Here is a 218,690-nt window from a genome sequence, read left to right on the forward strand (position 1 = left end):
CCAGGACTCGAACCGGTGCCCATATGGGATGCTGGCGCTTTAGACCAGGGTGTTAACCCACTGCACCACAGCGCCGGCCCCAAGCCTGCCTGATTTTGAACCACAGACCAAAACCATGAACCAGCGTGACCAGCCTGAGCCTCCTTCCTCCCCAAGCAGCTCTCTCGGTGTTGGCTGTAGCGACAGCACGGTGCGTCGTATTTACATATACGTCTCCTCCAGGTACCTCAGATGTTTTCATGGTCTCCCTGACTCATGAATGAAGTCATCACAAAGTCTTATGCCTCTAGGAGAGGGCCAAGGGGCCGGCACTGTGGCACAGCGGGTTAAGCTGCCATCCGCGGCGCCAGCATCCCACTTCGGACCCAGCTCCCTGCTCATGGCCTGGGAATGCAGTGGAAGATGGCCCAAGTGCTTGGGGCCCTGCACCCGTGTGGGAGATGGGGAAGAAGCTCCTGGATCCTGGCTTCGAATCAGCTCAGCTCCAGCCATTGTGGCCATTTGGGGAGTGAACCAGCAGATGGATGACATCTCCTCTCTCTCTCTGCAACTCTGCCTTTCAAATAAATCATATTTTAAAAAATCAAATAAACAAATAAAAGGGAGGCAGGATGGTGATTTCAGTGGGTCAGTGAGGATCCTTCAGAGGCCTCGCACCTGACCAGGGAAATGGATTTGAAAGCCATCTGAGGTGGTCTGAAGATGAAATCTGGCTAGTGCCAAGGCTCAATAGGCTAATCCTCTGCCTGCGGCGCCGGCACACTGGGTTCTAGTCCCGGTCAGGGCACTGGATTCTGTCCCGGTTGCCCCTCTTCCAGGCCAGCTCTCTGCTGTGGCCAGGGAGGGCAGTGGAGGATGGCCCAAGTGCTTGGGCCCTGCACCCCATGGGAGACCAGGACAAGTACCTGGCTCCTGCCATCAGATCAGGGCAGTGCGCCGGCCGTGGCGGCCATTGGAGGGTGAACCAACGGCAAAAGGAAGACCTTTCTCTCTGTCTCTCTCTCTCACTGTCCACTCTGCCTGTCAAAAAAAAAAAAAAAAAAAAAAAAAAAAAAAAAAAAAAAGACGAAATCTGTGTTGAGGATGAGACTGAAGGAAGAGTCAAGGATATGGGCCTCTTGTTCAGGTCCCCAGGGGCTGGGTCTCTGTCTGGTCCAAGACACATACTAAATAAATGTTGTGAATGAAAAAAAAAATCTTCCTAAAATAATGAGTTAAAAAAAACAACAACAAAAAAACTTCCTGTCCAAACCAGTCACTTCCTGTGACTTCTTTATTTCTGCTCCCCCAATTTGGACATTTTCCTAAGCATTCAGTCTGAACTCACCACTGACTCATCCTTCCTCGGCCCTTGTATTAGTCAGTGTTCTCCGGAGAACAGAGTCAGGAGAAGATGATAGACAGACAGACAGACAGACAGGTATGAATGTACGGATGGCTGTAGGCGTGCAGGACTTCCCTCTCACTCGGTCTTTTTGTGCTATTCAGGCCTTCAACTGAGCAAGTCCCACCCACATGAAGGAGAGCAGTTTGCTTTTCCCGGTCTGTTAAATGTTTTTGTTTGTTTTGTTTTGTTTTACAGGCAGAGTGGACAGTGAGAGAGAGACAGAGAGAAAGGTCTTCCTTTGCCGTTGGTTCACCCTCCAATGGCCGCCGCAGCCGGCGCGCTGGGGCCGGCGCACCGCGCTGATCCGATGGCAGGAGCCAGGTGCTTCTCCTGGTCTCCCATGGGGTGCAGGGCCCAAGCACTTGGGCCATCCTCCACCGCCTTCCCTGGCCACAGCAGAGAGCTGGCCTGGAAGAGAGGCAACCGGGACAGAATCCGGCACCCGGACCAGGACTAGAACCCGGTGTGCCGGCGCCGCAAGGCGGAGGATTAGCCTAGTGAGCCGCGGCGCCGGCAAGTCTGTTAAATGTTAAACTCATCCAAAAACACAAGCACAGTTGCACTCAGAACAATGTCTGCGGGGCCAGCACCATGGCGTAGTGGGCTAAGCCTCTGCCTGCATCACCAGCATCCCGTATCAGTGCTGGTTCGTGTCCCTCTTCTGATCCAGCTCTCTGCTGTGGCCTGGGAAAGCAGCAGAAGATGGCCCAAGTCCTTGGGCCCCTGCACCCATGTGGGAGACCCTGGAGAAGCTCCTGCCTCCTGGCTTTGGATCGGCACAGCTCTGGCCGCTGTGGCCATCTGGGGAGTGGACCAGCGGATGGAAGTCCTCTCTCTCTCTCTGTCTCTCCCTCTGTCTGTCTGTAACTCTGCCTCTCAAATAAATAAATAAAATCTTTAAAAAAAATAAAAAGAAGAAGAATGTTTGGCCACATGTGTGGGGACCCTGTGGCCTACCTAGTCAAATTAACGCGAACAATAACTGTCATAGGTCCTTTACAATTAGTTCACATGTTCTGCACTTCTGAAAAGCTGCTTTTTATAGAGTCAGCACCCAGGAAGGAAAGAGACGCACAGTCAAAAGGGAGGAACTGGGGGAGGGGAAAGCAAGGGGGTGGTAATATGGTTAAGATGCCCATTTCCCAAATCGGAGTCCCTGGGTTCAAGTCCTAGCTCTGCTTCTGATCCAAGTTTCCACTAATGCACACCTTGGGAAGCAGCAGTCATGGCTCAAGTGCTTGGTCCCTGCCACCCATGTGGGAGACCCAGATTGAGTTCCAGGCTCCTGGCTGTGGCCTGGCCCAGTCCTGGCTGTTGTTGGCATTTAGAGAGTGAACCAGCAGATCTTCCAATCTCTCCCTCTCTCTCTGACTTTCAAATAAATAAATTTTAAAAAGAATAATAAATAATTTTAAAAGAGGACTAATGGAAGGAAATTTTACAAGGGGGCTATGAGGAAGGCGAGGGCAGGATGAAGGCAACGAAGACCAAGGGATGGTGATGTCCCTAAGCACCTGCCACAGCAAGAAGCCGCTGCGGCCTCTGGCCTAAGGGGACAAGCTGAGAGGAGGCACCAGGCAGTGACTGCAGCACTTGACCCACCAACTTTAAACGGAAGTTCTGTGAGATACAACGCGTGTGCCACACAACCCTCCGATTGAAGGTGCACAGCTCGGTGGGGTTTGGCGCACTCAGAGCAGTGCACACCTAACCGCAGCCGATTTCAGCACCTCTCTCCCACCAGAAAGAAACCCTGCTCCTGTGGCCAGCAGCCCCACCCCAAGCCCTCCTGTCCGCCAGCCCCAGGCGATGGCTAACGCACTCTCTGCCTCCTGCCGATTTTCCTGTAGATCCACTAGACCACGTGGTCCTTTGTGAGCGGCTCCTTGGCTTGTGTTGCGTGTTGTTCTCAGGTCTGCCAGGCCTCTAAGGAGGAGACTCAGACACAAAGGGGCTGGGCAACAAACACCTGGCACGTGGCAGGGGCGGGCTGGCCACCAGGTGGGGTGGAGCTCTCCCGCAGGTCTCCATCGCCCGCCCAGGGACAGCTACTCACATCACCCTGGAATGGAAGACAGGAACCCAGCAGAGGAAAAAAAAAAAAAAAAAAAAAGAATGCTAAGAACTGGAGGCTCCAGCAACCTGGGCCTTCTCTGCAGGGGCCTCTACTCCCTTCCCTGGCGTGGGTGAGTGGGGGCCGCTCCCCCTGCTGCAGGAGTAGCTGTGACCAGGCCTGGCTTTGACAGCGAGGCCATCTCCCAGGCCAACAGGGCATGGGTGGAGTCAGGACTGGAACCCAGTGGAGGACATGAGCCTGGGGGCAGGGCGGGGGCGGGGCCTGTGAGGTGCATTCTGGGAAAGCGACTTTTTTTCATGTTTTTTTTGCAGAAGCTGGAGGAGAATACTCTCATCTTGTTTTTGCAGGGGTTGTACGAGGTCGTGGGTCGTACAGGGAAGTCCTTTGGCCATTTTGCTGCCAGGCAGGAGGCGGAGGGCCACTGGTAACAAGGATGAGGCTTATTATTTACACTATGGCAAGCAAAGAAAAGAGAGAGAGAGAGACCGAGTGTTTGGCTTGAGCTCCTGGATCAAACCCTACCTGAAGAAAGAGATCTCTGGATTCTTCATTTAGCCAAGCTAATGACTTCGCACAAGAACCAAAGGTGAGATGATTTGCGTCACTAGGAAATGATATTCAGAGCGTGAATGTCCTATGCTAGATTCTTTTTTTTCTTTTCTTTTTTTCTTTTTTTTTTTTTTTTTTGACAGGCAGAGTGGATAGTGAGAGAGAGAGAGACAGAGAGAAAGGTCTTCCTTTGCCGTTGGTTCACCCTCCAATGGCCGCCGCGGCTGGCGCGCTGCAACCGGCGCACCGCGCCGATCCGATGGCAGGAGCCAGGTACTTATCCTGGTCTCCTACGGGGTGCAGGGCCCAAGCACTTGGGCCATCCTCCACTGCACTCCCAGGCCACAGCAGAGAGCTGGCCTGGAAGAGGGGCAACCAGGACAGAATCCGGTGCCCTGACCGGGACTAGAACCTGGTGTGCCGGCGCCGTTAGGCGGAGGATTAGCCTAGTGAGCCGCGGCAACGGCCTATGCTAGATTCTTTCGCCACATGGAACTCAAGACTACGTACGCTGTGCCTTCATGGCAAATGAATGACATGGATAATTATCCTTTTGACGCCCCTGTGGTCTTGTTTAAAAACACACAGCATCCTCAAACAAGCATGACAGTTGATGTCTCCACGCAGGTCTGTATTGCAAGAAAGCCTCTTGGAGACGAGGCATGGAAACAGCACACGAAGGACGCCTCCCCCCAGCAGGACGGGGACCATGGCGCTTTGCCAGTTTCCACTTGCTGAAGACGGTGTGGTCCCGTGTTTCCAGCTGTCATGGCGCTGACTGGGCTGGCAGGTCACATCGTATCAGAACACTTCGGGGAAAAAATGGGACAGTATGGAAATCTTGAACCAGCCCGGGAAAGTAGGCTATGAGGTAGAGAAAACACACCCACAAGGGCGGAGTTATGAGAAAGGCATCCGTGGGCTTGGACCATTGCTTCTCAACTCAGGTTCCTGTGTGGGCTTTTGTATTTTTTTTTAGAAGTTATTTATTTATTTGAAAGGCAGAGAAGAGAGACAAATAGAGAGACAGACAGAGCTATCTCCCATCCACTGGTTGACTCCCCAAATGCTTGCAGCAAGCGGGGCTGGGCCAGGCAGAAGCCAGGAGCTTCTTCAGGGTCTCTCACATGGGTGCAGGGGCCCAAGCACTAGGTTCACCTTCTACTGCTTTTCCAGGCACATTGGCAGGGAGCTGGACTGGAAGTGGAGCAGCCGGGACTCCAACTGGTGTCCATATGAGATGCCAACATCATGGGCTCATGTTCACGGGCTAAGCCACAGCTGCATGTGCGCGGGCATGCACACACACACACACACACACACACCACTTAGTTTTTAAACCACATTCGTCCCTAATGTGCTGGGAAAGCAGCAGACGATGGCCCAAACACTTGGGCCCCTGTCACCGGCGTGACAGCCTGGATGGAGTTCCAGGCTCCTGGCTTCAGCCTGGCCCAGCCTTGGCTGTTGTGGCCATTTGGATAATGAACCAGCAGGTGGAAGCTTGGAATCTCTCTCTACCCCCATCACTCAGTCTTTCAAATAAATAAAATAAATCCTAAAACCATGTTTTAGCTTAGTTTAATGTATCAATCGTCCGCGGAGGGCGGGCTAAGCCCTGGCTACTTGGAGATAGGCGTGACTTTGAGAAGCCCGTCAGGAAGACAGGTAACCGTGCAAGTCAGAACGCGAGAGCGAGGCAAGACGCCAAGCAGAGGAGAGGAGAGCCGAGCGGGGGAATCGCAGGGGCAGAGCCGTCGCCAGCCAGGCTGAGCCGGTGCGTGCGGAAAAGGTGCCGCTTGGGCGCATCCGCCCAGACCCATCAACGGTAGCCTTGGTGCTGCGCCCTGGCGGTAGCCGGCTGCTGGGAGTGGGGACGCCACGGAGCGCCTCCCTTTGCTGAAAACCCAGATGTTTCTCCCCGGGTCAAGGGCTCCCAAGTCCAGCGGGCTGCGCAGACGGGGACGCAGCGCACGTGGCTAGGGGCGCCGGCGACGCGGCGATCCGCGCGCGGGAGGGCTGTGGCCGGGCTGGCTGGCGCGTCGCCGCCCCTCCCCAGCTCCCAGGCCGGGTCCCGCGCCGCGCTGGAAACGCCCGGCCCAGCTCGCTGCGCGCGGGCGCCCTCTGGGGACCCGAGCCCGCCGGGAGGGGTCTCGTCAGGCCGTTCCCTGCGGAGCCACGGGAAGGGGGCGAGTCCCGGAGGCACAGCAGGCGTCCTTTCAACCTCTGAACATTCAGCGGGGACGTGCTGTGCGCCCCGGGACGTTCCTGGGGAGCCCACGTAGCCAGAAACCAGCGCCATTGAGACCGAGACTCCGTTTCGAACAGGTTCTTTTGTTTCCCCCGAGTTGGGAAAGACCACGCGGATCAAGGGATCTTAAGGGGACGCTGCGCCTCGCATGGGCAACTCCTGCCCGGTGGGGGTCTCCCCTGCAATCCCACAGAAATTTCCGTTGAGAAAGATTGCCGAAGCATTAATGCGTGCGGGGCTTCAAAGCCTGTACTAACGGTAACCCAGGTGTGCACTTAGGGGAGGAGGTAAGAGGCAGAGGGTCTAGCAGCCAGGCTACCTGGGCTGGGCTCAGCCATCAGCCATCTCCTCGTGGCGGGGGGGTGTTGGGAGAATCAGTGAGAGAAGTCGCTTAGGAGAGCACCAGTGGGGTAGCAGGTCCACTAGTGTCTGCCGATGTGGTGGCCCGTGTTCCACCTCAGAGGACCCGGGTTCAGTTCCCAGCCCAGGCTCCAGACTCCAGCCCCCGGCTAAGGCAGAGCCTGGGAGGCAGTCAAGCGCTTGGGTTCCTGCTGCCCTCAGGGGACACCTGGATGGAATGACCTGGTCCCAGCTTTGGCTCAGGCCCACCCCCAGCCATTGTGTGCCTGTGGAGAGTGAACCAGCAGACCAGAGTGCCTGCTCTCTCTCTTCCTCTCCTATAAATTAATTTTTAAAACGAACTGGAAAGGGGAAGACGGACTGTCTTGTGTGGCAGGTTGCCACTGGCTAGGCACACAGTAAGGAAAAGCAGTCGCAGAGGTGGTAGTTAATCCAGAAGCAGCCTCCAGGGAGGCTATGGGTCACTGTAAATGCAAGGTAGCGCTGCTGCAGTATCTCACCAGGCACATGCATGCATTATTTATTACCAAAAAAAGTTTGCATTTTTAAACAACAGAGCAATTTAACCTTGTGTTTCACCCAACACAGATTTCCTGAGTGTCGGGTCCTGTGCTGAGTTCTGAGGACACGGATGTGAGCAAGCTGGCTTCTGCCCTCCAGGAGTTTGTGGCCTCAGACTGATGTGGTTCGAGATCACCTGCGTGCTGTGTGCTGGACACCTATCGCTGCACACTAGTTGAAACACTCAGGGGCTGGCGCTGTGGCAGAACCTTAACTGGTTAAGTCCCGGCCTGCAGCGCCAGCATCCCACATGGGGACCGGTTCAAGTTCTGGATGCTCCACTTGCGATCCAGCCACCTGCTAGTGTTCCTGGGAAAGCAGTTGAAGATGGCCCAAGTGCTTAGGCCCCTGCACCCATGTAGGAGACCAGGAAGAAGCTCCTGGCTCCTGGCTTCAGATCAGCCCAGCTCCGGCCATTGTGGCCATTTGGGGAGTGAACCAGTGGGAGGGGGATCTCTCTCTCTCTCTCTCTGTCCCTTTCTCTTGCTCTGTAATTCTGCCTTTCAAATAAATACATCTTTAAAAGAAAAAAAAAAAGACATTTCTTATCCAGTGGTTGCCAAGGGGTGGGACTTCAGAAATGACACCAGTAGGAGATTCCGGAGTAGGGTCTCTCCCGAGGTTGCCGTCATCTGCAGGCTTCCCCTCTGAGACGGCGCCCTCACATGGCAGTGGGCAGGAGGCCTCAGCTCCGACCTTGTGAGCCTCTCTGAGGATTACTTGGACATTTTCACCGCATGACAGCTGGCCTCCCCGAGTGACCTTAGAAGGAAAAGTGGATGCTGCATCGTCTTTTACGGCTTGGATGTGATTTGTCCTTGCAAAGGTCCATGTGCTAGAAGCTTGGTCCTTGGTGATGATGTTCAGAGGTGGTGGAACCTTTTGTTCTTAAGCTTTGTTTTTATTTATTTGAAAGGCATTGAGAGAGAGAGAGAGAGAATCTTCCAACGCTGATTCACTCTACAAATGGCTACAATGACCAGGACTGGGCCAGGCCAAAGCCAGGAGCCCGGGATTCCATCCAGGTCTCCCACATGGTGGCAGGGCCCAAGCACTTGGGCCATGTTCTGTTGCCTTCCCAGGCACTTTAGTAGGGAGCTGGATAGGAAGCAGAGTGCCCACGACTCCAACCAGTGCTCCAATATGGGATGCTGGTATGGCAAGTGGTGGCTTAACCTGCTGCACCGCAAGCCAGCCCCAAGGTGGTGAACCTGTAAGAGTTGGGGCCTGCTGGGAGGTGATGGGGTCATGACTGCCCTTGTGAATGGGCTAAGGCAGGTCTCTCAGGAGTGGGTTAGTTCCCACCTTGAGAGCAGGTGGCTCCTCCTGGGCCTCTTGAGTTTTCCCGCACACCCTCCCACCACGCAGTCCTGGCGCGTGATGCCAGCTGCTGCTGTGACACAGCCAGGGAGCCCTTGCAAGATGCTATTGCCACGCTGGTTAGACTGCCCAGCCACAAGAAGCAGGACCCAAACCCCGTTTCTTTACAAAGCACTTAGTCTTGGGTATTCTGCCATGAGCAGCAAGTACAGCCTAGGTTCAGGGCACGGGAAGAGAAGCTCCACCAAACAGAGGCAGCTCAAGGAATTTGTGGGCCAACATTGCAATGCAGATTCTGGATGAGCAGGTCTCGGGAGGAGCCCCAAATCCTGCATTTCTAACATGCACCCAGAGGATACCATGTTGCTGGCCCCTGTTTCACCCTTTTAGTGAGGGAATCAAAGACAGGCAGAGACCTCCAGCTCAGACCGTGTCTTTGGAATGACACTGCCTGCAACAGTAACATCCTTTGTTGTGCTGGCCTCATCTTTGGATGGTGTCCAATTTTAAAATCACATTTCCCGTGAAAGGTCAGAACAGTAAAATGAGGGGAAGACAAGATTACCTTGTTCATACACGAGGACAAGCTGTAATGGAATTAAAAACAATCAAAGGGGAATTCGGAGAATCTCTCTGGCCTTGTTCTGGGAGCTGTCAGAAGCACAAAACATCAGCCATCCACTCTGAAGGGGAGGCTGAGCAAACAGCAGCAAATCCGGGCTTTTAACAAGGGCTGTGCAAGTGTTCCTGTGCCTGGGACGCCCGGCTGCAAAGCTCGGATCAGCTGTGAGGCAGCAGGCAGGACAGAGCACCAGCTCAGAAAGCGGGGCTTCTACAGGCTCTGCTGGTTGACGGGCAGTAAAATAGACAAAAGCTGCTTTCTGGGGCCATGGCCGTGGCACAGTGGGTTAAGCCACTGCCTGCGACACCAGCATCCCACATGGGCGCTGGTTCGAGTCTCAGCTTCTCCACTTCTGATCCAGCTCCACAGCCCAAGTACTTGGGTCCTGCCACCCATGTCGGGGACCCGGATGGAGTTCCAGGCTCCTGGCTTCTGCTTGGCCCAGCTCCTGCCACTGTAATCATTTAGGGAGTATCTCGCTCTCTCTCTGTAACCCTTTCAAATAAATTAATCTTTTAAAAAGTTTTCCCATTTAACAGCTTGGACTCAAACATGCTTTCAAATACAACATACAACCATATAGTCTACATTTTTATTACTATGGTTCATATACCATAGAACACAGTTTTAAAGAATTTTTTTTAATTCTAATTTTCATCTTATTTGCAAGAGACACACAGATTTCCTATCCTTCAGCTCATTCCCCAAATGCTCACAACAGCCAGGGCTGCACCACAAGCCTGGGACTCAACTCAGGCGTCTTCCATGGAGAGCAGGGACCCAAGTACGTGAGCCACCACACGCTGCCTCCTGGGTGTGCATTGGCAGGAAGCTGGAACCACAGTGGAGCCAGGACTCCAACCAGGCACTCTGAAGTGGGATGTGGGCATCCTAAGGGGGGTCTTAAGCACTGCCAAATGCCCACCCCCAAACTCTCCATCTTAGAGTGTCCAGTTCAGTGGGCTTAACATATTCACAAGGTACACAACAGTCACGCTAATTCCAGAATTTCCATCACTCAAGCATCCGGCAGCAACCTAAAGTGCTGTGCCTGCCCCTGGGCATCCAGCCTGCTCCTGAGGACCCTATCCCCACCCATCACCTTGGGGGACAAGGATTTTCACATGACGTAGGGAGGTCACATCCAAACCACAGCACCCTCCCACCCACGGTTCAAGACAAACAGTGACCCTTAGGGCTTGCGTAGGACTTGTCTCCCCAGAACTGCAAGCCTCTGACACTCTGCTGTCTTCCTGTCAGTGGTCAGTGGATTAGGGTGGAGCCTTGGTCTAATCACGGCGTCTGATAGGTGGGTCAGGGGTGGTCTTCAGGCCACCGGGGGTGTGTCCTCCTGTGAAAGGGTGGATCACTGAAGTTCTGGTTCTGCCTCACTGTTCCTCCACACCTGCCGTGAGGAGCTCCCCGCAGACACTGGACGATGGGACCGCCCAGCCCTGAACTGCAGCCTGCAAACTGGATGGGGACAAGCCTTTCCCTCCCAATGAGCTCCTCTTGGGTGTTTTGGTTAAAGTAACAAAACGTGATCTGATACAGTGACCATGTACTGATGGACTTCCTATTCGTGCTTGGTCAGTCTTAAACCCCTCCTAGTTTTAAATTTCTTTTCGTTTTCAGTAAACTCAAGTTTGACTGCTGGAGGAGAAATCGGGAGAGCACACAACCAGTAGCTTCACCTGCTGTACTGGAACAGCGCAGGGAACTGTCAGCCTCACAGCGAGAGCAAAAGCAACACCGAACTCTTTATTAATGCAAAAACAGGACAGAAACAACAGAATTAACAATGAGGACTGTACAGCTCCTTCTCCGTCCAAGCCACTGGCGAAATGGCTGTCCCGCCTCCCCGAGCTGGCTACGGGGACACAGCTCAGAGTCTCTCTGACAAAGAGATGGCCACGCTGCAGCCGGCTTGGATGATGCTCTTCAGGACGGTGTACGCCGGGGCCTGCGGCACAGCAAGAGATGAAAGAAAGGCATCACGTGCTTGTCTTGTACTCGGACGACCCAGGGCTAGTGGGGCAGGGCTTGGGGTTCTCTGGGTAACAGACTCGAGAAACACTTTAATTTGGGGGCAGATACAGCTGTGCCAGGGCCTAGTTGTGTGCCAGGGAAAGGGAGAGAGGCCTCTGCTCCGGCCCAAACCCTGGAATCAGCTGGTGTCTCACAGCGGAGGAGAAAGGTGCCCTGGGCCCAGAGGATACACGGCCCTCCCGGGAGCAGTGGGGCTGCCTGTCTGTCACAGCGACCTGGCCCCTTTCTTCCCGCGGGCTGCCATGTTAAGGTTTACTTTCCTGGGACCAGAAACCTTTGCCCTTAACCTGCAAGCACAAGGAAAGGCAGGCCCTACCCGCTCTGCGTCGTGCTCAAGGCCGAGGTCGTGGTGCTCAAGCTCTTCGTCCCGGAACTTCCGTATCACCTGGTCAAACAGAAGGCAGGCGGCGCAGCTCGCACCCGACTCACCTGCTCATCGGTCTCACGGAGAGGCCGAGGCCCCAGGTTAGCCCAAGACAGCCGCAGGCAAACGCTGCCTGCTAAGGGCTGCTCACACAGGCTCCACTGCAACCACTCGGTTCTGCCCTGGTGGTGGGGAGGGAGGCAGCCTAGACACGCAAACAAGTGGGTGTGGCTGTTAAATCTTGATTTATAGAGACAGGTGGTCCGATGCAGGCCAGTTTGCCAACCTCTGATCTGTTAAAAGACTAAAGAGGGCCCAGTGCTGTGGCGTAGCAGGTTAAGCTGCCGCCTGAGACAATGGCATCCATATGAGCACAGGTTCAAGTCCCAGCTGCTCCTCTTCCAATCCAGCTCTCTGCTAATAGGCCTGGGCAAAGCAGCAGAAGATGGCTCAAGTGCTTGGGCCCCTGCACCCACGTGGGAGACCCAGAAGAAGCTCCTGACTCCTGGCTTCAGCCTAGTCCAGCCCTGGCCGTGGCAGCTATCTGGGGAGTAAACCAGGAGACAGAAGCTCATCTGTGTCTCTCTCCCCTCTCTGTAACTCCTTCAAATAAATAAATCTTAAAAAAAAAAAAAAAAAAAAGACTAAAGAGCAGGGCATTTAGCCAGCAGTTAGAACCTCAGTTAAGATTCCATCTTTTTTTTTTTTTTTTTTAAAGATTTATTTATTTGAAAGTCAGAGTTACAGAAAGAAGGAGAGGCAGAGAGAGAGAGGGAGAGACAAGAGAGGTCTTTTATCTGATGGTTCACTCCCCAATTAGCTGCAACAGCTGGAGCTGCGCCAATCCGAAGCCAGAAGCCAGGAGCTTCTTCCTGGTCTCTCATGTGGGTGCAGGGGCCCAAGGACTTGGGCCATCTTCCACTGCTTTCCCAGGCCACAGCAGAGAGCTGGATCGGAAGTGGAGCACTTGGGTCTCGAACCGGCGTCCATATGGGATGCCGGCGCTTCAGGCCAGGGTGTTAACCCGCTGCGCCACAGCGCCGGCCCCAGGATTCCATCTTAAATAAATCCCATGCTTGGCTCCTGCTCCTGCCTCCAGCTTCCTGCCAGTGCAGCTCCTGGGAGGCAGCAGTGAGGGCTCAAGTAACGGGGCTCCTGACACCCACCCGGGAGACCTGGCTGGAGTTCCTGGCTCCCAGCTTTGGCCCCTGCCCAGCCGTGGTCACTGTGAGCATTTGGCAGGGAACCAGGGGACAGGAACTCACTCTGTCCCCGTGTTTCTTTCAAATAAGTAAGTAAACAGTTCCCTTATTTGCTGTGAAAAATCATCTGTGGCTATCCATTCATTCACGTAAGGGCGTCGCACTCACAGCATTGTACCAGTGATATGGAGTGCAGGGGTGGACACAGGCAGGCCTCGGGGCAGGCGACAGTGGCTCGAGTCCTGGCTCCACGCTCGCTGTGTGACCAGGGCAGACAGCTTTCCTTCTCTGTGCCTCCATGTGCTCCGGGGCGCTGCCCCAGACCCCCACGCCCTTCCCGAGGACCATCAAGTACCTGCAGCAGCTCCCCGTATTTCGCAGGGTCCTCCTCCACCAGCGTCCTGATCTGGTTGTTGTAGTGGTGAGCTATGGATTCCTCCACCGCCACCGTGCAGGCCATGGCGCCCTCCTTCCCCAGCAGGGCGGTTCCGGCCCCTGAAACAGCCACAGCCAGAGCGGTCAGGGATGGGGCGGCCACCGCGGGAAAGGGAGCCGGTCTGAGGCCGGGCTGCTCGCCCTCGGGGCCGCTGACATCTGGGGCTGCACGGATCTTTGCTGAGGAGGCTGTGCTGGGCACCGCAGGACATCCTACAGCGTCCCCGACCTCTGCCCCTCACTGTCAGCAGCACCTCTGAGAGGATCTGTGGATACTGCCACGTGTCCTCTGGGGGACAGACTCGCCCCAGGCTTAGCCCCACTGCTCGAGGACCCCAGGGTAACGCCACACAGTGAGAGAGCTCTTCTCTGCACAGCGCCCGTCCTACCTCCTGACTGTGGCCAAGAGACGGGCTGCGTTCGGGGGTGACTTGGACCTGCCACACCATGCGTTCGTTTCCCTTTTTTAGAGTGTGCAGCTCTGGCTACTGCTGAATTATGCCAGCTCTGTTGCACTGATTTTTTTTTATTGTACTTTCTGTGTATGAAAGGATTGACTTTTAGATTACATCTTAAATAAATTAAAAAAAAAAAAAAAAAAAAAAAACCTCAGTCAATTTACCTTTGGGAGGACACTAAGTAAAATTTAAAAACATTGTCAGAGGACCCGGCAGGAACTGCAGATGTGGTACTGGCAGATTGAGTCACCCTGCGCCCCTAAGCTCACCCAGGCTCTGCTGGACACACGCATACGTACCCAGCGCAAACCCCACCACATTCCAAAAGGGCAGCAGGACTGTCGGCCGCACCCTGAACGCAACCATCAGCTCGTTAAACTTTTTCAAATGGTCCTTTTCTTGATCCCACATTTTCTGTAAAGGGACACAGAGACAGAGACTTGTGAGCATCTCATGGAGGTCTCCTGCCACACCGCAAGGACACCCCAAGGCCCGTCGTGTGGCAGACAGGAAGCAAAAGGCAAATGGAGAAAATGATAGCTGCTATTAAAAAAAAAAAAATGGGCAGAGGACCATAGACCCGGGGGCGGCGGGGGGGCGGGGGGAGACAGAGAGATCTTCTGTCCACTGGTTCACTCCCCAAACACCCTCAACAGCTAGGTCTGGCCCAAGCTGAAGTCAGGAGCCAGGGACTCTATCTGGGTTTCTAGGTTTCCCACATGGCTGGCAGGGGCCCGGGCACCTGGGCATCTTCTGCTGCCTTCCCAGGCTCATTAGCAGGAAACTGGATCAGAAGTGGAGCAGCCGGGACTCGAACCAGCGGACTGATAAGGTCTGTCAGCGTTGCAAGCAGCAGTTTAAAATGCCGCGTCACAGTGCTGGCGCCGAGACTGCTGTCTTTCCCCTCCCCATCAAAGCGCCCATGAAGACACGTGGGCGCCTGGTGCTTGGGACGCCCACATCCCGTAAGAGAGTGCCTGGGTTCAAGTCTCTGTCTGCTCTCCCTGCATTTCAAATAATTTTAAAAAACCACACACATGAAGTAAAGCACAAGACTAACAGGAATCCCTGAGACTGAGAAGGGAGCATCAACAAACCAAGAGAGTCTATTGTCTCAATGCCAGACAGGAACGCCACCGGCCAGGACTCCAGCCAAAGTCCCTCAGGCCTACCAGGTGCCCATTAAATGACCAGGAGAAATGAGACGCTTAACCTGGTTCAACATTGGGAGGCAGAGTATCACTAGCTGCTGCGTACTTTCTCTCCAGCATGTTATCGCTTACACAGAAGGAAAAGGGGAGAGCGACAGCAACAGCTAACACCTAGACAGCACTTCCTAAATGCCAGGAGCTGACCACAGCTCATCCAGTCCACACAGCAGCTACAGTCACCCCTACACAGATGCACAGAGTGAGGCAGAGAGGATAAGCCACTCGCTCAAGGACTCGGGCAGGCAAGCTAATTTGCACGAATGTGTCTGCACCCACCCGAACCCAATGAGACAGGTATTAGGCAATATGGAAACGAAGGCCCGCAGAGGCCCTGTGACCTCAAAGTCACACAGGCAAGAGGAGGGAGAGAGCAGGATGTGAGCCCAGGTGCCTGTGACCACGAAGTGGGCCACTGCCCGCGGGTACACAGCCTGTCCTCTGGCACTCCACCGGGCAGGACCACAAGCTCTCAGCACACTGTGCTTCCATCTAATGAAGTGATTCTCAACCCTTGTTTCATTATAGCCTGCCCTGCCCTGCCATTTTAGTACCACTGATACACTGTGCACCTGCTTCTCTACCGTAAGCCTTCTGTGTTTACACTGAAACACAACACGCTTTTTGTTCCCCCTCTCTCCCCAAAACCAATTCCTGCTCTTTCAAAGACATCTTCCCTTGGGAGCACACGGCCTCCCGTGATTGGTTCCTTGAAGGCCCTCAGATGCACCTGCTGAGAGAGCCAAAGCGGCACCCACCTGAATGACTGGCCCGACGCTTGTCCGACCCAGCACGGCCATCTGCCCCGCGTAGATGCGGTTCGCTCCGTACTCCCCGGCATGATCCACTCGGATTATTCGATCCACAGCCGCCCGACTGATACCGTCTAAGGTCGTTCCTGAACTGCGAAATCTCACCCCGATTCTTCTCCCACAAGCTGCAAGGCAAGCGTTTACCACTCTCAGTGAAGGCGAGGGGTTTCCTTTCAGAGGTAGGAGAACGGGGCGCCGGAGAACGAGCCCCTAAAAGAGCTCGCACGGCGGGGCCAGGTGGGGCCCTCGGTATATTCTGTTCACACCGCAGCGTGCAAACATCCAACTTTTACCAAAACACCCACATTTCGGCTGCACATTGGGCCTCTGCAGATCTGGAAACGCCGCCCCAGGCAGTGAATGTGGCGGATGCTTCTGGACAGGTGAGGCTCTCCCTCCAGCTGCCCACCCGTCCTGGCCACTCTCCCCAACCCAGGCTGCACAGCCTTCAGAAAGAGGACCTCTGGGAAGGGGCCCCCACATTGATTTTTTAAAAGATTTATTTATTTTACTTGAAAGTCAGAGTTACACAGAGAAAGAAGGAGAGGCAGAGAGAGAGAGAGGTGTCTTCCATCCACTGGTTCACTCCCCAACTGGCCACAACAGCCGGAGCTGGGCCAATCCAAAGCCAGGAGCTTCTTCCAGGTCTCCCACGTGGGTGCAGGGGCCCAAGGACCTGGGCCTTCTTGTACTGCTTTCCCAGGCCACAGCAGAGAGCTGGATTGGAAGTGGAGCAGCTGGGTCTCGAACTGGCGCCTATATGGGATGTCGGCACTGCAGGTAGTGGCTTTATCCACTACGCCACAGCACCAGCTCCACCCCCAGCCCCGCCACTGATATTTTTAAAAAGCTCTCTGCACTGGTCTCCTCTGCAGCCGCAGCTGAGAACCACAACTCTGAATCCTTGTAAAACGCCCACACCTGTAGGCGCTCCTGCCATCACGCCAAGGCTTCACCTCATCAGTGTCCGAAATCCATTCAGCTGCACTCTGCTTGTCCCTCAAATCCAAGTTCCTTGGGAAAGATTAAATTTCATCTTAAAAAAACAAAAACAAAAACTCCAAATCATAATGTTCTGAGCCTTCTATTAGGATACCACAAAAGGCCCCTTGACCAGAGCAGTGTATCGTATGCTTCGGTGTGTAAGGTGTATGCCTTCCACTTTGCAGATGGAAAACCGAGACCAGGAAGTCACCTGGGTTCAGGGCTCCTGGGCTGGGGCTTCCGTGTCTCTTCCGGGTACTTCTCTTCACTCAGGCTAACTTCCACTGCCAGAAGTGTGGGGAAAATGCACTTGGGGGACATGTTTGGTTATTTCATTACAAAAGAGTGAGTGTTTTGGTGAAAAGATGATGGCCTGGATTAAGCCACTCTTGGGACACCCACAGCTCATACCAGAGTTCAAGTCCTGGCTGCTCTGCTTCTGATGCAGTTTCCTGCTGGTGCACCCTGGGAGGCAGCACTGATGGCTCCAGTGCTTGGCCTCTGTCACCCCAGGTGCAGTCCGGGCTCCTGGCCTGCTGCCAGCATTCGGGGAGCGAACCAGGAGATGGAAGATCTTTCAGTCTCTTTCAAGTAGATAAAAGTAAATAATTGTGTTTTTTTAAGATGGTGGGGGTGGTCTTGGTGGGATTTGGAGTGGTTCCACGGTTTAAACCAAGGAGTGTCGCAGGGGGCTCTGCATGCTCACTCGTGCCCCAGCTTTGAGCCACACACACTGGGCTGTTCCCCAGCCCTGTGCTACTCTTGCAGATTCGGGCACTTACTAAATGACCCTGCTGGAGTGCCGGTGGGGGTGTTCCAGTATCACATTTGCCACTTGTCTTTGCAAGGTGTCCTTCTACAGTATGGGATGGGCCACAGAGAGGGCAGGGGCCAGCAGTCAGAAATACATGTCCCGTCTGTAACATCAACCTAGGACAAGCAAAATCGCCATTTCTTACGTACAAAATTGACAATTATCAGAATGTTTCCTTTTTTTTTCTTTTGTTTTTAAATAGCATGATTTAATTTAGTTACTGCTTAATTCTGAATTCTCAGAATGTTTCCTTTTTAAGGGTAAATATATGGAGGGGAAAACCCCACCTCTTTCTGAGTTCTCATAAAAGGAGATGCAGGAGGTAACAAAACTGTATAAATAAAAACGAACGAGTCTTCTTGTTAGGCACACTGGCTCCACAGGACATCAAAATTCTCACACAGTGGTCCTACAAGGTCTGCCTGCCTCGTCACGCACTTTAAAATAAAACTGAGGTCCTGCTAGGAGCTCAGATGTGTCATTTCCTATCTGTGTTTTCCCAAAGTCTGGCCCAATACCAACGGTGGTAACTAGGAGACGTGAAGCGGTATATGGACATGCACTAGATAATACCCACGGTAGGCATGAGCCTAGTGGTTGAGACGTTGGCATCCAGTGTTGGATTCCCGGAGTTCAATACCCAGCTCTGGCTCGACGCCAGCTTCCTGCCAATGCAGACCCTGGGAGGCAGCAGTGTTGGCCCAAGTGGCTGGGTTGGCTCGACATCCTGCCCCATCGTTGTGGGCATCTGGGCAGTGAACCAGAAGAAGGGAGCTGTCTGCCTCTCAAATAAAAATAGAAAATACCCTCATGGTAAGATTTAGTTTCCTTTAAATTATCTTCCAATCGTTTTTTTTTTTTTTTAATTTGACACATAAAAATAGTACATATTTATGGGGTGGCTTCCAACCTTTGATTTCATCAAGGAGAATGTCCGGAGCACCTTCCCAGTGGTTGCTAATTTTGTTTGTTTATTTATTTATTATTTTTGAGTCCAAGCCTGGTATTTAACACAAGGCACCCGGGAAGGGCACAATTCTGTTGCTTCTTGTTTGTCGTGCATTTTTATCATCACGCCTGCACTTGGGTTAGACAATAATGGCCTTCCATTCTGCGTGCGGATTTTGTTCCTACGGACTTAATTTGAACACGGGACATAGTTCCAGGGGAGGCTCGCGTTAGGTACAGGAGGACCCTGTGTAAAAGGCTCGAAGGACCGCGCAGGGGAGTTCACCTTGAGAAACCGACCCCGCGACAGCTCTCAGGCCGGCGGCCTCGCCAGAACACACAGGTGGCCCCCGCGGGTCAGACGCGGGACCCGAGAACCGGCATTTCTAAGCAGCTCGGAGCCGGAGCCGAGGCTGGCGCGGTCTTGCTATGACGCAGCCCAGCAAAGCCCCGAGCGAAGAGGACTCCGGCGACACCCTGGGGACAACGGACTTTCGGTGTCGGCCTCTGTTCCTCAGCCCGCAACGCCAACCACACCTTCAGCGACGCCCCGGCGTCAGAGCGCAGTCGCGTCACTCTCCAACCCTTCAAATGTTACTCGCTTCCCGCCATCGTCGCGGCGTACGACGGGTACCAGCCGCGTCTGACGTCACGCGGTCGGTCGCACATCTGTGACGTCCCCCACCGCGACCTCTCCGACCTAAAAGTCGAGCCCGGGCTCGCAGACCCAGTGTGGGACTACGACGGCACATCCCCCATCTTTTTACCTGAGAGGGGCCGCTGGTTACCCGCGCGCAGCCGCCACAAGGATCGAGCCGCAGCCGCCCCGGCGCAAGTCATCACGGGGACAGCAAAGCTGCCTCTCCGCTGAGCGAAGCGGACCAATCGTGCTTTTGGCGCAGATTGATGACGCACGGCATACGTAGGGAAGGAGTTTCCTTGGCACCGGCGGAAACGCCCTTAGGCCCTTGCTTCCATTCTATTGGTTGGAAACTGCAAATGCGAAGAGTGAATTGGATACGATCCCTATCAATCAAGCAGGATATGGCTGGTAAAGGAGCCCTGTGTTGCCATGGAAGTGAGAAAGCTAAATTGCTCTGTCCAGGATCCCCACGGGGTGGAGATTTCCCCCTTAAGTTCCTGGGAAAGAAGACCATCAGGAAATTATTTATGGAAACAGATTTTTATCTATTTATATCCTGACTGATCTTTAAAATAGTAGAAACCACAGGCTATTTTGTAGATCCCCAGAGAACACGTTATTTTCTGTGTCTGGTTCGCTGTATTGCTGCCAATTGTCATTTACGAAAGGAGAGGGTAGACTGAGCAACACGTATCCTGCCTTTTAAAGTGGTGCTTATGTCTTATTTCCGAAAATAACTTAATGCAGTCTGTTAATCAAGATTCGCTGATATCGCAACAGTCTACCATAAACATTATTTTAGCCAGGAAAAACACTTAAGAAAGGTAGGGCATTCTTGTATTTTATTGGATGGTCCTGTTGCTCTCCTTAAAGAATGAAATAACGTAACCGTAAAGCTTATTTTGCTACTTCACTGTACACTTTATTCATGATTTTTAAAAATCCGTATGGCTTCGTATGTAGTTACATGTCAAAAATTGTCATTTAGCTTTATGGCTTACTTAAAATATACAAGTAAGGAGAACACTTTTCCATAACAATAACGAATTCTTTTTTTAGGAAATGTTATGAATTTAAAGACAGCTCCAAGATGTTTAATAGACTTCCCAGCAATAGTAATTTCCAAAGTGCATGGACAGACCACACTTTTCAACGTGCATATCCCATCAACATGGCTGTCCCTGGAATTCTGTCCAGAGAGATAATTTTTCAGGTGAGTCACGTATGTAGACAAGGGCAGAAAAAACCCTCGAATGCTCATCTCTGAGTTCTACCACATTCCACACTGGCAGTGTCACGGAGTTGGGACCAGGACAAGGACACTTCCACTTTCTACTCCACAACCTTGATTGGGTGTTTTCATCCAGGTTACTATAAAACAGTTTATGACACACTGCTACCGTGAAGTCACTGAGTTAAACTTCCTCCTTGTTTTTCTATTGCTCTACGGTATTCAAATGAACACAGTGCAATAATTTTAAATCATGAACCGAACTAATAAATGGTGAGAGATTGATGTGCCATTCTCATATAGTCACTGAAAGTGTAAATAAAAAGCCTTATAATGTTAGAAACCTTTGCCATAATCCCTCATCTAAATCTCTATTCCTAAGGAGAAAAGAATGTTGATGGTTTATGGATGTCTCCTTGATTACTGGGAAAATTCTGGAAATAAAATGTTCAGCAGAGTGTTAAAAATTATGGTCCATCTGTATGATGCTATTTTATGTAGCTACTGAAATATAAAGAACTTCTGCTAACACGAGAAGACATTTTTATTCAGTGAAAAGCAAGTGAGAATACCCAGTTCTTTCCTTCTTCCTTCCCTCCATACTTTCCATCATGCCAAGATTGACAGGTACTAGGGTTTGGGAACAGTTTGAGTTCCCGCCAAAGCTTCAGGAGTTGAGATTCAGCCCCCATTGAGACACTTAAAGACAGGAACGCATTCCAACCCTGGAGTTAGATGGAGGTGGGGCCCTTGGAAAGTCAGGGAGATTCAGATGAGGACGTGAGGGGGAGCCCCGTGACTGACCCGAGCAGCTTTGCGAGAAGCGGTAGAGACGGACAGAAATGCACGCGTGCTTCCTGGTTCTCACCACGCGATGATGCTGTGTCCATCAGGACTCTGCCCGCAAGCAGCCCCTCACCACCTGGACTTCACACCTCCACAACTGTGAGTCAAAAAGCTGCCTGCCTCAGGTATTCTGTTACAGGAATGAAAAATGGGCTGATACGCAGTGGATGTCCACACAGAGTGCTTATGAGCAACTGGAATGTTTAAAGATTTATTTGACAGTCAAAGTTAGAGAGAGAGAGAGAGAGAGAGAATCTTCCATCCAGTGGTTTCACTCCCCAAATGGCCATAAAGAGCAAGGCTGGGCCAGGCCAAAGCCAGGAGCCAGGAACTCCTTCTCGCTCTCCCATGTGGCAGGGGCACAAGCACTTGGGCCATCCTCTGCTGCTTTCCCAGGCACATTAGCAGGCAGTGGGATCAGATTCAGCCCCCATATGGGATGCTGGCGCCACAGGAGGCAGCTTAACCTGCTGAACTACGCCAGCTCCAGGAGTGATTGGAATTTTTTTCTCTAGTAAACATAATTTTATAACGAGAAAGCAAAATTTCAAAAGTAAAAGCATACTATCTTCTAATTCAATCCTCACACATAAAACATCTATTATTTTTTCATTTTAAAGATAAAAGGAGAGGCCAGCACTGTGGTGCTATAGGTTAAGCCACTGCTGTCAATGCAGACATCCCATGTCAGACAACAGGTTCTGAGCCCTAGCTGCTCTGTCTCTGATGCAGCTCCCAGCTAATGCACCTGGGAAAGCAGCAGCAGGTGGCCCAGTTACCTGGATCCCTATCACCAGCATGGGAGCCAGGATGAAACTCCTGGCACCTGGCTTTGGCCTGGCCCAGACCTGGCTGTTGCGGCTATTTGGGGAGTGAACCAGCAGATGGAAGATCTCTCTGGCTCTGCCTTTCATTTCAATAAATTTTTTTTTTTTTAAAGGGAGCTTTATCCCAGAGAGGTGAAAACACTTGTATAAAATCACACAATTAAACAAGTAAATTCCAATTGTACCCCCATGCACTGGAAATGAAATGCACCAAATGGAACTTACTAGTATACACATACATACATAGAAGATAAGCTCAGAGATTCTCAGCTGGTGACTGCATTAAACACTTCTTTCTTTCCCTGATTCCAGAAAAAGGCAAAGAGCAATCGACAGGTTTCCATGATCGACGGAGTGTTGACAAGAAGCCTCCATGAATTCAAATAGACACGACCACATTTGAAAATCTTAAGACATTGTTTAATTGGTAGTTTCAATACATGTTAGAGCTGCACTTTAAAAATTACAAAGACATCACCTGAAGTTATTATTAAAGTTATCAAAACATACAAAAACATTCATGTAAGACACATGCAAGTTAGCAGCACTGACCTAAAATGTCATTCATTAGCATATTTCAACAGCAATATATTTTCACTGTGCCCATCACACACACACACACACACACACACAGACACACGACTGTTCACGCAAGCACACTGAAGGCACGAACATTATACAGATAAAGGCATGGGGCAGGAATGCCAACAATTAGAACCTGTTTCTTAAGTGAGAACAGAATCGACTTTGGGCTATTCAAAATTTCAGCAGAGCAGTTACTAGATTTAGAAATTCATGCACCCGAACAGGACAGGAAAAGCCTGACAAGCGTCAGTCTCACAGGCCCAAAACTATCCCAGGGTGATACTATTGTTGGGGACAAGCAAGGGAAAGGGTTGTGGCGAACAGACGAGAATACAGACATGTGGAAGTGACGCCAGCTCGCTCCGCTCCCCTGAGCAAGGGGCTCATCGTTTTCGAGTAAAGGGGCAGGGTGGTTGGGATGGGAATCGAAATCAGCAGCGGGAGTATTTGAAGACCTGTACCCGGGGCGGCGTGGTGGTGTAACAGGTGCAGCCGCCACCTGCGACCCCAGCGTCACCTCTGAGCACCGACTGCTCCAACTCCTGGCTGACACAGCTGGGAAGGCAGCGCAAGAGGACTCGGAGGCTTGGGCCCCTGCTGCCTACAAAGCACTAACTTAGGTTTCTATTAAAAGGTTCAGAGCTATCAATTTCAGGAACATTCTGATGAGGTATTTATTGCTTATGTTTTTTTTTTCCATAACAGAAATCTTAAGAGATATTGTGCATGTTTTCTATTAGGAAGGCACGTGCATTTAAACTTTTCAGCATAGAAAAAACAATAGCCCTTAACGACGTAGAAATGTGTTCAAGAAATGAGCATCCAGGGTGGGTGTTTGGGGCAGCAGCTAAGCAGCCGCATGGGATGCCTGCATCCCATACTGGAGGGTCTGGGTGAACCTGGCTCAGCTTCCGGCTCCAGCTTCCTGCTGATGTGCAGTCTGGGAGGCAGCTGCTGATGGCCTGAACATTGAACTTCCTGTTAGCTACACAGGAGACCCAGACAGAGTTCACAGCTCCCGGCTGCAGCCTGGCCCAGCCCCAGGCTACTGCAGTATGTGGAGAATGAATCAGCAGATGGGAGCTCACACACACACACTCTCTCTCTCTCTCTCTCTTCCTCAAATAAATAAGTAAAGGAAATTAAAAAGAAAAAAACAGTATCCAAGAGCCAGCATAATGCCACGGTAAGTTAAGTTACTGCCTACAACTCCTGCATCCACATCAGAGCACCAGTTCAAGTCCAGGCTACACCACTTCTGATCCGGCTCCCTGCTAATGCGCCTGGGAAAGCAGTGGATAACGGCCCAAGTGCTTGAGCCCCTGCCACCCACATGAAAGACCCGGATGGAGCTCCAGGCTCCTGTTTACTGCCTGGTCCATGGAGGCCATTTGGGGAACGAACCAGCGGATGGAAGATGTCTCTCTCTCTCTATCACCCTGCCAATCAAATAAAATCTTTTTTTAAAAAAGCGTCCAAGCTAATCTACTGTCCATTCACAGGCTGATCTAACGAATAGGCTGAGCTGTAGCACACATCAAGCCCACAGCCGCAAGCGTGAACAGCCCCTTCCAGCCTGCCTCAGATTAAACAGCCTTCAGAAACGCAGGCTCTAGAGCAGGCATGCGAAGAGTGAGTGACGGCTTTGTCTGCCCCTTAGTTCTGTTGGTCCAGGGCCCTGTGTCCAGCCTCAGGACTCAGGACAGAACAGGAGGCTGGATAACCAGTCCCACGCGCACAGCCTCCTGGAGTAATGAATAACGCTGCAGCAAAAGGCACGCACGCTAGGAAATGGAGGCTGCCTTCCTGCAGAAAGCCCTTCCCGGCACTGCGGGGCCGGCCTTGCGGCGCGGTGGGTTAAGCCACAGCCTGCGTGCGGCACCCACGTCCCACGAGTGGAGCACTGGTTCCAGTCCTGGCTTCCTGGCTTCCGACCCAGCTCCCTGCTAATGGGCCTGGGAAAGCAGCAGAAGCCAATGGCCCAAGGGAGACAGGATGGAGTTCCCGGCTGCTGGCTTCAGTCTGGCCCAGCCCTGGCCATTGTAGTCATTTGGGGAGTGAACCAGCAGATGGGAGGGTCTCTCTCTGTCTCTGTCACTGCTTTTCAATTAAATAAATAAATCTTAAAACACACACACAGACACACACCGAGGGCATTCAGAAACCGCATTTACACAGCGTCAAGCCGCTTTTCTCTCTCATACTAATGGCGCTGTAATTCCATAACCATCTTCCAGCTTGTCACTATCTGCCCCAAGCATCGCGATGCGAGGATTCCTCTCCATGAAGAGGAAATCGAAAACCAAAACGGCTTTCGGCTTCAGAGCCATGATTACTCCAAGAACACACCTTAGCCCAAAGCCCTAGCCTGGCTCAAAAATAATACAAATTACTTCCAAAAGTGTGTGGGAAATGGCATTCATAAAAACTCCAGGGGTGGGTGTTCGGTTCAGGGGTTCAGTTACCATGCGGCTCACCCGCACCTCAGGCGGGAGGGCCTGGCTCTGGGTCCGGGTCTTCTTCTGATCCAGCTTCGTGCCAGTGCTCACCCTGGGGAGCACTGACCCCACATGGGTGACCCGGATGGAGTTCCCAGCCCCTGGTTATTGTGGGCATTATGGGAACGAACCAGAGGATGGAAATCTGTCCTCTGTGTTAAAAAATAAAATGAATTTAAGTAAATTTTTTTAAAAAAATCCTTTTTTAAAAAAAGTTTATTTTGGTGCAAAAAGAAAATGTGAAATCCATGCATTTTCTGTGAAGTGTTTCCTTCCTACGCACAGACTTCAGAAACACCTGCCTCGGCGTAAATTCGTCTATGAATCCCTGTTCACGACTGTCTGACGTACCTCTGGAAGCCAGGGTCGCGAACAGGTGACTCCTAGGGCTCATTTCTAACAACCCCAGCAAGCTTTGAGAAACCCCAAGAAATCTTCTCGACTTTCGTTGTAGAAGTCAGACGGCTTCCCAAGAGAGTTTTTGGTAGGGTCATCAGTGCGCTGCTGGTCTACACAGCCACACACTTGAGTTTGAATCTGCTTTTCTAACCCACTTACTCGGGGTCCTGGTTATGTAAAGACAGCCACCAACGCGACACATACAGAGTCACTTCTAGGAGAAGCCTCAACTCCAAACAATATATTTTAACATCTGCACGCAGAAGGCGGACGGACGTGGTGGGTGTGCAGAGTCGCCGGGATGCGGGCTGGGCCCCGTCTCACGGCGGCCACTTCCCGCGTGCCTAGCTGGGCCGCAGATCCTGCTGGGCTTCCGTTAGCTTCTGGATGAGATAGCGCTTGTCACGACTTTCCTGGAAAAAGGCCATGAGCTGGAAAGTGCATCTCATACACGTGGGGACAGGTGGCACGACTTCCGCACTTCAGCCGAGACCTGCCAGGCTCGGGGCTAAGGATTCCAACCACAGGACCCCGGCAGTGACCTCCAACCTGGCCTGCCCCTTGCACCCCGCCCCCGGGCCACATGGGAGTGCTTCAAAGGTGCACCTGACTCCTGTGTAACACTCTCCAGTGGGTTCCACCCCGGGGCCTCGCGACGACTCTGGCTGGGGCTGTCATAGCTTCTTGCTTCTGCCCGCTGCCTCCCACCCTTCCAGCCACACCAGCCCCTTCCCTCCTGTCCCCCCCGGAAGAGCCCACCTCACTCCAGAACCATCCTTCCCGTCTCTTAATGCTCACTGCTCACGAGAGCGGCTTTTGCCATTCAAGTCTCAGCTCCAAGGTCACCCGCCTGGCACTGGCAGCTATGGTTACCGGCATGGATCCGATTTGACTACTTAGCACTTCCCCCCCAGAGGCTGGCCTCCTCACCAGGGACAGCTGCTCTCGGAGCTGGTCTACCACTCGCTTGTGTGCTCCGGCTAAGGCGATGAAGTAAAACATCACGAGGCTACAAGACAAGACAGATGGGGCGTCAGCTGGTCCCACTTTGAAAGTCTCCAGAGAAACAACTCAACAGCTTTGCCTCGAGAAAGCGAGCAAGGGGTGGGCATTTCGCTCCCATCCCTTAAAGAGGTGCCTGGGTTTGAGTCCTGATCAGCTTCCTGCTAACATGGCTCAGGAACAGGAGTCCCTGCCACCCATGTGGGATACCTGGATTGAGCTCTGAGCTCCTGGCTTTGTCCAGGCCCAGCCTGGGTTACTGTGGCCATTTGGGGGAGTAAACCAATGGATAGAAGATCTCAGTCTGTCTCTCTGCCTTTCAAGTAAAATGAAAATAAATAGATTTAAATACATATATTTTTTCTTAGGAAAAAAAATAAACACCCTCATCTTTTCCAAGCAGAAGGGACCAGGCCCAGTCACAGGAAGTTTTATTTGGAAGGGCGGCAGACCTGACTTAGGCCTCTCTGGCCTCAGTTTCTGCATCTGTAAAATAGGGTTAGCAGAGCAAAACCTACTGCTAGCAACCTGAGAGAAATATTAACACTGGGGACAAGTATAAGGAGGGCAAGCCCTGCAAGATGACAGCAGGTGGCCTCATTTAATGACAGGGATTTGGTTTCTTGTGCAATCTCTCCAGACAGGGCTGGGGAAATGAGGACTAAGTAACCTGGAAGTTTCTAGAATCACTGATGGCAACACTATTCTGCAAGCCCCTGCAAGCCCCGGGACAATGGCCTTCAGTGAAGTCGGAGTAGGAGACCATAATGGCCACCAGGTGGCGCCAGCCCAAACACAGCCAGGGGAACCCAGGAGGATGGAGCAATTAGGGTGCAGCCGGGAACCTGCGACCCCAAGTCGCTTTATTAACCTGCTGTTTCATGGGTGAAACTTTCGGAGGCTCACTACTTGCCTTCCAGTGTAATAAATTACATCAGAGTGACTGGGATGGTTTCATGAGTCAGCATATATTACAGCACACTCCATCAACCCCAGCTGTTCACAGCTTCTCAGCGGGACAACCAGGGTTCAGGCGCCTGTCCCTGACCTGGTGCTCTTCCCTCTAGCCCAGGAACCTGCTCCTTTTCCACAGACCAAGAGCGTCTGAATAAGCAGTCACACCAGTTACTGGGAAGGTGTATTAAGCGTTCATAATCTTTTGCCCCAAAGTACACTTGTGTTTTAACTCCATTCCTCATGGTCTTTTGGAAGTCCCCTTGTATTGATCACAGGCAACATTTTGTTGGGTTTTAATAAGCCACGCCTTAGACCAGGTTCTTTATATGTGGGGTCTTTCTAAACCTACTCCGTGACTCCCCGGGAGACTGTCGTGCCCATTTTACAGACAGGACATTGAGGCTCAGGGGCACCCACATGCCCGATGGGGATACCGGCCAGGGTCCCGGCAGTTCTCACTCACCAAATGATGATAAAGAAAGGCACAGCGAAGGCTTCCGACGTGACGCCGTGGACCAAGGACTGCAGCGAGCTGGGGAAGGTGCTCACCGTGGTGGGGATGACCGCCCACGTGGTGTTGTAGTTGGTGAAGGGCCCGCAGGCTTTCGAGGAAGGGATACTGCCCGAGAGAGAGCAGGGGCTCAGCACAGGCGGAGCGCCCCCCTCTGCCCATCCAGAATGCAGCGGTAACAATGGCCTGCCAGGATCTGACTTCCAGAACCTTCTGGAATATTCTGGTCAAGAATGCTTACCCTGGGGCCGGCGCTGTGGGGCAGCGGGTTAAGTCACCACCTGCAATGCTGGCATCCCATATGGAACACGGATTCGAGTCCCTTGGGGAGTGAACCAGCAGACAGAATCTCTGTCTCTTGGTAGCTCTTTCAAATAAGTCAGTCTTTAAAAAACGGCCCCTGAGAGGAAATGTCCCAGAATACAGCTCCTATTTACCGTGTCATGCTGATCGTCAGAGGTATGATCGCCAAGCAGAGCCCGATCAACAGCACCAGCAGGAAGAAGAAGTTGGAATTGGATGCTCGGAACTGCCTGGGGGAGGGTCTGCACGTGTACAGAAGACTCAGCTGGGCGAGAAAAGGCAAGAACAACCCAAGAACAGTGAGTCCAGCTCCTGGGGCAACCGTGACTCTGCTCACAATCCCTCCTTCCTGCTACTGTGCCTGCGGTGGCAGGGGGCGCAGCCGGTGACGGCTCACAGAGCGGGGTCCCTGCCACCCACACGGGAGGCCTGGATCGGGTTCCCATCTCCGGGCTTCAGCTTCAGCCCTGGTCCAGTCCTAGCCATTGCAGGATTTGGGGAGCAGGTGGAATTCCCCCTCCTGCCCCGCCCCTTGCCACCCCACTGAGGACTCAATACATATTTAAAAGAAGGAAGAAAGGGATGCACCCCCTCCCCTGCCTCTCTCCTTACCTCCTTCACATAAAAGATGATAATGAATTTCAAGGTCGCGATGGCTGGGAGAAGGGGTGAGAAGAAGGCTCCGATCCAGCAGATGGTCTGCCCGTACACGATGCCCAGCACGTTATCGGGAATGGCAAACTCCTGCTGCCCCCAGCACTGAATCAGCTTCCAGGAGGAGCAGTAGGTCACCAGGAGCCTGGAGCACACGGCACAGCTGTGAGCTCAGATGGCCGCAGAACCACGCCCACTCACATGCCTGTCCCCACTAAACGGGCAGCTCCCAGGTCTTGTAAGAAAGCATCTAAGGGTCCATCTCCGATATAAAATGTTACATGGAAAGCTACTTGTCCGTGGCTGTAACTGGCTTATACAAGCAGGTTGCCGACTTAGCAATGGGCAAACAGGACATTATGACATTATGAAGGGGCCAACTTGTAGAAGGGAGCAAAGATATCAATGTTGAAAAACAGAAACTTGTGGCATAGCGGGTAAAGCCGCTGCCCACAGCGCCAGCATCCCATATGGGCACTGGTTCGAGTCCTGGCTGCTCCACTTCTGATCTAGCTCCTTGCTAATGCTCCTGGGAAAGAAGCAGAAGTGTTTGGGCTCCTGCCACCCATGTGGGAGACTGGGATGGAGCTCCAGGCTCCTGGTTTCAGTCTGGCCCAGCCCCGGCCATTGCAGCCATTTGGGGAATAAGCCAACAGATGGACGATTTCTTTCTCTCTGTCTCTTCCTCTTTCTTAACTCTGCCTTTCAAATAAATAAAGTAAACTTAAAAAAAAAAGATACTCAACTTGTACTTTTAAAAATAAATAAACAAGCCGGCGCCGTGGCTCAATAGGCTAATCCTCCACCTTGCGGCGCCGGCACACCGGGTTCTAGTCCCGGTTGGGGCGCCGGATTCTGTCCCGGTTGCCCCTCTTCCAGGCCAGCTCTCTGCTATGGCCAGGGAGTGCAGTGGAGGATGGCCCAGGTGCTTGGGCCCTGCACCCCATGGGAGACCAGGAAAAGCACCTGGATCCTGGCTCCTGCCATCGGATCAGCACGGTGCGCCGGCTGCAGCGGCGGCCATTGGAGGGTGATCCAACGGCAAAGGAAGACCTTTCTCTCTCTGTCTCTCTCTCTCACTGTCCACTCTGCCTGTCAAAAATAAATAAATAAATAAATAAATAAACAAATATAAAAATAAATTTTAAATATCTAAATTATAGTGGCATAGCGGGTGAAGCTGCCGCCTATAGTGCCGGCATCCCATATGGGCTGCTCCACTTCCAATCCAGCTCTCTGCTTTGGCCTGGGAAAGCAGTGGAAGATGGCCCAAGTGCTTGGGTCCCTGCACCCACGTGGGATACTTGGAGAAAGCTCCTGGCTCCTGGCTTCGGATTGGCGCAGCTCCAGCCGTTGTGGCCATCTGGCGAGTGAACCAGTGGATAGAAGACCTCTCTCTCTCTCTCTCTGCCTCTCCTTCTCTCTCTGTGTAACTCTGACTTTCAAATAAATAAATCAAGAAATCTTTAAAAAATACCTAATTATAAAAATAACCTCATGTTAATCTCTTGTTGGTAGAAATTTTTAAAACAGAAGTTTCCTTTTTAATGCTTGCTTTTAAGGGTTCATTGGATATCTGGTCTGAGCCCAGCTCACTTGTCTGTGGGGCTGAAAAATTGCCTCAGGGAACACAGGGATTCCCTCCAGAGCCCGGGAGATGCCAAGAATGGTAACGAAAATGACAACACAGTAGTAGCAGCTGCATGGTGACTGTGGACCTTTTGCTGAGCTACACAGCACCGTCTTATTTAATCCTTGCAACAAGGCTATGAGTTGGGCCCTGCCATTATCCCTCTTCCACAGGTCAACAAAGAGACATTGAGGGGCCAGTGCTGTAGTGCAGTGGGTTCAGGCGTCACCTGAGACACCGGCATTGCATTTGAACGCCGCTTCAATTCCCAGCTGCTTTACCTGCAATCCAGCTCCCTGCCAATGCACCTGGGAAGGCAGCGGAGGGCAGCCCAAACGCTGGGGCCCTGCACCCACACAGGAGACCCGGATGGAATTCCAGGGTCCTGGCTTTCTGATACAGCCAGTTAGAAAGTGAACCGGCAGGTAGAAGATCTCTCTCTCTCTCTCTCTTTCTCTGTAACTCTGCCTTTCAAATAAATGATCTCTTTTTTTAAAAAAGAAAGCAAACAAGCACCAAATATAACTAAGTTGCCCAAGTTCAGGTGACTGGCAAATGACAGTGCTGGGACAGGAAATGTGGCATCCACACCATGGGGCTGACAGCCTGGAGCTGCCGGGAAGTCAGCGGCTGGCAGTGGATTCTTGGGGCTGTGGAGTCACCAAGCACCTTGTGGGAGTGGCTGGGAGGGCAGCAACCAGCCCCGGGGGGGAAGGAGGGCAGAGGGGCACCCCTCACACTCACTTTCTCGGGAAGTCCACAAAGAGCGTCACCGCCAAGATGATGATGAAGTCGAAGATCATCAGCTTGTACATTTCCTGCCCGACCTGGGTCTCCCAGCACTGAGAGCAAAGACAGTGAGAGAAACGGAGAGACCCTCCTGGGGGCAGAGGAAGCCAGGTCCCCGGGGCCCTTCCAACTCCACCCCCCTCCACCACGCCCACCTCCGGAGCCTGCGGTCTCTGGTGAGGGCACTGACTGATGCACCTGTGAGCTCCGTGCAGAGGGAGCCACTGGGACAGCTGTGCTCCCCTCCCAAGTGGTCAGCCCACCCCTGCGGCTCACCGGGTAGAGTTTCTGGTTGTAGCCACAGAGCTCACAGGGGCCGTTGTCACAGGAGGTAATTTTGGAGCCCAGAGTGAACACCAGCACGCAGATGGTGGCCATTCGCATAAAGACGCACCTGCAGGGGAGACGGTGGGGCCGGAGCTGGTCCTCAGGGCAAGCTGGCAGAGGCCCAAGCCGCCATTCTCAAAAACAGACCCACAGACGGACACAGAGCAAAGGAAGCGCTTGGGCCATCTCCCACTGCTTTCCTGGGTGATCAGCAGAGAGCTGGATTGGAAGAGGAGTGGCTAGGACACAAGCCAGTACCGGTATTGGATGCTGGCGACCCACCAGGCCACAGCGCCAGCTCCAACCCTGCATCCCATATCAAAGGGTCTGGGATATAGTCCTGGCTCTGCTTCCAATCCAGCTTCCTGCCAATGTACCCCCTGGGAGGCATCAAGTGATGGCTCAAGTACTTGGGCCCATGCCACATGGAGTTTCTGGCTCTGAGCTTCAACCTGGCCCAGCTCTGGCTATTGCAGCCATCTGGGGAGTAAACCAGCAGATGGAAGACCTCTCTGTCTGTCTGTTCCTCTGTCACTCTGCCTTCCTAATAAATACTTTTTTTAAAAAAGATTTACTTATTTACTTGAAAGTCAGAGTTATACAGAGAGAGGAGAGGCGGGGGGGGGGGGGTGGCAGGGAAGGAAGGAGAGGTCTTCCAACCAATGGTTCACTCCCCAGTTGGCCTCAATGGCCGGAGCTGTGCCGACTGGAAGCCAGGAGCCAGGAGCTTCTTCCGGGTCTCCCACGTGGATGCAGGGGCCCAAGGACCTGGGCCATCTTCTGCTACTTTCCCAGGCCACAGCAGAGAGCTGGATTGGAAGTGGAGCAGCCAGGTCTCAAACTGGTACCCATATGGGATGCTGGTGCTTCAGGCCAGGTGTCAACCCGCTGTGCCACAGCGCTGGCCCCACAGATACTTTTGAAATGGAGAAGGGCCGATACTTTTTTTTTTTTTAAGATTTTATTTATTTATTTGAGAAGTAGAGTTACAAAGAGAGAGAGATAGAAAGGTCTTCCATATACTGGTTCACTCCCCAAATGGCTGCAATGGCCAGAGCTGAGCCCATCCAAAGCCAGGAGCTAGGAGCTTCCTCTAGGTATCCCAAATGAGTGCAGGGGCCCCAGCCATTGGGCCATCTTTCACTGCTTTTCCAGGGCATAAGCAGAGAGCTGGATCAGAAGTGGAGCAGTCATGGGCCTGCGCCGTGGCTCACTTGGTTAATCCTCCGCCTGCAGCGCCGGCATCCCATGTGGGCACCGGTTCTAGTCCGGTTGCTCCTCTTCCAGTCTAGCTCTCTGCTGTGGCCTGGGAAGGCAGTGGAGGATGGCCCAAGTACTTGGGCTCCTGCACCTGCATGGGAGACCAGCAGGAATCACCTGGCTCCTGGCTTTGCATTGGCACAGTGCGCCAGCCGTGGTGGCCATTTTGGGGGTGAACCAACGGAAGGAAGACATTTCTCTCTGTCTCTCTCTCTCACTGTCTAACTCCGCCTGTCAAATAAAAAAAAAAAAAAAAGAAAAAGAAAAAAAGAAGTGGAGCAGTCAGGACATGAACCGGCATCCTTGTGGGATGGATGCTGGAGCCGCAAGTGGAGGCTTAGCTGGCCCCCAGGCCAATTCTTGAAAGAATAAAATGGACCACAGAGACGTAACAACAAGTGGATCTTGTTTAGAGCCTGATCTGAACAAACCAGTCTCAGGTGGCTGTCTGCAACTCCGTCAGGGAGACAGACTCAACTTCCTAAAGTGCGATGATGCTTATGTCAAAACAGAAACAGTCCCTTGGTGCGTACAGATCCCGTGAGGTGCTGACAGGTGCAAGGACATGTGGCTGGGAATGTGCTTAAAATAGTCCAGCAAAGGTCAGGTAACGGATGAAACAAGATCGGCCAAACGCTGGGAACAGTTCCAACTAGGGGACGGGTGCGTGGGGCTCCATTATACGATTTGTGCTCTTTGGAAATTTCCAAAACTGGAAGCTTAAAAAAAAAGAGATATGCAAATTCGGGCATCTGAGAGGCAGAAAGAAAACTCTAGTTCCACACAATCCCCACCTGGCCCTCTTGGCTCATTTGTGTGAACTCCCTGGGCTTGCCTTAACACTTATCATCTCTGACATCTTTGAGCGACACCTCCTCCTTGGGCCCCCTCCTACGCCCCCAGCTGTCACTGTGACCACAGTGTTAATACTGACGAGTCTGCTTGCACAGACTCTGCTTGGTCCTGGGGCTCATCTGAATGTTGGCTCAGCGGGACACGGTGCCATAATTGATTAGCAATGTCTGCCATGGGCAAGGAAGCGAGGAGGTGCATGCTTGGCATGCCTGCCACTCCCGAGTTGGGCGTTACCTGAGAATCGTCAGCCGGATCTCAAATCCCGGGGAGTAATCCTCATAGTGGATGATCCTGGCAAAGATCATGGGGGTGATGAAATTGGCCAGCGTGATCACAATAGACGGCAGGTACAATATCAAGAGGTTCTCTCCAAAAACCATCTTGTCAATTTCCTGAGCGGACAGCAAAACGTATTGGTCAGCAGTGTAACAAGGGAGGTTGCAACACAAACGGGATGAGCAGGAGGGTACTCAACTGCACCTGTCTACAAACACACACAACCTATTTCTCATTCAGTGTGGACCCTGAACATACACCGTCTCTTCCCTCTTCCCTCCAAACAGGACTGTGTCACTGCCTGGAAGAGCGGTACTGAGCTCTGTCGGATTTATGAAGGTGAAGAATAAAAACATCCATGTGTCCTCTAGGAATGGGGATTTAATATATCCTCAGGGATGTGGTACCAAAGGCTTTGTAATGGCCACTCTCTTGTTTCTTGGAACAGACTATTATCTAGCTGAGGCCGTCCGGTGGGGCAGAGGGTCTCAGGGTCCCCTACATGTAGGTAGAATGCTATGTACAGGCTCCACTTTTTCACTCTGGAATGATGATGTGTCCAGGTGTCCATTCCAGGGATCTTAATGGCCATGGAGGTGGACAGGATGACAGGGCAGAGTCCCTCCCCTCCCCGACCCGCGACACTATCCAAGATAAAAACTAAACTTCCTGGCCTTCCCGTGGCTAGGGACAGCCAGGTGACTACATTCTGGCCAAGGAAATGTTTTAAGTCGACCTCCAGGTTCTTCAAGAAGAGGAGAAGGGACCGGCGCTGTGGCGCAGTAAATTAACGCCCTGGCCTGAAGCACCGGCATCTCATGTAGGCGCTGGTTTGAGACCCGGCTGCTCCACTTCTGATCCAGCTCTCTGCTATGGCCTGGGAAAGCAGTGGAAGATGGCCCAAGTCCCTGGGCCCCTGCACGCATGTGGGAGACCCAGAGGAAGCTCCTGGCTTCAGATTGGCACCGCTCCGGCCATTGTGGCCATTTGGGGAGTGAACCAGTAGATGTCTCTCTCTCTGCCTCTCTGTAACTCTGCCTTTCAAACAAATAAATAAATCTCTCTAAAAAAAAAAAAGGGAAAGTGACACCTCTCGTTTGCAGCCAAACTTACGTCTGCGTATGTCAATAAAACCATGAGGATACCTGCTTCACTGGTGTACCGTGCTACGAGTGGAACGTCCAGCCAGAGGAGAAATTAAACAGACTCAGGTGGAGGACTTACCTTCTTCATGTGCTCCTGCGAGAATATAGTGGCTATATAGATCGCATAAAAGCACGCGGCTAAAACGGCCAGAACAATGCAGTTCAGAAACAGTCTCAGCGAGTAAATGCGAATCGTTTCCTCTGAGGTCCTTCCTGCGATTTTCTGCCGTATTCGTTCTTCCTCCAGATCTGCCTGACGACCAAAGAAAAAGCATTTGTGAGCACTGGGAGCAGGGGGCATCTGGGCTTAGAAGCTGTGACACCTTCCCACCACAGCTAACATTAAATACTCGTCTCACCCAAGACACCATCCCACACTGAGCCCACTTGAGGGTTTTCATTTCGTTTTGTTTTTGTTTTGCCTACTAAAGGTCTAAGTCAAGGTAGAATCTCCTACGTAAAACTGCAATGCACATTTGCAATAAACAGGAACATACAAATCTAATCTACTTATGACACTGCTTACATATAATATGTGCTACTTCATTACTCAACATATAGGTGGATACAGGTTTTTTTAAAAAATAAAAATAAAAAATAGTCTTTTTTAAAAAGATTTTTATTTATTTGGGGCCGGCGCTGTGGCTTAGTAGGCTAAGCCTCTGCCTGAGGTGCTGGCATCCCATGTGGGTACTGCTTTGAGTCCTGGCTGCTCCTCTTCTGATCTAGCTCTCTGCTTATGCACCTGGGAAGGCAATGGAAGATGGCCCAAGTGCTTGTGCCCTGACACCCATATGAGAGACCCAGAAGAAGCTCCTGGCTTCTGGCTTTGGATCAGCCCAACTCCAGCCATTGCAGCCATTTGGGGAGCAAACTAGCAGATGGAAGACCTTTCCCTTGTCTCTCCCTCTCTCTGTAACTCTCCCTCTCAAATAAATAAAGAAAATCTTAACAACAACAAAAAATATTTGGTTCATTTATTTGAAAGTCCAAGTTACGGGGCTGGGGGGAGGGAGGGAGAAAGGGAGGGAGGGGGAGAGAGAGAGAGAGAGATCTTCCATCCATTGGTTCACTCCCCAGATGGTGACAGTGACCAGGGCTGAGCCAGGTGAAAGCCAGGAGCCAGAAGCTTCCTCTGGGTCTCCCACGTGGGTGGTAGGGACCCAAGTGCATGGCCAATCTGCTGCTGCATTTTCCCCAGGCCATTAGCAGGGAGCTGGATCACAAGCGGAACAGCCAGGACACAAACCAGCGCCTATATAAGATGCTGGTGTTGCAGGCGGCAGCTTTACCCACTCTGCCATAATGCCCACTCCGGATACAGGTTTTTTTTAACCCAGTTTGGTAGGCACTGTTTTTAACAGGAGAATGTGACCTGTTCCTATTTGGGGTAAGTAATAATATATTTGATTTGCTCCCTCCCACCTTTCTTTATAAAGCCGATTTGGTTATTCCTCCTTTTGGGCAGATCTGCTCAGGATGCTGTCTGGTGCTCCCTCTCTCCTTGTTCATTTGGAAACTCGCTTGTACTTTCTCATATTCTCTCCTCTCTACCCTACCAACCTAGCCTAGCCTCCTTAGACCCCGTCTCCCGGTTCTCATCAGGTTGAAGAATAACAATGTAAGGTAGCAGGAAGCAGGTGGAAGACTCATCTCCCCCCACCCACGGAGCCCCCCAACTCCCTTCCCAGCCCCAACTCCTTAGCACCACTGCTTGGGCTCAAGGTACCAACCCCAATACCTTGCTGCAGAGAGCACTTGACAACTACCTAGAGGAAACGTGTGAAGCCCGGAGGACAGCCCTGTCCCCGCCTAGCACCTCTGCAAGCTGCCCACTCAGCCTCCCTGGGCGCCGTCCTGCTGGGGGGGGGGGGGGCCCGCCGGGCGCAGAGCCAGCCACACTCACTCGGAGCTCATACCGCAAGCTGCTGTGCTTCAGGTCCGCGGTGCTGCGGTTGGTGATGCAGAAGTCCCAGCCGGCGAAGATCTTGTTGCAGTAGCTCTGGAAGTGCTCCTCGCTGCGGATCAGGTTGATCTTGAATCCTTCCACCGACCTGAGCCCAAAACACGCGTATTCCACTTACAAGAACCACCACCAAATACAGGCCCGTGAGCTCCCTCTGCCTAACATGGGACGAGTTAGACGCGGCTGTGTTTTCGGCCCATTTGGACACTGTCCCATTTTGGACCGTTTTAATATAAGTGGGGGTGAGGGCGCGTTTGGCCTCGTGGTTAAGCTGCTGGCTGAGACACTGCGTCACGTGTCACAGTGCCCACTTCTGGCTCCTGACTCAGTTTCTTGCTGATGTAGACAGGCCCTGGGTGGCAGCAGTGCTGGCTTAAGTCATCAGGCTCCTGTCACCCAGGGGAACACCTGGACTGAGTGCCTGGCTCCCAGCTTCCTCAGCCCATGCCCAGCCATGCAGGCATTTGGGGGGTGAACCAGTGAGCGGGAACTCTCTCATTCTTTCTATCTGTCTTCCTCTCTTTCTAAGCCTCTCAAATAAATAAGTAAACGTTAAAAAAAAAAAAAAAAAAGCATTTGTTACCACTGAGCAGGTACCTCATTGCTAAAAGTCATTTCCCTTTCCCACGCAGCAACGTGGATCACAGCTGGAATAAAATCCAAACTCTACAACAGCCTGGAGACCCTGCAGGATCCGGCTCTGCCATCTTCTTCCCACGTGACCACACTGCTGTTACTGCACTGGCGTTCTGTCATCAAATCCTGCCTCAGGGCCTTTGCACACGGCAGTTTCCACCACCCTCTCCATACATGGTTCCTCCCAACTCCGCTGGCTCCTTCCCAACCTCCAGGCTTCAGCTCAAATATCCCCCTAGTCCACAGCTCTTCATCCCCCGTCCAGAATGACAAACCCCCCACTTCACGTCATTCCTCTCTGTTTCTTTTATAGCAACCAATCCGATCTGCAAATTTTTTATTTATTTTTTTCTAGCTTGCAGCCCTTCCTCTTAGCAAATTTCAGATTCCTTGAGGGCAGATACTCTGGCTGTCTGGCACCTTGCTATCCCGAATGCCTGGAACATAACACGGCCAACATACAAGTGAATGAACTAACAACTTAAGCAGTAAATTAGATGCTCAGGGGGCACCTGTTCAGGCCAGATGGAGTTCTATTGCATACTTCATAAACTATTCATTCAAGTGCCCTTGTGGAAAAATAAGTACCCTGGAACCTGATGGTATTAAATCAGCAATGTAGACGAAACAGGTTGCTTTTAGGATTCGCTAGTGAGGCTTTGTGAAGACAGCAGGGCTGCAAGGAATCGCTCTGCACTCTGCCCTTTAGCCGAGGGTCACGGTGAAGAATTTCTATCAAAACCACCTCGGCTACATTCCCCAAATGCAGATCCCCAAACACTTGTACGCCCTGGGACGCCAACTTCAGCAGGTTTCAAGTGCCGTCCAGAAATTCCGTGTTCTATGAAGCTCACGGTGATCCGCCCCAGCTGGAAATCTCAGATTTTTTCAGGCTACACCTACATTTCACACACGAAGAAGCTTGGACCCAGAAAAGACCGTTCCCCTGGACCCAGAGAGCTGGGTGGGGGATCTAATGCGCTCAGTGACCACTCCCTGGGAAACTCAAAGCTGCAACCCAGCTCCCAAATCCTGGCTGAATCACAAATCCCTCCCAGGAAGCTCCCACCCCAGGATCCCGCTCATCCTCGGGGAAATGGCTCCCAGAAGCCCCCTGACCTGCACTCGGCCCCAGCCGTCCGGGGTAATTAGAAGAGAAGGCGCCGTCAGAACAAACTAAACTTTACCTTTTCACGATCCACAGAAGGCTCAGGGCCAGGTAGGCAATGGTGCTTAACAAATACGCCAGGGGCAGGTCATAGGTGAAGTTCTGAAATTTCACCCCGTCAATAGTGTAGTGTCCATAAAAGAGGCTGGTCTCCTCCAAGAAACCCTGAAACAAAGCCAAGAGCACGTGGGCGGGCTGGTCCGCTCACTGCGGGAAACCAGCAGAGCGGTCCCGCCTCGAGGAACTCATAGCACAGTGGCCTGGTACATCCCTGTACCCCTGGCCCACAGGGGAGGATCCCTCAGTGACAGGGAGTAAGGCACTGATCGAACCTGAGCACGACAAAAACCCAGGAGGAAAACCCAAAGCTACAATTGAGAAAAACAATTCCACGCATAGCATCAGAACAAAACACTTGGGATTCGACTGAAACAGAGGAGTGCAAGTTATACCTGAAAACTACAAATCATTGCTGAAAAAAAAAAAAAAAAAAGATGATGTACATAAACGGGAAAACATCCCACGGTCATGGGTCAGTGGGTCTACAGATTCAACGGAATCATAACCGGCTTCTACGTGGAAACCGACAAGTGGCTCCCAAGATCCATATGGAATCGCAAGGGAGGAACCATGTATGGAAAAGAAGGAAGTTGGGGCACTCAGATCCCAGCTGCAAAACAGTAACCAAGTGTGGTTGTGGCACAAGAACAGACCAGGGGGAAAGAACTGGTAAGTAAGAGACAGAGAGAAAGGTCTTCCTTCCGCTGGTTCACCCCTCAAACGGCCGCTATAGCTGGCGCGCTGCGCTGATCTGAAGCCAGGAGCCAGGTGCTTCCTCCTGGTCTCCCATGCGGGTGCAGGGCCCAAGCACTTGGGCCATCCTCCACTGTACTCCCGGGCCACAGCAGAGAGCTGGACTGGAAGAAGAGCAACCGGGACAGAATCCGGCGCCCTGACTGGGGCTAGAACCTGGGATGCCGACGCTGCAGGTGGAGGATTAGCCTAGTGAGCCACAGCGCCGGCCATAAGGGAAACGGTCTTTCAACAAATATGCTGACACCATGCAAAAGAAGCTGGACCCTGACGTCACATCACAAACATCAGCTTAGGGGTTGGCTTGGGGTACAGCAGGTTAAGCTGCTGCTGGGGGTTGGCTCCACTGCACACTACAGTGTTGGTCTGGGTCTTGGCTTCTGTCATCCAGCTCCCTGCTACTGTGCCAGGGAAGGCAGCAGATGATGGCCCAAGAGCTTGGCTCCCTAACACCCATGTGGGAGACCTGGATGAAGCTGCAGGCTCCCGGCTTTAGCCTGGTCCATCCCTGGAATGAACCAGTGGATAGATCACTCTCTCTGTCTCACTCTCTGTCTCTTTGCCTTTCAAATAATGTGAAAACAATAAAATTTTTAAAACACAATGAGCTATGACATTACCAGACTAGGATGGCTGCCATTGAAAAGCCAGGTAACAACAAGGGTTGACAAGGCTATGCAGGGAGCAGAGCTCGCACAGAATGCTGGTGGCCGTGTAAAATTGTGCAGTCAGTTTGGAACAGTCTGGAGATTCCTCAGAAAGCTCGACATGGGATTACAATGTAACCCAGCAATTTTATTCACAACCAGAAACTTCTTTCGTGGGATGTAAACTACAGAAATAGGGCTGGGGTGGGCATCAGGGCACAATGGGTTAAGCCTCCACTTGGGACGCCCACACATGTATCAGAGTGCTGGTTCAAGTCCCAGCTCCTCTGCTTCCAATCCAGCTTCTTGCTAGTACATCCCTATAGGTAGCAGGTGACAGTGCAAGCGCTTGGGGCCCTGACGGAGGAAGTTCCAGGCTCCTGGCTTCAGGTGATCACTCTTGGCTACTAAAGGCATCTGGGAAGTAAGCCAGTGGATGGAAGATCTCTCTCTCTCTGCCTTTCAAGTAGATGAAAAATAAACATATAACCCTGCCCCCCACAAACGAAAGGCAGGAAGGGAGGGAGGGAGGGAGGAAGGGAGGGAGGGAGGAAGGAAGGAAGCTGACAATTTGGGGATTTGATCTGGCTTTGCCATCAGCAGCGATGTGACCTTCCGTGAGTCACTCAATGTCACGTCTCATTTGCCTAGTTTCAGTTTTCTCACAGCGCGGTGGACATGTGAAGACTCACCTGACAATTTCCCTGTGTTGTGTTGTGGTTAAAAATGACAACAAGATGTAAAGGTATTTTTTCTACATCAAATGCAGTGGACAAATGAAAGGCTTTCTACTTATCTATTCAGATAAAGTGGGAGTTCAATGACATGGCATTTTAATGCCAGCAATTTTTAAAAAGAATGCTTTAGTGTTTCTCTCTTTCTCCCCCTCTCTCTCTCTCTTTTTTTTTTTTTTTAATTTTTGACAGGCAGAGTGGACAGTGAGAGAGAGAGACAGAGAGAGAAAGGTCTTCCTTTTGCCGTTGTTTCACCCTCCAATGGCCGCCGCTGCAGCCGGCGCACCGCGCTGATCCGATGGCAGGAGCCAGGATCCAGGTGCTTTTCCTGGTCTCCCATGGGGTGCAGGGCCCAAGCACCTGGGCCATCCTCCACTGCACTCCCTGGCCACAGCAGAGAGCTGGCCTGGAAGAGGGGCAACCGGGACAGAATCCGGCGCCCCGACCGGGACTAGAACCCGGTGTGCCGGCGCCGCAAGGTGGAGGATTAGCCTATTGAGCCACGGCGCCGGCCCTTTTTTTTTTTTTTTTTTTTTAAGATGTATTAACTTCTTTGAAAGGTAGGGTGAAAGAGAGAGAGAGTTCATTTGCTAGTTCATTCCCCAAATGCTAAAACAGATGTGGCTGGGCCAGGCCAAAGCCAAGAGCCCAGAACTCCAACCAGGTCTTTCACACGGGTGGCAGGGACCTAAGTGCTTGAGCCATCATCTGCTGCCTTACCAGGTGCATTAGCAGGGAGCTGGATCAGAGTGGGGTAGCCAGCATTCGAATTAGCACTGCATATTAGATGCCAGCATTGAAAGCAGTGGCTTGGCCGGCACCGTGGCTCAATAGGCTAATCCTCTGCCTGCGGCACTGGCACACCCACACCGGGTTCTAGTCCTGGTCGGGGTGCTGGATTTTGTCCCAGTTGCTCCTCTTCCAGTCCAGCTCTCTGCTGTGGCCCGGGAGTGCAGTGGAGGATGGCCCAAGTGCTTGTGCCCTGCACCCTCATGGGAGACTAGGATAAGTACCTGGCTCCTGGCTTCGGATTGGCGCAGCGCACCAGCTGTAGTGGCCGTTTGGGGGGGTGAGCCAACGGCAAAGGAAGACCTTCCTCTCTGTCTCTCTCTCTCACTGTCCACTCTGCCTTTCACCAAAAAAAAAAAAAAAAAAAAAAAAAAAAAAAAAAAGCCATAGTTTTCATCCACACAGTCTAGGTTTTTCAGTGCCAGAGAAATAAATTCTCCATGGTTCCCTGTCATTCACTTCTCTCTGTGGGAGAGCTCAGTATTTTACTGAAGGTCAACCCCAAGGTGGCAGAGACCAGGATGAGGCCAGTGGCGGAAAAAGACAAAGTGCATTTCCTTGTTCAGAACGGCAGGAAACACGCGGATGAGACAACGGCAAATGCGGTTCCTTTCCCTCCAGACACGCAGGGAACAGGTCTTTAAATCAACAAACACTTGGTACATGGAGGGCCCAGGCAAAGGAGTGTGGGGAATACTTACAGTGCCAGAAAGCAGGTCTATGATGTAACTGTAAAAGTAAATCAGTCCCGAACTGCTTATGGGATACAACGTGCACTGTATGTCTGCAAAACACAGGAACACGGGTTGGATACAGTTTGACAATGTCTGTAATCGTATATCACAATTTGCGTTCCTGAGTGCATGTGAGTATATGCAGATGTGCCAGCTATGTGAGAGCTCTTTGAAAAGCTCGTGAGAAATGTATGTTACCTTTTAAAAATAGATTTTGTTTATTAGAAAGGCACAGAGAGGGAGAGAGATCTTCCACTCACTGGCTTACTCCCCAAATGCCCATGACAGCCAGGAGAAGCTGAGTGTCTTCCTGTGGCCAGTGAGATGGGGCAGAAGGTTCAGGAGACAGCACATATCTGTCATGGACCTTTCTCCCCTGGCCACAGGGACTACTGATGGTCCAGACCGAGGCTGCTCCACCAGCTTGGGCTCCAGGGAGTTGACTTTCAACCCATGATGGACATGAGTGAGAAACAAGTCTTACTGGACACCAGGAGTTCCGGGGTCATTTGTTCTGGCAGGTCCTAACTAACACAACTAAGAATCAGCATAAAGATTTGTAGCAAAGGAAGAGGTGTGGTTAGGTACCCCGTGCAGGGAACACTCACCACGGGAAACCAGGCCATTCACTCACCTGTGTCTTTGAAGGGAATGAGCACAAAAGTGCTATTGGTGATTTTGTATTTGGTGAGCAAGATTGGGAGCAAAACTAACGTAAAGATGATCAGAAATATCACCATATTCAGCAACACCAGGAACCGCAAGAAGGAGAAATAGGACTGAATCCCAGTGCCAAATTTCCCTGGAAAAGAGAAATTTGGACATCACTGACCAGGAGCATCGACACCCACCGAAAGCCGAAGGCGGAGCGATCCTGGTAAGGATGGAGAGGAAGAAAGACTTATTTTCCTACTGCTGACTTCCCACCTGCACTTCCCAGTGCCTTTACCTTTTCACAATCGGGATTTCACTGAGGATGGTTTGAGGGCAGGCTCACATCTAGCTGACTCAGCACCATCTGTTGACTGCCTTTTGGAATCAGGTGGTCACACAGGTATGAATCTTCCTGAACTCTATCCTGCTCCACGGTCTACTTGTCTATCTTTGCGCTAACATGAGACTGTCTTACTTACTAGAGATTTCTTCTTCTTCTTTTTTTTTTTTTTTTTTTTTTGACAGGCAGAGTGGACAGTGAGAGAGAGAGACAGAGAGAAAGGTCTTCCTTTTGCCGTTGGTTCATCCTCCAATGGCCGCCACGGCTCGCGCACTGCGGCCGGCATACCACGCTGATCCGAAGGCAGGAGCCAGGTACTTATCTGGTCTCCCATGGGGTGCAGGGCCCAAGCACCTGGGCCATCCTCCACTGCACTCCCTGGCCACAGCAGAGAGTTGGCCTGGAAGAGGGGCAACCGGGACAGAATCCGGCGCCCCGACCGGGACTAGAACCTGGTGTGCTGGCGCCGCTAGGTGGAGGATTAGCCTAGTGAGCCGCGGCGCCGGCCTAGAGATTTCTAATATGACTTGATACATGCTTTAGTATCCAAGGTATCCTTGGCTTTTTGCATTTCTTCATGAATTTGAGGCGTAGAGTATTAATTTTCCTATGCACACTCTGCGTGTACACACTCTGCAGGTTCTGGCTGGGATTTTACTGTATAATGCTGTCTTCTGATCTGTGAACATGGATACTTAGATCTTCAGCTTCTCTCAGTCAAATTTTATAGTCTCCTGTGACGATTTATTGCAATCTTTTTTCGACATACTCCTAGCTATTTGGCATTTTGGGGTACTACTATAAGTTGGATCATTTAAAAAATTCCTTTTTCTATATGTTTATTGCTGGTATATAGAAATACATTAATTTTATAAAGCCTAAATTTCAAGTTTGCCTTTTTTATTCGATACATATATATCATGTCATTTGTCTCTAAAAAATGACATTTTATTTCTTCCTTTCAATTAATTATCTCCCTCCTATTTTTTTTTCTTTAAAGATTCATTTATTTATTTGAAAGGCAGAGTTACAGACAGACAAGGAGAGGCAGAGACAGAGAAAGGTCTTCCATCTAGTGGTTTACTCCCCAAATGGCTGCAACGGCTGGAGCTGGGCCGATCCACTTGGGGAGGGAACCAGCAGATGGAAGATCTCTCTCTCTCCTCTCTCTCTCTCCCTCTCTCCCTCTTTCTCTGTAACTCTGATTTTTTAATTAAAAAGAAAGAAAGAAAGGAAGGAAGGAAGGAAGGAAGGAAGGAAGGAAGGAAGGAAGGAAGGAAGGAAGGAAGGAAGGAAGGAAGAAAAGGGCACCAACCCTCCACCAGGGAATGATGACGCGGCTGAGGATAGACAGGCAGCATGCTACAGGAGGGGCTGAGTGCTGGCCACAGGCAAAATATGTACCCTCTGAAAGTGAAGGCACTCACAATCGTTCTCTCTCTCTCTCTCTCTCTCTCTCTCTCTCTTAAAAAACCATTTACTTAACTGAGAGACAGAGAGAGCAGAAACACAGACAGAGAAAGCTCCCATCTGCTTGTTCACGCCTGCAAATGCCTCTAATGGCCAGAGCTGAACCAGGCTGAAGCTGGGTGCTTGGAACTCAGTCCAGGTGTCTCACATGGTGGCCAGGATCCCACCTGAGCCATCTTCACTGCCTCTCGGGGTCAGCATTTGCAGGAAGCTAAACTCAGGAGCCAGGAACCAAGCCCAGGCATTCTGATGGAAGACAGGGGCATCTTAACCTGCGTCTTAGCAGCGGGCCTAAACACTCAGTCCCAATTCTAATACTCAGCATCTCCTCCTGCCAGCCAGGAAATCCCAGGAGTAGAGTGAGCGAGTCAAAGCCGCAGCCCCCCAGGGAGGATGTGCCTCTAACCCCCTCTCAACCACTGTCTGCTAAAATCTCCAGAAACTCTGCCATTTCATCACAGAGGCGGTTTAGCATGGTGACCAATACCCTGGACTGAAGCTTAGGTTCAATGCTGGCTCCGCCTCCTCACAGCAGAATGAACCTGGGCAAGTGTCTTACCCTGTCTGTGCCAAGCAGGTGATAAGTAGCTTTATTAAGAGGCTTAACTGAGTGCCTGGTTCATGGTACATACTTAATATAGATTAGCCTTTATTATTTTGGTCCAGACTCGTTAGGTGTAAATCTCAAGAGAAAAGAGAACCAATGATGAATAGTGGACGTTTTAAGGGAGTTCATGAAGCTCCTTGGACATACGCTTACATTATGCCCACGAAACAATAATAAAGGAGTGAGTGTTCAGGTTAGTGGTTAAGACTCTGAGGAAGGAACCTGCTTCCCACACCGGAGTGCTGGGGTTCAATTCCCAGCTCCAGCTCCCGACTCCAGCTTCCTGCTAGTGTAGACTCTGGGAAGCAGCAGATGATGGCACAAGTGGGTTCCACCACTCCCCACGAGAGACCTGGACCAAGTTCCTGACTCCCAGCTTCTGCCTGGTCCAGCCCCAGCCATTGTAGTCATCTGAAGAGTAAAATTAGCAGATGAGAGATCTCTGTCTCTCTGCCTTTTAAGCAAAATGTTTTAAATACTTATGAGATAAACATACACAGTCTAAAAGCAAAAAGCACACTTGCGATGAGCACCTGCCCTAGCACACTTAATAAAATCTGGTGAAATTTCAACATGGCGATGCGTGCAAATGCGACTCTAAGACGGCTGCACCTGGAAGGCCAAGAAAATAGCTGAGATCTTCCCTGGGGACAAAGACGCAGCTCCACGCAGCCTAAGTGCAGTGCGTCGCTCACGCTCATCACGGCAGGCAACGCTCCGCCGCAGCCAGGGCTCCCTGCAAATGAAGCTGGACTTTGTCTACAGGCCCAGAGCAGGTGCAGGAGAAGGCACAGGTGTGTGGGGGGGGGTGGGGCACCTTCTATGCTGCGGATGTCGTCCCGCCACAGCTCCAGGTGGGTGGTCATCTCGCGAGCCTTCTCCAGGAACCGCTTCCAAGACTTGCTGCTGTACCGCTTCCACTGGTCCCACTCGGACAGGTACTTCATCTGGGTCTCCTGAATGTCCCTGCGTTACAAAGTGATCGTGACCGTGACTGTGACCTTGACGACAGCAGCCTCACCAGGCCTCAGCACCAGAGAAAACCCTCGCCAAGGGGTGGGACATGTGGCTTAGGGATTAAGATGCCTGCAGCCCACATAGGAGTGCCCGGGTTCAAGTCCTGGCTCTGGCTCCCTCTTCCAGAGCCTGGAGGCAGTAATGAAGGCTCAAGTAACTGGGTTCCTGCCACCCATGTGGGAGACCAGATTGAGTCCTGACCCAGCCACAGCCACTCTGGGCATTTGGAGAGGGAATCAGTGGATGAGAGCTCTCTCTCTCTCCCAGATAGATAGATAGATAGATAGACAGACCAACCAACCAACCTAGCCAGGAGGATGAGGGAAAACCAGAGCCGTTGGTAATGTAAAACAGTGCCAAACACTAGGAAAAACAGTTTGGTGCTTCCTCAAACTGTCAAACACAGAATTACCCTCTGACCCAGCAATTCCAATCCTACGTTCAGACCCAAAAGTGATGGACCCAGAGTTCTCAAACACAAGTATGTCATGGACGCTCATGGCAGCAGCATTCGGAGCACCAAAAGGTGGAAATGACCCAATTGTCCACCAGCGTAAAACGGAAACACAAATGAGGTCTCTCCATACAGTGGAGTACTATTCAGCCGTAAAAAGGCATGAAGTACTGATACACGCCTGCAACACGGATGAACCTTGGGCACACCAAGCGAGGGGACAGCAGGCAGACACAGCAGGTTACACACTGTATGATCCCCTTGACGTGGAATATCCAGAATGGGCATATGTATGGGGACGGAGACAAAGCTGGTGGCGGCCTGGGCCGAGGCGAATGGGTATGGGGCTCCCATTTGGGGTGAGAACTGTGCAGATCTGGACGATGGTAAGAGCTGCGTAACATCTATCAGTGCAGCAGATGCCACCGAATTGCCACCTTCAAAAGATTAAAACGGCAAATTCTATGCGGTGTTTATGACAATAACAACAGGTTTTTAAAACGAGCCCTGTTGCAACTTTCAGAGGCTCAGTAGAGCCGTGCACACCCACCTGGCGATGCTCTGCCTCCAGCACCGTGCCTGTGGGTTCCCAGCCCAGCGCTAATCCGGGCCCCGCGCTCCATCTCCAGGGACACCCGACCCTCTTCAACTGTGCCGTCACTTCACTGATGCCTCCCTCCCCCAGGCAACTGCACAGGGACACACAATACTCAGGAGCGGGCGCTTAATGCAATGATTGAGATGCCAATGATTAGGGGCCGGTGTTGTGGCCCAGCAGGTTAAAGCCCCACCCTGCAGTCCCAGCATCCCATATGGGCGCCGGTTCTAGTCCCGGCTGCTCCTCTTCCGATCCAGCTCTCTTCTGTGGCCTGGGAAAGCAGCAGAAGATGGCCCAAGTCCTTGGGCCCCTGTAACCTGCGTGGGAGACCTGGAAGAAGCTCCTGGCTCCTGGCTTCAGATCAGCTCAGCTCTGGCCGTTATGGTCATTTGGGGGGTGAACCAGTGGAATGGAAGACCTCTCTCTGCCTCTGCTTCTCTCTCTGTATAACTCTGACTTTCAAATAAATAAAGTAATTAAAAAAAAAAAAGATGCATGATGAAGTTCCTGATTTTCACGTGGCTTCCCACGAAGGCGCACCCTGGGAGGCAGCAGATAACGGCTTGGGAACTTAGGTCTCTGCTGCGAGGAGGAGACCTGGAGTTCTTGGTTCCTGGTTCCAGCCCCGGCACAGCCCCAGGCACTATAGGCATCTGGGCAGTGAACCAGAAGTCGGGCACATGCTGTGTGTGTGTCTGACTGTCTGTCTATGTGTCTGCTTCTCAACTATTTGCTGAAACACTGGCCAATTCCAAGTCCAGAGGGGGACCCACATCCTGAAATCAACAACTACATACCTGTGGGGGAGCACTGCCTGTGGGAATCTGGGGCTTGGGAGGCCCAGAAAAGGCACCCCAAGTCCAAGTTGGTGTTGGGAGGCGAGATAAGAGGGAGCAGAGGAAAGAGAAGGTGCCAAGGCCAGAGGAGAGAGGAGAGCAGTCGGGGTGGCTGGAAGGCAGTCGAAGCGTGGGGTGTGTGGACACTCTGACTTCAGCTGTGCCCCCCACTCAGCAGTGGGGTCTCACTGTCAATGGCACCTGCCTCCACCTGCCCTCTAGGCTGTCCTCCTCCATTAGACAGGGAGCTCCTGGGCAGGGAAGGGCCATGGACCCTACATTTAAATGGGCCTCGTTGTGTTACGCCTCAGTTTCCCTATCTGTAAACTGGGGTTAATAAGGTACCCACCCTCAGGCTAGTGGTTCTCAACTGGGGGGATTTTGCCTTCCAAGGGACATTAGACAATGCCTGGGGAATTATTTTTAATGTTCATTTATCCATTCTTATTTATTTGAAAGGAAGAGTGACAGAGAGACAGTGCTCTTCCATCCGCTGGTTTACTCCCCAAATGGCTGCGACAGCCAGGTCCAGGCCAGGCTGAAGCCAGGAGGCAGGAGCTCCATCCTGGTCTGCTCACATGGGTGGCAGGGGCCCGAGGGACCTGGGCCATCTTCCACTGCAGCAGGGAGCTGGATCAGAAGCAGAGCAACCATTGACTTGAATCGGTGCTCCAATATGGGATGTGTCAGTGTCTCGAGCGGTGGCCCACCACGCTGTACCACAACACCCAGCTTTTGTAAGTGTGCTCATGTACTGAGCCCAGTGGAAACAGAAATAGCCCAACTGACTTGTAGACTTAGGAAACTGTCGTTAAGCTATTAACTCATGGGTATCCAGTGTGCCTGCCTGACACGCTCACTCCTTTGCATCCCCTCCTTTCTGCTGGCTGGATCCCAACAATGATGCCTGGAGCGGGGTGCAGAGCCATGGGGTGGGAGGCGCCTAGGTCCCTGAATGGCTGCAAAGACCCCACCAACCTGAACTTGGGACTTCATGTGCGCAAGAGGCAAAGTTCCAATATGTTAGGCTCTTCCAAGTTTGGGTGTTTAGGTCCTAGCAGTCCAGCTTAAGGAATAAAGTTCTCAATATATGAGCTCTTCCAGAAACAACTCAATGCCCCTACCACACATCACACCCTTGCACGTGGCTACAGACCTGAGCCTCCGCTTCTCAGAAATGTTCAGGGCGTACTTCCGAAGGGACTGGCTGCTGAGGTTCTCGGCTATGCCTCCCTCCACGTGGGAGCTGTAGGAGTCCGTCGGCTTCAGCAGAGCACCGCTCTGCTTGTCCCGGGCCGGGATGGTCGTCCTCCTCCGTGCCACCGACCGGTAGCTTGGCAATTCTTGAAGGAAGTTCACGGGCGGCGAGGAGAAGCTACTGGAGTCCAGAGAGAGGTTCTCTGGTCAGAGAAGAAAACCGTCATTCACTCCTGTGAGCCTGGAAGCCAAAAGACACAACTTGCCCAAGAGATTTGCATCTCTGAGACTGTCACCAAGACATGCAGATGGCCATCAGCCTGGGTCGGCGACAAAAGCTTATGGATCTTTTTTTTGTTTGTTTGCCAGGATGTCACTAAGGGCAAGGACAGGCTGCAGATGAGTTCATTTGTGGTATGCATGCCATCTGTAAAGTGTGCTTCTCACTTGTCCAATGGAGGTAGCAATTGCTCCCGCCATCCCCACACTCACACCATGCGGGGTGTCACAATGCAGGCAGCAAAACTTGGAAAAGCAAAAAGCACTATACAAATACATGGCAATAATAACTTCTACTTCCTGGGCTTTTCCCAGGTGTTGGGGAAGGGATGCTGTGCCAGGGTCAACTCCAGCCTCGGGAGGGCTTGCAGGCTCCAAGTTCTGCCTGGAGCAAGCTGGAACAAGCCCGAGCTAAGCTGCAGGAGGATGGCGGTGGCTGAGACCATCCCAGACCGGCCCTCGGGGTGCCGAGCCTCCGCTGGCCCCAGATGCTCCCAAGTACCTAGGTGAGTACTATTATTATGCCCATTTTGCAGATGAGCAAATAGTCATTGATGATCTGACTCCACTTCTCTGGCTCCTCCACTCCCACATCTTATAGGGTCTCTCAGCTACTGACACAGGCTCAGCTTCCTCCCCCTCCTCCGAGCCTCTGTGGGTGCTGTTCCCTGTGCCCGGATGAACCTGCTCCACCTCATCTCCCTATGAACTACTCAGAAGCCACTTCCCCACGGTCCCCTCCTGCCCGCACCACAACAGGTGCCTTGTTACACATCTCCCTGTACCCAGCAAGTCCCTGGCAGCCCTCGCCACTATCTGTGTGACCACGTGAATCACGGCTCTCTCCCCCATCAGACGCTACGTTCTCAGAGGGGCACGGACCGTGCTCATGGCCTCACCACCACTCCCCAGGACCCAGCACAGCCCCGGCACACGTTAAATACTCTGTGGATGAATGAATGAAGGGCATAACTGACGTGCCTGTCTTTAGAAAGTGTGTGACCAGGGGTTCTAGAAAAGAGGTCTCTTTGATGGCAAGACCCATGATCTTTCTAGAACATCAGGCCACAGCCAAGGCTCAGCTTGGCTGTGCCCTGTGTAGTGGTCTAAAGGAGGTGGGATTTCTGTGGAGAGGTAGGGAAGCCACCTTCACGATGGGCCTTAAGTCTGATCGTATTTTCACTGCAGGAAGGTCACTGAGCTCAGGGGAAGGAGGACACAGGCAGCCATTATGACCCCAGGCATCAGCCCAGTGGGAGGAAGCTGTGTTAGCCTCCTGCTAGGGGCTGAATCCTGCCCCTGTAGATGACTGGCTGTGTTTCTTCAGGAAAGTTACTTAACCTGGCTGAGTTTCAGTTTCCTCATCCTGAATATTCATTCAACAAACATAATCACGGTGAACAAAGTGCCCGTCCTACTCACGTGGCACTTACACTTTGAGGTAGGAGAGAAGGAGATCAGGAAATAAACTGGCAATAAGAGGTGATGAGTGAGATGAAAGGAACCCATGTAGAGGAAGGGGCTGGAGGCAATGGGGAGGGGGTTGCACTGCTTGTGTGCTAAGGTGGGGTCAGGTGTGGTTTCTATCATGGTGACATTCAGCTGGAGCATTCTGGGGACGAGCACCCTGGGCAGAGGGACACAGCAGGTGCAAAGGCCCGGTGCAGAGGTGAGAGCGGCATGTCTGAGGAACAGCATTGCAGACTGCCGTGGCTGGGAGAGAGGACATGGACAAGGGCCTGGTAGGCTCTTTGGCTGGTGTCCCCTTCCCTTAAATCTGAGCTGGATATGACAGAACAGAAGCTCTGCTGGCTCCAACCCCACGTCATCAAAGGGCCTGGGCAGCTTCCACTCTGTGCCCTTAGGAGCCCAGGGCTGCTGCCTAAGAAGCTGGGCTACGCTAGCGCCACCCTGTGGACAAGGAAGAGGCCCGAAACCTAGAGGGAGGAGCCCCAGGGAACGGGCGGACAGCGAGAACCTCGGCCCCAGCCTTGCACCCCAGCTCCCGGGGCATCCTCACCGGGCACCGCCGAGAAGAGGCCGTCTTGCACGCTCCGCCCCCGGCACACATCACACGCAGCGGTGCGAGCCGTCTCCTCCGGGCCCTGCTGCACTCCTGATGTACAGAATCAGCAGAAAGAACAAAACGGCTTAAGCCACCGCTGCAGGGGGAGCGGCATGTTGGACAACAATAGGGGGACCCAGAGCAGAAAAGCTGAGGTCAGGGAGGCGGCGGGCAGCCCCTGAGTGCTGTGGGTCAGACACGTTTTGCCCTGACCATTGTTAGGGGGTCACCGTGGAGTCTGTGAGGCCAAGCAGGGGACAGGGCATGCCAGCCCCATTACGCGCACCAAGGGAGGTGCTCTACGTGAAGGCGTCGGCACAGAGCTGGTGCCGAGTTCAAGGAAGAACAGCTGGGCGAGGCTTGGGAAAGCAGCCAGGCCAAGGCTTGCTCTGACACACACACCTGTAATCTTTGCCTCACTCTGACAGCCAAGTTCAGACAGGAAGGCACAGCGGTCCCAGCACAGATGAGCCAGACACGTGCACCTGCCTGTAGGCATGGGCAAGTCTGTCCGAGAGGCTTACTCACCCTTGGTTTCCCTGCCCAGCACCCCCTGAGGATATGACACACTGCTGTCCACTGCTCCCCTCCGCAGACATGGGGGCGGGGCGGGGCCCTGGAGGCCACTCCTGCTCTGAGCAGCAACAAAGCACTATTATTCACCAGGAAAAAAGGTCTTTGAACAGAGACCAGCACCGACCTCCTGAATATTCAGTGACGGAGTGAGGTCAGGGCCCAGGCTTGCAGCTGCATCCTGGCTTGGTTTCAAGCGCTGGCCTGTCACCCACCAGCCAGGCCACCCCGGGTGGCACAACGGTCATCCTGGAGTCACAATTTTCTCAGAAATGGAGGATACAAGACCAGAGGCCTCATCAGCATGATGGTGATGACGGAATTAGAAACAATATAACAATACTGGGGTTGGAGAAACAATATAACAATACTGGGGTTGGGGCTGGTGTGGTACAGTGGCTAAAGCCGCCGGCTGTGATGCCGGTATCCTAAATGCGCACGGGTTCCAGTCCCGGCTGCTCCACTTCTGATCCGGCTCCCTGCTAATGCGCCTTGGAAAGTACTTGGCCAAGTACTTGGGCCCTTGTACCCACGTGGGAGATCTCATTAAGCTCCTGGCTCCTAGTTTCAGCCTTGCCCAGCCCTGGCTAGTGCAGCTATTTGAGGAGTGAACCAATGGATGGAAGACCTCCCTCTCTCTCTCTGTATGTACGTGTTTGTGTGTGTTTACCTCTCCTGATGGTCACTCTCAGATGCCTACTGAGGGTCCAGCATTGGGGCACAGAGGGTTAAGCTGCTGTTTGTGAACCAGCACAGCTGGGTTTAAGTCCTGGCTGCTTCACTTCCCATCTAGCTCTTTGCTAAGATGCCTGAGAAGGCAGTGGATGATGGCCTAAGTGCTTGGACCCCTGCCACCCAGGGGAGACCCAGATGGAGTTCCTGGCTCCTGGCTTTGGCCTGCCCTAGCTCTGGCTGTTGTGGCCACTGGGGAGTGAACCAGAGGATGGAAGAGTCTCGAACTCTGCCTTTCAAATAAATAAATAAATCTTGAAAACATAAAACGTCTACTGAGTTAGTCCACAGAGTGTCACCATCAGCCAGGTCATTTTAAGGCCCACGGTCACCCACGTGGGAGAAGGGACCACACCGGGGCCAGTGGGACGCCTCCATCCGGGAATGCCCAGAACTGCTTGGCCTCTGCAGCCAGAGCTCGGCAATCGGGAGTTTATTCTTCAGGCAGGAGGGGGCCTGGGTAATTACAGGGAACCTGGGGGCAGGGGCGGCCACAGCTACTTTCTCTGCCATCTGGTCTTCTTCCCCGTTAAGGACAAAGTCAGTCTCTCTGGGGCTCCGGGCAGTGCCCTGCTCCGCGAAGGCCTCCACCCGCAGAGCGAATGCATGAACGAGTGAGCGAACAGGTGGACGCAGGCAAGTCTGGAGAGCACCCTCACGTCCTAGCTTCTTCCCGGACAGCTTTTCCACGGGAGCCCCCATCCCACTAGTGGACATGAGCCCTGCCAGGGCGTGGGCACGAGCCCAGGGTGATCTCAGAGGCACGAGAATCACCGCCAGCTCCCCAGCCTGCTTGCCAGGCGCCTACGCCGGCCGTGTTTGGTGCTCAGTCTCCTGCAAGGTTCGGCTTCCCACACACACAGGATCATGGAAACTCTGGGGAAGAAGGGACCTCGCGGGTCACTGGGCCTGGGCTGCTGGCCAGCTGCCGGAGCAATGCATTCTGCGATGGCTGGCGTGCATGCAGCCCCTCCCTGTGCCAGACCTGGGCTGGGGGTCGCGGCTCTGGAGAGGTGGAGGAGGACTTGCTCCTGCCTCCTTCGCTCCCACCAGCCCCCTCACAAGTCCATCCTTCACCAGTGTTCTGTGTTATTTCGGACCCTCTCGCTGCTCACTCAGCTAAAGCCTCCACCGGGACATGGCCCTGTCTCTCTCCACCACCACTGCCTCCTTGGGGCCCGGCACAGAGCCTGGCACATGCCGGATGCTCAGTGTACACCTGCTGAATGAATGAATGAATGAATGAATCTGATGATGGGGTCAGCATTGGCTCACCCACCAATCCAATCAAAGTAGACGCTTGGGGGGTATATTTGACACAGCAGTTAAGACATCAACGGGGACACCTGCATCCAATAACAGAGAGCCAGGGTTTGAACTGTAGCTCTGCTTCCTGCTAAAGTACACCCTGGGAGGCCACAGGGTCCCTGCTATCCAAGTGGGAGACCCATATTGAGATCCAGGTTCCTGGTTTCAGCCTAGCCCAACCCGGACTGTTAGAGGCATTTGGGGAGTAAACCAGCGAATAGAAGATTTCTGTCTGTCTCTCTGGCTTTCAGATAAAGTGACAATACATAAATAAAAACTTGCAAGAAAAGAAACAAGCGAGGCCACACAGGGGCGTGTAGGTAACGATCAGGACACGGGCTTCCACTGGAGAGGGGTGGACAGCAGAGAAGTGATGACCTAATTCAGGCTTCTGCCTCTGAGCTACGAGGGGTAGCAGGCGCCAGTCCAAGCCAGGGCACCCGCTCTATCCGTGCTGCCCAACACGGGGACCCCCTAGCCATGGGGACTCTCAGGCAACTGAGACGGGGGTGGCGTGGCTGAGGGAACGCACGCTGTGGGCACACACGGCCCAGTCGTGGCTACTGTCCTGGCCTGCGGGGAGGAAGGGGCCCCTTTACAAAAGCCCAGAGCTTGCTCTGAGAGGGGAGGAGCCAGAGGCCCCGGGCGCCTCCTCCGCCTGCCAGACTTGAGAACAGCTGGGCCGGCAGCACCTGCGTGAGTCATGCCAACCGGCAGCCGGGTAGGGCCTGGGCCCGGCTGGTTCCCACGCTTTATGGCCAGATGAGCAACTTGCCCTCAGGAGCTGTGACTACCTGGGCCTCAGGGTCTTAGCTGGGCAGATCTCCTGGTTTTCAGGCCCGAGGGCACCTGGTGGGCTGTCTGAGGAGCACTTGCTGGGATTCTGTCTGTCATAGGGGGTAGCAAGGCAGGGAGGTAGCAAGCAGCACAGCCTCTGAAGCTCCGCTTGCCACCTGGGCAACCTGGCCAGTTTGTCGACCATTCTGTGCCTCACATTCCCACCTGCAAAATGGGTACAACAGTTCCCACATCATGCTGCCATCGTAAGGATTAGGTGGCTATCATAAGAGAATACATCAACAAACTCAGGGCAGAATGTAATTAAAAGGTAAGTTTATCTTGGTACAAAAAAACTCTTGAAATCCATGTGCAATTTTCTTCTTGATATACATTTTCTAAGAACTTTTCCCAAAACCCCTTGGGTTTCAAAACATTTTTCATCAAAGTAAATGTATTTTTAATTCCATTTTTCCAATTTTTTTTTTTACTTTTTAAATGTATATAAAGGGAACAAATTTCACGTATTTCATACATACAATGAAACAGGATCTTTTTGAAGTACTCTCAGATGTAAAGTGCTGGGAGCTCAGCAAACCTTTCCTACAACGAGCCAGAGAGCCAGTGTTTAGGATTTGCAGCAACTACCGTGGGAAGGCAGCTACAAACAAAGGGGCCTGGCTGTGTTCTAATAAAACTTTATTTACAGAGGTCGGCATTGCAGCACAGGTTAAGCCACCCCTTGTAACCCTGGCATCTTGTAATCCTTGGTTCAAATCCCAGCTGCTCCGCTTCCAATCCAGCTCCTTGCTAATGCCCCTGGGAAGGCAGTGGAGGATGGCTGGGGCGCTTGGGCCCCTGCACCCTCATGGGAGACCCAGATGGAATTCCTGGCTCTTGCCTTTGGCCTGGGCCAGCTCCAGCTGGTAAGGCCATCTGGGGAGTGGACACGCAGATGTCCACTGGGGCTTTCTCAAGTTTACCTGCGTCATTCTCACCTCCAGCCCTTCACTCTCGCTGTACCCCCCACCTGCTCTTCCTGCTACTGGCTCTGGCTCATTTCTACTCATTTATTCGCATTTTATTTGAAAGGCAGAGACAGAGAGACAGAGATCTTCCATCTGCTGCTTGTCCAGCACAGCCAGGAGCCTGCACCCAAGTACCTGAGCCGTCATCGCCAGCTGCCTTCCAAGGTGGGCATCAGCAGAAATCTGGGACAGGAAACAGAGCCGGGACTTGAACCCAGGCACCCTGAGAGGGGATGCAGGCATCCTGAGCAGCGACTTTACTGCTGCATCACCCCCACGTGACTTTATGAATCTTTAGGCACTCAAGCCTCGCTCAGAAGCCACCTCCTCGGGGAGGCCTCCGGGCTACCTCCTCCTCCCCTGCTTTATCTCTCAGCATCTTTCCTTCCCAGCATGGCGCCAGGATCTTAGGGTGCTCTTCACCCGCTGAGTGTGTCTCCCCTTAGACACAGCTCGGTGTGAGCAGGGCCCCTGCATCTCAGGATCCTGTGGCCTGGGACAAGGTCACAGCTCGAAGTCACTTCTCCTCCCTTCCTCCTCCTCCTCAGGGAGAGGCCAGGAGTGGGCAGGCTCAGCCCATCAGGAGGCCTGGGTGGTCCCAGACTCAAACAATGCTCCTTTAAAAAGCGATCAGACGCAACAAAAGTCGCAACACCCAAAGGTTATTTCCCCCTTTTATCCCTCTCAGTCTTCACTTCCTGAAAAAACAAACAGAAAAAGCCTCGGAGGGCCTGGAGGCCTAATCTGGGCCTGCAGTTGCTGGGCAGAGCTGTGAGCCCCAGACAGAGGGGCAAAAAATAGCTCAAGTCCAGGGGAGGGTTGCCAGAGAAATAGCCGGGGTGTCCAGAACTCGCTCCCTCCTGGGTGACCAGGATGAAAGGGCTTAGCAGATAAGCAGGAGAAAAATAAAGACTATGGGTCATTTCATTATGACAGGCTCCCAGGCTAAGGCCCAGAGCACAGCTGTATAACTGTATAAACGGCCAACAGCGCATCTGCAGAAAATGCAGGTGCACCGCACCCGCAGTCATCAAGTCTTATATTATCAGGGTTGGAGAAGACCCCGATGATGATAATAGTAGGACTGGGCTCAGAAGCTCATACCCCGAGGTGTGGCCCTGTGGGTCTCAGAAGCAGCCCCAAACACCACTTTCTCTCTGAACACCTGCTGTCTCCCATTACCCTTTCTCAAGCTAAAGCTGCGTTTCCCCAAAGCCTAAAAATCGCACTCTGTGAGCTACCTTGGCTGAGAGTCGATCATGAAAGACCCCAATCCAGAGAGGGTCCTGGTGCATTCTGGGAGGAGGCAATGCTGCCAACAACAGGGGCCGTGAAGAAGACTCTGAACAGACAGGCTCTGCCGGGGGTCCCTGCGCCACCTGTCTCCTCTCCACTGGATCACACCCTCCCTTCCTCCAAGGTGTATTTATGTATTTGAAAGGTAGAGTCACACACACACACACATACACACACACACACACACACACAGATCTTCCATCGGATGGTTCACTCCCCAAATGACCACAATAGCTGGGCCTGGGCCAAGCAAAAGCCAGGAGCCAGAAACTCCATCCAGGTCTCCCATGAGGTTGGCAGGGGTCTCAAGCCCTTGGGCCATCTTCTGCTGCTTTCCCAGACACATCAGCAGGGAGCTGAATTGGAAACACAGCAGCCAGATTCGCACTGGCACTCGTACATGGGATGCAGCTTCACAGGCGCTGGTTTAATCTGCGGGGCCCGTAAGCCCAGCCCTTAGATCACACCCTTTGATGCAATTACATTTCTGCCCTCCTGTCCCTGCCTTGGCTAGGACGCCACCTGGGACACCCTCATCCCCTACTGGAGTGCCTGTAGTGGAGTCCTGGCTCCACTCTCAATCCAGCTCCCTGCTAACGCACACCCTGGGGGGCAGCAGGTTCAAGTAGCTGGGTCCCTGTCACCCATGTGAGAGATCTGGATGGAATTCTAGGCTCCTGGCTTCAACCTGGCCCAGCTCTGGCTATTGCAGGTATTTGGGGAGTGAATCAACAGATGGAAGATCTCTCTCTTTCTCTCTGTCTTTCAAATAAATAACTTTTTTAATAGATCATTCACTCTGGGTTTTTGGGTCTTTATTCTGAAGTCTCCTGGGCATACAAAACTCTGATGAAATAAATGTGGTCTATCCTGCCTCTCATCAACCTGCCTTGCATTACAGGGGTGTTGGCGAGGACCCTCACGATGGGTGAGGAAGGGACCACCCTCCTTCCCTCCCCTGCAACCTCAACTGCTACTATGTGGGCGTGCAGTGCCTGCGGGCTTGGTGCTGAGTCCTGGACACTCATCTCGCCAAACCCTCCAACAAATAAGGGCATCATTATTCCACTGGACAGAAGAGAAAGCTGAAGGTCCCAGGCTTGCCCCAGCCACACGCTGATAAGTTGGGCCAGCCAGGCTCGGTTAAAAACCAGAGGTGCTGCTCCTTTATCTGACAAAACAGAACAAAACCCAGGTCCCAGCTCTGCAGGGGGAGCTCCTGAGGGACTGCTTTGCTCTCTGCCTTTCCCATTCGAGGTGTTCCCTGCTCCTGGTGCCAGGACCAAGTCCCGCCCTCCAGCAAGCTGGTCACTCAAACATGGTCACTCCAGGGTCCTCCCAAGAGCAGCCCGGCAAGGGAGGGGAGGAGAGTAGGGGGAAGGCCAGGTTCTGTAGATGGCACACAGGGTTCCATGTCGCCTGGGCCACCAGGAAACAGGGAGCTGGGGATCCGGGCTGTGTCACCGGGCAACGATCAGTCAGCCCACAGGGAGGTCAAGTCCCGGACCCTGCTTCATCACTGTCCGATGGCCCAGCAATCCTGCTTCTTGGCATGGATCCAAAAGAATAGAACACTGACCTTCAATCGAAAACTTGCACCAGAACACCCACAGCATCTGGGGACCCCAACGCCCACCAGCGTTGATCTACCCACACAATGCAGGATGCGGGGGCCAGCACTGGTGCCGGCTACAGCGCCTGAGCCAAGGAAACATGGCATCTAGTGCAGGAAGTCAATGCTTTCTAGGGAGCGTGTGGAGCAGGCACATCCATCTGTGTGCACAGAGAGCACGCGGCTGCTTGCTAGAGGCTGGGGGACATGGAACGCCACACCGGCAGCGGCAGCCCGCCACTGTGAAGACTCAAATGGCTGAGTGTGGAGCACTACCCCTCAGCAAAAGGAAGAAAGGGGAGCAGGGAGGAGGGGAGAGAACAGGTAGGGCTTTTAAAGCGGACCTCACAGGAAGCACTTAGTGACCGCAAACCTTTAACACAGGGAAAAATCCGAGGAGACGCCCATTCAACAGAGCAGACACCAGGTGGCACAGGACCACAGGGCCCAGAAGGCCCTGGGGTGGGCCGAGTGGCTGTCAACAGGGATGTCAGTTAGGGTGAGGAGGCGACATGGCCGCTGAGATCACAGGCCAGCTCTGCTGCCCATCATGGGAGGCCCAGGGTGAGGTCCCTGCTCCTGGCTTCAACCTCGCCCAGCTCTGACGGCTGCAGGCATTTGGGGAGGGAACCAGTGGATGGGAGCTCTAAACTTGTCTTGCAAATAAAATGAAAATGAATAAATACAAGGGAATAACACCAAAGACACTGCAGCTCTGGCTTGCTCCGTCTGGGATCATGAAAGCCAGCCGCCATAGCAGGTGCACACCCACGCCTTTCGGGGGGGGCCCATGTGCATGGCAGCAGGTGCTGAGTCAGCAGCCACGGGAGAGGGCCACACGGTGAGGGTCCCTCCGACCCCCGTCTGTAGCATCCCTGGACGACACGTCCACTGCAATGTCTTGAGAAAGCTGTGGCACAGCCTCCAGATCACTGAGAAACCATGAGGCGGCAAGTTATTACTGCTATTATTGTAAGCCACTAAGTTTTGGGGCAATTTGTAATTGCATAGATAACTGATACAATTACTTACTTAGCTCTTTGGCCCCTGCACCCACGTGGGAGACCTGGAAGAAGCTCCTGGCTTCAACTCTGGCCATTGCGGCCATTTGGGGAGTGAACCAGCAGACAGAAAACCTCTCTGTCTCTGTATCTGCCTCTCTGTAACTCTGCCTCTCATATAAATACCCAAGGACACTGAGCCACCTAGCACTTCACTGCCTCGCCCAAGGACACGAGCAGTAAGTGGGAAAATGAAGACTTGGCCCCGGGGACTCCGGAGTACAGACCGGTAACCCTGGCATCACAGTGGCCGGCATGGCTACAGGTGAGCGCTACTCATCATTCATTCCTTCAAAACAGAGGTGGCATCTGCCACGTGCTGGACACCATTTGGGAGACAAGGGGAATGAGACGAAGCCCCCATTTTTCATGGTACCACATCTTTTTTAAAAGTTGATTTGAAAGGCAAAATGACAGAGAGAGAGCGAGAGACAAAGAATGAAAGAGAGAGAACTTTCCAACTCATCCCCCAAATGCCCACAATGGCTGGGCCTGGGCCAGACTGAAGTCAGGAGCCAAGAACTCCCCCCAGGTCTCCCACAGGGCGGCAGGGGCACAGCATAAGCTCTTGGGCCATCTTCCAATGCTTCTCCAGGCTCATGAGCAGGGAGCCAGAGGGGAAGTGGAGCAGAAACGACCTGGCACCCTGGAATGGGATGCTGGTGTCACACATGGCAGCTTAACCAGCTGCACAGCAATGCTGGCCCCTAGGAGAGATGGGGGGGGGGCACTCCTTTAGACAAGATAGTCCCAGATGTGCGCCTGTCTGAGGCAGCGTGGGAGCAGAGACTCGACAGCAGGAGGAACAGGCTGTCACGCGAAGAGCAAAGACAATGATAGTCCAAGCACAAATAGCAGATGCAAAGGCCCTGAGACAGAAACAGCCCTGATATGCTGGAGGAATGGGAAGGCAACCAGAGCAGCTGCAGCAGGGTTGTAGGTGATAAAAGCTTAGTCCGGTGGGCTGGGGTTCAAGCACCAGGCCTTGTTGGCTGCCACAGAAGAGTCCAGAGAATATTCTCAGAGCAGTGAGGAGTCACTGATAAGTTTTGATTAGGCAGGGAGCGATCTATTTTATCACTGAGAAGGATGAGTAGTTCCGGTTCTTTAAGCCAGACCCTCTGTCTCCTGCTCCTACCCAGCTGTCCTCCCATGATGTGCATACAACCAGTGACTGTACACAGAGTGCTACAAAGTGACAGTCATGGTCCCTTCCAAGCTGCCCATCTATGTAGGTTCAAGGGTTCAAGGTCTGCACCTGTGCCAGGAGCAGAGGAGACCTTGGAGTGAGAGGGGCCAGTCACAATATGATACGGTGCATGGGGCAGGCCCTGAAGGGTTCCACAAAGATCCAAGAAAGAGGCATCTCTTGCCCTCTCCAGGGGAAATGGGCGTTGGCCTCTTCTCAAAATAAAAGGCAGATAAACAGAAACCACTAGGAAAATACTGGACGGCTATTAGTGAGAGGCTGAAACAGAACGGGTGCCAGCAAGACAAACACTGAGCTAGAAAATGACTCTCGCTAGACCTCGCCCGAGGTTTGTGCTCCGGTCCTGAGCACTTTCCCAGGCTTTGGCTCCTTCTGGATCTCTCCATCCGCATCTGGAGGGGGCCCCGTGGCCACATCCACACTCACCGATTGCTCGTTCTTAGATTTCTATTCTCAGACAGAGACAGAGAGAATACTGCAGATACAGCTCACAGCACAGGCTTGTGTTGGGTTCAGGGCAAAGACATGTCACAAATAAAACAAGGAAGGCTGCCTGGGGACAGTTTTTCTATCTTGACTGGGTGGCAGTTGTGTGTGTCTGTTGAGTCCACGCTGGACATTTTCCTGGGTTTCATACCCAATAAAAAAAAAGAAAAGGATCATAATGATTTGCTGACTTCACCCCCTGCCCCAGGTAGAAAGAGAATGAAAGAAATCTCCCATCTTTTGGTTTACTTCCCAAATGCCCCCAACAGGAGCCAGGAACTCAATATGACACGGTGTCGGGGATCTAACTACCTGAGCCATCCCCCACTGCCTCCCAGGAAGCTGGAATCCCCCTACCCCAGCCCCTAACTCTGATATGGGATGTGCAAGTCTTAAGCACTCAGCCAAATGCCCGCCCCCAGGCTACCACTTGGCCGTGCCTTTGTTTGTACCTAGCCCTGGGCTGGGCGTTGCACAAGTTTCTAATGTCCCCGCCAGGCTAACCCCGTTTCACTGCTGAGGAATCTAAGGCTCAGAGAGGGCGAGCCACTTATCAAAGGTCACGCAGCAATAAAGAGCCAAGGCAGAATTCGGTTTCACATCGGGGAATGGTAAACACGGCCTGGCAAGTGTGGGAGGAACGCACATTGCCCCAGGCTGTTGCGGCTGGCGGAGCCCTCGCAACCCTGTTAGCTCAGAGACTGGTCCGCGATCCCTCGTCCAGCTATCAGGCAAACCCATCACGGCCCGGACTGCCGCCCCAAAGCCCCTTTGGAGCGGAGCAGGCTCCTCAGAGCCGGCGGGATGGGCGGAAGGAGGGAACAAGAACGAGCCCTCTTTCCACCTGCTTAGACCCAAAGCCCGGAGCCGCGGGCGCGCGGAGCTGGGTAGGGACCATGGCCGCGTCCAGCCTCCCGCACCTGGCGCCCCCGTGCGCCCCCGGCCCCCGACGCCGCCCTACCTTGGTGGACGCTCCCGTGTCTGCTGGGCCTGCCCGGCGGGAGCGCACTGGCTCCAGGCTCGCTCATGGCTGCGCGCGGAGCCGCAAAAGAGGCCGCCGCGCCGCCTGCCCGCCTTCCCTCCCGGAGCCGGGATTCCAGGTTCCGGCGCCAGCGTCACAGAGGCCGGGGCGGGGCCTCGGGGCGGCCCCACCCACCAAGCCCCCCCCCCCCACACCGCAACCCCAGGGACCCCCGAGAGCCCGGGCGTGGGGATGCCGGAGGGGCCTGGAGGGGCGCGGGCAGGGCGGGCTCCGTCCCCGCGGCGTTGCATGAGTGGCCACCTGCAGGTCTCGCTGAGCTGGAGAGCAGGAAAGCACCTCAGAGCCCCACGAGGAGACGCGGGGAGCCGGCCGTTGGGTGTCCGTCCGTGCGGGGAGGTCTCTCCAGCCCCGGGCACGGTGGCGAGCGCGGCGGGGCGAAGACTTGCACGACGCGCAATTTGGATTTTAAAAGTTTACACCAACGGTACACAAAATTGCCCCCACATCCACGGTTCATTCTGCGTGTACATAGAGCCATGTGCAGCTTTTAAAAAAAAATGATGGATTTATTTATTTTAAAAGCAGAGTGACAGGGTCGGGGCGGGGAGTGGGGAGAGAGAGAGAGAGAGAGAGACTTCCACCCTCTTGTTCACTCCCCATACGCATGCAGTAGCCCAGGCTGGGCCAGGCTGAAGGCCGGAGCCAGGAACTCCCTCCAGGTCTCCCGCATGGGTGGGAGGAGCCCAAACCGCCTTTCCCCGGGCGCATCAGCAGGAAGCCGGATCTGGCTTTTTGATAAGAGCATCCGAAGTGGATGCTTAACCCCCTGGGCCCCAACGCAGGTCCCCTGTGTGCACCTTAAAAGAAAAATTGAAAAATTGCTACACATAAACTATTAAGTAAATAGGGAGATGTGATACTTGCGCAGAATTCCACATCTTCCCGTCCTGCTCTAAGATGGCTTAGACCAGCGTGGAGGCGGGAGAGGAGCAGCTTTAGTGGGCAAGACCTGACCACGGTCCTAGGACAGGCAATGGCCCGGAACACCAGCAATGGTCGTCACTTGGCTACTGGGCACCGGGAGAGGACGTGGTCAGAGCGCCGTTTGGTCTCTGTGCTTTCTCCTGAAAATCCATCAGCCCAGGCGAATCGCAGAGAAAAAAGACAAACCCCAGCGGAAGGGTGTTATACAGAATCCCTGATCAGGACTCCTCACAAGGTCAAGGTCATTTATAAAGATAAACACCCTGAGAACCAGTTACAGCCAAGGGAGCCTCAGGAGAGGCGACAGTGACCTTACAAGGGATCCCGGGACACAAGCCGAAACGTATCAAGCAAAAATTGCGGAAATCTGAATAAACTACAGAAGAGCTAACAGCCTTGTGTCCATAGCCACGTGTCGGTGTAAGACGTTACAGGAGGGGGAACTGGGTGTAGGCACTGGGAAACTCTCAAAGCAGCCTCAAAAATTTTCTGTAAATCTGAAAGTATTCTAAAATAGAAACCTTTTTTTTTTAAATTGTTATGTTAAGTAACTGCCTGTCTCAACGTACAGAGAAACCTTGCATCCACTGGTTTACTCCCCAGACGCCTGCAATAGCCAGGCCTGGACCAGACTCCATCCAGGTCTCCTCCTGGGATGACAGAGACTCAAGTACTTGGGCCATTACAGCCTTCCCAGGGACCACATTAACAGGAAGCTGGAATCAGGACCAGAGCCAGGGGTCAAACCCAGGTACTCTGATGTGTGAGTTGGGCTTCTTCTTAGCCACCAGACTAAGCAAACGTTAACTTAAAAACCACCACTGAAGAGTGCGGCACAGAAGAAGTGTCAAGAAATTATAACTAGGGGCCAGCATGGTGGTGCAGCGGGTTAAGCCTCCACCTGCCACACTGGCACCCTATACCGAAACGCCAGTTTGAGTGCCGGCCGCTCCACTTCAAATCCCGCTCCCTGCTAATGCACCTGGGAAAGCAGTGGAGGATGGTACAAGCGCCCCTGCTACCCACATGGGTCAGAACCTGGCTCCTGGATCCAGCCTGGCCCAGCCTGGCTGTTGCAGCCATTTGGAGAGTAAATCAATAGTCTCCCCCGCCCCTGCCCTGCCTTTCAAGTAAATGAATATTTAAAAAGAAATGACTATTTCAGTTGAGAGTCAGCCCCTCTCTCTCCTCGCTCATCAAAGACCACCTCCCAATCCCCAGTCCCAGCCAGCCGATCTGCAAGGGTTCCTGGGATGGCAGCACGCGACGCAGTAGTAGGGACGGGGATCCCCAAATTTTGTTGTGTGGACCAAGAGCGTTGACTGAGCTGGGTGGGGGGAACCCCAGCTAGGCTTAGCCCAGGTTCTGTCCTCCCACGTGTAAGAATCCAGCCAGGAGACGCGGACACAGGTGGACTGAAGAGAGGTGAAGGACTGCGCATGCTCGGACATGAGCGCGCATGCTTGGACATGAGCGCGCACGCTCGCAGCCCAGCGGACCCCGCCCCCCAGGCTAGGGCAGTCCTCTGTAGGGCAGGGCCTGGTGGGCGCTCCGAGGACTGAGGGGTTTGTGTGGGGCTGCGGTGCACGTGGGCGTCCCCAGGCGGGTGTCGCGGCGTCTGGAGCGTGATGGGAACGAGGCCGAGCTGCACGGCGAGGAGCGGCTGGGCCGGTCGTCAGTCATGTTGGGTGGGCCTGGAAGATGGCGGGATTTGGTGGTGCTCACGGCCTGGCTGCTGGCAGCCCTTAGCTCCTTCTCCCTTCCGGCCTCGCTGCACCACAGGGACCTAGACAGGGGCCCCAGAACTCCAGGCGCTCGTCTTCCTCCTGCTGGCCTCCCCTGGCCCCTGACCACGGTCTAGCTATGCATCCTGCACCAAGTAAGGCCTCGAGTACTGTCCAGGGCAGCGGAATGGGTCCAGGATCCTGAACAGTCGCTTCTCTCCCGGAACAGGAGAAGGTCATCCTCGCACATCCTAGGGAGTATGTCCCGGGACCCCAGTGGACACCTGAAACCACAGAGGTCCTGAGCCCTCCTTGTACTGTTGTTTCCTGGACACGCACACCTGTGATAGAGGTGAATGTACAATTAGGACAGGCACACCCATGATGGAGGTGAGTGTACAATTAGGACAGGCACACCCGTGATAGAGGTGAATGTACAATTAGGACAGGCACACCTGTGATGGAGGTGAGTGTACAATTAGGACAGGCACACCCGTGATGGAGGTGACTGTACAATTAGGACAGGCACACCCATGATGGAGGTGACTGTACAATTAGGACAGGCACACCTGTGATAGAGGTGACTGTACAATTAGGACAGGCACACCCACGATGGAGGTGCATGTACAATTAGGACAGGCACACCCGTGATGGAGGTGAGTGTACAATTAGGACAGGCACACGTGTGATGGAGGTGAGTGTACAATTAGGACAGGCACACCTGTGATAGAGGTGACTGTACAATTAGGACAGGCACACCCGTGATGGAGGTGACTGTACAATTAGGACAGGCACACCCGTGATGGAGGTGACTGTACAATTAGGACAGGCACACCCGTGATGGAGGTGACTGTACAATTAGGACAGGCACACCCGTGATGGAGGTGACTGTACAATTAGGACAGGCACACCCGTGATGGAGGTGACTGTACAATTAGGACAGGCACACCCGTGATAGAGGTGAATGTACCATTAGGACAGGCACACCCGTGATGGAGGTGACTGTACAATTAGGACAGGCACACCCGTGATGGAGGTGACTGTACAATTAGGACAGGCACACCTGTGATAGAGGTGACTGTACAATTAGGACAGGCACACCTGTGATAGAGGTGAGTGTACAATTAGGACAGGCACACCTGTGATGGAGGTGCATGTACAATTAGGACAGGCACACCCGTGATGGAGGTGACTGTACAATTAGGACAGGCACACGTGTGATGGAGGTGAATGCACAATTAGGACAGGCACACCTGTGATGGAGGTGAATGTACAATTAGGACAGGCACACCCGTGATGGAGGTGACTGTACAATTAGGACAGGCACACCCGTGATGGAGGTGACTGTACAATTAGGACAGGCACACCCGTGATGGAGGTGACTGTACAATTAGGACAGGCACACGTGTGATGGAGGTGACTGTACAATTAGGACAGGCACACCCGTGATGGAGGTGACTGTACAATTAGGACAGGCACACCCGTGATAGAGGTGACTGTACAATTAGGACAGGCACACCCGTGATGGAGGTGACTGTACAATTAGGACAGGAACACCTGTGATGGAGGTGAATGCACAATTAGGACAGGCACACCTGTGATGGAGGTGACTGTACAATTAGGACAGGCACACCTGTGATAGAGGTGAGTGTACAATTAGGACAGGCACACCTGTGATGGAGGTGCATGTACAATTAGGACAGGCACACCCGTGATGGAGGTGACTGTACAATTAGGACAGGCACACGTGTGATGGAGGTGAATGCACAATTAGGACAGGCACACCCGTGATGGAGGTGACTGTACAATTAGGACATGCACACCCGTGATAGAGGTGACTGTACAATTAGGACAGGCACACCCGTGATGGAGGTGAATGCACAATTAGGACATGCACACCCGTGATGGAGGTGACTGTACAATTAGGACAGGCACACGTGTGATGGAGGTGACTGTACAATTAGGACAGGCACACCTGTGATGGAGGTGAATGTACAATTAGGACAGGCACACCTGTGATGGAGGTGACTGTACAATTAGGACAGGCACACCTGTGATGGAGGTGAATGCACAATTAGGACAGGCACACCCGTGATGGAGGTGAGTGTACAATTAGGACAGGCACACCCGTGATGGAGGTGACTGTACAATTAGGACAGGCACACCCGTGATGGAGGTGACTGTACAATTAGGACAGGCACACCCGTGATAGAGGTGACTGTACAATTAGGACAGGCACACCCGTGATGGAGGTGAATGTACAATTAGGACAGGCACACCCGTGATGGAGGTGAGTGTACAATTAGGACAGGCACACCCGTGATGGAGGTGACTGTACAATTAGGACAGGCACACCTGTGATAGAGGTGCATGTACAATTAGGACAGGCACACCTGTGATAGAGGTGACTGTACAATTAGGACAGGCACACCCGTGATGGAGGTGACTGTACAATTAGGACAGGCACACCTGTGATAGAGGTGACTGTACAATTAGGACAGGCACACCCGTGATAGAGGTGCATGTACAATTAGGACAGGCACACCCGTGATGGAGGTGACTGTACAATTAGGACAGGCACACCTGTGATAGAGGTGAATGTACAATTAGGACAGGCACACCCGTGATGGAGGTGAGTGTACAATTAGGACACACACACACCCGTGATGGAGGTGACTGTACAATTAGGACATGCACACCCGTGATGGAGGTGACTGTACAATTAGGACAGGCACACCTGTGATGGAGGTGAATGTACAATTAGGACAGGCACACCTGTGATGGAGGTGACTGTACAATTAGGACAGGCACACCCGTGATGGAGGTGACTGTACAATTAGGACATGCACACCCGTGATGGAGGTGAATGTACAATTAGGACAGGCACACCCGTGATGGAGGTGACTGTACAATTAGGACAGGCACACCTGTGATGGAGGTGAATGTACAATTAGGACAGGCACACCCGTGATGGAGGTGAATGTACAATTAGGACAGGCACACCCGTGATGGAGGTGACTGTACAATTAGGACAGGCACACCTGTGATGGAGGTGAATGCACAATTAGGACAGGCACACCTGTGATAGAGGTGACTGTACAATTAGGACAGGCACACCCGTGATGGAGGTGAGTGTACAATTAGGACACACACACACCCGTGATGGAGGTGACTGTACAATTAGGACATGCACACCCGTGATGGAGGTGACTGTACAATTAGGACAGGCACACCTGTGATGGAGGTGAATGTACAATTAGGACAGGCACACCTGTGATGGAGGTGACTGTACAATTAGGACAGGCACACCCGTGATGGAGGTGACTGTACAATTAGGACATGCACACCCGTGATGGAGGTGAATGTACAATTAGGACAGGCACACCCGTGATGGAGGTGACTGTACAATTAGGACAGGCACACCTTTGGTAGAGGTGAATGTACAATTAGGACAGGCACACCTGTGATAGAAGTGAATTTAGCAATTAGGTACAGCAAGACAAGAAGAGCTATAATGACAGAACGATGATCACAATGAAGTACAATAAATTATTTAAAACTTTATGATTTATTTGCAATGCAAAGCAGGAGAGAGATCTTCCATCTGCTGGTTCACTTTCCGATGCCCATAACAATCAGGGCTGGGCCAGGCAGAAGCCAGGAGCCTGCAACTCAGTCTGTTCTCCCACGTGGCTGGCAGGGATCCAAGTACCTGAGCAATCACCGCTTTTCTTAGAATCAGCATTCATAAAAGAGAAATTAAATGAAGTTATTACTTCAAAACCCATTATAGGACACCTATGCTTTTTACTCCTGTGTTTCCTCTTGGATTAGACTCTTCATAGACAACTGCAAAGATGCTGAAGACATAATTTTGATCATAGCAAAACCAGTAAATATTAGTGCAGCCCCTTTACTGACTGCCTGTGTGGCGTCCACAGCCACTCCCATGTGCAACATAAATGGGCTGCAGCATCGTGGTGACTCCTCCTCCTGGGGGCACTTCGTGGCAAGGCAGTTTGAAGTCACCACCCATGGAAGACTCTAGTGGGCTTTCCGTTTCAAGGCCAAGGCTCAGGCTGCTCTAGGAGCAGCAGCCTTCCCACCGAGTCTACATCCTGCTTCCCGGGATGCTGGTTCAGCAGGTGAAATCTGGTAAGATGACCTGAGCCAAGAACAAGCTCCATTTTTGGCAAGGAAGCACCTGGTATTTTGTATGCTTTCAACATGCAGTGGATTTTCCAAGAACCCAACTGTCACGCATGTTGCGAGAAGAGTATATTTTCCTTAGTCTCGAGTTTTTCCCAGACTCATTCCCTGTTTCAGAAAATCAAAGCTGCTCAGGGTATTTGAGTGATCACTACCACGTTCCTGTATCATTCGCTTGTATAGCTGTGGCATTGGTGGTGTTCGCTTACATGTATACAGTTTCATTTATTGGTTCTTTAAAAACGTATTTGAAAGACAGTAAGAGAGGGGCCGGCACCGTGGCTCACTTGGTTAATCCTCCGCCTGTGGTGCCGGCATCCCCTTATGGGCTCTGGGTTCTAGTCTTGGTTGCTCCTCTTCCAGTCCAGCTCTCTGCTGTGGCCTGGGAGGGCAGTGGAGGATGGCCCAAGTGCTTGGGTCCTGCACCCGCATGGGAGACCAGGATAAGTACCTGGCTCCTGGCTTTGGATCAGCACGGCTTCAGATTGGCGCAGCGCCAGCTGTAGCAGCCATTTAGGGAGTGAACAAACGGAAGGAAGACCTTTCTCTCTCTCTCTCTCTCTCTCTCTCTCTCTTCTATAACTCTACCTGTCAAATTAAAAAAAAAAAAGAAAAATATATTTGAAAGACAGTGAGAGAGGGGCTGGTGCCATGGCTCACTTGGTTAATCCTCCGCCTGAGGTGCCGGCATCCCATATGGGCGCTGGTTCTAGTCCTGGCTGCTCCTTTTCCAATCCAGCTCTCTGCTATGGCCTGGGAAAGCAGTAGAGGATGGCCCAAATCCTTGTGCCCCTGCACCTACGTGGGAGACCTGGAGGAAGCTCTTGGCTCTTGGTTTCAGATCGGCGCAGCTCTGGCTGTTGTGGCCATCTGGGGAGTGAACCAGCAGATGGAAGACCTCTCTCTCTGTCTGTACCTCTCTCTGTAACTCTGTCAAATAAATAAAAAATAAAATAAATCTTTAAAAAAAAAAGACACAGAGAGAGAGAGAGAGAGAGAGAGAGAATCATCCATCCACTGGTTCATTCCCCAAATGCCTGCAACAGCCAGAGCTAGACCAAGCTGAAGCCAGGCTCCTGGAATTCAATCCAGCTCTCCCACATGGGTGCCAAGTACTTGAGCCATCACCTGCTGCTTCCTGGGGTGTGGGTAAGCAGGAAGTTGGACAGGAAATGGAACTAGGACTCAGACCTAGACACTCTGATTCAGGACTTGAACTGGTGCTCGGATACGGGGTGTCAGCCTCATGAGTTGAGCCTCAACTCACCAGGGCCCGTGTGAAGTTCCTTTTAGAGCTGTCTTAGGGAATTCCAAACTCTGGGGGTGCTCCTGGTGAGTGTTCTCTGGATCCTCTACACATCCAAAAACCACTGGCAGATTGCTCCATGGTGTGAAAATACCATGCTTTTCACTTGCAGTCAAGAGACGCAGTTTTCATGCACAGGTTAGGCAAGGCACAGCCTGACATCAGGAGACACAGGCCCAGGTCACGTTCAGCTTGGGGGCTCCCGGGCCTCCTGCCAAAGGTTCTTTGTCCGTCTGGAGACAGCTCAGCGGCTGGTTTAGACCCTTGGGCTCTCAGCTCTTGGGGCTCCGTACCCTCAGGCACAAAGTCGCTGATGGTGTCCTGCTGCCTGCTCCTCTGCCTTCCGCTAGGGCAGGCCATGGACACTAGGAGGCCACACCCCTTTCCCGGAAAGCCAGCCAGAAAACCGGAAACTCGTGCTCCGATCTTCCAGAGCCGCCTTGCTGTCCGAGAGCTGGCCAAGGACGTTCTGAGCGGCCTCGTCCAAGAGTCAGTCATAAACCCCCAATCCAGAGGGGGCTCTGTCCCGTTCCCAGAAGGAGGGATTGTAGGAAGAATCTGGACAGACCTCCCCGGACCTGGGCCCTGCTGTGCCGCCGCACCAAAGTGTGCAAACCGATCCTTCACCCTGGGGCTTTGGCTTTGCCACCAAGAGAGCAGGGTTTAGGCAGAGGGGGAGCACGGGGCGGAGAACCCAGCACAGTTTCTGCCTGGGGCTGCTTTCTTGAGGCTGTCCAGGAAGGCCCCTCTCGCAGCCCTGTCCCCAAGGGCCCTGGAGTCGGGTCAGCTTGGAACAATGTGCGGCTGCAGCAGGAAGGGCCCTCCCACTCCCCCAGCCCTTGCTGTCACAGCCTTGGGGGCAGCTGCCCACCTCCCCTTCACTTGTCGCAAGGAGATGAAGTTCTCCTTTGAGCAGCCCCAGAGTGGGTGACACCCCAAGCCAGCAGACCCCTCTCACCCCTCTCTTGTCCCCTAACAGGTCCTCATGCTGAATGCAAACTCCTGTGCATGCAAACCTCTTTGCTATAGGCATGTCAATCATGATGCTGCCCCTTCCCTCCCCTCCAGGGTCCTGTCCCCACCCCCACCCCACCCCCAACCAGGGAGCTCAGCATCTCTTCCCGCCCTAGACTTCCGTCTCCCTACACTGCAGCCAGCCCCAGCCAGGCCCTTCCCTGCTCACCAAGCCCAGCTGCTGTGCCTCCCCAGCTCCTGGGGGCGGGGTGGGAGGGGAGGGTTCCAGTTTCAATCCCCTCCCCACCGCCACCAGCCAGCTGCTTGTAGATGCCAGCCTTCCCTTCTGGGGATGCTCACAGCCTAAAAGCCAGCTGCCCAGGATCATCACAAAGACCCAGGAGCCCCCACTGTGGGGGAGGAAGGGAAACCAACTTTTCAGCTGCTTTTCACAGAGGCCGGAAAGCTGTAGGGCACAGGGCAGCAGTGCCATTAAATGGTTGCCATGGGGCTGGTGTTGTGGCCCTGGGAACAAAGCCGCCCTGGCAGCATCCCTGTGGGAGCTCCGCTTCCTGTCAGGCTCCCTGCCGATGCACCTGGGAAAAGGGCAGATCATAGCCAAGTGCTTAGGGCCCTGCACCCAGATGGAGTTCCAGGCTCCTGGTTTTGGCCTGGCCCTGCCCTAGTTGTTGTTGTCCTTTGGGAAGTAAATCAGCAGATAGAAGAGCTGTCTCTCCCTCTCTCTCTCTCCCTTTCCCTCCTCTGGGTGTGTGTCTCTTTCTGTCACTCTGCTTTTTGAATAATAGATTGATCTTTATATAACTTTTTGTTACAATCCCCTGCCTGTGTGGCATGCTCATGTGCACACACACACACCCAGAGGAGAGTTTAAGTTGCCAAGTGCCTTTCTTGGGAAGGACTGTCACCATGTGACTGTCAGCACAATGTCCTATTTGCAGAGAGGAGGTGGTTAGGAGCCCGAGAGCCTGGGGTCCACGGCTGGGTCTGTGGCTCCCCAGCTGTGTAACCCTGGGCGGGTTCTCAGTCTCTCTGTGTGTCCCTCTCCCATGGCACCTGCTAAAGCTCCCGCAGGCATACTCCACTCCGGGCTCTGGTGATACGGGTGGGGACCGGAGTGTGGGGTTTTTGCAGCTGGGGAGAGATGGGGCTTCACTCCGCCCACCCACAGCACGGACAGGTGGAGGTTACAGCCCTGGAGCAGTGTGGGGGTCAGTGGATAGGAAGTAACTGGGAGGAAACCTCGGGGGTCAGAGGGATTCTGGCTAAACCAGCCCACCCACATTCTTGATTCTCAAGAACTCAAGTGAGAAAGAAAAACGCAGAAGTAGCCTTGTCTTTCATGAGCCAGCTTGGAAATGACATATAGCAGGGTCCTCCCTCTCTGCGGGGGATGCGGTCCGAGACCCCCAGCAGCTGCCTGAAACCAGAGATAGCACAGAACCCAGAAGGACTGTGTTTTTCCTATGTATACACACCTGCAACAAAGTTTCCTTACAGAGCAGGTGCAGGAAGAAGTGGACAAAATAGCTACCAGTAATAAAATAGAACCATTATAACAAAGACAGGGATTCTGTAATTAAGTTGCTAGTATATCCCTACTCTTGTACTTTGGGGCCATTTTTAAGTTAAAAATATAAAAGATTATTTGAACCGAAGCACTGTGATACTGTGACAATTTATGTGACAACCAAGATGGCTACCAGATGACTCACAGGCGAGTGATGTGTACAGGGTGAGTGCACTGGGCAGAGAGATGACCTACTCCGTGTGCAGGGCGAAGCCGTGCACTTTCAAAACTTCTGCATTGCTTATTTCTGGAGCTTTCCATTTGAGATTTTGGGGCCATGGCTGGCATGAGTAACTGAAATATCAGCAAGGGGAACCTCTGGGCCATCACCGCTGGAGTAGCCAGTAGGCGGAAGACACACAGCGGTGAGACCCCGAGGGGGCCAGCTCTGCCAAGCGCCTAACTCAAGGGCTGCTGCGGCGTCCGGTGCCTTAACCTACGGCAGGGGTTCCAGACCGACGCCCTGGGTGCAGGAAGTACTCATAGCGCTCGCTTCTGCTGTTCTTGGTGCACAGGAGAGGAGACTCGGCCCACGCCACGGTCAGATTGGAAGGTGATCGTCTTTCTGCTGGCCCCCGTATGTCCACAGTAGAGCGGCTATCCTAGTGTTAGGTAAACAGGCTGAGTGTGCGCACGTGGTCGGTGATGGGAAGTCGTGGGAACATTTCAGCCCAGGCTGCAGCCAACCATTCGCCATGCATGGGCACTGCAGGAGGTTTTGCTTTTTCCAGAGGGCAGGGGGTGTTTGCACAAACTGACTTCCCGCAGCGTGGAGCGGAGGCACTGTGACGTACTTTGATCTGGGAAGGCTGGATGTACTCCGTTCCAGTCCACAAGGCGGTCCTGGGGGCAGTGCGTGGGCGTGGAGGCCTGGATGGGCCTGGGGCTGAGAGTGGACGCTGACCCACCAGTGGCTGACTTCAGGCAGTTGCTTCTGTCCTGGTTTGTCTGCATCTCTGTTTCCACGGCCACCAACCCCCTAATGGAGATATCAGGTGAGCTCACTCATGCGTGATGTCCCATGCCGGGTTGGGTGCCAGCTAGGGCTTCGTCTTGGACAGCAAGATTTCCTCAGTCTAGGTTGATCCACTCCTTAGTCTAGGTTAGCCCCATCCCTTAGCCTAGGTTAGCCCCATCCATTAGCCTAGATTAGCCCCATTTCTCAGTTGAGGTTAGCCCCATCCCTTAGTCTAAGTTAGCTCCATTTCAATCTAGGTTAGCCTCATCCCTTAGTCTAGGTTAGTCCCATTTCTCAGTCTGGGTTAGTCCCATCCCATAGCCTAGGTTAGCCCCATCCGTTAGCCTAGGTTAGCCCCATTCCTCAGTCTGGGTTACCCCCATTCCGCAGTCTAGGTTAGCCCCATTCTTCAGAGTAGGTTATCTCTTCTTAGTCTAAGTTATCCCCATTCTGCAGTCTAGGTTAGCCCCATCCCTCAGTCTAAGTTAGACCTATCTCTTAGTCTAGGTTAGCCCCATACCTTAGTCTAGGTTAGCCCTATTCCTTAGTCTAGATTATCCACATTCCTCAATCTAGAGTAGCTCCATTCTTCAGCCTAGGTAAGCCCCATTTGTCAGTCTAGGTTAGCCCCCTCTCCTCAGTCTAGATTATCACCTCTACTTAGCCTGGGTTAGACCCATTCCTCAGTCCAGATTAGCTCCTCTCCTTATTCTAGGTTAGCGCTATTCCTCAGTCTAGGTTTACCCCATCTTTTAGTCTAGGTTAGTCCCATCTTTTAGTCTAGGTTAGCTCCTCTCCTCAGTCTAGGTTAGCACTGTTCTTCTGTTAGGTTAGCCCCTTGGCCTAGGTTAGCCCCGTTCCTCCATTAGGTTAGCCCCCTGGCCTAGGTTAGCCCATTCCTAATCTAGGTTAACCCCTTTCCCCAGTCTAGGGTGGCTCCCATCCCTTGGTGAGGGTTAGTTTCCTTTTGACTCCTGCCGCAGCGCCTCTTGAAGGCAGCGGGAACGTCCACCAGGTGGCGCACGTGAGCACCCCAGTGGTTCGCGCTCCCGGGAGCAGTGCGTGGTCGGTGCCCAGGGAGCTCAGGTTTGTGTTTACTGCAAACGTCTCTGGGCGTGTAAACACTTTGGTCTCAGGAGAGGCGCAACCAGCACGCGTCATGCCTGTAATGAGTGCTCTAGGGGTTGGCCGCAGCTCTGCTCTGCCTCCGGGGAGCCTGCCTTCCGGTTGCTATGGGTTTTTCACAGCCACTCTCCCAAAAGCACGAGTCAGATCCCCACTTTGCAGTCTGTCTCCATCAGGTTAGCTGAGAACCCCTGCAGGGCCCTTCAGAACACGAATGATGGCAAAGGAACATGTTTACATTAAAAAAAAAAACTTTTTTTTTTAAACAACTACTCAGGACGTTCCAGATCACAACGTATTTAGGGCTTAAACTCAGCCCATGAGGGAGATGCTAGTTTTACCCCCATATATGGAGTGAGAAAATGGAGACAGCTTTCCAGAAGTCAGGCAACTAGGAAACACTGGCGGCGAGGTCCTGTCTGTGCGAACTGCCCAGCAGGTGTCTACCCATGGCACTCACAGCCTCAGCCCGGCTTCAGGAAACCCGGGCTTGGGCACCAATGGCCCATGGCCCTGGGCAGTGGACTGTGGCTGTTTGTGCGCAGAGTACTGGGGTCTGGGGGGCTCCCGCGCACGCGGCTGCGAAGGTGCTGTCAACCTACAGATCACGCGGAGAGCGATTCTTCAAGGACCCGAGCAGCGCACTGTGCCCATCGCGTGGCGCTGTCGACCAGGCGCGGATCCGAGGAGGCTGCGGCCAGGGCAAACTTCTGAAGGTAAAACGGGGCAGGAGCACGCATTCCGGAGCCATTGTGGTTGGCAGCAAGGATCAATACCAGGTTGGCAGCGGTCCAGGATTCAACAGCCGGCTGCCGACCCAGGGTCCTCTGTGAATACGCGCCGTTATCAGCTGGCATTCGTGACACCCCCTCCCCTACCCCCACCCCCACTTTGTCTTCCCCCCAGCTTGTGGACAGGGCTGGACAAAAGCAACTCCGCTTGGATTCGGATAATGTTCACGCTCCGTAAACTGATGACGACAGGAAGGAAACTACCCGGGCCAGTGCTGTGGCCAGTGGGTTAAGCCGCCGCCTGCCATGCTGGCATCCAATGTGGGCACCAGTTTGGGTCCTGGCTGCTCCACCTCTGATCCAGCTCCATGCTGATGGCCTGGGAAAGCAGCGGAAGATGGTCCAAGTGCCTGGGGCCCTGCCTGGCACATAGGAGATCAGGGCAGAGTTCCAGGATACAGGCTTAGACCTGGCCCAGCCCCAACTGTGGTGGGCATTTGGGGAGTGAACCAGAGGATGGGAGCTAACTGAGCTAGCCCAGGACCCAGTCTGGGTCTTCCTGTGGGCGGCTGGGATCCAAGTACTCGAGCCGTTGCCTGTTGCCACCAGAGTGCGCAGCAGCAGGAAGCTGGTTCAGGAGCAGGGGAGCTGGGGCTTGACCTCGGGCCGTCTGAGAGGGAAGCAGGCGTTCTCAGGCGGTGGTCTAACTGCTGTGCCGAAGGTCTGCCCCCAGGCATCTGCCGCTCATGAGATATCCCAGCAGGCCAGCGTGGCAGGCCCTAGCATTGCCCCCACTTACAGACGAGGCAAACAGGGCACAGAGGTGAATTTGCCCAACATCATGGAGCTCGGAAGGCCATGGCAGAGCTAGAATCCAAAGCCGAGTAGTCTGGCTTCAGAATCCTGCACTTAAGCACTATGTCAGTTAAGTCATTAAATAATGAATTATTTTCCGGTGCATATTGGCTGTTACATCGTCATCAATATTGAGTCTGTTCACAAAGTTGCTCAGCTGGGTAGAGACCTGCACTATCTAAGATAAATTCAGGAGTGGGTGTTTGTTTTTTTAAGCAACAGAGAACAGTTGCTTGGGATGCCCACATTGTATATCCAAGGGCCTGGGTTCGAGTCCTGACTCCACTCCCAATTTCAGATTCTGGCTAATGCATACCCTGGGGGGCAGAAGTGATCACTGGGTCCCCGACATCCACTTGAGAGACCCAGATGAATTCCTGGCTCCAGCTGTGGCCGGGCCCAGGCTCAGCTGTCGTGGGTGTTTGAGAAATGAATAAATAAGTTAAAAAAAAAAAGTCTGAATTGTCCCGTGACCCATGGCCACAGTGCCTTTGCGTGTCTGCTCGCCGCCCCTCCTCTGTTTCCCAGACTTTCCCCAGGGAACCCTTCCCTGCTACTCAGGCCAGCCCCCAGCTGGGCAGTCTTACATCACTGATTCTGGCTCCCTGGTTGCCATCATCACAATTAGGTTTATGTCTGTGCATTTTGAAACTTATGGGAAAGAAACACAATGTGACCTTTTCCATAGGCGGTCAGCTCAGCGCAGTGACGTGTGCAACAGATCTTTAGCGCACCTCTGTCTTGCAAATCTGGAACTCTTAGCTTCTTAAGCACTGGCTCCCCCGCCCCCACCCCTTGGCAACCCCTCTCCTGTTGCTGTTGTTTTGACTATTAGATAGCTCACACGAGCGGAACCGCGCCACTTTTGCCCCTGTGTGACTGGCGCGTGTCACTTAGCCTCATGTCCTTGAGGTTCGGCCATGTCGCCGCAGCAGGTGACAGCAAGTCCTCCTCTGAGAGCTGTGCAGCGTCCACTGCGTGTTTCTCTGTAGGGTTTCTCCCTCCCCGCATCTGTTAGTGGGCACTGGGGCTGCTTCTGGCTCTTGGCTCCTGTGAGGAATGCTGGGATGGACACGAGTTTGCAAAGCTAATGTCAAGCTCCTTCCTGAATATTTTGGAGCCTGTATATGGAAGTGGGATTGCTGGAGCCCACAATAGTCTTGCTTTTAATTTTTAAAAAAGGTTTATTGGGGCCGCTGTTGTGGCGTAGTGGGTAAAGCTGCCGCCGGCAATGCCAGCATCTCATACGGGCACCGGTTTGAGACCTGGCTGCTCCACTTCTGATCCAGCTCCCCGCTGACGCACCTGGGAAAGCAGCAGAGGATGGCCCAAGTGCTTGGGCCCCTGCACCCCAGAGGAAGGTCCTGACTCCTGGCTTCAGCCTGGCCCAGCTGTGCCATTGCAGCCATTTGGGGAGTGAACCAATGGATGGAAGATCTCTCTCTCTGTTTCTTCCTCTCTCCATGTAATTCAAATTTGAAAGGCAGAGAGAGAGAGAGAGCGAGCATCCATCCCCTGGTTCACTTTCCCAAGTGACCACAGTAGCTGGGGCTGGGCCAGGCCCAAGTCAGGAGCCAGGAGCTCCATCTGAGTCTCCCACCGGTCATCTTCTGCCGCCCTCCCAGGTGCATCGGCAGGGAGCTGGGTCAGAATCCCCGCGGCGCCGGCCGGCCATCTTTAACTCGTTGAAGGAACTCTGGGCCATCTTCCGTAGCAGCTGCACCAAGTCTTCCAGCCCTGCCCACTTGCTCCATGTCCTCACATGCACACACACTGTTTTCCGTTCTCTCGAGAGTGACCATCCTCCTGGGCTGTAACTGTATTCAGTGTAAACGGATAGCTCATTGTGCATTCTAAAAATCTATGTATATTACTTAATTGAGATGGGGCAGGGAGAGAGAAAGAGTATATTTGAGACATCCCACCCACGGGGTCATGTCCCGAGTGCCTGGAACCAGGAACTCAGTCGGCTCTCCCACGAGGGAGGCAAGAACTCAGCTACTTGGTGCCCATAGCTGCCTCCCAGGGTCTGCCTTAGCAGGTAGCTGGAGTCAGGAGTCCAGAAGCTTGTGGGTCATCACCCCGCCCCATTACTGGGGTTTTTATTTGCTTTTGTTTTATGATTCACTATAATCCCAAGATAATTTGCTTATTTCCTCCTATTAAATGATGTGGCTGCTGGCCAGTGTTTTGGGGGCGCGCAGCCTGGCGCGCGCACCTGCTGGCTCCTCCCTGGCGCCGGGCAAGGGGGAAAGGAGCCCGGGGCGCAGGGTCGATCGGAGGTCCCCGGCGCCAGCAGGTGTCCCAACCCAGCACTCGTGCAGGGACTCGGCTCCTGTCCAGGAAGAAAGTGATCCGGCCCTCCAGCCAGGAAGTCCGGCTCCCCTGCCAGGGCGCGCAGCCTGGGAGCTGCCCCAAGCCAGGGGCGCCGACGCCACCTGCCGAGGAGCGGCGGACGCGGACGCGGGCTGAGAGCCGAGGCGGGTTCTCAAGACCCGCGGCCCCCGGGTCCTTGACTTCTCGGAGATCGGAGATCGGTAGGGAAACGCGGGCAGCGGCGCGGTGCTCAGGTGCGGCACCTGAGGCGGGGGAGCGGACAGCAAGCGGGGTGGGGAACGCGATTGCGGGGGCGGCGGCCCCAGCCCCAGCTGCAGCCGGGTGGCGCGCGGACCCTCCGCGTTCAGAAAGTTGCCGAGGCTGCCGCCTCCGTGCAGCCGCCCCGGGTTGTATTTGATCGTGCCTTTTATCTGGCGCTTCGCCTACCGTACCTAATTCCTGAGCTTTGCATCTTCGCGGCGACTTGGTGCAGATCGAAGGCTATGGAACCACTCTGTTTCCTTGCCGTGCGCCTCTGGACAAGTTTCTTACTTTCTCTCGGCTCCAGTTCCCACCCCTGCAAGAAGAAAAAAAAAAACGTTAAGGCTGGGACTTCCCTCAGGATTTCTGTGAGCCTTCTGTGCTTCCCAACTGTTAAATGCTGTTTCTCCCATTCTACCTTAGGGGAGTCCAGTGCAGGCAGGTGGACCAACTTGCCCACAGAGATTAAACGGAAACTCCTGGATCTGAACCCAGGCAGCCAGAATGCCACAGACTGGGTGGGGGTGGCCATTTGGTGCTGAGGGTAAGCGGCTGCCTGGGACCCTGCATCCCATGTTGGAGTGCTTGAGTGTCAGCCCTGGCTTGCTCTCCAATCCAACTTCCTGCTTCCTACTAATGCATGCCCTGGGAGGCAGCGGTGATGGGCTCAAGGACTTGGGTCTCAGCCACCCCTGTGGGAGATCCAGATGGAGTTCCTGGCTCTGGGCTTCAGCCTGGCCCAGACCTGGCTGTTGCAGGCATTTGGGGAGTAAGCCAGGGAGTGGAAGATCTCTCTCTCCCTCTGTCCCTCTGTGCCTCCCTCCCTCCCTCCCTCTCTCTCTCTACCTCCCTCCCTCCCTTCCTCATCCTCTCCTCCCTCCTCTCTCCCTTCCCTCACCCCTCTGCTGCTTTGCTTTTCAAATCAAATATATATTTTTTTCTTTTAAGCCTCCATAGATTGGGCATGAGCATCTAGTCCAGGTCCTACCATTTTCCTGGAAGGTTCCAGATGGATAAGCTGCCTGTGGGACCTCTTGGTCCCTGAGCGTGTGACAGGTGCAGTAAGACAGCAGTTAACACACAGGTGCCCCCTGCTGGTGTGTGCCCACGGCAGGAGCAGGGGGTTTCTGTGGTTGGTTTGCTGACACATCCCCACCCAACCAGAGTGCCGTTACTTTCCTGCAAATCTCCATGTCCCTATGACAGGACTGACCTTCAGACAGAGCTTGGATAACTTGCCCTGTGTCACGTGGGAGGTCCAGGAAGGCATCAGCACTTGAACCTGGGTCTCTTTGGCTATGAGGCATGGTCCTGACATCTGGTCCAGGTTCCGTCTGCCGTGGCAGGGTGAAGGTGGCAGTTATTTGTCTCCTTCGCACCTCGGTGTTCTTGTCTGTAAAATGGGGTTGGGCAGTGGCACACATGGGGATGAAATAATGAGGAAGTTCTCAGAACGGTGGCTGGTACCCAGCGGGTGTCAGTGAGCTGGAGCGATGGTGTGTGCTGTGACCGCTCACAGTGAGGGTGGAGAGAGTGGTGGCCCAGCCAGCGGAAGGGGGTGGCGGGGATGGCTGGGACAGAGGTGACCCAGGAGCTGTCCTGCCCTCTGAGTAGCCCCCAGATTCGGGGTCCTGTGTGTCTCTGGGGGATTCCTGTGAATGTCCCCCACCCCTGCTCACTGTGTATCTCTGCTCTCCATCCCGGGGACCCCTCACTTAGGTGTTAGATGAAGGCCTTCAGAGGAGGAGGATTGCGGCTTTTCTTCTTTGTCTGAAGGGAGACGGAGGAGGGAGAGAGAGATCCATCTGCGGTTGCACTCCCCACGTGCCGTCCGCGGCTGGGGCTGCAGCGGGCCAGGAGCTGGGATCTCCAGCGGGGTCTCCTCCATACTGGGCAGGGATCCAAGCCCGTGGGTCACCACAAGCTGCCTCCCAGGACTCTGGTGGCCCAGGCAGCCCTGGGTGGGGGTGGGGTAGGGAGGATAGGGAAGGGGGAGGGAGTGCAGGAGGAAAGACCGAGTTGCTGCATTGTTCTAGCTGGGTTGGGGTTCAGATTCCCGGTCTCCCACATGGGTGGCAGGGGCCCAAGGACTTGGCCACCTTTCACTGCTGTTTTCCCAGGCACATTAGCAGGGAGCTGGATTTGAACTGGCACCCATAAGGGATGCCAACGTTACAGGTGGTGGCTTAACCTGCTACGCCACAACCCCAGCCGCATCCTAGCCTTTTAACGTGATCGCCGTCATTGAGGTCTCTTCTGCTGGCTTTGAGCGACGCAGCACGCTACGTACGCCCTAGAGGTCTGTAGAACCCGAGTTCCCGAGCCAGACTGCCTGGGTTCACCAGTGCCTCTGCCATTTCCTCCCGGTGTGGCCTTGGGCCAAGCTCCTTCAGCTCTTGGTGCTTCAGTTAAGTCCCTGTCAGCTGCGGTCCGTCTGGCCGTCCCTAACCACCAGGCCCCCTGTGAGGATTAAACACAGCCAGCATGCATAGGGTGGTAAGGACAATGCACTGACGCATGTCGGTCATGTCTTCAACAGTACTTCTGGAACTTGGTGGAAAATGCAATTAATTAAAGGGTAAGCTTATTTTGGTGCCATTTTTTAAATTTAAATTTTTTAAATGCATACATGAGGTCTTCAAAAACTTAATAAACAAAGCTATATGATGAGAAAATGAAAATATCATGTCTGTAAACTACATTGAATCTGCTCTCTTTGTATTAATTTTACACAAACATGAAAAAAAAAGTCTCAGAAAATGGTGCATGGATTTCAAACTCTGTGCATCACAATAAACTTAGCTTTTAATACCGTTTTTCCATGAACACTTTGAAATGCTCGCATGTATTATCATGAGCTCCATTTCACAGCTCAGGAAACTGAGGCCGGCTCGGGAGATTATAACCTGCCTCACGGCACCGAGTTGCGCCTTCCTGTCCCGCATCTGCCCCCTGCTTCCCTTTCCATGCCCACCATCTGGATTCACACCTCTCCCCCATTCCACACCCGGGTTCCCTCCTCAGCCCTTGTCCTTACGTCCTGTGTCTGGGGGCCTCAGCACCTGCTGCTTCCAGGAGGTTCTTCCTCTCTCTCACTTCCAAAACGTCAGGGTTCCCAGCGACCATGGAAATACGTCTTTCCCTTTTGCTCTTCTAGTTGTGTGGTCTGATTGTGGCTGAGCGCTGTGTGTGTGTGTGTGTGTGTGTGATCCATCCGCTGTGGCCAGTTTACAATCCACCTGCCGACAAAGTGAGACATGCACAGTTAGAGTTTATAGGGCAGACCGTGTGGTTCATGAACCGAACAGGTAAATGGGAGTGCCACGGAGAGGGAGTGAAGTCTGCGGGCGGCAGTGTCGCGGGGCCGAGGTGCTTGTCTTCCGCTGGAGGTGGGGTGGGGGGAGTGGGGAGCTGGCCCAGGTCACTGCTGGGCGTTGTGCTCCATGGAGCCATTTGGAGATAATTTTGGCAGTCATAGCTTGCAGGTTGGGATGTCCTGCTGGCGTCTGACCGGTGGAAGCCAGAGCTGCGGATAACACCCTGATGAGCACGTGCTGGTGTGCCCCAGCCGACAGCTGGCCCACTGCCGTGGGCAGTGCCCAGGCTGAACATCTGATGCTGGAGCCACAGAAGGGTCAGAGTGACTGCTTTGCTCTTTTGGCTCTCGCTCCATTTTGGCTCCGCTCCACACGGATTGGCAGGGGGCACCCCAAAGTCCAGTGTCCCAGGAACCTCACGCGGCCAGCCCGTGTGGCCCTTGCCCCTCCTCCTCCTCCTAGTCGTTCCCATTTTGTGGATGCAGGGAGTCAAGTTGAGGCCCAGAGGGGTGGAAGTCTCCCCGTGGGGGTTTGGATTTGAGTGGGGCCGCCAGGACCTGTGGGCTGGTGTCACACTGTGGGTCCTTTACCTGTGCTACCTTTCCCATCGGAACCTGGTCCCAGGGGACACAGGTTAGGGAACAACGTGGCCAGTGCCCCAGGGCGCAGGGGGTGTTTAGGGGAATCTCATGTTCCAGAAGAATGCTTTGATGGACAAATCAATTCAGGCATATTTCTGGAAGACCTCACGCTCTGAGGTTCAAAGGAAAATCCACTTCCTCATGGTGTCCAAGAAATACAATAACCTTCAGACCGGACTTGGTGCTTTTTATGGAGCTGAGAGAACTTTGCTGTGAGGGAGGGGCTTAGGTCCCGGAAGGAAGAAGTGCACAGTTTGGGGCCCGAGGGAGGGCTTCTTCCCTGCACAGATTCAGAGCACGTTAGCCATAGGCACGCGGTGATGTCGCAGGGGAAAGACTGATGGGCGTTGCCGCCAGGTGAGCCCCCCGGGGTTCACGGGCGCCAGGAGACAGGTGGCCCGAAGCTGTCACCGGCCAGGTGAGCAGCCCCTCCCCAGAAGCATGACCCAGAGGGCGGGGAGCTCCGTGTTGTGGGAGACGCGGGCTCCCAAACCCTGCAGTCTGCGCCCCTGGCTTTGGGCCACACGTGGAGAGGAGACTTTGGGTGTCTTTCCTCCAGGGGCCAGGGCGAGGAATGAGAGAGGGGTGGAGGGCGGGCACAGGGGTAAAGGGGACAGCCTGCCAGGGTGTCCTGGGGGACGGCAGAAGCGGGCCTGCCCTGTCGCGGATCCCTGGCAGCAGGTGCGGTCGATGCCCCAGAAATGTCTGGTAGAGGAAAGAGTGACTCGGGAAGTGAGGGGCGAGGGGTTGGGAGAAGGCGCTCACGGGGAGACTGGGCGAGTCCGGGCGTGGCTGGCCTTGCTTTCCTTGTCTGTGGCATGGGTAGTGCGACAGGAGCTCCCACCTCCACGGTAGCTCTTGGAGCTGATAAGAAAACTTGATGCCGCATAAACTCTCAGTAAATGTTAATTTACCAGCTCTTCTTCCTCCTCCTTCTCCTCCTCCTCCTTCCTGTCCTTCTCTTCTTCCTCTGATGACAATGTTGAGGATGACGATAACGATCCAAGACCAGGGTCTGCAGGCAGAGAGGCAAGGCTTTGAAACCCATTCTTTCTTTGTTTGGCTGTGTGATCTTGGGCAAATGACTTAACCTCTCTGGGCCTTTATGTTTTCATCAAAAAATGGGGACAACCTCCCACTAAGGTTTTTTTTAACTTTTTAAAAAGACTTATTTATTTGAGAGGCAGAATTACAGAAAGAGAAAGGGTCTTCCATCTGCTGGTTCACTCCCCAATTGGCCACAATGCCCAGAGCTGGGCTGATCCAAGGCCAGGAGCAAGGAGCCAGGAGCTTCCCCTGGGTCTCCCATGCAGGTGCAGGGGCCCAAGGACTTGGGCCTTCTTCCGCTGCTTTCCCAAGCTATTAACAGAGAGCTGGATTGGAAGTGGAGCAGCTGGGACTCGAACCAGTGCCCACACGGGATGCTGGTCCCGCAGAGGGAAGCTTATCCTATTACACCACAGCACCGCCCCCCCCCCCGCAAGGTTTCTTAAAGATTCGGTTGCTAATACATATGGCTGGCATGCCTGTCAGCACACAGTCAGTGGCATTGTCTGTATGCTTCTTCTTATTGTTGTTTGTGTAGATTCCTCCTGCACTGGAGGGTAGTTCAGTGGAGATGGACGTCTATAGTGGGGGCGTAGCCGTGGGATTCCAGGAAAATCGTCTCCTTGCGAGACAGGGTGAGGTTGGAAGTGTTGACTTTCTCATAAAAGCTTAGGGAGCCACTCGCTGTATCCTTTTAGCCAGGATTTTCCTGTGTGGGGTGACTGACGGGTGACAGATGGCGACTCTGTGATTGCTGGGTTACTCCCTGGCACCCAGGGTTCGGTGTTGGCAGCAGTAAACCTCAGCCGGCTGGAGTGCCAGTCATCAGGAAGGTGATCTCGACAAGGCAGTGCACGGGGAAGGAGCCGGACCAGAGCAAGCAGGCTCCATTTTTAATGGCATCTGAATCCAGGCTGAACAGCGTTTGAAAATGGAAAACGAAGGGCGGGCATTTGGCCTAGAGGTTAAGCTGCTGGTCGGGACACCCACATCTCATCAGAGTAGCTGAGTTCAAGTCCTGGCTTCCCTCCTGGCTCCAGCTTCCCGCTCACAGGGGCCCTGGCAGGCCACAGCGATGGCTCAAGTCACTGGGTTCCTGGATTGAGTCCCAGCTGTTGCATTTGGGACACGAACCAGTGGATCTGCCTCTGTTCCGGTCTCTCTGTCTGTCTCTCTTCCTCTCAACAAACAATTTAAAATGCAATTTTAAAGAAAAACAAAAAGGCAAGTTGTGTTTGCATCATTGGGAGCCCACAGTTCCTGTTGTGATCTCCAGCGTGTTAGCACCTGTGTTAAATGCACGCTAGTGAGGCAGGCATTTTCACAGTGGTTAAGACGTGTGGGACGTCACATCCCTGATCAGAGAGCCTCGGCTGAGTCCCAGCTTTGCTTCCGTGTCTAGCTTCTTGCGAATGCACGCCCTGGGAGGCAGCAGGTGATGGTGTGAGGGCTTGGCTTTCTGCCAACCACATGGGAGAACTGGGTTGAGTTCTGGGCTCCTGGCTTTGGTCTGGCCCAGTCCTGGCTGTTACGGGTATTGTGGGGGAGGGTGGTGAACCAGCAGATGGACGCTCTTGCACGCGCTCTCTCGCTCTCAATAAAAATAAATACATAAATGAAAATAAATGCAAGCTAGTGATTTTTCAAATTTTTCACAGAATTTTCTCCTGCGGCAGACCCTTGAGTTATAAGTGGTACAACAGAGGAAAAGCTTTAAAATGAGGGAAGGTGGCCGGGTCTCCAAGAGGATGGCCCGCTTCGCCCAAGAGCTGGCTTTGCAGGGGTCGGATGACGGCTCCCGGCCACGTGAGACCCTAGGCGTATCTGGAGGTGGAGGTCCTTCCTGCCAGTCCAGGTGTGGCTGTGCCCAGGGACACAGCAGTAATTCTGACCTTGGCTTTATTGTAAATGTTGATACTTTATTCATTACTGGGTCCTCTCTGTTTCCCTGCTACAAAATGTTTGTTTTGGGAGCATTTTTGTTTGGGAGGCCACGTCACGCCCAGCGGGCCAACCAAGTGGCTGGAAACAGAGATGGGCAGGAGATGGGGGAGTGGCTGCCACCTGCTCCACTCTTGCTCAGCTCTCACGGTAGGCGTCAGGGACTGATGCTGTTTCTGCCTGCTCCGGGCACCTCTGAGATCCCCCCATCACTCTAAAAATGTGTTTGCAGGCAGAGAGATGAGAGAGACAGACAGACACAGAGAACTCTTCTATCTCTTGGTTTACTCTCCAAATGCCTCCAACAGCTGGGGCTGGGCCAGATTGGAGCCAGGAGCCTGCAACTTAACCCAGGTCCCCCATGTTGGGGGTGGGGCTCAACTGCTGGAGCCATCACTGCTGCCTCCCGGGGTTTGCATTAGCAGTGAGTGGAGAGGAGAGCAGAGGCGGGATATGAACCCGACACTCTGATAGGGAATGTGGGTGTTGTGAGCATCACCTTCACCACTGTGCCCCTCGCCCACCAACCCCTCACACCAGCTGCTTACAGCTTCACAAACTTGGTGGGCAGCTCCCAGTCCCTGCTTCAGACATCGAGGACTTTAGCACCTTATTCCCCTCTGCACCTCCCCACATACTGATGTTTACAAACATGTATAGCCTGTGCCGTCATCTAAAATTGGGTGTCTCTTGTGTGGCATGGTGACTATCGGGGGGAAAACAGATCGTTTTCTCCAACTACGCTCTCAACACGGAACACTTTTGTGATGAGACGGGTGTTTTCCCTGCACCGGCTGGTGACCTGCACTTGAACTCACTCTGGCACCTGCTACCTGCAGTTGGCAGCAGACCCCGCAGTTCTGCCCTGACTTGAGATGCCAGTCATCTGTCTGGGCCCCCTGTGAAAGACAAAACGGTAACAAGTTTAACTTGGAGATCTTGATCGATGTCTATTTGTGATTCTAGAACTGGGCAGTACCTCATTTTACAGAGAGAGTGTTCTGATGAGCTGAGTGGTGGAGATTGGGTTTACAGACAGGAAAAGGCTGATGAGAACAAAAAGAACAAGCCAAGTGGTTGCTTCACAGCGCCTTTATTTTTTCTTTCTTTTCTTTTTTGAGAGGTAGAGTTACAGATAGATAGGGAGACACACACACATACACAGAGGTCTTCCATCCGCTGGTTCACTCCCCAAATGGCATCAATCGCCAGGGTCAGGTCAGGTCAAAACCAGGAACCAAAACTCCATCTGAGTCTCCTACAAGGTTGGCAGGGAACCAAGCACTTGGACCATCTTCCACTGCTTTCCCAGGTGCATAGTAGGGAGCTGGACCAGAAGTAGAGCAGCCAGGACTCAAACTGGCGCTCAAGTGGGATATGCCACAACACTGGCCCCTCAAAGTGACTTTCTTGGTAAAAGATTAAAGCTAAAGGGACTACCTTACCCTGCCTGCAGCCAGCTTGTTAGGGAGTTGGCTATTATCTCTCACTCTCTTGATTTCTCAGCAGTTCTGATAACTTAGTCATGGTTTGGTGAGCTCAAACTTTAGCGTGAGTGACTCCATCTTGGTTTGGTCTGTTGGGCCCAGTGCAGGAGCTCAGTCCAAACCAATTGCCATCCTATCAATTTTATTTAACACTCTGGAGCTTCTGACTGGCCAGTTATTAAAAAAAAAAGTTCCAGTGATCTTCTTTGGTTTCAGTCATTTGTTGAAAAGGTCATACAAGTCAGTGAATACATTTACTGGCTTATAAAAGATACAGATGGACACCCAGGTGAAGAAATGCAGAGGGCGAGCTCCAGAAGGGACCCAGTGCAGGAGCCGCTGTCCCCGTGGAGTTGGGGTGCACCACCCTCCTGGCACGTGACTCTGTTCAGCTGGAAGCTCCTTGAACCCCATAGCCCTGGGGTTTTTATGGTGGCCTTGTTACGTAGGCATGATTAGTTATTAACTCAACCTCCGGCTCCCTTCCCCTTCAACGAGGATGAAGCTTCTGCTCATGACTTGGTCTTCCCGGTGAGTGGCCTCCACGAGGGGTGCCACGTTAGAACACAGGACGCTGTGGTCACACGGGGAATTCCAAGGCCCTGGGGGCCAAAGACCAAACACCAGCAGGAAAGAGTCTCCTGGTTCTCTACTGCCCAGGGAATTGCAAGGGCTTTAGAAGCTCTGTGCCAGAAATCCAGGATGCAGACTGTGTGTGTGTGTGTGTGTGTGTGTGTGTAGTAAACCACAGTGTCGCCTAGGTGGATTGTAAGAATGCAAAAGAAACATACATGGCTCCTGATCCATGCCTATTAGGGAAATTAGGTCCTTAGAAAAGGACATATCACTCCATGTAACATAAGCCACTTAAGGGAAGAGATTCTAAGGTCCAGGGGAATTGGCTTGGCTTCTCTTTTCTCTCCCCTCCCCTCCCTTCCCCTCCCCTCTTCTCCCCTCCTCTTTTCTTCCCTCCCCTCCCCTCCCCTCCCTCCTCTCCTTTCCTCTCCTCTTTCCTTTTCTTAGATTTATTTTACTTATTTGAAAGAGTTAGAGAGTTAGAGAGAGAGAGAGAGCGAGAGAGAGAGAGAGATCTTCTATCCATTGGTTCACTCTTCCGATGGCTGCAATGGCCGGGGCTGGGCCAGGCTGAAGCCAGGAGCCAGGAGCTTCTTCCATGTCTCCTCCATGGGTGCAGGGGCCCAAGGACGTGGGCCATCCACCACTGCTTTCCCAGGCCACAGCAGAGAGCTGGATGGGAAGTGGAGCAGCTAGGACTCGAACCGGTGCCCTTATGGGATGCCGGCACTATATGTAGTAGCTTTACCCACTACGCCACAGTGCTGGCCTGGTGTACAGAGTCTTCACTGGGCTTGGCTACATAGACACCATTGGCATCCAGGCATTGACCTCCATCTCCAGCCCCTCTGGAGGGTGGGTGATACTGCATGGCTGAAACCCCCACCCTAAATTACACTGTTTCTGTCTGGCTGAACCAAAGCCCCAGAGAAGCAAAGACACGTTTATTGGGTAGGACAATCCCAGAGGTTGGGAATGACGTCTGGAGTGCTGAGGGCAAAGGTCAGACTTCCCTTTGGATGAAACTGACTTCTGTACTACATGAGATCCATCCCTAGTCCAAGAGCACCCTGCAGGGACCAGGGTGGAAGCAGCCTCCTTGTTCTCTACCCAGTCCGTGAGTTAATACCATGCTGCTTCGATGCCCACTCCAGTTCCCCTGACTTGCTTGCCCTGGGTGTGATGTCTTCACAGCACGGAGCTCAGCAGAACCTTTGACCTCTGACCATCTCTCGTGGAGTCTACTCTGTGTCACAGTTTCCCACACTCTGGTTTAGCCAACAAGCCATCCACTTGCTTGCTTTCTTCTAGAAATTCAATGTCACCTCCGGTCCGATGGTTGCCACCCTCTTGCCTTGTCCATTCCGTTATGCGTTTGTTCCCTGTGAACTTTGCCTCTGACTTCACTGGGACTTCAGAGGGAGGAAAGGCCGGCCTGTGTGTTTAGTCTGCCATCTTGAATCAGGATGCAGTTTCATTTGTAACATGCTATGTTACACAGCTTAGCAACACACAGTAATGTTTGATCCAGTGATGGATGGCAGATATCATGTTGTCCCGTCAGACTGGGACCACCCAGTGATGTCAGACCACTCTCAGTGTAAGTGCGCTCTGTGATACTCCCACCACAACAAAAATGCCTGGTGCCGTGTTTCTCAGAAAGTGTCCCCATCATTAAATGACACAAAGCTGTTAATTTTTAGCATGTTATTCCTTCACCTTGAACCACTTCAAGAAATTTGCCATGCAAGTCCAATGGCCGGTGATATGGTGTAGTGCACTGGTAAGGCCACCGCCTACAGAGCCAGCATCCCATTTGGGCTCCGGTTCGAGTCCCAGCTGCTCCACTTCCAATCCCACTCTCTGCTATGGCCTGGGAAAGCAATGAAAGATGGCTCGAGTCCTTGGGCCCCTGTACCCACGTGGGAAGACCCAGAGCAAGCTCCTGGCTCCTGGCTTCAGCTTGGCCCAGCCCTGGCCGTTGGAGCCATTTGGGGAGTGAACCAGCAGATGGAAGACCTCTCTCTCTCTGGCTTTATCTCTCTGTAACTCTGTCTTTCAAATAAATAAAATAAATCTTTAAAACCAAAAAAGATCAAATCCAACTTGCCCTGTGACTCAGGGAAAGCGCTGACATTTGGAGCTTGGTTGACCGAAGTTCTGACCTTGGCTGGGAGAAGCTGTTTGACTTCCGGCAGATCACTTGAAATCGCTGTCATGGGTTACCGTTTCTGTTTTCTTCTCTGCAAATCTGGAGCAACAGTGCGTGAGTTGTGTTATAGAACTTCTGTGGAGACATGATACAGCCTGCTGTATTATCACAATCTGCATTTTTCTCAACCAAGCCTGTCACCCCAGACATCCTTGGATCCAGGAGGTTCTTTTTCTTCTAAAAAAAAGGAGGGGGGGAGTCTTGACACAGACCCCAGAGTACTGCATGTGGCTAGAGTGCACCCCAGCTTTATTGCCCCTCCCACTCCTCTAAGACGCGGGGACAGAGAATGGGAGAATCCCCAGCCATAGAGGGGATTAAGCCGGGTTATTTTTCACTGCCCCAGCAGGATTCTGGCTCTGACAGTGGGGAAGGGGAGGAGGGCAGGTTTCTGTAGCATGCAAGTCTCCAGGAAGTGGCGCCCTTCCTTGTTGGGTACAAAGCAGCCACGCCTTGCAGGCCATATCAGGTACCAGAGCTGGAATGTGCACCTCGGGGGTCCTTGCTCCTTTGGCATAGGCGGGGGCACTCTAGCCCAGCACAGAGCGGCCGTGCTGCCAAGGCCCAGGCAACCCGTGGCTCTGCCAGTGTCCTGCTGCCTCTCTGCCTCTCCTGGCCAGCTCATCTGCACTGATTCTCACACTTTGGACCATAGAAGACTTACCTGGGAACCCCAGAAACAAAGCAGATTCCCAGGTCCCACCCCAGCTCTCTGAATTGAAACTTCTGGGCATGGGACCTCAGCTGGGGTGGTTTCCCTGGGCCTGGCAGGGGTCCTTGATACAGATCCCAGTCCTTAACCTGGAGAAGTCTGGGGCAATCTGGGATGAGGTGATCGCCTAGTCCTACACAGGCCCCCGTGTCCAGCAGGCTCCCAAGTGACTCTCACGGGCAACAAACTGTGTGTTCTTTGATGTACCCTGGTTAATGTCCTCCAAATGCCCTCCAAGGAGGGCATTTGGCTTAGCAGTCAAGACACTGCATCATATCAGAGGGCCTGGGTTCAAGTCCTGGCTCTGACCTGATTCTGGCTTCCTGCTGATGTGCACCCTGCGAGGCAGCTGGTGGTAGTTCAAGTAACTGGGTCCCTGCCACCCATGTGGGAGGCCTGGACTGAGTTCTTGAGTCCCCGCCTAGGCCTGGCCCAACCCCAGGAGTTGCAGGCATCCGGAGAGTCAAACTAGCAGATGGGAGTTCTCTCTGCCTCTTGACGTCTAAATGCTGAAATTCCTGTATGTCCCATTTCATACTTTCCTTTCTAGAGAAGGAAGACACTAATGCAGTCTGGCTGGTCCGTGGTCAAGTCTGTCTGTTTAAAGTTACTTAAAAGTGAGCACCATTTCAAGTTCAGTTCCTCGGTTGTACTATCCACATCTTACTCCAAGGTGATGTGTGACTGGCAGCCGCCATGTTGGACGGTGCAGGTGTAGAACAAGTCCCTTATCATAGAAAGTCCTATGGGATGGCGTCAGCCTAAGCCAACGTTTCTCAGCCTCAGCACTGCTGACCTTTGGGCTCAGGGAAGTCTCTGTTGCGTGGGCATTGGCCTGTGCATTGCAGGGCATTGAGTGCATCCCAGATCTCCACCTACTAGATGCCAGTGGCCGCCTGCTTCCTGGAGCTGTGACAACCGAGAGTGTCTCCAGGTACTGTCAAATGCGCTCTCAGGCCACGCTGCCTCCTGTCAAGGACTACCGCTGCAGAGTCATGGTTTCCACCAGCTTCTTTCTAACACAGAGTGAAAGCCAGCCACGCACTTGCATGCAAACGCTGGCTTTCCAGCTAAGGGCTACATGCTCCCCCTGCTTTGGGGGACAGTCAGATTCAAGAAAGACAATCTGTTTACAAAGAGGCGTTTGCATGGAGCAAGGCTTAAGGTTTTAGCAGGGTTGGAGCCTTAGGAGGGGTTGACTCACGGACTTCCTGCCAGGAATGACTACAGTTAAAGAGAAGACATGGCAGCGAGCACAGTGAGATTTGAGGCATTTCACCATCCGCAGAAATGACCGCTTCTTACCGTTCCAGCTCTTCCTTGGATTTTACTCACGGAGTTTAACTTGGTGACATGTGCCAGCTCCTTAATCCCCAGTTTCCCAATACTTATTGAATTTTTTGCAGTTTTTAAAAGGAAGATTTATGGCCGGCGCCGGGGCTCACTAGGCTAATCCTCCGCCTTGCGGCGCCGGCACACCGGGTTCTAGTCCCGGTCGGGGCGCCGGATTCTGTCCTGGTTGCCCCTCTTCCAGGCCAGCTCTCTGCTGTGGCCAGGGAGTGCAGTGGAGGATGGCCCAAGTGCTTGGGCCCTGCACCCCATGGGCGACCAGGAGAAGCACCTGGCTCCTGGCTCCTGCCATCGGATCAGCGTGGTGCGCCGGCCGCGGCGGCCATTGGAGAGTGAACCAACGGCAAAGGAAGACCTTTCTCTCTGTCTCTCTCTCTCACTGTCCACTCTGCCTGTCAAAAAAATAAAAATAAAATAAATAAAAAAATAAATAAAAGGAAGATTTATTTTACAAGTTTTCACTTAGCATAATGCACCTCAAAGGAAGTTACAATACACATTTTGATGTCTTCAGCTTGATTTTTTTTTTTGACTTAGGGTCACTTTGACTATTCTAAATCTTTTGTGATTTCATATGAATAATAGGATTCTTTTTGCTTTTTGTGCAAAAAATATAACTGGTGTTTTGATAGGATTTGCATTGAATCTATGGCTGGCTTTAGGTAGGATAGACATTTTAAATACATGAATTCTTCCCAATTCATATTCTTTGTAAGACTTACTTTATTTATTTGAAAGGCAGAATACTGGAGGAGGGGAGAGAGAAAGGGAGAGAGACTGAATGAATGAGAATATTTCCCATTCACTGATTTACTCCCCAAATGGCTGCAATGGCCCGGACTGGGCCGGGCCAAAATCAGGAGCCCAGAACTCTACCCGGATTGCCTGCGTGGATGGCAGGAGCCCAGACACTTGGGCCGTCTTTCCCTGCTTTCCCAGGAACGGTATCAGGGAGATGGATCAGAAGTGGAGCAGCCAGAACTGGAGCCAGCGCTCACATGGGATGCTGGTGTCACAGGCAGCGGCGTTCACAACACCAGCCCTCCAGTTCTTATTTTAAATATATGTGACAACTCGCCTTGACCTGGTTGTATAAGAAGTGGCAAATGCAGTAGTTAGACCATTTTCCTCATGGGTTTCTGTCATGTGCAGAGGATCTGCTTTCTGCATTAACTCATTTTCCTTTTCAAGCCTCCTACTCTCGCTAGCTTGTTTGACAAGCTCAAAGTCTCATATTTTCCTTGCATTCTCAGACCATAGTTATCTTTCCTCAGAAACTAATGTCGGGCCGGCGCCGCGGCTCACTAGGCTAATCCTCCGCCTTGCGGCGCCAGCACCCCGGGTTCTAGTCCCGGTCGGGGCGCCAGATTCTGTCCTGGTTGCCCCTCTTCCAGGCCAGCTCTCTGCTGTGGCCAGGGAGTGCAGTGGAGGATGGCCCAAGTGCTTGGGCCCTGCACCCCATGGGAGACCAGGAGAAGCACCTGGCTCCTGCCTTCGTATCGGTGCGGCACAGGCCGCGGTGGCCATTGGAGGGTGAACCAACGGCAAAAGGAAGACCTTTCTCTCTCTCTCTGTCTCTCTCTCACTGTCCACTCTGCCTGTCAAAAAATAAAGAAAGAAAAAAGAAACTAATGTCCTGAAAACACAGTGAACTCCTTTGAGGAAGGAAAACATTTTAAAGATAAAGAAGAGAAGACGATTTTTGCTGTTTAGAGGTTCCTTCTTCCTTAGCTTCGATGTTGCTGTCTCAAGCCTTGGACTTTATCTTCCTAGAGGCCCAGACGTCTGGCTGTGAACATGCCTGGCTCCAAGGCTTCCGGAAGCATGCTCTGAAAAGCCCCAGGACCTCACGTTAACTAATATTTAATTAGGGGACAGTTTTGTGAGTGAGTGAAGGTATTGGTCACATGCTTCTCAGAGACCATTTAAGTTACCTTTATTTCCTGGTTTAAACACTACAAACAGCAGGGGAATGTTTGCAGTGGCATTGAGGCAGAAAGCCAAGGCAATTGGTAAGCTAATACGACAAGCCCAGAAAGAACGGAGACGCACGCACAGGCCTACAGAATCCGTGTCTCCACCCAGACGTGCGTGAGTCTGCGGGATGGCTGGCCCAGTCCCAGGACCGCTACTCAAGAGCTGTGCTGGTCATTGTTGGGATTGTCTTTCCAAACTACTGCTATGGAAGTTTAATTGACTTGACATCAGCCTGAAAATAACTGATTATCATTGGTTTTCCTCCTTCTCCTCCTCCTCTTCCTGTTTTATTTATTTAAAAGGCAGAGTGACAGAGAACGGGGAGAGAGATCTTCCACTAGCTGGTACAGGAACTCCCTCCTGGCCTCCCACATTGGGTAGTAAGTTCCCGAGTTTTGGGCCATCAGCCATGACCTTCCCAGGTGTATTAGCAGGGAGTTGGATCTGAAGTGGAGCAGCTGGGACTCAAACCGGTGCTTCAGTATGGGATGTGGGTGCCTAAGCCGTATCTTAATCAGCTGTACCACATCTGACCCGTGGTTTCTTCTTGGAAAATGCTTTTTTCCTCTCCTTTCAAGAATTCTTAGAATTACAGCTTGGAGATCAGTGTGTGTGTGTGTAGGCGATGGGGATATAGGGAATCATTGCTTAAAGTCCACGGTTTCCAGAACTTTGGACATTTGCATTCCTCCTCCATCATTTTTGCCCCTTCTTACTATAATTCTATACCTATCTATTTTTTAACTAATTAATTTATTTAAATTATTTAAAATTTATTTTATTTATTTGAGAGCAGAGAGAGGTAGAGGTAGAGGTAGAGGTAGAGGTAGAGGTAGAGATCTCATCTGATGCTTTACTCTCCAAATGCCCAAAATAGCAGGGACTGGGCTGGGAGCTTAGTTCAGGTCTCCCATATGGTGACAGGGACCCACTTGAGCAGTAGCCATCACTGCTGACTCCCAGTGTGTGCATTAACAGGAGGGTGGAAATGAGAGTGGAGTCTGAGATGCCAGCATCCCAAGTCAGCATCTTAACCACTGCATTAAATGCCTACCCCAGACTTATTTCGAAAGGAAGCTTATGTTTCCTTTAAAAGCAAGTGTTGGAGCCGGCACTGTGGTGCAGGGAGTTAAGACACTGTCTGCATGGACCAGCACTTTGGCATGGTGGGCTAAGCCTCCACCTGTGGCACTAGCATCCCATATAGGTGCCTGTTCCAGTCCCAGCTGCTCCACTTCTGATCCAGCTCTCTGCTGGTGGCCTGGGAAAGCAGCAGAAGATGGCCCACGTGCTTGGGCCCCTGCACCCACATGGGAAGACCTGGAGGAAGCTCCTGGCTCCTGGCTTCAGATTGCCCCAGCTCCAGATGTTGTGACCATTTGGGGAGTGAACCAGCGGATGGAAGACCTCTGTCTGTGTCTATCCCTCTTTCAGTCTGTGGCTCTTTCTCTCAAATAAATAAATCTTAAAAATAAAGACTCCATCTGCAGTGCCAGCATCCCATATAGGCATCAGTTTGAGTCCTGGCTGCTCCACTTTTGATCCAGCTGTCTGCTAATGCACGTGGGAAAGCAACTCCTTGGGCCCTTGCATCCACTTGAGAGACCCAAATGAAGTTCCTGGCTCCTGGCTTTGGCCTAGCCGAGCCCTGTCTGTTGAGGCCATTTGGGGAGTGAACCCATGGATGGAAGTCCTCTCTCTGTCTCTCTTTCCTCTCTCTTTTAAATAAATAAATAAATATTTTTGGGGAAAAAAAAGCAAGTGTCACTTGCTTATCAATATTGGTGACAATGTATGTACATAACAAGCTAAGAGATACTTTAGGCAAATTAAATTTTGTAGAGCTTATTTGGGCAAAGAAGCGATTCATGAGTCAGGAAGCCCTGAGGCAGTGAATTCCCAGAGAGCTCCCCCTGAGGAAGTGGGCAGGTGGTGTTTACAGACAGGAAAAGGAAGTGACACGCATCCAGAGCCCGACGGGTCACAGCTCCCTCTTTGCCTCCTTGGGATGGGTCTGAGCAGTGTGCAGCCTGTGATTGGCAGAGACTCCTGCCTGTTGTAAGAAGACACTCTCAAGTTGAGTTGTGGCTTGTTTGCATATTAAGTTAGGCTGCAGTTCGCTACCATGGAGGTAGATTTGGGAAACTCAGTTTAACAACTTGTGTATTTATAGCATACACACCTTCAGGGCAAATAAAACCATATTACTGGATTCTGGCTATGGGATGCTGGGTGAAAGAAGCTGTTTCCAAGGGCTACGTTTACTATGTGACTCCAGTTCTCTGATCGTTGGGTAGGACACACTGTAGGGACAGGGAACGCCAGTGGTGGAAGGCCAGGTTGTGTGCGGGAGGCTGCAGGAGCGACGTCTTGGGGTGATGGCTGTGTGCTGGTTGTCCCCAGCTTGCCTGACTACACGTGTGTGGGAAGTCACGGAACTCTACACCCACACTTTTCTTCCTGGGTTCTGATTGTAAGTCGTGGCCGTCTTGAAGGTTCTGGGTTGGCACTTTGCTCTGTACTTGTTGAAAAAGAGACCATGACAGATTCAGAGAGGACTTGTTAGTACCAACTGAGACTTTATTTAGTTGCTACTTAGAAATGTTGGATGGGTGCAGCTCAGTTCACAATGGCTGAGACAGGGAATCAACCCAGATGCCCACCAACTGGTGACTGATAAAGAAAATGTGGTATACACACATGATGCAATGTTACTCAGCCACAGAACAGATGAAATCCTGTCTTTTGCAACGCAATGGATGCGACTGGAAATCATTATGCTTGGTGAAATAAACCAGTCCCCAAAAGACAAATATCACATGTTTTCTCTGATATGTGGCAGTCAATACAGAATACAAAAAAGTATAGGATTGAAATGGGAAAAAAAAAAAAAAGAAATGTTGAATGGAAATTAAAAAGGAAGGAACTATTGCTGGGAGGAACCTTATTATTTTTTCATGCGGGAAGTTATTTTTTTTTAAACATTTATTTATTTCTTTGAAAGGCAGAGTAACAGAGAGGCAGAAACAGAGAGAGAGAAAGGTCTTCCGTCTGCTGGTTCGCTCCCCAGTTGGCCGCAACAGCCAGAGCTGCACTGATCTGAAGCCAGGAGCCAGGAGCTTCTTCCGGGTCTCCTAGGAGGGTACAGGGGCCCAAGGACTTGGGCCGCCATCTACTGCTTTCCCAGGCCATAGCAGAGAGCTGGATTGGAAGAGGAGCAGTCGGGACTAGAACTGGCGTCCATATGGGATGCTGGCACTGCAGGCGGTGGCTTTACCCTACACCACAGTACCGGCACCTCTCATAGATTTTAATTGTTGAAAAATATCTGATCAGTCAAGTTTCATGATTCGTGAAAATTAGAAGACACTCAGAGTTTGGTGTCTATAATTTGGAACACACACACACACACACACACACATTTAAATAGGTGTTGGTGTTGCCTGTGGCTGCCTTTGCAATTCAGCAGCAAAGCTGAGCAGCTGAAACAGAAATAACGAGGCGCACAAAGCTAAAATTCTGTGTTCCAGTTCTTCGCAGAAGCAGCGTGTTAACCTCGATTGACAGCACGAGCCCAGTGCCAGCTCATAGATCATTTTCAGATCGTGCTAAGGAATGCAGATGAAACTGTGGAAAAGCCACTGAAAAGCTTTGAGCAGAGTTGAAGTGGAGAGAAAGAATTACTGACTTTTTTTTTTTTTTTTTTTGACAGGCAGAGTGGACAGTGAGAGAGAGACAGAGAGAAAGGTCTTCCTTTGCCGTTGGTTCACCCTCCAATGGCCGCCGCGGCCGGCGCACCGCGCTGATCCGATGGCAGGAGCCAGGTGCTCATCCTGGTCTCCCATGGGGTGCAGGGCCCAAGGACTTGGGCCATCCTCCTCTGCCTTCCTGGGCCACAGCAGAGAGCTGGCCTGGAAGAGGGGCAACCGGGACAGAATCTGGCGCCCCGACCGGGACTAGAACCCGGTGTGCTGGCGCCGCAAGGCATAGGATTAGCCTAGTGAGCCCCGGCCAGAATTACTGACTTTTAAAAAAATTTATTTTCTTGGAAGGCACAGAGACAGAAGAACACACACACACATACAGACAGAGATCTTTGGCCACAACAGTTGGGGCTGAGCCAGACCAAAACCTGGAGCCAGGAACTCCAGCTGAGTGTCCCACTTGGTGGCAGGGGCCCAACTACTTGGGTCACATTGGCTGCCTTCCCAGGCACATTAGTGGGGAACCGGAGCAGAAGTGGAACAGCTAGGACTCAAAGCTTGCTCTGATAGGGCACGCCAGTGTCCCGTGCAGTGGCTTAACCTGCTGCACCACAGTGTTGTTCCCTGATATTTCTGTTTTCACCTGTGCCCCCCTGCCCCGTCTGATTTTTCTAGAGCCCTTGAGAAATTCCTTCCTCTGTATCAACAAGGCTGGGCCAGTCTGGAAATGGTTCAGGAAGTTGGTTTTCTAAATGTCCCTTTATTTTTATTGCCATTTATTTTATTGCTGGTGAATGTTCAGCATGTCAATGACAATTTTACTGTGCTTGCTTTGTGACTTTCAGAAAACAGGACACAGCATGGGGCTGGTGTTGCGGTACAGAGGGTTAAGCCACCATTTGCAGTGCCAGCAGCACGTATGGGCACCAGTTCCAGTCCTGGCTGCTCCTCTGCTGACCCAGCCCCCTGCTAATGCTTCTGGGAAAGTAGTGGAGGATGACCCAAGTGCTTGGGCGCCTGCCTTTCACATGGGAGTCCCTGATGGAGTTGAGGCTCCTGGTTTCTCTTTGGCCCAGTCCCAGACATTGTGGCCATCTGGGGACTGAACCAGAAAATCTCTCTCTCTCTCTCTCTCTCTCTCTCTCTCTGTGATTTTGCTTTTCAAATAAATACAATCTTAAAAAAAAAAAAAGACCTCAGTCAACACTGTAGCTAATTTGGATGTATTTTATAGTGTCCCTAGGTTATTTGGAGCCTGGGGGGAAAGGGGATTCACACACTCAGTGGATTCCAGCATCTCCCCCGACACAGTGCTGCAGTATTGGCTTTATTTTTATTTTTATTTTTTGACAGGCAGAGTGGACAGTGAGAGAGAGAGACAGAGAGAAAGGTCTTCCTTTGCCGTTGGTTCACCCTCCAATGGCTGCCACAGCCAGCGCGATAACGAGAGAGAGAGAGAGAGAGAGATTGATTCTATCTGCTGGTTTATTTCCCAAATGGCCACAGCAGCTGGCACTGGGCCAGCCTGAAGCCAGGAGCCAGGAGCTTCATCCAGATCTCCCACATGGATGGTAGAGGCCCAAGCACTTGGGCCATCTTCCACTGCTTTCCCAGACTATTAGCAGGGAGCTGGATCGGAAGTGGAGCAGCCAGGATTCGAATCGGCACCCATATGGGATGCCGGCGCTGCAGGTGGCAGTTTAACCTACTGTGCCACAGCCACAGCCCTGGAAAAGCCCTTTGGGTGTCTTCCTGTGTGAGTCTCAGTTTAACTCCGCCATTCTCAAACTCCTTGGTAGGGTGGAAGAAGGATGATTTTAGTCCCAGAGGTTGCTTCACAGTGCCCGCGGTGGTTTTGGTTGTGGCAGCTTGGGGCAGGTGCACTGGCATTTAATGGACGGAGCCAGGGATGCTGCCAATCATTCCTGTGCTGCCCAGGACAGCCCCTGCACTACCTATGGCGTCTGTAGGCCGAGAGACAGAAAGCTTTGTTTAAATAAATCTTAAAAATAATAATAATAAAAAAGGTGGGCCGTCTGTGGTGTAGTGAGTTAAGCCACTGCCTGCAGCGCCGGCATCCCATATGGCACCGGTTCGAGTCCCAGCTGCTCCACTTCCAATCCTGCTCCCTGAAGTCCTGGGAAAGCAGTGGAGAATGGCCCAGGTACTTGAGCCCCTGCATCCAGGGAGGAGACCCAGATGAAGCCTGGCTCCTGGCTTTGACCTGGGCTAGCCCTGGCTGCTGCAGCTATTTGGGGAGCGAACCAGCAGATGGAAGATCTGTCTCTCTCTCTCTCTCTGCCTCTGTCTGTTCCTCTCTGTCTCTAACTCTGCCTTTCAAATAAATAAGTCCATCTTAAAAAAAAAAAGCTTGTTTAACCGAAGCTGTCCTGCCTCAGTTCTCATTTTTCTGTTGCCTCCTTGCAAACTGCATCGAGAACTGTGACTGGTGTAGTGCAGTGAGAAGGAAGAAGGATCATTTTGGGGTGGTCTTCATTTTGGGGTTGCTGCTTCCTGCAGCTGTTGGAAATTAGTCCAACTACTTGGGGGAACAACTGGGCCACCTCCAGTGAAATTGCAAACACTGAGACCGAGCCAGCCAGCCAACCACTTCTAGGTCTCTGCCTTGGAGAGCTGACTTTTCACAAGTGGGCCCTGGACACTCAGATGGGATGCACCTGCTTTCTGTTTCAAATGGCAAAAGATGAGAAACAGCCTAAGTGTCCACAGGTAGGAGAAGGAGCAGACACAACAGTGTCTGGCCACATAATGGAGCAGCATGCAGCTGTTAAGATGAATAAACTGGGCTGGCGCCACGGCTCACTAGGTTAATCCTCCGCCTGCGGCACCGCCATCCCATATAGGTGCCGGTTCTAGTCCTGGTTGCTCCTCTTCCAGTCCAGCTCTCTGCTGTGGCCCGGGAGGGCAATGGAGGATGGCCCGAGTGCTTGGGCCCTGCACCCACATGGGAGACCAGGAGGAAGCACCTGGCTCCTGGCTTCGGATAGGCACAGCTCTGGCCATAGCAGCCATTCTGGGGAGGGGGGTGAGCCAAGGGAAGGAAGACCTTTCTCTCTCTCTCTCTCTCTCTCTCTCTCTCTCTCTCTGTCTAACTCTATCTGTCAAATAAAAAAAATGAATAAACTTCCAGGCTGACCCATGAACCACTAGTTTTAGCTTCTAGCACAATCAATGTGGGTAGATTGCAAAGCTAATTTTATGTCTAAAATAAAGCAGGTTGCAGAAGTAGATAGGGCATGAAATTTTATATGTAAAACAACTTTACATGCTATATAAATTATTTTTAGTTATCTAGATATAATATAAAATGGTCTTAACTAATATCTAAGATGCCTAATTATATATATATATATAAAAGATTTATTTTTTTATTTGAAAGACAGAGTTACATAAAGTGGTAGAGCCAGAGAGAGAGAGAGAGAGGTCTTCCATCTGCTGGTTTACTCCCCAAATGACCTCAGTGGCTGGAGCTGTGCCGATCTGAAGCCAGGAGCCAGGAGCTTCTTCCAGGTCTCCCATGCAGGTGTAGGGGCCCAAGGACTTGGGCCTTCGTCCACTGCTTTCCCAGGCCATAGCAGAGAGCTGGATCAGAAGTGAAGTGAAGCAGCTGGGTCTCGAACCAGCCCCATATGGGATGCCGGCACTTCAGGCCAGGGTGTTAACCCACTGCACAGCGCCGGCCACTGCCTAATTATATATTAACATGGAATATTTATAGAATATATAGAATATTATATAATATTATTTAAAGTCAATATGTTTATTAACATAAAATCTTTTTTTAAATACTTGTTTATTTGAGAGGCAGAATTACAACGAGAGAGAGAGAGAGGGAGAGAGAGAGATCTTCCATCTTCTGGTTCACTCCCCAAATGGCCAAAATGTAATGATCTGAAGCTAGGAGCCTGGAACTCCACCCAGGTCTCCCGTGTGCATGCAGGGGCCTAAGTACTGGGACCATCTTCTGCTTTCCCAGGTGCATTAGCAGGGAGCTGGGTCGGAAGTGGAGCATCCAGAACTCCAACCAGTACTCATTCTGGCATTGCAGGCAGTGGCTTTACCCGATGCACCACAATACCAACCCCTAAAAAGGGTTTCTAAGAAAGCCTGCTCTATTGTAAGCCAGGTGGATGGTGGCTCATTAGATCCAGCTAAGGGTGTCTGCAGACTCACCTTCATAATTTTGACTGTGGATCTTAACTCTGTACGTATCTTGTATCATTTACCTGGTTGTAAATGCTACTTGGTAGTGTAAAGAAGGCGGCTGGTGCCGCAGCTCAATAGGCTAATCCTCCACCTAGCGGCGCCGGCACACCAGGTTCTAGTCCTGGTCGGGGTGCCGGATTCTGTCCTGGTTGCCCCTCTTCCAGGCCAGCTCTATGCTGTGGCCAGGGAGTGCAGTGGAGGATGGCCCAAGTGCTTGGGCCCTGCACCCCATGGGAGACCAGGAGAAGCACCTGGCTCCTGCCTTTGGATCAGCGCGGTGCGCTGGCCGCAGTGTGCAGGCTGTGGCGGCCATTGGAGGGTGAACCAACGGCAAAGGAAGACCTTTCTCTCTGTCTCTCTCTCTCACTATCCACTCTGCCTGTCAAAAAAAAAAAAAAAAAAAAAAAAAAAGGCAGAGTTGACGTAGGCTGAAAGTGGACTTTGTTGTGTGTTTTGGCACCGTGAAGGTCACCCCGGTGGCAGATAAGAAGTATGGCTGAGATTAGGAGTTGTTGTCTCCCCTTGTCGCATGCTGGATGATTTCCTGTAATTGGTGCTGATCAGATTCCCTCTTGCGCAAGGCCCTGGCTTCTCTTTCTTGTCTGCCAGGTAATAAATGGCCTCAATGAGCACCATTAACCTTTGGACAGCCCAGAGGCTGCACAGCCACTATCTGCTGACCTGGGTCGGGGCTGGCGATGGGAAAAGGAGATTAGAGACTGAGAACTGGACTGTGATTTTCTGCAGGTACCTGTGGCTCTAAAGCTCCGTGACGTCCCATTGCGTAGATTCCCTATAACCGCCGGCCCCTGTTGATGGGTTTTTGGGCCATTTCCAGCACTTTGCCGTTACCCACAAAGCGTGGCCTGCCAACCCTTAGTGATTCCATGCCCCCGTGTTTTGAGAGATCACTTTGGTGATGCAGACCAGAGCTCGTGGGTGGCTTGCCTGGGCGAGTGCTGACTTGAGTCTGGGAGAACTAAGAGCTGGCACAGAGCCAGGTAAATAGCCCGAATGTGACCTCAGCCATTCTCACACCAGCTGAATGACAGATGCAGGATACTTACAGTGGCTGATTCAAACTGGGAGCCCTGTGACATCAGCCTTAGAAGACACGTCATGGCTTGGGAACGTGTTGGAATTGTTCAAAGAGGGAAGAGAGAAACCCCAGATGGGCTCTCAAAAGGAAGACACAGAGGCCGGCGCCGTGGCTAAATAAGCTAATCCTCCGCCTGCGGCGCCGGCACACCGGGTTCTAGTCCTGGTCGGGGCACCAGATTCTGTCCCGGTTGCCCCTCTTCCAGGCCAGCTCTCTGCTGTGGCCAGGGAGTGCAGTGGAGGATGGCCCAAGTCCTTGGGCACTGCACCCGCATGGGAGACCAGGAGAAGCACCTGGCTCCTGGCTTCAGGTCAGCGGCCATTGGAGGGTGAACCAACAGTAAAGGAAGACCTTTCTCTCTCTCTCTCTCTCTCTCTCTCTCACTGTCCACTCTGGCTGTCAAAAAAAAAAAAAAAAATTAAAAAAAAAAAAAAAGGAAGACACAGAATACATGGCTCATGGCCTTGACCAAGGAGGTTCAAAAGGAAATAAAAACTATGGGAAAGCAAAGATGGCACCCTCTTTGTGCTTCCTCCAAGCACCAGGCAAGGTCATCCTTTGAGGGAGCAGGATATCTTGTTTGCTTCTCTGGTAGTTAGTGGGAAACAAAGAATAAGGTTCTGAGCCAGGCCCTCCTGTGTCATCTGATGTCAACACGAGATATTTCCTTGTAGTCATTTCCTCCTCTTCCTTCTCTCCCAAGCCTTGCCGTGCGCTTAGCTTTCATTTGTTTTAGGGGTTTGTTCTGGTGCAGGTGATGAAGGTTAGACACTCCACCTGTGCCTGGCCTGTGAAGAAGATACGTCATGTACAGCACCTGTTGAAGATGCTGGAACTGCGAACTGTGCGAGTAGACTTGAAGCTAATTGCTGATCGCATGTAACAGCTGTCTGTCTTTGTGTGTGTGTGAATGTATGTGCATATAGAATATACCTGTGGGTATCTGAGTAACATGCATACATTGGGGGTGTGTATGCAAGGGTACTTCAAAAAAGATCATGGGAAGTGGACTTGAGAAATAAATTTATTTTGATGCAAAAATGTTCAAATCCACACGTACTCATCTGTGTGTGTAAATATATACTCACCCCTCAATGTAGGCTGTGGATTGGTCTCAGGACTCCCCAGGATTACCGCAATCTGCACATGCTCAAGACCCTGATGGAAGATGATGCAGTATTTGCACAGAACCTATACACATTGGCCCACATACTCTAACTCGTTTCTAGCTTATTTGTAGTGCCTACTGCAGTTGTCGTTATACTGTACTGTTTAGGGAATAATGACAAGGAGGAAAAGTGTACATGTTCAGTACAGATGTAATTTTTGAAAAAATATTTTCAGGGGTGGACATTTAGCCCAGCAGTTTAGGGGCTGGTTAAGAAGCCCACATCCCGCATTGGGTTACCTGGCTCTGACGCCTGCCTCCAGCTGTCTGCTAATGTGGAGCCTGGGGGGCACTCAGGTGATGGCTCCAGTAATTAGCTTCCTGTCAATCAAGTGGGAAACCTGGATTGAGGTCCTGGCTCCCAGGTTAGGTCACGGCCCATCCCTGGCTTTTGCAGGTGTTTGGTTAATGAACGCAACTTCTATCACCTGCAGCGGAACAAACCCCTAAACAAATGAAAGCTAAGCGCACGGCAAGGCTTGGGAGAGAAGGAAGAGGAGGAAATGACTACAAGGAAATATCTCGTGTTGACATCAGATGATTCAGGAGGGCCTGGCTCAGAACCTTATTCTTCGTTTCCCACTAACTACCGGATGTGAGATTTTCTGTCTCCCTGTTTCTATCTCTGCCTCTCAAATAAACAGATAACCTTTTGAAAAATACATTTTTAATCCATAATTAGTTGAACCCGTGGGCAGAACCTATAGATATTGAGGGCCAACTGTACATCTGAAGGCTCCTCCAAGATTTTATGAGAAATGCGTATTATGAAAAATTATGCGTAGGCGGCCAGCGCTGTTGTTTAGTGGGTTAACGCCCTGGCCTGAAGCGCTGGCATCCCATATGGGCACCGGTTTGAGATCTGGCTCCTCCACTTCCGATCCAGCTTTCTGCTATGGCCTGGGAAAGCAGAACAAGGTGGCCCAGGTCCTTGGGCCCCTGCATCCACATGAGACACCCTGGCTCCTGGCTTTGCATCAATGCAGCTCTGGCCGTTGCAGCCAACTGGGGAAGTGTAACATCGGATGGAAGACCTCTCTCTCTCTCTCTCTCTGCCCCTCCTCTCTTTGTGTAACTCTGACTTTCAAATAAATAAATAATAAATCTTTTTTAAAAAAGAAAAATTATGCATAGGTTTTGAAATTTTTCTGCCCAAATAAACTCCTGCTAACTTGCTACAACATGGCTGAAGAGGATCCAGATGGACGCACTTAGAAGGATAAGCCACTCTGGGAAAGAGCCCCTATCAGAGTAATTGGAATTCTGTTAAAATTCTGCATCAAATTTATGACGAAGCTTGGGTGGAAGAATGATGAAATCCACGATGGTTTAAGAAGAACTTATGGGACAGTGCTCCCAAAGAAGCTGGCAGTTTTCAAGTGAATTACTACTTTTAAGAAGGGACGAGGTTGGGGCCGGCACTGGGGCGTAGTAGGTTAAGCTTCTATCTGCAGCACTGGCATCCCATAGGGGCGCTGGTTCAAATCCCAGCTGCTCCACTTCTGATTCAGCTCTCTGCTAAGGCCTGGGAAAGCAGTGGAGGATGGCCCAAGTGCCTGGCCCCTGCACCCACATGGGAGACTTGGAAGAAGCTCCTGGTTTTGGATCAGCCCAGTTCTGGCCACCACGGCCATTTGGGGAGTGAACCAGTGGTTCACTGTCTCTCCCCCTCTTTTTCTGTAACTCCACCTCTCAAATAAATAAATAAATAAATATATAAAAGAAGGGACGAGACAACATTGAAGATGAAGCCTGCAGGAACAGACCGTCCACATTGACTTGCTAGGAAAAAATTCATCTTATTTGTTGGCCCTAACTGAAGAGAATCAACTATTAACAGAAGAAATAATGACAACTCTGTAGGTGTCTCCGTTGGTTCAGTTTGCACAGTTCCGACGGAAAAGTTCACGTTGACAAAGCTGTTGTGCCCAGATCAGCTGCAGACCGGAGCAGAACGTTCTGTGGACATTTTTGAAGTAGAAAGAGTGTTGTAGCACAATGGGTTAAGCCGCCCCTTGGGATGCCTACCTCCCACACTGGAGTGGCAGTTTAAGCTTCTAATCCAGCTTCCTGCTGATGCTTCTGGAGAGGTGGGAGATGATGGCTCAAATGCTTGTGCCCCTGCACCCATGTAGAAGACCCAGATGGCACTCCTGGTCCCTGGCTCTCACCTGCTGTAGCCCAGGCTATTATGGCATTTGGGGAGTGAACCAGAGGATAGGAGATCAGTAGCAGTCTCTCTCTCTCTCTCTCTCTCTCGTAGATGAAAGAATAAATAAACATTTTTGGAAAGAAGTAGGACCAAGATGTTGAAGTGTTGCTTCAAAGAGTTGTGACAGGATAAATCGTGGCCTGACCAGCGCAGCAGTCCTGAGGACAAAGTACAATCGGGACAATGGCTTTGGGCTACAAAGATGTGAAAGTGAGCTGACCGTCTCTGCTATGGCCTGGGAAAGCAGTAGAAGATGACCCAAGTCCTTGGGCCCCTGTGCCTATGTGGGAGACCCAGAAGAAGCTCCTGGCTCCTGGCTTCGGATTGGCACAGCTCCAGCCACTGCAGCCATCTGGGGAGCTAGCGGATGGAAGACCTCTCTCTCTCTCCCTCTCTGCCTCTCCTTCTGTGTAACTCTGACTTTCAAATAAATAATAAATAAACTTTTAAAAAAATAAGAAGGTTACTGGGGTTTATACTATGCATAAATAAAAACAGTGATAGTTAAAGATTTCTTTCAGTGAGGACTTCCTTAGCGCTGGCTGCTTTGTGTGCCTTATCCTGTCTATTCTTAACAACGGCCTTCTGTGATGTTATGAGATATTACTCATACCATTAGCATCACGTGAGGGAGAAAACAGACTCAGAAGGGTTCAGTGACTCGCCCACGACCAGGCATCCAGCAAATGGGCACTAAACTCGGGTCTTCCTGATGCCAAGGGCTGGTTCCTAACCACTGTCCTTTCACCACGTGGCATCGACGGATGATTCAGTTCAGTTCATGGGTCTGGGCATCGCCTAGCTTTCTGTCTCCTTTAACCCCAATTTTCTGAGATTTAAATATAGTATAAGAAAATTGGAGGGGCCAGCGTTGTGGTGTAGTGGGTTAAGCTGCTGCCTGAGACCTCGGGATCCCCTATGGGTACTGGTTTGAGTTCCTGCTTCTCCACTTCCTAATCCAACTCCCTGCTCATGCTCCTGGGGAACAGCGGAGGATGGTCCAAGTATCTGCCCACCCCCCCCATGTAGAGGCCTGGAGAAAGCTCCTGGCTCCTTGCTTTGTCCTGACCCAGCCCCAGCTGTTCTGGCCATTTGGAGAGTGAACCAGTGGGAGGAAGATCGATCAATCTCTCTTTCTCCCTCCCTCCTTCCCTCCCTCACCCCCTCTCTCTAACTCTTCCTTTCTAATAAATAAATAAATGTTTTTTTAAAAAAAGAAAATTGGAAGTACTTGTGAGCCAAAGTATATTTTTCAAAGGATATAATTGTCCTTTGTCAAAACAGAAGTTTTTATAATATGGCATTTGGTTTTGGTGTTTTGTGCTCTTTTTCTTTTTATAATTAGGAGCAATGTATTTACAGAGATGAGCCAAATTATTTTTGTAAAAAAAATTAAACCTATCCTTTAATTCCATTTTCTATGAACTTTTAAATGTACCCTCATAAATATACACCTTTAAAACTTATTTATTTGGGGGCCGGTGCTGAGGCACAGTGGATTAATGCCCTGGCCTGAGGTGCCTGCATCCCATGTGGGTGCTGGTTCTAGACCTGGCTGCTCTACTTCCAATCCGGCTCTCTGCTATGGCCTGGGAAAGCAGTGGGGGATGGCCCAAGTCTTTGGGCCCCTGTACTCACGTGGGAGACCCGGAGGAGACTCCTGGCTTTGGATCGGGGCAGCTCTAGCCATTGCGGCCAATTGGGGAGTGGACCATCGGATGGAAGACCTCTCTCTCTCTGCCTCTCCTCTCTGTGTAACTCTGACTTGCAAATAAATACATCTTAAAAAAATAAAATAAAATGTATTTATTTGGAGTGCAGTGGAGGATGGCCCAAGTACTTGGGCCCTGCATCCCATGGGAGACCAGGAGAAGCACCTGGCTCCTGCCTTCGGATAGGCGCGGTGCGCCGGCCGCAGCACGCCAGCTGCGGTGGCCATTGGAGGGTGAACCAACGGCAAAGGAAGAGCTTTCTCTCTGTCTCTCACTGTCCACTCTGCCTGTCAAAAAAAATTTTTTTTATTTATTTGGTATGTGGGGGGGAGTCCCACCTGGTGGTTCATGCCCAGGTATCTACAACGGCAGGCTGGGACTGCGCTACAGCCAAAGCCAAGAGCCAGGAATTCAATCTGATCTCCCTTGTGAGTAGCAGGTACCCAAGTCTTGAGCCATCACTGCCTCCTAAGGTCTGCAGTAGCAGGAAACTGGCATCAGGAGCCAACTGGGAATTGAACCCAAGCACTCTGATACCGGATGCAGGTATCTTAACTGCTTTTTTTGTTTAAAGATTTATTTATTTTATTTAAAAGGCAGAGAGAGAGAGAGAGAGAGAGAGTCTTCCATCTGCTAGTTCTCTCCCCAGATGACTGCATTGGCCAGGACTGGGCCAGGCTGAAGCTAGGTAGGCTGAAACTCCATCTGGGTCTCCTACGAGGGTGCAGGGGCCCAAGCACTTGGACCATCTTCCGCTGCCTTCCCAGGCCATCAGCAGGGAGCTGGATCGGAAGTGGAGCAGCCGGGAATTGAACCATTGCCCATGTGGGCTTGCCTGTGTGGCAGGTGGCAGCTTAGACCACTACACCACAATGCTGGCCCCAGGCGTCTTAACTTCTAGGCTGAACACCTGCATCTGGAACATTGTTCAGTGTACAACTTGATGAAGTTTTATACTCATATATATCTGTATACCCACATAACGACTGCATGAGGTCCCCGCTGAGCCCTCCGGAGATTCCCTCATGGCGATCCCCGGCCACTCTCTCGGCCTCCCTTCCCCAGGGTATCTGCTAGTGTGGCTCCTATCACCATTTACCACTTGTTCATGAACTTGGATCAGTGGTGTCCAGGATGTACTGCTCTGTGTCTGACACTTTTCTCTCCTGCAACAGCTGTGAGATTGATCCATTTCCTTGCATGGTCAGCCTTTGCTACTGCTGTGTTGTATTTCATGGTGCAGATATCCACAGTGTGTTTACTGATTCTGTTGTTGAATGACATTTGTGTTGTTTCCAATTTTTGGCTCTTATACAACACTGTTTCTTTGAACATTTTTGTTGTCCTCTGGTAGATAAACTCATTTCTCTTGGGCTGGAGGAGCTGTATCTATTTTCAATTTCTTAAAGTTACTGGGCATAACTCAGTTTGTTCAGTGCAGTAGGTTGGGTTTTGGTAGACTGTGGACATTCCTAAAATATGAATATATTAATTCTTAGGCTTAGAACACAAGTGTATGAATGGGTTAAATTTCTATGTTATAAAAATAATTTGCAATAAATCATGGTGATTAGTCTTCCTATAATTACAGCTCATTTGTACAGATGTCCCAGTTGCTGGAACTCAATGTGTTAGTCAGAGTTCACCTGCAAATGGCAGAAACCCAATTCAAGCTAACTTCCTTGAGAGAGAGAGAGTGTAAGTGCTCAAGTATCCAGTGTTTGCTGCCCTCCAGTACAGTTAGATCAGGTGCCTCCATGATGTCAGCAGCGTTTGGTCCTTCTTTATATCTACCTGTTGGCTCTGTTCTCCCTGGTGCCTTAGGCAAGCTTTCTCCACTGGTGACCAGTGGCAGTGTCCAGCCTAAATGTTCTAGCTCCAGCTGTAGCAGGGAGAAAGCCTCCCTCTTTCCTGTAGTTCTGATAAAATTCCCAGAGTTGACTTTCACTGGCTTTGACCGGGTTATGTGCCCTGAGCCAATCCCGTCGCCAGAGGGACACAATTCTGACTAGTCATATGGTTACACCTGGCCCACGGAGCTGAGGAAGGAATGTTACCTCAAAAAAGAGAAATGGGGCCGGTGCCTTGGCTCACTAGGCTAATCCTCCACCTGCGGCGCCAGCACACCGGGTTCTAGTCCTGGTCGGGGCGCCGGATTCTGTCCCGGTTGCCATTCTTCCAGGCCAGCTCTCTGCTGTGGCCCGGGAGTGCAGTGGAGGATGGCTCAGGTCCTTGGGCCCTGCACCCCATGGGAGACCAGGATAAGTACCTGGCTCCTGCCATCGGATCAGCGTGGTGTGCCGGCCACAGTGCACCGGCCGCGGCGGCCATTGGAGGGTGAACCAATGGCAAAGGAAGACCTTTCTCTCTGCCTCTCTCTCTCACTGTCCACTCTGCCTGTCAAAAAATAATAAATAAATAAATAAATAAATAAAGAGAGAGAGAGAAATGGGTGCTGAGCAGGGTCAAAATAAAGAAAACAGACTTCTATGCCAGAAAATATAGTTGGGAAATGAACATTCTGAGACTACAGGTCATGGCAAACAGTTAATACTTTTAAAAAAGATTTTATTTATTTATTTGAAAGGTGGAGTTACAGAGAGAGGGAGAGACAGAGAGAGAGAGGTCTTCCATCCACTGGTTCACTCCCTAGATGGCTGCAACGGCTGGAGCTGGGCCAATCTGAATCCAGGAGCCAGGAGCTTCTTCCGGGTCTCCCATGTGGGTGCAGGGGCCCAAGCACTTGGATCATCTTCTATGGCTTTCCTAGGCCATAGCAGAGAGCTGGATTGGAAGAAGAGCATCAGGGACATGAACCAGCGTTTGTATGGAATGTCAGCCCTGCAGGCAGAGGCTTAGCCTACTATGCTACAACGTGGGCCCCAAAAGGTTAATGTCTGTAGCTTGATGACTCAAAAAGTCTAACCCTTATTGACATAGAGATAACAGAGATAAATTTGTAGAAGTTGGCTGAGGTTTAAAAATGTTCTATTTCCTTCTTTCAAAGCCATCACCCTCCTTCTAATCCTGCTGTTTGAAACAATGGAGATAGGTTTGCCTTTTGCGTTCCTTACTTCTCACCCTTCCCATGTTGGGTCAGCAGATAAATCCGATCGAGTCTTCCTTTAACTTTTCTCATTTGCTTGTTATTTTTCCCCTGTATTTGCACTGATGCCACAGCAGCAGCTCAGGCCTTGGTGGGCCTAGTGAAATGTGAGCACCTCTTCCCCAGGAAACCTGGTGCAGCTTCTGGAGGACGGGCTCGGGTTCTGTGCCCATCGGTGAGCCTAGCCCCATAGCTGTGGGATGCTGGACACGCATTGGCCAGGCCTGGGTCGTGTGTCCATCTGGGAGCTGGCCAGGAATACAACCAACCTTCTCTGTATCACTCGATCTGAGAGTGGGGTAAGAAAAGGTGCTCAAAGGAAAAGCAGGAAGTCCATGACAAAAGAAGAGAAAATGAGCAGTAGGCAAGTCAACACAACAGAGAGGCAGCAACCGTAGATACTTAAACCACATGATGGGGCCGGTGCCGTGGCTCGCTTGGTTAATCCTCCGCCTGTGGCACTGGCATCCCATATGGGCGCCGGGTTCTAGTTCCGGTTGCTCTTCTTCCAGGCCAACTCTCTGCTGTGGCCCTGGGAAGGCAGTGGAGGATGGCCCAAGTGCTTGGGCCCCCACACCCGCATGGGAGACCAGGAGGAAGCACCTGGCTTTGGATCAGTGAGTGCAGCGCCAGCCATGGCAGCCATTTGGGGAGTGAACCAATGGAAGGAAAATCTTTCTCTCTGTCTCTCTCACTCACTTTCTATAACTCTACCTGTCAAATAAAAAAAAAAAAACAAACACACATGACTTCCGATCTGAAAGTACACCAAAATGTATATATTAGACATCATGGAACTCATAAAATCGGATTTTCAAACTGGAAGGGATTACAGCAGTTTTCTCCTTACTTTGTTTCCATTAGCCGTTCTTTGTGCACGCATACCGCTTTGTGCCCTGAGCCCTGGAGCCCTAGTGTAATCAACATGTCCCAAAAGTCCTTGTTCCTTCCCGGCCTTCAGCGCATCATTCCCCTCCCCCTCAACTGGGGAAATTCATTGTTCAGGAGATGAGCCTGGCTGCCTGCATCCAAGATCCAAAAAAACAGTGGTTTCAGCAAATGAGTTTATTTCTCCCTTCCCTGGTAGGGATGCTGGCTGTGCTCCGGGAGGGCACCAGCAACCAGGGCTCCTTCTTTCTGTTGTGACACTAACTCTGCAGGGAGTGCTGCCTTGGCGTGCATGGTCCAAGATGGCGCACCAGCAGTTCCCCATTCCAGCCCCCGGGAAGTAAGAAGACTGGGAAGGGGAGGGAGAACCCCGTTCTGTTAACAGCACAGCCTGGAAGTCGTGTCTGTTGCCTCTGCCCACATCCCATTGACCACCCTCCTGTCCAGGATTAGGTGCAAGGGAGGCTGGGAATTGAGTCTTCATTCTGGGAAGCTGGGGATGCGGCCACGGGAGAGAGGAGAACAGACTCTAGAAGACAAGCACCGTTGTTTGCAGAGCAGAGAGCAGAAAATTCCTGACTTGTCCTTTTTTTTTTTCCAGGTTAAATACAAAGCTCTCCAAGTGACTGCAAATGTGGGACTATTTTAACACTCTGTCCCAGCATGTCTTCCTTCTACAGGAATAAAGGCTATGTGGAAACTCCAGCTTATTCTGGCCACTCAGGCTCTCAGAACTACACGAGGGGGTATTCGAGCACTCAGGATTATCCGGATTTTCCAGATCCTCTGAATAATCCAGACTACCCCAGTGCCAGCAGTAGTCCGTCCTCTGCAGGTTCTAGAACAAGTCCAGACTATCTTCTGTCTCTGCCAGAGCCAGATTACAGTGACTCTCAGAGCAGTCCATACCACCGCGACTCATCCAGAGATTTGGACTACCGTGGATCTCAACGGAATCCTGAGTTTGCAGGTTCCAGAAGCAACGGGAACTATGAAGGCTCTAGAACAAGTCCAGATTATCTTGTCTCCTTGGGAGAACCAGACTACCCTGGAGCCCAGGGCACCTTTGACTCACCCATCCCCAGAGCCAATTCCAACCTTCTAGGATCCAGAAAGAATTTGCAATATGCTGGTTCCAGAGTCAACCCATCCACGCGATCTCTGGGACAGCCTGATTACCCAGGTGCTGAGAATCAACCCGGCTCCTCACACTTTTTAGGGAAGCCAGACTATCTTGTTGCTGAGAACTTTCAGAACTCTCCCGCCTTTTGGGGGAACCCTGATTACCCAGGTGCTGAGGATGGTCAGGATTATGGCTCTTCTGATACCCTGGAAGTGACCAGAAGGTAAGTTCAGGCACCTCCTCATTGGTGGTGGGGCTGCGCCATCATCAAGTCAATGGAACTTGACTTTAGTTAGGGGCATGTGATGGTTTCTATAACCTCAAGTTGGTAAGACCGGCCATGGGCACCCAGCCTCTGGCTGCAGGCTGTTATCTGAACCCAGTCGCTCATCACCTCTTGCCTGGATCTCTTCCCAACTTTCCTGTCTCCCTCCTGATCCAGTACCTGGAAGAGCCCGTTATGTGGATTGCCAGTGACATTTGGGTTAAGACTGCACAATCATGAATCCAAACATCCTAGACAGAATCACATCAACTCACAGATTTTTAACATGAAAATCTTTTTTAAATTTCTTTTTTAAAAAATTCATTTATTTAAAAGGCAGAGTTACAGAGGGGGAGAGAGAGAGAGAGAGAGAGGAGAGAGAGAGAGAGAAATATTCCATCCACTGGTTCACTCCCCAAGTGGCTGCAATGGCTGAAACTGAGCCAATGCAAAGCCAGGAGCTTCTTCTGTGTCTCCCTCGTAGGTGCAGGGTAAGCACTTGGGCCAGCTTCCACTACTTTCCCAGGCCATAGCAGAGAGCTGAATCAGAAGTGGAGCATCTGGGACTCAAACTGGCACTCATATGGGATGCTGTGTTGTTGGCGGAGGCTTAACCTACTATGCCACAGTGCCAGCTCCTCATGAAAATATTTTGAAAGTCTAACTCTTTGAAGTCAGTGTAATTTCTCATTTTTTTAAAGATTTTTTATTTATTTATTTGACAGAGTTACAGACAGTGAGAGAAAGAGAGAGAGAAAGGTCTTCCTTCTGTTGGTTCATCCCCCAAATGGCCGCTATGGCCGGCGCGCTGTGCTGATCTGAAGCCAGGAGCCAGGTGCTTCCTCCTGGTCTCCCTTTCGGGTGCAGGGCCCAAGCACTTGGGCCATCTTCCACTGCCTTCCCAGGCCACAGCAGAGAGCTGGACTGGAAGAGGAGCAACTGGGACTAAAACTGGCACCCATATGGGATGCTGGGGTGCCGCAGGTGGAGGATTAACCTAGTGCCAAGGTGCCGGCTCCTCAATTTGTGTTTTATGCAAGATGATTGAGCCACTCCTACCTTTTTCTACTTTCATTTTTATTTTTCCAAAATAATTGTCACCAGAATCGATTACTTTTCAGGTAAACATTACTGCAGACTTGATTTATCAATCTGTGTTTTTATTTTCATTTAATTTTTCTTATTATACTTCATCATTGTCAGCATTCCTTTAAAGCCAATTGAAATTTTATTTTCACTTTATTTGAAATACAGGGAGACAGACATAGACATAAGGAAATCTTCCATCTGCTGGTTCCCCCATGCCCCCCCCCCCCCCCAATGCCTGCATTGGCTGAGACGGGACCAGGGTGAAGCCAGGAGTCAAGAACTCATTCTGGGTCTTCTATGTGAGGGGCAGGTACCCAAGAACTTGAGCCATAACTGTTCTTTCCCAGAGCTCACTAGCAGGAAGCTGGAATTGGGAACAGAGGCTAGACTCAAACCCAGGTGTTCTGATACGGGTGTGGGCATCTTACCTGATGGGTTAACTGCAAGATCTAATGCCTGCTTCTACCATCTCAACCAATAAGAACCTTATTTTGCCTTATTTTGGACTTACTGTTTCTAACAGTAGTATTTATGATTTGATAAAATTAGTGGCTTAAGATTATCTCTGGGAACAAAGTTAAAAGGTTTGGGTTACAGAAATCAAAATGTGTTTAGGACCCAAATAGTAGGGTTAGCAGAACATGGTCAAAATGTCCTTCTGGGGCCCGGTGCTGTGGGGTAGCAGGTAAAGCCGCCACCTGCAGTGCCGCCATCCCATATGGACTCTGGTTCAAGTCCTGGCTGCTCCAATTCAGATCCAGCTCTCTACTATGACCTGGGAAAGCAGTGGAAGATGGCCCAAGTCTTTGGGTCCCTGTACCCGCATGGGAGACATGGAAGAAGCTTTTGGCTTCGGATCAACCCAGCTCTGACCATCACAGTCATTTGGGGAATGAACCAGCAAATGGAAGACCTCTCTCTCTCTCTCTCTCTCTGCCTCTGTAAATCTGCCTTTTGAATAAATAAATAAATTTTTAAAAAATGTCCTCCTTAGTTGTAGCTCTCACCACCTGACTCATTGTCCCAAAGCCCACGTTTTAATCTGTCTCTCCTTGGCATCTCATATTCCACGAGTCCCCATGGCCTTTGGGAGAAAGGCTGTGTGGCCTCTTCTATGGAGCATTTATTAAGAGGAGACACTGTGCTGACACGTGCTGACAGATAAGACCAGCACACTGATCTCCCTCCCCTGCCTGGTCCCCCCTCCCTGCCTTGACGCTGTATTCTAGGCTACTGGTTTTTGATCTTCAGTGATCCTTGGCACTTCCCTACTTGGGGGACTAGTTCGGATTTCTGTGCCCAATCTTTAGAGTTTCTCGTTTGTCTGGGACAACCCTTGAAAATCAGTATAGAATAGAGGACCTTTGATCCAGGCTCATTGGATTTCATAGCATTCAGGACCCTTGACCCAGGCTCATTGGATTTCATAGCATTGAGGACCCTTGACCCAGGCTCATTGGATTTCATTAGCATTCCCTTTGTATCTTCCATGCTTTCTGGCCTTTGGAATGCCCTCCCCCTAGTTATGTATGAATTTATCCTTCTAACCTCCCCTCGGACATCTCTTTTCCTCATAGATTTCCCCCAACACGAATTCTTCTCTCCTTCCTCTGAACTCTTTGAGCCTGTCTTTGGGTGTTCATCAGTTTCTATTTGTATTTTAATTGCTCATGGCTGTGTGTAAGCCACTGGGCCAGACTGTACTAGGAGTTCCTTCAGGGCAGATACCCTATATCTTTACCTTTGTGTCCTCGTCACTAGCCCATGCACAACATGTGGTTGGCATTCAGTCAACATTTGTGGGATGAATGGGTAGATGAATGGACAGATGAGTGAATATATGGATAGATATATGAATGATGGATGAATGGATGAATGAATAGATACATGAATGGATTGATGGATCGATATATGAGTGATGATGAATAGACAGATGAATGGATACATGAATGGATGGATCGATATATGAATGATGGATAAGTGGACGGATGAATGGATAGACAAATGGATACATAAATGGATGGATGGATGAATTGATATATGAATGATGGATGAACGGATGGATGAATGGACAGACGAATGAATACATGAATGGATGGATGGGTTGATATATGAATGATGGATGAATGGGTATGTGAATGGATTGATAGATTGATATATAAGTGATGGATGAATGGACAGACGAATGAATACATGAATGGATGGATGGATCGATATATGAATGATGGATGAATGGATACATGAATGGATGAATGGATCGATCGATATATGAATGATGGATGAATGGGTATGTGAATGGATTGATAGATTGATATATAAGTGATGGATGAATGGACAGACGAATGAATACATGAATGGATGGATGGATCGATATATGAATGATGGATGAATGGATACATGAATGGATGAATGGATCGATCGATATATGAATGATGGATGAATGGATGGATGACTGTCCTCACCACACTACTGAGCGGATAGTGCTCTGCCCTTTTGGAATTTCAGGATGCTCACCAGAGCATCTTCAAACCAGCACTCCTTTCATTGCAGGAGCAGTGGCCCCTTGGGCGTTCTTGGTGGAGACCATGAAGATTACCCTGAAAACATTGAAATGACATCCATGAGAGTGGCAAATCCTTACGGCCCCTCCCTGCCAGGTGCTCCTGGAAATGGCTATGGTAAGCATTTGTCAAAAGGAGGATCATGTCCTGGGAGGAAATTAAAATCCAGTTGATGCACATGTGTAATTATTACGGCATCATAGCGGTAGAAGGATTGATTTCTGCTTCCCCCTCCAACATCTCATCTGATACAGGAGTTGAGAGCTCAGTGTCTGGAGAAATCAAGTGTCATGAATTATCAAAGGCCAGGTAAAGGTTGTGGAAGACCAAGGCCTGCACCTGTGCCTACCTGAGGTGCTGAAGTCAAGTCTGGTCCACGTTGGCTACATAGGAATGTAGGCTCAGTGTGCTGAGATCCTCAGAGTTTTCCAAATGAGTCAGATTTTTTTAAAAAAATATTTATTTTTAAGGCAGAGTTAGAAAGAGAGAGAGAGAGAGAGAGCCTGCTGGTTCACTCTCCAAACAGCTGCAACAGCTGGGGCTGAATCAGGTTGAACTCCTTCTGAGTCTCCCACATGAGTGCCCAGGGCCTAAGGACTTGGGCCAGCTTCTACTAATTTCCCAGGCACGTTAGCAGGCAACTGGATCAAAAATTGAGTAGCTAGGGCGCGAACTGGTGCTCATATGAGATGCTGGTGTAGCTTAACTTGATGCATTTCAACACCAGCCCCAAAGTCAGACATTTTTTAAAAAATATGAAATCCCCTGTATTCATCCATTTTCTGTTGCCCTAACAAAGTAGCTGAGGCTGTTGTAGAGAAAAGTGCTTTATTTAACTCTGTTTTGGAGACTACGAATGCAAAACCAGAAGTGTTTAGCCTCTGGCGTGGGCCCCCTTATGCTACACCACAGTATAGCAGAGAGGCAGGAAGCAAAGTGAGCCTTGTGCAGAAGGGCCAAGTGCATTGTCTGTGAAGGTAAATTACTTAGCACTGGGAGGCAAAGGAAATCCTAAACAGGTCTGACCTGTCAGGAGAAAAAGGGACTCATTGCCGTGTAGGGGAAAACCAATTCTTTACGCAGGAGAAAACAATCCTGGCTCTGTTAAGGAAAGGTAGAGTGTGTGTGTGTGGGGAGGGGGGGTCAGAAAGCAGAGGCGGGGCTCTGCTAAGAACGGCACAAAGAGCACGAGTGTGGGGAGGTGCGGTTGGAGGGCTGGGCAGCCATGAGCAGGATGCAAGGAGAAGGTTTTGAAGAAAAGAGGGATGCATTCCATCCTGGCAAAACCATCACCGGTTGAAAATACCGTAGGTGGAAAATGCAGTTGCTACACCCAACCCGTCCAACATCATGACTTAGCCACACAGTGCCTCCCGGGGTATTGGTGTCGGAGGCTTCTGCTCGCAGTCAGGGGGCTGACTGGCAGCGGCGCCTCGCTGGCACTGTCCAGCTTCGCCAAGAGAGGATTGGACCGCGTGTCAGTAACCTGGGGAAATTTTCAAAGTGCAAAATTCTCAATATGGCTTCTACTGAATGCATATCACTTTTTCACTACCATAAAATAAAAACTGAAGTTAAAAATCATTCAATTGAACTGTTGTTAGGTCACAGAAGGTTTGTGCTCATGAAAAGCGTGGGTTCTACTTATTTGCATAAAAATTGTCATCCGGGAGTCCAGACGTCAGTTGTTCACCGCACAGCTGTTCCAAACCTGTGTTCAAGTCTCAGTAGGGAGCAGTAGCATCTCAGGGAAGGGAAATTCGTTCTTGAAAGGTCAATGTCCCTCTTCCTCTTCTTAGGTCGATGCATGTTTTCTCTCTTGAGTTTGCATTTAATGTTTACATGGATTGGAGGGAAACGATTGATACGTGACACTGTCACGTAGGAGCTGAAAGTGTACTCTGTCTCTAAGGAGATTGTGCCGTATTTCAAATTTATCCTTGTGTTGCCATAAAAGGCTAGAGCTGGAGGGACCCTTTGAACTCATCTACACAAGTGTAGTTATAACTCATTGACAAGCTATGAAATGGATTTTTAAAGTGAAATAGAATTAACATTAAGTACAGGGGCCAGCACTGTGGCGTAGCAGGTAAAGCCGCCACCTGCAATGCCGGCAACCCATATGGGCACCGGTTCAAGTCCCGGCTGCTCCACTTCCAATCCTACTCTCTGCTATGGCCTGGGAAAGCAGTAGAAGATGGCCCAAGTCCTTGGACTCCTGCACCCGTGTGGGAGACCCTAAAGAAGCTCCTGGCTCCTGGCTTTGGATTGGCACAGCTCCGGCCGCTCCGGCCACATGGGAAGCAAACCAGAAGATGGAAGATCTTTCTCTCTGCCTCTCCTTCTCTCTGTCTATAACTCTACCTCTCAAATAAATAAATAAAATCTTTTTAAAAATATAATTTATCCTGGCTGATTATATTTAGTAGCATTATTTTTGATGCTTTGTCTTATTTTCCATCTGAGATCTTTATCATTTGTCTGTTAGAACCTCAAAGACAGAGTTTCATTTCTTTGTGAATGGTTACTAAGCATTACTATCAGGTCCTAATTATAATGCACTCCATGATATCTGGTATGGTGGGAATAATTTGCAATGTCTCCCTCCCTTTTATTCTAGTGAATCCTGCTTTTGGGGGTGAAGGTAGCCCTATCCCTGCTTATGGAAACCCACCGTTGACTGAAAGTCACTGGTACAAGTCACCCCAAGGTAAGGCCCAATGAACAGTGACCAAAGAGACAACCGTGGAGAAGGAGCGTCTGCACAGCAATGCAGGCTTTGCCATTTCGCACTGGACTCTGGTGTGGCAGTCGACGCCATGCTTGCTTAGTTTATCATAATGAGGTTTTCTTGTAGGGGTAACAGATGACTTCATTAGCAATCTTCTGGTTGCAAAGGACAGGAACTCTATTCAGATGGGCATTAACCCCAGGGGAATTTATGGGCTCAGAGGGTGGGAAGGTCTCTTGGTCTGTTTTCTGTTGCTATAACCATATACCTGAGGCTGGGTGTTTTACAAAGGAGGGTTTGTTTAGCTCACAGTTTGGGAGGTTGAAAGTCCGAGACTGGGCGGCCCCCTTAGTTCAGCGGCAGGCTGAAGGCCTCCTGGCTGCATCCCAGTGTGGCAGATGAGCTCAGTGAGGGGGAGAAGGGGAGGGAGGAGAGCAGTCACCTGGTGAGTCAAGAAGCCAGTCTTGCCTTTTTTTTTTTTTTTTTTAATGATTTGCTTATTTGGGGCCAGCATGGTAGCATAGCTGGTTAAGCTGCTGCTTGCGATACTGTCACTGACATCCCATATCTGAATGCTGGTTTGAGTCCCAGCAACTCTGCTTCTTATGCAGCTCCCTGCTGATGTGCCTTGGAAAGCAGTAGAAGATGACCCGAGTGCTTGGGTCCCTGCCACCCATGTGGGACACCTGGATAAGTTCCAGGCTCCCAGCTTTAGTCTGGTCTAGCCCTGGCCCTTGCAGCCATTTGGGAAGTGAACCAGCAAATGGAAGCTCTCTCCCTCTCTCTCTGTCTCTTCTTCTCTCCGCGTCACTCTGCCTTTCAGAGAGAGGAGAAACAGACAGAGAGATATCAATCTTCCATCTGCTGGTTCACTTCCCAAACGCCTGCAACAGCTTGGGCCAAGCTGAAGCCAGGAGCCAGCAACTACATCCTGATCTCCTGTGCATGAGAGGAACCCAAGTACTTGGGCTTCATCTGCTGCCTCTCTAAGCTGGATTGAATGCTTAGAGAGGCTGGGACCAACCAGGCACTCTAATATGGATACAGGCATCCCACGTGGCAGCATAACCTACGGCACAAGTGCCCACTCAAAGCTTACCGTTTTTGTTTTTTCAATAACAACTCATTCATCCAGGAAATAACCAGGGTGCAGAGAGAACTCCATTAATCCCTTCTGAGAGTGGCAGCCCCAGGATGAAGGGACACTCTAGTCCCCACTGCTAAAAGGCTTCACCACCTGTCCACATCACCGCACTGGGAGCCAAGCTTCCGGCACCTGAACTTTTGGGGGGCACTCAAACTAGATCCAAACCATAGCAGAAGGACACAGGAGAAACACCAGGAATTAAAATAGAAGTACTTTCCAGGGCCTAGTTGAGTGGCTGGCACAGAGTGGATACTTTAGGGCTAATTGATGAGTTGATTTGTTGAATGGGTTATGGAAACCAGGGCCTCACAGTCTAATGTTAGGGTCCCAAGATCACCTGGACCCTACGGTTTCCCATCCATGTTTCATCTCGTTGAACTTGACCTTCATCTCCATAGAGTCAGGCCTTTCTACCTGCCCTTCAGCTTAGCTACCTCCTTAGAAGACCTCCTCACCCCACCCCCACCCCCTGTCTGTCCATCACGCAATGACCTCTTTGGCTAGAGCACATGCCTACACTTGAGTCAGTCGTTTTCACCACCTCCTGGAGTCCAGCCATGTCTGTCTTGGTGAAGAGGAGGTGCAGTCATCAGAAATGTTCTGAGGAAGCATGCGGTTGTGATGATGGCGGGGTGTGGAGCAGGCACACTGTGGAAACAGAGAAGCCAGTTAGAACGCTCACTGAGGATCACCGTGTGCAGTGACTCGGTCTGCTCAGAGGCAGGGACCGGGCGTGGGAAGGAAACGATGGAGGAGAGAGGCGAGGACACGCTGGAACCAACAGACAAGTCTGTGAGCAGCAAGGAATAAACTAACGGGGTCCTCTGTGACAGTGATAAAAACACCCCTCACGTTCCACCCCACAGCCTCTGTGCTGACCTCGGGGCCATTCAAGGGCCTTCCCAGGGAGTGTCTGATCTTGCTCCCTGGGAGGGAAAACCATGGAGAAACAAGTGAGCACAGTCTCCATTGAGTGCTTACTAGACAGACGGTGCCCTTGGCAATGCAGAAGAGGAAGAGCCTTGACATGTCCCGAGACTGCTCTGTTTGGCCCCCCTGAAGTCTGGGGACCCTGGAAGAGGAGGAGTCCCACAGAGGACCCAGTGATGGACCTGGCCTGTTTGTTCACTTTGCCTTGCTGGGTCTTGATTCTCAAATCACACACAATTAGGGGGTGGGCAGTTTTATGATATATTATTGCTTTGGTGGATTAAGTTATACCCCCGGGAGCTCCTGGAACATAGTACGCACTCTCATTAAACATTGATTCATTACTTCATGAATGAATGAATGATATACCAGCCTCTTGTTACAGGAAGGCACCAGGATGAGATGATTCAGAGCTCCTGCTTTGGGGTTCAGCTCAACGTGGGTTTGACCCCCAGTTCTGTTACTTGATAATTTTATGATCTTAGAAAAAATTATTTCATTGAGCCTGTTTTCTTAGCTCTATAATGGGGTTGACAATTGTACCTCCCTTACAGGGTGATGATAAACAAAAGGATATTCTGTTTAGAGTCCTTGCCTTGCAGTAATCGTGGGTATCATTATTGTTCATTATCGCTGCTGGGGGGAAGGAGGACTTGAGTTCCAGTCCAATTCTGCCTTTGAATGCGAGTATGACGGATAGTGGAGTCAGTCCATCTCTCTGCACCTTGATTTCCCCAACTATTAAATAAACACCTTGGCCCAGGTGGTTTCTAAATCAGATCTGTTAGAAGGGAATTGTGTTCAAGTGCCTGGCACTGAAACAGAGCAGTGACTTTGTAATAAAGAGATTTGTTTTTCTCTCGTAATAAGCAGTGTGGAGGGAGGAGGTTCATGGGTTGTATAACACCACTGCCCAAAATGCACTCAAGAACTGAGGCTCCTTCTATAGTTTCTTTTACTTACTATTTTAAACATTTTTAACTTTTAATTTTATTTGAGAGAGAGAAAGATTGAGAAATCTTCCACCTGCTGGTTCACTCTCCAAATGCCCACAACAGTCAGGGCTGGCCCAGGCTGAAGCCAGGATCCAGGAACTCCATCTGGGTCTCCCACATGGGTGGTAGGGACTCAAGGACTTGAACCATCATGTATGGGCTCCCAGGAAGGTGGATCAGAAGTGGAGCTGGGACTTCAACCGTGTGCTCCAGTATGGGATGTGGGCATCCCAAGGGACATCTTCGTTATACCAAACGCCTGCCCCTCTATATTTTCTTTCTCTGCCATGCTTAGCAGGTGAATGCTCATCTTCTTGCTTTCAACCGGCTGCCTGCAGGCACACAGGAAGATGAAGGGCTAAAGATGGACCCAAGCAAACCGGCCCCCTTTAAAGAGCATTTCTGGGGGCCGGCACTGTGGCACAGCAGGTTAAAGCCCTGGCCTGAAGCGTCGGCATCCCATATGGGTGCCGGTTGTAGTCCCGAATGCTCTTCTTCCGATCCAGCTCTCTGCTGTGGCCTGGGAAAGCAGTAGAAGATGGCCCAAGTCCTTGAACCCCTGTACCCATGTGGGAGACCCTGAAGAAGTTCCTGGCTCCTGGCTTCAGATGGGCGTAGCTCTGGCCGTTGCGTCCAATTGGGGAGTGAACCAGTGGGTGGAAGACCTCTTTCTCTCTTTGCCTCTCTTACTCTCTCTGTGTAACTCTAACTTTCAAATAAATAAATAAATCTTAAAAAAAAATAAAGAGCATTTCTGGACACTGCATGTCTCTTTGGCTAAAACCACATCACAGGGTACCCATTAGCTGCAAAGGAAGCTGGGAGAATTGAAAGTGGGTGCAGAGTCTGTACAGGAAATGGAGCGTCTGCTGGTGTGAGTACAAGGGAGAACGCATGTTGGAAGGCAGTCAGGAGATAACAATGGCAACACTAGCAACCCCTCTGGATTTCTATGAGCACATGAAATTGCACTTGAAAGTTCTAGGCCAGAGACATGGAATTAAAAACCTTGCCCTTTGATTACGAGCCGTGTAGGGGAAGCTCCACCTTCTGTTTGTAGAATCCCCCTGTGTGTAATGAAGGGTTCTGTTTCTGATTTCTTCCCTAGCTACCAAGACAGAATTCTCTGCAGGGAAACACGCCTCCTCCCCGGGGGACCCTTGGGGGCAGAGGGGGCGCTGGGCTGTAGTCTGAGTGGGGCCTGACACGTAAACAGATGTGAATGGCGCACAGCTTTGCGATTGTCATCGCTTTCCCCATGCGAGTGGTGAGGATGCTGGTGTGACCACGCAGTGGGGTGTTGGCAACCCCACCCCAAGGGGAAGAATAAGGCTTTCGGGAGGCAAGCGATGCTGCCAGATGACCAAGTGAATGAAATCGTCGTAGAGGTTGAGAATGTTCCCGCTGGGGTCCGGAGCCATCCGTCCCCAAATCCGCTTTTCCAGGAAAGGGCCCTGCTAAAGCCCAGCTTCAGCATGGTTTCCTCAGCATCTGACGTCGACGTGCTAGACCCGCCGCTGTTCAGCAGCGGGAGTGACCGGAAGTGCAACCGCCTGCTGCGGTTCTCGGCATCCTTGCACGAGTCGATGTCTCAGACCGTTCACAGCCCAGAATGCACAGGCGCTGATGGTCCTTGTGCTTCTTGTGAAACCGTTCAAGGTAGTCGAATGCCGGGGAAAGGAATGAGGGAGGGGGCCAAGAGGCCTTCCGAGTTGTCCGCAGAGTTTCTACTTTTTAAAAGACAATTTATGTTTATTTTCTTTCCACTTGAAAGACAGAGAGACAGGGGGACAGAAGGGTAGAGATCCTCTGTCTGCTGGTTCATTCCCCCAAATACTTGCAACAGCCAGGGCTGGCCTAGGTTGGATCCAGGAGCCTGGAACTCCATTTGGGTTTCCCACGTGGGTAGCAGGGGCCCAAGTACTACGACGTCACCTGCAGCCTCCCAGCGTATGCATTGGCAGGAAGCTGGGATCAAGGACAGAGCCAGGACTTGAACCTGAGACTTGAATCCAGACACTCTGACGTGGGATGCAGGTGCCCCAAGCAGCATCTTACCTGCTAGGTCAGATGTCCACCTTGCATCTCGTTTTGTTAACCATCTCTTTGATTTTATTTACACCTCACACCCCACACCTTTAAGGCAGGCATTTCTGCCTGATGGATGAGGAAGCTGAGATTTAGGGAAGTTTGGTGATCTGGGAGATTGGATTAAACACCCCACTCTGAATTTTTCCTTTATCTACTTGAGAGGGGTATGTGCGTGCACATACACACACACAGAGATAGAGAGGGAGAGAGATCGCCCAACTGCTGGTTCACATGCCTGCAACAGTGAGGGCTGGGCCAGGCCAAAGCCAGGAATCTGGAACTCAATCCAGGTCTGTCAGGTGCATGGCAGGGACCCAAGTACTCGAGCCATTGCCTGCTGCCGCCCCGAGTGCTTGGCCGCCCCTCTCTGGTCCACTTCCTCACCTGCTCCCAGGGAACATGCATCTGCATGGAGTCTTCCTTCCCTCCCTTCTTCTGCTCCAGAGAGACACACATTCCTTGTCTTCAACAAAGTGACCTGGTGGCCTTCCCTTGGGGATTCCCGGTCTCCCTCAACTACGTCATTTGAGTGCTGCCTTGCAAGGAGTTCCAGCTCAGTGATGTGACCGGGAAGCCTTCCCACTCTGCCGTCCCTCTGCCACATCCAGCTCATTACTGATTCGTGGTTACAAGATGGCAGCAGCAGCTCCAGGCATCACATGCACACACAACAATACCCAGAGGAAGAAGGATTTGTCTTTCCCTTGTCTTTTGCTTACTGGGGGAGAAGGAAGAAACCTTTCCCAAGAATCTTAGCCCATCACCCCCAGAGAGCATCGGCTAACACCGTGTCACCTGCTTGTGCCAATCCAGTCGCTGGCAAGGGAGCATCAGGATTGACTTAGCTGATTAGAAGCTGCCTGGCCCTTGTGCCTGGAGGTGGTCTCTCCCCAGTAAGCTCGGGGTTTTGAGGAAGGTGAGGTAGATTCCTCAACACAATGGAAATTGTACTAAGAAGGAGCAAATGACTTCGGGGTAGGCAACCCAGCAGTCTCCGCCACCCTGACCACAGATGAGAATCTGAGTTGATGGGGAAAGTGGGAGGGATAACGCACCTCCTGGGGGGTGTAAAAGCATCTGAAGGTGTTTGGGCCCGGAGTTCAAGGGCGCAGAAGGAAATGAATTGGGAATTGAGAGGAGAGAGGAGAAGGAGGCTGTTTAAGCATAGAGGGTCTCGCTGACTTTACTAATTTTTTTTTTTTTTGTCATGAGAAAGAGGAAAACATTGATTTGAAATAGCACACAGACATCACCATTTGGTTTGGCCTTGGCTTTTGCACTCACCTATCTTAGGGTGAATGGTTGTATTGGGGGAGGGAGTGTGATCTTGGAACTTTGGGTTCATATATTCTTTCGTTGTGATCTTTAAAAAGCACTTTCTGACTTCAGCACTGTATTTTAAAATGTTATTATTCTGTTCAAAAAAATTAAACTGTTTATTTTATTCCACAGGACAGAAGTTAATTGCATCTCTGATCCCCATGACATCCAGAGACAGAATTAAAACCATCAGGAACCAACCGCGGACCATGGAAGAGAAGAGGAACCTCAGGTAGGGACCAGAGGTTTTTCTGCTTTCTGAGGTTTCATGTGCACCCCACTCTTCTACTTTTGTCTCATACCAAAAAATAAGAAATAAAATGAATGCAAGAGAAGAGACAGCTCTTCCTCCTGGAAGAATTCCAAATACTAATCCAGGTGGGAATTCTTCTCTCCAGAACCTGGAGTTTAAACTCACTGGGTTAGCTGGTGTGTTAGTCACATGTTTGCTGACTTCCAAAGAGCAGGTTATGCAAAGGAGGAGAAAAGGAACTTCCCAGTGCAGTCTGGCTGCCGCTCCCTGGGCCAGGTGCTCGGGTCAGCATCCCCGAAGCTAAGCCATGTGATGAGCTGGGCTCACTGTTGGTTGGTGCTCTCTCCTAACACCCATTGTCCCAGTCTAACTAGAGGAAAATATTAGGAAAATCTCCGTTGAAGGACAAAATACCTGACCAGGACTTGAAGCTGTCAAGGTCATTGAAGAGAAGGGAAGTCTGAGAAACTGTCACAGATCAGAGGATTCTAAAGAGTTGTGACAAGTCAGGGAATGCGGTGTTGTGGATGGGATCCTGGAATAGAGTGTGGACACGGGTGAAAAAAAAACAGATAACGTGGAATCATGAATAGTTTGGAGTTTAGGAAATAGTGACGTACCAGTGTTGGTTTCTTAGTTTTGACAAATGTAATGTGAAAATGCAAGATGGAAACAGGGAAAATTAGTCTACTCTTGGTACCATCTCTGCAACTTTACTGTTAATCTCAAACTACTCTAAGGGAAGTTTAGTTGGAGCCAACACTGTGGCATAGCGGGTTAAGCCGCCATCTGTAGCACCAGTATCCCATATGGGTTCAAGTCCCAGATGCTCCACTTCTGACCCAGCTCCCTGCTAATGCGCCTGGGGAAGCCTAGGGAGTGGAGGATGGCCCAAGTTCTTGGGCCCTGGGATCCATGTGGAAAATCCAGATGAAAACGTTGGCTCCTGGCTGTTGCAGCCATCTGGGGAGTGAACCAGTAAATGGAAGACCTCTCTGTCTGTCTGTCTCTCTCTCTCTCTCTCTCTGTAATTCTTCCAAATAAATAAATCATTAAAAAAGGAAGAAGTTTACTTAAGAAATAAAGAAGACCTTATGAGCTTCCTAAACCCAGGGATTCAAAAGCAAGAAGTAGACGTAATTTAGCAACAGATGTTAACATTGCTTGTCCTGTAGTCTTTTTCTTTTTGTAGTTTGTAGTAGTTGGCAAAAGTGAGTAGAGTGAAAGCAACAACAGTTGCTAATAAATTGTTCAATGACTCCATTTTTCTGAGATTGCAAAGATGGATTTCAGGGCCTGGCTGGGGAAATAGATTTGTCAACAAACCGCTTACAGACGGCAGAAAGAAAATCAGGCCAGATGGAGGCGGAAGGAGATTGCAGCGGGAGGACCAGGAAGCAGGGATGTGGTAGCTGGGGGCAAACAGGGCGGCGTTTGTACTGGAAGGACGGCGTCACGGGGGTGGACGACGGAGAGGGACCCAAGAAACCCAGGAAAGAACCAGAACAAAAGAGAAGTGCTGAGTCTGTGGAAGGGTGAAGACACACTGCGACTGTGTCCTTCTCCAAACACTGGTCCATTTCCAAGTTACCATAGCTCCCTTTGTCCTGTGCCCCACAGACCTAACGGCATAATTTCTCAGCCTCATTACCACTGAAATCTTAGGACTGGCTCATTCCCTGCTGTGGGCGTGGTTTTGTTCATCTATAGGGTGCTTAGCAACCAGCTTAGCAACCAGAAAAGTTTTCTGGCATGACTGGTTGTCCCCTGGGAGCAAAATGGCCCCAGGTGGAGAACTGTTGATCTAGACCCCTGCCTCCCTCCATGGTTCCTCTCTACCCTTTGCTTATTCCATGTCCTGCTTGCTGCCCTGCCCTGCCCACTGTGGGGCTTTGCCAGGCTGTTCCTGATGTGCGGGGTGTCCCCGATCTGTACACTAACCCCTCCTCACCTCAAATCAGTGATGCTCAGATATCACCCATATCACCCCCAGATTGTAACACAGTTCCCATTCCAGCAACTTCCATCTCCTTCCCCAGTTCTGGGTTTTCCTTTTCTTTCACATAGTGTAATCTCCTAACACAGTACTGGCTTACTGTTATACTGTGAGTATTCAGTGTTCTTTGTCTTTTTTTTTTCCAGCTAGGATGCAGTCACACACTCAGGGAAGGTGGTCTCTGGCTTCCTGGTGCACATTGTTAACAGGCAGCCGTTTTCCGAGCGACTGAATCATGACCTGGGTGGCTCTCATGTTCTCCCTCCTTGTTCCCCACAGGAAAATAGTGGACAAAGAGAAGAGCAAGCAGTCCCATCGTGCCCTGGAATTCAACTGCTGTGCCCAGTGCCTGAGCTCCCTCTCACTGGTGAGTTAGCCTGCATGGCAGTCAGTAAAATGGATACAGCAAGAGGGTGAAGATGGGGCGGGTGGGTGGGGAGGGAGGCTGGGAGGAGCAGCACCATTCAGGGCCCAAAGCTGCTGGCTCAGTTTAGACGTCAGGGAAGCAGGTGGGAAATGAGGCCTAAGAGGTTGTGGGTTAGTCAGCCATCTTGGCCATCCTGAGTGTTTTTTTTTTTTTTTAACCCCCAGAAACCTTTTATTTAATGTATACAGACTTAATGGATTTCATAAATACAACTTTAGAAAACATAGTGATAGTGATTCTTCGCACTGTACCCACCTTCCCACCCCCACTCCCACCCTTCTTCCTCCTCCCTCTTCTATTCCCATTATATTTTTTACTAAGATCTATTTTCAATTAACTTTATCCACAGCAGATTAACTCTATACTAAATACAGAGTTCAACAAATAGTAAAATGAAAAAAAAAAACTGTTCAAGAGTTTTTTTGATTTCTTCTACAACCCACTGTTCCTTCAGGAGCATGTTGTTCAGTCTCCATGTGTTTGCATATGCTCTAGAGATTCCTGAGTTGTTGATTTCAAGCTTCATTCCATTGTAGTCAGAGAAGACGCTTGGTATGATCTTGATTTTTCTTTTGAATTTTCTGAGTCTCGCTTTATGGCCTGGCCTGTGCTTTACCCTCGAGAAAGTTCCATGCACTGCTGAGAAGAATGTGTATTCTCCAACTGTGGGATGAAAAGTTCTGTAGATATCCGTTAGGTCCATTTGGTCTATAATGCTGATTAACTGTTGTTTCCTTGCTGATTTTCTATCTGGTTGATCTGTCTATTGCTGAAAGTGGGATATTGAAGTCCCCTATTGCTACTATATGGGAGTCTATGTCTTCCTTTAGATTCAGTAACGTTTCTTTTAAATAGCCAGGTGCCACGTAATTGAATGCATATACATTTATTATAGTCACATTTTTCTGTTGAATTGATGCCTTAGTCATTGCACAGTGTCCTTCTTTGTTTCTTTTAACAGTTTTGTGTTTAAAGTCTATTTTGTCTGATACTAGGATGGCTACACAGCTCTTTTTTGGTTTCCGTTAGTATGGAATATCTTTTTCCATCCAGTCTGTGTGTATTATTGTTGGTGAGATGTATTTCTTGCAGGCAGTAAATAGATGGGTTTTGTTTTTTAATCCCATTTAGCCGGTCTGTGTCTTTTAACTGGAAAATTGAGGCCATTTACATTCAAGGTGACTATTGATAAGTACTGACTTGGCCCTGCCGTTTTTCCATAAATATTCCTGTTGTTTACTTTGGATTTCCTTTGTACTTTCACTGGGAGATTTTCTGCCTTCACCTTCTTTCTTAGTGATGACCATGTTTCTGTGTTTCTGTGTGTAGCACATCCTTAAGCATCTTTTGTAAGGCTGGACGAGTGGTGACAAATTCTTTCAATTTGTGTTTATTATGGAAGGTCTTTATTTCACCTTCATTCATAAATGAAAATTTTTCCAGGTACAGTATTCTGGTTTTCTCTTAAGACTTAGAATATATCTTGCCATTCTCTCCTAGCCTGTAGGGTTTCTGATAAGAAGTCCATTGTGAGTCTAATTGGAGATCCTCTGAAAGTAATCTGGCGTTTCTCTTGTGCATGTTTTAGAATCCTCTCTTTATGTTTTACTATGCTGAGTTTGATTTCAGTGTGTTGTGGTGAAGATCTTTTCTGGTAACATCTATTAGGAGTTCTATGTGCTTCCTGTACTTGGACATCACTTTCTTTCTCCACATTAGGGAAGTTTTCTGTAATTATTTCACTAAAAAGGCTTTCTAATACATTCTCTCTTTCCATGCCTTCAGGAACTCCTAAGACCCATATGTTGGGTCATTTCATAGTATCCCATAGTTCTCCAACAGTGTTTTTTAGTTTTCTAATTTCTTCTTTTCTTTTGGGCTGACTAAAATTTCCAGAGATTTGTCTTCTAACTCAGATATTCTTTCTTCTGCCTCACCAATTTTGTTGTTAAACTTTATACCGTATGTTTTATTTGATCTGTTGAATTCTTTATTTCCAATATTTTGTTTTGGTTTCTCTTTAAAAATCTCAATTTCATGAGAAAAATACTCTTTCATGTCATGTACGGATTTCTTTAGTTCATGGGTTTGCTTCTGATTACTTCTTTTTTTTTTTTATTTTTGACAGGCAGAGTGGACAGTGAGAGAGAGACAGAGAGAAAGGTCTTCCTTTTGCTGTTGGTTCACCCTCCAATGGCCGCCGCGGCTGGCGCACTGCGGCCTGCGCATCACGCTGATCAGAAGCCAGGAACCAGGTGCTTCTCCTGGTCTCCCATGAGGGTGCAGGGCCCAGTCACTTGGGCCATCCTCTGCTGCACTCCCGGGCCATAGCAGAGAGCTGGCCTGGAAAAGGGGCAACCGGGAAAGAATCCGGCACCCTGACTGGGACTAGAACCTGGTATGCCAGTGCCGCAAGGTGGAGGATTAGCCTATTGAGCCACGGCGCCGGCCTGATTACTTCTAAGTAATCAATTTTAAAATTTTTTTCTGCGATTTCTTCAATCTCTTCATTTTTACATTAGTACTGAAGTGTTGTTGTGTTCCTTTGGGGGTGTCATGTTGTCTTCTTTCTTCTTGTTTCTTGAATTGCTGCATTTATTTTTAGACATTTGTAGAGATACTTATTGGTTATTTTTTTCCCCTGTGATGGATTTTATTTTTGGACTATGCCTCTGTGGATTAATGGAGTGCCTGCTCTTTTAGTGAATACCCTGAGGCATGTGCTGGGTGTGGCCAGGGAGCTCTGTTCAGTGCTCTAGGGGAGGGGAGTGTCTAAGGTGACTCCCAAATTGGGCGTGGTAAATCTCCTTTTTTTTTTTTTTTAAATCAGAGGGGAGTTTTGTTCAGCTCTGTTGGTATAGTTTCATTCTTACCTCCTTTCCTCCAAGGAGACCAATGCCTGGGCGCTAGCCCCAGTGGGTACAATATCCATCCACACTGCCACAAGAACCACACAAAGGATCTGTGCAATCTTTGATGTGAGCACAGATCCTGCAGTAATGACCCTCAGCAGGGAATCAGGGAGCCCTGAGCATGTGGAGCCGCTCAAGGTGACTGCCCAAAGACCCAGCCACACCCTGCACCCTCACATGTAGCCACAGTGTTTTCACAGTCCCAGCACACAAGGCTCCCACAGTCACGAGCTCTCAGCCCCGTCAGTTCTGCTAGTCAGACTCAGGAGTCTCCTCTTGGCTGGTTGTTGGGCATGTGGACGAGCTGGTGCACCTGTTATGTATGTCCAAAATAGCACCTGCCCCCTCTCAGTTAGTTACAGGACACTGGAGCCAGGTGGTCTGGAAGAGAGAAATGTGCCTCCTTTTTTTTTCATCTAGGTTGGTCACAGGGCTCCAAGCTGGATTCATGCCAGGTTCTTCCATGGCTTTATTGCTTGGGCTGCTACAGTCTGGTCTCACTTCACTCTCCAAAGCTGGTGCTGAGGCTCTAGGCTGCTGGGGTCCTTGGCTGTGCGTATCCACACCCTCCACATAGATCCACAGTGTCCCTCTAATTTGCATGTTTTCTCCCTAACTCTTCCCTGAGACTGTACTCTCTCCACAATTTTTTTAACTGTCTTCCCTAGACTAGAGCAGTAAGCTCCCTCCCTATTCTGCCGTCTTGGTGCCTATCTCTGAGTGTCAGGTTCTTCAACAGCCTGTTGGGAAGGTAGTGATGGTGCCGCCCTAGAGTGTGGCTCTGGTGACTCAATGAGATAGCGTTCATAAATGCACTTGCCATGCCTTGCACTTTATACTGCTCCAGGCATGGTTGGTGGTCGTTTTGGCTGCTCTGTGGGTGTTTGTTGAGTGAATATCAAACGGCCCGCTTTGTTCCCTGACTGCAGGGCTACCGGAGAGCCAAGAGCAACGTGTCGGAGCTCCTCAACTCCGTGAGCCTGTGGCAGAAGACACTCAAGGTCATCGGGGGCAAATTTGGAACCAGCGTCCTGTCCTATTTCAACTTTCTGAGGTGGCTCCTGAAGTTCAACATTTTCTCGTTCATCTTGAACTTCAGCTTCATCACGATCCCTCAGTTCACCGTGGCGGAGAAGAACACCCTCCAGTTCACTGGGCTGGAGCTTCTCACAGGGGCGGTGAGTTCCCGGCTGCCCCCACCCGGGGTCACCATTTAGGCAACGCAGGGGCGCGCCTTGGCTCTGGTGTTAGCCGGCTGAGGCGGAAGCTGTGCATCTGAAATACCCTCCCCGGAAGTAGCGGCACCGCGGCGGTGCGGAAGTTCCGCCCCCGGAGATGGCCGCCTCCAGTAGTTTCTGTTGCCGTGGCTTTTCTGCTCACATATCCACGTGTCTCAGCATGTACACGGCACCCCGTCATTTTCTCTTACAAAAGGTGTATTAGGACAGGCTGGCTAGAGTTTGCTTTCTTTCATCTGGTAGTTTGTGGTGGCCATCTTTTCCTGCTAGTGTTCCATCGATCTATGTTTTCTTTTTACATTTGTATTTCTACAAAATACAACGTTCTTTTTGAAAAATTCCTACTATAGACTAGAACCAAGAGAAAGTCCATTTTTTCCCTTTTCATTTATCTTTCTCCTCAGTTTCAGGTATCTCTTTGTAAACTGTTTTCTTTCTTAAAAAGGCAGAGTTCCAGAGAGAGGGAGAGACAGAGAGAGGGAGAGAAAGATTTGAGATCATCCATCTGCTCACTCACTGGCCAGGATAGCCAGGGTTGGGCCATGCCAAAGCTGGGAGCCTGGATCTCCTTCCAGGTCCCTCACATGGGTACAGGGGCCTGACTTTGGCCATCCTATGCTGCTTTCCCAAGCACATTAACAGGGAGCTGGGTAGGAAGTGGAGCAAACGAGACTTGAATCACTGCCCATAAGAGATGCAAGCATTATAGGCATTGGCTTAACCCATGTGCCAAAATGCCAGTCCCTTGACCTTTTTTTTTTTAAGATTTATTTTATTTATTTAAAGACAGAGTGACACAGAGAGGGGGAGATAGAAAGAGATCTTCCACTTGCTGGTTCACTCCCTGAATGGATTCAATATCCAGGGCTAGGCCAGGGAGCCAGGAACTCCATCCAGGTCTCCCACATGGTGACAATGGGTCCAGCGCTCGGGCCATCTTCCGCTGGGAGACAGCAGTGACCTACTCAAGAACTTGGGTTTACTGCCACCCAAGTGGAAGACCCAGATTGAGTACCAGGCTGTTGCTTTTGGCCCGCCTGGGCTCTGGCTGTTGCAGGCATTTGGAGAATGGACCAGCAGGTGAGACCCCTCTGTCTGTCTCTTTGTGCCTCTCAAAGAAATAGAATAAATTAATGCATTTTTAAAAACTTCAAAGTAGAGAAAAATAAAGAGTAGTACAATAAACATTCATGTACCGCTATATAGATTTTAAAATTCCATGTTGGGGCAAGCTTTGTGGCCTAACAGGTTAAGCATCTGACTGTGGCACCGGCATCCTATATGGGTGTCAATTTGAGTCCCGGCTGCTTCACTTCCAATCCAGTTGCCTGCTGATGGCCTGGGAAAGCAGTAGAAGATGGCCCAAGTGCTTTGGCCCTTGAACCCATGTTGGAGATCTGGAAGAAGCTTCTGGCTCTTGGCTTGGATTGGCTAAGCTCCAGCCATTGTGGCCATCTGGGGAGAGAGAATCAGCGGATGGAAGACCTCTCTCTCTTCTTTCCCTCTCTGTGTCTGTAACTCTGCCTCTCAAGTAAATAAATAAATCTTTAAAAAAGTATTTATAAACTGCACAAATCAATTTACTGAAAAAATGAACTTCCATGTTAGCTTTTTCTTACTATTTTTGAAAGCATTTTAAAGTAAATTACAGATACCAGGTTGTTTCACATTTCAACATACATCTCTAAAAATTAAGACACTTTGTTGCAACCACAGTATTGTTCTCACTCCTAATAAAATAAAAGATATCATCTAAAATATAGACCACATTCCGATGTTCTCAGTTCTCCTCTAGATGTCTTTCATAGCTTATTTATTCAGACAAGGATCCTATCACGGGCCAGATTTTTGTATTCTGTTGGATTTTTTTCCTCTCAGTATCCACTAATCTAGAATTTAGAATAATCCCCCAGCCCTCTTCTCCTCGACCTTGGCTTACATCAGAAACTGGGCCAGTTACCCTTGAGAGTCTCTTTCCTGACCTTTGGGAATCGTCTGATGATACAGTTCCTCATGGTCTCTCTCATTGCTTTCCTGTAAACAGAAATATAGATGTAAAGGTTCAATGTGTGTCCTAGTAAACATGATTGGTGGACACTTCATAGGGGACAGAGCCACATGGTGGCTGGCTGTCCTCCCAGTGACACTCTGCTGGGTCCCTGGGTCCCTCCACTGGGAAGTGACATTGCTTGGCATTCCTCTCCAGCTCTGTGAGCCTAGGGACAACACATCTACTTGTCCCCGTTGGCTGTGGTGCCCCTTTCCTGGTGAATGAAGTGTCTAGCCCCACTGGCCCAAGCTTCTTGCAGATCGAGGTCAACCCAGCTGCCCGTAGTCACTCATTTTTGCCTCAAGAGCTGCACCTGACGGAGAGCTTGCTGTCCCCTTCAGGGTTATTTTCGGGACACCGTGCTGTACTACGGCTACTACACCAACTCCACGATCCAGCACGAGCACAGTGGGGTCGCCTACAACATGCAGCTGGCGTACATCTTCACCATCGGAGCCTGTTTGATCACCTGCTTCTTCAGTTTGCTCTTCAGGTACGGAGTTGTCCGCGCGTCCTGATTCCGAGGCTTGTTTTAGATTTCGGCAACCCCCGAGTGATGCAGGAAACCGTTTCTCTGCTTTGACTTGGTGTTGCTGTCTGATCCGTCCTCGTCCTGCCACGCAAAACAGGAGTTTGGACAGAGGAAGGGAGGTTTTCATGTGCTTTTAAAGAAATTGGCCTGGCCGGCGCTGCGGCTCAATAGGCTAATCCTCCACCTAGCGGCGCCGGCACACCGGGTTCTAGTCCCGGTCGGGGCGCCGGATTCTGTCCCGGTTGCCCCTCTTCCAGGCCAGCTCTCTGCTGTGGCCAGGGAGTGCAGAGGAGGATGGCCCAAGTGCTTGGGTCCTGCACCCCATGGGAGACCAGGAGAAGCACCTGGCTCCTGCCATCGGATCAGCGCACCAGCCGTGGTGGCCATTGGAGGGTGAACCAACGGCAAAGGAAGACCTTTCTCTCTGTCTCTCTCTCTCACTATCCACTCTGCCTGTCAAAAAATAAATTAATTAATTAATTAATTAAAAAAAAGAAATTAGCCCATCTGAAAATAGAGATGCAATAAAAGGTGTGGATGACAAATTGTCAGAGTTGGGACTGAAGGAAAATACACACAGAAAACCAGTGTGCACCTGCTGTGTTCACTCGCTGAGGCTAGTGTGGCAAACACACAGTCTGGGTGCCTTAGACAGGGCCAGGCTGTCTCTTTCATGGGTGGCAGGGACCCAAGTACTTAAGTTATCAGCTGCTGCCTCCCAGGGAGTGCATTCGCAGGAAGCTGGAGTCAGGAGTGGAGCCCAGACTGGAACCCAGGCACTGTGATGTGGGATGCGGTTACCCTAAGAAGTTGACTTGACCGCTGTAGCAAGTGCCTGCACCGCTTACCTCTCTGAATACAAGCCCATTCCGAGGTCCTGGGAGTTAGAACTTTCACACATGGATTTTAGGAGGATGCAGTGCAGGCAGGAGAACCTCACTTCCTGCACAATAATTCGAACCCAAAGGAGATTTCCTTTCATCCTGTCAAGTTAGGAAGCTTTTCTTAAGTTACTAAGTGGCAGCAAACTTTGGAACGGCGTTGTCCTTGTGCCTAGCATTTATCGCCTGCCAGGCTGGCTGTTACGTGATACCTGGGCCAGAGACAGCGCCAGGATAATGAAAGCTGTCTAATGGGTCAAGCGCTTCTTGCTCTAAACACTGCATTGACTAGTGTGGTAGATTGAATAATACCTCCTTGCCATCCCCCAAAAATGTTCACGGCCCTGTGAAATCACTTGGTCTGGTTCTGCCAAGGCATCTGCAGGCGGGACTCCAAATTCAGTCAACCTACAGCAGGCTGTTTTAAGCTGATAATTTTGTATGGCTTGCAAGTAAAGTTATAAATCTCCAAATGGGGGCCCATGTTGTGGCATAGCGGGTAAGGCTGCTACCTGTGATGCCGGTATCCCACATGGGGGCCAGTTTGAGTCCCGGCTGCTCCACTTCGATCCAGCTCTTGGGAAGGCCGAGGAAGACGGCCCAAGTGCTTGGACCCCTGCGCCCACATGGGAGACCTGGAAGAAGCTCCTGGCTCATGGCTTTGGCCTGGCCTAGCCTGGGCCACTGTGGCCATCTGGGGAGTGAATCAGCAGATATAATAGCTCATTCTCTCTCTCTCTCTCTCTCTCTCTATCTATCTCTATCTCTATCTCTATCTCTATCTCTATCTCTATCTCTATCTCTATATCTCCTTCACTCTTTATTACTCTGCCTTTCAAATCAATCAATCAATCCATCAGTCTCCAAATGGCCCTTTGCAGAAAAGGGTTCTAAAGCCCTGCAGAAAGAGGGACTTTGCAGATATGATACAGTTAAGGCTGTTAAAATGGGGGAGATTATCCAGGATTATTGCAGCTGGTCCAAAGGAATCATGAGGATCTTTATTAATAGGGAGAGAGGGAGAGACTGATTTGAAGATGAATGTTGGGGTCACACACCAATGGCTGCAGGCAGCCTCTAGAAGCTGGCTAAGACAGGGAATGGATTCTCTCCAGAGACCACAGAAGGAACTGTACCTGCTGTGCCACCATGCCGACCCCCAGATACAACTCAGATACAGAGTTATTGTAAAACTCTGTGAGGTGGGAATTACCACCATCCCCAGTACACAAATGTGGGAACAGGGGCTCAGAACAGTTTGAAAGGACAAAGACCAGCAAAACCAGGGTTGGAAGGCTGGCCGGTGTGGTCCTGAGCATTCCGGGTGGAATCGTGGTATTCCGGGCGGAGAGCTCGGGGCTGCCTCTCGCGTGTTGCTTTTCCCTGTCCCTGACGGGGCTGTCCTCTGTGTAGCCCCACGCTCCCCCGTGCCTGTCGCAGTAACCTCTGGTCTCTGGGCTCCCACCGTTTCTAGCATGGCCAAGTATTTCCGGAACAACTTCATCAACCCCCACATTTACTCCAGAGGCATTGCTAAGCTCATCTTCTGCTGGGACTTCACCGTCACCCATGAGAAGGCCGTGAAGCTGAAGCAGAAGAATCTCAGCACGGAGATCCGGGTAAGGGGAACCCAGCTTCCCACCCCCTGCCTGGGGCCAGCCTCCCTCCCTCCTCTAGGAGTCCAGAACTTTCCTAAAAGTAATAGCACGTTATTATTTTTTTATTGCCCATGAGATCGGCAAAAATTAAAAATTCCTAATGCCCAGTGCTGATGACAGTGTGGGGGAAGTGGGCATCGTCACAGGACAGGGGAGCTTTATAATGCGGACCTATCTTGGTGTGTTTGTGGGGCTACAGCAAAATATCTGAGGCCGGGTACCCTAGCAAGAAAGGGGTTTCTTTGGCTCGCTGAAAAGCTCAGCGCTGGTGTCTGGGCAGTCCCCCCGCCGCCCCGCCCCAGCTTTGTCACAAGGCAGAGAAGTGGCAAAGGGAACGGCCGGCCGTGTGCAGGAGAGGCCACGCACGTGGTGGGCATCACTTCGTCACAGCCCCGTGTATGAGAAGTAATGTTCTCTGTGAGAGTTATGCCAAGCCCACCAGGGGGCGGGGCCCCCTTGCCACGAGGTCCCATCTCTTACCAATTCCATCATCTCAGTCGCACTGCTCTGGGGACCACGGTACCAGCACATGAACCCAGCCCACAGCCCACACACAGCGGCGCAGCTTTCTGATGGCCAAGGTAGCAATATCTGTGAACATGTTACCCAGGGGTACTTCTTGATCCCATAGTTCTGAGTTTAAAATTCATTTCTGGGGCAGTGGTTTTCAATCCAGACAGTGTCATCCTTCAGAGAGACGATTGGCAAAGTCTGGAGACTTTTTCAGTCGTGGCAGCAGGTGGAAGGATGCTGTTGGGATCCAGTGGATGGAGGCCAGGGACCCTGCTCACCATCCCACAGTGCAGAACTGCGGAGCCCAAGATGTCAGTGGTGCAGAGGCTGAGAAACCATAGTGTGTAGAAACACTGAGTAAAAAGAAAGGGCGAGTGGAATTGGTAAATAAAGGAGCTTTTGTGATGGTCACGTCTTCCCTCCCTGGACACCTCGGCTTCTTCTTGAAGAGAGAACTCGATGACCTCCAAGTGCTTTCCATAAGAATGTGGTCCCACTGGTGCTGTGGCTCACTAGGCTAATCCTCCGCCTTGCTGCGCCGGCACACCGGGTTCTAGTCCCAGTCAGGGCACCGGATTCTGTCCCGGTTGCCCCTCTTCCAGGCCAGCTCTCTGCTGTGGCCCGGGAGTGCAGTGGAGGATGGCCCAAGTGCTTGGGCCCTGCACCCCATGGGAGACCAGGAGAAGCACCTGGCTCCTGCCATCAGATCAGCCCGGTGTGCCGGCCTCAGCGTGCTGGCCGCAGCAGCCATTGGAGGGTGAACCAACGGCAAAGGAAGACCTTTCTCTCTGTCTCTCTCTCTCACTGTCCACTCTGCCTGTCAAAAAAAAAATTAAAAAAAAAAAAAAAAAAAAGAATGTGGTCCCAATCCATTGGTCTCATGTGTCCCTTAAAGATGGATCCTGGTATGGGTGACGGGGGTTCTTGGCCATTTGGGGATTCTCCCAAGAGTCTCCCATCATCTACGTCTACCAGGAAGTTGCCCCCATCTGTGGGCCTGGGCTGGGTTTGTGTCTTCAAGTGTGGCAGGAGGTTGAGCCTGGAGGCTTGGCTAACAGTGGTCGGGGATCTGCAGGTGAACTTGACTCTGTGCTTATAGGAGAACCTGTCTGAGATCCGTCAGGAGAACGCCAGGTTAACGTTTCATCAGCAGCTGACCCGCTTCTCTGCTCACGTAGTAGCCTGGGTGGTCTCCACTGGAGTGGCCGTGGCCTGCTGTGTGGCTGTTTACTACCTGGCTGAGTACAACTCGGAGGTAAGCAGAGAGGCAGGGACGCCAGGAAAAGCGAGGTGAGGCTGGAGGGAGAGACTGGTGGAGAGCCCAATACTCAGACTGGGACTGTGGCTGGAACTCTTGGCATAGGGAGAAGCTTGTTATAAATGGCAGACTCTCCCCTCCTTCCCCTGGGCTCAGAATCTACATCGCAAACAAGGTCCCTGGGCAATGTGAGTGCACGCTCCTGAGGGAGACGCACTGGGTTAGGAGAGAGACGAGAACTTTGGCCATGGACCTCAGATCAAGTTCTCTTTGCTTCCTCTCCATCCCTCAGGGTTCCCACAGCACCTGGCACAGATTAGCTGCCCACCAGTGTTAGGAACGCATGGGCTCTGGCAGGGGATATAATCTCTTCCAGCTGTGGATTTCCCATCTGTAAACTGGGAGTGGTCCTACTTGGCTTTACAGGGGTGTGGGCGGGGCTAGAGAAAATATAAAGGGTTTGTGCTGGGCCTGGGACCCCGAGTGATAAGGGAAAGTCACAGTGGGGGCTCTGAGGCTTGGTTAGCCGGGTGGCCTGGACGAAGGGCTATGTTTCTGTAGATTTCCGCTCTCCCTCTGAGAATAGGGCCATTGTGTCTGGTTTGCCAAGCTCTAGAGTTGTGGGTGGATAGGGCTCATGACATCACTCTCTTAACTGGCTTCCATTACCTCCAATATTTATTCTATCCTCCCTGGCACCATGGGCAGATCTTTTTATGATCTGACCCCTGGCCCGTCTCCCACACCAGCAGTAATAACTGGTATGCCCATGGGTCTCTGAACACTGTCTTTTCCCTCATCTCTAGGTGGGAAACATGCAGTCCATTCTCCATCCTTTACTTCCCTTCATCCGGCAACCTTTCCTCCTTCCTCCAGACCTTAGCAAGGTGTCACCTCCTCCAGGGAGTCCCCTCTCACTGTCACCACCAACCTCACTGGGCCGAGTGGGGTGCTCCTGACTTTGCAGGCTTCCCTGTGCACTTGTCACACGCAGCACTGAAGTGCCTTGTTATATGCCTGGTTCTTTTGGGCAAATCATGCACAGGGGGATGGCGGCAGGGTTGGGCCTTGGAGGAGTGGTTGTGGGAGACAGATCAGTCCGCTGGAATCCGTTACCCCAGACCCAGGGGAAGGACGCCTGTCAGAGCAGAAGCCCAGCCAGCTCCACTCCCAGACAGACGCCAGGGTGCTGGGTCCCCCTGGAGGAAGCGCACCTCCCCTGACCTCACACGGGGGAGCCCCTGGGGCTGCAGCAGCGCCTCCTGCCTCTCACTAAGATGCACTGAGGTTCAGATCCGCCGCTTCCTTGCTGGGCAACTGTGACCAGTGTCTGTGCCTCTCTGAGCCTCAGATGGTTCAGCACAGTGCTAAATAGATGGCAGCTTAGTGGTTAAGCCCGGAGGAGCTAGTTCTGGGATTTTCCCCACCATGGGGGTCTTCTGTGGGAGGCAGAGAAGGGTGTGGCGCCCACTCGACATCCGGGGTCTCTGCTGTGTCCCCTGCAGTTCCTGAAGAAGCACAGGGACCCCTGGGCGGTGCTGCTGCTGCCCTTCGTGGTGTCTTGCATCAACCTGGTTGTGCCGCGCTTCTACTCCATGTTCAGGCTAGTGGAGAGGTACGAGATGCCGCGGCATGAGGTCTACACGCTCCTGATCCGGTAGGTGTGTCTGCCGCAGCCCACGCCAGCCTCCGCCATGTCCACAGAGCTGGCCGCGGAAGGGATTGCATGCATTGGCAGGGGGCGGGTCAGAGCCGAGACATCTGAAGAGTGCTGAGAAGATGCCGCCGTTGAGGGCAAATGCCTTTCGCTCAAAGCCACGGCTTGCCTCTCCCCATGGCTGCCGGCCTGCTGAGGGTGACCAGAGTTGTCAGGTACTGGATGTACAGTTGGGCAGGCGGTGCACTGCACAAGGGTTCTGGTTGAGGACTGTGTGGGGACTGAAATCCTCCAGTGTCTGCATTGGTCAGTCTGTGAGTCCTGGTTCCCCAGGCATCAGCCAGGAGGAAGAGAGGAACTTTCGTCATTAACCCCCTTCCCTGGACAGCGATGGCCCGAGTGCCTTCAGCAATTCACTAGCTCAGAGAAGGTGCTGTTTGGTGATTCTCATAAAGGCATCTTTAAAAAAAAAAAAAAAAGATTTATTTATTTGTTTGAAAGGCAGAGCCGTGGAGACACCAAGAGATAGATCTTCCATCCACTGGTTCACTTCTCTAATGGCTGCAATGACCAGGGCTGGGCCAGGCTGAAGCCAGGAGCCTGGAACCCCATCCAGGTCTCCCACATGGGTGGCAGGGGCCCAAGCACTTGGGCCATCCTCCACTGCCCTTCCAGGCACACTAGCAGGGGGCTGGATCGGAAGTGGAAGCAGCTAGGATTCTAACCAGCGCTCTGATATGGGATGCTGGCATCAGAGGCAGTGGCTTGACCCCAATATTGACCCCAAGGCCTCATATGTTCTAGAAGTGACGCCAGAGATTTGATAAACCAAGCCTGAAACTGCCCGAGGCTGCCCCTCTAGCGTCCTCCCCACTCGTCTGACTGCTTCCCGGTTGTGGTGCTGTTTCTAGCAGTGAGTCCAGCCTTGCAGCCTGAGTTTCTTTACTGATCATTCCAGAGCTCCTGCCTTTACCCTGGGCTCTGAGACCTGGCTCCCATGCTCCAGCCTCCCTCCTTCTTGCTGCTACTGTTCACCTTCATCGGCCTCCTAAGCGCTCATAAATATGCCCCCAACTGTCTACCTCCCCCCACCTGCCCCGGGCCTTTGCCCTGGCTGTTCTCCCCACCCGGCTTGCCTCTTGATTTTCTTTGGGCTTCTGCTCCAGTGTAGCCCTCGCAGAGAGCTGCTCCCAGTAAAGATAACCACTCCTCTGCTGCATGGGACACGTGCCTCCCACGTCCCAGTGCCTGGGTTCGAGTCCTGGCTCTGCCTCCAGTTCCAGCTGCCTGCTAATACATACCCCGGTGAGGCAGCAGATGGTGGCTCTGCCGCCCGCACGGGAGAACTCGAGTGAGTTCTGGGCCCCTGGCTTCAGTCTTGCCCAGCCCACAGGTGCTGCAGGTGTTTGTGGGGGCACCGCTGGGTGGACGATTGATCTCGCTGTGTCTCTGCCTTTCAAATAAAATGAAAACAAACACAACAGTTCTCCTTTCTTCCCTGCATTGTCAGCGTCACACCACGTCCTGACATATTTTTATTTGTTTAGCTTCCTCCGCCACAGTTCACGGGTGAGGCTTTGCCTTGCTCACAGTGGACACAGTGGGCACTCAAGAATAATTGCTGAATGAATGAATGAATGAATGGGCCAGTCAGGCAGTCAGTCATTACATCCAATTGATATGAACACTCCAAGTGTGATGACCGCCGTACCTCCATTATTCCCCCATAGCCCACCCACGAGTCCAGGGTGCCGTGAGGGAAAGAGTTAGGTCTCACGGTCACCCATGGCCTTGCATGTGGGGTAAGATGGACACAACATACCAGCTACCTGATGAGAGAGGGATCAAGACTAAGAGGTGCTTATCATGGTGTCTTGGCTATCATGGTGTCTTGGCTCAGCACCCAGTGAGTATTGTACTCATTTACTGTGATGATAGCAAGTGACTCAGCTAGTGTGGGGACGCAACCAGAGAGTGTCCACCAGAATGAGTTCAGTTCTTCTGCCATCACGATGCCCCCCTTGTCTCAGGCGCTTGGGGCACAGAGGTGTCTGTCTCCCCCGTGCCACGGGTGCAGTAGGCGTTAGCAGGAGGGTTCTGCTCTCATCAGTCACGAAGAGATCCAGGCTGAGAGAGCAGCCACCTCCCAGATATTTCTGACTGCGTTTCCCAAGGGAAGGCAGGGCTGGAGGAGGGGGTGACACAGAGCCGAAGCTTCTGGGCTCTGGCCGTTCTCCAGAACCAACGGCACGGCCCCGCCCAAGCACAGGGGCAGGAGTCCCTGCGTCCCCAGGTGTCCCAAAGGAAATATTGGCAGACAGCTGTAGAGCCGGCGTGGGAGTAATGGCTGTCATTTTCTCTTCTGCTGTTTAGAAACATCTTCCTGAAGATGTCAATCATTGGCATTCTTTGTTACTATTGGCTCAACATCGTGGCCCTGTCTGGCGAGGAGGTGAGATTTCTGTGCTATTCTGGTCTCTCAGTATTTGATCACAAGGGAGGGAGTAAAGGTCACAAAAATCCGTCAACACGCAACCCCTATTTGGCATTAACTCCTTGTGGGAAGAGACCAGAAGCTCATCTGAGAGGCGTTTCCACAAACAAAAGCTCAGGAAGACCTAGCTGGAAGATGAGCTCTGCAGTCCCCTACACTCTCAAAGCCTCAGTTTTCTCATCTGCGCAGTGGGGATTAAACAAGAGCACGTGTAGGATGAACATAGTGCCCGGCAGTGGCGATAGTTTTGATGCTAATCTATCCTCAGAGCCTTGGACTTGGAAGCAAGGTCCTTTTGGATCCTTGATGCTCCGTGTTTTCTGTAACCCGGATATCCAGGACTTTGCCCAATGACAAGTGTGTCCTAACTCTGGTCGTCCCTGGCCCTCCCTCACTTGACTATGGCTTCTCAGTCTTCCCCTGTCCCAGAGAATGGGGGCCGGACCCCCCACCCCACCCCCACCCTCGCTGAGAAGAGTGTCCCATGTGGATTCAGGAGCAGGCCGGTCTTGCTGACCTTGTTGGGGTGGCCTCTGCTTCTACTGCGAGGTCCGGCATGAGAAGCAGCTTCATACAGACCATTCACCCTAGGCTGATAGCTGTCCTGAGCCCTCAGGCACCTGGAGTGCAGGGGCCTCTCTCTAACTCTTTTGTTTTTGGGTCTCAAAAGAACACTGCTTTAGCCAGACTTAAAAACATCTTCCAAGAACATTGCACCTTTGCCATTCTCCCCTAATTATCAAAGAAATTTAAAACTGGCCCTCCAATTAGGCTAGTTAGAATAGATACCATGGATCCTTCCATCCGTATGTCCATTTATCCCTTCATCCATCTCCCCACATGCCCTCACTATCCATCCATCCATCCATCCATCCATCCATCCATCCATCCCTGGGCTGTGCACTTAAAACTCCTCTCTCCTTCTGCATCCAAATCTAAAAGCTTCTGATCAATCCGCTCCTAACTCTGACTCCTCCAAAGGTCGGTGGTCATCATCAGTTTCATGAACTGACTCCACCTTACAGTTTATGCTAGCCCAGAGGCTAAACTTCTAGACCACTTTCTTAAGCCTGGAGATATTAACTGATTTTTGTAATGTCAGTCAAACAAGAAAATAAACATGGAGGCATTCTTAACCATCACTATCCCCAGCTGTTCTGGAGAAATGGGATCCAGAGGGTGATTGGCAGAGATGTGACCTTTTAAGAGGAGAGATTACAAGAAGGGAAACTTTGGGTGCACGTGGAAAGCAAGGCGTATTGGGGGAAGAAGGAGCCTATCAAGAATAAACACGCCTGGAAACAAATCTCGCTGCATTCTGTGGGGAGAGTGGGGGAGCTTTGTGGGTGCAAGGACTCAGTCATATGTGAGGCAGCCGCCCCACGTCCTGACTCTTGTTTGTTCCTAGTGTTGGGAAACCCTCATCGGCCAGGAAATCTACCGGCTCCTTCTGATGGATTTCTTGTTCTCTTTGGCGGATTCCCTTCTCGGGGAGTTTCTCAGGAGGTAAGGGTGTGCTGGGCGGGAGGCATAGGTGCCTGATGCCGGAACCAGAGGGGAACGGAAGGGCCCCTCACTTCCTGCAAGTGGGCCTTGTTCCACATCTGCCTAGTCTGCCTGTCCTGCTTGCAATAGGGTTCTCTTCCGCATTGACTCACTTTCACCGTGACCTGATAGCCCTGTTGTCCTAGTGGTTTTGGTTCACTTGATGCTTTGTAACTTTCTCTTGAAAAAGAAAAAGCAACAAACACCAGAAATGAAGCACCAAGGTGGAGCCATTTGAAATCTTAGCTACTGAAGATAATTTTGATACCGGGGTGCTTTGAAAATGTCATGGGCAAAATGGAAATAAAAGCTAAGTTTATGTTGGTATGAGAAATTTTGAGGAATGAGCCTGGTGGGTAAGACACCCACATTCCACATTGGAGCACTTGGGTTTCGTTGTTGGCACCAGCTTCTGACTCCAGCTTCCTACCAAGACAGACCCTGGGAGGCAGCAGTGATGGCTCAAGTGATGGATTCTTGCTACCCACATGGGAGACCTGGATTGCATTCCTGGTTCCTGGCTCTGGCCCTAGCCCAGTCCCAACCATTGCAGGCATTTGGAGAGTTGAGTCAGTGACTGAGAGCTCTTTCTCTCTGTCTACCTGCCTATATTTCTGTCACTCTGCCCTCAAATAATTTTTAAAAAATTAAGATATTTTGGGGCCAGCACTGTAGCATAGTGGGTAAAACTGCTGCCTGCAGTGCCAGCATCCCATATGGGTGCCGGTTTGAGTCTTGGCTACTCCACTTCTGATCCAGCTCCCTGCTAAATGGCCTTGGAAAGCAGCGAAAGATGGCCCGAGTCCTCAAGCCCCTACAACCATGTAGGAGACCCAGAAAAAGCCCCTGGCTTTGGATCGGCCCAACTCCAGCCATTGTAGCCACTTGGGGAATGAACCAGTGAATGAAAAGACTTCTCTGTCTCTCTCTGCCTCTGCCTCTCTGTAATTATATCTTCAAATAAATTTTTAAAATTATATTTTAAATCCATTTTAATCCCACCCTCCTTCCCTGTCTGAAAAGGTTTTTTTAATAGAAATTTTTTGATTCACAGCTCCACTTTATGAAGAAATCAATATGTTCTCAACTTTTCTCAGAGTAAATGCAGAGTTCTCTTTCCTCCTTATGGATTTAGGAAACAGGAGAATCAAGGGCAGGCAATTTGCAATGCATTTAAGACGTCACTTGGGATACTCACATCCCGTACCAGAGGGCGCGGGTTCGACTCCTAGCTCTGATCCTGACTCCTCCTTGCTGCCAATGCGTACCCTAGGAGACAGCAGTGATGGCTCGAGTATTTGGGTTCTTGCCACCCACAAAGGAGACCCAGCTGAAGTTCCACACTCCTGGCTTTGGCCTGGCCCAGCCCGGGCCAAATGTTGTGGACATCTGAGGAGTAAACCAGTGGATGGAAGCTCACTCTCCCTCTTTCTCCCTTTCAAATAAATTTTTTAAAAATTAAAAAATTAAGGAAACATTAATTTGATAGCAGCACCCATAGATTTAAGGGTCTTGGGTTCAACTGTGTTAGGAGGCACTGAGTTAGGGCAATGAAAAAGATTCAATAAGCAAGGTATGGAATATACAAGATAACATGGGACCCAAGTACTTGAGCTGCCACCTGTTGCCTCCTAGCATGGGCATTAGCAGGGAGCTGGATCAGAAGCAGAGCTGGGCCTAGAACACAGGCACTCTGATTTGGGATACCAGCATCCCAGGCGGTGACCTAACCACTGGGCCAAATGCCCACCCTGCTCTAGAATATTTTAAAGATCATGTCTACAATACCCTACTTGACTGCATTGTGTTAAAATTTATTTCATCAAAAACATGCTTATATACTTGGAACTTTTCAAACATTTGCAAGGGAACTTGTGATTTTTATTCCAAACTGGTGAGGGTCTGCTTTGCCGATTGTCCTAGCCTGGAGGGAGCATTTGAAGGAGGGCATTATAATTTGGGTACTAACCTCAGGTCATTTTTCACAGGATCATTGGGATGCGATTCATCACGAGTCTTGGCTTGCAGGAATTCGACATTGCTAGGAATGTTCTAGAACTGATCTATGCACAAACTCTGGTGTGGTAAGTTGAAGGACTCTGCAGGACACCTTTGCTGGCCGCCTCACTGTGGACTGGGAGATCTGTTCTTAAAGCTGTGAGTGTGGCGCCAAATCTGGCCAATCCGAGAGCCTTGAGTCCAGCATCTAGATTATTCCTTTCCTTTGGGGGGCTTGAGCTCTGCTGATGAGAGTCAGCAGCCTGTAGCTGTGCTCCGCCCGTTGTACAAGGTGCTTCCTCCAAAGTCTCCCCAAATTCACGTGTTAAAACCCAGTGCCCGGTGCGTGTCAGGAGGGGGGGCCGCTGTCATGAGGGCAGAGCTCTCCTAAGTGCAGTTAGCACCCTTACGGAAGAGACCCCAGGGAGCCGCCCCGTCCCTTCCTCCACATGAGGACACAGCAAGCCCTCGACATACACTGAGCCTGTCAGCCCCTCCCAGTCTCCAGGACTCTGAGAAATAAATTTCTGTCGCTGAGATGCCCCCCAGCTTATGGCATTTTGGTACAGCAGCCTCAGTGGACCAAGACGACCCCCAGTATGTACAGATCAGCAGACTTCACGTAGCATTTCCATTTCTGGCTTCTTTCCAGAATGTTCTGGCCCATCTCCCATCATGGTAACATTTGGCTGGGGTGAGTGTGTCCACTTTGCCAGTGCCAGCCTTGGGCTGTTGCCTCCGCAGCCTTGATTTCCCATTTCCCATGACCCTTATGCGGTTCATTTATTACATTAGAAAATGGGCCATGGCACCTGTGTCTCAACAGAGGTGGGGAAGCAAAGGCAGAGGGGGCTGGGTCTTTCTCACACCTGGCCTGCTTACTGATTGGACGGTCTGGTGGGGTCTCTGCAGCCTTTGGGATTTGGGACTTGCCACACCTGTTCAAGCAGTTCTCTATGTGTGTATTTGTGTGTGTGGTGTTGACATTAATTGGTTAGTTCCATCAGTTTTTTTTTAATTCCTTGTTTTTTTTTTTTGTTTGTTTTGTTTTTTGTTTTTGACAGGCAGAGTGGACAGTGAGAGAGAGAGACAGAGAGAAAGGTCTTCCTTTGCCGTTGGTTCACCCTCCAATGGCCACCGCGGCCAGGGCGCTGCGGCCGACACACCGCGCTGATCTCCCATGGGGTGCAGGGCCCAAGCACTTGGGCCATCCTCCACTGCACTCCCTGGCCACAGCAGAGAGCTGGCCTGGAAGAGGGGCAACTGGGACAGAATCCGCTGCCCCGACCGGGACTAGAACCCGGTGTGCCGGCACTGCTAGGCGGAGGATTAGCCTAGTGAGCTGCGGCGCCGGCCAGTTCCATCAATATTTTGCAAGCTTACCTAGTTAACAGTCAGTGGGTATTTTTCCTTATTTATTTGAGTGTGATGGAGTCAATGGCAGAGTTCTGTTCCATGGATCATAGTTCCTGGTTCTGTCTTGCTGATTTGAAAGTAGTGGATTTGGAGTTGGATTAATTTGGATTCTGGGCCTGGCTCTGCCGCACGCTGCGGTCATGAGCATGTCTGGCTTCAATCACCTCATCTGTACAATGCACATGACAACAGCTATGCTGAGGATTAAATGTGACGGTGGATGAAAAGGGCTGTGTCAACTCCCATATGCCATGGAGCTGGAGAGACTTTCATTTTCCAACACGCTCCAGTCGCCCTGGGAGAGGTGCTGACTGCAGATGAGTCACCAAGGCCTGGGTTATGTTAGTGATGGCATGGCCTTTTCTCTGGTCGTGGAGTGATGTATTTGCTCCCTGCCAGGTCGCCTTCGAGCAGCTTGGCAGCCAGCAGTCTCTCACTCACGTTATTTCAGCCAGCGGGACAGCTTTGGGCAAGTCGCTCCTGCTCTCTCTAACCCTCAGCTTTCCAACCTCTCGGTGAGAGAGACGATACTTTCTGCTCCCAGGATCTTGGAGAGGACTGAGAAAATGAGCGCTTCGTGAGTGTCTGCCTCAGATGTGTTGCATAAGCATGGATGTTATGACTATGGCTGTCCTCATGAGCATCCTTTAAAACATGTTTTTATTTTAAAAACGTGTTAAGACGTACAATCACATGGCTGTATAACCAATCTTCAGGACCTTTCCTTCTTGCAAAACTGAAACTCCAAATTGTAAAACAACTCCACGTTTCCTCCTTCCCTGGCAACAACCCCTCTGCTCCCTGCTTCTCTGAGCCCGACCCCTCCAGATTCCACCCACAGGTGGAGCCAGACGGTATTGAACTTGGTATGCCTGGCTGATTTCCCAGAAGGTTCGCCCATGTTGCAACCTTTCCTTTGTACACCTGGACGGTAGCATCATGTGCCCGTGAACACCTGGGTTGCTTCTGCCTTTGACTCTTATGAACAGCATTGCCATGAACTTGGGCGTGCAGTTACTCTGCAATCTTGCTTAGTTCTTTTTTTTTTTTAAATTTATTTATTTATTAATTTTATTTATTTGAAAGACAGAGTTACAGAGAGAGAGAGGGAGAGGGAGAGATAGAGATCTTCCATCCATTGGTTCACTCCCAAAGTGACCATAGCAACCAGGGCTAGGCCAGGCTGAAGCCAGGAGCCAGGAGCTTCATCCAAGTCTCCCCTAGGCACAGAAGCTGGGCCATCTTCTGTTGCCTTCACGTTGCTTAGTTCTTGTGGATATCCACCCAGAGTGGAATTTCTGGATCTCCCATGTTTTGTTTTTTAGAAAACCGATGTAGGTAATTGATCTGACACTGGGTAATAGCTTGACTTACAGATAGATGGCCACCTGCTCCTTGTGCCTTTACCTGCTCTTCCCTCCGGGCAGGTGGCTGTGTTCTGAGTCCTCTTCTTCTAAAGACCCCAGTCCTGTCAGCTCAGGGCCCACCACAGTGACCATGTTTTAACCCAATTACCAGTATAGAGGCCCTCTCTCTGGGTTCAGTCATGTTCAGAGGTATGCGTGAGTCATGGAGGACACAAATCAACCTGCAACATCCCCTCTCCCTTCCCTCTCCAGCCCTGCCCCCGCTCCCCATCTCTCCCACGGTCTCTGACACTCACCGTCTCTCCTTCGCAGGATTGGAATCTTCTTCTGCCCCTTGCTGCCCTTTATCCAAATGATCACCCTTTTCATCATGTTTTATGTCAAAAATGTGAGTCAGTCTGAACCCTGTCCCCTGTGTGACCTGACGGTGGCTGGGGCTGGGAAGGGGCCGGGAGGCAGGAGCGTGGCCGGGGTCCCTCTGGCTGCTTGTCTAGCTGCAGACAGCAGGAGACCGCACCTCTCCCTGCAGATCAGCCTGATGATGAATTTCCAGCCTCCGAGCAAAGCCTGGCGGGCCTCTCAAATGATGACTTTCTTCATCTTCTTGCTCTTTTTCCCGTCTTTCACCGGAGTCCTGTGCACCCTGGCCATCACCATCTGGAGGTAGGAGACGGCGGCCTTGGGCGAGGTTTTAGGCACTGGCTACGTGACCGTTCGTTTCAAATGTGGCTTTAGGGATGGGCGATTGGCCTGGCAGTTACGATGCTAGTTAGGCCTGCGTTTGAGTCCTGGCCCAACTCCTGATGCCAGCTTCCTGCTAATGCACGCCACCAGAAGGAGCAAGTGATGGCTCAAGGCTCGGCCCTCTGCCACCCACACGGGGGACCCAGCATGAGTTCCAAGCTCCTCAGCGTGGTTGGCTCCGGCTGTTGCAGGCATCTGGGGAGTAAGTAGATAGATGGGAACTCTGGCTCTTTCTCGCTCTGGCTTTCAAATACATTAAGTAAAACATTTAAATGTGGGCTTATAATATTGTTCAGGGGTGATGAGGCCAACAGAGCAGCAGACGATTGCCACTGAGAAATGTAGTTGTTACTCACAGTTCCCAAGAAGAGGGGGCACTGCTTGGCATGCAGGGCCACACGGAGGAGCCCCAGGGTTGGTCAAGGTCAAGTGGGAGAGGAACAGAAGGGGAAACCTGGGCAGGAGGTGAGAAACAGGGAAGGTGGAGGAATCAGGTTTTGGACTGGCTACTCTGAATAATTTTAGCCGGCTCTGGAAGGGAGGGGCTGCCCCGAGTGGTGTGGTTCCTGGCCTCGGGCATACAAGGGCAGGTGCATGGTGGCCCGGAGTATAAGAGAAGGCAGCAAAGGAGGCAGCTGGAGATGTGGGCCCTGGACTGGCTGGTTTGCCCACGAGAGCCACATGTTTCAGTCTAACCCAGGGAAGGACAGTCTCTCCAGAGTCGGTCAGGCCTCGGCTGTCAAAGCACAGACCATAAAGACGTGCTCCTTGAAGCACGCAGCCCTGCGTCCCTTGGTAGCCAGCAAATAGTCCAGCCGTGGAAGGGAACACGAATCCCATTCTGGTCACTGCCACCAGGCACCCAGGGTGAGGAGAAGCTTCCTCACGTCTGCCGAGAATGGAAGCGTCTCAGAATGGGCAGAGGCCCGTTCCTCCCCTGGAGAACAGAACTTCACCCGAGCTAGCTGAGGCTGTGTCTGACCTGGCTTACTCCCACCCTCCACCTCACCTCCCTGTGGCTCCACTGTGCCCTGGCCCTAAGGCACTTGCTGCATTCCTGGGACCCAGCGTCCCCTCCGCACATGGGCAGGATCCTCTCTTGGAAGTGCCACAGCGCCAGCCCCTCTCTTTGTGTTCCTTAATTCAAGTTCCCAGGGAAGAGAATCTGATTGCCCTCACTCATTTCTTCAAGCCAAAATGCCACAGAGGTCATTGTTTGGCCTTTGGGTTGGCCACTGTTGGATCCGGTGATACGTCTGGTGCAAGGTCTCATTTTCAGAGTGATATGAGGGAAATAGGCAGGAAGATTAGATAGGAACAGGGGAGCGGAAAGATTTTTCCACAGTTTCTGCCTCTAGCCTTGTGCTGTAACTCCACCCCCTTACGTGTCAATCCAGTATGCCCACTTTCCCATGATGCACCTGCTTCTCCTACAGCAGGAAGAAGATGCCATGATAGCCAGTGGAAGTTAGGCTCCTTGTGGAGGCACCATGAAACTCCCAGAAAGCTTCATGCACACCAAACCCCACCCTCTACCCCCTAAAGGGGACAGTTGCACATGGGGGTGGCCCCTTTTCTCTTGGTTTCCTGCCCCTGTTGCTGGTCCTTCTTTGGCCTCCTCCCCCATTCTCTTCTCAAAGGCAGCTCTCGGGCCCACTCATGATGGGTATCTCTCCATGTGGGGTTGCCCACACTCTCACGTGAGTGAATACACATAGTGTATTCACTCTCTCGCTTCTAAGTAAATCCTGCTCTCACTCACGCACCTTACTTACATCTGTGCTTTGGAGTCTTAGCTGTATGAAGACAAGGACTTGGAATCTAATAGTTGGGATTCATATGCCAGCCATGGCTGGGGCAGGAATCCCCTTTGGAAAGACAGTGGGGGTGGAGCAGGCAAGAATCGCTTTTTCCAGGTCCAGAGCCCAGAGGGACAGCCTGATTCTAGAATGACTCTGAGTGCTGCACTCGGGATGATTCTGCACCCCTCGTTCTCCCAGGTTGAAACCCTCCGCCGACTGTGGCCCCTTCCGAGGCCTGCCTTTCTTCATTCACTCCATCTACAGCTGGATCGACACCCTAAGCAGACGGCCTGGCTACCTGTGGGTTGTTTGGATCTATCAGAACCTCATTGGAAGTGTGCACTTCTTCTTCATCCTCACTCTGATTGTGTTGTAAGTGGGGGCGTCTCAGGGAACGAGTAGGGAAAAGCCACAGCTGTTGGGGGGAGCACATTTCACTGACACAAGGTGTGGACAGCCCTGGGGATGTCAGGGTGGCAATGACCGTCATGGCGCAGCTCACTGTCTGATGACCCTAATGTGTACCCCTGGACAGGCAGGATTTTTTAAAAGTTAGTTAGTATTTTATTTCCTTCCCTCCCTCCCTCCCTCCATGTTACACCTCTTGTAAAAGGACATGAGAAGAAAATGAAAACATGAATATGAGAGTGCTTAGGAGAATCTTGCATGCGGTTCTTCCTGAGACTGATTTGTTAAAATGGTCGAGGCATCACTGCTACTTCGGATACTGTGCTTTCGCTTTTGAATTTTAAAAAGATGGACGTGCTGAGAAAGCATCATTGTTGACACCGTGCCCGTTTCTCTGCGTGGAGCCGTGGGTTGGGTGCTTTATGGCGGTCCCCTTCTAGAAGCGAGGTCTTGACGGCATCTGAGATTGCAGCTCCTCGTATGGAGACACAGCTCAAACGCGCAGACTGTTGGAACAAGCCGACATAGACCGTAGAGCAAGCCCTCAGTTTTACAGAGATGGAAACACGCAGAGACAGGTTCCGGGCCATGCAGCCTGTCGGGGCAGAGGCTAGACCCTAGGTCTCCCAGCTGGCAGGTGCCTGCCCTCCCACACCCCAGGCTGCCATTGGCCCCCTTAGAGTGATGACTTCTGGTGCTTTGCTCCTCCAAACTCCCAATCCACTGAGTCTGTGCTGTTTTCACTCACACTTCTGACACGTGTGTGCGTGTATGTGTGTGTGTATGTGTGTGTGTGGTTTTCCCCTGCACCAACCAATGCTCCGACTTCCAGGGCACCAGCTGAGTGTCCTACAGCTCCGTTCCACCCTGCGCTCTCCACCTGGAGTTAGCATCAGATCCGATGAGTTAAGGAACTGCTTCCATGTCAGACGCCGACTCCAGCGTCCCAGATCGTCACCTTGTACTTCTGACCAGCTGGCCATAACTTCCGGGGTTCCCGCTACCCCCTCCTCGGGTTTGATTAATTTGCTAAAGTGAATCACAGCACTCAGGAAGGCACTTTGTTGTTGCCAGTTTATTACAAAGATGCGATTCAGGGGCCCCCAGTGAGAGAGATGCCTGGGCCGAGGACTGGGGATGAGTGTGAGGTGGACCCCCCACGTCCTCCCTTGGGTGGGCATCATTGAAGAAGTCTTTGCTGCTGCTGATTAGCTCAGTTTCAAGCCCCTCTCTCCTCCCTGTGGTCAGGGGAGGGTGGGGCGGGGGCTGAACTGTCCAGTCCTCTGATCCAGCCTTGGTCCTCCTTGTGAGCAGCCCCTACCTCGGTGCTATCTGAGAGTCCTCCGCCACCAGTCATCTTACTGGCACACAAAAGACACTCGCTACTCTGGAGCTTGCAAAGGTTTTAGGAGCTCCGTGCCAAGAACCAGGGACAAAGACCAAGTATGTGTTCATCACATGGGGAGCTTATCACAAGTGCAGGATCTCGGGCTGCAGCCCAGACATGAGCAGCTGCACTAGAGCAGCATCCCAGATACCCTGCAGATCCTGGAGCCCCGACTGCACGTTCAAATCATGCGCATTTAAATGATGCTGATGCTTTAAAACATCTGGCCCCGTGTCCACAGGTGCTCAGCTAATTGGTTGGAGGAGGAGTCAGGACACAGAGCCTATTTCTACCTTCCAGATGATTCCATGGGCAGCCAAGTGGAACATGCATTTCCCTAGAGATTTTAACCAGTAGCTCACCCTGACATGACTTTTTGGGGACATATCTGGGACAAAAAAAAATATTTGCAAGCAAATAGTCTACTTCCTTTGCACCCCAATATTCTACTTCCTTTGCACCCCACTGAAATTCAAAGCCTGCAAAGCATTGGCAAGAGTGCCTGTCATTCATTTGTCTTCTCTTCCAGAATCATCACCTATCTTTACTGGCAAATCACAGAAGGAAGAAAGATAATGATCAGGCTTCTCCATGAACAGATTATCAATGTAAGTCCTGTTGGATTCCTGTTATAATCTTCCCACTTTATAATGGACATTGTCAAAGCTTTGTTTATTTATTCTAATTTTAAAGGCAGAATTACAGAGAGAGTGCAAGAGGGACGGGGGAGGGAGTGACAGAGGGAGGGAGGGAGAGGGAGAGAGATCTCGCATCTGATGATGGTTCATTCCCCAAATGACTGCAGTGGCTGAGACTGGGCAAGGCTGAATCCACAAGTGGCAGGGGCCAAATGACTTAGGCCATCTTCCACTGCTTTCCCAGGCGCACTAGCTCTGTGGAGCTGGATCAGAAGCAGGGCAGCCAGAACTCAAACTGGCTCTCCTATATGGGATGCTGGCATTGTAGGTGGTAGCTTAACCAGCTGCCCCACAACGCCAGCCCCTGTAATGAACATTTTCAAAATACTACAGTGGAGGGAGTAATAAGAGGAGCCCCCTTTTCCATAGCACCTGGCAATCCTTAGCAACCACCAGCGGTCATATACTCTTTTTTTTTTTTTAAAGATTTATTTATTTATGTGAAAGTCAGAGTTACACAGAGAAAGGAGAAGCAGAGAGAGAGAGAGAGAGAGGTCTTCCATCCGATGGTTCACTCCCCAACTGGCCGCAATGGCCGGACCTGTGTCAATCCAAAGCCAGGAGCCAGGAGCTTCCTCTGGGTCTCCCACGTGGTGCAGGGGCCCAAGGACTTGGGCCATCTTCTACTGCTATCCCAGGCCATAACAGAGAGCTGGATTGGAAGAAGAGCATCTGGGACTAGAACCGGTGCCCATATGGGATGCTGGCGCTTCAGGCCAGGGTGTTAACCCGCTGCGCCACAGCGCCGGCCCCCGGTCATATACTCTTATTTCATCTACACTATCTCTTTCCTGCAGATCTCTTGATTATTTGAAATCAAATCTTGGGCTTTATATTATTTTTTAATCTGCTAAAACTTTCATGTGCAGCTTTATGAGCTAAAGACTTTTTAAAATCGTGACCACCATGTCAGTATCAGGCCTGAAAGAAAACGTATCAATAATTCACTACCTATTTGCAGGAGTCAGTCAGGGTTCGCATTTCCCGGATTGTCCCAGTCGTCTTGTTCAAAGCAGGATCAGAAGAAAGGGCCACACACTGCATTTGGTGCTATGCTGATTGTATGTTGATCCTTTTCTTCCCTTTTTATTGTTGAAGAATTCAGATCTTCCCACATTGACACATCCCTGAGTTATGACCCAGCTGGTTTAGTGTGTTTTTTCTTTTCCTTTTTTTCCCCTTTGTATTTCCTGTGAACTGGTGGTGAGACCTGGAAACTTTGACTAGATCCAGGTTCAACTCTTTTAGGCAGAATGCGTCCTAGACAAATCTATCGCCTTCTCTGCAGGTGAGGCTGTCTCTCTTCCTGTGATGTTGAGAGTGCTCAGTGGGTCCAGGTTTTGTTAGCCTGATCCGTGCACCCCAAGCCCCCATCTCCCTTTTGCCTAATGAATTCAGCAGCCTTCCCAGAGCATTGCCTGGAAGACGCATGGATTTCATTGGGGATTACAACCTAGCAACTTCTGATTCTATAATTCCTCCTGCGTTTATTAACTAGATTTCTATTTAAAAAAGAATTTTTGCTCTTTAAATATTTACCTTGAAGTGGGATTCATAAAGGGAAGGCAAGGTCAGCATGTGATTCTTTGCTTGGATTCACGTTTTCAGAATGGTGAGGCAGGGCCCTGGTGTACAGGTTTTGTGGAGCTGCTGGACCACAGACTTCGCTGCTTCAAGCAGCAGAAATGTTGAACTCATGGTCCTGGAAGCCAGAAGTCCAAGATCAAGGTGTTGGGTTGTTGGGGCTGGTTCCCTCCAAGGTTCTGAAGGAGAAGCCAGTCTGTCCATGGTGTCGGCTCGCTGTCACTGCTGGGTGCACCTGGTGCACCTGGCCTTGAACTCCACTCCCTGCGTCCGTCTTCACAGCCTTTTCCTCCGTGTCCATTTCTTCTCCTTTTCCTTTCTAAGGACTTGCTATTGGACAGAGGGTCTACACGTGGAGGATGATCCTCAATTTAATTACACCTGTAAAGACCCTATTCCAGAATGAGACCCTATTCAAGGTCCTGGGGATCAGACTTGGGCACTATTCAACTCGTCACACCTAGCAATCTCTGAGAATGGCCGGCGAGGATCTTCACACTGTTGTTATAAATCCATGCTTTAAATATATTTTGGTATCCTTCAATTACAGTCTCCATTTATTTAAATATTTATTTATTTATTTATTTTGAAATTCAGAGTTACAGAGAGAGAAGGAGAAGGAGGGAGGGAGGGAAGGGGGGAGGAAGGGAAGGAGGGAAGGAGGGAGGGAGTTAGAGAGGAAGAAAGAGAGATCTTCCTTCTGCTGCTTCACTCCCTAGATGGCCACAGCAGCCAGCACTGGGTCAGGCTGAAGCCAGGAGCCAGGAATTCATCTGGGTCTCCCACGTAGGTGTCAGGGGCCCAAATACTTGGGCCGTCTTCTACTGTGTTTTCCAGGCTGTTAGCAGGAAGCTGGATCATAAGCAGAGCAACCAGGACACAAACCAGTGCCCATATGGGATGCCAGCATTGCAGGTGGTGGCTTACCCACTATGCCACGATGCTGGCCCCAGTTACAATCTCTTTTAATGCTCAAATAGTAACATCCTTTGATAGTGGAAACCATTTATATTTATTTATTTTTATTTGAAAGGCAGAGAGGGAGAAGGAGAGAGAGAGAGAGAGAGAGAGAGAGAGAGAGAGAATCTATCTACTGGTTCTCTTCCCAGATATGTACAGCAGCTAAGGCTGGGCCACACTGAAGCCAGGAGCCCAGGCCCAGTTCAGGTCTTCCATGTGGGAGTCAGAGGCCCAACTATTCGTGTCATCACCTGCTGCCTCTCAAGACGTGTATTAGCCAGAAGGCAGAGCCAGACGTGGCATAGCCAGGACTCAGATCCAGGTACTGCGATATGGGAAGTTGGCATTCCAATTGGCATCTCTCCTGCTGGGCCAAATGCCTTCCCTGATATACCTGTGAATTAGTTTCTTTGGCTACCAATAGAATTTGCTCCCTGTTCTTTTGACATGGTTGCAGAAGTCTTTGGTAACTTCCTTGCTCCTTGATAGAAAACATGTTCCAGGCTCATCTTTGTTTCCTGTCCCAGACCAGGAATGAGCTGTTTCTTCAAGGAGTCCTGGTGAGATGGTGTTTACAGACCACAGTCTGGGCACAGAGTGCTTATTTCAACTGGGTTCCCTTTTCTTCTAAATCTCAACATAACTGTAGCGTGAGAGCTGGCATCTATGAGCATGAGACAGAAGCATGTTGTATTGGCTTGAATCCTTAAGATCGCAGATAATTTGAGCTGGTCTTTTGGGAATGCGAAGAAAGGGTATGTGTTCCTTTGTACTCTTTCTTTCCTTGTCCCCAGAAGCATCACCAGTATATTTCTGATGCAGGGTTGTGAATCGTTTGGGCAAGTTTTAGGACGATCTCAACATGGGAGAGATTTGTTCTAATGCCTGGAGTTGTAAGGGCAGTGGTAGGTGTACTGGGGAGATAGTTGGATGGCGTTTATTTGAAGGCAGCGTAAGCGTCACCACAGGCCTGTTACAAATGGACCATGAAGGCAGGGGCACTGTCCCCAGAAGAACCCAGACAGTGGAGTGGAAGTTGCTTCTGGCAACAGGCTAGAGCAGGTGCCGCTCAGGCCTGAGGGAGGAATTGCTTTAGAGGAGAATGTGGCAATGCAGGAGGCTCTGCTGGGCCCTTGGCTTCGCTGTGCAGCGTTCCTGCTCTTTCATCAGAAGAAAATACGGCCACAGCCTCCAAAGGACGTCTGGATGCTTCTGGCCACCAACTGCTTCTCAACCGCACACTGTTGTTCAGCCGTCATGTTTTGATTTTTTTTTTTTTTTTTTTTTTGCAGGAAGGCAAAGATAAAATGTTTCTGATAGACAAGTTGATCAAACTACAGGATGCAGAGAAGAGAGCAAACCCCAGCTCACTCGTACTGGAAAGGAGAGAGGTGGAGGTGAGGCCGGGGGCTGCCTTGGGAAGCCGTGGGACCCACGCTTGTTTCCTTGTGACAAGGGCGTCAGGGAGCTAACAGAGACTGAGCTCTTGGGATCACATAAGGACCGCTTTCTCTCCAGGTTGAAGCATTTCTGTGTTTTTTTAAATCGAAAACATTCATCCATCTAACACTTCCCACGCCTGGCCTTGTTCTCAGTGGTGGGATATTGGGAACAAAATCAAGCTGCTCCCCTCATGGGGTTCGCATGCTTGTTTTATGGAATTCAGTAACATGGAAGTGAATCTCACTGGGAAGAGAAGTACCCTGAAACCTCATTGTACTATTTTTTTAAAAGATTTATTACAGAGAGAGAGGAGAGAGAAGGGAGGGAGGGAGGACAGGAGGAAGGCGGAGGAGGGAGGGAGGAGAGAGAGAATCTTCCATCCACTGGTTCATTCCCCAAATGGCCACAATAGTCAGGGCTGGGCCAGGCAGGAGCCAGGAGCTTCATCCAGGTCTCCTACATGAGCGCAGGGGCCCAAGTACTTGGACCATCCTCTGCTGCTTTCCCAGGTCATTAGCAGGATTGGAAATGGAGCAGCTGAGACACGAACCAGTGCCCATATGGGATGCTGACACTGCAGGCAGAGGCTTAGCCTTCTATGCCACGGTGCACTATCAATGCTTTCGTGCGTGGCCTTCCAAGATTTTTCCTCCCAGGCATCTGCAAACATAACCGCACCTACTCACACATTAAATTATTTATGCATGGGGCCAGTGCTGTGGCGTAGAATCTTTTTTAAAAGATTTTGTTTATTTGAGAGGTAGAATTACAGACAGAAAGAGGGAGACAGAGAGAGAGGTCTTCCAGCCACTGGTTCACTCCCTAAATGGCTGAAATGGCCAGAGCTGAGCCGATCTGAAGCCAGGAGTCAGGAGCTTCTTCAGAGTCTCCCACATGGGTTCAGGGGCCTAAGCACTTGGGCCATCTTCTACTGCTTTCCCAGGCCACAGCAGAGAGCTGGATCGGAAGAGGAGCAGCTGGGCTAGGAACCATACGGGATACCGACATTGCAGGCAGAGGCTTAGCCCACTATGCCACAGTGCTGGCCCCAATAAATCTTTAAAAAATTATGTATATATTACAAAAACTGGGCTATATTATAAAAATAGTATCATAACTCCCCATTCCCTGTTAGTGCAATGTCTGAGATGTTATTTCATTCCTCATGGATTTGGATTGTTCCCAGGCTCTTGCAATATTAATAGCAGTATGTAATGAAATATTAGTGGTATGATTATGTGAGTATTTCTGCCACAGGGCACCTGCGAGTACACAAGAATGCTAATAGATACAGTATTGCTATATCACGCTCCTAAAGAGATTTCACCAGTTTTATTCCTACCAAGAAGGCATAAAGGTGCCTGAAACCCTGCCCTAAGTTGAAAGCCCTTGCTGGCTTCTTTGGTGTCCTGGGAAGCATGGGTAAACAGTCAACGCACCCTAACTCCAGTACCACTGGGAGCTGAAAGTTGTGGTCTGACAGAAGAGACTGCCATCAACTTTACTGTCCCTGCAAAGGAATAGCACCAGCAGGATTTACGTAAGGCGTCTGGAGACCCGCTGCAAATCCTTTGAGGCTGGGGACCATGTCTGTCACCTGGTGTCTTCCACTCCTAATACAAGGGTGTTTCAAAAAGTTCGGGGAAGGTGGGATAAAAAGGAAAGTTTATTTTGGTGCAAAACCTTTGAAATCCCTGTAGATGAAGTGTCTTCAAAGCAGTAGTGCAGAGTGCACATTATGAAAAACTATGTATGGGTTTCAATTTTTTTTGCACTAAGATAAACTTACCTACTTGCATTTTTCCATGAACTTTGTGAGGTAGCCTCATATATGACCCAGCATTCTATAAATGTTCCCGAAATATCAGTGGAAGAAGTGAATGAATGAGAGAATGGAATCATTGTTCCTGGAAAACAAAAATGATTGCTATTTCTATGAATGAGCCTTGGTCTTTTATTTTATTTTATTTTATTTTTACTTATTTGACCGGTAGAATTAGATAGTGAGAGAGAGACAGAGAGAAAGGTCTTCCTTCCATCGGTTCACCCCCAAAATGGCCGCTACAGCCGGCGTTGTGCCAATCTGAAGCCAGGAGCCAGGTGCTTCTTCCTGGTCTCCCAGGGGCCCAAGCACTCGGGCCATCCTCCACTGCCCTCCCGGGCCACAGCAGAGAGCTGGACTGGAAGAGGAGCAGCCAGGACAGAATCCGGCGCCCATATGGGATGCCGGCGCAGCAAGCAGAGGATTGGCCAAGTGAGCCACGGCGCCGGCCCCTGAGCCTTGATCTTAATCTGTCACTCCCCTGCTTTTTTTTTTTTTTTTTTTTTTTTTTTTTGAGAGACAGAGACTTCTACTAGTTCACTCCCCAGAGGCATGCAACAGCCTGGCTGGGAGCTGGGTACTCAGTCCCGGTCTCCCACATTGGGTGGCAGGGACCCAACCGCTTGAGCCACATCACCTGCTGCCTCCTAGGGTCTGCGCTGGCCCTGAGTCCGGAATCAACAGCTAGGGCCAGGAATCAAACCCAAGTACTCTCATATGGGATGGGGGCATCTGAACTACTAGTCCAAACCCCTACCCCACAATCCCTTAATTTAAAAATGTGATAGGGAGACCAGCATTTAGCCTGGGGGAAAGCCCCTGCTGAGCCGCCTGCCTCCCACCAGGGCACCTGGGCCTCCGTCCGCCTTCCAGCTCTGACTTCATGCAGACCCTGGGAGGGCGTGTGGTTGCTCCAGTGATTCAGAAACCTGAATCCAGTTCCTGGCTCCGGCTTCAGCCCAGCGCAAGCCTGCCCCGGTGGGTGTATGGGTAGTGAGCCAGGGAATGAGAGCTCGCTCTCTGCCTCTCTGCTTCTGGAAAACAACAAAACCTTAGGGTGTTCACAGATCTTCCCAGCTAGGCAGGAAGCCTCAGGCCTTGCAGTCCTTGTGATGCGGCTGCCCGTTCTCTTGTCTTCCAGCAGCAAGGATCTTTGCACTTTGGGGAGCGTCAGTCTACCCCTGGTGAGTAACCCACCTCTCCCCGGACACACCACGGATCTCTCCAGGTGATACTGCCCAGGACCGAGGGTCAGAATCGCTGGTGCATCATTGCTCTGTCCATTGCAAAACCAGTGTGAATTGCGTCTGGCAAAAAGCAAGAATAATTCTTGTTTTTGGCCGTGCCTGAGACAGGAGCTCACGAAGGCACCAGAACCTGGTCCGTTTCTGTTCATTTCTTTCCCGTGTTAGTTCCTTCTGCAAATAGGCTCTTCCTACCCCCTGAGAGGCCGCCTTATCAACTTGTGTCTTCTCAGAGTCACTGTGTAGGGAAAGCGTGGGGTCCCGGAGCCCCTTATTAGTGTTTTCTTGGATCTGCTTGGGGATGTTCCCATCCGTGAGCCAGTCGCTATCACTGTGAGATTTCCCTGGTCAGCTTGGAGTCACTTCCCTCGTCTGCAGACCCCAGGGACTAAGAGTAGGGAAGAGTGGCTTCCCAGAAATACCTGGGGCTGATCCCAGAGGGGAATGAATGCTGGGGAGGAAATGAGCCAGCCCATTGGGCTTTCGGGTGTTGCATTTCCTGCTGGCATCTGATGGTGGGGGTTCAAGGCTGGGGAGAACAGAAATGGCCAAGGAGGAGGCAAGGAAGCTGTGAGAAGTTATGGGATGTTGAAGTCGCTCCCCTGTAGTGCGTGTCCACGTTAACTTCTCTTTCCCGTGTCAAACCCAGACCTGCGATACAGGCGGTCCGTTCAAGAAGACAGTACGAAGGCGTGATGGCTGTTGCGGTAGGCGGATGCCAATCAACAACTTCTTTGTGACACCTGAGCCTGTGGGGGTTTCCCAGAAGGGGAGTCCCAGCCTTTAGCCAGGAGCAGAAACTGACCATGCAGTAAACACCGAGGAAAACTGAGCATTCCCTGTTCTGTTTTACACCTGGATTGCTGAGTTTTCAAAACAAAGTATTTGGAGTTTTCCAATAAAGACTGTTGTACTATACTGAGGCTAGCTTACAAAGACCTGGGAATGATGGATTTTATCTCCGAGAGATGTGTGCACAAGGGACTGGTCCTTGGGATTCTTGCCTCCCAGATCTGGCAAAGGTTTAGAAACCGGTGCTGAAAAAGATGATTCCATCTCAATAAATATGAGATCTGCAATTGGATTTCATGCAACGTGTGAACTGCGGAACATGCGTTTGTTTGTGACTTTGAACTAGAACTGTCCCCGTGTCACTCAAAGGTCTCCTCTCTCTGCTCTGTGGCATGTGAAGTCTTAAGCCTTTGGGGTTGGACTGGGGTGGGGGTGGCGTGGGACTCCGCCCCTCAGAGGGTTTATGCATGGCCATCAGTGCCTTGTGTTGGACCAAATGTGAAACCAGCTGTGATGTGTGGAATAAATGTGTGTGTACATGTGCATGTAATGCATATATGTGTGTATACGTATCACGTCTCAGCCTTTTGGCTGAGATCAAGTGTGTGTATACGTTTTTTCAAAGGTTTGCCAGGTGATGATTCACAAGGCATCTGGCTATTCTTAAAATGGAAGGGTTTGGGCAGGCGTCTGGTGCAGTGGGCTCAGCTTCCGCTTGGCCTGCCAGCATCCCCCCATAAGAGCTGGTTCAAGGGGCCGGTGAAATGGTGTAGTGGGTAAAGCTGCCTTCTGCAGTGCTGTCATCCCATAGGATGCTGGTTCGTGTCCCTGCCGCTCCTCTTCTGTTCCAGCTCTCAGCTATGGCCTGAGAAAGCAGTGGAAGATGGTCCAGGTCCTTGGGCTCCTGCACCCACATGGGAGACCCAGAAGAAGCTCCTGGCTCCTGGCTCCTGGCTTCAGATCAGCCCAGCTCCGACTGTTGCGGCCATCTGCAGAGTGAACTGGTGGATGGAAGATCTCTCTCTCTCTCTCTCTCTCTCTCTCTCTGCTTCTGCTTCTCTGTAACTCTTAAATAAATCTTTAAAAAAAGAAAAACTTAAAAAAAAAAAAAAGACGCAGTTAAAGCCAGGCTGCTCCGCCTCCGATCTGGCTCCTTGCTAATGTGCCTCCGAAAGCAGTGGAAGATGGCCCAAGTGCTTCAGTCCCTGCACCCACGTGGGAGACCCAGCTGGAGCTTCAGGCTTGTGGTTTCTCCCTGGCCCAACCCCAGCCGTTATAGCCATTTGGGGAGTGAATCAGTGAATACAAGATCTCCCTCCCCTTCTCTCTGTCTCCCTCTTTCACCCCCTCTTTCTCTTTTTTACTTTCCCTTTCAAATAAATAGTAAATCTTTAGAACTGTGGGGTCCAGCAGAATGGTCAATTACCAGTTACTTAAAGGACACTGTCCACTTCAGTAAGCGCTGCTGCGAAGTCTCATTGGAACTGAATTCAGAAAGCATTTAAATGAGTTCAAAACACACTCCACTGGTGCTCGGCGGTCGGTTCAGTTCGTCCTTTACTTACTGATTGTGGTCCTCCTTTATCTGAGGTTTTGATTTTCCGGGCTTCAGTTACCCTCAGTTAACTGCAGTCTAAGGACATTAAATTGAAAACTCCCAAAATGAACAGTTGCTAGGTTTAGCATCGTGATGAAGTCCCATGCCACCCCGGCCAGTCTTGCCCGTGGTGTGAAAGCTCCCCTTGTCCAGTGTCTCCACGCTGTATCTGCTACCTGCTCATGACCCACGTGGCTGCCTCTGTTATCAGAGTTTGTGAGCAAGGCACCCTTGTTTAACTTTACAGCAGGCCGGAAGCACAGGAGCAATGGTGCAAAGGAGACCTCAGGGTGTACGTAAGACGTGGAAGGCAGAGGAACTGGGATCTCACTGGCAGTGCTGCAGAGCGTAGAGAAAAATGTAGCACATCTGGGGTTCACTCCTTGGTTTCAGGCATCCACCGGGGGCGTTGGGGTGTCTTCCCTGGAGATAAGAGGTTAGAACTGCTGTATTCATTAATTAACCCCATCAACCTGACTTCTTTTTTAGGAAGATCAATTTATTTATTTAAAAGAAAGAGAGATCCATCTTCCGCGTGCAGTTTCACTCCCCCAAAATGGCCTCATTTTGAGCTGGGGCTGGACTAGGTTGAAGCCAGGAGGTTAGGACTCCATCTGGGTCCCCAATGTGGGTGGCAGTGGTTCAAGCTCTTAGGCCATCGTCCACTGGTTTCCCAGGATCAAAAGCAGGAGCTGGAAGAGAACTGGCACTCCGATACGGGATGCCAGCCTTGCAGGTGGTGGCGTAACCTGCTGTGCCATGACATCAGCCCCTACCTGTCGCTCCCCCTCTTTGTGGAGGAACGACACTAAACCCTGCCTAGGCTTCCTATCCGAGTCACGGCACCATTATGTCGCTCCACCTCTTCGTGGAGGAACGACACAGGACCCTGCGTTGTTCTTTCGTCTGCTCGGCCCTCCCCGGGTTTGCTGCTGGTTCTTCCCGGGTTGGCTACCGACCCTTCCACCTCCGTGGAAGGGCGGTTCCCCCTGCCACTTTCCCCACTTCCGCGGGGGAGCGGCACACTGCCGGCCAGCTCTCTTGGGGGCTGCACAGGTGTTCCTTCAGATAGATGTTCCTGGTGCATGTTGTCTCTCTCCTCCTTTATAGTCCTCTTCCACCAATCCCAACTCTGCTACCCACACGCCGAGTACGCTGCTCTCCTCCAATCAGGAGCAGGTCCTACAGTTTATTGCTTGAACTGGAGGCAGCTGTGTAGAAGCTGTTTCCTCCTCTCCCAGCGCCGTATTGTGGGAGAGCAGATGCATAGAATAAGTCTTAATTCCAGTAACTTAGTCTAGTCCGAGTTGCTCCCAGTTGCTCCCCACACCTACCAACGTGAGTTCTTTTGTTATTATCTTTGCTAGTGGTTGCTAGTAGTGTTCATTCATTCATTCATTCATTCAATGAATACGGGCCAGGTAGGGATGAACGAGTCATGGTGCTGTCTAGCACACTGATTTAGACAGGAACTTCACACTGTGCTTGCGACAGGTGTCTGGAGGAGCAGCCCAGGGCATTGTCCTGGGATCAGTGAAGGAGCCCTTGGCATTGAGGTTTGAAGCGATTCCGCGCCCCGCCCTCTGTCAGCCCAGTACTGCTTGTGCTGATCTGGCTCCCACACTGCAGCACGAGTTCCTCACTCACCGGAAGTGAAATGATTACATCCGGGTGCTCCTTTCACCTCCATCCCTATCTCCTCTTCACCGCAGCCTCTGCTCCTCCTGGATGCATAAATGCGGTAGAAAGATCTAGTCTGCGGGTTGCGTGCATACATGCGGATCGGAGTAGGATGTTTTACCAGTTGACCTTGCGATAGGGGATGCATTAGTTTTCTAGGATTGACATAAGGAAGTACCATAGACTAGATGTCTTAAACCAGACATTTTCTATACAGTTAAAAAAATATTTATTTGAAAGGTAGAATGACAGAGAGAGAGAGAGAGAGAGAGAGAGAGAGAGAGAGAATGGCCACATTGGCAGGGACTGGGCCAGGCGGAAGCCAGGAGCTGGAACTCCATCTGGATCTCCCACATGGGCAGCAGAGACCCAAGCACTTGGGCCATCATCTGCTTCTTTCCCAAGTGCCTGCTCAGAGAGCTTCCTGGGAAGGGGAGCAGCCAGGACTTGAACTGGCACCCCGAGATGGGATGCTGGCATCACAGGCAGCGGCTTAACCTGCTGTGCTACGGTTCTGAGCTCCCTCTCCTACAGTGTTAAGGGCTGGAAGTCCAAGGTTAAGGTGTCAGCAGGGCCGTTTGTTCTGAGGCCTCTCGCTGTGGCCTTCCTGTGTATTCGTGCACCCCTGATGTCCCTTCATGTCAGATACCCTCCTCTTAGAAGACACTGGTCAGGTTGCACTGGGGACTCCCTGATGTAATTGTGTGCTTATAAAAACTATCTCCAAGTATAGCTCCATCCTGAAATACTAGGGGTTAGGGCTTCAGCATAGGGATTTTGCAGTAGACAACTCTGTCCGCGCCAGGGGGAGGATGGTGCCGGCCAGCCCTGCCCAAGCCCTGCAGAGCCTGTTAGGCAGCAGAGCGTTCAGAATCACGCAGGGAGCTGTGCGTGTCAGCTTGTAGTTACTATAATAAAACACCTGACCTGGGCTGCTTCGGAAGAAACAGAGGCTCATCGTGGGGAGGCCGAGAACCCAAGTGGTTAGATGCAGGCTCCGGCGAGGGCCCCACAGCAGATGGTGGGAGCCTGTGCAGGAGTGGGTGATCATGTCGAGAACTAGAGGGCAGAGAGCTGTGTGGGCCAGGCCTGGTCCTTCTATAAGCTCTCCCAAGAGCTACTTTTTGGTTGTTGTTTTTAAAGATTTTATTTATTTATTTGAGAGGCAGAGCTACAGACAGAGAGGGAGAGAGAGAGAGAAAGGTCTTTCATCTGCTGGTTCACTCCCCAGGCCTCTCCGAAGCCAGGAGCCAGGAGCTTCTTCCAGGTCTCCCATGTGAGTGCAGGGGCCCAAGCACTTGGGCCATCCTCCACTGCCCTCCCGGGCCACAGCAGAGAGCTGGAATGGAAGAGGAGCAGCCGGGACTAGAACCAGCGTCCATATGGGATGCTGGCGCTGCAGGCAAGGGCTTAGTCTGCTATGCCACAGCACCAGGCCCAAAACAACACCTCTCTAGGACTTCTTCAGGATCTGCCCCTTCAGTGGCCACGGTGAATGGGCCAGTTCATTCTTTATGAGGCAAGGAGACGGCGATTTGGGGTGATGTTCAATTACAAAAGGAACAACTAAAAATAGCACAGGACTTGCGTAGGTTGTCCTAAGTTTGAAGTGAGGACAGTGGATAAGAGTTAAGCTCACCAATACAGCGTGCCTTCAGAATGGTAGCATGTAACAGTTCCTCCCTAAATTCTCCAAGTTAGAACTTTTCCACAGCACTGACCTCTGATCAACCTTGAGATAGCACCCAGAGGGAGGCGCTCACGCGTGGAGCAGGGCCCCAGGCTTGGCTCCGGGTGCACCTGTAGAGGGCTCACGCCTAAGCCCTGAGCAGTGCTCCTGTCCCTCCCCTCCCAGTGGTTTTCCAGCCCAAGTCACCTGCAGATCAGACAGAAGGCAGACTGCCACTTGTGGGGTCGGAAACGGGACGGAGAGTGCATTTCTCACAAGTGCCATGGAACTGAGGACCGCTGGGCAGTGTGGTTTGCAGACGAGCCACAGTTCTTCCTTATTTTGTCATTGAAACAGTGGTGTTACATTGTTAACGTGTTTCCTTCCTCATTCGAGCCATTGCTATGACAATTAGGGCACATGCTGTGACTTCCAGCCACGTGACAGATGACAAAGACTCAGGTGCACACAGTTACATCCGCCCCTTGTCTAAGGTCTCAGAGCGCGCAGGTGACGACATTGGGGGCACTGGTTCTCCCAGAAGCCTGTTGGCTCCGTTTCTCTAGGCGTGAGGTTCTCCCACTCGAGTGTCCAGGTGGGCATGCAGGTGGCACTTCCGAGGCAGTGGTTCCCCGTGGGGCTGGAGAGCTGCCTCTAGCACGGCCCCTGGGTGCTGGTGTTGATTCAGTGTCGGAGAGGAGACGGGGAAGGAGAGCCATGGGGCCGAGACTCAGCCTCTTCTTAATGTTGGGTAGGTTCTGCTGATGGTTAGATTTTAAGCATCAAGTTTGGTAGTAGAACAAATGAGGCCGGTCGTCTTTAGTATGTTTAACGGAGAAAGTCACACAACCTTGCTGTACTCTCCCAGGAACCAAACCTCCAAGCCAACACGGGGTGAGGGGTTGTTTGAAACAAGTCATTGACCCTTCCTGGCCCTCAAAGCCGGGGTTTACTGTCCAGCTGAGGCCTAGCCCTAGCCCTAATATAGGAAATTGCAGGTGTAATTTTTTTAAAGATTTTATTTGAGAGAGTTACAGACAGTGAGAGGGAGAGACAGAGAGAAAGGTCTTCCTTCCGTTGGTTCACTCTCTAAATGGCCTTAATGGCTGGAGCTGCACCAATCTGAAGCCAGGAGCCAGGAGCTTCTTCCTGGTCTCCCACGTGGGTGCAGGGGCCCAAGGACTTGGGCCATCTTCTCCTGTTTTCCCAGGCCACAGCAGAGAGCTGGACTGGAAGTGGAGCAGCCAGGACTAGAACTGGCCCCCATATGGGATGCTGGCGCCACAGGCGGAGGATTAACCTACTGCGCCATGGCGCCGACCCCAGGTGTAATTAAAAAAAAAAAAAAAAGCTTACTTTATTTATTTGAAATGTAGAGTGTCAGAGAGAGAGAGAGAGAGAGAGGAGATTTTTCACTTGCTGGCTTACTCCCCAAGTGGCTGCAACAGCCAGGGTTGGGCCAGGCCAAAGCCAGGAGCCCAGAACCCCATCTGGGTCTCCCACAGGGGTGGCAGTCATCCAAGCACTTGGGCCGTCTCCACCGCTTTCCCAGGTGCATTAGCTGGAGGCTGGATCAGAAGCGGAGCAGCTGGGACTCAAACCAGCCCTCCCGTATGGGATGCCAGCACTGCAGGTGGCAGCCACAGCACCAGCTCCAAGGCAGGCATGCTTTTTGGAAAAATCTGCATCCATCAGAAGCATTTATGTCTTGGTCCAATTCTCGTTGAAGTAGGATTGCAGACACCTACCCCCTAAATAAGAAGACGGGCATTGCGTAACCAAGGATGTAGCGGATTTCCTAAGCCCTGCGAGGCAGCTTCCTCACTGTTTCTGTCTCCTATGAGACACAGAAGTGCAGTCCACTGAGCAGCAGCAGTGGCTTCATTCACAAGGACTTTCTCGGAAAGAGCTCCCGTGGCTTTGACCGTCACTCCATGCTGCCGAATCCTAAGTCGTGTATCCACGGCCCGGCACCTCTCGCTCTAGGACTCTCTCAGAGACCTTCCCACTTGGATACCCCAGAGCTCATTCCCTCGACACTGACTGAGCGTATACTAGGTGACAGGCACCAGGCATGGTGAAGCTTTCCCACGGCTGCCTGCTGGCCGTGGCCCGGTGCGGGCTCTGGGGTTAGATCTCCTGGGTCTGCATCCTCATTCTGTCACTGCTGGGTGACAGCAAGAAGCTTAGCTTCCGTGCGCTCTGGTTTCCTTCGCTATAGAGTGGGATGATGATGGCACCGACCCCATGAGAGTTGTTGCAAGGAGGAAATACCTGGGTAGCATTTGTAGCAGTGTCTGGCACACAGAAGATGCTTAGTAAGTGTTCATGAACAAACATTTCACATACAGTCGTTGAATCACACTACCCCATCATCAGGTGGTACTAATCCCACCCTGTTTCACAGATGAATTAAGTCACTTGCCCAAGGTCATACAGGAATTTAGACTTGGCTTTCTCTGATCCCAAATTCCATTTTTAACCCTATATTATGCCTTCCAAGGAAGTGCTTAATTTGACATATGCAAACATTCTTTGGAGACAGAGAGAGAAATTGAGAATGAGAGTGAATGAGGATCTTCCATCCGCTGGTTCATTCCACAAATGGCTGCAATAGTGAGAGCTGGGCCAATCTGAAGCCAGGACCAGGACTTCTTCCAGGTCTCCCATGTGGGTGCAGGGGCCCAGGAATTAGGTCATCTCCTCCTGCTTTTCCAAGCCATAGCAGAGAGCTGGATCAGAAGTGGAGCAGCCGGGACTCAAACTAGCGCCCATGTGGGATGCAGTATTGCAGGTGGTGGCTTTACCTGCTGTGCCACAACACAGACACTCTTCTTTTTTTCTTACAAATTCTCTACTCTTTGAGGCCTGGACCACCTTGACGTAAGACCCAGATTCTTATTTGGGCCAGATAGAACCAAGGACAAAATGGGTTTGGGACGAAGCTTCCCGAGGCGTCCACACCACAGAAGGGACGCTGTGTTATTACTGCATGCTGCCTCCCGAGACAGCCTGCCCTGCCTGCTGCTGTCTAGTCTCAGGGTGCCCCAGGGCCGACCTCAACCCATGGAGGTGTTCTTCTGGGCCACTTTTCCCTCCCTCTTACCACTCGAGTCATAATGTGGCGTGGAAGCCTACGGGCTCTAGACATTTGCACCATTCAATGGACAAATCTTTGTTCAAGTGGAAATTCTGGACATCTTCTTTGTAAAGGGCGACTGAAATTGTCCCAAGCTCCCTCTGTCACACCCCAGGCAACACCAGCTGTAGCACACGCCAGCTTGCTTCCTGCTGCCACCTAAGCTGTGTGCACCGAGAGTTTTTCCAAAACTCACACTGCCAGGCTGTTGCAAATGGTAGGCTGCGACTCACGGGAGGGAGGAGGCCATTAGGCCCGCGCTGTGGGGCTGTGACAAAGGCCACAGATGGGTTCAGAGGTGGAGCGGGTGAGCTAGAGAAGACAGCTTTGCCAGTAAACAAAGAATTCAGAGGTGGGCGCTTGGCCTGGTGAGATGCCCACGTCCTGTATCGGGGTGCTGGGGTTTGAGGCTCAGCCCTGGCTCCTGGCTCCAGCTTCCTGAGAAAGGACACCCACAGGCATTGGTGATGGCTCAAGTGACTGAGTCCCTGCCAGCCATGTGGAGGACCTAGACCAACTGCCAGCTGCCAGGTTCAGGCCCTCGCCCTGGGGTTGCAGGCGCTGGGCAGTGGAGCAGCAGATGGGAACTTTTGCGTTTGTCTTCCAAGTAAATAAATACAATTCAAAAAAATCAACTTCATATTCAGTATCATTACATCAGTTAAGAAAACCCCAGGAAGCTCAGGTGGGGAGGCAGGGTCAGGAGCCACAGATGCGTGCTAGGAGGTGGACATGGTGGGTGGTTAGGAGCAGCGGCTCTGCAGTCAGACCCACTTGGACTGGAACCCCAGTTGTCCCAGCCGTGGAGACTGGGGGTCAGGGACTTTGACGCTGCAGTACCTCCATTCCCAAAAGATGGCATCGCCTCCCTGTGCTTTCCATGAGGGATGGACAGGCGCCGCCCATGAGGCCAAGCCTAGGGTAGGTTCTGGGCCAACAGTAAACCAGAAACTTGTCATGAGCTCAGGCGGTGTGATCTGGAAGGCGGCCCCTTGCCATTCATAGATTTTTATTTTTGACATTGATTTTTTGTTTGTTTCTTTGTTTTGACAGAGTTAGACAGTGAGAGAGAGAAACAGAAAAAGGTCTTCCTTTCCATTGGTTCACCCCCCCCAAATGGCTGCTATGGCTGGCACGCTGTGCCAATCCGAAGCCAGGAGCCAGGTGCTTCCTCCTGGTCTCCCAAGCGGGTGCAGGGACCAAGGACTTGGGCCATCCTCTGCTGCCTTCCCAGGCCACAGCAGAGAGCTGGACTGGAAGAGGAGCAACCGGGACAGAATCTGGTGCCCTGACTGGGACTAGAACTTGGTGTGCCGGCGCCGCAGGCGGAGGATTAGCCTAGTGAGCCATGGCGCTGGCCCCAGATTTTGATTTTTCTCATTTGTAAAAATGAGGATAAGCCTAGATGTTCTGGGAACTTTCTTCCCATTTGTTCTAATTCTCTGTGCATGGCTATCATCCGTTGTACAGCTGTCTACTAAGTCTGAAATGGTGCAACTGTGCCCCCTGGTGGTTAGCAGCTCCCATTGCGAGGCACCCTAAAGAATTCTGGGGATGGGTCTCCAGCCTTTGCAAGGTTTTGATGGCCTCGCTGGATCACGCGTGGCAGCTTCCCCAAGTTCCTAGGCCCTGTGATGTGATACCTGGAACACAAGTTTCCTCCAGAGATCCTTTTAATGATTTTATTAGTATTCTCACAAGTTTGACATCTACAGTACGCCGTTAATATAGTCGAAGACAAATATTTAAAATAATGGAGTTACTGAAGTGTGGCCAGTTTGGAAACATCGCCTCCGTGTGGTCATGCGGGTCCCATGCATTTGCCTCTGCTCCCCCCACCGCAGAGCGCTGTCTGCTCGGCCTCGCGGGCTGCGCTGGAAGAGGCCCTGGTGCCTCCTTTCAGCCCCAGCTTTCAAGGGCAGCCGTGCTGAACACGCATCCTGTGGGGTGCAGTAGCGACCTGGGTCTGTTTTGGTTCAGGTAAAAAATGCAATTACTGACAAGGGCTTGTGTGAGCCCCCCAGTGCGGGGCCGGGGCTGGCCCGAGGGTGTGCGGATATCCCCGTGGGGAGCTGCCAGGTGGTTCAGAACCTGAGCTTCGCCTCCGGGGCCAGGCTAGAACTGAGGTGCGCAGTCCTCCAGCATGCTGTCGGTGATGTAGCTGGAGCCCAGGTGCGATTCGTAGTAGCTCTTCTCGTCGAAGGTGTTAACAGTCCAACCGACCACCTGGATTCCTTTAGCTGACCACTTCTTCAAGTAGTCCCTGGAGAGAGAGCACACACGGACCCTGTCGGAAGGATGCCACTTGTCCCAGGAATCCATTACGGCCCCTCAGCAGGGTATTCACTGAGCAGCGAGCGTGCCCAGAGCCTGCTGAGCGGCCCCTGCGCTGCAGGTGGAGGCTGGACACTGCCCCGCACTGCCACCAGCTCCCTGGGACCCTGTGCTCCCCTCCCCACCCCGGCCCAGGACCCTCGATGCAGCAGCCACTGCGGGTGGGCCTGGCTTAGCTCCTCCTCTCTCTCACCTCACCCCACCCCACCCCACACTCCTCCTTTCTCTTCTGGGCTGTGGAATATGGATTTTCTTTCAAAGCCTCGAGAGACCCAGGCTCCTTCCTGCCACAGTGCTCTTGCGAGGGCTTTCCTCTCTGCCCTGGTTCCCCATCATTCCCTGCAGACCTGAGGTGGCCGTCACTTCCTGGGGGATGCTCCCCCTGAGCCCTGAGACAGGGTCTAACTACATAGCCTACGCACTCCGTTCTCTCCTGCAGAACACGCGTCTTAGCTGTGATTTCCTATTCACCCAAGTTTCACGGCTTGGCATCTCTCCCCCTCCACTGTAAACTCTGTGGGGGCAAAAACCATGGCATTGCTTCTTCCCCGCTGCAGCTCGCTAACACAGCAAGCACCATGGGACACCATAGCGTTCACCAGGCATCTACTGCATGGGAGCTGAGAGCTCTAATGAGCAGAAACAAAGCAGCTCTCAAACTGCGCGGAGACAGAGGTGAAGACGGATGGCCGGTGGACAGAGATCTTGGGAGATGGGGAAGAGAGACGTCAGGTGCAGGGAGCGGGAGGGACGCAGGGCGAGCGAGGCTGGTGCCTGGAAGACATTCTCCCGGGGGCTCTGCCCTGGGGCTTGTGTTGGTTCTCAAAGGGAGCTGCGGAAGAGTGCTGTGGCACTGTCACGGAACAGCCAAGACTGTCTGTCTGTCTGAACCCTTCCCTCCTGGGAAGCTAGTGCTATTCCAACATCCCGCAGACACGGTATGCTTTGGGGCGGGAGCCAATGCAGACGGTCCACCCTCCTCGTCTTTTTCCAGAACAATCCGGAAGTGTGTCAGGGGAAGATTGCAACAACAACAACAACAAACCCCCAAACCTTGCACTTACGGGGACACGAAGTCCTTCTGCATGAGGAAGGCGGAAACCCCGCACAGGTACCAGAGGACGTTGTGCATGCTCCAGTCGAGCAGGATGTCCAGGCCCACAAACACGGCCTGCCGCCAGAAGCTGCTGTAGCGGGGCTTCCCGTCCCCCGTGTGGCTCAGGCTCCAGGGCCTGTGAGTCAGCGCCGTGATGACGTTCTGGTCGGTCTGCCTCATCTGCAGAGGAGTTCGGGACAATGACATCACTATCACATCTAGTCTGCTCCTTCCCGTTAGTTCAGATCGCTCCGACCGGGTGGCCACAGCGGCTACGCTACCCCACGTGTACTGATGGGTCCATCACAGAACTCTGGGAGAAATGACGGTGATGGGTGTGAAGCATTCAGTATGCTGTGAACAGAACACGTTTCCACAATCCTAAACGAGCTGCAATCCTATCCTCACAAGAAAATTACCATCTCAAGGTCAAATTTATTTTTTTTAAGATTTATTTATGTATTTAAAAGTCAGAGTTAGGGAGAGACAGAGAGGTCTTCCGTCTGCTGGTTCATTCCCCAAGTGGCTGCAACAGCCAGGGCTGAGTCAGGCTGAAGCCAGCAGCCAGGAGTCTCCCTCCAGTCTCTCATGGGGCAGCAGGGACCCAAGCACTTGGGCCATTTTCTGCTGCTTTCCCAGGCCATTAGCAGACAGCTGGATCAGAAGTGGAGCAGCCAGGACACGAACTGGCGCCCATATGGGATGCCGGCGTGGCAGGTGGCGGCTTTCCCTGTTATGCCACAGTGCCAGCCCCCAAGGTCGACTTTTAATGATGTCATAAGAATAAACTTTTAAAGACATTTTTTAACACACATGTAAAAATCGCACCTATCTCTCGGGTGGGGCACGATTTGATGTTTTGGCACACGTACACATTGTGTGATGTCCAGTCCCTTGTAAACGTATCCATCTCCTCACAGGTTCCACAGCTAAGAATAAACTTTTAATTGGATGCTGATTAAGTTCTGGCCAGAGATGACAGAGCAGAACTCCTTGAGGATGGACACAGGATCATTTCAAGGTGGCCTGGAGAGCTGGGGTCCTCTCCGTGGCACACATTTGGAAAAGGCTCGGGGTAGGGAGTGAGGAGGGAAGGAAGTGACAAGGGGCTAGGCGGAGGCGCGGGGGAAATAGAGCCGTCAGAAGTGACCACACAGGGCCACGGCCTCCGCGGTCAAGGAAGTTGGGAAACACTGGCCAAGGGTCAGAAGGCCCATGGCTTCTTCATGCCAGTGACAGCTTGTACCTGGCCGGGCTGCGCCCTCGCCGCTAGCACCCGGGATGCATGCGCTGTCGGTCAGCAGCGTTACTTACAGGGCCAAGTCATGGTTTTGGAAACTGGTAAATCCAGAGGGAGGTGAAGCACATACTCTGCCTGCCAGGGGAACTAAGTAGCAGAGGAGAACTTTCTTTTTACAGATGGATTCCTGCTAACACACCAAGAAGGAATGACAGAATTCAAACTCAACGTTTTGCAACCCCTGGCCACTGATTGTGCACAGCCAAGGACAAGAGTCAGCTGGGCATGGCGTGGCATGGTGTGGTGTGGCATGCCTGATGCTGGGAAAACGCCCCGCCTCTGAAACCATTGGCCAGGAACAGCCAGGCCTAGTCTCATCAAGCCTCCAGCCCGCACCGGCAGTGATGGAGGTAACAACAGAAAGTGTGCTTCCCAGTCTAGCCTGGGCTCTTCAATAAATACAGCACAAGGGCAAAGAGAGAACTTGTAGCTTCCACTTACGATTGCAATACACAACCCTTATCTGGGTCCTGATTTAAATGAAGAATTTGTGGGGCCGATGCTGCGGGTGCAGTGGGTTAACGCCCTAGCCTGAAGAGCTGGCATCCCATATGGGTGCTGGTTCGAGACGCTGCTGCTCTACTTCCGACCCAGCTCTCTGCTATGGCCTGGGAAAGCAGTGAAGATGGCCCAAGTCCTTAGGCCCCTGCACCTGCGTGGGAGACCTGGAAGAAGCTCCTGGCTTTGATTCGGCGCAGCTCCGGCTGTTGTGGCCAATTGGGGAGTGAACCATCGGATGGAAGACCTCTCTCCCTGTCCCTTTCCCTCTCCCTCCCTCCCTTTCTCTCTCTCTCTCTGTAACTCTTTCAAATAAATAAATAAATCAGAAAAAAAAAAGAATTTGTAAAAGAAGCAAGCAGACAAAAAATGGTTCATGACATTTCTGAGCCAGGTGACAGTGTGCACATGGATGGGATGTTTGTTGACATTAAGCACTAACTATTTTTTTTTTTACACTTTTTTTTTTTGACAGGTAGAGTGGACAGTGAGAGAGAGAAACAGAGAGAAAGGTCTTCCTTTGCCGTTGGTTCATCCTCCAATGGCCGCTGCGGCCGGCGTGCTGCGGCCGGCACACCGCGCTGATCCGAAGGCAGGAGCCAGGTGCTTCTCTTGGTCTCCCATGTGGGTGCAGAGCCCAAGTACTTGGGCCATCCTCCACTGCACTCTCAGGCCACAGCAGAGAGCTGGCCTGGAAGAAGCACTAACTATTAACAGTTTTTGGACGGGGGAAAGGCATCGCTTTCTAAAGACTGCAATTTTTATGGAAGGGATGAGAGGATTTGCTCTAAAAAATACTGAGGAAGATCGCTGAGGGTCTGGGTGAAACAGGCTGGGTTGTGGTTAAAGGGATTCATTGTACTATTCTACTTTTATGTGTGTTTTAATTTGCCATCATTAAGAGGTGTTATTTTTTAAAGGTATTTTTGGTTATTTAGTGAGAAGTGGGGACACATAACTCTTTTCCATTCTGAGAATGCTTATCAAAGTAATTGGAATGAGTCTATGGACAACAAAGAAGAATGGGCTGAAGTGGATTCCTGCCTTTCAAGATTTAAAGTTTTAATTTTAATTTAAAATCTAGTATCTCTAGAAATTAATCTAACATTATGTACAAGAAGATTCCTGAATTTTACCTTATAGATAACTTCAGGCAAGAAAGAGCAGACCATACTGCTGTTGTAGAGTTGTGGGAATTCCATGTACATTTTCTTCAGCGCATCCGTAGCCTGGAGAACAGAGAGATTCGTGCACTTAGCACCTATGAAAACACGACTCGCAGCCAGTGAAGCACAGAATGAGCAGCCCTCATCTGCAAATCCAAGATCAGAATTGCTTCCAAAATCCAAAGTTTTTTGAGTGCCAACATTATCACAAGTGGAAAATCCACATTGCTATGTATTCCTGCACAAACTTTAAAAAAGAATGCATAAAACTGGCCTGCGCTGTGGCTCACTAGGCTAATCCTCCGCCTGCGGCGCTGGCACACCGGGTTCTGGGGTGCCAGGGTCTGTCCCGGTTGCTCCTCTTCCAGGCCAGCTCTCTGCTGTGGCCCAGGAGTGCAGTGGAAGATGGCCCAAGTGCTTGGGCCCTGCACCTGCATGGGAGACCAGGAGGAAGCACCTGGCTCCTAGCTTCGGATCGGCACAGCGTCAGCCATAGCGGCCATTTAGGGGGTGAACCAATGGAAGGAAGACCTTTCTCTCTGCCTCTCTCTCTCTAACTCTGCCTGTCAAAAAAATAATGCATAAAACTACCTTCAGTCTAGGTGGATGGGGTGTCCATGAAACAAATGAGTTTCCTGTTTAGACTCGAGTCCCATCGCTGACTGCTTCATTGGGAATCTGCCAACTTTCTGAACTTCAAAAAAAAAAAAAAAAACCGAATCCAAAACACCGGTGGATGCAAGGATTTTGGAAAAGGGTGGCTCTGTCTGTACAAGACCACGTTTATCAATGCAAGAGAGAGCACGTCAGCCGCTAGCAAGGAAGACGCGGGAGCTGCTCTGTCCTGTCGTGCTGAGAGGCGCACCCGTGTCACATGCTGTCACACCCGTGTCACATGCTGTCACACCCGTGTCACACGCGGCGGAAAGCATGGCGGGCTGTAGGCCAGAGGCCGAGAGCAACCTTTGCTCAGAGCCTCGTCTGGCCACCAGGACAAGTTCTGCTAGGGCCCCGGTTCTATCAGCCTCTGCCTCTCCTAGAGGAAGCACGAGAGAGGACAGACTGTTCTCAGTCCAGGGATGAAAGAGATCCACCGTCTGTCACCAACCCGGGGGAGGGGCAGCGATAGCTATAGGACAAGGTGGGGTGTAGTCTGGGAGGAGAGAGATCTCCCAGTTCTTCCCGGTGAACAGAAGTTCCCTGTTGTCAGGGTCTAGCTAAGAAATGAAGAAACACCAGAAGCTAAATATTGACACTCTGTGACGCTAAGGGCATTAGTAACAGCAGTGGCTAACCACAGCAGCAAGACTCGAGCAGACGTCCTGTGGGTGTGCAACACTGCTAACTTCTGGAGCATCACACACAGGCATATCCCAACACACACAACAAAATGCACTGCGCTCCTACTATGAGCAGCAGAGGTACTACTGATGTCTGAATAACACTCACTCACAGAACTGTGGCCTACAGAACCAACGCGTTCTTGCTCTTTGAACTACACATGCGCTCTTCACCCCCCTTAGTTAGTTAGTTCACTCTCACATCACCCCTGTGTGGTAGTTTCTTTGTTGCACCCAGGAAACCAGCGACCCTGCAGTAAGTTCCCGAGCTCAGTCAAGGTCTGCTGGAGCCCGCAGCCCACGGTCTTGTCTGCAGGGCTCTATTAGCTCCAGTTTGTGGTCCACATTTGGCCCTGCACACCGTCAAGCTGGTGAGCTGGATCCCTGTGTTCTGCCCGCTCTTGGCTCAACTCCTGGGAGCACCCATCCAGAAAACTCAAACAGCAGGGTGTCGAAAAAGCAACAGCATTTCTCCACCTTCTCCTTTGTGTTTTTTCTCATTCTGAGAGCGTACGATGGTCAGTGCACTGTGGGAGGAATGGCGCCCCGTCACTGTTCCCAGATGTGGGCCACATCCTTAGCAGAAGCTGAAGCGCCCATTAAAAACACAGGTTCCCTGACCTAGCCCTAGACACTGGCAGAATCTCTCCTGTGGGGAGTGCAAACCAGGAATCCACATTTTTCATATGGAGACTCCAGGTGGTTCTGAAGCAAATCAGCTGGGAAGCCTGGAGGTATGCAGCTGTCAACTTACCAGAATAATACATCAGTTTCCATTCTTTTATTCCAGAATGGAAGTTTACTATACTAAAGTTAGAGTACACTTTAGGCTCCCATTTTAGGTTTTTAACAACTGGCTTCTAATAAATGTCCTGGGGTTAATAAAACAAAATGGCATCCCCCAACTTCTCAACCAGCAGAGGGCCAGTACCAGTTACGGGTACTGCTAGGGGGAAATACTCAAGGTACCCAAATAGGGGGCAAAAACCTATTTGATAGTTATAAAGCTGGTTATATGAGAACAATATAACTTGAATCACAGTTCCCTGCCATATGCTTTTATGTGTGAAAGTACAAAATTTATTTGTACTTTTAAAATACAAATTTAAAGTACACAACTTATTTTAAAATGCCATCCTTATTTGAAGAAAATACAGTAATTTTGTGAATCATACTTTTCCATTGCAATATATTCTTATGAGCTGAAGTATAAAATTTAAGCAACATTCCATTTTAAAATATCATATGTACTTGAAAAAAATACCAATTTTCTGATAAAAGTGTAACCTACTCAACTCACTGCATAACAAAACTATACAAAAGAGGTAGAAATCAGGAGGCTGGCACTGTGCGTAGTGGGTAAAGCCTCTGCCTGCAAGGCCAGCATCCCATATGGACACCAGTTCAAGACACGGCTGTTCCACTTACGACCCAGCTCCCTGCTAATGACCTGGGAAAGCAGTGGTCAATGGCCCAAGTGCTTGGGTCCCTGCCACCCACTTGGGAGACCTGGAAGAAGCTCCTGGCTCCTGGCTTTGCCCTGGCCCAGCTGTGGCCATTGCAGCCATCTGGGGAGTGAACCAGTGGACGGAAGATTTCTCTCTCTGTATCTATCTCTATAACTCTGACTTTCAAATAAATAAATAAATATTAAAAAGAGAGAGAGAGAAATCAGAGGAACAAACTACATAAAAGCTATCCTGTCAGTGACCCGAAGCCTGGAATATGGATGTTGTACCCCATGGTTGTCCATCAGCTGATGAGCAGGGGCAGCCCGTCTCGTGTACAGTCCTGGCCTTCTCCATAACAGCCTCTTAACTGGTTCCTTACGTTCTTTGGTTTCAGTGCTTTACAAATACCAGAAACTTGACTCTTGCATTTTGTGCAGGTTGTGGATTATCAGGGCTTGCAAGGTTAAAAGGTTCCGTAACTGACTTTCTTTAAAGAAGTGGATTTTTGCATTGTATACACGTCCATTAAACAGATATCATTTGTGAAAGTAATTATAGAAAAAAAAAGAATCAACATCAAAATGTCTAGTTAATTTTGGAAATGATTAGCAATGACATGTCTTTGACACAGCGAAGTTCATGGTAGAAACTGTACCATATTTGCATGGCCTTTGACATCAAAGAAGATTGTGAGGTTATTTTTTAGGCACTCTGCAACAGCTTCCCTCAGGGTGGGGATCTTTTCATCAGGGAAATCGTTCCTACAAGAGAAGGAAAAGGAACAGTACATCACAGGAGAAAGGAAAAGAGAAAAGGTTAGCGGAACGGGTCTTTTACGAAAGTCCCCCAGGCTAAAGGGAAGCGTGTTGTCCCCAGCCTCCTTCCTCAACCACGCCAAGGTCCAAGGATAACGGACGCAAAGTGCTTGAACCACGCCACGGATATACTCGACCAGAAAATAGCAGCAACAACAAAAATCACTTAGTTTTTGGGAAATCACTGAATTTCCACTTACTAACATACCTAGTAACAGTACTCACCAAAGGGCAGAGTACTTGGCATCTCTGGAGAACCCAGAGGCTTATGGTTAAGATTAATTTCCATACATATATTGGGATATGTGTGTGTATAAAATATATAGCACAATTCTAGGTAAATATATATATATATATTACATAATATACACATGCCATAATTCTATATGCCACAATATACAAACGCCATAATTCTAAAGGAAATACTTTTCCTACAACACGGTCCCTGAATGCAAGCCAATGACTTCATTTGAAGTTTAATCAAAGAAAATCCAACCTGTTCCACTTGAGAAGCAAAGACTGGTTGTGTCTAAGATACAGAGACTGACGCCTTTTCAAAGGGTTTTTAAGAGTGACGTGGCCCTTAAGCATGTTTTATTTTAAGTATTAACTGCAGTTATCAGCTGCACGGCCATTAGAATGTGAAACCCAGCCTTTCTCTCACATTGAGCCAACAGCATGCTCAGAGCCCAGCCCCGGGACTTGGGAGTGCGGCCAGGTTCTGCCCAGCCCGCACTGTCACTTCCTGTGACTGGTTTTACTTCCTCTCAGATCCTAGGAAGATAAGGCCTAAGTCATTGTCAGGGAAGACTGAACCTTTACCATTGGGTCAGTCAGTCAGTATTTAGGGAGTGCTGATCAGTGTGCAGAGAAATGAAAATTGCATGGGTAACAGTGGACACATACTTCTCAACAAGACAAAGAGGACAGGAGGAGGGGGATTTGAAAAACCACATTCCAAAGTTATTCCAAGTCTACATCAATTCCAAGGGTGTTTACTGCTGGGTAATGGGGAGAAGGGTGTGGGTTTGGTGGGCACGTAAATTTGAGACACACAAGCTGAAGGTAAGAACTGACTGACGGAGCCTCTTTTTACCAAAGAGGATTGTCCGTGGCTTCGTGTTTGATCTTATTTGATCATAGAACCCTCCTGGGGAACATCAGACAGGACTAGCTTTGGAAGCTATTGGTTTAAGCTGTACCAGAAAGGGATTAAATCAGAGATCTGAAAGAAGTCATATTTTGTAAAAAACATGTTGATTAATTTTTATTGATTTCAAGGCAGAGTGACCAAGAGAGGCAGAGAGAGGTAGAGAGAGAGAGAGAGAGAGAGGGAGAGAGAATCTTCCATCTGCTGGTTCACTTGCTTGCCCTAGAACTTTCACTCTTATAGAGTTGAGAGACCATGGGGCCAACTGGAAACAGCAAGGTTTAGTGGGCTTTTCTTTAGATTGAAAATTAGGATATACAGATTCATATCTTGGTACTTGAGGAACTCGTCATTTGCCCTTGACTAAATGCCCTCGCCATTTAACTTGTCTGAGATTGCCTTGAAACGCAGGGTTGATCTAGATCTTTAGGGTATAATACAGTAGCCACGTGGTCATTTAAATTTACATTTACACTTAAATTACAAACTCATTTCCTCAGTTTCCCCAGCCACAGTTCCCATACTCAGTAGCTACTCGTGGCTACCACATTGGCCAATGCAGACACAGAACACTTTCATCAATGCTATTCTATATTATATCTAAGATATCGCCGTTCCCAGGATTTTATGATTCCTCAGACGCTGGGGCCTGGGGTGAACCTCTGGAGCAGTGGTTATGTCATCACTTGGGATGCCTGCCTGCTTGGCAGCCTGCCGGGTCTGAGCCGTGCATGCTTTGGTTCCCATCCAGCTTCCTGACAATCCAGAGGACGATGACTCAAGTCCTTGGGTCCCTGCCACCAACACGGGAGCTGCTGGGCTCTGAGCTCCTGATTGTGACCTGGTCCAGTCCCGGCTATTATGGGCATTGGGGAGTGAACCAGTAGATGGAAGATCTCTCTCCATCTGGTTCTGTATCTCTCTCTCTCTGATTTTCAAATAAAATGGAAAAAAAAAAAGAATGGACACTTTGTTTCTTGATGCACCTGCAAGATCAACAAACAATTGCTTTCAGCCTCATGATTCTGTAATTAAAGTAACAGTCCAGAGTAACTGTCATGTTAGTGACTAGATAGAGTATCATCTTGAGAATAATTCAGAGGCTAAATTTGGCCTCAGTGGGAAAGATGAAAAACATACATGCTTTGTTTGTTGTTCCTGGCACCAGCTTATTACTTGGGAAACCTGTACACAGTTCAAAACACACCAAAGCAAAACAAAACAACCCTCCTGGAACAGAAGATACGCTTAGAAGGGTCCAGTGTGGATCTGGGCTCTCCAGGCGAAGTGAAAGGGAACGTTTCCATGACAATCAACTGCTTACCTGAGTCTGTGATTTGCTGCAGGATTGAGCTTCCTGATTTGTTCAAACGTCAAATCACACAAGCGGCCCGACCCATCAGTGGTCCTGTCCACTGTGTTATCGTGCATCAAGACAGGAATCCCGTCAGAAGTAAACTCAATGTCCAGCTCCACGCCCGTTGCTCCATTCTTAGCTGCCTTAACGAAAGCATCAAGAATGTTAGTGTCAAATGGCCACCGGCATCACCGTGCATCCCGACTCCCAGGAAGACCAGCAGGGATGCCTGGGCGAGAGCTGGGCCCACTGACTCCCTCCCCGCCCAGGCTGTCCCTGTGTCCCGCGGATGCTAACCGATGTCAACTCCTACCTTGTGGACTTACTACAAACGTCAGTTTCCCCTCTCAGTGTTCGATTTGGGAACTTCCGTTTCCTCTGGATGCTTTAACTCAGGGGCCATGGTGGCTGACCTCCATTTAGCCACACCCCTCCGTTCCCCTCCTACCCTCTCTGGGCCCAGCAGCTCTGAAGAGTCCCGGTGTTTGTTGATTACTCAGAGTTTGCTACTTTGGCATCAACAAGATGAGTCAGGGTTTTCTTGGTTGAACTCCACCCTCTCTACCAGAAACACCCGGCTGCTTCCAGGGGATGCTACATTCTGCTTATGTGAGCAGTGCTGGCTGGGGGCCAGCACTTGAACTTGAACACTGAACTTTGTGAGCCACACTCCTGAGACTGATGCCTAATGTCTGTTTCTTTGGCTGCCTCATAAGGATGACAGCAGATACGCTCATTAAGATCAACATTTTTAATTTTTTTAAAAAAAGTTTTAAGTCATGGTCCAGTGCAAACATACAAGGTATACAGAAAAAAAAAGACAACAAATATTCACATTTTGCTGTTTTCCTCAATCTCTCTCTGCCCTAAAGAAAAAAAAAAAAAAGAAAAGCTATGATTTATTGAGCACATTCTCCTCAATAGGCACCAGTCTAAGTGCTTTAAATGCATAAACTTGTTTGACCCCAGAGTCGCATGCTAAGGGCAGGGACTGTAGTAAGAGTCGCATTTTACAGATGGGAACCTGAGACAAAAAGAGGTCGGGAAACCTGCCCCGGATCACACAGCTGGCGGTGGTAGAGGCCAGCCTGACCATGCTCTCAGCACGACAGGTGCAGCTGCGGTGCTCCCATTCACGCTCCTCCTCCCTCCTCGGGGCTAACTGCCATCTCTGAGTTGGTGGGTCTCATTGGCATGCTACTCCCTCAGCTCCCATCAAATGCCTGGCTGGGCCACGTGGAAGCCAGCAGTCCAGAGCTCCCTCTGGGTCTCTGGGTGGCAGGGACTCAAGTACTTAGCCGTCACCTGCTGCCTCCTGGGGTGTGCGTGAACAGGAAGCTGGCTGGGAAGTGGCGTGGCTGGGACTCCAGTGTCAGATGGGAGCAGCCCCCCGAGCCCCTGCACCAAACACTGGCCCCCTGTGTTTACGCTTTTCAGAGCTGCCAGGCTGTTTCCCCTGCTGGTTCCTGTTTCTCCACATCTTTGCCAACACTTGCTAGTTTCTGCCTTGTGGTTTGACCGTCGCCCTCCTGATGGCCGTGCAGTCGTATTTCACTGTGGTTTTGATTTCTGTTTCCCAATGGCCAATAAGGTCACCTGTCTTTCCTCAGTGGACTTCTTGGCTATTCATACATCAGAGCTTCTATTTACTGAGTACCTACGATGTATCAGGTGCTGTTCTAAGCAGTTTCTCACTGCTCAGAGAGGGATGAGCCAGGATCATAGATCACAGATCCTACGTCTCAGCGGAGAGAAACGGCTTACACACGTGTGACAGGCACATCGCGCCAGCGGTAAGTGTTTTGAAGAACATGAAGGGGAATGGGACGGTGAAGGCAGGTGGGGGACGACAGACGGGGCAGCAAGGTAAGGACGCTCTGGCTGGCTCCTTCTCCTGACTTCCGGTCCAGGGCCACGACTTTGGAAAAGTCGTCTCGACTACTCCACCCTCCCTGCTCATTGTCCACCTCACTGCCCTCCTCCCCCGGAGGTGTCGCCTGCACGGGTCACCTGCCCCACTCGGACGCAGGCTCTGGGAACACGGGGCCGCTCCTGGCTGTAGCCGCAGAGTCCGGCGCGCAGCCGCTCTGTGAGTACTTTGTCTCTTCCATCCCAGAGAAAGGACCACAGGGAGACGAGCCGAAGAGAGGTATGCGTGGGTTATAAACCCCAACGCGGGCCTCCTGCCTTGTTCGGATGTCACTTTTGGATCTCTGCTTTAAGGAATCCAGCCATCTTCGGATTCTTTCCTTGGAGGTCACCCTGCCTCACTTTACAGGCTGAGCTCACGGAATCTGCACAACCTCTTTGTAGACTCCATTGTTATTCCCATCTTACAGATGAGGAAACTGAGGTCCAGGCTTGCCCATGGCACCCCAGGCATGACACTAACCGGGGCAGAGGTGGCTTAAGTAACTTGCTCCTTATGCAACACGGGCAAAGTAAAGAACAGGCAGTCCAAGTTTTTACATCCTGGAACGTATTCTAATCTATGATAAAGAGCCCTGGGGCTTGATATCAGACGGCTGAATTCTAGAAGGAGCAGCGAGTGAGTCAGTGTTCCCCACCTAGTCAAAGTCGAGATGACGTCAAAGAAATGCGAGGATCAGATACATTTATGCAGATATTGAAGTACGGACTCCAGCACTAAGCTCTCCCACTGCCCAGGCTGTGGCTGTTACCCATCAGGAGCCTGCCATGGGCTGGGAGGTACCAAGAGTCTCAGGAGTGCCTTGTGAGAACGGGATGCAAAAACCCATGGTGAGGGGCTGGTGCTGTCGCGCAGCAGGTTAAAGCCTCGGCTGCAGCGCCAGCATCCCCTATGGGGGCCGGTTCGAGTCCCAGCTGCTCCACTTCCGATCCAGCTCTCTGCTGTGGCCTAGGAAAGCAGTGGAGGATGACCCAAGTCCTTGGGTCCCTGCACCCCCATGGGAGACCTGGAAGAAGCTCCAGGATCCTGGCTTTGGATCAAATCAGCTCTGGCCATTGCAGTCATTTGGGGAGTGAACCAGTGGATGGAAGACCTTCCTCTCTCTCTCTCTCTCTCCTCTCTGGCTCTACATCTCTCTGTAACTCTGTCTCTCAAACACATAAAATAAAACTTAAAAAGCAACAACCCATGGGGAATCTGGCTGCTTGTCTGGGAGTGTGAATGTTTGTCTTTGGGCGGGGGAGGAAGCTGATAAGCAGGTGACTCAGGACCAGGAAAGACATCTGCTGTGTGGGGTGACCTATTTAGGATACCCAGGCTCACTGTCTAGGACCCCACTCACTGCACTTGCTGGGTGCCCCAGAGTATTCAGACACCGGCCTTTGTTCTGTTCCTGGAAGGCAGGGCACACACCGTTACCAGAACGCGCCTGGTAACCTCATTCCTACCTCCGGGCCTTTGCACCTGCTGTTTCCAGTTCCTGGAACCCGTTTCCCCAGATGATCTTTCTCCTAACTTCAGTTCCAGGGTCACTACTCCACCTCAAACGGCCTCCTTCGGCCCTCCCTGTCACTGTCCTCCTTCGCCGGCACGGGTCACTGGAGGCTCTGGGAACGCGGAGTCCCGCGCGCAGCGACTCTGCGTGGGGAGACGCGGGGCTCCGGGAGGGGTCCCTGCGGACGACGGGTGGGAAGCAGCCCAGGGAGGCCCCGGAAGGGCAAGCTCAAGCCCGAGCTCCCACGAGGGCCGAGGGGGCGCGAGGCGAGGGGGGCTCACCTGCCGAATGGCCGCCAGCGTGTTCTCGGGCGCGTCGTGGCTGCCGCCCCGGTGGGCGATGGCGGACACGCGGTCCCGGGGCTTGAGCACCTGCAGGGCCCGGCGGGAGGGCAACGGCTCAAAGCTGAAGAGCCGCAGCAGGACGTAGAGGCTGCCGGTGAGGAGGCAGGCATTGAAGGGGCTGCGCGTTAGCAGCAGCAGCAGCACCAGCAGGAAGGAGAAGGGGCCCAAGAGGCCCCCCTGGTCCTCCCACAGCCACATGCCGGCGCCCGCACCGGCAAGGACGGGAGTCCCGGGCCGGCCGGGCTCCCGGGCCGGGGCAGCAAGAGGCGAGGGGGTAGAGGCCGAGCACTGGCCGCCGCCGGCACCCTCCGAGGGGACCAGCGCCGCACAATGGCGGCGGCGGCCACATCCCGAGAGGGAGCTGGCCGCCCAGCCAATCAGCGCCCGAGATCGCCGGCGCGAGGGGCGGAACTGCTGCCGTGGCAACGGGGGCGGGCCCAGGCCCCAGGCTCAAGTTCCAAAGAGGCTTGGGGGTTTCTCTGGGGTTTGGGCTTCTTGGGTCGAGTGTGGAGGGGAAGGGGACAGAGCCCGCCGGCGACCGCAAGGGTGGGAGGGACTGGAGTGACTCCTTCGTCCGTCCTCGAGGAGAGGGAGGTCCTGGGGAGCGTGAAGGTGCAGGGAGCTAAGACTATGTATTCCAATGGAGATGTGCCCACACAGGCGTGGGTGCTCCGGACCCAGCCCTGAGCAGGACGGCGGGGTCCCTGCCCTATGGAGGATGATAGTGTTCACACAGCACTGATCCTGCCTCGGGTGCTGTCCAGCAAACACTGCCTATGCCTAGCTCGCGTAGACTCACCACATCAGCAGCAGTGGGCATTATCTCAGAGGGGTGGTTTCAGTCCACTTTCGAAGGATTTTTGTGATTCCGAGAGGATGGAAGAACAGAGCAAAGGAAGAATTGACAGGAATTTCAATGATTTCTTTTTTGAAGAAAAAATGTATTTATTTACTTGAAAGGTAAGGGAGTGGAGAGAGAGAGAGAGAGAGAGAGAGAGAGAGAGAGATCTTCCATGTGCTGGTTCACTCCTAAATGACTGCAACAGTCAGGACTGGGCCAGGCTGGAGCCAGGAGCCAAGATTTCCAACCCTGTCTCCCACGTGGCTGCAGCGACCCACGTACCTGGGCCATCTTCTGCTGCTTTCCCAGGTGCATTAGCAGGGAGCTGGATTGGAAGTGCAGCAGCCAGGACTTGACCTGGTGCTCTTATGGGCTGTCGGTGTTGCAGGCAGCGCCCTTAACCTATGTCAGCATGCCGATCCCAGTGGTAAGGAAACCAAGGAGAGGGAAAGAATGGGGTGGGTAATGGCAGGGTCAGGGCTAACATGAAGCCAGTGGCTTGTGACTTTTCCACTGCCACCCTCCTAATCTTATTTTTCCTACTACTAAAGGTTAATGTACCAGGCGCTGGGAGAGTTATCTGAGTTGTGCTTTGCAACCACCCTGTGATAGCAGTTCTAACCTTTCCCTTTTATAGAGTCAAAGACAAGCACCAGAAAAAGGAACAGAGACCCAAGGGGAAGCCTACTCAGGGAATGGAGAGAGGCTGCTAAATCATATTTTGAATGGCTGGTGACACATTTTGCCTTTTTCTTTAAGATTTACTTATTTATTTGAAAGGCAAGTTACAGGGAGAGACAGAGAGAGAGAAAGCGAGTGAGCGAGAGAGATCTTCTATCCACTTGCTTACTCCCCAGATGTCTGCTTTATAATGGGCTGGGTTGGGCCAAAGCCAAGAGCCAGGAGCTTCATCCAGGTCTCCCATAGGGGTATGGGGGCCCAAGCACTTGGGCCATCCTCTGGCTGTTTTTCCCAGGTGCATCATCATGGCTCTAGATCAGAAGTGCGGCATCTGGGACGAGAACTGGCACTCATATGGGATGGTAGCATTGCAGGCAGTGGCTCCACCTGCTATGTCACCACGCCGTCTTCTGTGACTTTTCAATAGACAATTTTGGTAAAACATTCAGAGAATTTTCTTCCATCTTGAATCTGTTACCTGTTTCTCTTGGACAAAGCTTCTCATTGGAATTCAAAAGCGTATGGATTATCTTAAGGCTTCCAATTGGCTTCTATGATTTAGTAAGTTTTTATGTACAGAGCAAAAACATTGCTGAGGGGCTGGCATTTGGTGCAGCCCCAAAGACACTGCTTGGGATGCTTCCACCCCATGTCAGAGTGCCTGGGTTGGAGTCCCCGATCTGCTTCTGTCCCAGCTTCCTGCTAATGGGCACCCTTGAGAATGGACAGGTGGACTCAAGTACTTGTCCCTGCCACCCTGCGGGAGACCCCCAAGGAGTTCTGGGATCCTGGCTTCAGCCAGGGTGTTGCGGGCATTTGAGGAGATCTGTCTCTGTTTCTGCCTTTCAAATAAAATACATATATTTTAAAATATTCGTGAATGATATGTTTTCCAGCGACCACACAGGGAGAGGTAATAGCTATAAAAATAAGAAGAAAAATGGCAGCTTTATGGAACACTTTAGGGGCTTCAGACCCCAACCAGCGTTCTGGTTATAGAAAAATTGTAATTCTAGAAGGGCGGTGTAGCAGGGAAGACTACATTTCCCAGGATGCATTCCGCTCGCCGCAAGCACACGCCCTTGGTCAGGGGCGCGCAGTGCATCTCGGGGACTGTAGTTTTCTGGAGCCCAACCGTTCCAACTGCCCGCGAAGCCACTACCGGAAGTGCCCGCCCTGAGAGGTGGAGTCTAGGTGGCGGCAGCGGCGGCGGTTGCCAGGAGCCCGCGTTGTCGCTTCTGAGACCCGTAATATGGCGGGGAGGAGGAGGCGAAGGCGGCGGCGGACCGAACTGTGCTCTGTCAGTAGAAGTTGAGCCATTTGCTTCCTCCCTGACAAGGCTCGTGGCGAAGGGAGAAAGTCTGACGGGGCCGTGGGGCATCAGGTTTGTGCGTGAGGAGGGGGCAGGACCCTCGGCGGGTGGCCGGGGAGAGGCGAGCGGGACAGGCGGAATTGGCGCCCTGAGGTGCCGAGGGCGGACTGTGTGCCGGCTCCTGGGCCTCGAGCCCCTGGAAGGGCGCCGGGCGTGGGGAGGCGGGAGCCCGAGGCCGGTGGTGCTGGGATGCGATGCTCGGATGCCGGCCGCACGCAGCGGGCTCCATGTCCGAGGAGCCGGCTGCAGGGTGCGGCGTGCAGGGCAGAAGGGCGCCCGAGGCCGGAGAGCCCCGTTCGGGGGTCGAAGCTGGGGGTGTTTTCCCCCGTCTCCGTCCCGGGCTGTGCCTGGCCCTTTCGAAACCGGCGACCTGGGAGCGCCGTTTGCCTCGCCTCTGCGACTCCGGGGTGGAAGCATGGCGAATCCTCTGGATCGCCCCTGATGCTGCTGGTTGGTTCCCAGCCTTTGCTTCTTATCCGGTGATCACCCCAGCCCCCTACCTCTGTTTGGGCACGTGGCAGTCGGCTAGAGATTGCCTTGGTGGGGAGGGGTCTGCGCACGGCGGCGCGATGTACAAGCAGTCCCGTGTTTTCCAGTCGCATTTGCATCCTACCAGGAACCCAGCACTGTCACTGCCCGCCCTCTCCCCCTCTCTCCTTGGAGTTCCTAGTCTCTTGCTACAAATCATCACTGGCATTCTCTTCTTCACAATGCGTGGACGATTTCTGTGTGCCCTGTGTATGCAAAGTGCATTCGCTCCTTGGATTCTCACGAACTACCTGTGAGACAGGTGTCCCCATGACCCGCACTTTACAGAGGAGGAAGATGAGCTGGAGGACAGCCTCTGGCTCACCAAGAACGCCCAGCCAGGGTGTGCCCGAATGTCACATCTTCCTCCTGGCGTCTCGCACTGCGTGTGTGTGCTGCCCGGGTGAGGCGCGTTCTACATTTGTTATGCCCCCCCCACCCCCCCCACCCCAGATTAAAAAGAAGAAATGCCGCTTACTGCTGCTACAGGAATTTTATGCTGGCAGGGGTCCCGATGGGTACCCAGTCAGCTCGCTTCTGCCCACAAGGCCGGATCTTGGCCGTGTTATTTTTGTCATTCTCTGCGGTGACATTTCTGGCTGGTAAGGAGCAGATAGGACCCTGAGTTCCTTGGGTTTGTCAAGAGGCTCATTTGAATAAGGCTCAGCAGAACTCTGGCTCATAAGCAAAGAAGAGGAGGCACACAGCCGACGTTATTCCTGGCTGTGGACCGGCAGTGCCTTGTGGTTGGATTGGCCTCGTAGCCAAGGCTCTGTGGAAGTAAAACCTGGCAGCAGAGGGATTGTGGTAGAGAAACAGTGCCTGTGCCCCACGCCACGCGGGATGCAGACGGCTCACTTTGTAAGTGGCTCCCTTTGCAGCTCACAGAGAGCCGGGTCAGCAGGGAAACTTCGTTCTCTGGATTCCATCCTTCCTTGCTAGCTCTTTTGCTGTGTCGCCCACCCTCTTCCTTTCCCTGGCTTACCTTACTGTTGGAGGGAATCAGCTGATTCATGTATTCACCGTTCTTTACTGAGTGCCAGCTGCGTGCCCGCGTTGTTCTGTGCAGTGGGGATGCAGCGGACAAGGCTGCGAAGGTACCGGCGCTCACATGGCTTACGTTTTAGCGGAGGCAGACAGACAAAACCAGAGAAAGACAAGAGAATTTCAGAGAGTGCTAAGTCCGAAGACTGGAAGACAGCAGGGTAACGGGGTAGTGGCTGAGGCAGGGTAAATTTAGAAGGGCGCTCAGGGCTGGTCCTTGTGAGGAGGTGGCACCTGAGCTGAGACCAGAGGCAGGAGGGATCCTGCTGTGGCCCGGGATCAGCTTGCAGTTTCTGTGACCTCCATATCAGCACTCATACTTGAATAGTTGAAGCACTGTCGCATGCTGTACGTTATGCTACAATAATAATACCAGCGTATTGCTTGTGAAGATATGTCACAAGGTTTATGGGAAGATGGAGCTAAAAGACAAGTTTATTTTGTTAGAAAAAAAAAAACTTTAAAAACATATATCTTACTTATTTCAGAGGCGGACACACACACACAGATCAAGATATTCTCTGTCTGTTAGTTCACTCCCCAAATGCTCGTGGCAGCCGGGACTGGGCCTGGCCAAAGCCAGGAGTGGGAACTCAGTCCAGGTCTCCTACACGGGTGGCAGGATTGCAATTACTCGAGCCGAGTTTGCGTTAGCAGGAAGCTGGAGCCTGGAGCTGGGGCCAGGTATGGAGCCCAGGTGCTCTCGTTGGGGACCCAAGTGTCTTGATTAACAGCTGGGCCAAATGCCTGCCCCTGGTGCAGAAAGCTTCTGCAACCCATGCGTAGGTTTTTCATTCTATGCATTTCCCACGGATTTTTTGAAGACTGCTCATCCATCTGCAATTTGTAGTATATACATTTGCTATTTAAAGAATGTAAATAACCTTCTGAAACAATGAAGCATCTGTGATGTTGAAAGAAAAATAAAGCTGTTGCCATGGAAGTATTTTATTTCCTTAAACTTTCCAGATCTTTAAAATTGAATTTTGTGCTCGTGTATTTATAGAAAGTATAGTGCATGATTTGCATGCCGGGTCTATTTCTGTTCCCTGGAACGCTGCAGATGTGGATTGGGTTTTCAAACATACTTTTGAGATACTTTAGCATAAATGAGTTTATCTGAATTGCTCTTGCAGCTTAGCTGCTGCATATTTTGGTTGTTAAGAGAACATAGTGTAGGTTAAAACAGACTAAAACATGGTTATGTAGGGACTGGCTTTTGGCTCCTGACTCCAGCTTCCTGCAGGTGTGGACCGCAGGTGGCAGCAAAGATGGCTGAAGTAATTTGGGTCCCCGCCACCCACGTGGGAGACTTGGATTGAATTCCTGTTTCCTGGCTTTGGCCTGGCCCAGCCCTAGGTGTTAGAGGCATTTGGCGAGTGTGCCGGCATATCGGAGCTCTCTATCTCTTTGTCTCTTTTTGTCTCTTACATAAATAAGGTTAAAATTTTTTAAAAGATAATTATGCAGTAAGGTTTTTTATTTTTGCTTCTTTTAATTTATTTTTGCTTACTTTTTATGAATATAAGCTTACAAAGTAATCTCATTCACACTCTAGAAAACTGTTTCTTTGAAACTAAACTCTCACTTTGCATATGATGGGTGATCCCCCCTAAATTACATAGGCATCCATAATTGTAATCGATAGAATGGTAGCAAGAGGTTTTATTGATAGAACTGCTAGTTGAGCAAAAGCAGCTTTACATTTTATTTTCCATAATCGAATCATAATTCTGAATATACTTTTTCCTCATTTCTTATTGCATTACAATCTGTCCCTTTCACTTTAGTATGCTGAGTTTTTAAGTGCCTAACACAGTGCCATACTCTATCTTATTTCATCTTTGCATATCCTAGATCATGAACTGAGTTCCTCTGCCTTCTCTCTCTTTGTTAAGCAGTTAGTTGTCTGAACAAGAACACTCACAGGAGCATTATTGCGCGTCGGTTTTCTGTTGCTGCACTCACACGACTGCTGGTTAGGACTCTGCTGAAGTCTCATCTCTCCTTGCTTATTTCAAGGACGCGGTGCTGCCTGTAGTGTTACGCAGACAGGCAATCATAAATATTTAACAGTTGCTGAATGAATGTGGTGGCTAGTCCTAGGTGCATTGTGCTTTCATAGCCACATCACCATTTTCCTGAAATTGCTGGGCTTGTTTACAGTAGTTAGCGATAGTTCCGATTTTAAGCAATAAAATAAAATTCATACCAGAGACAATAGATTTTTCTGTTTGCCACTTTTATTTATTTATTTTATTTTAGAGACAGATCTCCCATAAGCAGCTGGGGTGGGGCCAGGGCACAGCCAGGAGCCTGGAAGTCAGTCTAGGTCTCTCACGGCAGGGACCCACCTACTTGAGCCGTACCTACTGCCTCCCAGGGGTGTGTATGTATCAGCCGAAAGCTGGCATCCGGGCACTCGAGTATGGGACGCGAGCATCCCAAGTTGTGTCATGACTGCTGTGCCAGCTGTTTTCCACTTCTGACTGAACCGTTCTCCGCTTGTGCCTGTGGAATCAGAATATAATCTTAAGATAGGCCAAGCCTTTGAACTTCATGACAGAAAAAAGGAAGTAAATAATTAAATAGCCTTCCCCTCTTTGTTGTTGTTTTTTGTTATTTGCCACGGAGCGTTTCTACCTTTGCCTGCTAGAGTTTTTCTTGTGCTGTGTGGATAAGTCTTGCTAAGGAAGATGGAACACCCTGTTTGCAGTCTGAAGTTAGTAAAGCGGGCAGAAGTGTGCTTCCTTTAAGGTTTCACGGGGGTTTTTGTGCTCTTCGACCCGGGTCATGTCACGTTTAGAGGCTGATTTACGGGCAGAAGGGTTCAGATGGGTTTCACGGAGGAGCAAGTCTTGGCTGGGCAGGGCCTTGAGATGACTTCCTGGACCCAAGAATTGGCTCCTGACCAGAACTGACACTTCCGGGAAGGCCAGTTTTAGGAACTGTGAATTGTAGGAATATTTAATGCTCTACAAAATGGGCCAAATCATTACAGTGCATTTTCAGTTCTCAGCTCACGAAGGCTAACCTTTTGCTGTCTCGCAGTGTGGCTGTTGGACGATGGAGGAATATGAGACGTTCTGTGAGAAGAGCCTTGCCAGAGCCCAGGAGGCCTGGGTACGCAGCGAGAGCTTTCTGCCCGCGCAGTGGGACGGCGTCTCGCTGATCCGCTTCCGTGGGATGGCCGTGCTCTCGCCACTGGTAACCTTTCTTTCTTTAGAAATCATTTCTGTTCTGTGGTTCGCCACTAAGGCAGTTCATGTAAAAACAAAAGAAAGGCGTATAAGCGTTTGAAAAAAATGCCTTGACCTGATCCATAATTAGAGAAATACAAATGAGCAGGTTTTGCCTCCTAGGTTGGCAGAGATCTGATAGAACCCGGTGTCCTTAGGTGTGGAGAGACTGCTTTTCAGCCATTTTTGCTGAGGCACTCAGTGGATGCTGTATTTTGGTGAGCAGTTTGATAATACTGATCAGAATTTAAAAGTATTTATAACCTTTGACTCAGCAATTCCAGTTTTGAGACTATCCTCCAATTGCATGTGTGCCCAAGAAATACGTACACGCCTTATGTCAGATAGCGGAGCACTGAATGCCCACGTTAACTAACCGTGCTGCATTTGATAGAATGCGAGTCATGCTGTTGAGATGAGGTAGACCTGCGCGTGCAGGCATGGAGGGGCCTCAGGTTGCCCAGAAGTCGTGCTGTAGCCGTCAGGGGCCGCAGAGCAGGGCTTCCAGGTCCAGGCTCTGGAGCGTTATAGCCTGGTTTCAAATCATTGTTTTGCCACCTGTCTACTAGGTGAGCTTGGGGTCTATTTCTTTATTTGTTAAACGGGCATAAAAGTAGGGTCTCCTTGATGAGGCTGTTTTGAGGATAAATTAATACACGTAAAATGCTTGGAATACTACCTGGATCATAGGAGGTACTCAGTGTATGTTAGCCATTTAGGTGCTTATTGTAAAAGGATGGTGCTCAGGTATTCTTTCTCTGGGGAGTGGTAAGGAAATATAAGACGGTAGAGAAGACACACTTTTTGACTTATACCGTTTGGTAGTCCTTGAATATTTTACAAACGTGTGTGACTTTAGCTTAAATCAGAAAATTAATATTGGAAAAACTGAGTTAAATTTTTTAATGTAACGGAAGTTCAGAGATCAATATTTTTTGCCTGGCTTTTAAATTGTCAAACACACAGAAAAATTGAAAGGACAGGCCAGTGACCACACAGATCTGCCACTTGAAGTCAACATTTTAATATTTTCCCATCTTTGCTTTTGTTATGTTTCTGATTTTTATATGTATGTGTGTATACATATATACACATACCAAATTTTAAAAATAGCTTAGGCATTTGAAAATTGCAGATTTATAGCATTTCTCCCTTAAATATGTTATATAGGACATTCTATGTAAAGCTCTATATTGTTATTATACTTTAATAATAGTACCTTTAATGGCTCCAGTATTTTTATACTCAGATTTTTCCTTTTGTGTTTAAAATGTTTTTTACAGAAATTTTTTCTAATCTGGATCCAAAGTTCATAAATAACATTTGCTTGTTATATTTCTATAATCTCTTAGTCTAGTATTGAGTATTGAAAATTTTTTTTTGGACAGGCAGAGTGGACAGTGAGAGAGAGAGACATAGAGAAATGTCTTCCTTTACCGTTGGTTCACCTTCCAATGGCTGGTGCGGTTGGCGCACCGCGCTGATCCGAAGCCAGGAGCCAGGTGCTTCTCCTGGTCTCCCATGTGGGTGCAGGGCCCATTCTCCAGCAGAGAAGCAGAGGAGCAACTGGACAGAATCTGGTGCCCTGACTGGGACTAGAACCCGGTGTGCTGGCGCCGCAGGTGGAGGATTAGCCTATTGAGCCGCGGCGCCACTAATGTATTGAATTTTTAAAGAGAGTAGACTAATTAGATTTTGGATTTTTTTAATTCATCTAATTGTTTCCTCATGATTTAAAACATTTTTTGTTTATTTTTCACTTTATTTGAGAGACAGAGAGAGGTCTTCCATCTACTGCTTTACTCCCCAGATACCAGCAACAGCCACTTTTAGAAATTTATTTGAAAGATAGACACGGAGAGAGAGTGAGAGAGATTTCCATTTGCCGGTTCACTTTCCAGATACCTGCAACAGCCAGGGTTGGGCTGGGCCAGGCTGAAGTCAGGAGTCTGAAATTCAGTCTGGGTTTTCCACATGAGTGGCAGGGACCCATGCATGTGAGCCATCACCTGCGCCTCCCAGGGTTCATGTTAGCAGGAAGCTGAGTCAGAGGCAGAGCCAGGACTGGAACCCAGGTGCTTGATAGGGAATGTGAGCGTTCCGAGTCGCAACTTAACTGTTGCGCCAAACACTCGCCCGTTGAGCATTTTCTTGAGGCTGCAAAGGTGAAAAGGTGCACTGATGATAAAATTAAAAGTTGAGGGGGCTGGCGCTGTGGCGTAGCAGGTAACCGGTTCGGGTCCCACCTGCTCCACTTCCGATCCAGCTCTCTGCTATGGCCTGGGAAAGTAGTAGAAGATGGGCCAGGTCCTTGGGCCCCTGCACCCACATGGGAGACCCGGAGGAAGCTCCTGGCTTTGGATCAGCACAGCTCTGGCCATTGTGGCCATCTGAGGAGTGAACCAGAGGATGGAAGACTTCTCTATCTCTCTCTCTGCCTCTCCTTCTCTCTCTGTGTAACTCTTTCAAATAAATAAATAAATAAATCTTAAAGGAAAGAAAAGTCGAGGGTTCTGACTTGTTAGTAAGGAAAGACTGCCAAATGGAAACTCAGCAGTGGCTATAAAGGGCTCATTTGATTTGCAGTGTTTACGGCATTTGATAAATGGGCAGGCTTTTTTTTTTTTTTTATCTTTTAGCTTCTTTTTCAGTTGAGAATCATTTATATACAATGAAATGCACAGATCTTTAGGTTGCATTAATTTTGCTGTATGGTATATGCCTAATACCCACCTGCCCCATCCCAGGTAGTACTCCCATCCATAGTTCATGTTTCTTTCACCACTGACTAGCTTTGCCTGTTGCAAATGTTTTTAATAACCCTGGTTCAAAACTTCCTAATTTTATGACATTTTTATCAATAAGAAATGATTGTGTATTTATGATGTTTTGCAGCTTAACACTGAGAAAAGGAAGGAGATGCAGCAAGAGAAGCAGAAAGCACTCGATGTGGAAGCGAGAAAGCAGGCTAATAGGAAAAAAGCCTTACTAACTCGTGTCCAGGAGATTATTGACAACGTTCAGGTGTGTAACTTAAGCTCTTTTTAGATTCTAATGAAGACATCATAAGGTAAGCGTTGATGCTAATTTTTCAGAAGTGTATTTGTGCTGAACTAGAGTTGGATTTGCACTTAGCCTAATTACCAGTATACTTTCCCGGTACGTTTGAGAAGCTTTGTAATTTGTGTTATTCTATTTCAGTTACTTACTTGCTTGTTAGTGACGCTGGGCACTCGAGTCAGCCGATGCTTAGACAATGGGGCCATACCCTGAATATAATTGCTCATTGTCTGGATCTTATGACTACCAACATTGAATTCTCGGTGACAAAGTGATGTGGTTGGCTATTGTAGTTCACCCCTGAACTAATCAGACTGTTGACTAAATGACCTCTTTCTCGTTCTCTGCTAACGTAAATAAGCGCCCCGATTTTTCTGCTCTTAGATACACAGAATACAATTTAGGTCAGAAAACAGAATTGCTTTGATGCATCCTGAATCTAAACCGAAGCCATTTAAACAACACATTCACAACTTTTGCAGTTACTTCGATCTAGGTTAATATACATTTGTGTAAACACTTTGCTTTAAGATCTGAATCATTTCACAATAAAAAGAAAAACAAATTAGGCTGGACAAATTATTTCTTGCTTCTATGGCACTATTTTGCTGGTTATGTCTTTTTGTTTTTTATAATCTTAGTAGTTTATGGTTTAGCTTTGTGATTCATTATGGGTGACCCCTGTATACAAACTACCGTCAGGTAGCTCCTAGTAACTGCTCTCTTCATATCTGTGGGTAGGAGGGAGTGTGGGTAGTAGATTTTAATTTGCAGATTATAATTACCGTGTATATTAAGTTTAAAAATATACTTAGCACTAATTTAACAGTAAAAGGTGGGTTTTTGACTTCTTAGATTATTTCCTATTATAGAAACAAAATTGTCCATTGAGGGAAGATGTCTGATGTGCCACTAATAAAATTATTGCTGAGCCTGAAAACTTTTAGCTTAAAAGAACATGTACAATGTTGAGCTGTAATGAATTATTCAGATTGAGAAATTTTATATAATAAAAATGTATTTCTACTTCATCTGTGATAATTTTTGTGGTTGTTGTTTAACTTGTTTAACCAAAGGCCTAGGGGTGTACAGAAAACACGGCTGCTGAATATCATAAGTGTGAAACATGAGATATCTTATGTGAGGAAATGATCTCTACTGCCTACACCTGTGAGCGTGTTCATGGCTTTGGGGAACATGAGTCCCTTTTGCTTTATTTTGGTCCTGAGGTTGTGGCTACACCTTGTTGTGCTGTTTGTTGCATAGTTCAGTACCTGGAGACCATTACATGTCTTGGGATTTATAAGGTAAAATAGGAGGACCATATGGTCTGGGGAAAAAAAACAAGCACTTGCAAAACAACCTAAAAATCTTTTAATATTTAGGATTTGGGAGTCTACATTCATGTGAGTAATACTGTAATGATTTCTTCCAGTTTAATGTATGCTTGTATAACCTGTATACAATTCTCATTTTAAAGTACCCCAATTTTACCTACTTTGCGTACTTCAAAACAGGTTGCTATTTCAACTATCAGTGCATCTTAATGAATTTTATTTTTAATCAATTGAGTTTTAAGTTGCAATATTTCTAATTTCTATGTAATTTAAGCTATGTGGTGAGCTGTCATTTGGAACACATCTTCATTTTATGGAGGGGTTTTAGTTAAACCTTGATGTAAACATGTGAGAGAAAGGGGCAGTACTAAATTATTTTATTTTTAGTTTTTTGGCTTAATCAGTAGTATCCTGGACAAGGTAGTCCTGACTGGAGGGGGAATCATTTATGTAAGACATTAATTTCTTCTATTTATCACATATATTATCACTCTCAGATGACAGCTCTCATAGAAGGAAGTGTTGGTAATGTCGATAATCTATAACCAGAAGAAAGTTAAGGAAAATACTCCTATTTAAAGATTCAGTTGCACATGGATATACATATATGCCTATGAATATATATCATATTTGTATCAGATTAGAAACTTTCCTTCTTTTCTCCTAATAGATAAGCTAGGATGACCGACTGATGCCTTTTATAATGGTTTCAGCTCCATACGATCAAATGTCCCAACTCGAAATCTTCTATTTTGGTTTTATTGCAGAAAACAATAAAATGGAAAGCTTTCTGTGCTTGGAGAAAATACTAATTTTTCAATTTCCTTGATCAGGTTAGAAAAGCACCTAATGCCAGTGATTTTGATCAGTGGGAGACAGAAGCTGTTTACTCGAATTCAGAAGTCAGGAACTTGAATGCTCCTGCTACACTTCCCAGTAGCTTGCCAAGCCCTCCTGAGCACTCTACTTCAGCAAAGCTTGAAAAGATAACTGGAATTTTGCCATTGGATGACGAGGACCCGGGTGAAACTAACGGGCTGGACTGCTCTGGGGATTCAGGGGGGCTGACTTCTCCAAAGCAGTGTGATGGCTCCGATCCTAGTCGCCCAGACATGGAAGCTTCTCCAAAGCCCTCCTCAGCCACCCCACAAGAGATGCTTCTTTCTGATGGTCTCCTCCCCACAAAGGAAGGACAGGATCCATCACCCTCGGCAGAGGTCATCCCAGATCCCTACGTATTGAGTCTCCAGAACCTGATGAAAAAGTCGAAAGAATATATAGAAAGAGAACAGTCGAGACGCAGTCTGAGAGGTAGTGTGCGGAGGAGTGTTCATGAGACTCACTCAGACAAAGAAAATGATGCTGTCAAGGTGCCTGACGGTCTAAAGGAGAAAGCGCCGTCGACGAGCAGGCACCACAGCTCAGGCCTTCCTGACAAGCCAGGCCTTCCTAAGTCAAATGTCCTCCCAGGTGCTTCCACCCAGGCAAGCAGCAGGACCCTGTCTGTTTTAGCTAGCTTTCCTACAGTGGGCATACCTGTACAAACTGGCCATCCCACCGTTCCCGATTCGGATTCTGATTTTAAAGTCACTCCCACTTTGGTTAGTGAAAATCATGTTGTCAAAAGTCTTACAGGTTCCTGCGCCAAATTACCTAGTCCGGAGCTCAGCACGAGTCCTAAGATGCACCGGAGGCGTTCCAGGCCGTCGTCAGCGTGTCATATACTCATTAATAACCCGATAAATGCCTGTGAACTAAGCCCTAAAGGAAAAGAACAGGCAGTGGACTTAATTGTTGAAGATACTGATGAAAAAACAGACGTACCTGAAGCCGTGCCAGAGTCCCCCGTTGATTTACCAGGCGTGTGTTCGAGCAAGGTGCACGTCAGCAAAATTGCATGTGAAGCCCCAGAAGATAGCACTTCAGGTCGGTCAGATCAGGTGTGTCAGTCTGCACGCCATCAAGTAGAAAACAAAGTTTCTCCTGGCCCTGGTACCGTGGAAGGTCGGTCAACCTCCGAGGAGAGAGGAGCACACAAAATGAACAGTGCGTGTACTGCAATGCCAAGATTGCCCGAACCGCGTGCCACTAGTCCGTCTCAAGCAGGTCAAAACTTTGGACCCGCGAGTGGACTCCAGTCAGCCAGCACGTTAGAGAAAAACTACAATTTACATATGGAACTGAATAAGTCTTATGATGTAAAAAACCCTTCTCCTTTACTGATGCAGAACCAAAACACCAGACAGCAGATGGACACACCCCCAGTGTCCGGTGCAAATGAACAATTTCTGGATAACAGTTTTGAGAAAGTTAAACGGAGACTTGATTTAGATATCGATAGTTTGCAAAAAGAAAACTTCCCCTACGTCCTAACAACTGGAATGGCTGAACAGGAAAGGCAACATTTACCAGAGAAAAGATACCCTAAGGCATCTGTCTACAATAACAAGAATAAAATATTGGAAACTAGTTTGAAAGGTAAGGAAACTTTGAGGTGTTTGTTACCTGCCAAGAAGATGGCACCTTATTGTAGTACCATTTACAGTTTTTATGAGAACAGAAAGATCCCCCATCTGCAGGCTCACTCCCCAGATTTCTGCAACAGGCTGCTGCAGCGGCTGAAGCCGGAAGCCCGGAACGTGATCCAGGTCTCCCAGATGTGTGGCAGGAACTCAGTTACTTGAGCCGTCACCAGCTACCATCCAGGATCTGAGTTAGAGGGAGCTGGAGTTAAGAGGGGGAGCTGGGAATCAAACCTAGGTACTTCATGTGGGAGGTAGGCATCTTAACTACTAGGCTAAATACTGACCCTATGTTAATGCTTTTGATTGCCATTTTGCAAAAAAAAATTTTTTTTTTTCAAAAGGACTCTTAATTTTATTTACCTTATTAAATAGCAGATACCTGGCTTATTGCAATTTAGATAGGCTTTTATTAAAGGATTTTCTCACTTAATTGATGAAGCTTTCAAAGCACACTTGATAAAAAGATTTATTTATTTGAAAGGCAGAGTTACAGAGAGAGGGAGAGCCAGAGAGAGGTCTTCCATCTGCTGGTTTACTCCCCAGATGGCTGCAATGGCTGGAGCTGAGCTGATCTGAAGCCAGAAACCAGCTTTTTCTGGGTCCCTGATGAGGGTGTAAGGGCTCATGGGCTTGGACCATCTTCCACTGCTTTCCCAAGCACATTAGTGGGGTGCTGGATTGGAAGTGGAACATCTGGGACCTGAACTGGTGCCCATATGGGATGCTGGCTCTGCAAGTGGTAGCTTTACATGCTACACCACAGTGCTAGCCATATCAAATAAATAAATCTTTAAAAGAAAAGAAATAGTTCTCTTTTTTTTTTAAGATTTTATTTATTTGAGAGGTAGAGCTACAGTCAGAGAGGGAGAAACAGAGAAAAAGGTCTTGCATCCACTGGTTCACTCCCTAAATGGCCGCAACAACCAGAGCTGGGCTGATCCAAAGGCAGGAGCCAGGAGCTTCTTCCTGGTCTCCTACGTGGGTGCAGGGGCCCAAGCAGTTGGGCCATTTTACACTGTTTCCCAAGCCGTAACAGAGAGCTAGGTCAGAAAGGAGGAGCTGGGATATGAACCAGTGCCCATATGGGATTCCGGTGCTGCAGGCAGAGGCTTAGCCCACTATACCACAGCGCCAGCTCTAAGGAATGGTTCTTCATTGACAAAAAATTATTTTAAGTTTCTGTTGTATTACATTGATAATAATTTGTTGTCATAATTCATAATTCTTCATTATGGGTAAAGAAAACATATACATCAAATAAAGTTAGTGCTTGGGCTTATAAGGAAAATAGGGTAGAGCACACCACTTAAAAGTTGGGCAGTTTTGGGGCGGATGTAGAATGGGTTGTGCCTGAGACATCAGCATCCCATATTGGCATTGGTTCGAGTCCCAGCTGCTCCACTTTTGATCCAGCTCCTTGCTAATCCTCCTGGGAAAGCAGCAGAGGATAGCCCAAGTATTTGGACCCCTGCCACCCATGTGAGAGACCCAGATGGAGTTCTGGGTTCCTGGCTTTAGCCTGGACCAGCTGGGCCATTGTGGCCATTTGGGAAGTGAACCAGAGGATGGAAGAACACTGTCTCGCCTCTCTCTGTGACTCTGCCTTTCAAATAAATAAACCTTAACCAAAAAAGAAAAAAAAAAAAAAAAAAAAAAAACTTGTGTGCAATTTTATAAGGGCTATAATAAGAAATAAAATTGATACACGAGGAGCCAACCTGGATCTTCCAGTTGGACAACAGCATGGTTGGATACTGCCTCGGTAAATATCGGAAGGACACGGAGCCCAGCTAAGTGGCAGTGCTGGCAATGTTTTAATAAGCCTGTGGGAAGAGGCCAGTCATGGAGGCAGCTGGGTAGCTGTCAGAGCCAGTGAGGGAGGTGTCACGGTGTGCTGAGAATTGTTTCCAGCATTTGTTGGTGCACCTCTTTATAAAGTTCTTGGGCTGATGTTGTCGCTTAACAGGCTAAAATGCTGCCTGCAGTCCTGGCATCCCATATGGAAGCCGGTTTGGATCCCTGCTGTTCCACTTCGGATCCAGCTCCTTGCTAACGCACCTGGGAAAGCAGTGGAATGTGGCCCACGTGTTTGGGACCCTGCACCCACATGGGAGACCTGAATAAAACTGCTGGCTCCTGGCTTCAGCCTGGCCCAGCCCTGGCGGATGTGGCCATTTGGGAAGTGAACCAGAAAATGGAAGGTCTTTTTGTGTCTATTCCTCCCTCCCTCCCTCTCTGTAACTCTGCTTCTCAAAAAAAGCACCCACCCGAATTGCTGCCTGCCTCCACTGCTGGCTTTAAAAAACAAAAAGAAAAAAAAGGTTTTAATAGAGTTGAATTGATTCCTGCCGTCAAGTTGAGCAGTTGAACAGGGGGGTCTTTTCCTGTTTTGCTGACGGTTATAATTTTACTTCTGTTCTTCTAGCTCCCCTGGCCTATGAAAAGCTGCACATAGACAAATGCCTGGCTCAGCCCTGGGTGTTGAGGCCATTTGGGACTGAACCAGTGGATGGAAGATTTCTCTCTCTCTCTCTGCTTCTGCCTCTGCCTTTCAAATAAATAAATGTTTTTTAAAAATGTAGTTAGCAACAATTTATGGAAAGACTACAGCAGAACAGTAGCATATAACATGCTTCAGTGAAAATCATTGAAGTTAGTTGAATTGTAATGGATCCATGAATATATGCTATATCTACGTAATGTTTTAGTTAGGTACTAAAATATCTGGAATGGAGCAAAAGTATAAGTTACAATACCAGAGATCCTGGAGAAGGGCAAGGGTAAAAAATAGTGGAGTGGCTGGCATTGTGGTGTGCAGGTAATGCCGCCATCTTGGATGCCAGCATTCCGCATCGGCACTCGTTCATGTCCCTGCCACTCCATTTCCTATCCAGCTCCCTGCTAATGGCCTGAAAAAAGCAGTAGAAGATGGCCCAAGTGTTTGGGGCCCTGCCACCCATGCGGGAGACCAGGATGAATCTCCTAGCTCCTGGCTTTGGGCCCGAGCCAGCACTGGCTGTTGTGGCCATCTGGGGAATGAACCAGTAGGTAGAAGATCACTCCCTGTCTCTTTCTCTCTCTCCCTCTCTCTAGCTATGACTTTCAAAATAAATATATGTTTAAAAATAAGTAAGTAGCAGAGAGTTGCCATTTAGGAGCACATCCTGAGTTCATTAGAGTCAGGAGGATCTTGCCTGAGTGGGAAGTTCGGCCTCATCAGTTCTGGTGGTGATACGTTGAATGGGTGAGGAAGAGTGATGAGATGCAGGCCTTCGCTGGGTACTGTGAAATAAGAGTGGCAAAATGGTGGTTCACAGTGAAGACCCTGCCGTATCTTGATTGTATTATGTCAGATCCACACTTAGGAGCATAATTTAAATAGATTGTATTTAAATCACCAGCTATCAGACTGTTGTAACTTTTCTGATTTGCGGGACTGCCTTTGTTTCCAGAAGGTGAGGGGATCCTAAAAAGCAAGATGCTGGCGTTTGAAGAGATGCGGAAGAGACTAGAGGAACAGCACGCCCAGCAGTTGTCACTGCTCATCGCTGAGCAGGAGAAGGAGCAGGAGCGACTGCAGAAGGTGGGGTCCGACCTGGAGCGGGAGGGCTCACAGTGTCACTTAGCCCGGGAGATCTCGTGTATAGAAACTTCTGATTTCTTCTCTAACTTTAATATAAGGTGGCTGTTGATTTTGATACATGAATAGAATAGTGTTTTTACTGTCCAAAATGTGAAGTTGAGTGTTCAGATTCTTATCTGAAAGTAATGATATAACTTACCAAAAGCAGACTTTATTGAATCCTTGACTCGAAATTTTTAATATTTTTAGAAGATGTTTTATAGATACTGAAATATACATTCTTCAAGAGCTTTGTTTTAAGATTATGATAGTTAACATTTATACATCACATTTTAAAATCAGTTAAACTCATAATTTTATTTCAAGGGGAAATCTTAAATAATAATTTACTACCAGTTACATATACTTTGGCTAAGCCTAAAATGATAGTATTTGGGGATGTAGTTAAAAGATCCGGCACGTTATAATATACTGTTAATCTACAGGAAATAGAAGAACAGGAGAAAATGTTGAGAGAGAAGAAGGCGATTACAGTGGAAGCCCCTGAGTTGGACATTAACAGTGTGGCAGACTTGGAGTGGAGAAAAATCAGCGACTCTGGTTTGCTGGAATCAATGCTGTCCCAGGTGGACTCATTCCACACTTCACATTTAAATAGTTCAGGTAAACACTTAAGAATCCTTTTGCATTAACAATAAATGACCCCATAGTCAGCTGCTTTATTTCGTACACTTTCTTATAGCTGCTTTCTCCAGTAATTTCATGTCCAGCCCACTGCTATTTGCCAGCTGCTTAGTAACCAGAGAAAAATGAAATGATGGCAGATCAAAGAACGGTGGGCAGGTGTCTGTGAGAAGACTACCTCAGCACGGAAAAGACCGGGAGGTTTGGCTGAGAGCCCGGTTGTGTTCATTCGTGCGGCAGGTGATACACTTCAAGTCCAACACAGCTGTCTCCCGAGTGCTCTTGAATTGCCTCTAATCCCCAGTCCCTGTAAGAGCTTATCTTCCCATCTTCAACTGTCTGGAGGTGTTGTGTGTGTTGAAAAGATCCAGCTGGTGTCTAAGTGGAAGGCCCATCAGTATTCAGGCCTGTGTGTGGATCCGTTGCAGGGACATTGTTAGAGTGTCCCAAGCATTCACTTGGATGTTTTGCATAGTCTCATATGACATCAAGTATGATAACATATGTGTGTTTTCTTTAGGTTTCACCAATTCTGCCCTGCAGTATAGCTTTGGTTCTGCAAATGAAGCACCATTCTACCTCTGGGGATCGTCCGCTAGTGGCTTGACCAAACCCTCATTCCCAAGGCCTTTCGGAAGGGCCAAAGCTAGATGGTCTCAGGTAGACAGATTTAATGTCAGTCTATTTATCTATCTCTGTTGTTGTTTGAATTTTTATGTATTTATTTGAGAGGCTGAGAAACAGGGAGGGAACTCCCAAGTTTCCATCTGCTGGTTCACAGTGGCCCCAGGCTGGGGCCAAAGCGGGAATCAGCAACTGAAACCAATCGCGAGAGCCTTCAGTGCTCCCTCTCAGGGACTACAGAAAGCCGGAGTCAGGAGCCAGCCGTCAGTCCCAGGCACTCTGATACGGGACACGGGCATCTTAACTTCAGGCTGAGTGCCCACCCTGCTTTGTTTTTCAGACCTGCGTCATCTTAGGCTGTAAAATGAGCATCAGTATTTTTGCCATTCCACAGCAGAATAGCTTGGTTTATAGTACAGATGAAACTTCACAGAGTTCATTGTAATAGATTAAGAAAAACCAATGCTCAGGTTCTTAAAACATTGTCATTGTGTCTGTCTTATTTCTCCTAGGTTTTTAGTCCAGAAGTACAAGCAAAATTTAACAAAATAACTGCGGTTGCAAAAGGATTTCTTACTCGTAGGCTTATGCAGACAGATAAGCTGAAGCAGCTTCGACAAACTGTGAAAGTAAGGCGGTTGTAAAATATTTGGATTTCACTTCATTCTTAGTCTCTGTCGGTCTTCTGATAGCTGAGCTGACACGAGATCAGACCTTAAGCAGATCAAACATTTTTAATCACTGTAATATAGGCAGTTTATAGGTTGAGTTTTGTCAACTTAGAAAAGTTTTAAAATATTATGCAAATGAAGTCATTTGTATGTTCTGACTCCCGTTAAAGTGAGTAGTAGCAGTAGTAGTAGTTGTGGTTTTGTTAGTACTTTTGGATGGACTGAGAAAAGGAGCGGAAGTGAACCGTGGTGATCGGAATCTTTAGAGCAAAGTGTTTTTCTGTCTCAGGATACCATGGAGTTCATAAGAAGCTTCCAGTCAGAAGCACCATTGAAGAGGGGCGCTGTGTCAGCACAAGATGCTTCCCTTCAGGAAAGAGTGCTGGCTCAGGTAGGGCACGCATCCACGTGCTGCAGGAGTCTGCACACGGAAGTGCTGGGTTAGTCACTGAAAGTGAGCCTCAGTGAAAACCAGTTTCACCTTTTACTGTAGATCCAAGAAGCACCCTTAGAGCACAGTATTCTGAGCCCTAAGCTCATCTTCTAAGTGCATCCGCTGTTTTCTTCCTTTGACTCTAGTTGCGAGCCGCCCTGTACGGTATTCATGACATATTCTTTGTCATGGATGCAGCTGAAAGAATGTCCATTCTACATCATGATCGCGAAGTTCGCAAAGAGAAGATGCTCAGGCAAATGGTATGTTAAGGATTTTCTAATGAATGAGTTTCTTCTGGGTTTGAGGTAGTTGATACTACTCCTGTCATGTTTTACTGGCTTCAGCACTCTTCCCACGAGCATGAGTAATTCCCAGGATGACCAGCAACATTAAAAAAATTATTATTTACTGGAGGGTGAGAGGAGACAGAGGGAGAGAGAGAGACACTCCACTCCCCTCCACTGCTTCAGTCCCCAGATGCTTGCAACAGCTGGGGCTGGGCTACACTGAAGTCAGAAGCCAGGAACTTAATAGGCGTCTCCCACAGGAGTAGCAGGGACCTAACTATTTGAGCCACCACCTGCTGGTTTCCCTGGAGCACATTAGCAGGAAACTGGGATTGGGAATGGATCCAGGACTGGAATCCAGTCACTCCAGTATGGGATGTGGCTGTCCCACGCCACCAGCAACATTTACATTTGTAGACAGACATAAAAGGATTTTGGAGGTGAAGTCTTGGATATTTTGTGTGGATGGCTTATAAAAATACATCAGCTGCCCCTAGTTGAATTGCTTTGAAGCTTACCATGTGAATTTGACCCTTTCTGACATGACGAAACAGGCTCTGAAATGCTGTATACCAGAATACCATCTTGTATCTTAGCAGTCTGTGCTTTAAACCAATGATCTTAGCGTGGTTGGCAAAAGAAGAATGAACAAGATTTATATTATTCTTTGGAAAAAGTAATTAGCTTTTCGAATCAGATTGCTTCAATTATAAAGAAAGACATAGGTCAAAGTTTAAAATGTTGGTAGGAGAGCTTTTCCGTGCGATTTGGGAACATCCTATGTTAAAGTGGTACTACCGGCACCAGTAGAGTTTGATGTCACTTTTGGTTTTTAAAGGATAAAATGAGAAGTCCACGGGTGGCTCTTTCAGCTGCAACACAGAAATCTCTTGATAGGAAGAAGTTCATGAAGTAAGGTTTTTTTTTTTTTTTTTAAATCATGTCACCATGTTGCAACCCATTAATTCTAACCATCTCTTGGTCTATTTGTTCATGAATATTAGAAATAAAGAACAGCTAACTTTTCTGCAACTGAGCTGTTAGAAATCCCTTTTTTTTTTTGTCTAAAGACATTCATTAAAATCAGGTGGTAAAATCTGATTTCATATTTTGATAATGCACATCTTAAATTTATCAGCATTCAACTTGTGTAATGTATAAGTGATCAAGCAATCTTAAAAATAGTTAATCCTTTTATTCAATGTTTAAATTTATATGTTCTAAATATATCCTTTTACTGATATCCTTCAACTTCCTGGAAGGAAAACTTACTAGTAAATGTATCCTAGAAACTGGTTTTTACAAATTCTCTCTGAATAGTGGCATTTAATATGCTTAGTACAGGTCTTTGCACTGCTAAGTGATGACTTATCTCTGCCATCCCATGTCATTGGGAAACATGTTTTCTTCTCTTTTCTAAATACGTTGTGTCCTTATTTTTATATTGTGTTAGAGCTGCTGAAATGGGAATGCCAAATAAGAAATTTCTGGTTAAACACAATCCCTGTGAAGCAAGGTGAGAAAAATCACTCCGTCTCAGTGAGAGGTTTTTTTTTTCTTTCTTAAGAAAATTTTATAAATCCCTAACTTTGTTAATTTTGTTCTACTTTACATTACTTGTTGCTAAGTAGCTGGAGGCTCTCAGGCTCAGATTAATATGTGTTACCATCTGGTCGTGTACTGCTCACATGTTAGACTAGGTATCTCTGGACCTTTTAAAGTACATGCTATCTGTCAGGAGTTTGAGCCTGTTATGTGTCTTGAGTTCAGTCCACAGTCCACAGGACCTTTGACACTTACTTAATAACCTTAGAAAGCTAGCTTAATATTTTTTCCCTGTTTTCCACTCTTGTAAAATGAGTAATATTTTCTTCTATCGCATGGTTGAAAGGAAAAGTTGGCTTTTCAGAGTATGTAAGTGAATTATCCATAGCACAAGGGTTAAACATCTCTTTCCTGATAAAAAAAATCTAGAGTTTTTTTGTGAGCAAAATATGTGTCCCATATTAATAAACTTTAACCAATTTGCTTTGCCTTGTGGTAACACATAGGCCATATCTTTGCATTGATGACTTCTACCTCACTGTTATCTTTCATCCATTGAAAGAAAATCAGGATAACAGAATTTGTCCTTTCAAATTAATTTTTTATTTAATTTGTCAACAGAGTCCTTCAGCCAATCCAAGGACAGAATGCACCCGTTCATAGGCTACTTAGTAGACAAGGGTAAGAAAGCCCACCCCCTACACACGGATGTTTACAAGATTTCAAATAGAAGTTAGCTTTGTAAGGGAAGAATAAATATGGTGTTCTTTACATAAAGGATAACTACTTCAAATGTGATACATTTCACAGTGTTGGGAAGATCTTTTAAAGTTTTATCTTTAAAGATAACCCCCTTGCTATACTGTTGTGTGTTATATTGTAATTATCATCTTATGTTGGCATGTATTTACTTTTCACTCCATATCATTTTACTCATTAACTATTTTAAATATCCATGTAGTAACTTCAGCATCACCAAAGTGATTCTCCAACAAAGTATGAGCCATGTTGTAGTCTCCTACTGAAGCAAGTTTAGCTTTCCTTACTGTGCGTATGCATGAGACGTAAATTCTTGTCAAGCTTTTTTGTGCTCTGAACAGTTGATGCAGTGTGGTTGCTTTCTTTGAATTTTGAACATTTAGACCTTAATACAAGTGACTTATTAAATTTTTTTATATTCAATTAGAACCCCTAAGACATCAGTGAAGGGGGTTGTGCAAAGTAGACAGAAGTCTTCACAGAGCAGAGTGCCTAACAGAGCGCCTGTTTCAGGTGTGTAGAAAATTGAATTCCTGAAGTCCAGTTGATAGAAAGAAGTGCCCAAGCTGCCCATAGCTCTGGCCACACAAGTGGAGTCTGCTGTCTTTCCTTGCCACCATAACATTGGCATATTCACAGTCATTCCTATTCGTGACCCCTCTGTGCTAGTATTTTGTGGCGGTCAGAAATGTTAGTCACACTGTGGCTCCCATCTTGATTTCTGTTGTTCTGTGGGAAATGTTACATGTTTTGATTCTGGAACATTTGTAGAATTATCCATGCTTAATTCAGAAAACCTTTTCATAAATGAATAAAAGATAATGATCATCTGATGCCTAAATCTACATATGTCTGTTCATCTATGGATGAGTCTATTACCCAGGGATATTTCTATCTGTGTGTAAGGGGAATACATTTCTCTCTCTGACCACAAGATCACATGTGAATATGCCAAGTGGGAGTGGTCTCAGTCTTTTGTTCCGTAAGAGGTTTGAACTAAATCTTTCCTGCATTCATTATTTGAGGGTTATTTAAGGGCTAAGCTAAAAACTATTTTAAAATTGTGTTTATGGTGGCAAGAAGACCGATTCAGTACTGAGCTAATCCAAAACACCTAACTAAATGCTTTAATATTTTTAGGTATGTTTGTTAAGACACCTTGATTAAGCTAACCAAAATTACATGATCCATTTAAAAACTACTTTCAAAATGCTATGCTTTAACTGTACTGCTTTCTAAACATTTAAAAGGAACCCAGATTAATCACCAGGCATTGGAGATTAAACTTTTAATCAACCCTAATCTTTCTGTTAATATGCAATTAGGCAAATTTTAGAGCTTTTATTACTAAGTGATTTCCTCCGAATGAGGAAGGAACAAGCAACGTAAGCAATTTGTTCACTTAACACCATTTGTTCACGTAAGTTCAAAGACGGAACAATCTATTGATCGTAACGTTGAAATGAACGCTGACTTTTTGCAAGTATGTAGTGAATATAATTCATAGTGCTGAGATGTAGTGGGGTAATTTGAAAGGTCATCTTTAGAAATCATTAGAACAGCGGTGGACTTGGTTTAAAGATTATGTATCTGGAAGACCCTGCTTACTCCAGCGGCAGTCAGAAACAGCTAGCGTGAAAGATTGCCATTTGGGAGAACTCAGACCAAACCCCAGACCTGTTGCTTGTGAAGATATATGAAATTTAAATTTTTCTCCCATTGGTGTTACAGATTAGGATAAATCTTGGCTAGTTGGAAAATCACTGTGGAGTTAGTATTGTTTTGCCTAATATTATCACGTTGCCACAGTGATTACTCTCCATGTTCTTTTCTCATGCATTTCATCTCCACTATTTTGTCACGTGTTAACTTATAAGCAAAGTAGCAACTACCGTTTCTATTCAGTAATCCTCAACAGTGCGGAAGATGTACAGGCAGTCACTGCAATTAGTAGGGCACAAGGAAGTTTAGTATTTGGAACAACTGAAGTTGCAGGCATGGCAACCTAATCATTAGTGCAGATGAACTTAACCTTTGAATTAGCATGTATAATTAATATGTATCAAAGTACAGAACTCTCCTGTTTTATTATTTATACACAAGTACATATTTAGACAATTGAAAGAGGCAAAAGTATTTTATTCTGTTCCATAAACTGCGAATTTGGGATACTGATCACAATGCTAGCAGAAGTCCATCATTTCTCCTGAAAAGATCACTCCTGCTTAGGTTTTTTAATGGCCTCAGTTGTTCCAAGCAAATTTGAAATTGTTTCAGTTTGATCTACATGGAGACTAGCCCTGAGTCAAGCAATTTATAGGAAACTCATTTTTGTTATGGTGATAGACTGTCATACTCTCAGGTTGAAGTAGAATGCGAGAGTTAAAATATGCTGCAACACATTGGAAGTTCCTGTTTTTACAAACTGAGTTGTAATCTCTGATGTCGGATGTTTTAGAAACATTTTTCCTTATTTGATGTCTTGTATTTGACTAGAGAGTTTGTAGTGCAATCCAGAGACCACTAATTAAAGCAGAGGAAAGAGGTGATTCTGCAGAAATGGTTAAGGAAAATAACCAGGCAGAGGTGATGGTGTTCTCAGCGTTTCTACTTCTAGCTTTATTACCTTAGGCAAGTACTCTCAGCTGTATTGTCCATAAAGTGGTAGTAATAGCTTTGAGCTAGAATAATTGTAGGTAAGGATTAGATACGATGCTCTGTGTTGCTTAGCCTAGTGCCTGGGACATAGTAAGCATTTATTATAGAAACACTAACATTGAGAAATAATACTAGTTTTGCTCTATTTTTAGGAGTATATGCAGGAAAAATCCAAAGAAAGCGGCCAAATGTTGCGACAATTTAAGAAGACAACACTCATTAGGATAAAAAGTGGGGGAAGATGTAATAATCCATATATTTTTTCCCACGCAAGACTTTATATTTAACCCTGGACTCTGTTTACACTGGCAAAGTGACATCAAAGGGCTGAGCAGGTGTCTGGATAATTTGGTCACTCTGGTTAATCCTATCCCACACCCCCGTTTTTCCCCTCATACTATTAGGTTGGAGTGAAGACAAACGAGAGTTGAGTAATTGCCTCACTCTGTTCTTAAGCTATAAGTTTGCTTTATGCTCCCAGATGTCTACAGAGACCCTCTTTGTAAACCTAAAGGACTTTGGATTTATTTTTACAATATTGAAAAGACTTGCTAAGTTACAAACAAGTTCTGGAACATACGTGTCGTTCATCTGTGCATACCGACTGCTGAATTTGACAAACAAGTTGGATACCGTGCTAGCAAAGGGGAAATGACTGCAGAAGAGCGTTTTTTCCTACTGTGGCAGCTTACAAGCATGCGGGCTAGTCTCTCAGTGGCCTGACTCTGACTGACATGACCACGTAGGATAAGACACTGGCCTGCTCACTGTGGTCCACCTAAGGTCTATCACAGGAGACGCGTGGGTCACCAGTTTGGTCGGTAGCATACATGCTGGTCAAGGACCAATTGTCTTACAGAAATGCGAGGTTTCATGGATGCTATCCTAGTACTGTAAGAACTAGATTACTGGATTAGCAGATTTGTGTGCGGGACAGGAGAGCACACTCTTCAGGAATGTAGCACTTGAGACTGTGTTATCATAGCCATCTCTAGAATAAGAATACCATGTTGCATGCCGTTCTGTTTTCCATGTCGTCTGTATGTTTTATTTCTTCATAGTCTGCTTTATCTAGCATGCTTGATTTAGAAGAGAGGGAAGGGCTATAGAATACCATGACATACCCATCTTTCACACGGGGTAGTAATATTACCGAGTTAGAATTCTACGTTACTAACATATTCATTAAAAGTCCCAACCAACCACTGTTACCAAGAGAACATCATTCGATGACAGAGAAATATTGCTTAATTTATCATGCCATTTCTAAAAAGGGCTTTGTGCTTCTCACATGGACCTGGGCCTGTGTATATTTAATCTTTCTAACTTGAATTTTAAAGATGCTGGTATTTTGAAAACGCAGCCTATATTTATTCTTAATACCTGTAAGAATATGGAGATAAACATTGTTTTTTTCCCCTAATTTTCTGTTTCATTTAAAATTGAACTTACATATCCAGCGGTAGGAAGAAAAGCATAATCTACTCTGGATTTCAACTTGGCTTTTGTTATTGGGTTGCATCATTTATTGAATGAGTGAACCGGAAAACTAGGAGACAGTCGAAAAATGTCCAAGTTACCAACTTTTTATTTATGGGGAGGAAAGTATACCGAATGATTATCTCCTGAATAAGGTCGACTGCGTAATAACTCTGAACACTCAGGATACGGCTTGTCCATGTCATTGTGAGTCTCTCCAGTAAGACAGAGCTCAAGATTTTGTGTATTGTAATACAGATTAGTTGAAACTCAGCGCATTTGAGAAAAAGTTGTGACTAGTTTTAGGTTAAGAATGAGAAATTTGAGTGCTTTTAATTTAAAGACTAAAGTGTGGGGTTTTATTTTTTTCAATGTTCATAGCTGTTTCTCATTAAGTGCCATTGTTTTGTGCTTTCGATGAATTTTTATTTATATACATTATTTTTATCATTATTTTTACTTTGACCAGAATGTCCATTAATGTAAATTGTATTTATTTTTATACTTTAATTTTCACTAGTTTTGCTTCTAGGCAAAATGCAAAATAAACTTTTTTGTCTTATAGAAATCTAGTTTGATCTTTCTTAATTAACCACGGAATGGACTAGACTATTAAAGGAATAGATATTAAAAAGTGTCAGGCCAAAATGATGTGGATCCTGTTTTACAGTTCAAAGTCCCACTAGAGCTGGGGTAGCCCGTGACCTACAGCAGTGCCCAGTGCAGGAGCTGCCTTTGCACGCACTGAGCGTTGCAGAAGGCCGAGGAGGCGTCCTCACTGTCAGGAGCTGGAAGCCTAGAGCAGAAACCGGGAAAGAGCAGGGAGGGCTCCTCCAAGTTGAAGCTCGCTCAAAGCTGCTGATTCGCACAGCTCTAAGGGTCCCTCTCGGTAGCCCCCCAGTCTAATGTGAATGCAGCTCCTCGTTCGCACCCACTGAGGGGACATCCTCATCTCCCGCCCACTGCGAGGACACTGCCTCTGACCATCTGCAAGGCCCAGAGGCCCCTCACGTTTCCCCTGGCTGCCCCTCACCTCCTCTGGACGTCCCACGTGGGAAACAGTGGCTGTGACTGCCAGCTCTGACCACTGCTCAGACTGAGCCCAGCAGGAAGGACCCGCGTGGAGGTCCTGGCTTTGGCCTGGCCATTGTGGCCATGTGGGGAGCAAACCAGCAGGTGGAATCTCTCCTCTGTACCTTGCCCTTCAAATAAATAAATAAATGAAAGATATCTAATCGTTGAATTCTGCAAATAAACCCGGGCTATGATACGGTGCAATCAGGGCCTTGGTCAGCTTCTAACAGCAGCTCTAAGAGTAACAACCACGGCTGACAATAAAGTACTTTTCTACTTCTTTTTATCTTCTCAGCCCGTGGTGGGGGCATCCCTTGGCCACGCTCTGCATGAGGTAGCCTGTTTCAGGGTACCATGGCTGAACATGTCAAAGGGTGCGCGACCCTTTCTCTGCCCCGTGCGCTGCACCCAGGGGACCAGTAGCAGCCCTGCCCCGGGGAGCTCCCTAGGAACGCAGAGACATTGCATGGCCTCGCAAGCTGCGTTTTAAGAAGATCGCCAGGCGAGTGGCAGCTGAGAGGCGCTGCCCCCTGAGTCAGGGCACCGTTTGTCCCCACGGAGAGAAAAGGCACAGTGCGCTGCGCTTGCCTGCCTGAAATCCGGCTTCTGCTGGGTGCTGGGTGCTGGCTTTGGGACAGGGCCTGTAGAAAAGGAGCCCCCCCGCCCTCCGCAGAGGGACCTGGCTTTCCCACCATCTCCAGGAAAGTCGCGGATCTGATGGGGTCGTCGGGTTCATCCAGCCTCCCCCACCGCTCTGCTTCCCAGCTTGGGCAGCCTGGCGCGGGGGCCAGTTGTGTGTCTGATGGGCTGGCAGAGGTGTTTATTCCACAGGTTTGCAGGGCCCGGCGCTGTGATGCAGCGGGTTAACACCCTGGCCTGAAGCGCCAGCATCCCATATGGCTTCTGGTTTGAGTCCCGGCTGCTCCACTTCCGATCCAGCTCTCTGCTATGGCCTGGGAAAGCAGTAGAAGATGGC

At 50.4% G+C, this 218,690-nt stretch overlaps 5 protein-coding genes and 2 long non-coding RNA genes across 25 annotated transcripts; 3 read left to right on the top strand and 4 right to left on the bottom strand.

Annotated features, from left to right (window-relative positions):
- Positions 1-3,846: 3,846 nt before the first annotated feature.
- LOC138847096 (uncharacterized) lies at positions 3,847-7,722 on the top strand. Of its 2 annotated transcripts, none has more exons than XR_016226187.1 (2): positions 3,847-4,050; positions 7,213-7,722. It is a non-coding gene; the product is annotated as an uncharacterized LOC138847096 (long non-coding RNA). The 2 variants fall into 2 exon arrangements; XR_011384696.2 differs by lacking the exon at positions 3,847-4,050 and adding an exon at positions 6,195-6,341.
- Positions 7,723-10,867: 3,145 nt separating this feature from the next.
- COQ7 (coenzyme Q7, hydroxylase) lies at positions 10,868-19,348 on the bottom strand. Of its 6 annotated transcripts, none has more exons than XM_002711772.6 (6): positions 19,169-19,342; positions 15,602-15,780; positions 13,935-14,049; positions 13,098-13,237; positions 11,493-11,561; positions 10,868-11,090 (listed from the first exon to the last, which is right to left on the bottom strand). In XM_002711772.6, the coding sequence occupies exons 1-6, from the start codon at positions 19,239-19,241 to the stop codon at positions 11,013-11,015; spliced, it is 654 nt and encodes a 217-aa protein (XP_002711818.4). In that variant the 5' UTR covers positions 19,242-19,342; the 3' UTR covers positions 10,868-11,012. The 6 variants fall into 6 exon arrangements, with proteins under 6 accessions (XP_002711818.4, XP_089177768.1, XP_089177766.1 ...); XM_089321642.1 differs by having other exon boundaries at positions 18,939-19,220; XM_089321640.1 differs by lacking the exon at positions 19,169-19,342 and adding an exon at positions 15,961-16,161.
- Positions 19,349-22,346: 2,998 nt separating this feature from the next.
- TMC7 (transmembrane channel like 7) lies at positions 22,347-63,337 on the bottom strand. Of its 7 annotated transcripts, none has more exons than XM_051847468.3 (17): positions 63,188-63,337; positions 52,099-52,194; positions 49,759-50,002; positions 46,515-46,663; positions 43,261-43,428; positions 42,594-42,676; positions 38,929-39,074; positions 37,046-37,193; positions 35,219-35,392; positions 33,953-34,110; positions 31,553-31,670; positions 31,232-31,329; positions 28,816-29,002; positions 28,338-28,468; positions 27,853-28,008; positions 26,361-26,439; positions 22,347-25,843 (listed from the first exon to the last, which is right to left on the bottom strand). In XM_051847468.3, exons 1-17 carry the CDS (start codon positions 63,252-63,254, stop codon positions 25,775-25,777), a joined length of 2,271 nt encoding a protein of 756 aa, XP_051703428.2. In that variant the 5' UTR covers positions 63,255-63,337; the 3' UTR covers positions 22,347-25,774. The 7 variants fall into 7 exon arrangements, 5 of the variants coding, with proteins under 5 accessions (XP_051703428.2, XP_051703429.2, XP_089177764.1 ...); XM_089321637.1 differs by having other exon boundaries at positions 25,646-25,843; positions 37,059-37,193; positions 63,188-63,316; XM_051847469.3 differs by lacking the exon at positions 52,099-52,194.
- Positions 63,338-76,289: 12,952 nt separating this feature from the next.
- Positions 76,290-80,813, bottom strand: LOC149120605 (uncharacterized). Its single transcript, XR_016226040.1, has 3 exons — positions 80,638-80,813; positions 80,411-80,535; positions 76,290-76,883 (listed from the first exon to the last, which is right to left on the bottom strand). It is a non-coding gene; the product is annotated as an uncharacterized LOC149120605 (long non-coding RNA).
- TMC5 (transmembrane channel like 5) lies at positions 79,886-178,006 on the top strand. Of its 4 annotated transcripts, none has more exons than XM_070064782.2 (21): positions 79,886-80,179; positions 114,197-114,941; positions 118,623-118,750; positions 121,254-121,343; positions 127,980-128,079; positions 130,376-130,463; positions 134,365-134,613; positions 137,065-137,216; positions 139,611-139,755; positions 141,407-141,562; positions 143,071-143,222; positions 145,596-145,674; positions 147,125-147,222; positions 149,250-149,345; positions 152,355-152,430; positions 152,572-152,705; positions 154,787-154,960; positions 156,913-156,991; positions 160,918-161,022; positions 164,032-164,074; positions 164,784-165,480. In XM_070064782.2, the coding sequence occupies exons 2-21, from the start codon at positions 114,259-114,261 to the stop codon at positions 164,828-164,830; spliced, it is 2,874 nt and encodes a 957-aa protein (XP_069920883.2). In that variant the 5' UTR covers positions 79,886-80,179; positions 114,197-114,258; the 3' UTR covers positions 164,831-165,480. The 4 variants fall into 4 exon arrangements, with proteins under 4 accessions (XP_069920883.2, XP_069920882.2, XP_069920884.2 ...); XM_070064781.2 differs by lacking the exon at positions 79,886-80,179 and adding an exon at positions 84,458-84,595 and having other exon boundaries at positions 164,784-165,218; XM_070064783.2 differs by lacking the exon at positions 79,886-80,179 and adding an exon at positions 84,458-84,595 and having other exon boundaries at positions 164,035-164,074; positions 164,784-164,967.
- Positions 174,680-189,663, bottom strand: GDE1 (glycerophosphodiester phosphodiesterase 1). 2 transcript variants are annotated; one of them, XM_002711771.6, is made up of 6 exons: positions 189,225-189,663; positions 185,486-185,661; positions 182,852-182,957; positions 179,376-179,468; positions 176,410-176,621; positions 174,680-175,274 (listed from the first exon to the last, which is right to left on the bottom strand). In XM_002711771.6, the coding sequence occupies exons 1-6, from the start codon at positions 189,483-189,485 to the stop codon at positions 175,127-175,129; spliced, it is 996 nt and encodes a 331-aa protein (XP_002711817.3). In that variant the 5' UTR covers positions 189,486-189,663; the 3' UTR covers positions 174,680-175,126. The 2 variants fall into 2 exon arrangements, with proteins under 2 accessions (XP_002711817.3, XP_017197971.3); XM_017342482.4 differs by having other exon boundaries at positions 185,486-185,657; positions 189,225-189,662.
- A 2,309-nt stretch (positions 189,664-191,972) lies between these two features.
- CCP110 (centriolar coiled-coil protein 110) lies at positions 191,973-217,208 on the top strand. Of its 3 annotated transcripts, none has more exons than XM_002711769.6 (15): positions 191,973-192,193; positions 196,805-196,960; positions 199,888-200,016; positions 202,223-203,867; positions 207,367-207,497; positions 207,983-208,160; positions 208,702-208,841; positions 209,318-209,434; positions 209,766-209,867; positions 210,056-210,172; positions 211,038-211,111; positions 211,653-211,715; positions 212,366-212,425; positions 212,931-213,016; positions 215,314-217,208. In XM_002711769.6, the coding sequence occupies exons 2-15, from the start codon at positions 196,820-196,822 to the stop codon at positions 215,364-215,366; spliced, it is 3,036 nt and encodes a 1,011-aa protein (XP_002711815.4). In that variant the 5' UTR covers positions 191,973-192,193; positions 196,805-196,819; the 3' UTR covers positions 215,367-217,208. The 3 variants fall into 3 exon arrangements, with proteins under 3 accessions (XP_002711815.4, XP_051703421.3, XP_002711816.4); XM_051847461.3 differs by having other exon boundaries at positions 207,370-207,497; XM_002711770.6 differs by lacking the exon at positions 212,931-213,016.
- Positions 217,209-218,690: the final 1,482 nt, after the last annotated feature.

Source organism: Oryctolagus cuniculus, chromosome 19 (genome assembly GCF_051225735.1).
Source record: "Oryctolagus cuniculus isolate XC-2025 breed Fujian yellow rabbit chromosome 19, ASM5122573v1, whole genome shotgun sequence".
NCBI lineage: Eukaryota > Metazoa > Chordata > Mammalia > Lagomorpha > Leporidae > Oryctolagus > Oryctolagus cuniculus.

Coding starts and splice junctions, on each gene's coding strand:
- COQ7 (XM_089321640.1), bottom strand. CDS start 16,138: ATGTGGGGGCCCCTTCCCAGAGGTCCTCTTTCTGAAGGCTGTGCAGCC. Junction 15,781..15,960: donor GCCCAATGTGCAGCCGAAAT/GTGGGTGTTTTG, acceptor CTTGCCTTGCAG/CTTGTGGGAGAAGAATCGGG. Junction 11,091..11,492: donor TTGAGCACGACGCAGAGCGG/GTAGGGCCTGCC, acceptor GCTGTGCCGCAG/GCCCCGGCGTACACCGTCCT.
- TMC7 (XM_051847468.3), bottom strand. CDS start 63,254: ATGAGCGAGCCTGGAGCCAGTGCGCTCCCGCCGGGCAGGCCCAGCAGA. Junction 31,671..33,952: donor ATCCGGCTGACGATTCTCAG/GTAACGCCCAAC, acceptor TCTCCCCTGCAG/GTGCGTCTTTATGCGAATGG. Junction 25,844..26,360: donor TCCGAGAGCAGCTGTCCCTG/GTGAGGAGGCCA, acceptor GCCTTTTTCCAG/GAAAGTCGTGACAAGCGCTA.
- TMC5 (XM_070064782.2), top strand. CDS start 114,259: ATGTCTTCCTTCTACAGGAATAAAGGCTATGTGGAAACTCCAGCTTAT. Junction 128,080..130,375: donor GAAGAGAAGAGGAACCTCAG/GTAGGGACCAGA, acceptor TGTTCCCCACAG/GAAAATAGTGGACAAAGAGA. Junction 143,223..145,595: donor GTCTACACGCTCCTGATCCG/GTAGGTGTGTCT, acceptor TCTGCTGTTTAG/AAACATCTTCCTGAAGATGT.
- GDE1 (XM_002711771.6), bottom strand. CDS start 189,485: ATGTGGCTGTGGGAGGACCAGGGGGGCCTCTTGGGCCCCTTCTCCTTC. Junction 185,662..189,224: donor CGCTGGCGGCCATTCGGCAG/GTGAGCCCCCCT, acceptor GCTTTCGTTAAG/GCAGCTAAGAATGGAGCAAC. Junction 175,275..176,409: donor CAGAAGGACTTCGTGTCCCC/GTAAGTGCAAGG, acceptor CTCTCTCTCCAG/GGACTACTTGAAGAAGTGGT.
- CCP110 (XM_002711769.6), top strand. CDS start 196,820: ATGGAGGAATATGAGACGTTCTGTGAGAAGAGCCTTGCCAGAGCCCAG. Junction 207,498..207,982: donor AGCAGGAGCGACTGCAGAAG/GTGGGGTCCGAC, acceptor GTTAATCTACAG/GAAATAGAAGAACAGGAGAA. Junction 211,716..212,365: donor CACAATCCCTGTGAAGCAAG/GTGAGAAAAATC, acceptor ATTTGTCAACAG/AGTCCTTCAGCCAATCCAAG.